General features: G+C 41.7%; 1 protein-coding gene across 4 annotated transcripts; it reads right to left on the bottom strand.

Moving 5' to 3' along the window:
* Positions 1–10,772: 10,772 nt before the first annotated feature.
* DAB1 (DAB adaptor protein 1) lies at positions 10,773–130,920 on the bottom strand (the record flags this gene model as incomplete). 4 transcript variants are annotated; one of them, XM_080623586.1, is made up of 15 exons in its annotated part: positions 10,773–10,817; positions 19,824–19,895; positions 20,754–20,881; positions 21,693–22,241; positions 24,647–24,755; positions 25,899–25,961; positions 28,908–28,964; positions 41,640–41,699; positions 46,387–46,452; positions 47,718–47,756; positions 48,353–48,472; positions 49,157–49,288; positions 71,964–72,062; positions 74,328–74,467; positions 130,854–130,920. In XM_080623586.1, 15 exons carry the CDS (start codon positions 130,918–130,920, stop codon positions 10,773–10,775), a joined length of 1,746 nt encoding a protein of 581 aa, XP_080479712.1. The 4 variants fall into 4 exon arrangements, with proteins under 4 accessions (XP_080479712.1, XP_080479713.1, XP_080479714.1 ...); XM_080623587.1 differs by lacking the exons at positions 10,773–10,817; positions 46,387–46,452; positions 47,718–47,756 and adding an exon at positions 10,957–11,070; XM_080623588.1 differs by lacking the exons at positions 10,773–10,817; positions 28,908–28,964 and having other exon boundaries at positions 19,812–19,895.
* Between the last annotated feature and the right edge of the window lie 109,940 nt (positions 130,921–240,860).

Raw genomic sequence — 240,860 nt, 5'->3', positions numbered from 1 at the left:
CCATGTCCCCACCAACCTAGGGGTTTCTCTCAAGCTGTGCAAGCTGTACCAAGTAACGTGGCCAAGTGGCCAGCAGTAAAATCTGCACCACCAGTTGCTGCTCTCGTGCCATCGCTCCCTGCTGCTTGCTGTATGGGCAGGACTTTGGTACTTTGCTGCTGTACATGATAAACAACTCCAAGGTCAGACATATCCATGACAAACACCAGACCCAATGCTAAGGGCTGGTGTGCATTCAGCACATAACCAGCATAAACACCTCCCTTTGCTGAGCAGCCTATTTTTTCTCTAGCTGGCCAAACCTAGAGTCTTAGACTCTATTCTCAGTTCACAATAATCATTAACTCATTAATCCCATTCATCCCAGTAATGAACCTGAATCCCAGTCCCCTCTCACCCTCTCACATGACAACTGTCTTCTGGGTTTCCACAATGCCACAGCTAAAATGCTGCCTACTCTTTTGACAGATTCAGTATTTCTGATTAAATCCTCATCCCAGACAAATGCTTTCTTGTAGCACCTAACCTAAGTGGGAAGCTTTAGTAAAACCTTAAAAGAAACCTTAGTTTCTTTTCATACCTACTTTGACAAGTAAACTACCACAGTGCTGTTCCCAATTCATCCACCAAGACAAGGAATAGCATCATCTGAAGCTTCAAGTACGATTCAGTGCCTGGCAAGGGGCTCTCCCATTACTGCATATTAAAAATCACATGGAATATAGGAAGTACGAAACCTCATCAGCTCACTGAGGCATGAAACCAGAGCTCAGAGTTCAGAGAACAGTGGAAAAATAGTTAGATTGGAAAGATGACAGTCACTGATCGACCACATTACTCTAGAAGAGCAAAATGTATTAAGCTAGCAGAGAAAGAAACAACTATCAGCCACATTCTTGCCATTTATGTACTCAAAGAAAGCAAAGCCCTGCCTCTCCAGCACACTGGCAGGCAGCTAGCACTGGAAGAGGTTGCATGTTGCAAGCAGAACTCCACATTACAACGGTCATCTCAGGTTTACCAAACAGGATTACTCCTCTAAAGGCAGACACATTACACTACATTACTACTACACAAATCAACATCTTTTGCTGTTCATTAGAAATACAGAAATCGCTCAAGACAGCAATTATGAGCCACACAATGTGAGAGCAGAGTCTGCACTGATTTTCACTCTGTATCATATAACCTCACAGACGTTTCTTCAGGAACATTCACTTACCCAAAGCAACAAACAGTTAGGATGCAGAATATAGTGTAAAGCAGCAACACTGTGATAGGGTATGGAGCAAACGTGGCGCGTGCAGCGCTCATCGCTGCAAGGTACCATCGGCGATTCGGAACCATCACCGTTCCTGTTCTGTCTGCCAAGGGGTGGTTTGAAAACGGTTCCAGTAGAAAAAGGCTGATCACCAGGTTGTTTCTGCACACTGCAAACAGCAGATGACCCACCACCTGGCACATTCACAAGGTAGATGTTGCAACTGTTGGTGCGCAGCTTTCTGCAGGCAAGTGGGAAGGGAGCAAAGATCTGCCTAGAAGCAATTCACGCTTCCATGTGTAACGCTCCTTCCAAGGGATGGGGAAGAATGAATATTTCAACAAATGAAACATACTCGAGTCTTGGCAAGAGGGAAGTGGTAAGTAAACTAAAGGCTTTTTAGGAATGGAGTGCAAAATCATTTATTGCTGCTCTTCATGTCTGTCTTCCAGAGGAAGGCCAGGCATAAGGCATAAGCAGCCATTCTCATGGCTCAGAGAAAGCCTTCATCCCCGAATGGCCTTTGCTGTCCCTCACTCAGGCTACAGCTGCAGGGGAGGACAAGAGCCCCAGCCTTGGCTGGGCCCTTCCATAGAGATTCACCGCTCCATGCACCCGAAATCTTGAAAGCAAGACCTGTCAGGGTATCAAATTAACTGTCTTGGTGTTTTCTAGCTATAATGTTGAGCCATTTGCTCTCGTAAATGGTCCTAACTGGGGCAGAGGACTTACCAAGAGCTGATTCCCATCAGTTCAGTTGGGCTTTCAAAGGAAGCTCAGGGTCTTCAAAGCCTTGCAGGGCTCAGTTCCCTGTTGTGCCTCTTCTCACTTCAGGTACAGCTTCTTTATTCCGGAGACACAACAGTCTTTCCCATCACTTTCCTAATCAGTCTTAACCTACAATGAGCACCTTAGAGGGACAAAAGTTTTCTGAATCTGTGTTTCCCTGAGCAAAATGATGACTATAATTGCATTTTCCTACCCTTCCTCTGCTGGACAAGCAGCTCTTTGCAGAGATACAGTCTCACTCTGTGTGTGCAACTATGGCTTTTAGCAGCACAGTCTCTCACGCTGGAATAAGTCTTTGAGTGCTTTAGTAATACAAAGAATAAATACATTTTAATTTGCTCACTATGCAAATGATGGATGCTATATATAAAATCAACCATATTCACTAATACAAAACAAACCTGACAACCGCAGCATTACTTGGCCAAGTACTGCATTTCTTAATGTGCCATAGTTACCTTACAAATGACATTATTCTGACTGTGGAGCCATATCTCTGCAAAATAAGCAACTGGCTGCTGCATCTTTCTAGTTTGGCAGCTTGATGATAACAATTTAACACAGAGAAGCACGTTAACTGAATCCTTGTAGGAATCTGCTCCCAGTGAAAAGACTGTGTTCCAGGCAGCCAGCTTTTTCACTCAAAGTTACCGAACACACAGCCAGTGAATAATTGCCCTCTAGACATGGAGGACAAACTGTTAGGAAAGATGGCTTAGGCTGTGCAAAGCCTTTTGCTTGCCTTTTTTGCTTTAGTTTTTGTTTCAAATGACTTTGCCCCACACTGAACCCAAGATGCGGTTATGTGATACAGCTTGCTCAACCTTTGACACAATTGATTTTGCTGTTAATCATTTGTCTATGACCAAAACCGAAAAACCACTTACAGAAAAGACCTCTCCATACCCGGGACCTTTGCTGGCTGGGAAACGCAGTCCACATCCAATATTTCAACAGCAGCAAAAGAGAAGCTAAGATTATAAGCACAGAGCACCCTCTAGATTTAACTGCAAACCATGACAGTGATCCCAGTATATGAACATCTCAAGGCAATCTGCTCCTGTTTCGTGCTTGTCTCTGTTTTGTTGCCTCTCACCATGAGCATCTTGGTGATGAACATGCCTGGTTTTGAATTAGCAGAAAGAAATTAGGTTAGAACAGCAGGAGGGACCCAAGAGACAGCATTTCCTACAGGTTAACATAATTTTTAGAGAGACTTGAAAAGCAAAACCAGATTTACTGCGTAATTTATAATCTGGTTTAATTTGAGGTAGGTCTAACACGTAAAACTGACGGCAACAGCCACAGCTCATTTTCTACTTCCTTGCAGTTTGTGGCAGAGTGAGTCCATGGATCAGTGAGAACGTTGCCTTGTAACACCGCCTGTGTCCTCTTTCCCTGGTCCTCTTCCTTCTCCATCGCTGACAGTAATAGTCGTGGTCATCTGCTGAGCTGTTTTTTAAGTCCCAAAGCACTTAGTGCTAACAACACTGTAAGTCACTGGGTGTGGGTTTCATCACAGTTGAAAATGAAGCTCCAGTAGCGTCCACCATGAACACCGAGCTTTCAAGTGTAACACATCCTTTGCAGAGTTCGTAACACCAATACAAGTTTGTGACCCCTTGCTCCCTGTAAATAAAACCTATGCAGTTTCATCAAACATCGTTTTTGTTTTAAATGGTAGTTTCCTGTCCAAAGCAAAACTGTGAAACACATCAGAGATGAAAGGCCCTCCCTGGGAAAGGTTAGATTGAAGCCAGCAAGCACCTATTCATGGTATTGTTAGAGCACTTATCAAAACCAGTTGCTTTTTCTTTATCTTTTCATTCCCTGCTTTATAACTTACAATGCATTTCCTTCCGCAGAAGAACACAGCTGGCTCATTCATAGGTAAGAGGACGTTTGCCCATTGATTTTAATGGTGAAAAACATAACGTGGCAAATACAAAGGAAAATTTACACGTAAAAAACCCTAAAGAATGTTTTCAGATGTTCACTACAACTGACTCTGTTGCATCAACCACTTTTGTTACCAACACAGTCATTTTCTGGTGGCGAAGGCTGGCCTCTCAAAGGCCCTGGACATGAAAAGCTCACCTTGTTGAGCTTAAGACTCCTTTCCTGGCCCTTGATTCACTAAAAATACTGCCTTATAGTGACTCAGTTCTAATTGGGCACAGGTTCACCTACTCTTAAAGCTCTGATTCTAAGGTCCTGTGAAGATGATAAGACAGGGGCTGCAGTAATAAGTAGACAAAGAAAGAAAAACCCACCATGCCCCATCCCTTTTCTCCATTAGACCTCCAGATAACACTGACACATATTATTTTCAAACTAGAAATAGCATTTCTTTTGAAAGAAAAACCAAGACATTTATAATCTCAATGTGTAAATGGTATAAAATCTACAATGCAACATCTTACAGCACTGTAACTTCTGCTTATTTCTAATACAAGTGGCTCCTGACACCGAGAGCTTTTCTTAGACCTCTAATAACTATCTGTTGAAGACGACAAAGATGCCACAAAAGGTCTTCACACAGCCAGTACCTGGCAATAATTCTTCATAATCCTTTATTTTCACAAACGTCTGAGGCTGAATGGACATTGATTTGCTGCCCATTAACCTGGCTTCCTTTTAATCTATTGTGATTTTCTTTCTTTGCCGGTGAACAGTATTTATAGAAGTGGTGCTGTGGGAGCTATGAAATGGGGTTGAAAAGCCAGCAAATAACATCAGATCTTAAAAGACCTTTCCTTAAAAACATACATTCTGTATCTTAAAGCCCTTTGAAAGGGAAGCATCTGAAGCTATTCTCCTCATAGAGATTTTTCAGGTGCAGATAAAACATTTTAGGGGTGATAGATGAGCCACAGGGCAAACACGTCCATTGAGATAAGACCATTTAAAGCTCTAAAAACTAATAGCTGGAGAGTCGTTTCACTAATAGACCTGATATTTCCTGCCTCCAGTAGGATAATTTTAGAAGGAGACAGGCAATGGCACAGGTACTCAGGAAATCATATCAGGATATCTCCCCATATTCCTCACTGTCATCCTGAAATATATAAATCAGCTCCCCACACTTTCAGAAGCAAGTAATGCCAAACAAGTGGTTTAATACACAATTCGGTTAAATACACTTTTTCTTTCCCTGTGCCAGGTCTCGGATTTACCTTAGGAATTCAAGTGAAAAGAGACAAACAAATGAAGGCTTTTAATGGGGTTGATCCTAAAAAGCAAATTGGTATGAGAAAACCAACTTGTGGAAGACCTCATTGCAAGATACCTGGAAGAAACACTCTTACAATTCATGACCTGCAGTAATAATATCACACAACAACCAGGAACAGGGGGTTAGACCCACTGAGTTCACATACAGGAGCTGAACCAGAAGCTGGAATAGTGTATGCAGCAGTAAGGACAGTGATAGCAATAGTATTAGTACAGATGCTTCTGTAGATGATCCAGTCTCACACATTCACCCAAACCCTCTGTTTTCCAGTTGCCACGTGGACTTTCACTTTGTTCGTTCACCACTTTCCATGTTGGCTCAGAGAGACAATTGTAGACTATGGATTCAAACCTCTGTAGAAAACTGCCAACAGATACCTGCTTTCATTTCTTCGAAATGATATTCTTCTGATTGAGAACAGTATTTGGCAGGAAACTAATAAATATGAACCTGACAGGACAAGAGTTCTTTAGAAGGCAAGGTAAGAAAAAAGAGAACGGTGCATGGAAATATATATCACAACCTAGAAAGAGGTTAGCTTATCTGTCGCAGCAACTGTCACTGTGTAGTGATTAAAGCACATAAAACATTGCCTTTAATCCTACATAAGCCAGTTAAAATTGCAAGTTCCCAGTCTATACAATCAATTGCTTTCCCTGGAGTCACTGACATGGAAAAGAGAGATCATCTGAGTCCTCACTTCTGTAGAACCTCAGTTTGCACTTTGATTCTGCAAACTGTTTGCTAAATAAATTCTCATTACTGCAGGAGATCATGGCTTTAATTAGCATTAGTTAAATCAGGACCATTTTTTGAACTAGTCACATTTGAGTTGCATGCTGTCATATACAATCTGGAAACTCCTAGTGCATTTAAATCACAGTAATGTCAATGTAATATAGCACCTTGACAGAATCAGGGCTTTTTTAACCCTTCTGAACAATGCCAGCACACAACCAGGTCCCCTCCCACTCTGATGTTCCTCACCACCACCAGACCAAGTCTCGAACCTATTCATCCTGAAACAGACTCTGCAGAGCAAGTGTGCAACAAGAGCCATTTTTTCTGATTCTTCAACATAAACCAATTTCACTTGGGGGGTACCAGATGAATATCAACACGATCGGATTTGGCCTATGTTATAAAAACACATTTTAGTTTAAAACCATGTCTTATTTCACTTTAAGCTGATGTTTTCCAGCTTGCTGAAAAGCAAAGAGATCTTGTTCCTGCTTCCAAGGACATCTGAATACGGTTAAGCTATGTACAAAGTCAAAATGACATTAACCGTTAGCATGTTTTTCACCACAACAGAATGACCTTAGTTCTTAGATGGGATTCAAGTAGTTCAACGATGTTCACTGACAAAGGCAATGCATGCTTCAGCATGACCTACTGGATGGTGGTGGATGAGAAACGGAGATCAAAAAGAAACACAATAAAACATAGGTGTACACATCCAGCCCTCTATCTTTTGCTGCATATAAACACGCTCTTCTTACCCTTAAACTTCAACATGACCTCTTACATATTTCTATTACACACTTGCCAAAGAATGGTGCTATTCCTTACCTTAAGAGATCTAGTCCTCAGTACCTCTGAATATCAAGCAACATTGTTTTGCAGCAAGTTTCACACCAGCACAACACTTCAGCCTATCCTATGCATTACCCTAACCACTAAAGAGGTTCCACTCAAGTAGATGGTGGTATCATTAAATGTTTTACTGGATCAAGGCTCTGCTCTCAATTCTGTGCATGTTATTGGAAAGTTGTGGGGTTTTTTTACTTCCAAAATTGTCATATTTAAATGCACATTTTTAATTTTATACCTTAATTGAAGAGGAAAATGTGAGCACAACTGATTACAGCTTCTCATGCCACAATGGTACTCCTGCTTTGGTAGCATTGCACAGCGTGGTCTGTCCCAGGAACGTGTGATTTTACAGGAGGCGGCTAAAATATCCGCTGGTTTGGGATGCCTAAAAACACCATAAAAGAGGCTAAAACCAGGGAGGCAGCAATTAAAACCAGCAAGTATCTGCAAGATAAGTGTTTAAGATTAGTTATTCACCAAATTGAGGCACTTTTCTCCTTTCTCAGGTATTTCCACTGTCAAAACAATTGTCCCTGACAGACGCCAACACTGCACTGTAAGAACAGCAGGATTATCACAGAAGAGCAACAGCTACGAAACAGACTTGCTGAAATGACACCTTTTTGAAATGTTTTTATTCATAACAGTATTACATGGTGTGTTACAGAAATTAATGGAAAACTGCTAAAAACTGGTTGGGTTTTGTTGCTGTCGTTGTTGCTGGATGCGTTATACATAAAGTTAAAAAGAACGTGTCCGTCGATGTTAACAACTGGTCGGTATCTGAGGTAAAGTTAAAGTAGGTTTAGAAATGTACTGCAACAGTCGTTTTCTCTTTCTCATCTTTATTAAAAAAATATGTGTCAGAATGCAGAAATAAAAAGGAATGAAAACCACGGAGTAAACATCTTTGCAAAGAAGGTGCCCAGTACGTTATTAGATGAAAGGTTGCATCAGACACTTGGATGACTACGATCTATCAAAATATCTTTTCATGACAGGGAAAGCTCAAGAAGCTACAGGGGGATGATAACAGGATGGCTGGTGGGATTCCCTGGTTTTGAAATTTAAAGTGACGAATTTAGTGCTAGTGAAGGATGAGGGATTAAACAATTGCACAAGCTGGATATTTTAGTTATCTACAACACTGGTACAGTGCAGAGGCTTTCCAGTCCTCTCAACTCAGCATCTTAGCCATGGCAAGGAGGATCTAATTGTACAAGAAGACAATTTTGAATTGGTTTCTATTGATGACCATTTGTAAAGGTAAGACAAAGGTCCACGGTGATGGTCTGGCCGTCTCTTATGAGACACTAAAATCCCAGCCTCATTCCCTCGGCACCTATTCGTGATTTGCGCCCTACAAATATGATGGCAATGGATCCTCTGAGATATAAATCTCTTCTTTTTCTTTCAACGTTTTTCCCCACTACTGCGAATGCACTGATGATACTAAACCCCAACTGTCTATGATGAACTAAACTTGTCTTTGTGGTTCCATATGTCGGACAAAACCCAAAAGAGCCACTGAGGAAGAAAGTAGCACCACTGTGCAAACTAGGAAAACATTCTTAAAGAAATGTCCTTCAGAAATGCTTTTACCTCTGCTTTTAACCCTGAAACACTCAATCCATCAAGGTCTAATTTATCTTCTCTGGTTAGAAAACAGGATCTTTCTTCAGATGGGAAAATAACTGCTGCAAAGCTGTTTGCACATGACTAAGGAATAAGCATCAAATGACTGTGAATGGGGATTAAAAGTTCTCTTCTCTGCAGGTTCGTTAGGTCTAGTCACAGCTAATTTTGCATTCACATCCATTCTGCAACGCACGTTTCTCTAATTTCTCTCATTCAAAATAAAAGACTGGAATCATGTTGGGAGATTTGGTTGTATCGACAATCACCACCCTGGTTATTCTCTCTTCTAAACCATTTTTAGCTTATAACAGAGACGAAAGAAAGTAAAATATTTGTAACTCCAGGCCTATTTTGTTCATGACAAAAATGTAAATCCTAATGCGTCAATTTAAAACCAAAATCTGCACAATAACCCTAAAAACTGATTCATCATTCGATTTCTTTAACTTTTTTCTATTTTTTTCTATTTTTTCCTTTTTTTTTCTTCTTTTTTATTTTTTCCTTTATCTTTTTTTCATTTTAGTGTTAAACCACTAAATTCAATATACTGTAACTGCATAGGAACATCAGGAAAACACATTTGACCTGTATAACAATTCTCTGTAGGGCAAAAATATATAGCTTCTTTATGAAAATCATGTGCTAAACATATGAACCCAAACACTGCACTTTTGCTTCAGAAATGTAAAAAAAGGAACTTTTAAATTCTTTTGCTCTGTGTGTAAACAGTTGGATGACTTCTATGCAGAGGTTCAAAGGAATGTCAACGAAATGTGATTTCTTGTAAGCGGAATATGTCCGTGTGATAACTCTAGACCATAAAATCATGTGTTCCCATTAATTTCACTAGTCGCTGACAAGCTGACTGCTTTTGGCAACTGCACTTGAGCTTCAGCCCATTATTGTAAGCATGTGAAAAAACGTATGTGATGTGAGAACCACAAACTGGGTTTGCCACACCTCCCAAGCACTGCAACTTGCTACCTTCTCTACTGTGTAATGGCATTAGTAAAAGAATTTCCATAACATTTATATTTACAAAAAGACTGGCAATTTTCATTCGAACTCCTTAAAGCCATTTCCCCTTAAACATTTAAAGAGTTTAACAGTAAGGTTTTTCTTTTTTTTTCAAGTTATAAAATAAAAATCCCATTTGATTTTTCTGATGTACAAAAAGTGATAAAGATGAACAATTTGATCACAGAATCAGTCTGTCATTCCAAAATCCATGCCATCCTTGTCCCATTTGTAAAGTCCGCTTCATCCAAATCCCTCTACCAGAATCATACCAGTATTATTTGGCAAATGATTTTTGTTTTTCATCAAAAATGGCACACAGAGAAGAAAACACTTGTCTGCATAGCATTACAGCAGCAAGATACTGAAGAAATAAAAATATTCCTTTTCTGCACTTCGTTTAGAGTTTCCTAGGAAATACTGACTCTTCTGTCTTTCCTCAGTGGGACTCGATGTCCATTCTCTACCCACAACATGAGCGTTCCAACAGAAAGCAGCATTTCGTCCTCATGCTGCACTAGAATAGAACTTCAAGGTCCATTTGGCAACGTTTTCAGTCAGGATGGACGGACGACCCAGTTTGATGCTGTGGTTTCAAGTTAGGAAGCCTTTCCACAGGAGGTGTTTTGCTGTTAGATCTGTCACTCATACAAAACTACACAGTAAGAAAGACAAAGGAAAAAATGACAGTGCCAGTACTGTTGTTGTGGTGGTTTAAATATGCCTACACAGGGGACAAATAAAAAAGCCAAGATCAGCCCGATGTAAAGGATGATGAAAAACATGTCACCGTGACATAAAAAGTGCCAATGTGTGCCCAAAAGGCTGTTGAATGATAATGCCACCGCTACATACAGACTCTGCTTTTTGCTCAAAAGAAAAAGAATGTCTCCCACTTAATAAATCCCAGATGCTCATTATTTATATGTGGCATACAGATGACAACAAATGTTTAAAAGAAGACTGAGGAGTAAGATTTCCTTGTCTGGGTACCCACAACTTGTAGGGACAGGGACTCGTGGTATGAGAAGCAGGGAGAGTTTTACTTTGTGCTGCCATAGGAATCTGCCATTGGTTGCCAAAAAGAACCATCAGGAACACTCGTAGAGCCAGTCCAGGAGGGCAATCATCTCTGCTTGTCAGTCAGAATCAATCAGAAAAAAGCACGAAAGCCAAAGGCCTGCCAGGTTGTTGGGTTTCGTTTGAGTCTTGGAGCACCACAAGCCTGTAACAACGCTATTTCTTAGGTCTGTTAATCTGGGCGTAGAGAGGTTCTGCTTCCTGGGGATAACAAAAATAAAATCAGCAGAGACGTCTCCAGACACGTTTTAGTGCATTTTTAAACATCTGCTTGAGAACAGCGATACCTTATGAGGCAAAACCCAAAGGAAGTGTTTGCTTTCTGTGCTGCCGCGAGTGATCACAGCACCCCGGTTGAGTTGTGGGGAAAATGGGACATTATTGCAGGAAATGAATGCTTACTATCAATTTTCTCTTCCAGTTTTGGCCGTGCACCGATCCTCAGGAGGTATTGCTGGGCACAGACATACGAAGAAATGAAACGGTATTTATACGACCAGATGTTTGGAAGTTTACAGGCCAGAAATGTAGCTGGAGTAAACGCTGTTACTTATACCAGGCTGAGATCCCCCTCCCCAGCAGCACAACAGCAGAACATAGCTATGGGTTTTACACAATTCATGGAGAAAAAGGCTTGCAAACAGAAGCCACCACTGAAAGCTGAGCTAATGAAGCTGCGATGGGATTCAAAATAACAGGATGAGTTGCCTATGAAGAATGAGGAAAGCAAGCTCTGTGCAGTTTGATTAGGAGTCTGCATAACCATTAGTACAATCATTAAAGCTAGGAGGAAAGCATGTCAAATTTGCCAACAGATACTTTCTTGGGAATTTCCTGGATGTGGCGGGGAGAGAGCTGCCATGTTTTTTAGTGTTGCTTCCTAGCTGACAACCTGGGCTTTCTTAATACTATATTCAACTCGGCTGCAGTGGGAAGCAAACCATCCATGGACCCTGGAATCCATTCTACTTTACTTCCAGAAACTAATTTATTAAACTAAGAATGACATCTAAAAAAGGAACAAGACAGGCAGAAAGGCTAATTAATGCCACACTGCATTAATTCTCCACAGCTTGATAAATATTCAAATACCATGCCACAACGTTGAACTTAACCAAGTTAGAATCAACTCATGTTACAGCAGCGTCAGCAGAAGTTGACTTTAAGCAATAAAAAGCCTCCAAAGGCTGGCAAATCACTGGGTGCTCTGGAGCACGGGAAAGTCTGGTAGGCGATAGCACAGGATTTTAACCACTGCTTATGAAAATGATCCTTTTCTTATTAGAGAAAACCAGCCCAAAGGTGGACCTGTAGGGCTATATTTAATCTGTGCCCAGGCTGCCTGGCTAGTGCTTCAGGCTGTGCCCCATCTCACCTCACTGTGCACTCTGGGTTGAATGAGGAGCAACACAACAAAGCCAAACTATGACCTGTTTCCTCCATGCCAAGAGAAGTCTTTTATACCTTGCAATGACTACGTTTGTGGAGCTTGCAGAGGCTCTGCTCCTCCATCTCTGTACATGAAGCCCTGAGTACAGTACGAGCATTATAAGAGGATGAGAGAAATCCTTTGGAATGATTAAATAAAGGCTGCTGAAATCATCCCCAGCAAGAAGCAAATATATTTTGTGACCTTGAAAAACCGAAGGTAATCAGAAGAGATGACTGAGAGTAAATAACTGCATTTCACATACTGTGTGTTAAGTCTACCTATGCCAATTTTCATGTACCGCAGACATGAAGCTGGCAGAATGATCTATCACAGCTAGTTCAGAGAAAATCTGTACTAATTAATGTGGGAACCTGACACACACCAGCCCATTCTTCAGGCATTTGCTGAACCTAAGGTGATTGCGAAGGGAAGCGAAAATGAAGGAGGAGAAGAAAAGGGGAGGGAGAACATCCCTTTGGAACAAAAGATGTCAGTTTTTCAAATGCCTTCAGGGAAAAAGAGCTTTTCAAAATGTCAAGCACGCTTGTTAGAGCTGTCCTCAAATATCTTCAAGATATGCAGATGCCCATAAGTAACAGGTGCCCTACGGTGTCACAGAACTTGACACCCTTGGAAGAGAAAGAGGAGTTCATCATTGGTCATCAGCACTTTCAACATCACACGAGGCAGCCTTTAGAATAAGGAATTTCTTTTATTCATACCCAACACTTATCAAACATATACTTCATGGGGCAAAGGTCTGCATTTCTCACTGATCTGAATCATTTTTCTTCCAGTAGACCAGAACATTCTGAATGAAAAGTGTGCTCTTACAGCTTCCTTTTAGCTGATTTCCTCCTTCGGATGCCTAAACGAGAAATTAATTGCAGTAATTGCGCTCAATCTTCTCAGCCAAAGATTATGTCAATGACTGAGATTTGTTTTCTAATATTATCTTGAGGTAATTCAAGCAGTGCATCTTGCCTGTAGCCCAACACTGCAAATGGTATCTGTAAAGTATTGGTAATGATACTCAAGAGAGCAAGAGAGAGCAGAAAGGGACAGAAGAGAGGAGAAAAAAGCAGAGTGTGTTGACTTCATGCATAGCTTCTCCTACAATGCCAGGCAGGGGGAATTTCACAAGCATTATCTTGGAGGCTCATGGAAGCACAAATAAACCCCCTTTATTTACATACTTCACACAGAAGTCACAGGCCATGTCATAACGGGCAGGCGAGCCCAACTCTTCTCACAGCATTGGAATCATCTCACCTATGTCTTCTGCTTTCTATTTCTATCGCTGTGTTAGGAACACATCCGAAGAGACAGAAATGAAAGAGTGGATCAGAAAGAAAGAGAGGAAGAAATAAAATAGCATACAAAGCTTCCAATTCACATAAACACCTTGAATCTTAAAGTGTTTTCCTTTCTATAGAGTTGGCCTAGAAGCACTTCTGATGTGGTTTCATCAACCCACAGCAAGAAACCAAGGTGGCAACTGACAGCACCTTTTTTTTTGCTGCTAAATCCTACTTGAAGGTTTCTATCAGCTTTGGGGATATGGAGTTTCTGGCAGATGTTTGAGAAGTAAATGTTTCCCTTTATGTTTGGAAGCTGCTATCGAAGTAGTGTGTAGCTATATTCTCACATACTAATGGGGCTTTTTATGTTGAACAGCAGCCTTTAAATAACAATATTTTGCAGGAAGAGGATATGGATCCACAGGTCAGCTATCTGACTGAAGTGACAGACTGCAGTAAGGGACCAGAAATGTCTAAATATACATGCTTTAAGTTAGACTTCTAAATATTCACGAAGCTACGAAGATGTTCTGCAAATGTTGAGTTATGAAGTCTCTCGGAATTCATTGCAAAAATTGCCAAAGAGGAAATTTTCCCTATGTATGCTACATTTACATATTCCAGAAATACTTCATGCCTAAAATCAGTTTATTCTTTCCATTTTAAGGAGCATTTTGCACAATAAACAAGACTGTAGCAAACAGTAAGTATTCCTGGTACAGTACACTACTGCACAAGGTAACAAGGTCGCTAATGGTTTTGAATGCCATCATGTAAATACTTGAAGTAAATTTGCATCCAATTTAAAGACATTAACATCTGCTCCCCAGCAGAACTAATCAGTGGAGAACATCTCCTGAACGATTCAGCATCTACTTGGGCTTGTGTAGGGGAGCTCACTCACAACACATAACACAGGACTTTTCCACTGGCAGTCCTTTCATCATTGTGAGGCACCCTGCTATGTGCAAAGCTTCAGGCAAGACGTACTGAATTGTAGAGGTGAGGCCCGCATAGATTTCTTTGCCCTTTACAATAGATTCTCAGCACCAGTTTTACTCCTGGCTGACTGATCAGAAAGGGCAGGCTCAAATGATAGAGTTTCATGAAATAAGTGTGCTGGAGTGCCAGCCAAAATGAGAATCTTGTGCTGGGGATGCAGGTGAAAGGAGTAGGAGTGCAATGCGTGTTCTCCATTTATTGCATGCTGACTCAGTAATATAGGAGACAGTAAATTTGGCAAGCAGGATTCAAATTAAATAACTTTGGTGATAAGACAGGTAATTCCTGTTGGCCCATTAACAGACAGTGGCTTATCTTTGGTTACTTTTATCACAGTTAGCCTCTATTAGCAGCATAAATACAGCAACCTTCTAGTTCTGGATTATGACTGGACAGTGCCTCTGTTCCTACTATAAACCTACCTAGGAATATTTCCTTGTCTCAGTAGGCAGCTTGATTATAGCATTTTAAAAGTCTCTGTCATTTTAGTATCCAGACAGATGATCTGTATCCATAAGATGATAAAGCAGTGAGAGCTACTCAGAAAGATGAACCTTGCTCCATCTTGGTCCCAGTATAATAAGGAACTGCAGCCACACAATTATACTTTTCGTCTACGTATCTATCAATTCTCCTTCCTAACTTCTAAACCCAGTGGCCAATTTGAAGCAAATTGTTCAGAAGTCTCAAGGATACTAAATTATTGCAGTGCCTTTTTAAATCAATTCTTGTGCAGAAGACAGGGAACTTTTAAATGACCTCGTTACAGGGCAAGGTAGGAAGGCTCATCCTCTGATTGAATTGCTGGATTGCCAATCAGCAAGTACGCGGCTCGAGACAATCTGGACAGTAAGTTCTTTCTTGTTTAGGGGAAGAAGTTGCAGAAACGGCAGGGTACCTGGCTACTTCAGGTGGGCTTGAAGACACTGGAAGAGGTGAGAAACCCTTGTATGAGCTGGTCACATTAAAACTGATAGCTTGAAGGGAATTGTAGCAGTGGAGATGAAGGCAAATCTGTGGGATGCCTTTGTTCATAGAGCAGGCCGACTTTCTCTGACCTTATCCCTTCAGACACCCTGGGAAATACGATGATGAACAAACAAGCAGGAGGCCTGAAATGACAGTTTTAGGATCTCTCTGGAATGCAGCAGTATTTCCCAATCTGTGATCCCTTTCCAAACACACAACACTACTACTTTTCTCTCAGATTCACAGCCCTGTGCGGTACTTTGTCCTTGGTTTGAGAATGACACTCTTGAGAACAGGTCACCTATAGTCATTATGAGTTTCCCTTTGGACTCTTTTCAGTTCCTATTGAGCCAGATGAATGATAGCAACAGATCCTACAAATACAGCCTTTGATATTTTGAGCCTATTCAGAGTCCTAGTGCAATAGAAAAGGTGCTTCTGCACCTCTGGAAGAGGAGGATGCAGAATCAGCTTAATGTGCCCTCCTGAGGCTCACTAAGCTCTCAGATAAAGCCAATGCTTTGTCCATAAGTCGTTATTTCTTTTGCAGCTTTCTAATAACAGTTACAGTCATCCATCCTGGAGCTGACTAAGATTATTAGGAACATTTATCACTAAGAATGGCACTTGCTCAAAGATGGATGATGGCAGCGGGCCACCGACGTACCACCAAAAGCTGATAGACAAATATTCTAATGAACTGTTGCTCTCCTGACAGCGCTGACTGCATCATGAAGGGTGTGACATATTTTGAGGGCTTATAATTGTCTGCACACATTTCACAGAGCAACCAAACAACTTTTTCAGGAAGATATGCTCCAGCCACAAATGTTTTGAAGGCTTCCTGAGAATCTCTCATGAACGACTGCCAGTGCAAGTCCTGAACTGGGCAGCTTATCAATAGAGCTGCATTTGTTCCAGCACTAAAAATGACTTTTATTGCAATAATTGTGGTATCAAATATTCCCTTACTCTCAGAATTTTCACCCTGTAGCTAATTTGCCTTCAAGAACCAGCTTGTGTGGTCCATATGGAGTTAGACCACACTCATGATATCTGATCCCAGCATTCAGGATGAATATATTCTTTCTATAGTCAGAATGTTTGGTTAGGAGATGCTGGCCAATATAACCACAGATAACCAGATGAGCCTGGCATCAGAGAGTCAAAGTTTGCTCCTCATCTTCCTTTTTCTCATTGTGCTTGAAGGCTCCTATTGCCTTTGCTAAGCATTCAACTGTATAGCCTCAAGGCTTCTTAGTGCCACAGTGTGCCAGATCCACTGCTGAGGCTGAAACACCCCCAAGAACAAAAATATCCACACCAGCATGGTCTGCACCTAACACCCTGTAACTCAGGCTGATTGGGTGCACTGATGCAAAGAGGATGAGCAGATTAAATCTCCTCTGTTCAAACTTCTTGCTTTAATCTGAAATGTCAATAATAAGAAACCTTTAACACATTTTGTAGGATCATAGCTAAATACTGTTCTTTCCCTCTCCCTTCTTTCACCATAGTCATCCCACACACAGTCTAAAGACAGCAATAGGGATTAAATGCAAGTCAGCTGAAGATGGCAGTCTTATTATTCAGTGTTCTCTTTGCCTCTTCTGGAAAATCACTATTCATCCTCAACGCCACTCATAAACAAAGGGAAAACAACTGAATACAAATCTTGCTATGAACAGCTCTGCAAAGAGTTGACTTTATTTCACCTGCGAAAGTTTGAACTATATGCTTATCTCCAACCACAAAGGGACAAAGAGTAATGTGTCCATAAAATGTCATATTTACCTACTAAGAACCTATAACTATTGGTAGAAGAGTGACTTATAAGAACAGCTATCGGTAGAATAAGGATTTTGAGACCTTAAGTTGCAAACCACAAAAGGAAGAAAGGAAAAATGGAGAAAGTAACTGAAAGATGCTGAGTTATTTCTAAAGGAAAATGTGTTGCATCAAAAGAAATCATGAAACCTTGAGAGATCAGGGCACAAAATACCAGGAGGGTGAGCATTCTGAATACGTCAAGAGAAGTAAAGACACTGTACGGGTACAGCTGATTTCACAGAGATGCTGGGACCAGATACAGCTGAGATTTCTGAACACAACACTATGTCATGCTCCTGAGAGGTCCATTCATCTGAGTTGTGTACTGTGCTGTTCTTGGTGTGAGGAGCCATGTTCTAAAGAGCAAAGTAATCTCCCATCTACCACACAAAAGTGACTTTCATGAAGACTGTGATTCTTCTGTACTATGTGTTTCTCCCCATTGTTTCCCTCCGAACGTGGAGCTCAATACACAACACAGTAGTAAGTCCTGAATTGATGATTTGCCATGGAGATTAGACTTTCTGTTGCTCTGACGATAGCAGGCTTCAGAATGAGATGGGCTGGCTTTAGCAAGTGGATTTCCTACAGACTGCTGCTGAATGGCACTGCACAGAAGCACAATGACATTAGTGTAACTTCCCTGGATAGAGGCTTTCTTTTTGTTCAGCTTCCTGTCCTGCCCACAGCTTTTTAGGAATTATTATAATACGATAATCAGTAACATTATTTAACATTTCCCAGAATATATTTCTGGGAATTATACATATGCTATGCAAGACTCTATGAGGTTTAACAAAAAATAGAAGAAACATACTTAATCACTAGTAATACTCTGTTCTTGTAGCTCCCAGAGACCCTGAATGTATTCAAAGAATGTATTTTACTAAGCGTCATATAAAAGCAGAACAAAAGGAGTCCCTCACTTGACTGCCTTGCATGGTAAATACGCATTAACAGACTTAAACTACTGTTTCAAGTTACACCCAGAACTCCTGGTAGGTAAATGTGTGTGATGCTAGTTTATAAATGATGCTAACTATCTTAGTGACAGCCAGAAAATTAGAAAGAGATTTTATCATTATTATGCCCAGAATGAATTTCAGAATCATACTGACTATGATAAACCATAATGAACAAAGGTATGCGTGTTTCCAGAGTGTCTGACTCAGTTGAAGGTCAAATCCCCTTTCTTGATTGAGGAAAGAACACTCAAAATGGTCTGAAGTTGGGATAGCTGGCCGAGGTCAGGCAAAGGCAAAGCCAAATTGCTGTGTGGCACCATCCATCTGCAGAAAGAGTTCTTGCTGGAGTACAACAACCAACAGATGCTCTCACTAGAGCGGCTCATCCCAGCTCAACTTTATCCTTACACTATCATTTTTACAGTCAATGAGAGTCTAAAACTCTCTGTGACTCAGTGAGACACAAAGCTTAATGCTACTTCTGCTTCAGCTCCCAAGAGCTAAGCATTACGTTGACGTTACTAAAGAAGAGGGAGATGCCTTCTCACAGCACCACATATTAAAAGATAATCCCATTACTCCCAAGTGGATCAAAGCTAAGCTACTGTAAGATTTCTTTAACCATATTCAATGTACAAAGTAAACTGACTCCTAATAAAACTATTAATTTTGAAGAGAAACCAAATCACTTTGGCTCAGGGTGGATAAATCACCGGTAAACACAGTGCAATTTCTGTACAAAAATCAAAAGGCTTCTACCATTTTTATGGATTTGCTCCAGGAGCTCTCTGCTAAAGCACAGAAGCTGCATCAGATCCCGTACTTGGGTAATACAAAACATGAATGGCAGACACGGAGAAGATAATGAAACATATCCTTCAAACAGTAACACCAGAGAGTGTTTGGATGGAATAACAATGCCCAGCACTCATAAAACTCTGTAGCTTTACTGTCATATATACTGTACTGAACAAATCACAGAACATTCACTGGCAGCCACATTCTCTAATGCGTTCTGTAACACAAAAGATGCAAAGATCATCTTTCCCGTCTGTCTGGATTTAAATGAGTTATATTTGATCAATAGTTTTTAAAACGTCAGGATGCCAATGGTAATATGAATGCTCCTCATTTTCAGATGTTTTAATTTGCAGCTGGAGATAAAAGTACGCACATCCACTTCAATATTTTTACATGCAGATAACAAATGTGCTGCTTCTACGGATTAACACTTTGATTTAGGGTAGAGGTGCTCATGTATCATTACATAAGTTTATTTAATGTTATGTCTATGGGTAAGATGTCTTATTCCATTTAATATGTTACATCTGACTAAAGGCCAGAGTGGATTTGATAAAAAAATGTTCTGCCTAATACACTGTTAGTAATGGCTCAGTTTCCTTATTTCCCCTTAATATTCGAACACAAAGTAAAACAAGTGTACATTCTTTAAAGCATGCAGGCAGCTGAAACACACATATCTGCATAAGCTGCAACACTTAGTGAATGGCAAAAGCCATGCAAACCACCGAGCATGAGGATTACACTGTGGATAATGGAGAGGGGAAACAGAATAAATGGCAAGGAAAAATAAACCATGCACCATGAAAGCAATGGTAGGCACTGGTGGAAGAATAAGTGAGCACCTCATGGTGTAGAGAAAAAAAGGACAGATACCTACCCCAACCTGCGCTATCTAGCTACCGACCTGTGGACTTATAGTATCACCAGTTGGCTCACCAAAGGGATCACTGTTGGATGAGGCCTGAGACCCATCAGGCTAGAATACAAGAACATAACACCTTTTTTTCTCAACAATAGAAAGTGAAAAGTCAACAGGAGGTTATTTTCATGCTGTGGGCATAGCAAGTACATCCTATCTCATGAAAACCAGAAAGTGAGGCCTCGTCGCTGATACATTCTCGAAAGCCATAATGGTTTCCTACAGCTGATGCAGGCAGGATGAATCTCACCAGTACCTGCTGGAGCCCATGCAGGAGCTGCCACAGGCTTCTGAAGGTACAGGATCAGACAAACCAGAACTGCAGAAGGCATGAAAGCCAGTGAAACTATGTGAATCAGAAAGAGCCCAAGCTTGCCTTACTTTGTACTTTAGGGTTCTTTTTTCGTACAGACTCCCTCTTGCCTTTGGCTCACTTGGGCTCTGATCTACTTAAGATACTGTGATTTAAAGTCATGGCTTGGATAACATTTCTTGCTCTGGTCCACTGAGTCTAAGGCAAAGAATTCACATACTGAGGGCCAGAACATTGAGGAATGTAACTAGGCGAGCAACTGAGATGCAAGAACGTGCAAGACAACATCAAACCATCATCTTTTAACAGACAAACTCTTACATCTCTTTCTGCAGCCTCAGCATGTATGTTGTTTTACCTCAGGCTTCCTTATCATCAAGAAGTGAATGCTGGCATGCCAAAAAGGACATTGGATACAACTAAAATATATAAACTTACATGCGAATTCTGAGTTTGGCTCCTTGTATCCTTGTATCCCCTTAATTACCACCCAGCCCTATTAGAGTAGTTATTTCTGACACTACCAAACAACGTTTAAGTAACTTCTGTCTTTCCTAGCTAAAACCAGCTAATCAGGACGTAGGAACCTTGTTGCTACTCACAGCCTCTTGCTCCTCACTTTTGCTTGGGCTTTCAAACCCCTCTTCAAAGAGGTCATCCGCCGCAGGATCACTGGTATGAGATGCTGATGATTTCGATGGAGAACTCTGTCTGGGTGCAGGGGTTGGAGCTAAACCAAAATTAAGGTATAAGAATACACATCTGTTAATTTGTTAAGAAAGACTCAGCAGCACAAAGTTTGCTCATGCTTAAGAGCCCTCAACTTCTATTACCCCAGGAAATTTCTGACAAGGAGCTGTAAGAGGTAAATACGAACCCAGGAATCATTACCAATTCCATAGATTTGATTTCATTCCATTCAGCAGTTTCCAAATTAAGTTTGGCTGCATCTGCATACGTCTGCAGGAACCAGGGAGACGCCACTACATCACATTAATGCCGGAGTCGCCAGCCCTATGGCTGGTAACTGAAGCAGAAGGTCTCTGTCTGGCCCCTGGTAAATCTGTGCTTCATGAATTCCTCTTTTCAGTGATTTGCAAAATCCCCCATCTCCATGCTATGAACATGATAAGCTTATTTTACAGCTCTTCCCCCCATACACAATACATCAAGCTATTAAAATCAATACCCATCCCTTAATTTCTGCTAAGTATGACTTGGATAGGACCTAAGTGAAACCACTGGTCAGATTGAATGCCATGGGTATTTTGCAACGAGCTTGCATGTCCCTAGCACAGAACATGTATTACTGTCTTCTTAGAAATTAAATTTCAGACTGCAGCTATCAGGGCTGTTGGTTTCAATAATCTCTGAAATTCCTCTCTGATACTCTGCTTTATGGCTGAAACACATTTAATAAGCTAGACCATGCATGAAGGTTCTCAGTCTGTATCTGTGTTGCTATTTACTATATAACAAGATAGAAACGCTTTGAGAAGCAGTAGGAGGAGAGGGATGGCTGAAAGGATGTGAATACTCACGTGAATTTGTAGATGGTGTCGTGGAAGTCACAGGAGTCAAATTTAACTGAGAGATGTCAAAGTCATCACAATCATCTGCTTCCTGTGCCATCCCAACTTTGTTAAAGTAACTGGAGAAGGCCTCTGAGGTACAACTGAGGGAAGGCTGATCTGGTTTTCTTGATGGCACTGGTGGAGGCTGAGCCATCTGGAAATCTTTAAACATTTCTTTTCCCATTTTCTGTCTGGGCCTGTCTGTCTGTGGACTCGATCTGTTGGAATCACTTGTGGGTGGAACAGTAGCAATAGGAGCAATGGTACCTTGAAACATGGCTGCTTGTAAAGGCAAAACAGTTTGTGTTGGCATGAAGGCAGTTGGTTGGAACTGACCAGCTACAGATGGCCATGGTTGCTGAGTAGGAGGAAAAATACCGGGTTGGCCCCACGCTATCGGCTGTCCTCCCTGCATCACCTGAGCAACTGGAGGCTGAGCACCCATGGCCAACTGCTGTTGAACAAGTGGTTGCTGCCCCCAGAATGAGGGCAGAACAGCTCCCATGGCAACATAACCTTCAAAGAATAAAGATAGCGGGGGGGGAAAAAGAAAGATGAAATTTTTTAACACTGCTGTCAAGCGGATGCAGAAAAAGCTACATAATAAATCAGAAACATGCAGGCCACATGAGTGATCCCAGTGCTTCAGCACGGTTGAAAACTGAAAGGCATGGTTGAATTCTCATCACGGAACAAATACTTGCATACAGAAACCTGGGCTGGTGGATATTGACAATAATCGTTCCCCTTATCTGAAATGCTCTTTTATTCCTCAGTGGGCACCCCCATGGATCAGTTAAGACCTGTGTGCATGGATCTTGTTGGGACTGAACACGATCATAGACTCCTAGAGTGGTTTGGGTTGGAAGGGACCTTAAAGCCCATCCAGTTCCAACCCCTGCCACGGGCAGGGACCCCTTCCACTAGAGCAGCTTGCTCCAAGCCCCTGTGTCCAACCTCGCCTTGAACACTGCCAGGGATGGGGCAGCCACAGCTTTTCTGGGCACCCTGTGCCAGCGCCTCAGCACCCTCACAGGGAAGAATCTCTTCCTTATATCTGATCTAAATCTCCCCTCTGCACTGGCTCATGCTGGGAAGGATTTCATCTTTTCAGAGGTGCCCATATGCTGCTAAAAAACAGGCAGCCAGAGAAAGTAAGAGGGAAGGATGAAGATGCCCAGGATTCCCTCCTCTCTGGAGCTCTGCCAGTGTTCCTCCTCCTTTTTGCTTTTAATATTCATTGGGGAGAGTGACCCATCAACACCAGCTAGCTCCTGCCAATGGCACAGATACAAAACTGGATCTAAGTTACAGGGAAGAACCTTTAGATATGTTAGATGACAGCTCAAGGGCCCTCTAATGACAGTGTGACTTTCTTGCAAGAGGAAGTCTGCGCCATCTTTTCTGACACAGTTACAGCTCAAACCACTGGGACTCCAAATAGCAAAGAAGTGCCTCAAATTGCACATTAAAAAGTCAGAGCCCAGGTGAATTCAGATTTAAAAAATCATATTTTGCTATTACTTGGTTACTTGAGAGCATGAAAAAGATCTTGAGCTTCTGCTGTACTACATACCTAGTAATAACAAACCGCTTTAGGTATTCTTGTGGCATAAACCCCTTCTATTTTGGGAGGAAATTAAGGATTAAGACTAAAATTATACTGGTTTCCTATCAAACCTGAAGCCTTCTCTTAAGGGTTTGACTCTGTAGGAATCATATGATCAAATGCATTGTTATTTACACTGAAAAAAACCTCCGAACTAAAACTACTGTAAAAATGTTACAATTTAAGCCATGCAATACAATTCTGTTCCACTGATACAAGTATTATGCTTTACAGAGATGCTGTTTCACATTTACATTAATTATTTACTGCTAATACTTTACAATACGCAACCTCTCTTTTACTTGTTTTTAATGGAGTATTTTTCTGAGTCCTCCTCGCTTTATCACTAGGCTGCTTTCTAACGCTAAATGTAAGGGTGGCTGCAAAATCTTAAAGGGAAAAGCTCAAAGTAAAATACAGAAACTGAATTGTTAAAGACTAAGTTAACGATTGATAAAGGCACAGTATACAGATACTGTATACACATCTGCTACATATACATATACAACAGATACATATCTGCTTCAATCTGCTCTGATGGATTCTCCAGGTATCCTTTTACCTTGTCGCTACAGTAACCTCATCCAAGCAGCGAAGGTTTCCATCTGACATTATCCCTAAACACTTCACCATCAGTGTAACCTGTCTGAGATGCAGTGGCTAATCTGATGCTGCAACGCAGCCCATCAGAGGAATTAACCAATTAGGAAGTCACTGTTGAATGATTCAAGGCACTTCCTCCTCCTCCTTTTGCTAAGTGAAGCTGCTCTTGCAGTGCTCCTTGCATCCCAGGGAGAGATCAGCAGTCAAAACCACACGCCTTGTGTGTCTGTGCAGACCGCTACGCAGCTTTTGAATTTGGAGCACTTTGAGGAATATAGAAAAGTCTAAAGGAAATACCAGGATTTGACTAAGTGAAATACCTTCAAATGCAATCCCATTCTCCATGTCTTATTCTCTGTTTAAGGAACACAGCACGGAACGTTCACTGCTACCACAAAAAGAGCAAAGCTAACCTAAATGCTTTGTTCTTTCTTGATACTGCACCTAGAAGGTATGTTACCCAGATGCTGAACTGTGCCTGAACTCCCAGTGACTTTTTTGGCTTTTGCTTTAAAAAATATAGGAATATTCAATATAATAGACTCCCTGCTTGTTAAGGACTTCTTTTGCCTTGCCCTGCAGCACTGTCCTCAAAACCCTTCCCCACTTCCACTGTATTACATTAATGCCCTGAGCACTGAAATGCAAACCAGAGCTGAGAACTGATACCAAATCTGAGTCGAGCCTCTATTTCCAGTAGGTTTCTTACCTGAGGGTACGGCAGCAGTGCTGAAAGGTACAGAACCAAACATGTCTGTACTAGCAGGAAGTGACTGGGATGAAGATGGGATAAAGGCATCACCTGGAGTAGCAGGAGTCTGCAAGAAGACAGGAATAAAAAACAATGATGGCATATCAGCTGCAGCTTCTGCAGCACGACTTTGCTGTTGCATCATCCATCATTCTAAAAACACAGGCTTGGAGGGAAGAAAGGGAAAGAAAACAGAATGGAAAGATGAAGAAGTAGCAAAGCAATAGAAATAAGAGTACTAGAATGTGCTGGAAACAGGAGAAAGAAAGAAAATGAGAGACTGTACCTGAGGAAAACACAAAACTAAAATTTGCCTGGAAAACCTCTCATACAAAATATGGGCAATATTTCTTTCCCCAGAAGATAGAGACTTGTGATTCTAGGTGTTAGGTGACAACCAGCAGAGGCAGTGACCAACACATTAAGGGAAGAAACAGTAAAGGTAAATGAAGTATCTGCAGGGTTGATGGAAATGTGAATAAAAGTTGCTTTCTATTAAACAACAGGACTAAAACTATAGGTCTATATTAAAGGAGAAACCCAACCCAAGCAGGCTAAGGATGAGGAGACAGCACTCTGAACACCTAGTCCTGGACATGCTCCAGAGTACCTTGGATGTCTGAGGCTCCTGACTTCACAGTCACTCAATATATTCAGTTTATCCATACTCCCTTATAGCTTAATGTAAGGTTCAGAAACTCTATAGAAAAATGATTGAGGTTTCATTTTATAATGCAGAAAAGCATGTTGAGAAAATTTCCTCTGCCCTCAAAACACATTCAGCCCTTTCTCTCTTTACTGCTTTATCTTCCTTCCTTTAACAGCAGTTCCGGGATATGTGCTTGGTGGAACCAAAGAGACATGATATATAAGGCTGTAACTGGATCTTCCTGCAGCGCAGTGGCGAGACAGCATGCAGTGAAGCATGTACCCCTGATAAACACCAGGGAAGGAGATGTGCAGCTCAGGTTATATCTTACGTGACACCTAGCCCTATATCAGAAAAATAAAAATTGAAGAGATTTTTTGCACTGACTCCACATTCAATTTCTTCCCCTTTATTTTCTTGCAACATAAAAAGAACTTTGAAATCCTTCCTACTGGAATGGCTGATGACCTGAATTGTAAATGTGCTCCGTAAATGTGCTCCATAAACGTGCTGAAAATAGCGTGTAGAAAACCGCACGGTTCCGTTTCCTTGGCTACTCACTGGGGGAGAGGTTACATCAGGAGGAGTGGACATGTCCCCAAAAAGCTCTAGTTGGGTAACAGCCTGTGAAGAGAGAAAAAAGAGAAACAACCCCTTTATTTTTTGAGGAGAAGCAGCTGCGAGTTAACTACTTACAGTGTGTAAAGTTAACTAGCAATGGCTAGGAAGATAAATCCCCCTAAAGAGAAGTAGGCTTCAAAGGTCAAATCCCATATGGAGAAAGCACATGGGCTCAAGCTGTGGGATTTTGATATTGCTGATGGACCCAAACAGACAGCAGCTGACCCTGTAAAACGATTCTGTAGGGAATTCTCCACCATCAAAAAAATGAATAAAGCATAAAAACCTAACCAGAACGGGACTGGATGCATTACTGCTCTACCCGCATCATCAGAGAGATCCAAGCATGATTTATGGCCAGCTCCTTTCCTATATCCCCATTTCAAAACATGGCAGCAGACTAAGGAAGTGATAGAAGGCTACAGAAGGGAAGGGCTTTTAAAGTGCTGCCTGATTTCCCCTGGCCCATGGGACAGGTTTGACCTGGATAAGTGGATTTCAAGGAGGATGCACAACTGGGTTATTGTGAGTTTGCAGCTCTATATTTAAGTCATGCTAAAATGTTTTCCGAGGGCGTCCTTCAGTTTGATCTCAAAATAGGTCACCCATACAGGTCTCAGTCAACTGGACCAGAAGAGAAAAAGCACTTTCATAATAAGGAGCGCCTTGGGTGGCTGCATAATCAAAGCTCCTTCACATACTCTGAAGCAAAATTACTTTCTTCCACCCATTTACCTCTACCAATCACTTCAGATGAAGGAATGGTAAAGCATGGATCCCTTATAGCTCTGCAGGACACCTAATCCACATCTGCCATCCTTATCAGGGTGGCTCTTCTGGAAAGCTTTGATGGGAACTCAAGAACTACTCTTTCTCCACCACCTTTCTTCTGCTTACGGCCTTTCCTTCTTCCCTGTATCATACTGCATCACATCCATACACCTGAGAAGCCACAACTGTCATTGCGAATGAGATTTAATGCAACTCTTGATTCAGTTGCAACCTATCACATACATTGGTTTGAAATTCAAATTGACTCCTGACTTACAAAGGCAGCCACTTAATGCTATGGACATAGACCATATGGGCTGCTTGTTCTTTACAACCTACCAAACGAACAAGACCATCCAAAGAACTTCTTCCTGCCCTCAACCTTCTATTAGAAATCATCCTTTACGAAATAAGACAATCATTTAAAATATAATAATTGCAAAGATTTATAGGTTTCTGCAATTTCTCTATTCCCATATACAAAAGCAACGCTACAATCATGTAGACCTGTAATTTGTCTAGCAGCTTGGATGATTCCCAGATTTCTATCTAATGATGTACCTAAGGATGAATTATTTCACATTTCCTCACATCATGTCTTGTATTAAATAGATCACATTGCTTTAGTGCTATGGCAATATATTTGCTTCTTATGGGTTTATATATCCCTCTAAGTATCTGCATGGAGATGGAAGAGGGAAGAAAGGAAAACCCAAGTTTTCTTCAGGATACACCAATTATACACCGATTCTAGTATACATTACTAAAATACTGCTAGAAGTAGCTTCAGCAAAAAAAAGCTCAGAAGTCACTTCTGCAGCGTGTGCAAACACACGGGGCAAGCATTGTTCAAATGCTCAGAAAAGTCGGAATGACAACTGCAGCACTTGTTTGGAAATCACTTCAAGCCTCCTGTAGGCACTACTGACTCAAGAGATGCCAGGTGACACCAAAGAAAGAGCAACTTCTCATCTCTCCAAACTGCTTGTTCAGTATCACTTCTAAATCTGCCCTTTTCTTGCATCACTGGTGAGGTTTTCACTGTTTTCTTCTCTCTGGCTTGGTAAGAAATAGCTTGTGTCTTTGGCAGGGGGGTTGGAACTCGATGATCTTAAGGTCCTTTCCAACCCTAACTATTCTATGATTCTATGAACAAAGGTTTCCCTGGGTGAAGAAGCAGGAGAGCAAGCCAGAGGGGATGTGAAAGGGCAGGGGCACACATGGTTATACAGACTAAGAGGAACTGTGTGTAAAGTTATATGTCTGTTGTGGAAAAAATATTAACCATTTCATTTAGAAGGCCAGGCTGAATGGGGCTTTGAGCAACCTGGTCTAGTGGAAGGTGTCCCTGCCTGTGGCAGCATGTTGGAACTGATGACCTTTAAGGTCTCTTCCAATGCCAAACCATGCCGTGATTCTATGATGCTATGATCCTTTGGTACATATTTGAAAGGTGGTAACTCAGATGTCCATGCCTTGATACCCCTGTAAAATGGGAATAATAATACTTTTCAGAGTGTTTCAAGGTGATGGATCTTTGGAAACTCTGCACAGATATAATTCTGTTAAAGTTCTTAAAACAAACTCTATGGATGGATTTCTACACAGGCAGCTGGAGAGTGACAGGAAAGCTGTCTTTGCTGTTTGTTGTAATACACATCATTCACAATATTCCCCAAGAAAAAGGAATATACGCACAGGGGAGTTACTTGTTAACAGAATAGGAACCTTACGTGCAAGAGGAGCTACAGAACTATGTCAGAGAATGCAAACAGAAATCTAGTGGGAACACAGCTTCCTCATTTACTTACTAGAGATAGCTTTAAACAGCAACAGTTGGAGGTGGGATTTTAAAGTCCCAAGTGGGTCAGATCTTGATTCTGGATCTAGGTTTTTCGATACAACCCTATTCTCAGCTGAAGAAATGAATTCATCTTCTCTGACATAGACGTAGTTTTATCCACTTGCAGCACATGAGATTCTGGGTACCGAATAGTTATCTTTTATTTTTGTGATTTCACTGTCTCCACAGAACTGATGTCACCTATTAGGCCTTTCTGAATTATTCACATCCGATATTAGTGAAGTTAATCCCAAACAGAACATTTTCAAATTGCACGTTTCCTATAGCTGATTTAATCTCTATTTCCTTAAAACATTTTAGTGTCACAACCTTACCTGAGTGACTGAAACAAGATTTTCATCAATGTCCAGCAATAAGTTTCCATTCTGCAGCTGTAAAGCATGATTTATGAAATGAAATGAATGATTTATGAAAATGACATGAATTTCTGAGCATGAAAATGATAACCTCCATAATTATTGCCTTCAGTATTGAAATGAAAACCCTTTCCATCTTGCAGCGAGCACAGATATAAAATCACGTAGTAAAAACAGTGAGTTTGCTTCTGGGATGTGGGGCAAACATACATGTTATTTGTGCTAAACCTCATCTTCTGGTGTATAAGGCGATTTTACCACTTGTATCATAACTATTTATTTTCCCAGACATTTATTAATTCAGCAATAAGCATACCCTGTGAGCTCCGATCCTGCTTACATTAGTGGAACTTTTCACTGCCTTGGTGAAAGACTTAACATCAGGACAGGACTTAACATCCCAAGGGGGAAAAAAGCTGTAAAAGCAAGTATGTGCAGAAAACCACAGCTTTCTCTTAACTAAAGAACTATAACATCAACGTAGACCTAGTGAGGGTGAATATTTTCCTTCTATAGTATTTTTTAAGATCACTTACAGAAATCAATCCAATTATATTTAAATACATGGTTTGTGTGTGTGTGTAACTACATGCGGCACTATGCTGCTCACGCATGCATCCATATCTATATCCATCTACATATTTAATACAAATTACCACTTCAATGCCCTCGGAGTGCTAACTATATTCACTGTTGGTGATTTTATTTCTTGAGAAACAAACATAACAGCAAGTTATCGAAAATCAAACCTTAGATGACTGAGAAGCTTCATACAAGCTCCCAGCCAGTAATCCCATCTTAAACCAAAGGCATTTAAAAACCTCAGAAACAGCCTAGAATGCTTTATTTCCCTCCTTCATCTCATCACAGACTGGAAAACAAGAGACTGGCAAAAGGCAAAGCTAAAGGAAGAAAATGCCACCATCCACAGCCAGGGGAGGACTGCGTTCTGGGGGCTGACAGCGTGTCCATCCAGCCCCAGGTAAGGGACGTGTGAACGAAGCTTTGTTCATTTATTCAAAGAACTCCACAAACCTTGAGAATATTCTTAAAATGAACCCAGAAGGGTTTACACCTTCAGGAGGGACTAATTTTGGCTGCTAGTTAATCACTTTTTGTTCTGACAGCCCTCCTGTTTAACCTCCCCATCCTCCAGCACCCAGGGATGCGGCTCGCGTCGCTCTGTAGCTCCAAAGCCCTCAGCCCCACCGATCACTCTGTGAAACCAGCTGAGAAATAACCACGTCTCAGCACAGAGGAAACATGTGCGCAGTGTTCAATGGACCATTAGAAATTCCCACCTGTGCTACAGCGGGACCTTGCAGAAAACATTTGCCCAACATGTCATGGTGCATCCCCAAGTGCCCAATTATCATGCAGCACTTGAGCTGCATCTTTCATTAGCTCGTGTTCTGCATCACACACTGGTGAGGAGACACTTCCTCAGGGTGAAATATCCCTGTCTGTTAAAGCATGGAACCAGCGGCAACGGCGACTGTGCCAAGGCTGCAACACCGTTACAGAGGGCAGAATTTGGCCCTTTGAGCCTTCCTCCAATTTGTGTTCTTGATACTAAGTGCTTAACCTTCACAGTTAAAGTCCTCTCCCTCCTTCCCCAGTGCATGACAGAAAATAACCAGAAGCCTGGAAAGATGCTCCAGTCCTTCATCCTTCTCTAGGATTGCTGTCTGTGGGCTTCTCCACAGGCCAATGTAAAAGCTTGCTTTAAATATTCAAAAATGCATCCCCTTGAATATGAAAACACCTCTACAGCTTAGTCAACCAGGAACACACCAGTTACTTGCAACCCGTCACGCAGACCGAGGCGGAGGGAAGAGTATTAATCCTTGTATCGCCGTGACATTAAACCTATAATGAAGGCTCCATCTTTCTATGAAGGCATGTGAGACATGCTGTAAATCTTCTAAACGTGAAATATGTAAATCTGGCTTCTTAAAGCAGCAGCAAGCTTTTTAAAGCACTCCAGCCAGTAATGGAATTCTTCATGACACTTCTTACTATTCAGTAAAGAAAAACATGCTATGCAAGAGCTGGAGAAAAACCAAGAGTACAGAGATAAGTAAACTGCAGCCTTCATAAAGCTGAACTTAGACCAATTCACCTCCACTACAGTATTCACTCTGATTACCAGGTGTCGCAGAATGGACTCGGAGATCAGTGTGATCAGAAAAAAGCCATCTATTGTAGAAAACTAACTCTTTGTATACTATTGCTTAAAGTTGCTTACAATAACTTGGCCCATTGTGATTGGATACACATCTTTAAGGCCCTTAACAACTAACATATAATTGGTTAAGCACAGGTGTGAGAACCTGACCTTCAAAGCTTGCCCACAGTCCACGATTTAGCAACTCAGTAAATTCCAGCTCTTTCTTATCTTGCTGGGATTGTTACTCCCAGCGCCTCACTCCCGTCCTCCTTCACCTTTAGTTGTCCCTTGGTTCATGTCAAACTCCACATAGGCACTTGCTGATCTGGGTATGTGGCCGTTCTTTGCCAGAAAATCATCCACAACCAGCTACTCTGAAGACCATCTTTTCTAAGCAATGCAAAAGTTCAGCTTTTAAAAGAGAAATCTAAGTTGGGCCTCTTGCACTCATAGGGATGTGAACCACCTTATTTCTTTCACTTCTAAATACATAAACAGCCGGAATAGTCAACTTCTGTTAGTCAATCTTGTTTTACCAATGGCTAGGGATCTACACTGACTTGTAGAATGAGAAAACTTGCTTAATATTGCTCTACTTTTGCAAACAGGATGACAAAAGAGTGTCTAACAGAATGTGGTTCTGAAATGTCAGAGAATGAAGCAAAGATGTTGATTAAAAAGCATGAAAACGTATTCAGTAAATAAATTGTACTCTATTACAGAGCTCTGACAGTAAAAAAGAGTACAAAGGATACTAAATATAGCAAATAACCGCAACTAGTAATTAACCTTTGAGCTGGGTATTAGCTATTCAAATCTATTACACCAGCAGAGGGATTTAAACTTGGTTTCCTGCATTCAGCGTAAGCGGTGCACCAGTTGGCCCAGTAGACAAAAGAGTGATCATCCAACTGTGCTACCGCTCTGCATTTCAAATTCCCTTTTCCCAACGTGTATTTTACACTGGCAGTCTAATGACAAGTCAAATGGTTAGTCAAACTAAACACTTGTGTTCTTATTTCACTTGCAACGATAAATATTTTGGCTATGTCAAGTATATGTTTCTGATGGTTTGAATCATTATTTTGGGTCAGCAAAGCTCCAGTTATTTACACAACCTTATACCACAAGTGTTTATATTACTACGAGCTCCATGAGCTGCAAGCAGCTTGCTAATTAACTACAATTCATTCTAAAAAACAATTAGAACTATAACGAAGGAGCATGTCACAATCCTGACTGAAGTGATCATTAGTCAAACCACGTCTAGTAGGTTGAGACATACTGAAAACAACCAACAAGACATATTGTTTTGCTGTGAAACCACTGTTGGATTAATGAAGTAGCATGATAACTCAACAAAGCACTGCTCAATTGCTTCCTAATTAAAGAGAATACACTGAAGAATATGTGTGTGAAAAGAAATTGTCAATGCCTTTGCAATCTTCAGCTTCCGACAGATCCTAAAGATCCTCAAATGCCATAAACTTTTCCAGTTACAGAGGTAGTGGCAGTGTTACCATCAACCCTGATTTATACAGGTATGGCTGAGCACAACCTTTTAGTTGTAAGGCTGCTGTGAACATTTAGGGTGATTCCCAAATGGTACAGGTCCCATTAACAGCATGGGCTGCCATAAAACTGCACTGACTGATCTTTATCCAAGATACATGCATTTGGGCATCCATTACTTATACAGGGTTGAAATCCAGCGCTCAGAATCCTGTGGGATATAGGAACCCTCCTGTTTAAAGTTTCTCTTACCAGTTTCATAGGTAACTCTTACTTGCCAGAAGCACTCTTGTTCAAGCAATTCCCTGTATTTTTACTGGAAGTGACAAAACCAAGTCCTGACTTTGGTATGATGTACCCAACTCCAGGGTAGCCTCGAGCTTCATCGCATTCACCAACTGGCCAGTTCCCTTTGCCTGTTCACTGGGAAGCACTGTATGTGCTGGTTAAAAATGCTCTTAGACAAGGCTGCACAGCTAAAGAGGTGGGATGGTTAAGGATAATTGACATAATGGAGTATTGAGGAGTGTTCGAGTGAATTGGTTCACTGATGCTCGATAGCTTCCTTTAAATTAAGGCTCTCTTCATACGACAAAACATACATTCACTCATTTGTTTATTTTCTCTTCATTTGAAGGGAATTTAATTCTGAATTCCTTGTGTGCTTTGAGTATTTACTCTTACAGGAAACGGTATTTAAAACGTTTCAATTGGCACTTTTCTCAGACAGCCTCTAATAAATCAAGAGTCCAAAAGAGTAACTCTAGCTTAGAGCCAGACCCATGCTGCTTCCAGGCAACATGACGCTCAAGATAATTAAACTTCTCAGAGCACAGAGGATGCTGGTGCAAAGGTCCCAGCTGAAAGGCCACCTCATCTGTATCTTCTCTGGACCCCATGTGGTGGGTTCAGAGAGCATGGTATACACCATGGTATACACCAGTCACATCACACACATTCAAAAGAAATCAAGTCCAGAAAGATCACTGTTGTTGAACTAAACACTGAGGCTTTCAAATTGTTGACACAAGCTGCAAATGCTGTTGTCATTTACACTTGTGATGTTCTAATAGGCCCTAACATCTGTCTTTCAGACACATAAGCCTGTCTCTAGATTTAGGTACCTTTACAAAAAAAGGTGTCCCTGCCCGTGGCAGGGGGTTGGAACTGGATGAGCTTTAAGGTCCCTTTCAACCCAAACCATTTAATGACTCTATGATTTTAAAACACTTGCAAGCACAGTTATACAGGTCTATCTAATGCCTTTCAAAATGACAGGTGTCTGGAGCTATAACCAAGCTTGAGAAACAAGTTATTTCTACCTTCATTATTGAATGCTGCCTCAACATGCCATCTTCCAAGCCTTGAAATTTCCTGAGTGTCAGCAAGCAAAAATGCCAAGACCTGTGTACTTCTCTACTTAGTAACATAGGATAACACTGAATTAATCAGGAAAAAATCACAGCAGCTTCTCCCCAAACTGATGCAAAATGCATGTAACATTTTCCCCAGAACTGTATTGCCTTTAATTGTGGATTGGAGCACCTCCCGTATGGAGACAGGCTGAGAAAGTTGGGGCTGTTCAGCCTGGAGAAGAGAAGGCTGCGTGGAGACCTCAAAGCAGCCTTCCAGTATCTGAAGGGGGCCTACAAGGATGCTGGGGAGGGACTCTTCATCAGGGGCTGTAGTGACAGGACAAGGGGTAACGGGTTCAAACTGAAACAGGGGAAGTTTAGATTGGATATAAGGAAGAAATTCTTTACTGTGAGGGTGGTGAGGCACTGGAATGGGTTGCCCAGGGAAGCTGTGAATGCTCCATCCTTGGCGGTGTTCAAGGCCAGGTTGGACAGAGCCTTGGGTGACATGGTTTAGCGTGAGGTGTCCCTGCCCATGGCACGGGGGTTGGAACTGGGTGATCTTAAGGTCCTTTCCAACCCTAACTATTCTATGATTCTATAACTGATGCTGTTTAATGCACACTGCAATACAGACTAGCTGAAGCTACAAACTTTGCTACTTAGAAAGCAGATTGTGTGTAAATAAAGGTTTTAGCAAATCAGTATGAGCTGCAGGGCTCTGAGCAAATCAAAATGTAGTGAATCAATACAACGTGCAGCTGGGAACTTAATATATCAGCAACCATCAGATAAAATCTGCATCAGTCATATTGCATAAAGGACAAAAATTCACTGTGTGTACGGGAACTTTACCCCACAATCAATGAACCTGACCCATGGTTCAGCCACACTCTCTTTTCTCCACTTTAGAGAATATCAGAAGGGATAGAATATTACCCCAGAAAATGTATAGGAAACCAGGTAAGGTCAGGAATGCAAATAAACAGGAAGCCATAAGACACGCGACCTAACAGGCTGCATGACTGCGAGGGGCCACTGAAATGTTTATCACTTATTTATATTGCCCATGTTCTGTATTTAAAGTACAAATCTAACACCATACTAACACCCATGTCACCCATATCCAACAAGACAACCCTGTCACAGGGCAAAACCTGCAGCTTGTTTCTTGCTTTTTCTACGGTACAAACAGAGAGAGAATGATGGAAAACTGATCAAGGGCAGTGCTGCTGGATTACAGCCTTCCTCATTATGCGTTTATGGCCCAGAATCCTAAAGGATTGCACTGGGAAGTAAAGTAATTTCAATGCTTTGATAGCATGTGATCATTCTGCTGGTGATGCAGGGTTTAGGATCACATTGGGGGAACAGTATTACAAATACAGGAATTGAAAGCCTGCTAGCAGGAGTAGTCCTATGGGTTAAAAAGAGCTCAGTATGTGGCCCACATATGTGGTACAAATCAATATGACATATAGGAAAAATGAAATCACGACATTTTATTCCCATCTATGAAACAGTATTCCTACACTAGTAAAACACGCTATTTGACACGCTAGATGCAAAATTATGGATGGATTGAAACCAGAAGTATGCAAGTACTTACTTTCAACTTTCAGAAATTGAGATTCAAAGTCTTAAAAAGTCTATACATTAACAATGGATTAATTCTAACATCTAACCCTCCAGACTGTTGGAAATCAGACTCTGAATTCAGGTTAACTGCGCTTTTTGAGTATTCTTGCGTTACGTGGCATTGAAAGAACAACTTTTCAAGTTGAAATATCGTGAACTTTGAGCTAAGGTGCTAAAACCTACATAAGGCATGTATATAAAACACAGGCAGAAACTTCATCACTTTATATTATAGATGTTATAATCTCGGAAGACTGGAAGGAATACCTGGTTTCTGCTTCCTGTGCCATTAAATTTCTTATTAAGATGCAAACCACAAAATATCCCCGGAAAATATAACTTAAAAGGAGAAATAAAAAGGAAAAAATGATACAAAGTCGAACCAAAAAATACAGATTTAGTTATTACAGTACTTGATGAGAGAGCTAACATCGCACTAAGTACAGCAGGCACCAGTTGATGGTGATGGTCTCTGTGAAACATCCCTGACAGTGGCTAGTTCCTCTCCTTGGAACACAGCGGGTTGAGCAAGGTCTCAGACCTCTCATCTCAGCTGATGCTAAACAGAATCTGCTAGTGAAAATTCAGTGTTTTTTGCTGTGGATCCACTCCAAGCTCTCAGCTGCATAGCTGTTTATGCCAGTGCTGAGTGAAGGTAAAAGGGTTTTAATCAGTTTTTACTCGCATTTTGCACACGTGGAAGCAGAAAGTATAAAACAGCAGATGATGGGGCCCATGGGTCTTGCTAAAAGCAAGGAAAAAGCACCTTGACAAATCTCAGCGACCTTCTATAACGTAGAAGTAATTAAATCACAGTTAATGACAGACCTTGACTGGTAACACACATACCTAACGCAAGTCCAAACGAAACAGATATGTCAGCTACCTGCCTAACATACCAAACCTGCTCCATGGCATTAAGGGATCGGCCTCTTCTGCATCAACCTGACTCAACTGAATGCAGGACCCTCCTGCAGTGCCAATAGCTCCTTTCTAACCCCAATAATGGAAAAAACCCCCAAACCCACAAATACAAGTATCTTAAGACATGACAGTGCAATGTGAGCAATATCACTGGATATCACTTAGTAATATCCATGACAACTGCCCAGGCTGATGCAGGTCACAAAGACGACGGTACCCACACAGCAGATGGAAACAAATAGCTGATGTGTGGAGAGGCTGTTATAATAAGGGCCTCCTGCTACAGCACAAGTCTCACTATTGAAGACATGAACATGACAACATCTCACCTTCAGGGCTCAGATGTTACCTTTGGTATGGTGCTAAACGTTCCCATTAGAAGCCAGCAGTGGTATCAGAGTTAATACTGGTATTAAATCAAAAGGCAAGCTGAGAGGAGGGACACATGGAGCAGAGGTGTTTTCAGTGCTGCACAAAATCTCAGAGCACTTAATGCAAGGTCTAGACTGCAGATACCGATATGTATATCCACTTCAGTCCATAGGAATAGCAAAGACCCAGCAAAACACCAAACAAACTCACAACACAAGACATTATCATAACACATATACTTTCAAACTGTGCAACAAGTAGCTGTGCCTGTTAAAAATGCCCATCCCACACCGCAATGTTAAACCTTGTACACAAGGTTTAATTGGGTGTACCCACAGGTAAATACAGCGGACAGCTTTCCCAGCACAGACTGGGTCTGTGCACACTTTCTTCTCACGTTTGAAAATCTGATCTAGAAAGCCTGATTGTGGAGGCTGAAGCCAATGTCACCAGTTTGAAGCTGTTTCTATCAAGCCGTTGATGCAGGGCTGTCCATGCCTTCCAGATAACCACAGGCATGCCTTCTCTGACACGAGACCTGAACAAATCAGACCCGCAAATGACACCATAATCCCAGCCAGAATTAGAACTGAGCTTTCCCAAATGCATCTTCTTAGTTCAGGCAGAAGGATCAGGCAACCCTTATGGCTTCTAGACCCATTAATTCCGAGGTCCAGCCCAGCTTCATCTGCTCCTCCCATGCCTTGCTCTATGGCAGCCAAATTACTCCCCATCCATTCCACCCCAGTTTAATACTTTCCACATAGTTGTAACTAGCCGAATGACTGCCTGCATTGTAAGACATCAGTTATAATGCCTTGAATCTTTATAGCGCAGTAAGATGACTTGTTTGAAAGCCTTCATAAAACTGTAAGCAGATAGTTTAGACATTCTGATGAGAAGAGAAGGTTTTATTATGATGTGACTGACAGTCTGTGTGAAGGGTATTTACAGTCTGACTCTTATTACTAAAAACACCATGACAGGTAGAACTTGATGTGGATGTATAATAGGGAGACGATGGAAAATTATGACAAAAAGAGCTCATTAAACATTTCACCTTTTTATAACAGTTAATTCCACATACAGAACTACAATTTCTCAGTGGAATGTGTACCACTTAACACAAGCCTTTTGGGTGAGCTTGCTTTCTTTGTCTGACTTGATGTCTAGTCTGACTTGAATGGAGAACAGGAGAACTGGTCTAAGGAAGGAGCAGAGAGAAAGTAGGGATGAGTACATGAGAGTGAGTTGATACAGAGGAAGGGAGGAAACAGGATACGACGAACAGTGTGGGTTTGGAGCATGCCCCCCAAAGGAAAACTACAGGAGAGTAGGATTTGCTGAGAAGGGATGCAGCAAAGAGATAGGGAAACACAAGAATCCTAGAAAGCAATCTTTTCATCCCAATGTCAGGGAAGTGACTTGGCAACCAGCCACCACTCCTAATTGAGTTCAGCAGGTACGTGCAAATTCTGAGATCCAAGACTCATTCTTTTCCACCTCATTTGCACCACATTTACATTACTTGACTTCAGAGATCATGAGGAGTCACACTATAAAGTACTTTGGCATCTTCTGACAAATGGCCTCATAGGATGGCACAGTGTTATGCAAGTACATCAGCTATCTCAATGCATCTACAATGTTGAATACTTCTGCCTCACGGCACTACCAGGAAGAAGCTTCACACCTTCAGCCACAATTGGACCTCATAAGCACAGAAGAAATATCTGCCCCAACAGTACTGGTTTCTTAGGATGCTATTAGCTCACTGAAACCCAGTATGAATTAACACTTCCCAGTTTCAAAGCAACCTCTGAAAAAGGGATTCAGGCTTTTAGTTTTTCTGCTGTGGCAGATCTCACCCCACCTAAGCCTAACTGTTTAGTAGTTATCAAACCTGCAAGGCATTTACAGATTCTATGTAGCCATGAAGGAACAATGTCCAGATGTACACTTACAGAGGGACACTTCATGCAGGTAGAAGGAATTTCCCCATGAAGCAGCTATTTCTCTCCATTGGCTACAGAAGTCAAGGGTGGAGGGCACCTAGATAACTACTTTGGCATCCCTCACTTTTATGTGCGAAGACTGGAGATAACTTGACTGGGAACACACCAGAGGAAAACAATCCCAAGATGGAAAACTGATTTCTGTCCAAGGAATGTGGGCAATTCAGTCTGAACTCAAGCAAAACTTGCTGCATTTTTATTAAGTGCTGTATTTATTGTCAGGAGAGAGAATTCATGGTGCCTGAAACCTATTAGGAGCTACAAAAAGTTTCTCACTTTACTCATCCATTATGAAATTACTGAAAGCAAGATCTCCTAATAGAGCAAGTGTCCTTACATGTTGAAACCAGGTAGATGAGCTTGATTATTTGCCCTCAGATTGAATTTTAGAGGTTTATATAATAATGACAGCTATAAATTGGAAAGAAAAAATTATGGCAAGTGTCTCAGTGACAGAGTGTGGAAGGGTGAGCAATAAATCAGATGGGCAGTGGAATATTAAATTGCTAATTTCAAGAGCTATTTCTGCTTTTCCTTTTTTTTTTTTTAATGCATATTAATATAAAAAGGTGAAACAAAATCTCAGCTGCCTACTTCTTCCTCTTCTCTTTGTCTTCATAAATCACAGTAAGTAACTTGTTTGGAGAAAAAGCTCTAATCCTTTTAAATTTAACCATGAAATAGCAAAAAAAACCTTGAATTAAGTCAAGCAACCAACTTCATGCAGATGACAGATGAAATATATTTGATGATTACAGAGTGGGTTCCATATGCTCTATATCTCACAGTCACGCTCTTTACCAGGACAGCCTAATACCAAAGTGTCTGCAGACATGATTGTAAATGTACTCTACATCCAGTCGTACTGCAACGACCTAAATTACAGACTATACCCGGAGTAAATTTGAAACATCCCTGAAGGGATAATAAAAAAGTCACAGGAAACGTAGAGCAGAAGAATTGTAACACTGAACTATGAGAGAAATGAGTCAAAAACCTACAGCTATTCCGTGCCCACAAACACCTTCATTAGATATGCAACATGAGTTATTTTACTAGATTTTCCCAGGCAACACGATGACGCCTCCCTCCTCCTAGTGCCTTATCATGAAATATTTATGGCAAGTTTTGTTTGTGTGTGTAAACCACAGAAGTGTCACAATTCAGGCCCCCAGTCAGCCCCTCCCCATCACTTATCTTTCATAGTCAACATCTCTGTGCTCAGCCCCTGCTGTGCGAGTTACCACATCCTCATGTGAAAGGAGGCTCTTCCTCTCTCTTGAATACACTTTCCCCTTGCTTACGGCAGATTGGAATTCCTGACCTTTTCCTTTGTTTTCCTCCATTCTCACATAAATCCTCAGGAATACTAATTTTCTGTGTAACCAAATGCAATCAAATAATTTCTCGAGGTATTTATAGCACAAATTTGTATTAAACAGTATAATCCACACTTTGCAAATGCATGCCTTGTTGCTAAGGCATCTGCCACTCCACTTCTGCTCTCAACCACTTGCTACCATTCCTTATAGATGGCAACAAATGCTGCCCCTCTTCAAAATGCTAATACACAGAAAAGGAATGGTGCCTTTTGGATGCAACAGCATATTAATCCCATTTTTTAATAGTCTACTGTCCATGTAGGGCACAGGAGAGAAAGAACTGACAGTCTATATTGACCTTTAGTCCCCTGTGTACTTAGAGCACTACAGAAACAATATGTAGCAATACAGGGAGGAAAACTCCTTGTGCTGATTAAAGCCCACAATAACCAGGAAACCATTGCAATACATAGACAAAAAGCTCTGCCACTCAGGAATTTGCTGAATGAGGTCTTTTTGCACTCTTCGTCTCGATGTAGTTCCTTTCAGAGTTTCCCAAAGCTGTCTGCCCATATCTCTGCCCTACAATTGTACGCCTCTTAATAAGCTACCATAGAAGCTGGTTTGATTGGAAAAATAATTGTTTTTCTATGGTGTATGTTAGGTTGGATTTTTGTTTAATGTGTTTGGGGGTTTTTTCCAAATGACATAAAAGTAATTCTAATGCAAATTCCCAGGTTTTGGGTAACATTTGATTCACATCGCCTTATGAAATCTTTACCTATCAACACACTGTATTCACCAGGAAGTCTTTTGAGAGGTATAGACATTTTAGTTGCAGAAAAACACTGTGGAGGTCACAATGTTCTGACATACCTTTTCCTAATGCTACCTCTCTTGAGCTCCACTCTATTCAGACTTTGCCTCCCCTGCTGTCCTACTAACCCAAGCTGAAGGGAGCACAATATATAAAGTACAGCTCTGACAGAGCACACAGGGGAGAAAATGAAGTCCGTGCTTGCTCAGAGTGATAAATCTTATATGGCGCTGGGTAATAGAGGAACCCTCCTAATCCGGCCTCCAACAGTTCATGCACTAATATGCAGAAGGCTTATTGTAGACTCTTAACCACAGATACCACATTTATAAATGGTGACTTCCATAAGAATGAGTTGGAAAAGCCAGAAAGCAGATTTAAGTAATGAATGAGATGGATATAAGTGACATAACAATCCTGATTACTCTGAACCAACCCAATCGACCCATAACACATCACTGATAAAATTCACATCATGAGGAATGTAACATGTTACACACAGTAATGACAGTCACAGAAGCTAAGGAACACACCTTTACTGCATATAAATAGGGAAGATACTTACACTTACAGGTTGACTTTTTGGCACATCATAAACACCTTCCTTCTTTTGGCTGGTAGGAACCTGCAACACAAAATGAAGGTCACTACCAAAGCAGGTTTGATGAAAATTGAAATCAGCAACTGACATATATGTATAGGGTAGCCATTTAATACTAATGAAATCAAGGATGGTTCCCTCTTCATGTAAGCAAGTACCACCACTCGAGAAGATACTAAAGAAATAAAACATCTGTCTGAATTTTAAAATCCTAAAGCCCAGTAGTGTTCAGAAATGAGATTTTCATTCTCAGTTAATTTTGGTTGCATCAAGTCCAGGTGCACTTGGATCTCCTTCCTAATGAAATGGCTTTTATTCATTTTACTTGGGGGTTAGGTGATGTATGATGAAGTCATGATCAGGTCAGTATGTCATCTTCCTCCACGGCATTGATTCACGGTACAGCTACTGAAGTAAGGGAAAGAGATGCTTGGCCTATAGTGTTACATTTTTCCCCTTCCAATTCACTTAATAACCTAAGTCAAATAAAGTCATAACATGTACCCCTGCAGTGCTGGGGCCCTGCAGCTGCTATAAGTGATGTTTGGTTATGATGCTGCAGTTTTACTAAAGAATTACTGGCCTGTAAGAGTCTGACACAGCCAGGGAGCTGAAGTCAACAGCCTCACATGGACAAGGGACAACACGCTTAAAATTGGGGTGAGCCTTTAGTGGAGTCATCATTTACACCTTAGGCATTTATGACCTGCTAATGTAAACTGAGTTGCTTTGTAATACTGGGCTTTGCTTGCCTCAGGACTGCTGGCTTACATACTTATTATTTGTGATTGTACTTCTTTTCCTCCCTAGAAGCACTGAATGTCTATTGTAAATGACACAAGCAAAGAGAACAAGCTCTAAGCTGGTGCAGATGCTGTAAGTAAATCAGTGCCAGTTTTTCACTGAACAAGGGCATTCAGCATAAGCAGGTTACATTTCAGACAGTAATGAAACCTCACAGGTCAATAGGAGAAATAAAACTGCAGATGTTACAAAATGATTACCTTTTTGTTTTCTAAGACAATAACTATCTTAGAGTTGTGATACTAGAGAAGGAAGGGGGAAGATCTAGGGGAAGCTGAAAGAATGTAACTTATTCATTGAGATGCACTATAATTTCTTATTTTGCATACTATATAAAAAGCTCTCTCCACTGTTCAAACATTCTCTTGCCCATCTTTAAACGTTAAAGGGCTCAAGACAAACTACACATTGTTAACTTGGTGCACATTGCAGAAGTCAAAAGCGCAAGCACAGAACCCTCAAGGGAACTGCATGAGCTTTTAAAAGATGTCTTCTATTCCAACCTGGGGAACAGCCTGCTTGACTTGCTTTTCTCAAAGTACTGGTCCTTTCCACTGAAAACATCTATCCCATTAGATATGTGAAACGGGTAACAGTGGAACAGTTCAATGTCATGGAAATAATAGTCTGTAATGAGAGAAAACTTCAAGTGACAGTGTCAGAGCAGAAACCAAGAGCGGTCTGTTTAATAAGTCACTGGAAAACTTAGTCTTCATAAAAGAGGACAAATGTGCTAAGATGAACTGTTTATAAACTACCACCAGTTTCCCTCTTCTAAGTTTTCTCTTCAAGTCATTCTCCCCTTCCTCCTTTCAACTTTTCCATGAAGTCATTCCAATTTGCACACTTCTATCCACAGCTTACTGTGGAAATGAGCATTTCCCTGCACTATCCATCCCCTCTTCTTTACTCCAGCTTATACTTTCACTAGAGAAAAGCTGCTGACTTCTAATATCAAGACAGAGAAAGTTTTCTGACAGACATTTTTCTCTCCCAGCTCGATACCTGTTGTCTTCTTGTTGTCTTTACTGCCACGTAGCATCACGCTTTCTTGCATCGCTACTTACACTGCAAGGGCTTTCTCTTGGTTTTTGTTTTCTTTGATTAGAAATATCAGCAAAGAGGTACGAGCACTGCTGCTGCTGACAGCTGTCTCTGTGACAGGCTGTGAACCACTTTGATGTACTTGCATTTTACCAGCAAAACAAGCACCACAACGCAGAAACCCCCATCTCAGATTGACAACGCCTCATCGAGCTGAACTTGCTTCTCCATAGAGACCAGTGCTGCTACACACACAACAGAAAACCACTCAAAATCTCATCCCCACCTCACTGAAACAACTGGCAGGAAAAGAGATGCTATTAAGAAATCTGACACTAGGTAAGAGGATTGTACATGCTCAGTGATCAAGTCCTTGCCTAACACATATTAGAGTAATTTACATAGACAGACAATATTAAAAGACCAGACAGACACAGATAGTCTTTGGGGTAATGTATCAAAAGAAGGTGACAGACAGAGAATGAATGCTTAAAAAGAAAACTGTGACCTCTGCTATGTTAAAAAGAAATAGAAATTGTCACTTTTGGCACATTATCTTCCACATCCAGGTGGAATATATTTTCTCTCCTGCTGGGTAGGACTCTTTCCCACCAAGGGACAAGTGAATTCTTCACATACCAGCTCTCGGTTGAAAACCCAGAGCAGCACCAGAAGAAAGATTTGAGGAGGCTGAAGTGAGGATGCAGGTGGTTTCTGAGCAGATACATGATTACTACAGTATAGTATGGGGAAGGCTCTGTAGTAAATAATAGAAGCAGGCACCAATTTGCTTCAAACTAAAATAAAGCTACTAAGTAAAAAAAAGAAAACAGGAAAACAGGACCTTTTCTAATTTAATTTTTAATAGTAGCCTGGATGGGTCTGAGATCATCAGGATCTTGTAAGAGAAATGATTTCCTAGTGATCAGAGTGTAAGATCTGCATGGTGGGAACCCAGATTTATAGTAAGCCAAAAGCTCACAAAGTCCATGGGAACTAAGAAGCTTGTGGTCTTGGGCAAGTCTACACCAGTGATACTACAGCATGTCAATGACATAGATAACGGAAGAAGACACCTTGCTCCTTAAACTCAGCATTTGCAGTATTCCAGGTATTGCCTGTAGTAAATTCAGAGGACAATGCTCGACCTGCATATACTGAGAGTGTGGTATATTAATCACAGGAATTATCTGGGAGGAAACACTTCTTCACATCCAGACACTATCAAGTGAAGCCTTGAGCGATTCTGTGGTGGCTTACAGGACAGTAACAGCAGTGTCTTGAGATGAGGTGACAGTGACCCCAGTATCTGCTCATTGTCTTTAATTTCCATTTTAAGGAAAAGAAACTGTCCAGAGGCCTCCTGTTCTTTAGGCCATTCCTCAGGACACAGTCCCGACTTCTTCCCTACCCACCAAAGTTAGATCCAGGATCTCCAAACACCAGGAGCAACAATCCCATTTTGCTTGCTTCCACTGGTACATCTCTAAAACACCACTAAAAGCTCCGCACTTTGATGAACAACAATCAGATTTATTTCACCTGATTGTAGTTGTCATGGGATTTTTGGGTGCCATGGTTTAGTGTGAGGTGTCCCTGCCCATGGCAGGGGGGTTGGAACTGGATGATCTTTGGTCCTTTCCAACCCTAACTATTCTATGGTTCTATGATTCTATGAACTAGATTAGTAATTATTTAATGGATTGCTTCCCTGACAATAGTCACACTTGCAACACTACGTGGTAGTAAAATTTCAACCTTAGACATACTCTCACCTTGAGAGCCTTGTGTGTCTTGGTCTAGAGATGCAGAAAGATGCATATTCTAGTGTGTGCGGCAGGGGTGCCAGGAAATCGACACAGGCAGATTAAATGAATCTCAACTCAATGACCCTGTGATAGGGCTAATAAAATGGTTATTTTCTAATGTTTAGCTTGCATTTCCATTTCCCACTTAGCTTCTTTCTATTTTGGCTTACAGCTACTCTAACTTGTCATTTTTCCCCTGTTATCTTCCTACCTTTTATCATTACTTAAAAAAATACCTTTCCTTTTGTTTTGTTCTATCCTTGCTCCTGCCTACTTTAGAAACGCTCTCCCTATTAGCAGATCAACCTCTAGTACAGCCGGATGAAATGCTTAATCACTGCTTGAACTTCTTCCCCTCCACACTAAATGATGTCCTCAAATCACTATTTTCTTCCAGCACACAGAGATTTCTGTCTATTTTCAGATCTGCCTCTAGTATGTGACACAAAATGAATTACATTATATTTTAATAAACCCTGGACTGATCCCGTGAGGATAAATTGAACGACAAAAGATTATTTTAGATTGCTTTTAATGCAATTTTTGTCAGTGTGAAGAATGGAAGCTTGGGCGCTAACATAACATTTGCACTCGGAAAATATTTTCCCCAGCCTGGGGGGTATCCATTGAGAGCTCTTAGGTTTTGTCAGTGATTTCCTTGGTTAGGCAGAAAGAAGAGCAATCCCATCAAAATGCCTTTCTAAGAATTACTTGGATGAGCAATCCATGAGATTTCAGGATCTGTAAAAGTGTAAAATGTTTCCCAAATTATCAGGAAAAAAAGAGAATCCATTATTTATCACTTAATCTGGTGCGCTCAAAAGTTTTAAGACCTTTTATAAGTGGACAAAACGAATACAATTTGCAGAAGCTGAAATGACAAACAGAAGAATCACACTGAGACTGGGCAGGTTATTCATGTCATGTCACCAGAATGAAATGCCAGACGTTTCTGTGATAGATGAAAACTAATAAAAGTGAACTATATATGAAATGCACTTCACTAAATGCTTGCAATCATTGCAATGAAAACACCAAAGTTAGTAATTTTATACCTGATAAATGTTTTCTTCCGTTTCAGGCTCACGGATTGGCTCGTGTCCAGCCTCAAACACAATGTACTATGACACCAGCCGCCAGAGAGGAAAAGTCAAAGATGAAACAGAAGGGAAAAAGGCGATTTGGAATTCCACGTCAAAACATAGGCAGGCATTAAAGAAACAAGTTCAAAGCACAGGCTGGCAGCAGGACAACCGGTGTGTTGGAAAGCAGAGTAAGGTTGTTTCATCTTTCATAAACCGGCAATAAATAGACCTAAATCTCCCCTAATGATCATTAGAGCAACTTCCTAATTCTTTCTCACCAGGGAGACCGCCTGTGGCCCAATATTCATTCTCCGAAGTCAACATGAGTTTTGCCTCTTTTACATAATGGCAATTATTTCGGCATCTATTTATTATCTATGAACAAAAAAGCTAAATCCAAATTGGGGGAATAGGCTGGTGCTCATATAACAGGCCACATAGCAAAACGCTGTCACAACAATTTTCACTTTCAGGTTCTTGCTTTATTGTGAAGGGCACAAAGTAAAACTCCTGACATTATAAAAGCTGAATAGTAATTTAGGGCATCCTAATCCTTATCATCTCTCTCGCTGCACCTTAGGCGCTCTTCAATATTCACTAATGGCTGGACCCGTTTTTATAGCATGCCTCCCACTGACATACCTAAGTGGAAGAACACAAAACCTCCAGGAAAAAAACCCCGTAAACTATCATCTATTTAGTTTCAGTACAAAAACATGAGAATGAAATTACAGCTTTTTCTCCTTCACACTCAGTAGGGTATTGGACGTGAATATATTGACACATTTCTGATAATCATCTTTGCTCCCAGACATTTTGCTTGGATGAAACAAGGCTTAAATTTGAGCTCTATTATTAAATCATAGCCCAAGCGCCAACAAGGGAGCATGTTATAACAGCAATTCCACTGTTGTTTTTACCCAAATATTCCCCCTCCGAATTAAGTTCTGGCCCCACAGAAGACAAAATGCCAATTTATTACTCTCAGAACAAGATGTCACCTTCCTTATTCTCAAAGTAACTCCCTTTTCAGTTAGGCTTTGTATTCAATAATGATGACAAATCTCATTTGAGAATTTGCAAGCTACATTTTAGGAATATTCTATCCTATACAGATACATTGTGCCACTGCTTACAGCTTATCTCCAAATATGCGACTTTCTGTCAAAATTTCACAAGTTTCTCAGAAGATCTATCTCAGTAAGCTTCAGAACATCTTGTTAAAGGTTTTGGCTGTGTTTGAAGATAACATATATCTAATCATTTCTGAAACTCCAAGGCCGTACAGCTTCAGAAATTACCTGGTATACAGGATCTTCTACATCTTCTTCCAATATTGTCTACAGCAAAGTAAGAGGACAGGCAGTAAAAGCAAAGAACATAAACAACAGAGATAAAAGAACTGTATTCAGAAACTAAAGGACAGCAAAGAAATAAGTAAAATGGGCAGGTAAGTATATAGTTTTCTTTCTCCAGTATACAGATAAAGTCACATTCTTGTACAAAGTAATTTTATTCCAGTTTCATCCAAGTTTAACAATCAGCACCTTATTTGATTTGATTCAAATACACACATTCAGAAGTATATTGAATCTTCCCTAAAGTATTAGACACTGTAAAAACCTGACTTACAACACACTTACTTTCATTATGGTTTTCCTTCTGAATGAGAGGAAACACTACGCAGGAAATGAATAGATCATTTCTAGTTGCTGAACATGTTCATCATACCCAAAGTGTTAGCTTTCAGCACTGTTTAATCCTACTCCTGAGCTCACGATGGCTGTTAGGTTCTTACTTGTCCATTTGAAGCTAACACCATTCAAACCCATTGCTGTTAAGAAATGCTGAGGATGCTCAGTGCCTCCTTGGAGCAACTCTGGGGGGCATTTCACACCATACTTTTCTTGGCAGTAGTCTAAGCTTATGCGTGTACCTGGTATACCGCTTGTTCACACTGTTTGTCCTTTTGTGCCTTTTTTTCCATTTCTTCTCTTTGTTTCAGTTCATAGATGAGCTGAAACAGGTCTCGCAAGTCCAGAATTACAGGTTCAGCCTACGGAAGCAAAAACAGCAAGGAAAGTTTCTATATGGGAAAATACACACTTGTTAACCCACCCTGTTGATAGAGCAGTTACAGCATCTCCACAATCGGAGAGAACTTCATACAGAAGGAATTTCTCCCTTAGCAACCAGGCTCAGGTCAATTTCTATCAAACTAATTATATTTAACAATTAATGATAATATTTCAATATAATCAATATTATTAATATTATTAATGATAATTAATATACTAAATTGATGTATTTATAATTAAATATAAAAAGCATTATGAATACAAAAGGCATATATATGAATATAATGGAGTATTTATTAGTGGTTTCTCATGCAATGGAAAGAAGGTAGACTATATGCAAAGTAGCTCTTTGGAATCTATCACTTTCTGTTTAAATGAGTATAGTAATATAACCAAGCTTAGCTGTACCCAGTCAAGCTTAATTAGAAAGGAAAACAATAACTAACTATAAATAGTACATCATTAAAAATCAGAAACAGAGAAACACATTGCCTTTTCCCCAAGCTGGTTTCTTTAAGTTGGCATTTAACATCTAAGCAGTCACTCGTGATAAGTGTAGCACAATCAGAAACAACCCAAGATTGGCCTCTTGAACACCTTCTTATGAACAGAGCCTTTCTCTTGGGTTACACTCTAGGAAATGACAGTGATTTGATACTTACTGCCTGGGCTGTTTTTATTGCCACAAATCTATGATTTCCCTCCTTTCCACATACATATCCAAACGCTCGATGGTCTGTGATGTCCTTTGCAATGTACGAAATTTCATGAACTGCATGGTGGTGCTGTAGTAGCTATTAAAAAAACACAGTAAGAAACATCCATCAAAATATTCCGTTAAAAAGCAGTATAATTTCTCTTTCATCAGTGCTTCACCCGGATCTCAATACACCTATGGAATTAAAAAAAGCAAACATATCCTGGTATCAAAATCAATTAATACCTGAATTTCTTAAACCTATTAAACCTATTCCTGGGCTGCATCAAGAGGAGCGTGACCAGCAGGTCGAAGGAGGTGATCCTGCCCCTCTACTCTGCTCTCGTGAGACCTCACTTGGAGCATTGTGTGCAGTTCTGGTGTCCTCAACATAAAAAGGACATGGAACTGTTGGAACAAGTCCAGAGGAGGCCACGAGGATGATCAGGGGCTGGAGCACCTCCTGTATGGAGACAGGCTGAGAAAGTTGGGGCTGTTCAGCCTGGAGAAGAGAAGGCTGCGTGGAGACCTCAGAACAGCCTTCCAGTATCTGAAGGGGGCCTATAAGGATGCTGGGGAGGGACTCTTCATCAGGGACTGTAGTGACAGGACAAGGGGTAACGGGTTCAGACTGAAACAGGGGAAGTTTAGATTGGATCTAAGGAAGAAATTCTTTACTGAGAGGGTGGTGAGGCACTGGAATGGGCTGCCAAGGGAGGTTGTGAATGCTCCATCCTTGGTGGTGTTCAAGGCCAGGTTGGATGAGGCCTTGGGTGGCATGGTTTAGTGGGAGGTGTCCCTGCCCATGGCAGGGGGGTTGGAACTGGGTGATCTTAAGGTCCTTTCCAACCCTAACTATTCCATGATTCTCTTTTTAAAATCTAGTCAAACTTGATTTGCTTTAATAATTTGACTAAAGCTTCAACTGAGGATTTTTTTGGTATCTTCTGGTGAGCTATAATTCAATAGAAAGTTTTATGTTACATAGTTGCTACCTACACAGCATCCTAGGTAGAGAATCAGTATCTGTAGGTATATATAAGAAGCAGCAGCAGCTACCTGTAGCTTCATACAGGGTGTCTCAGGACAGGCTGATCTTTAGGGGCTGCAGTGCTAGAGCTATTCAATCTGTCTAAGGGTCAGCACCAGACTTGCTTTATCTCTGTAACCCTCAGCATCAGCCAGGGAGTGATATTTCATTTAAAGCAATAACAGAACTCCAAAGAAGTACTTTTCCCAGAAAATGAGTGGAAATTGATTGAAATCAATGCTGAATGCAAAAGTTCACACTTTATTTAAAAATCCCACTTTGGTTAATTGTCACAATAAAAAGACTCAATTTTGTTTAATATGTATGAGTAAAGCTCTCTCCAGAGCCAGGACATGAATATGAGGCTCCTACAAGCACGCCTTGGAGTGCCAGAATCTTTATCACTTTGGCTTAAACAGTATTTTATTACCAAAGTAATACATAAGTATTCCTACTTAGAATAATGCCCTTGAAAAGTTTATCTAAACCAATCTATTAGCTTCAATTTCTACCTTCTGATACATTGACTTGCTCATATATCATCTAGGGATAATGCTATTTCTGAGAGGAGGCGAAGCCTCACAAAGGATTCTTTTGAGGTCCAGCTTCCTGCTGGGTCTCAGAAAAGCACATTTTGAAAATCAGCATGGTATCGAGGCAATCTCTAAACAACCTGGTATTTTTAGGGCTCAAAAGAAAACATTTTAATATTCAAACCCACAGAGGATGTGTGTGTGTGTAGAAGCAAAAAGGCTGAACGCGTGCAGGGCAAGTGACAAGTGATGAGGCTTCTGTAGAGCATGGACCGAAATCTAACAGGAGAGGCAGCCAGCGAGAGACAAATGACTACGTATAAAACAAAAGACTGGGCATATTTCATTTTCATTTTGCACTAAACGGCTCCTAACGTCCCAAGATCCAGATTGCTTGCTTGAAGGAAAATGGAAGCGTTGCCATAGACTTCAGGCCGAACGTGGCTAAAGCTGAAGGTGCACTTCAGACTCTCCTAACGTGTTAGGCGTTTAAAATTAATGATGGGATCTTACTTAGATAACACAGGGATATTGATTTATTAGGTTTTTCTGAAAACCAAGTTGCATGCTATCTGTTACAATGAAATGAAATGTTCCCATCTCTCTATTCTGCATATGACAAGGAACGTTATCTCTGGCTCCTATTAAATCAAAGTTCTTTGACATTGCTTTATTGATTGCTAGGCAGCGGTTTGAACTGAAATTAAACTGTGATCAGATTCCTTCCTCATGGAATTAGATTTGAAGATCATTCTACCATGGAAAAGTATCACCCGCAATGTGAGACAGCAGATGGAGACACTCTAATTTATTTGGGAGCTCTCATTAACCATTCGAAAATCATTACATTTTTAATGGTTGTGATATTTTACATACTGTATCAATGGAAGTACAAATTAAGTAAAGGTGACTGCAACATTATCCTTTCATATCTTTTACTGTATCGAGTGTTTAGGAAAAGCTTTTCATTTGTTTGAGGGATACTGACTTGGAACATACACATGAAATGCAATGTTGCATACACACATCTCTACTCCAACATAGATATAAATGCTCCTCCAAACCCGTGTTTTCGTAGCCCTCAAGTCATCTAATGTCTGTTTTCTACATATTCCAATATTTATTATTCCACGAGTGCCTAATTCTTTGCAAAGCAGAAATAAGACTCCTGTTGCAGTCAGCAGAGGTTTACCACTGTAAAATGCAAGATCAGAACTGCAGCCTTTCTGTAAATCTTTGTTTTGAGGATGTAACCTGTCCAGTACCCTGCATAGCCTTTCACAGCAGTGAGATGTGCACCAGGGCAGAGGACAGCACAAGGAGAAACACCATGTCACCCAGCCACCCAGCACAGACTTACAACTGAGGCCATCGATAAACACATGCTCTTTGCATGTTTTGATTAGATTTATGGCTGATTACATACATTAATCTGTCCTGTAAAATGAGGCCAACCAACAGAAATGTCATTTTTATCCCTCAGTTTGTAACTGCTCACATGTAGCCACCCCCTTGATACTTGGTATGAGCAGTCCTGAAAGGAGATGAAATAAAAGCCACACAAAATTGCTTACAAGAATGCCGGAGAAGGACTTTTTACAAGGGCCTGTAGGGACAGGACAAGGGGAATGGCTTTAACCTGCCAGAGGGGAGACTGAGATGAGCTCTTAGGCAGAAGCTCTTCCCTGTGAGGGTGCTGAGGCGCTGGCACAGGGTGCCCAGAGAAGCTGTGGCTGCCCCATCCCTGGCAGTGTTCAAGGCCAGGTTGGACACAGGGGCTTGGAGCAAGCTGCTCTAGTGGAAGGTGTCCCTGCCTGTGGCAGGGGTTGGAACTGGATGAGCTTTAAAGTCCCTTCCAACCTAAACCATTTTGGGATTCCATGATATGATTCTATGGGTAGCAGAACTGCTGGAGAGTTACACAGTTACTACTCACAAGCTGACCTGCCTTGCTTTCTCCCCAGCCTCTTTTATTAAGTTATTCTTTCCTTAGTACGTTCAAGGTTTTACCATGACTTATTCCTGTCTCCAGTGAGCCAGAGGCACATAAAGGAATTACTTCAGAACAGGGATGTTTATGACACCCCCATAAGCCCATGTTGATGGATTCCATCACACACTAGTTGATGTTTTTACTGTATCTTTGCTGAGCACTGCTACGAGCCAGTGACCAATTCATAAGTGAGGTATCAAATTATTTTGGAGGGCTGCAGCACAACAGAACAAATCCTAGAGAAGACTCAATTTGTACAATGGTTCAATACAGTCAATTAAGTATTGCACAGATTGGGAAGTAATTTAACATTTAAGCTTCAGTTGTTAAAAAAATACACTGTACACAGCCTCAAAATGATTTTAAGTCTTCTGTGACTTTATTCACTGTTGCTGGCATGGAATCACAGAATCATGGAGTAGTTAGGGTTGGAAAGGACCTTAAGATCACCCAGTTCCAACCCCCCTGCCATGGGCAGGGACACCTCACACTAAACCATGTCACACAAAGCTCTGTCCAACCTGGCCTTGAACACTGCCAGGGATGGAGCATTCACAGCTTCCCTGGGCAACCCATTCCAGTGCCTCACCACCCTCACAGTAAAGAATTTCTTCCTTATATCCGATCTAAACTTCCCCTGTTTAATCCAGGATTTTAGATGAAAGATAAGGTCTCAGAAAAGGGTAACTAAGACCATGTCTTGACGAAAACATGATGTAATTATTCTGTTTTATTCACACACTATAAAGCTTTTTGGTGGTGTTAAAGACGTCCAAAATACCCACCTCCACCAAGAGGTCTTCCCTCTTAGAATCATAGAATAGTTAGGGTTGGAAAGGACCTTAAGATCATCCAGTTCCAACCCCCTGCCATGGGCAGGGACACCCCACACTAAACCATGTCACCCAAGGCCTCATCCAACCTGGCCTTGAACACCACCAAGGATGGAGCATTCACAACCTCCCTCTTCCTCTTAAGTTACTCCAATCTATCCCATTAGCCATTATTTTCTCTCCTTCTCTCCATTCTATCCCCTGCTTCTCCCAGGTCGCTCCCTGTACCTCACACTGAATTGATTTAGCTGACTGAGATCTGTGGCATTTCCAATTTCCCTTGGGCTGTTTGGCACCCATCATAAATTTTTTCACCCCTTATCCTCATCTTTCGCCTTTATTTCCATGGTGTAGCCTCCAGTGCTACCAAATCAATTAAGTCAATCAATAAAGTACTCGGAGGGTCCCGCAACCATTTCACATGGGTGAGTTAGATGGCATGAGAAAGCCACTGCTTTACTATCGCCATTTCCCTTTTAATGAGGTTGTCTATTTAGTGGAGCCTGGGGCACAGTGTTAAGAGCCACAACAAAAAATATCCTGCAAGCTGCAAAGCCTCTTGTAAAAGCTGCCCCACCGAATGCGGGAAGCATGTACCATACAATGTTATATCCATACGGACAAGTTTCACAGGGATTTCAGGTGCACAGCCTTTCACCTCGCATAACTAAACGGTCAGCTTGTTTTCAGATAGGTGGTATCAGCTGACAGCTCTGCTGTTACTATTTCCATGCTATTGATCGTGGGATATGGGAGACATACGTGGTGTCCAAGCATCCTCTGCATTTCTGCTCCTTTCTATTCACTTTTATCACATTTGAATAAGCAATAATACATTTTGTGTGTCATGTAAAGTTCCCCAAACAACAAAGTTACTCGGCAAACTGCAAAATCCTGGCTGGATTCATAATAAAATAACTTTATGGATTATAGTTTCAGTCATGCTGTTCTCTACCTGCAAGTCCAATGCACTCCAACTGATGTTGTGATTGCTCAGCAGCAGGTTAGGAAATCGGGCCCTGTTATGTTTAGGAAGACTACTGAACAAAGCACAGAAACTGAACCCAACGGGGAAAATTACAGCAATGCCTTAAGAACAAGCTTAGCAAGCCAGAAATACACTGAGCATTATTTACTAGGATGCATTAAGTGAAAACAATGGATTGTAAAACACATGAGTGGTTCTGAGATTAATTTGCCTCCTTGCTGCAAGAACTGCCGGAGTGGTGCAGATGTGCAGCCAGCTCCCCTACTACACCTAGAAGGCTGCTGTGTACCTCAATGGTGCTTCAAGGTGCTCATGCTACAGCACTTTGTGAACTGTTCTTTATGGCCATTTCCTTACAATTCCTCTTGGTTTTAGCTGAGATTTGAAGGGATCATGGGGACAACGACTGGTCACAAGCATTTTTCTAATTGCTTATGTTTGTGCTGCAATGCTTCTCCGCTGTTTCACTAAATGCACTTTGTAGAGGTGGTCTGGAGCTGCTCATCTCCATCATAAACCCCAAAATCCAAATAGACACTTGAGGGGCAGATGTGAAACACCTCAACTCTCTACATCTGCAGATTCAAATCCCAGACCTGTCAAGTTTTATACCTTTCAGGCAAGGATAGCGAGCAGTCCCTTGTATGTAGACACTAAAAAACTCCACTCAAAACCCCACAAGACTGGCATGGATTTTTTCCTGGTACCCATTAATGGTGCACGGATACCTGCTTAAAGCAGTTGCGAACCTTTCAACTTCCTTTCCCCCTAGAGACAAGTGTGTTTCAATGAGACTGAGTACAGACAATCTGGGGAAAAACTCAACCATTTCAAATGTTAGTGAAATGGAAAATGAATGAGTAAATTGTATCTGCACCGCAAACATCCCATGTTGTTTTCTAGAACTTAGCATTTGGGTGGCAAGGCATCAGCCTACTGAGATGCATAGGATGAGCAGATGATGGGGGAGAAGCAACAAGCCTTCCCCTACCACTGCAAACATTTCCAGTTTAATGTGAAATAGCAAAGCGGACACAGCTTGGTGCATTTCAGAGCTACAGTTACCAACAAGCTCCAAACTCCCTGCAAATTACTCCCGGTCACAGCACAGAGCAACTGAGAGCAGGGGTGATGACAGAGCTCACCCACCCAAAAAGCCAATTGCTCTGTCAGTGCATTCACCCACAGCCTTTCCCTGCCTCCTGGCTGGCTCCTGAGCACTCGATGCAGTATAAAACCATTTCACTGGTGGTGTGGGTGTTGCTAAAGTGTAAATGAAGAGACAGAAGTTGCAGGTTGCTGTCAGAGGCAGCTAAATCCAACCTGATAAGGCTTGGAAACACACCTAGGGATTTTATCACTGCTGCTGATTTCTCAATTAGTGACAATCCTGGTGTTACTGCTGCAGTCTCCTCTGCTTCCACCCAGCAGATGCTCTTCAGGATCCTTTTTCTTTCCTGTTATTCTGGCCCATTTTCCAAAGATGAATACAGAAATCTGTTGGGATTTTGTTCCAATTGGTTAGAAAGGCAAGAGGGGAATAGTTCACCCAGGCCATAGGATATAAAATGGGACATTTGAGGAACGGAGATAGAATAGCACTCAAGAGAAAGTGTGTTAGAAACTGTATGTCTAAACAAAACGTAAATAGGAAACAACATGTTTCAAATCTGACAGTCCTTTCCTACCATGATGAGTACTCTAGTTGCATGTCTATGAGAAGAGAAGCAGAACAAACAATGTATGACAGATCACAGTAATTTGGCTTAAATGTGGTGGTGGTTGGTGTGGGGAAACACTTGATAGACCATAAAATCCATCATATAAACATTTAGTATAACACATGGAAAACTACGTCTAGTTTGATCTAGAAAAGGAAGGCAGCAGTACAGTTTAAGCTTAGCAAATTATCAAAATACTGAATTCCTACCAGCAAGAAGTCTTGGAACAAAGTGTTACTCTGCTCTCGTGAGACCTCACTTGGAGCACTGTGTGCGGTTCTGGTGTCCTCAACATAAAAAGGACATGGAACTGTTGGAACAAGTCCAGAGGAGGCCACGAGGATGATCAGGGGACTGGAGCACCTCCCATATGAAGCGAGGCTGAGAAAGTTGGGGCTGTTCAGCCTGGAGAAGAGAAGGCTGCGTGGAGACCTCAGAGCAGCCTTCCAGTATCTGAAGGGGGCCTATAAGGATGCTGGGGGGGGACTCTTCATCAGGGACTGTAGTGACAGGACAAGGGGTAACGGGTTCAAACTGAAACAGGGGAAGTTTAGATTGGATATAAGGAGGAAGTTCTTTACTGTGAGGGTGGTGAGGCACTGGAATGGGTTGCCCAGGGAAGCTGTGAATGCTCCATCCTTGGCGGTGTTCAAGGCCAGGTTGGACAGAGCTTGGGTGGCATGGTTTAGTGTGAGGTGTCCCTGCCCATGGCAGGGGGGTTGGAACTGGATGATCTTAAGGTCCTTTCCAACCCTAACTATTCTATGATTCTATAATTATTGGATTTAGCTTTCAAAAACTAATGTCATATATGAATACCTAAAAACCAAAACCCACTAGAAACCTCTTGCTGTTATGAAGATTGCAGTATTTTGAGGCACTTCCAAGAGGCACTGGCCAGTGTTGAAGCACTGGCCAAGATGAGCAGTTTTGATCGTAAAAGAGTAGAAAATAAACACACTACCATGCAGGGAGAAATGAACCCTTCCACTGAAGGAGACTGAAGAGGTGCTACATCCTACACAGCCCAAATGAATGGTCCAGCCCTCAACCCTTTTGACTCAAAGCCACTCATGGAGTTCGGCCTAAGCAGAAGGTTATGGACTTTCCATCTGCAAAAAGCCCCCAAGATTAGGAGCAGAAAAGGAATATGTAACCTCTGGAGTGTCCTCCAAGCCTGAAGGGACTTCTCAGATGGCAGCCTTTAAGCATGTCTTCACAATGAGAAGAAAATAAATCCATCTAATCCCTGTGCTTCCTCCATGCACACTGATTTTGCAAACAATAACCTAAAGAAAGACTTTTCCAAGTGCCAACTTCCAAAAGGCGTTTCAGCGCACAGGCTTTGCAATAAAAACACTTGGCACAAAAAGCACTCTTTCAGATTACGTGCAGATCAAAGCCTGGCCTATGTATCACAAAGGGGCACATAAAATATGGTGCTGATAAAGAAAAGAATCAAAACAGATTTAGCCCCAGTTATCACAGACTCTGTCCCTCCAGGGGGTCAGCAGTCTGGCTGTGACACAGCAAAGCACCCAAAAGATGTGTAAATTTAATTTCCTCTTAAGAACAACACTAATAATACACTCTAAAGTGCCATTCTCTTCCTGCAACCAAGGAGACTGGAGCAAAAACCAGATTATGTGACTTCCCAAGCTTACATGGCAACGGGCAGCTGAGTCAGGAAGGACAAAAGTCAGCGAGCACAATCATATGTGTAAGAATAAGCACATCTTCAAGTGAGCTCGACCAAGCTCAATCTGTACACTCCAATTCATCCTACATCAAGGCAAGCACTCTGCAGAAGTAACCCGGGTAGACACTTGTTTGGTTGGACTCAGGAAGACTTCAGCCTCAGCTAAAATCTGAATTAATCCCTACCATTTCCTTTGCTTGATGAAAAAGTATCCTGCAACTGACTGCTTCTTACCCAGGGAGCAAGAGAAGCAAACTGCTAAGAGAGGAAACATGAGTGTCCTTGTTAGTGCCTCGTGTGATGGGCACGTACAGTGGCGCTCCCAACTGGGCTGGACTTGTCCTCACTCAAGACCTCTGGCATCCACCAGCAGTCAATTAAGGTAGCGGGACTTAACTTTGCCAGCACAGCAGTCTAATTGTGATGAATGGATCTATGATATCAAGCTAGCTGGATGTTCCAAGAACCTAATTTGTGCTACAAGAACACCACTAAGGTAATAAACTTCTGCCTGGCTCTCATAATTTGTAATAATGTCTGACAAAGACCAGATATGAATTTAGTTATTGTTCGTTGTCTTAGGAAGCAAATGCTAAGTTGCTCATGCAGAAGATCCATTTCTTAGATATATGAACTTGGAAAGTGGCAAACCAAAACTGGAACGCAGACATGGTCAATTTTGTCTCTTCACTTCAAAGGCTTTTCGATTTTTTATTGTACCAGGAATGAAAATAGCCAGCTAAATCTAAACCTCTTGTCCAATTACTATTAATCCCAAGTTATATTTTAAACACGCACTTGCAAATATTGTTCCAGGACAAAGAAAATCCTAAAGGGCAAGGAAACATTTTCACAGAGCTTTGGAAAAACAGATGTGCTACACTAAAGCCGTGATGTTGGACCTCCCATGAGTCTTGTACTATTTTCTTATTGTTTCTGCAACAGACACAGTCATTGTTTTATCAGGATGGTTAAAACAAAGAAGGATTTGCACAGCAGTACCAAGAAGCATCCAACCTGAACCTTGATACCAAAGTCAATAGCCCCAGTAGGCCACAATCAGCTCAGTAATTAATGTGGCCCTACAATGTGACTGTATGGGACTACCTGTAGACTACAATACACTGATTTATTATTTACCTGATTATAAATACACTGATTTACCATTTCACTATTTCAACATGGTGCACAAGTAACAATTCTTGCCTATAAGGATATTATTTCATTCTTTGGGATGGCAGCTCCCCAGTGGCCCGTAGAATACACACATCTGCGTGTATTCCCCCTTAGCACCCACCTTATCACCTTCCGCAAAAGGGTCAATAGCCATAAATATGCCAATATTGCCCTCTACTCTCAAGTCAAAGCTTGCATACAGCCTCAGTATTGCACCTCTGACCATGCCTTGTATTTTTTCCTGATATACTCTGAAGATTGCAAGACTCTTATTGATTAAATCCTGAAGTTGAAGGAGCACAACATTCAGTGATGAGACAGTCAATTTTACAGTATCACTGAACCTCTCCATATTTTTATTGCATTCACATATACAGACTGTGAATGCCTTTTGAGAAGCCTTTACTTTCACAAAGTTCTTTTTTCCTTCACACCAATATTATTCACCTCCTGAAATGCTTTTGATTCACGAGAAATACTATCACAAAACTCCTAGGAGCTTTGGGGATAATTTCGGGCTTTAACTATCTCAGATCTTAACTGCTTCAGATGCAGAAAGCATTATGACCCACCTTCCTCTTATAGCCTGTGATCTGAAAAGCTCATCATGAAAACCAGCCTCTGATTCTCCTGATGCAAACCCTATAAAGCAGAGCTTGCAAAGATCACAAAAATCCCAGTCATACCGGCAATACTCAAATTTAAGTTGCCCTGGAAAGTCATCAAACAGCAACTTTCTTCAGCCTTAGATCTGTTTCCATAACATTCCAAACTTCTTTGGAAAAGGGAAAAAAGGACAAGAGGGATTTATTTTATGCTTATCTGTCTCCCTGATTCTCATGCCAATTTTAATAAGACTTTAAAGGGGGCTGAGAGAAAGCGCATGTACAGAGAAGAGTAAGAAAAGGACTCTGAATTCACAAACTGTGTAGAACCAGTATGTCATGTTCACGAGCCAACTGAAAAAGAAAGCAATGAGGTTGAGAAGTTCACATGACACAACGTTTTATATCTTTCAGATACAAAAAGGATTTCACGAGCAGAAAGAAACCAAAGCACACAGGCAAGAAATCCTGTGTTCCACAATGACAGATTGGTTTCAGACGGCACAGTAAAGAATTGGACAAAATTGACTCAGCCCAACTCTTCATGTCTAATGGCTTAATTTCTAGTAGCCAACATAAAAATATAGAGGTCCAGATAAAGGAGACATCCTGAAGTGTTTCCTACCACAGACATCTGTTTGCTTATGAGAAACACTTAGAACAGTATCATTACCTACCTATCCTGGTCATAAAGACCATGCCATTTTATTTCCAGTCTTCCTCCAGAAAAAGATGGGCAACCTTTTCCTTTGAGTTACAGTTGCATGTAAAAATGAACTTCAGATAATCCCATAAATGTGCCATTCCTTCATTTGCTCACGTCCCACAACAGATACTTAACCTAGGATATAATGCAACTATACACTCATCTTAGGTCGGTGTCACACAGGCTCTGCCTTTCAGAAAAGCTGTCAGGCAGTGCTGCCCTCACCTTATACCTAAATGCACAGAGAAGAGCCTTTCCTAGCTCTGATGCATGGATGCTGGCTTGTTTTCTACTACTCATTCCTTTAGCTCGCCCCCACCCTTTGCACCTTTTGTGCACAGCATGTATTCTACTTCTCTTAATCAAAACTGAACTTCCTCATTACTTCACTTTCAGCACTGCTCAGCACTAAGCTTTATGCATGCACAGGTTACACTCTCATGTGCTTTACACTTCACAATACTTCCATATTCCTGTAGCATTTGGCTAATTAAAGATACACCAGAAGGCTATAAAACCGTCAACAAACCAACTCAGCCTTTATAAAAGCAAGGACACTATCAAAAAAATTGGATTCAGATCCGTGTTTTGACTATCAAAAAAGAAGAAGAAAAAGCACACTCAGAGCCATATGCAGTATTTTCAGATACCCAGTTTTCTCATTCACTTTAAATGTCAAGGCACTCAAACTAATTAGTGCTCTGCCTCACCTATTTCACAATGCTCCCTTTAAAGTGTGCAGGAACGTTGCTGCTGCAACGTACAGTGATGCAGAGTTAGGATAGGAACCACAAAGAATTAAGAAGTGTTAACAGCAGAGATAGGTAGAGTCCATTAAATACTGCTTATTTGCTAGACAAGTGCTGTAATTTAGGGACACAGTAGGCACTGCTGTAACTCCACGATTACTACCAGGTGCTGGGTAGCACAACTGGAGGTGCTGTTCCAGCCCTTAGGCCCTGTGACACATGGTTGCCTGCATGCTGAGCATACAGTGCATAAACCAGAAAGGTTACAAATACAATTAACTCATTTAGAAAGACAACTTTGATGCATAGTTATTTATAAATTAAGCAAAGATCTATTGGCATCTGAAATGTATTACTTATTCAACTGAAAACCAGGGATAAAAACAGGGATTTGTGCTTCATAACTGTTGACAAATAAGAGCATCCACTGGCAACCACTGTCTTTCCTCTTCTCCTTCCACAGGGCCACTAACTACATAAACTAAATGGAAGAAAAGGCATTTACTTGTCCCCCCGGACTATCAGATTGAACAAAGATCTTGCCAACTACCCTGTGAACACAAACGCGTTCCTGAGGGCAGCACATCATCCAAACCAAAACTGATTTTACTGCCAAGAGACCTATCACCATCATCCCGCAAACTCCAGGTAACTTTAAAAGTAAACATTCTGTAGTTTCCCTCTCCCATTACACTGACAGTGAAGGTCATCCACCTCCCTTGCATGTAACCCCAGCAACAGAGGAGGTTTAACAGCCTACAAGTTAGCACAGGAATTCAGAAACATCATCGGTAGTATTGCTATTACCAGGGCAAATGGCAAATTGCAGAGCAGCCTACCAGCTAAAATGCACTGGATAAGAAGGAAAATCACCAGCACACCTGGGGCGGAATGCTTCCCAGCCATCTCCAAGAGCAAGGAACAGCACATTTCAAAGGGGGATGTAACCTTCTGTTACAGCACCCGCTGAAGGTCCCCCACCGCTCTCCAGGGAGGTTTCAGCGCATCTCAGCTGCCTGCACTATTATTATGTCAGCATTTTTCTTGCTAAAACCTTTCCCAAGCAGTTTGAAATCCAGCCATTACTATTCTGTGTGTCCTGAAAACAGACCTGAAATTTGCTTCTAGTGTGTAATGCATTAACTTGGCTTAAAAACACCAGTGCTTGCAAGCAACTCCCCCATCCCTAGCAACTCTGTATTTTAGGCTCTCTTATCCAAGACAAAATTGCAGCTGGAGAAAAGGAATATGGCTCCGCTGGAGTCAGCAGGACTACAATGTGGCTTTCATATTCTAATTTATAAATATGAATCACAAAAGGTAGTGATTTTAGGCAAAAAACCCCAATATAACTCTATACTTTGAGTTTTCCACCATGGGACAATAACTCACTGGAGGGATACAGTGCAGCTCTACTACATAACAGGATCCATAACAACAAGTATTTTTATAACCAAAAGCTGACTTTCAACCTTTTAGTACAATTCACCCCAAATTGTGTCTAAGCATACCAAACATTACAAATAGACAAAAATCACATATTCATTTTCACTACAACAGCTCTACAGACACCCACCCCCATATGCAATAGAGGCTAAATGGCAACTAGGAATATGCGCCTAGTGAGATTCCCCATACAATAACACAGAATGCATGCAGCAGTACCTTCCTTTCTTAAATCCATCCTGGTGTGCTTGGATTAAACAACAGGAGGCCACATACAGCCAAATGAGACCATCACTAAAACAATAAAATCTCATTTTCTGCCTCTTTGAAAGCAATCAACTTTTTACCCTTTTCACACTGAAAAATACAACAAATCCTCACAAATAATTCCAGTTTGGATAAAATGTCTGGAATGGCATCATTTTATCTTAGTGTCAGAAATATCACAATACTGACTACAAGAAAGCTGAACACAGCCCTAGATCAGAGCACTTCCAGCTGAGAGGAAGGAGAGAAGTATCAGCCAAGTGTTAGGAGGAAAGACAGAAGGATCAAACCACAGTGCTAGATCTTAAACCCCTCAGACTTCACAACGCGCAAAATCACATCCGAGTTTTGCCTTTTGGGTTCTTTTTCTTTCCACAGTGACAAAAAAACCCTCTACAAAACATTAGGTTTTTACAATCTTCATACAGCAAACTGGACGTCTATAAGATGTATCTCTAGGAGCCTGTGGCTATTAAAAATCCCTGTGGAGCACACTGAACTGTCCAAACTGTCTAGGGCACAGTTTGGAAGGCCAATAAGAAATGAATTACAATAGTCAATAAGGGATGTAATTATAGAAGTAGGTTCTTCTGACATTTACGTTTTGCTAGCTCTCAAATGCTGTTTATAAAATGTTATTGTCTCCCTTTCGAAGTGTCAGACAACTATAAATACCTTGTAAGAGTAATAAGCCGTGTTTTTAAGTCCCCTGCTCTGCTATATTCTAATTAAACATATTTATTGCATATAGAACAGTAAATGCCATGTCTTCCTATTCATATTTACAAATAGAAAAATGGGAGTGTGTCGTGGTTTAAGCCAGTCGGCAAGTCAGCCATGCAGTTTCTACTTCCTCCCTGCCTCCCCCCAGAGGGATGGGGAGGAGAATCGAAAGAATGTGACCCCCATGGGTTGAGATGAAACCAGTCCAGTAACTAAGGTATAACACAAATCACTACTGCTGCCACCAATAATAATAATGATAAGGGAAATAACAAGGGAAGAAAATACGATACCACCCGCTGAAAATGAGCCCGACTGAGCAGAGTGTGCCCTTCCAGGTAACTCCCAGTTACATTCCCGGGCAGGATGTGCTGTGGCATGAAATACCTCTTTGGCTAGTTTGGGTCAGGTGTCCTGTCCCTGCTTCCTCCCCGCTTCCCTCCTCCCTGGCAGAGCATAAGACTCACAAAGTCCTTGGTCAGGGTAAACATTCTGACCAGCAACTGAAAACATCGGCTTTATCAGTACTATCCCCAGGCCGAAAGTCAAAAACGCAGCGCTGCACCAGCTACTAAGAAGGAGAAAAAGTGACTGCTGCTGCTGAACCCAGGACAGAGTGTCAAGCAACAGAGCAAGACGCCCAATTGGCCAGAGGGATCTTTTGCAGGCAGAAGCTGTGGACAATGCAATACAATTCATGTAACACATAAAAATGGCCCCAGACATCACCATTTTCAAAGGAACATGCAAAATTTGACTTTCTCAGTATGTTCTTTATTGTTGTTACTAATATTTCACTAATATTTTCATCACTGCAGTCCTTTGAAGTCCTCAGCATGGTCCAAGACCCAACATTTCTTACAAAAAGTTCCTATAAATATATAATTTTGATGCAAAACCTTAAATTAAAAGGTAATCCCGGAGACTTTATATTTTAATTCCAGTCTTTGAAAGTGAAGGGCCCAATGTCCCTTGGGATATCGCTGAGGTGCATGACTGCAGTAGCTCATCCTCATAAACCCTCAGGCATGGAGAAGTCCTTCACTCACTGCCCTGGTAGATACCCTCCATCATGGAGGGATCGAAGGGATCTGCAAGAAAATGGACAAAGAATTCCTCCAAAGTGTGATGGGCAGGACAGGAAGAGGCTCGGAGTCGTTTGTTTGAAAACTGAGTAAGTGAATGATGAAAGTTGGTACTGTGGAATGACTCCTTATAAGCTGATGAAGAGTAAAGGCAGCCATGAAGAGTCTGGGAAAAACAAAAAGGAGTAAGGCAATAGGCTGATAAAATACAGAAGGCAGATTCAGCATAGGAATGCAAAGGGAAGTGTGACATGATCAAAAGAATAAGCTGAGACAGCAATCTTGGCAGTCACGATGGATTTCAAACTAAAAGATGTATTTGTCAAGGACAAAGGAAAGGATAACGATTGAGACACAAGATGAAGAGAGGCAGGACTGGGTTTTAAACTGTAAGCATGACAATAAATGCTGTATTTCACAGCAGTTAAGAAGAATCTGCAATATCTGGAGTTACCCTGCATGTGACAATTGAAGCCAACATTGAGTCAAAAAGGCTGCTGAATTTACAGGGCTGAATAATGGATGATGCTTGTATTTTCCTCAGTGTTTTGAAAGGAGGTCAGAGAAAGACCTTTGGGAGTCAGGATTAGAAGGCCTGGTTTAGCCACAGTAAGTTTGAACTGCTTGGCTAAATGTGTACGGAGAGGGCTGGAGAGACAGGTCAAGATCTGAACAGAAGATGCCAGGGCTGGCATCATTTGGTTTGACACAATAACCAAATTTAAATGTGCAAATGAAGTAACTCTCATAAAACACATTGCAGGAAGAAAAAGAGATCAAGAACAGTGAGCACCCAGGAAATCCCAGATGGAAACCGTGGGAGCAAGAACGAGAAATTAGATGCAAAGGGGCAAAATCCAGAGACAAGAGCAATGGAGACCAGGGGGAAGGACTTTGTTCAGGTAAGTTAATGATGCTAACAAAGTTCTGTGCCTCAGATCACCCATGGAGAGTCAAGCAGGAATTTTAGGAAGATCAGCTTCAAAGAAATGAAGGGACAAACCCCACCTCTGGGCCTAGGGCTGGAAGGAGCCCCCAGCAGGGACCATTAACAATCTCCTGGCCAATACTATGCTGTGGCAAGCACAGAAACGCAGTGAACTAATCACATCATCTCTCCTGCTCAGTGCAGAGCGAGTAGAGAGTGGATAAAATTAATTCCTTCTTTTATTTCTATTTTTAAATACTCAGAGACGCTCGATGATAGAGACTTGACAGTTTGACATTTCATCTGCTCCAGCACATGTGCTTCAAAGAGTAACTACAGATCCATAATCGTACCTCGATTCCTGGTCAGAGATGCCAGAACCAACAGATTTCCAGTATAGTCAAGGAGTACCTTTGGTACATTTTACATGAGGTATCTTCTGCCAACAGTGAGAATTTTCATCTTGCTAAAACTTCCTTTCAGCCAAGTTTAGCTGGCCTGTTAGCAATCTATCAGCATAATTAACACTATCATTCACATCAAATGGAGAAGAGCAGCAAATCCAGGGGTTATCGGCACAAACCTGATAACGTCTCAGAACAAGCTAGAAAATGCTTTACAGAAGTGTTAGCAACAACTTTAGGAAAAACTGTGCATTATAAGGTCAAGAGAGCTTCAAGGGTCAGGATGATGGGCAGGATGCAGGCATCTAAACCAGTAGTTGGACTACACGAGAGCCATAACTTTATCTCGCTGCAAGAGAATAATCTGAAGCCAGCAGGATTATAACTACCCACTACCTGTTTTACTTATTTGGACACTATTAAAAGATAGAGCAGAAGACCAAACAATAGTTCTGTGGCCAACATGGAAAGGCAAATTAATCTGGTTTTGTACAAAACACTACAGGTAAGGTCTGGTCCCCCTTCCATGGAACAAGGAGCTATTATTCACTGAGTAATACCTTCTTAAGTAGGGAAAGACTGTTCTCCATGAGAGTCACCTAATCTTCCTCAAAGATACTAAAGGTTAGAGTAAGGGATAGATACGAAGAACGAGAATATACAGTCAACATGAAATGTATGTATTTATACATATGTTTTTATCCATGGATTTCATACTGACAGCCTGAAGAAAATGGCTACAGATAAAATTAATAAAACATGAGTAAAACACTGCAACACTTCTGTGTAAGACTGTAACCCACTCAGACACTTACAGTATTCCTAGATACTTCATAATCCCACAGGCTGTGCAAGCCCTGTATTTTGATAAATATATGGGTCAGCATCTCTGAAAAACCAGCCAACCCCTCCGAAGTATATAACAGACAACACAAATGAAACTCAGCTTTAGGGTGTTGCATAGGACAAAATAGGAAAAACAGGGGACATGGCTGTTATCTTCATAAACTGGGTTACAATCTGTCTGTTTAGTGCATTTCTCACAAATAAGATACTGATATAGCTCTACCATGCTTTTTAAGAAACATGGAATATAGATTAATAATTAATAATAATGAATCTCTAACAATAGCTCATAGAAAGCTATATATTGCAGTATATCCCGGCAATTTGCATATCCATGAGCTGATGCAAGATCTTACTTTAACAGAAATGATTCTTTACTCCAAGCCAAATAGTAGTTTTTTGCTTTCATCTTCTTTCTCTTTCATAGTGTCTGCGTTTTCCATTAGTCAACAGGACTTTGCAATTAGAAAGAACACGAGTTTAAAAGTCTACCTTATTATACAAATGTAGAAGAAAATGGGGTTTTTCCAAGCATTTTATAGAATTTAATTGTTACTTTTAAATACATTTTTGGAAAGTAACTTCCAGCAAACGAAGATTTATTGGTACATAAATAAACAATGAGACAATTACAGCCTCTTTGTGGAGACCATATTAGTCACGCATGTCTAATGAAGCATTACTAAGCTATCACAGGGAGATAGCCTGATGTGTGTGATTAACAAAATAATACTCATAAATAGCTAAGAACAATGATGGTCCTTTAAAAATAGTGCACATCCTTTTACATTCAGAGTTATGGGGGGTTTTAATCACTAGGTTCCACCCTGAAAAGGAGACTATTAAATAGAATAATGCAACTATTTGCCTTTTTGCCTTCTACAGACCATGCTTTTGAAAACATCAATGAACACTCATGAAAGTCTACTAACAAAGAATGTACTTCAGCTTGAGATCTAACCAAGGTGAATATGACAGAATAAATAGAGGAAAAGTCTTTTCATATAATATGTGGCCATGACAGCTCTGAAGTGGCCCTGAGTAGAAAAAGTATCAGTTTAGTGATAATGGTAATAGACTTTTTAAGTTAAAAATAATAAAGTTAAAAATAATTCCCTCAGGTGAAACAAACATTTTGGAGAAAGCGAGTGGGATGACTGGCCAACACATGAGAGCAGACAAAAAAGGTACATTTATAAGAAAAAATAGGGTTGAAACCTATGTGCAATGACAATTTTTGACATACAATAGGAAAACATTCTGCTAGTCAAATTAAAGACAATTTTGGACTCGTAACAGCTCAACAACTCTAACTCTCAAGAGGTGATGTTGTCCTGCCTATGCAAGCAGGCTACTGAGTGGGGCTATAGGACAATATACACAACCTACAGACTTGCAAGGTGAATTGTGCCAAGCAGGGCCCTTCCATCCCATTCTAAATACACTGACAAGTGTTTGAAAAGTGGCATGAAGGGATCTGTTTAGATGGATCCATGGCATAGAATGAGGAAATATATGAGAGGAGTTATTATTCCTATTGCAGGGCTACATATGAACTAAATCGCATTGCATCTACAGAGCAAACTCACAGCAAACCCTTCTTGTATTTTTCTTGGTGAGATAAATTCTTCCCAAATGATATTCCACCTTCAATCCAATCTCCTTCATGGACAAATGTACTCAAAGGGCAGAATTCCTGACGGCTGGAATAACAGCATTATTAAAATCAATATTTTTTGATGAATATTAGGTCTGGAGCATATTAAAGGGAGCTATAAAATACCAGGGGAAAACACTTCCTTATCGTTTTCAGTAGTAACCCAACTACAGCCTTTCATCTGCAATGAATTACGGAGCAGTTCCCCTAAATCATCTCTATGAAGTCAGTTATGACACTGCCAGTTCTAAAAAATCTGCTAGTTTCAAGCTACAAATTGAGTTTTTATTGTGATAAACTAAAATCCAACAATAGCCTAAGATACTAAACATACAGAAGCCTACATTTTTACCCTGAGCATTTTTTCTCTGTCACATCAGATTGACATTGTGGCAGACAGGATTGCAATAGCCAGTGATAAAAATTAAGAAAGGACACTCCAGAGAGATAAATAATCTTCCCAAGTAAACAGCAAATGACTGCTCTGGCCTAAAATATCCTTTTGGGAATTCCAAAACCATGGCAACACAACTAAGGGAGAAAGCACTGTGGGGGGCAAGGAGAGCTGTAACAGGAGAAAGCAAATCCAAGATTATCCAGGCCCTAATAGGGGCATATTTTTTTCCCCCTGTTGCATGAACGTGAACATCAGTCTTCAGACTATATAAACACTCAAGTTTAACTCAGATATCAGAAAATCTGTGTGAGCAAAACATAACCTTTTTGCAAGCCCTTTTGCTTCCTTCCCATCCAAAAAGCCAGGCTAAGCAATTGTATATCCCTAGGTTTGCCAACCTGTGGGATTTTCCTTGTTGCTTCTTCAGGATAGGATTATCAGTATCTTACATCACCTAATTACATCATGCTTATTTTGCCTTATAGGAGGATAGGAGGCTCCGCATTATAACAGGATTGCAACTTTCTTTGGAGGTCACTTAACCACATAGACATCAATATGAGACTACACAGGCAGTATCATTTACTGCTACAACAGCTGTCATCTACCAGCTTTACACCAGGATGAGTCAAAGACATATGGCTGCGACACAGTGCATCACCCCTAAACATTTGTCTCTTGTGCTTCGGAAAACACCTTGCCCCAGTAGCGCTCCTGTGGGCTCAGGTTGCCCAGAGACACTGTTGGAGTCTGTCCATGACCTACTGCTGATGTTAACCACTGTATTGCGTATGTTAAGACTGTACATGACTACCATCAAGAACGGGAATGAGATGACAACTGTAGGTTAGCAAAGCAGAGAGAGACTGGATGACAGACTATGAGGAGAATAGGACCAGGATGTGATACTCTGGGACATGGAGAGACCCAAGCTGAGGGAAAAAGCTGAAGGGATGGTGGTTGTGAAGAACCGGCAGAAGAATTCATGCACCCTGCGCTTCAAGACCTTGGCACGGAAAGCACCATTCTCCTGCTTCCAAAACAATGTGTAAAACCTGATGTTGAAAGATCCCCGCATCCCTCTGTCACAGTTCGTTCTCAAGAAGGACAACTCAATATTCCTGTCCATCACTCTGGCAGCTCAGGAGCAGGCATCTGAAAGGTGGATTTAAAGGTTTCAATCTAAGCCTCAGTGAGTGAATGACAGAGCTACTATAAGGATGATATAGTCATGTCAGATTTAGAGTATAAAGTGTCAAAGTTATGAAATGAAAAAGACTTGTTCTCATGTTCTCACCTCACCAGTTGAAGATAGGACTGTGTGCAGGATGCTGCAGGAAAGGCAATTTGGCTAAATTACACTCTTGTTGCTAAAACACATACACTTTTCCCTCTTTATTTCATGGAAAAGACAACTAATGTTTGTGAAACAGTGAGAGACAAGCACAAAAGGGTTAGTTTTTCTTCTTTTTTATTTGTCCAAGAAAAGGCTTTAGTCTTAGGAAAGCAACTGTGGCCTCAGTGCAATCTGACATTTCTGAGCACAGGCTGTAACCTCAGCAATGCTCTCTTAAACACTGCTTTTGCATGAACACTTTACACATGCTGTACACAACACATTCCAAATGAGCTTTTCATTACTAAGTACTCGTATTATGTATCAGTGAGCTCAATGACATTGATTTTCTAATAATATAAATTAACTGGCAAAGATAATTTCATCTACCATCAGTAGGGTCTTATTTCTGACATCATCTTAAACAGTTATTCTTTCAAAAGATTAAATCAAGAGCTTTTTAAAATTCAAGGCAGAGCTTAAACTGCTGTAAAGATCTTCTTAATTAGGATTAAAGCAGTTTGTGTGTTGTTGCTTTAGATCTAAGTAGTATAATATTTTGCTTAGGTTTCTCCTTTCAGAGCAATTTAAAAAAGCAAACATGCTATTGCCGTGGCAAAAGCTGCATAAGGCATAAATGCCTCCTGCAACTTCCTCGACCAGATGCTACTGGATGAGTTGCTGCTTGGCACCCTCAACCAACCACCTCAAACTTTCCACTATTTTTTACCTCCAATTCCATGCAATATATACTTTTTCTACCACTGACAAGACAAAAGCACTGATTCTTATGGTCACCGAGTACCTCCCAGGAGACTGCCGTTGCTGTTCATAAGAGTATATTGCATTATGTTGACTACAACTGCATTCATGCAGAATTACAGACCTGAAATACATGATTCCCCTGGGACATCTTCAGGTCAATCCCAGCTAAACGTGTGCTGCTCCCAGGAGCCCCACAGTTCCCATTGCCCTTCCTTTCTCTCTCTGCCTCAGACATCAGTGGGGAAAACAAGCTTCACTCTCCTGCAGTTGTCTGCAGCTCCCTATTTCAACTTGTTCTCTTGCTCTCACTTCTCATGACACAAGGAGCCCAATCCGAGGCAATTCTAGCCTCTAATCCTAATCTCTTGTCATTAGATTCTCAAAAATCACTTGACCTGTATTACCAAGGAGGTTTAAGCAGCACCCAGAGGATGGGTGCGGTTGGGCCCAGGCTGGGTAAGAAAACCCATACGGGCACTGATGCCAGTCTGTACCATGGACTGCTGAAGTCCCCTACAAACAGTGGGCTGGTATTTCCAAGAAGCAATTATTTATCTGGCAGAAGGAAAATAAACCCCCTCTTGCCACTTTCTGGACTCAGACCTGGGAGTGTTTATGCACCTAAGGAGCATCCTTTGTATACTCAAGTGGTTCTGCAGAAATATCCAGAACAAGGCTTTACAATAAACCGTGCCCCCACGCTACACTTTACACCTCGGCCATCTGAAAGCTCACTGTGATATATGATAACCCTTTATAAAGCTGCTCAGATGCTTCAGGTGTGCTTTACACTGGTGAGATATTACTGCCCAGCAAGGAAATGCTTTCAAAGAAACATCCTGGAAAAGATTCAGTGCTGTTCCATCACCGGGTTCTTGTACTTACCCCTGTCTTCTCATCGAAGATTTTGATTCCCCCAAAGGAGACTGTTAAGAAGATTTTTTGTTTATGTTCTCCTTTCGAGCGAGCCGCAGCAACAATTCCCTATTGAAACAAAGAACAGTTTGGTTGGTTTCATTACTCTTCCCAATGCCACAGCACAGCACAAAGATTTGCTTGTGAATGATTCACCACTTCCCTAGGAAACCTTCAGGGCTTTCCAGGAACAGTTCCCTTCTCTTACTTCTGGCTTACTCTCTTTTTTCAAGGTACCACATCTCCTAATGCTACCCAGCGAGCATTTCATGTGCTCCCGCTTCCAACCCTTGCACTAGCTAACCCTCCATGACATTTGTTTTCATGGAAGGAAGCTGAAGGGCATTTCTAGCACACTCTTCCCAGCTACAAGCTCTTTTGTTTTCTTTCTTCTCTTAAAGAACACAAACCAACAAGCAGTGGAAGTAAAAAATGCCAACAACTTTAGCTTGCTTTCATGGGCACGTTCATCTGGAATAAGCAAATTGAGCTGTTTATAGAAGAAAAATATTATTCCCCAAATCAAACTACATCTCTACTGTAAAAAAACTGGTATTGAGGGTTAGTAGTGTTCATGATCTCAGGCTTTTACTCTGTAAGTTGATATGCTTCTCATGCATTATTCTCCCATATAATAGTAACTTGTTTCCACCTTCTCAAGAGCCTGCCCTGCCCAGTAATACTATCCTAAGATGAAAAGTAATTAATTGCATTAGTAAATAAACGAAGATAATTAGTCTTTATCTGATACTCTGCAATTTCAACATGTCTTTTATGTTGAGTTTACAATTACACAGCCATGAAAATTCCAGAGAAAAAAATTCAGTCACTTATCAAAAGTCACCCCAAAACTTTATGGCTGGCTTAAACCCCTATGTTTCCAGAGCCCATAACTTCACGCTATGCTGCCTTATATACAAACATGAATTCCTAATGCTCCCCTCCCTTAATAGTTTTAGTCATCTCCCAATGCTGGTTAGATCAGTCGTGCTGCTGTGCAGACAGGTATCAGGCAGCTGGGAGATGTGGAAACGGTAATCCCTGGAGGAGAGAGACAAAAAGGCTTGTGCAGAACAGTGACAACCCTCCCAGATTGCTTCTAGGAACTATGAAATGATGAGAAATCGCCAGTATACAATTAACAGATAGGAATATTGTGGCAGATGTGACACACCAACAGTGCACCTTTTAGCATAGATTAGCTCCTGCTTGCCATAAAATGTTTGTAACTGATTTGGAAATTATCCACCAGATCTTGCTTTTAGATTGTTGAACCATAAGATGTATGTCACCCTTTGCTGTTTCTTCATGAATAATTCATTCCTCCCAGTTCCTTGGGACTGGAACCCTGCTGGTTGGGAGTGTAAAAGATATCATTTAGTGATTTCTCCTCCTGAAAAGATCAGCAATGGAAAATCCATCAGCTCTCCTGCCAGAGGGCTGGGGAGAGAACTGGAAGGAAGAAAAAGGCAGAGGGTTTACTCCTAGACCTAGCTTGTAACCCTGCAATGCAGACGGGAAACCAACACTGCACTCAAGGAAAACATAACCTATCCTTCCTTCTCAGTGACCCCAGCTCTTCCACATGTCCCAGAACAATGTAAAGGATGCTTCGTATGGAGAGCTCTTATGTTTTTTGAGGGTTGTAAGAAAAGGCTCAGAGAGAGATGTCTGTCAGGCTCCAGAAAGGCCACCCTCCTACATCACTAGCACTTTCAGGCTCTTGTCTACTCTCCGCGTTCGCAATCTGCTCAAAATCTGCCTTTGTCACTGCTCTGTTTCTTCCCCAGACTCTGGGGACTCCTCTTTATCTTCTCATGCTCCATGCTCTCAGTGCACTGCTCCAGATTTTGTAACCCAACAACCCTGTCATTACAGATGCGAGCCATTCTCCTTTCAGTGAGGACATCAGTTCCCCTCTATACCTGGCTACCTACACCCCATATTCACCCCTTCCTGCCTGTTCCAGCAGGAGATACTGGTCAAAGCAGGGCTGTAGTCGATTAGCACTGTCATATAAAATGTTTTGATACACCATTTTCCTTCATAGTGGTTAACCTCCCCTTCTGCATAATAAAAGTATTCAATTTACAGATGTGTTGTTCATAATTTGTGGACAAATTGCAGTGGTGTCAATTATGAAGAACTACTGAACTCAGAGATAATGTATTAAAATCAAACTGGGATAAGCAACACCAGCCAGGAATGCACGTACAATTGGTTGATTTCAATACATAATTAACCAGAGACCCGGTGTCATGAAAGGAGAATGAGTAAAAGTTCAAGCTGAAACTTGTTCTCCTTAACCCCATAACATTAAATGTTTCACTGCACCTTGAGCTTCATCATGGAGTCTTGGCATAACTTGTCTCCTCGTGCGGCAGAAACCTCATCTATCCCAATCAGTTTTGCTTTGTATCGAACACCGTCACCTTTAAACCTCTTTATTAAAGTGGCTTCGCTGCGATCCTGACCTGAAAAGACATGAGGGAAACAAGGAAATTTACTTGAGTGCAAAGGAAAACAAACGAATAAATACTCACAATTAAGTGGCAAATTAGATTTAGCTCCTACCTCAACACCTAAACATGCAAACATTTCAATGAAATTAGAAGAGAATTAGCTCAATGCAACCCCTTGGCCTTACTACCTCAAATGAATTCACAGTGGAATTGGTGCCATACAAAATCTCCTGCACGAAATTTGCACACAAATTAGGTTTACAGAAAGCAGAGATAAGCCTGAATCAGACCTCATGGATCTGAAAACTTCTGATCTGGGTGGGTTCTTTTAATCCCAATCCACTTGAGGATTCTTCATTTTGCAGACGGGACTAATAGAAACATGCTATTTCTTTGTATACCAACTTATCTAACAGTATCAGCAATATTTACACTATTAATGTTTGAGCGATGGCAAACCAAATGATATTATTTGCCTATAGAATACTGCTGTTCTCAACAGTAATACTGTCTTCTTGTTTTACTCTTTCTGCTTATAGACATACACAGGAACAACATAACTAGCAAAGTCAGCTCGCACAGGCTCACCTCATCATGAGAAGCTTAAAAGAAGGCACAAGATGTTTCTTAATAAATAAGCAATAGGGGGGTAACAGATAGCATTGTAATGATAAGGCCATTTATGCAGATTTTGTCTCGAATAGGGCTAATTTTCTTCATGGTAGCGGGTAAAGGGCTGTATTTTGGATCTGTGCTGGTAATGGCACTGGTAACACATGAATGTTTTAGCTGTTGCTGAGCAGTACTCATACAGAGTCAAGGTCTTTTCTGCTATTCACACCTCCCATTAATGCGTAGGCTGGAGGGGCACAAGAAGCTGGGATGGGACAAAACTGGGACAGCTGTCCCCAACTGGCCCCAGGTATATTCCATTCCATATGATCTCATGCTCAGCATATAAACCACAGGAAAAGTTGGTCAGTGGCCATTGCTTGGGGAGTGCCTGGGCATTAGTTGGTGGTGAGCAGTTGTTCTTCATTTACATCACTCGTTCTTGGTTTTTATTTTTATCTCTTGTTTTGTTGTTATTGTCCTTTTAATTACAATTGTTACATTATTATCATCATCATTATCATGAGTGTGCTGCATTATTACAATAATCAAAAGAAGCTGCATCAGAAGAAATGTGACCAGCAGGTCGAGGGAAGGGATTCTCCTCTCTATTCTGCTCTGGGGAGACTCCCCCTCCGCAGTCCCACATCCAGCTCTGGGGCAACAGCATAAGAGGGATGTGGAGCTGTTGGAGCAAGTCCAGAGGAGGCCATGGAGATGCTGTGAGGGCTGGAGCAGCTCTGCTCTGGAGCCAGGCTGAGAGAGCTGGGCTGGGGCAGCCTGGAGAAGAGAAGGCTCCTGAAGGGGAGACCTTAGAGCAGCTCCAGTGCCTAAAGGGACTACGGAAAAAACCCAGAGAGGGGCTTTGGACAAGGATATTTAGTAGATAGGGCAAAGGGGAATAGTTTTAACCTGAAAGAGGGTAGATTTAGATTAGACATTAGGAAGAAGTTCTTCACTCTGAGGGTGCTGAGGCGCTGGCACAGGGTGCCCAGAGAAGCTGTGGCTGCCCCATCCCTGGCAGTGCTCAAGGCCAGGTTGGGCAGGCCTTGGAGCAAGCTGCTCTAGTGGAAGGTGTCCCTGCCTGTGGCGGGGGCTTGGGACTGGATGAGCTTTAAGGTCCCTTTCAACCCAAACCATTCTATGGTTTTAGGATTGTTATTAACTTATTTCCATTATTAAACTGTTCTTATCTTAACCCACGAGTTTTCTATCCTGCTGGAGGAGGAGAGAGTGAGCAGCTGTGTGGTGCTTAGCTGCTGGCTGGAGTTAAACCATGACACCAATGTAGATAAATTACAACGGTCAGGCTAGCCTGAACCACACAATGATAACACCACAGCAACCCATGAACAGGACATTTTTGCCAGGAAGCCATTTTCCCCCCTGAGTACCTGTTGAAAAGCTCATACTGTGTCTTAGATGGAAGAAATATGTTAGTTAGGGAATCGGTCTTCCTAGAATTGATTAAAGATACATTTTGTGGAATTTCCTGCTAGGACCTCAAAAAAACCCAGCAATGAACCGTACATTATTGCAAGCCAACAAGTAACCAACCAACCAACATCCAAGGCACAAAGAACTAAGGAGCTGGTTTTGCCAAGCAGAAGTACAGAAGCTTTAGGGGGGAAAAAGCCATCCTGGTTTCTATTTCTATTAAAAGCGCCTTTTTCATCACCCAGCACTTGGGTCAACTTTGCTGGTATTACACACACATCAAGCGGATGAATAAACTGGGTTCAAAACTATGGAACTGTGATTTTTAACACTATGGTGAGAAAAACTAGAAGTGTATATGACCAACGAAGAGTACTTCCAAATGAAGATACTCATTTGGTTCTACTTCCCCCCAAGTACAGCATATGCTGTGAACTGATGATGGACTAAGTGCACGCTGAAGAATAGAGCTATTTTAAGCATATTGAGATCTTTGAGTGTGTTTGAGCATACAAGTACTATTTATTTCAATGAAAAATGTCAGCTCAAAGCTATGCTTTAATGCTTCATTTATAGCCCCCTAAAAAGAAGGGAACTGGTAAGTGTTGCTGTGATAGTTCAGCAGCCACCCAACTGTCTCCTTGATTTGTTTTCACTCCTGCTCCCTTAAAATAATGAAACGGGATTGAAACTTTATGCTCTTACACGGTGTTTTATTAAAAACCCCCAAAACCTAATGAGACACAGATGATAAATCAGGAACTTGAAGTAGTGCTAATATCACTTCCCAGGGCAATACCAAGGCAGATGCTGGCACCATCTACTAATCCAATGAAAACCCTATTTCCACTTTCAGCCTTCAGAGTGGGGCAGGAGGAAACATCTGGAGACATAATAAAGTAGAACAATAACAGTGGACTTTTCCATATGTCTTATATGCATGCAAAGATACCCTATTGATTTGTAGTAAATAAAATCCAATTCCAACAGCTTTCTTGACAACAATGTTCAACCTTACGTCTCTGTTACAGCCACAGGCGGCTGTTAGCTAATAGCATAAGCATGTAAGCGTTCAGGAGCGCTTCCTGGGTCCAAGACATGACAGCGACCTTGCATTCATCAGTTACTTGAATATTTATACTTATTCCAACCTCTGATCTATTTTGCTGCACAGTAACTAAATCCCTGACATTAATAGCCCATTCAAACACAACTTATGGCTGTGTTTCCTAACGCACAAGTCCCATGTCAATTATGACCCAGATTAAGTAAGATGAAGTGCTTTTGGGATAGGAAAATCATCAACATGAAAATGATGTAGATATTTTAAACTGCAGTGGAAACTGCACATTATTAGAGACTACAAATTCATCCGTAAAACCCTAAAGCATATGCCCTATGAAAAAGCAGAGGATGCACGCACACACGCTGCCCTATATTATAAATCAGCCACCTGCAAGAGTCACCATTTCTCAGCATGTATCCAGATTCCCCTCTGATCATACCAAATTTTGGTGCTGTATTCAGCACTGATCAACTTTCTACCTGCTTGGAAAAGTACCCAATGACAAACACTGCCACTATGATTGACTTTACAGCACTCTGAGATGGGCGATTTATGCGGGGTGATACTTCATTTGTACACTGGGCACTTCCAAGTCCAGACTCTCATAAACATCTCATCATTGAAACAAGAAAGTTTTAGTTTTAATGGCAGTTCTTGAACAAGGTTCTTTCTGAGTTTGAAACTGCATAAATAAGAGATGTCTGAATTATGAGGCTGTAATTCTTAAGCTTCAGAGGAGGGTGAATGATAACACTAAACCTAAAAGCTGTCCCTGTGCCAGAAACTCAGCCAGGAAAGTTCTGCCTCTTTCCTTCCATATAATAAGAGGAGTCAATCTCTTCTTCTTTGCAGCTCCTGCCTTGTCGGTGGCGACCCAGCTCTCCAGCCACCCCCTGCCACTACACTTGCTCAGTCCCACCCTATGGGAAGGAGGATTATCCTGGACGTGGGGCGGCACTCACTGCCAGAGCTCAGTTTTATTTGAATAAGCCACATCTTGGGGCTTTCGTTCTGAGCTTGCCTTCCTCACACAACAAATAACATCTCAAAGGGAGGAAGGGGGACATTACAAACCAACTAAGACGATTTTATGGAAATGGAAGCTTGAGGTCTCAAATCATTACTAGACCATACTCTACAACAAAATTAGAAGCATGGGTTTAACAACAACCACTTCTTTCCATAACGCTTTCCCTGAGATCTCATTTTAGGCTGTCTTGACTAGAGAACGCCACAGTTGTCAAAGTCACTGCTGGGTGAGCAGCTGATGCCCATCCCAATTGCCCACTATCCCCTGCACAGATAGGGATCTGCCCAGTGTTCTTCTTCAGAGAACCATTCTAAAATGACCCTTAACTCATTTTTTGTGTTTAAACCATTTTTAGCTTCAAGACCAACGGGTCTTCTCTGATGGTTTGCTAAAATGCTTCCAGAAATTGCTTTTCATAAGCAAAGAAATATCCCAAGCACTTGTTCAAAACTCAATGCAGTCCAAAACGGAACAAGATTGTCAACAAAATGAAACCCTGTATGACCCTCATGCCCCAAACTGAGGGAAAAATGGACAAGTTAAAACCCCACGGACAGCATCACACAAATCCAGTTTACAAAGGTGATCACTTTTAATTAGAAGATGTGTTGCTCATGACACAGGCAAAGAAATGTTTTGTTTGCAGCACGTAGATTTATAACCCTCAGAGGCCCTTAAACTATACACGGAAGTGTATTCTGTAGATGTAATTGTTCGCCTTTAAGCCGTATGTGTTCCAGCTGGACCCACTGCTCCTGCATGAGTAGGAAAGCGTGACCTTTGCTGCCAAGTTCTGACACTGCACTTGGACTTCCACAGTCTTTTAAGAGAACAATAAATCCCCAGAGCTGGGTGATGCCATGTGCTTCTGAGCTTGCATCTAAAGCAGACAGACAGGCTTATCGTAATCAGCCTTAAGGTTATCCATCATGCTACAGCTACAGTAGAAGTCATAAACAAGGTTTTTAGCTCAAGTTAATAATCTTTATTTAACACAACATAGCTTACTTTGACAAAGATTCCCTCAAGCAAGCTAGAAACAGACCTGGAAACAAATCCCCAAGTATTCACCCCAAGTATTTCAAGTACTTTCAATCCCAAGATGTGACAAGTAAACAGTCCAAGAGGAACATAACCTACTGTGGAAGATCCAGGCCAGAGCAGCTCCAGTTGCTGCTGGAGGTGGATGCTCCCAGGCCTTACCCAGCAGCAGGAGTCACTGCAGCTGCTTAGGGAGTTGCTCCCAGGGTATCACCATCACAGCAGCACCCTGGCTGCCATTTATCTCTGACATCAAGAGGGAGCACTGTGCTTGCATTAAGTTATCTGGTTCTACACAATGCTCTTAGTTTTGCAGACTGCAGCTCAACACAAGGTTTTCTTCCTAGGCACTGGGTATTTTGGCAAGCATTTCAACAAGACTTATCCTCACTCTTGGTACTAGTCAAGGCTTACACTTGATTTTGGCTTTTAGCCCAAGAGGCCACCAAGCTAATGTTGTATTAACATGACAACATGTAGAGCAAATGCTGTTCCTTCTCCCAGGGGATCTGTTAAGTGAGCGTATTTCATAAATAGGAAAAGAAAACAAACCAAAGCACCACAGCAATAAGCACACTGTTGCTTTTACTGTATGTCCTTATAACACACTAAGCATTCTTCATAGAAGCTAATCTAAACCAGTAGCCCTGGAAATGGCTATATCCTTTATTTAAAAGTGGGAAGCCCTCAGGGCATAATCTGAATTCCTTGATTTTATGACTGTAAAATATATAATGATATTATCACCAAAGTCAATAACATGCTCTGGGCAATCAATTCACTGAAGAACAACACATCACTGTGGGTTTTGTTCCTTTCCTAACTAATAAACTGTCAAAGTTGTATCCATCACACACTCAAATTATAAACCTGAAATAACACCTTCTTCTACCTCACCGGGCTGAAAAACAATCACAAAGGCACTTATAAACAGCCCATGTCTTCATGGGGACAATTAGCATTTTTATAGCACACACATTGCGGTGCACAATGACCTCTAAGATGCTGCACACACTGAAGATTGCTAAATTTATTGCTAAGTGGAAGATATTTCCCATTAGCTGTGCATTTATCCACCCCTATGCCCACAGATACATGCATCCTTAATTTTATGTATTTGCACATATGCGTACACACATGGTGCGCAGCTTCATTTGGTATCAATTATCTGAAGGAAATTCACAGTCATTTTAATCAACTACAGATTTCCTTAAGGAAAAAGAAAAAGTACATAAGCAGGTGTAAAAGAGAAAATATTCACACATAATTGTATGTACCTTTCATACAGCAGCAAGTAAACAGCGATTCGGGAAGGAATCACGAAAAGCTCAAATGGCTTATTCTCCTTGATGGAACGTTTTTCTCAATGGCTCCACAAAACTGCAAGTCCAACACAGAGGGATGGAAAGTATCCATCACACAAAGGGTTGGATCTTGGGTTTGGGTTGGAAAGACCTTAAGTTCATCTGGTTCCAACCCCCATGCCATGGGCAGGGACACCTTCCACTAGAGCAGTTTGCTCAAGGCCCATCCAACCTGGCCTGGCAGTATCTAGCAGTGTATGTGCATGCAGTTTAGTTTCTGGTGTTATTACTAGCATTCTCTTCCTCTAACAATAGTTCTCAAATAAGTTTTTTTGCAATTAGCCATTTTTACCTTTTTTTAACAAGAGAGTTACTTAGAGGTTTAATTTCAGGATCGATAATTCAGCTGAAGTGACCAGAGTACATTCGCAATCACTGCTGTATTTTAAATGAAGATGTACTTTGGATTTCACACTTTACTTGGTTGACAAAGGCTAGTTCCTAGCAACTGAAAGACCTACTGGTGTCGTAAAACGCCATCTGCTTACAGAGGTGGATTACAACCTTAAAAGCATGCTAAAGTTTTACAGGGAATAAGTACCTCTTTCCTATACAGGACCCTATACAAAAACTTGGTCGCAATATATGAGTACAACTAGAATGCAAACTTTTTTCATCAACTGATAGGGAAACTCTTAAAAAGTCTGCAAGACGGTTTGGAATGCTTTTAGCTTACCTAGTACAGATAGCTTGCTGTCAACAAGTGAACCCTATTGGGGTCTAATGTATTGACACAGTGATACTGCCACGGAACAAGTACATAAAACCTCAGTAAACTACCTTTTAAACCTCCTCCTGCCAAGAACCCTATGTCATCCTATGAGCTGCCCTTGCCCAAGAGTGCTGTCAGGCAGCATGCAAGCCTCCTAGCATGAGGAACTAGAGGGAGAACCTCCCTCCTTCCCACTGTTCCTTCAGTCCTCTTGCTCCTTCTGCTGACAAAATGCTCCTTTTGACAGCAACACAAGCATTTTTCTTCAATGTAAAGACCAAGAATATTCCTAAGGAAAACGATAAACCATTTAAAGAGGAGACACAGAAACCACTCCGAAGGCTCAATGAACTTCTATTATGGTTAAATTTAAACACATTACCTACAATTTTAAGCACAGATAAGGGCTCTCCAGGAAAACCCAATCATCATTCAGACTATCATCTCAGCAGTACTTCCAAATTGTTCAGCACTGCTATTCACCGTAACCTCCAACTGAGAGATTTTATAGCTTCTGGCATTATTAGCCTCTGAATTACTGTACTCAAAGACACCTACACATCCCCACTCTTAGAACCGAGTTTCCTATGTAAGTAAATAAGACGCTCCCATATTATTTGCTGCCTTTGATGGGAGCTTGATGAGCAAAGATGTCATTTACAAGGTGACAGCAGTTGCCAAGTTTTTATCTTAACGCTTTGCACTCTACACAAGCTAATACAAAACCAGATGTACGTTTTAGTGTCTCCGAAGCAAACAGTTGCATGGACTGGATGAAATTCTTTCTTTATAACACAAAGAAGTCTGTGTGAGCATGTCAAGAGAAGAATCCGATTATTTACAGAGAAGGCCTCAGTATAAAGTAATGTTTGATTAGAATTTTGGACAAATCTCAGTGATGGAGAGTCCAGAGGAGCACACAGGAGATGGCAGTGATTGAGCACACGCTCCACGGGCAGATGACAAAGTACTCATTTTAGTTTTAGCCAGAAGGCTCACTGATCAATTTTATTTTCTTAGATGGTCTTTGAGATGACAGTACACGGGCACATCCTCAGACACAAAAATGACCAAAAGCTGAATGTAATTAAGCTTCCTTTCAGCCTCTGTACCATACAAGTCTTCATAGATCTTCAAAAGCCATTTTGTAATGTGCCTTTTTTACAAGCTGGATGCAGAAGCGGCTAAAATCCCAAATTCTACACTGATCTGAATTGAAACAAGACACTACAATAAAACTTCGCTTTGGGCCTCGTACAGCGAACCCCAGGGAACAACCAAAAGTGAAACAAGGAAAACCTGGTGGTGCATTTTCTGCTGTTAAAGACTAAAAATGATGTTTTCTGGACAACTAGAGAGGAAGGGAGAGCACAGGCATCTGCGGATTCTACTCTTTAAAAGACAGAAGATAGTTCAGCAAACTCTGTTCACCTCATGTTGGGGTAAATGTTTAAATCAAGCAGACATCAAAATATCAAGTAAATAAAGCCCCTGGGAAAACAGGGTCATCAAAGAGTTCATTCCTTATCCACTTGCCTATATGTGAGTATGAAACTGGTTGCTTCTGAGACAAAATCAAGTAAGAAAAGGCAATTGATTTTACGGTGATCTTTATGTGCACTGCATTTGGATGGAGCATGGTAAAAGCCCAGGCACCTTGAAAACCAAAGGACCTGTTACAGCTGCACTAACATGACCAAGCAAAACAGCCCTAATAGGTTAGCCAGTAGACACCATCCACTGCCAAGCACCTCTATAAACGGCTTCCAAAGCAGCAAGAAGAGGTCAGTTCAAATGGTGCTGCTAAATTAGCCCAGAATATATCATTTCCCAACCAAAACTTGCTGGAGAAGAAGAAAGCAAATCAGAACTGCCTTTCCTTCCAAGCTCCATTACAGCACTGAGAAGCACCATAAAGCAGCTGAAAACTTAGGCAACACTAGGAAAACTGATAATTTAAAGATGAACATCTAAGTAATTATTTCCTATGTGAACACACAACAAGATCTGCAGTTGCTGAATTCCCCTGACTCTCTTTAATCCTACAAGAACTAAAAGTGCTCAGAACTTAGGAAAAGAAATATCAAGCTGCTTTTACGTGTCTACCTGTACCTGGCTTCAAGTATGCAGTTTTCAAGAACAATTTTAGTTAGGCTTCACCTAATCCAGGACACAGACATGCGTGCGCTTACGTGTGGCACCTCAAAGTCATGTTGAGACACACAAATACACCACTTACACTTCAAAGCCTACAAATACATTCTGTTGATGAGTCTGTCAAAGAGTTTAGTTTTCGTTATGCATCAAGAAAGAAAAAGGGTGGAGAATCAGTTCACTTCATACAAACGCCAAATTCTTGAGCTGTCTTAAGAGAAAGGTTAATTCTCCGGGACTATAAAAAGAGCAAGTTAAGAAAAGGTTATGCTCTGCTGATTAACATTCCCAAATTTCTCACATGTTCAAGAACAATCTTTCCATCTAAGACAACTCATGACAGACACTAAAGTCCTCAAAGAAAAGCGCAATAACTCATTACAGCTAAAACAGGACAATGCCACTCATTGATTTATACTTTACCCTCCCTGTCAATACTGTGGTCTCCTGCATCCATGCTGTGAGCATGCAGTGCACCACACTGAATGAAATCACTGCTATGTGCCGGGGCAACCTCTCTCCTCTTTGTCGATGTAGAACTTGATTTTGTTGAAGACTCATGCCAGTACTCATTAGAACAGTTAGAAAATGGTGCAGTAGATCACAAGAGGCTGTAAACATCTGCAGAGTCTGGTGGTTGTGTTTCTGTTCCTTGTATGATTTCGTAGAATCGTAGAAGAGTCAGGGTTGGAAAGGACCTTAAGATCATCCAGTTCCAACCCCCCTGCCATGGGCAGGGACACCCCACACTAAACCATGGCACCCAAGGCCTCATCCAACCTGGCCTTGAACACTGCCAAGGATGGAGCATTCACAACCTCCCTAGGCAACCCATTCCAGTGCCTCACCACCCTCACAGTAAAGAATTTCTTCCTTAGATCCAATCTAAACTTCCCCTGTTTCAGTTTGAACCCGTTACCCCTTGTCCTGTCACTACAGTCCCTGATGAAGAGTCCATCCCCAGCATCCTTGTAGGCCCCCTTCAGATCCTGGAAGGCTGCTATGAGGTCTCCACGCAGCCTTCTCTTCTCCAGGCTGAACAGCCCCAACTTTCTCAGCCTGTCTCCATACGGGAGGTGCTCCAGTCCCCTGATCATCCTCGTGGCCCTCCTCTGGACTTGTTCCAACAGTTCCATGTCCTTTTTATGTTGAGGACACCAGAACTGCACACAATGCTCCAAGTGAGGTCTCATGAGAGCAGAGTAGAGGGGCAGGATCACCTCCTTCGACCTGCTGGTCACCTGCTGATTCACTGCTGCAAATAAAGTCACACCAAACCATGGGGCAGAGAAGGTGAACATCAGTATCAAATGAAGCATAAAAGCTCTCCCACTTGGCCTCCTCTGAAGCTCAACCCCACCTCACCTCCCACTTCACTTAACTCCAATGACATTTAAAGCCCAGTAGCATTCAGCAAAGACTCCAGAAAAGCTGCCTCACGTAATGTGCTGTGACAGCAAGTACATCACCAGTGTGATAGCACAGCTTCAGAACCACCCTGCACCTTCCTTCCTATGGAATTAGTGTCACTGACAATTACATCTGGATTTCTTAGTCATTTTGATGATGCTGGTAAAAAATGCAGTTCTGGAATGTACAGACCCGTAAGTTTCTGGCTTAAAAAAGCTGGCGCCAGGGCCATGACATTAGAGGAAGCATGTAGCCTCAGAAGGGAGTTATGTACCCATCTCATTCTCACATAGGAAGAGGCAAAACCCCCCAAAAGACGTGTTAAAAACGCACAGTAAATAGATTTGGAGAAATTATCCTACAATCACATTAATTCAATCAGAAAAGCAGCTGCTATTTATTTTCCACGGTCAAATGGAAATACCAGTATTCACCACATGGCAGTCGACAAACCCCCCCCCCCCAAACCACTATTTCCCTGCTGAAATCGTTCACATTTTGTTATCCAATGTTTCAGGAAGGAAATTATTTTCATTTTGGCCTCCCACTGCCTCTGCAACATCAGAGAATGTCTCTCTCTGTTGGAGAAACAATAGGAAGCAAAGAGGAAAGCAGCTTTTTTCCTGAGACTTTGGTCTAAAAAACGCCATCAATTTCAAAATTACAACAGTGGCAAAGTGCTTCTTTCAATCTGGTCCTTTCATTTTTGCCTCCTGCTGCCGTTCCTATTGTCAAAGTGGCAGCAGGAGGCAAAACTGAAAAGACTACTGCCAACAATCACCCTTGGGCAAAGCATTAACAAGAAGTGAAACACCCCTGTGCCATAATGAATTCCAGAGGTAAGAAATTGGGGCTTGCACATCCCTTGCACATCAGGGTAACTCTTCTGTTTCTGGAACTACATTGATCAGGCATCAAGGAGTGTTTGGGCTGGTACCCAGGAAACAGAATGAAACAGAGTATTAGTAGAAAAGTAATGAAATACAACATCCCCCTCCAACAAACCCCATCACAGAATCATAGAATCATAGAACAGTTAGGGCTGGAAAGGACCTTAAGTTCATCAGATTACTTCAAGTATGAGGAAAGGAAATTAAGCAACTGGGAAAAGCTGGAGCACTTTTTCAAGACATTGGGTATAAATGGGTTGAGCTGTAAGGGCACAACGACCCAAGTAACCCCGAAGTTAACCTAGAATCATAGAATCACAGAATGGCTTGGGTTGGAAACGACCGTAAGATAATCTAGTTCCAAGCCCCCTGCCGTGGGCAGGGACACCTCACACTAGACCATGTTTTATGTTAGAATGTTTGAATCCAAAGAGCCAGTTGGTATGTGAAACAGGCTGAAAGACCAAAGCAGAGTGCTTTACCTTAGTGCTCCTAAATTTTACAGATTGTAACAAATTTGCCGAGCCATCTGCACACCAGTCCAGTATTTCAGAGCTATTCACCTAAAGAACTGCAGGAAGGTATAGAGCAACCAGAACGAAATCGCTAACAACCCTCCTTCCAAACACTCTGCAAGCCAGAGAGCAGCTCTTGTAAAGGGCGACTATAGCTAATCCAGCCAAATAATCACCAATGCCCTTGCCCTTTGGTGACGATTCCAAAGAACCCAAGTTGCCCAACTGCAAATAAGTGCCCTCTAAACATGACTTACTTAAAAATGATGCCTTCATTACCTGAAATGAGGAGTTCTGCCCCGAAATGTACCTGAAAGTGTCTCTGCTTACAGCCCCCAAGTCTGTGTCTAGTAGTTGAGAGCTGCAAGGATTACTGAATCATATCCTTTCGGGAAGAAATACCAGTGCTAAAATGACGGTTTAACCTAGTTCTAGGAAGTTTTAAGCAGCTGGAGTAAATCAAGATAGAGGGTAGGAGCGGCGCCTCAGTCTGTCCCTGCTAAAGGCTTGAAAAAGAACACATTACTTGCCAAGATTATACATGTCTTGTTACTACCTTCTTGGCAACAAGAGTCCATTATAAGAGAGCAAAATCATATTCCTCTGCAGACCTTGGGTAAAAAAAGTGTGAACAAAGCTGACTTCCTCTACAGAGGTTCTTCAAAACCAGAGAAAACTGGGGAGCGAATAAAGGAGCTAATGAAACTGAATATGATGCTATTTTACATTGTTGGAATTAAATAGAAGAGAGGAGGGTTTTCTTCACTGAAACCTTTCTCATGTTAAAAATAAAAAGCAATGGTGCTTCGTGAATAAAAGCACTGCTATTTCTAGAACCAAACAACAAGAATTTATGAAGCCTGAAAATTATACTCTGTGCAAGGTGCACCTGAACTGTTTCATCACTTGTGTGTCTTAAAATAATAAAGGAAGATGATTTCCAAAGAAAAACCCATATAAACTTAAAAGGAAAAGACTTCTATTCTAAGGGCAGAGTTCTCCATTAACTTTATTTGTCCAAAAATCTTGTCATATTAACTTTAAGGACATGAAGATAAAAACCAGCCTCCTGAAATCAACACAGACATAAAGAACAGCCTCAAGGGAGGAAAATACCGATTCTGTTTATACCATTAAAATATTGCCAGACTTTTAAAACATCATTACTCTCTTCTGAGGAGTGTAAGACCTGTCCACTTGGTGTAATACTCTAGTTATTTAGTTACTGGTACCATCAAGCTTTTCTGGTTATTTCTACCTCTAACAGTATTTCACGAGAGCACGCTGAAAACATCGATCAAGTGATACACAAATCCTTCTGGACTGCACCCCAATGCCTTCTCACTAACTTGCCTATAACTTATTAGTTTACAAACAAAATTAACTGTGTCTAATCTCCATGAAAAAACCCCAACAATCTAATAATTTAATGTCTGGATGCAGCTTAGCGTATTATAAGATAGGGCATTGCTATGTCAGGTTAGTATGCTATTAGCTGGGGGATTCTCAAGCATCTGTCATGCAAAGTAGGTCAATTTCTAGCCATATAATTCTGATTATGTCAAAATATTTATTCATGAGTTTCCTAATTCAACATACTTCAAATAAGTCCTATTTATGTTACAAAAAACACATCTAAATGATGGTTCCTAACAACTGGGTTATCACAGCTTCAAACACCCTGGTAATCCAGATATGTGGATAACGCTTTTCCCTTATAACACACTACCTAGTAACAGAATTGGTTTTATTTCCTATTTGCCATTATTTTTAGTCTGGTTTCCCAAGGGAACGAGAGTAACACTGCCACACACTTCCTGGCTGTATGAGAGAATATGTAAAGCAACAGAAACCCCCATCCTCCCTTCTCATGCTTGTTCTTCCCTGCATAACACTTGAACCATCTGGCCAATTTCAGTCAAGTCTCATCTATATTATGAATTTTTCACTTTACCTGTCAGGGGAAAGCAGGCAGCTGAATAGAGGAGAGAGACCTATTAATGGATATGCTGAGGAAAGGCCGTGCTGTGTGCTTGTCTTTCCTTAGGACTTAGTCCAAAACCAAGACCCAAGAAACAAAGCTTCCCCACTTCTTCAACTCAACAAAGTCTTTCCATCAAATTCAAAGACCAACAACAGGAAAGGGGGTATACAATGACTTACATCATCCACATGCTCAACAAGACCTCACCTCTGAGTTAGGAATGACTCTTAGCTGCAGGTAACACTCATGCAATAACATGAGTTCATTACCCAACCAAGGACATCTATGACCAGAACAAATAGCAACTCTGCAGTTTTCAGTGCTACTGCAGGCAAAGAAAAGGTCTCCAAGACCACAGTTTTCCACTGTACCTTGCTGCAGCATTCAGATTAACCGTGGATCTCTTGCTGCTGTTACCAGTATTTCCTTTTATCAGCACCCACATGACAGATCCCACTTTTTAGCCTTATTAAATACCCTAAAAACTTTAGGCTTGATGAAGTAAAATCTTTCCACTTTCCTCCCCAAGTAAGTGCTGCCTAAAACTACACTTCATCTTCAATATACTACCAGGAAGTGCAATTGAAAGATGTATGGTACTTTCATTCTTAAGGCAAAAAAAGATGAGCCTAATTCTTCAGTTAGAAGATGCCATTCTTCTTTTATGGCATTTTAGCACTGTACTGGCAAGTAAACTGAAGAGATGTTCCTTAAAGCAATGCCACAGCAAGATGCAAAAGATACAAAGGCCATGTACAGGTTCTCCTCCTAGGTCATGTATTAGTGTATACGTGTCTATAACCTACAGGATTCTTTGCTTGCAGAACAGAGGGGAAGGAATGGCTTTACCTTTCATCAGTTAAGATGTTCTACCTGAACATCATCATTAGAGGATGACACTTTAAAGTAATTGACCATGCAGCTACTTCTATAAGCTTTTAAATGCAAATGCATGTGTCTGGCCACCGTTTTAAGAAGGAGTGTACCATCCTTGGCAGTTCAGTCCTCTGACACTTGCAGGAGCCAGACAAAGACACATTACAGCCATTGCTCATGTATTTGCTCCAGGTATCATGTATGCACAGAGCTATGGTCCGCCAACAACCGTTTTAATCAAAGAAAATAAAAAGAGGGCATCAACAACTTTAAATGCTTTTGGTTACCAATGGTCTAATATTAATTTCCTAAATGTTCTTCTACAGAGGTAATTAAACCATGATGTGTGCTCCTTTTGTCTGGCTGCTTCTTATGCTAGGATTTAAATGCTATGTTTTGTTTCATCTGTAATAGTTTCCCCTTAGACCATTCTGGTAGAGTCTGTGGGCATTCAATATAATCTGATTCTTGATTATGCCTGTAGCAGTTATTTAACCACCTATTGGCCCGGTTTGAAAGAATCACAACGGTGGATAATGAGACTAATCTCAGAACAACCATTTAAGAAGAATTCTTGTAAGATTTAAATGCCAATTCTTCTTTCTTCAGCCACCCTCCTATGGGATACTACAAAGATAAAATCCATTTCATATTAAAAACATCCACAGTGAGCCTGAAGCAGCAAATCAAAACATAAATTTAGATGTTGAAAATCTACTGTATAGATTTTTATATTAAAAGACTATAGTCTTTCATATAGCCAACCAGGCCAGGTAGGATGGGGCTTTGCACAACCTGGTCTACTGGAAAGTGTTCCTGTCCATTGCAGGGGGATTGGAACTAGATGATCTTAAGGTCCTTTCTAGGTCAAACCACTCCACAATCCTATGATTCTCTTCATCAGGGACTGTAGTGATAGGACAAGGGGTGATGGGTTTAAAACTAAACACAGGCAGTTCAGGTTAGATATAAGGAAGAAGTTCTTTACTGTGAGGGTGGTGAGGAACTGACACAGGTTGCCCAGAGAAGTGGGAAATGCTCCATCCCTGGCAGTGTTCAAGGCCAGGTTGGACAGAGCTTTGGGCAACATGGTCTAGTGTGAGGTTTCCCTGCCCATGGCAAAGGGGTTGGAAATGGATGATCATAAGGTTCTTTCCAACCCTAACTATTCCATGATTCTATTTATAGTTGGATCAAGCTTTGCCCAGTGGCATTTCCTTTACTCTTCAGGGACTTCTCAACCTCTGTAGCCCTCCTTCCTGGGTGCTGGAGTGCTCTGCCTCATAGGACATCTCTCCTGCAACAGAACAACTCCAACCTCACCTTCAATGGGAATTTTGTTCTCAGCTCAACCAGCCAGGCTCCAAGCATGGATTCATGCACAGCCTTACAGCTGGGGAGCTGGCATTTTGGTTCAAGCCACCATCAAACGTGGCTGTTTACTAATACAACCCAATAAAAATCAAAGTTCTACCTGCACCCTCAACTCTGCCCCTACAAATCAGTGTGTTTCAATTGTAAACACTGTCTGCAGCTTCATTGCTTCCTAGGGGAGATGGTGCACTCATCGATGTGCTTGGCTTTTCAAGCTTGTTGCCTTCTCTGCTCAGCAGGCTGCCCTTTAACATGCTCCATCTGGCAGATGTGATTCTGTGACTACTGTTGTATAAAAACCTCTTTGCTTTTTAGAAGCCCTAACAGTATAAGACAAGGCAAATTTCACATTCTTTGCCTAAAATCTCAATACCTTTCTTTGGAAAATGTGTGGTTTGTCTTTATTTCCAATGATGATTTCACCTTTTCACCATCTCAATATCAAGCATATGTAAAGCCGAGAGTGTAGAGGCACAGTTCAGCTTGACTTTGATTAGAACTGCCTCATCCGCAGCTCTTGCAGGACTGGCCTTGGTCAGGATTGAACTGACATCCATCTGAATGGAAGCTCAGCAAAAGGAGATAATAATAGTAGACAAAACAAGACTCATTTAATCAGCTATGTATTTCTCTGATTACAACAAACAAAGAAACAGGATTGTATGACAATTTTGAGAGCTTGGTAAACTTCAGCAGAGCCTTGCAATGAAGCCTTGGCAAGAAATAAGTGAAATACAAAGATTTTTCATATTGAGGCTGTGTAAACCGTTTCCTCTTTTAGAAATGTATCCTAGCAACTCACAGAAATGGTTTTAAAAGACAGCCGGACAAAACCATAATTTGGAATAAAACCCGATGTAATTGCTAAACCAGTTGGTGGTCCCCAACTGGTCTTGCAGCCACATCTCGACTACAATTCAAGATGTTGAGAACGCAACCACCAGGACAAACAGATGCTTTAAAACTCCCACCTGCAGGAACAACTACAGAAAAGTGCAGAGTTGGTGGAAATGATTCTGAATTTTGTGTTTCTTATTACTGATGTAGAAAATCTCTTTGGCTTCCAGTGGAACGGCCTGCTGGACATACAAGTCATGTTTCGTGTTTGCACGTTGTTAGACAGAGGTACAAGATGCACAATGGAATTTTATTTATCAAGTGTTCACTCAATTCCCTTGCAAATCAAATCTTTCTTATTTCATTCTTTTCAGGAGAAAACGGGAAGAAGTGACTTGTGTAATAATGCACAGACCTTGATGAAATATCTTATCCATAATTCAATAGAGAGATTCTGCTGACACCACCAGCAACGGAAAAGGCTCATAAAAATCTATCAGGAATACAAAAGGAGCCTAAACTATATTTCAGGATTAGTATTCAGACTACAATTGCATAAGCGTTATTGGCAATGGGGATAAACAATGTTTATACATAACAGGTCACCTTATAAAACCTGCCAAGGAGCTGAAACATGACAGAAGAGCATCCTACTCCTGAGACGCAAACAGGGAACACTTCTCGGAACACACTTCAATTCTACCCCGGAGGATTGTTTTCCTTTCCAGTAGCTGTTTACATGTAAACTACAGTCAATGGCAGATAAGGAATAATTAACTATCAGGCTGTAAATTCAGATACCGCCAGGTAATTAGCTCACTCACAAATCTTCTCAACAACACTCAAAAGCAGCTGTAAATGGCAGCAGATCGTGGGCCACAAATTGAGTCCTGGGTTGGTGTGAAAGAACTGAGCAAGGGATTCTTGGGGAAGAAAGAAGAGTTGAGGCTTTTTACGAGCATAAGGCTATATTTTAAGCCAACATCCACCATACATCCCCTAGGTTAGCTTAGCTATCAAGAGGAAAGTATATTATACTGAGTATCTAATGGGTAAGATATATACGACTCCCACAAAATTTACATTTAACAGTTTACCGGAGGATATTTTTCCACAAGAAACATGAGTTAATTTTCAGGCTCACGTCGTATCCTGGATATTCAAAGAGAGGCTCAACTAATTCCTAGAGTTTTCATTTCTCCAAAGGTTGAGCTTTAATAACTCCGTTATGAAGTTTGTCAACAGACATGTTACCAAACTAGACATAACACACTGCAAGAAACTGTGCAAGAGACTGCACATTTGTTTCAGTTGATAAAATACCCATCCTTTACTATACATACAAGGTTACATACAAGGGGCCAAATCCAGAAGTCTATTTTTGGTCCACAGAAAGGAAGTCATGATCTGACAAGCAGCAAGCCCTACCTTCATCACACCCACCCTTCTAGTGATATAAAGTAAATCATTCTGCTGCGAACACATTTCACACCCCTTTGTCAATCATCACAGTCCACTGAAGGACCACACATCCTGGAAATGGCCTTGTCTGCCTCAGAATCTCCATACCACAGCACCCATAGCTAAGTATCAACCACAATATAAATTACCCTCTGGAGATCCATTGACTAAAGATGGATGCTGAGGCAATCAGCATCTTGCGTTGAACAAGCAGGAAAGTTCCTTAAGTTTGGTAGGATGAAAAAGGAGAGAGTGGTACCACCCTGAAATACCCTCCTACCCAGACCCCAATGACTCCTGCACTAGAAGGGACAAGCTTCATCACGTCTTTCAATGCTTCACTGTTAACTTTCATTGCTACTGTTCTGGATAGTATTTTACTGCTAGCAAATGTCCCTGCCTCTCCATCTGCCCCCTTCCTGGCTTATGCTACCAGTTCAGGGTGACTGACACCAGTCTTCTAGCAATATAAATGAAAATCACCATTTTATTACCACTTCCCCTCTTTCTCACTTCATTTATTACTTCTGAACTTTAACACTTCTGGACTCATGACATGTCTCAAGAAAATGGCAAGAAGAAACCCAGATGAAGATTAAACTGGAATTCAAGTGGAGAGCAGTACATATAACACTACATTCGGATTTATTTTGGAAAAACCTTAAGATCTTTTGTTCTAAATAGAGTTACTGACCTAGAAACATATATTCATCTCTGGAAATAAATCAAAATTCCTCCTACATTAATCTAATTGCACCAGTGGAGGCTAAGCAGTCCCTTAAGTAATTTAAGTTTCCTTATTTGAGGGGAGGAAAAAAAAAGATCAGACCTTCACCATCGCTGGGAGTGTGTTTTGTAGATCAAGCCAGCTATGACTAATTTCTCTGTTTGCAGTAGTAAAGGCAGTTTCCCTTAAAAGAGGAATAGGTGTGAGTAGACAGCCTGGGTGTTAGTGCACGTTGTATTAGTAAGTAAATAGAGGACGCCAAAGTACGTAAAATAGTCCAGGTTTGTTTGGCTTGGGTTTTGTTAGTGCACCATGTGTGGGGTACAACTCCCCACACAATTTGCTGATTTCTGACATACAGTAAGCTCAGAAACTAGTGACCCTTTTTTAGAGGTAGCTGTAACAAAAAGAAGTGGAAACTTTAAAGAATTAATGATCCTGCTGGGCTTCTTACCTCCTACTTCTGTAATCGTGAAGCTATTTCATAAAAGGGCAGCAGCACCAATCATCAAAATCACCCCACTTTTCCTGCAGCAACAGTATTTCAAGGAAACAAGGAACCCTTTGATCTACGCCCAATGAAAGGGTGCAAATCTCAGGGGGATTCAAGTCTCTTGTCTCAGAGACAAATGCAGCTGCACAGCCTGGTGCCAGGTACCCAAGAGCAGGGCAGGAAGTCAGACTCCTGTGTTGGTCTATCTACAGGCTCTTGAATCTCAGCCTGAGAGATCTGGCTCTCCCCATGTGATACAGAAGGGGCCCAGAAGCTGGTCTGGACTCCAGTAATACAGTACAGATGTCCAGTCCCTACGTTCACGATATGAGAACTGTTCACACATCTTGTTATATGTAGGATGCATGGATGCTGTGCAGCCACAAGTAGCAGTTTACTTAAGAGTAAATGTAAAGTCTTGCAAGAAGTCTCCACACAAAGTTCTTGGTCCTTTTCAAACACAAGGCTGAAGCACTGAGAGCAAAATTTCAACCCATCCCATCAAGGAGGAGGCATCTCTGTCAACTGAGGTACCGTTCCCCCAGCAGCAGTTCAGCAGCATGACCCAGTTGTGATGTAAGATCAAGGACAACCAGGGAACTTGTGGCACAGAGCACCAGACAATTTATTTGGGCCTGTGATTTCTTGTGAATCCCTTTTCCTTAGACAGGATGTTCTCTACAAATAGCTCTTTGTGTAGAGTAATTATTTGGGGATTAGGAAGAGCTAATAAAACCCTCTCTTGAAAGGCTGGATGAGTTTGAGATGATAACAAGGTTGGGATGTGCCTAAGGGAGCAGGGGCATCTTTCTGATTGTAATCTGATTAACCTTGATTAAAAGAAAGAAATATTTACCTGTACCCTGTTCAATAAATTTTGATAAAAGTCTATATTCCAGCAGGCATATAATCCATTCTACCTAGGAAGCTTATTGCAAACAGACAACTCAGATTTCTTCTGCTCTATCCCAAGAAAACCAAAGGATGATGGGATGGTAAAGTATATAGGCAGAATATAGGCTAAAACCCCTGAGGAATACTCTTAGAAACTAAAATGTAGACATGAGCCGTATTCTTGAGAGACATGGTCCTGATTTCCACTTTTAATATACTCCGAATTCATGTATTAGTATTGGGAACAACTGCTTGCTTAGATTAGGGTTATTCAGCTAGCAGAGTGGTACTGATGCATATCTACTGCATTCAGCTCCAAGCACCACTCCAGTGGTGTGATATTAGACTTGCGACTCAAAGGACTTTCCTCCTCTGACTTTGCAGAGGAAGGACCAACTCAGAACTTCTGGCTTCCTGCTCACCGACAGCCTTAGGATAGAGTCTTCTGCAGCAGTGCAGGCTACTCTTGAAGTGTCCCACAGTATTCATCTCTAAAGGAAGAGTAATTTATATCACAGCTACTTTTTCTTGATACGCTGCAGCTGAGGAGACAACAATAAACAGTAATTATCTGTACTCTTCCCAAAATACCAAGTCTCTCAAATCCCAGTTATTTGTTCTAATATATACCAGAGCTCACCATCAGTGTAAATATTTCTTGCCACCCTTTCTTTCAGTCTCTGAAAGAAAAGCCTATGTAGCAAAAAATCTAAGGATGTAATGGATTGAATATGAATAGCTTCTTACTTCTGCAAAGTATCTTAATTATTGTAGGTCTTACTAACTCAGACAATTACAGCTTGATTAGGCTGAAGTTACTTTTCCTACTTTAGTCATGCAGTTACTTTCATTTACAAGAGCCCTAAGCTGCATATGCTTAAAAATAAACCAAAATTGACAAAGAAATACCTACTTTCCAAGCGAACGAGTAGAGAAATTTAGTAGTCAATGTTGTTTAATCAGAATAAATCCTAGCAATTCACTGAATTCTCCGTATTCTTTCCAGAAGCTGAAACAAGCCAATTCCTGTAAGATTTTAGATCCCGAGTTTAAATAGGTCAAAAAATAAGAGCACTGCAAATTAAATACGCTCTGCACACAATACAAATTAACATATTGCAAAATCACCTTCACTAAATGCAAATGGAAGATGAGATTCTGATACGCTTACTCTGGTATTAATTTGAGTGAGCTGATGAGCTGAGGTGCTAATTAACTTGTAAAGCTATCAGCATTTGGCTTTATCTGATTGGCTCTATTACAGAAATCTTAGGATGCTCAGACGATGTCAAAAAGAAAGGAAGAAAAAACAAAGCTAAAAATACTTCGATTCTCACTGTTTTGAGACACTGGTGGTTTTAAAAGCAACAGAAGGGAAATCCAACAGATCTGAACTGCTTTGCAAAATAATGAAGTGAATTAAATTCAACTATAGCTTGATGAAAATCGGTGAGGAAAACAGCACTAATGATGCTAAGAGTGGAATATAACATCCCTCTGACTACACCACGCATTCAATAAGCACACCGCGCCCATAAAACAATGTAGGGAGTGCAATAAACATAAACCACAGTAAAAAAGGAGAATGCGCGCTTTCTATTAGGCAGTATACAGGAACCCAGGCCAATTATGCACATAAAATATTGGTATACGCTTCCTTTATGCGCAAGGAAAACCAACAATGAGGAAGAAGCAGGGCAGCAGGCGACATTTTCAAGATGAAAAAAGTCCAAACCAGAACAACGGGAGCTAATTAAAGAGCACCTGACATAGCAGGCTCTTCCCTCTCCCTTGTTCCAATACCTCTTTGAAATATATTAAGCAGCATCAAATGAGGCAGGAGATCATACAGTTGTTACTCTCTTCCCTTGCTTATGAATACCAGAGTAAGCTGACTGTCTAGAAGCTTTTGTTTTCAACACTTTCCCCTTCCCAGTTTTGACTCCGCAGCACCAGTTGGATGCAGAAGCCTCCCCAAAGAGGCACTTCCACATCTGGCATGGAATAAAGTTTAACATGTGAAAGGCAGAGGGGCATATTGTCACCTGCTGAAAACTGCGGGATGACGATACCGGGTAGGACTGGCGGCCCTGCAAGCTGGGATCCATATTACAGCTTGATTATTTCACTGAAAAGCCAGCAATCGGCAGTTATAGCATAGCTAGAGGAAGGAACCCACCTGTTACTAGATCATTTATGCACCATTTTGTGTTAATTAAGCATCATCTACAGCAAATTTTAAGCCTGGATGGCACACAGTTAATAGTGAACAGAAGACAGTCACTAGAACAGGAAAGAAATAGAGAGGGAAGCCAATTAGCAGGGGAAAAGAAACCCTTCAGAACTGTTAAATACAGATCCTTAAGTGTCTTATTACATAAATAGTTAATTAAGAATAATTTACAGAAAGCATTATCATTACCACATTAACACTAATTGTTCTACACAGAAAGACAGCATTGTCTAAAGTGAGATTGCCCGCCCATTACTTCAGCATATAAAAATGTCAAGGGACTTTCGTTGGTCTCCTTAATTCCCTTCCAGTCTTTTACCATCTCAAGACAGAACAAATTCATAGAATGGGGTTTAATACATTAAACACAGCACCTGCCTAGTTTTATTGAAATAAGTCAACTTATTCTATTCAAAATATTCCCCCCTTTTTTCCCCTTCCTTCACGAAGATGTATCAGTTACAACTCTGCCCAGGAAAATGTGTCATTACTAATATTGTATGGATAACAAATAAAGTAAATACGAAGAGACATAATTATGTCTACACGTGGTTTAAGTCTTGAGATTTTAAATTCAGTGGAAAAAACCTTCAAAGAGAAAAGAAACAGTGAAAATAAAGAAGAGGACTGTCAAAAATTAAACTCAGGAGGGATGAAAAGGCAGCTTTCTATTCCCATTTCTGATGCCAACATTGTTTTCTCAAACCCTATAGATGGAAACAGAAGTTCAGGGCATGTATCCGAGCACAGAATCCAGCCCTTCAGCTCAGGGCTGCTGTGCCTGATTGAGTTTAATTTAAGCCTTCTTCAAATTGCCTCCCCTGTTGCCTATGTGCTGGCAGCCAGCCACTTTCTCTGCACAGCAGGTCCTGCCTGCGGGCAGGGAAGGAGGAGAGCACCCGCTGCAGCTCACATTAGTGCAGGAGTTTCGGCTGCTGCAAATGGTTGTGGCTTTCCAGGTTCCCACTCCTAAGAACCAGTCACCTTCTCACCCACGAGTACCCAAAAGTTACCCACTTCCACTGCAAATCTGCTTGAATAAATCATCTGTAATGGGAACTTCTTTTCTCAGAGCTCAGATGTGAGTATTTCACATCAGCCTTCCAAAATTTTTATCATAGGACAAACAGGCACTTTGAGATTGGAGCATTTAAGTCACATCAAGTCATATTCAAGCCAGGTTAGACAGGGCTTGGAGTAACCTGGTCTAGTGGAAGGTGTCCCTGCCGATGGCAGGGGGTTGGAATTGGAGGAGCTTTAAGGTCCCTTCCAACACAAACCACTCTATGACTCATTCTGTGATTACATCCCCCACCCTACTAGATTTATAGGGGAAATAAGGGAAAAGAGCTCTGAAAGATTAGATGGTTGATACAAATCTGAGAAACCAGCCATAGGCTGACTACATCTACAGTAGTGACAGACAGTGGGGATAAAGAGAAGCAAAGAAAGAAGCTCAAGAAAAAAAAACCAAACAAAACAGCAACTACATTGCAGCTGGAATGACATCTGCCTGATGTTCAGCCATGCTGGTCGCTCACAGCTTAGGCTAGCATATGCAGAAGGTATCTGGAAACAGCAACATGCCACTGAAGATATAGGCTACATACATTTCACATAATTACCTGTGTGACGGACTGGACTCAAAGTTTCTCCCAATCCACTGATCTCATGACGCAGGAAGTTCTTGATGTAGGAAGACAAATGAGGTTCATTTAGAAAGAGCAGTAGATCCGGATGCCGCCGTACAGTCAAGTGTAAATCACTAAAGCTATGCTTTTCAAGCTTACAGAGGTTTAAGGAGCTATAACAGCCCCCAAACTCAGCACTATGTGTGTTGTTCTAGCTCAGCCTACCAGGCAGCATTAGTCTAGGTTTTTCTAGCTACAGCCCAGAGACAACCTCTCCAGGCTACATAAGAATTACTCAAATGGAAGCTTTTGCTATAATAGCTTGCAGGAATTAAGCTCTTTCACCTTGAAACCAAGTCTGAAGCCACAGCCTAAACCTTTATATAACCTTTTCCTAATCACTGCCTCCTCAGCTTACCTATAATTAAAAGCACAAACACCGGATCTTAAACAACTGCACCACCACAGCAGAAGAACAAAGCAGACTTTAACACTGTGTTAGTGCTGGCATTTCACAATCCCTCAGACTTTAAAGAGCAGTAGAAATATGCACGCATTTAGAGAAGGGCATCTGCTCACAGCAAGGCCAGACATGGCATTTATTATCCTCTACAAGCTCAGCTTTTGAATAATACAGCAAAATTGGAGAAGAAATGCTACAGATGGACAACTGGCTTGTACTATTTCTTACACTGAAATGCTTTCTTGTGCACACTAAGGCATATACTTGTCCAGCAGCATGAGGAAATCTGCACACACAGGCAGCTTAAAGTGCTAGTTTACCTGTTTGGCCCATCTCTGTTGACAAATAGGATTTTCAGGCCAGCTTATTAATAGTGATTTTGTGTGCAGCTATTGAATAATGAGGAGAACTACTGAAAGTCATGAACGTGTCTCTGGTCTTGGTGTTAGACTCCATGAGAATTCTGAGGCTCCTTTGGATGCTCTCCCGCAGCCTCCTGTCATTAGGTGCAAAGTGAGCAGCAGCAGCAGCTCGGTGTGCTGAAATCAGACCTCGGCATTTGAACGCTTCACTCCAACAATGCTGGCTAATGAAAATGATGGTGGAGGAGAAGAGAATGGTAATGAGACAGTTGGGAAATGACACGTGCTATGCCGTAAGGTATACACTTACAGGGTAGTGCTGTAAGCATCACCCTGTTTTTCAAATAGGTGGAAGTCTAATGACTTCTGTACAACTGCAGAAGCTCCTATCCAGGTACCGGCACCTTCTGATTTAAAACAACTGGTAACATGGAAGTAGCACTTGGAAAAACATGAGCTCTGTACTGCTGCTGGCTGCCTCCTACCCTTGCAGAAAGGAGTAGCAAGGAGAAGGACCTACCCACCAGCTGAGCTTCTCACCCATGGCCAAAGGATCCCGCTTAACTACAGGCTGTTCTCACCACTAACTTTTACCCTTTGACCACAATCCCTGCTGCCTGCGCTTATCCCTGTTCCTGCACAGCCTATCCACAACATGAAAAGGCAGAGGTGACCTTTTCCCACACGCCTACTGATTCCAAGAGTAATATTTAACATTTAAATGAGGCACAGTAGGTAAACATTTACAGCTGCCCTATCTCTGACTCTGTGCCTTACTGGCTAACACATAAGTCTTTCGTCTTTCAGTTCAGTCAATAGCTTTGCAAAACCCATTCTCAGGAAGTCTCCTCTGAATGTGACTGGGCAGGATTTTGTTTCGCCCCATGTATAGGGAAGTGCCCTAGAGTAGCTTTCAATAATGTCACTGTGGTTTGTCTTCTAACCTAAGACCTTCATTATGCTCCTGACTTCATATTCACTTTCTTTTCCAAGTACTTCACGTGTATATTTTTACTCATTAATTGCAATCACATTATGAGAAAGTTACAACTCAGCCTTGGTTCCGGGGTGTTGTTAGCATTAATCAAAGCTATTTTAATTCTATTTGCCATTCTATTATATTTCTTCTGACTCTTTTTTAAACTTCCAACATTCCGCTTGCAGAGCAGCACAGATGAGGGATGGCTGACGCTTCCTTCACTCCCCGTATGTCCTAAATGCTGTTGGGGTATCCCTCCATCTCTTCCCATCTGAGCCTTTTCCCTCTACACCAGTACTTGCTGTGCAGTGCCACCACCACCTTTTTCTCAATCAACAAGGATGATGAACAGCCACCCCGGTAGTCAGGCTCAATTTCACTCCACAGCTCAACTAACAGAGAGAGCTGCAGCAGGGTGTAATTTACATTCCCCATCAAAAGTCTGCATGTAGCTGACAGCCAACTTCACTCAGCTTTGTCTGATCTTAATCCATTCCTGCACTTTTGAGTTTCAGCAGCAACCAGCTCGGCCCAACTGAAATGTTTTCATGTCTAATCTACCATATAAATTGCTCACTTGCTACAGAAAAAGCCTATCTTCATTAAAGAAAAAACAAGAGCCAAGGCAAAACATAGTGTGGAGGAACAATTTGAATATACAGATTAAGCATTCAGCTCTTGCCAACAAAACTTATCAGTTTTGAGAAGCAAATGTTTGTCATTTTTAATCAGCTCCAAGTCATTTCAGCTCCAAGTAAAGCGTTCACAACCTTGCAGGTAGCACTGCTCGAACATCACTAACTAGGCGGAGCATTTCCATCATCACCGTGTGATGGTTCACCTAAAAATGGTTTTGCAATCAAATTATACCAATTACAATTAATACAGCGTTGAGAAAGAAGTAGTACTAATGGGACATGGAACTGACACCCCAGTGCGTTTCATTCTGTGCCTGTTCAGTGATAGAACCGACACGGCACCGCTCAGAGCCAGCAGCATTGTTTCAAAACTGTCACCTAAGGGGATCATATCCAGCTTTGAAGTTTTCCCAAAAGCAAAGTGCAGTGACAGTGAGGTAAAATTCAGCTTTTAGCTCATGTTGGAGATGGGAAAGTCAACGAAAACCTTGTTTCTTTTAGATTCATTAGCAGTGAGTCCTTCCACAGACACAACTTTTGTAGTCCCAAAACGCTTCAAGCCAGTAACACACAACCACCTGAAAGTGATGCCTCTGCAGAGGATAAAATGCTTTACAAGCAGGTAATTCTGTTTGTAGTTTTGTTGCTATCATTTAATACAGAAAACCAGCATTCCCTTTGGTAAAATCAATGTAGCGTACCCATCCTCCACTTATATATAGGATAAAACACAGAACTTGGTAACATATCATCAGAGAAACCACCTAAAGACGTTCACATCTGGGAAAACTCAGGTTCAGACAGAAGAATCTTTTTTTCCCCTTTAACTCTGATGTTATTTAGTAGCACAGAAGCACAAAAGCTCAACTCTGAGCACCGAGTGCATAATTTCACATCTCTGGATTCCTAAGATTTACATCTGTCATAAATATCAGAAACATGAATCTTTGAAATCAAATATTAAAATGAAGGATGATACTGTAATGCGCTGAGGCATACGGTAAATTGCTGTCATTCCTTGAGAGGTGGCAGCGTTTCAGTGGTGGCTGATTGCGTTATTATTTGTGCATTCATGCCCATCACTGATGTATGCAGGTTCATTTTCATTTTTAAAAAGGAGCTCTAAAATAAAGCTTAAAAAGCACTGTTCACAATAGGCGGAGTGCACCCGTGGTTTCCAGGCAGTGTTCTGTGCATCTTGTCTTTATTTAGTTCTAAAGTTTGTACAAACTGGGATGTAGGATAAAAAAGAGCTCCATCTCCATAGACAGTATTTCATAGAATCATAGAATCAACTAGGTTAGAGAAGTCCTTCAAGATCATCAAGTCCAACCATTACCCCAAGACTGCCAAGCTGCCCCTATGTGTTCCCATTACTCTAGCCATCCCTATGCTCCTGTCTCCAATTCAATCTTCTCTAAATCTAGTCGAAAACTTAGATAAGGCAAATCATCAGAGTTTGACATTTCCGCCCTTAATCCACAACAGGTCAATGACCAAGTGATTTCCAAAGCAGCTACCAAAGGATTTGCATGTCTACTGAACACAGATGGATAGTTTATATATTTATATATGTGCACAGCATCTCTACTATTTTTGTGTTCAAACATGCCCTAAACGTCTCCAGCAGTGGTAAGCTCAATATGTACATTAGCATTACCAGCTACTTGGACAGTGAGTTCTCAATAATATTGCTTAAATGTATCAGGTTAGACTCAACGTTCAGCAGTTTACTCATCTGGCCTTTCCATTCTACAGAAAGAGAAGGAAAAAAGCAGTATTTTAAGTTTCCAGTAAACTAAATTAATGCAAAACCACTTGCCTATATCCTGTAAGTGAAGTATGCAAGGATGGAAAGCTATTGAAACACCCTTCATTACCATCACCTGGAATGTTCTTGGCTTACCACCACATTATCAGTGTGTTGTTTTTCACAGTGACATCCTGTGTTTCTTTGTGTTAAGTGGTCACGATGTTGTCCTCTTTGTACACTAAAGGTTAGCTTGAAACTTCCTTAACCTCTTTGCTTAGATCAGAGCCTTCTGTAAGAATGTCCCATTTTTGTGCAACTCCCAACACTCTCTACTGCAAGAGTGAGAACTAAACCAGAAAACAACTCTGTAAATACTATCTTACCCACACCAAACGGAAAAACACCAACATCACAACTCATGGATTTTAAATTGTGACTTTAAAAGAGATCAAACTCCTTGGAACTAATTTAAAAAAGGCCAGTGAGAGCCCATGTATGTGCAGTCACCTGGGTTTTAGATACTTGCTATTTGCTCCAAATCTTTATTCTTCTACATTTGTGATCTCATTGCTCTATATTTTGTTTCTCTAACTGCAGAGGGAAGCAAGAAAAGCAGTTGTCTCATTCAGCATCAATACACGCAACGGCATAAGTAATATAGTCACTTGCTGAAAACAGTCTTCAGTCCTAATCAGACCTTTCCAGTTTCTAGTTCTCCTTCCTATATCAAGCCAAACACTGCAATTGTGGATGCACTGGAACTCCATAACCACACAACTACATAACAGCTGACAAAGCAGTTATTATATGCCTCCAAACTCTCCTTTGGTTTCCTAGACAATGTGCAAAGGTAAGGGAAGACTACATAAAGCCACTCTTTAACTTGCTATAAATCACAACCGTTGTTAAGCCATGCCCCAAAATTATCCTCCGTGTGAGTTCCGTAAAAAGAAACCATTGTCAGGATCTTTTTATCAGGTTATTTTCAGTTCCACAGTAGCAAAAGGATGTTTGTTTTAAATAAGAGGTTAATTCTGGAAGCCTTCATGGAAAGCGTATTATGGAAGAATGTGCATAGAGTGACTCTCTTCAAGCAAACCTCAGACTCCTGTTAGCAAGGATGAAAGCATGAGTAGGAACGTGAGGGAGCTCTCGGTGTCAGGATATATGGGTATAATAAAGGAAGAAATAACAGAAGAGATTGAGAGCAAGTCAGGTTTGCAGAAGGCCTCTAGGATGTAGTCAGAGAATCAATCCTCGCACTTGGCTAGCAACGCCTCCCAGGACACTGTTGGAAACCAGTTTGAGTGAGAAAATCCCAGCAATAGAAGGTTTAAAATAAATAAGGACAAGGCAAATCACAATAGATGCTGCAGTTCACTGACACGATTGGTGACTGACCAGTGTTTCAGTTCTGAAGTCAATAACCATATGATGCTTTCTTTCACGATTACAAAATGCTGCTTTTAGTAATTCATAAAAGTTTGGCTTTGGCTCTTTTCCATGAACACTAAGCACTGTCTGTCATCCTTGTGAGACTGTGTATGCATTACTATTTTCTGCTCCGCATCACTGGTACTGCTCTTCACCTGCAACCTCTGGAAAAGCACTGGAGGAACATTATATTTAGAAACGGAAACAAGACTGTAATGATGTGAGAGAGGAGTAATTAAAATGAAACAAATTAAACTGGGAAGACACTGAAAGACAATTGACTTGAAACACTTTAGTGCAGGCTACCTAAGGAAAAAAAAAAGACAAAACAAACCCTAAACAGTTCTCATTTAGAGTTATGGTTAATTAATTACGAAGGCAAACCCATAAAGACTAACACCTGTACTAGAGCAATCTCCTGCCCACCTATTTGTAAATGCTGCAACTCCCACACTCCCAAAGTGCACTGCCAGTTTTGATGGAGAGGAGAAAAAGAAGGGAGCTTTTTCAGGAATATCCCACTACATCAAGCTTGAACAGAAAAAAATTGGATTTAGATTCTGACTAGAAGAGGAGTTCAAGAAAACCAAGGTATTGCAAACACTGAACAGTCAGTCACATGTATTGACTTATTCTTTGGACTTCTAATAAAGATGCTGTCCCACCCAACAAGTAGCCATGATGCAAAGTGGATGTCTTGGCAAAGGTTAAAAGCTTGTATGGCCATTCCTCTTCAACAGGCTTCTCATTCCATCAAGAGTAAATATACAACTAGCCTTACACTCCCCTTTTGTGAACACAAACTCCTGCCTACCAACAGCCAAATTATAAAGCACAACATAACTGTGTGCAAGAGCTTACCAACCATAGAATCCCAGACTGATTTGGGTTGGAAGGGACCTTAAAGCTCATCCAGTTCCAAACCCTATCATGGGCAGGGACACCTTCCACTAGAGCAGCTTGCTCCAAGCCCCTGTGTCCAACCTGGCCTTAAACACTGCCAGGGATGGGGCAGCCACAGCTTCTCTGGGCACCCTGTGCCAGCGCCTCAGCACCCTCACAGGGAAGAGCTTCTGCCTAAGAGCTCATCACAATCTCCCCTCTGGCAGGTTAAAGCCATTCCCCTTAGCCTGTCTCTACAGGCTCTTGTAAAAAGCCCCTCTCCAGATTTGTTTTAAAGGTACTCCAGGTAAACCATCCCAGATTTAAGCCAGGGCTGTGAGGGACACGAGCTGCTTTCCTCCACTGCAGCCCCCAGCTCCTTTGCTCCAGTGGGCTGTAGCACATCTCAGCGCAAGAGTGCAACCCTGCGTTCCTCACTGGGATTGGACCTCCAATGCCACCAAAAAGTGCCTATTTGGGTATATTTGGACTACGACGGTATCTTGGCATACAGGGGATGTTAAGTATAAAGTGGTAAATTTAAGAAGGTGTTTCCAAAGCAATCACTCAGTTGAGGAAAAATGCACTACTACAAGTGCTTGATATGCTCCAATAATATTTGTAACTAGTTTAAGGAAATACCTGAAATTACAGCCCAGCCAGTACGTCTAATTCCAATTCAGCATGACAGCTTTCCTCAAGGGAAGACAAGCCGTAAATACGAAAACTGCCAGAACGTCCTTAAAAGTCAAGCATGAGACAGCCCAAATCTGCCACAGGGCTGAATGAAAGTGGAACTAAAACAAAAAAGGAGGCTGGGAGAGCAAGGCTGGAGTGATTTCTGGGGGCCTTTTGGAAAAAAAGAAGGAGGATTTTCTGCCAAAGTTATTTTTACAGAAGTAGTTCAATCCCAAATTTCCTTTTTATCTGCCTTGGGCTCAATTCTCCATTTCCTACAAGCAAAGCCCAAAGTGTCTTTTAAGGCACACCAACACCTCCGGAGCTGTGCAGCTGCAGCGCCCCTGAAGCTGCCTGTCATTTTGCCTCATGCCATCAATACACTTTTCCTACTTTTCTTTGTTAACTCATAAAGGGAAACTGGGAAGAGATCAGCCTCTGTTGCTGTGCTGCAGACTGGATTCATTAGGATTGCCCTGACAATGTGCTGGCAAATAAAGGGGAAAAAGAAAATGGTTTAGAAATACAGTGAATACTTTTATGTTTTAATTATGTCACACTGCATATTTTACCTGCAGGAGATGAAAATATTTACAGCCTTTTACATGTTTACCATAAGATAAACATCTTTATCAGAGACTGAGGGGGAAAAATGGGTCTAAAAAAGGAGAAATAAAGGTTTCTTTTGGTGAATACGGTCATGTTCCATGCCAGTGAAGAACTCGCACCAACACAGAGCAAGAAGTATTTACGAAGCACGGAATCCAGTAACAATCTGATTCCTGAAGCAGCTTTTCCCGTCTTTTCCCTAGTGATTTCCTTCTATTATTATGAAAATTAAAAATTTAGACATTCCAATTTCATCACATTCCATAACCTCTGCCTCTTTCACTACAAAGAAAAAGTGTCTGCACTGCTCAGTGTTAAATATGCCCCTCCTCCTTTTCCAATGCACTTCCAACGTGGGGTTTGCCACGTCTGCCTTACTGCCAGAAGATTTTTCATAGCATTGAATTGCCACGTACCCAAACCGTATTATACGGAGCTTCTAAAAACTAGACAGAGCTTGCATTGGAAGGTATATTTTTTCCACTAAAATATTAACTAGGAAAATCACAGATATTCATTTCTTTTCCTCCAAGTATTTTGCATGACTCTAAGCAGCAGACCTGGAATCCCATATATTTATTCTTCCAGCTGGGGATCAAAATCCCTTCACAGCAACAAGAGACTTAAAATCTCTCCTTCTTAGAGAACCAGCTTTACTTTAGGTATCTCAGAGAGAAAATCACCTTTCCTTAACACAGCGCTCCATTAACAGCCAGGATGGGGCTGATGCACTGCCCGGCAGGCAGGAGTAAGTGGAATTGAAGGCTTTTAGTCTATCTGAGGCTTTATCTAGACTGAAATATTTTGTGGGTTTGCTGTCTACCTGAGTGGGGGAAAAACCCCACAAAGCCTTCTTCTTGAACATAGAGCCTTTTTGTCAAATTACCTTTTATCTAAATGTTATGCCATGGATGGACACCTGGGCCATTGATTCCCTGAAGCCACTGCCATGTCCTCTGCCTTCAGCATCTACACAAGGCTACTCATGCTAACGAACAGAGCCTGCTCATAACTATGTTTAAGTTAATTCATTCCTGATTGTCATGAAAATTGGTTGCTTCTGAATTTCTTAGTAATGTTTAAGTGCTTTTGAATTGTAAATTTGAATTGTAAATCCCTAAAAGCAGCAACACCAACAAGCACATCTTACCACAGGATCACAGAACGGTTTGGGTTGGAATGGACCTTAAAGCTCATCCAGTTCCAACCTCCCTGCCACGGGCAGGGACACCTTCCACTAGAGCAGCTTGCTCCAAGCCCCTGTGTCCAACCTGGCCTTGAACACTGCCAGGGATGGGGCAGCCACAGCTTCTCTGGGCACCCTCTGCCAGCGCCTCAGCACCCTCGCAGGCAACAGCTTCTTCCTGATGTCTGATCTAAATTTCCCCTCTGCCAAGTTAAAGCCACTCCCGCTTGTCTTATCACTACCTGCCTTTGTATAAAGTCCCTCTCCAGATTTCCTGTCAGCCCCTTTAGGCACTGGAAGCTGCTCTAAGGTCTCCCCTGAACCTTCTCTTTTCCAGGCTGTGTAATAGTTTCGAGAAACATATTTTACTTCCCCAAACACAAAAAGAATGTTTCATGAGGAAACTTATAAACCCTTGGAAATCCCAGTATTTCTTTCTGTGCACAGCCCATTTTATGATGGGCACACCTTAGTTTCCTATGATGTTTATGTTTCAATGAACAGTGAAACCCCAAACATTACTGTTTGTTTCTGTAATTATCCACTTTTCTACTCAAGCAATACTTTATGAATCTCAATTTAGTTGTCACTTACATTTGGAAAGAAAGCTATCATAGATAAAACCAACAATAACAAACCAACCAGGCATATCAGCACTAACATGAAATGGTTCTGACTTCTGGTTTTCCGCAATGCTAACATTCGTATTTCAGTGAGTTCTAATCGGGAAGGAATGGCCAATCTCGAAAAACAAACACCACTTTATCCTAAAAACTTAAAAAATTACAAAATTAAACCAATTGCAAAATGCCCTTTCTAGGAAACACATTTCTGTACTGAAGAAATCTTGTTTCAGCTAAAAGGAGATATAATTTATGGTATTATCTTGGTTTGGTAACTTTGGAGAAAATTGCCTGCACTGATTGCAGCAGATCTATTTTGGAACAACTGATTGCTCAGCCCGCCACGCTCAATGTGCAAAATCTTTAATTCCAGAATCCCCAGAGAATTTGCCTTTTCTCTTATTAGCTTCCCACAAAAGGGTAATCATTTTGTGGTCGTTTTCTTGCTTACATGAAATCTCACTGAAGATGAGTCAGCCTGGAGCTAAATGAACAATACCGCACTTCAGAGAGGATCCAGACAGAGTATGTTTAGTAAACTGTCTTCTGATGAATCCACTACTTCAAAAGTCAATTTAATGCTGTGATTTTATAGCACCATGTTTATTCACCACAGAAAAATCTAACTATCAGCAGAGATCTTCATCTTTCCAGCCCAGACTTATTTGATGGAGGTGAAGATTAAGGATTCCTGCTCTTTTCAGGCAGGCTTTTAGGTATTTAAAATGCATCTCTATCGCACTCAATGTTTCCAGTTTGCAGGTTGGATTTTCCACTTAACTGGAAAAACAAATGGAAGTTGTCAAGAATATTGCCTGAACAATATGTTGGTGTCTCCCTGCCCAAGCTGACTGATGCTGCTGTGTTGATAAGTAACTCTCATTCCCAGAGGAAGCTGCAGGTGTTTTCAGCAAACACATTCAAGCCACTGAGAAGAAAGTTCAACCTACTCTTCTGGTGGCCTTATGACAGTGATCTCCTGGTGATTCAAACTGGGTGCTGCTGCTCACGCAGAAACCTAAGCAAGAAAGATGGGATTTGCTTCTCCTTCCCATGCATCTACAGGCATCACCTATGTGACTTTCAGTAACCGTCTTGGTTACGGATGAATCTCCGTGGCCATGCAGTATTTCCAGCCTAATCACTGAATCAGGACCAGGCACTCTGGAACACAGCTGTGACAAACACAGACCTGCACGTATTAGAGGATAAAGGCTCAAACTTCATTTTTAAGACAAAATAGTAATCTTTTTGCTGGAATTTCAGGAGTTCTTCAACACAAAATCCTTATTCCCAAAGTGATTAAGGTTTGTGTGCCTAATTCCATAAAATCTGTAAGCATGGAGAAGCCGTAAACACAAGGCTGGTATGACAACCCACTGGAGCCATTGGTGACCCTGGCCAGTAAAAGGAGCAATCTGGACAGCAAGAAACCAAGGCACACAGCCAAGATAACTTCAAGTTATTCAATATTGATTCAGTATTAAAATCCGCTTTGTTCTACTAAAGTCAACATGAAATATTTTTATGTATGTTGAGCCTTATTAAAACCTATTATTCCTTTTAAAACAAAACTTAATTGAAACCAGCTAGAAGAAGGAAGTTTCATTTATCACAAAGTGACATTCGGTAATTAAAATACAGTTCAGAACAAAATGTTTAGCTGCAAAGGCATGAATTTTCCCTTCTTCACTGTTGCTGCCAAGTTGCTATTATTATGAGGGGGATTAAAGCTGCAAAACTGGCAGTTGCTTCTTTCCACTGAAAATCAACTGAAAGGAAAACTGAGATCATTCGCCTAGAAATGGCTCCCACCTTCTTCTCTTTTTAAGGAGACAAGGCAGGCCAGAGATGCAGTGCCACAACCATGTACTGAGTTCTGTGGGGCTGGTTCAGGCACGATGGCTAGTGAAAATTAATAAACCAGATTAATAGCAATAGCCAAGAACAGGCTATGCACCTTTTCTGCGTCAACTGCTGAGCCCTGCAGCTGGGCTACAAGTGGGCTATGCCTTCTGCAGGGCTGCTTGCAGCCAAGAGCTTCATCAGGTGAGACAAGTGACTGGTCTGTGTCCCATTCTGCAGCATGAGCCCTAGGAGCTGCCCAACCATAGATAACAGGTCAACCCAGCTAGTAGCACCTACCATATGAAGAGAGAGAGAGCAGGAAAGCAGCTGTAGGCTTGCACTGCAATCGTGCAAGGTCTGAGAGGCAGTATGAGACTGATGTCAGCCACACATTTTATTCCTGACACTTGTGAGGGGCAATGCTGGAGAAAACTCACGGGAGAGCAGAAGTACAGAAGGAATAATGAGATACCTGCAATAAACTGTGACACTGGGTTAATATCAGAAAATGCCTTCATTATGGGGTTTGGATGGCCCTCTAATAGTATCCAATGTCTGCATTTCTTCATTTCCTCAGTATTGACAGTTGTCTACTCTTCCAGACAGTAGCTGATGGCTTTGCTGTCACAAAGTGCTTTCAACCAAGACATTCCCTGTGTTCCAGCCAGTGATGCTCCCCCTGCCCTTTCACAGTTGATCCTTTCCTCACCATATCCTGATTCCTTCGAGTTGCAGTAATCATGTCCGTATGAAACTTCACTAGTTACCTTTGCTAATGTGGAAAATAAAGAGAATACAAAAGTTGATCCTCAAATGTTAAATAAGACATGAAACCATTTCTAGAGGTTACTGCTTTGTTCAATACCTTCTGAAAAAGCTGCATTTCTAAATCATTTCCACTATTTAGAGCAATCCTGTTTCTGTGTTCCTTCCCCCTTAGTATTCTTTCCTTGAAAGCTTCATTTTGGGGTCAACTCAGCCTTTAATGAACCAGTTGCTCCATCTGACTTTCTCTGAACTTACTCACATGTTAACAGGACTCACATACCTACCCAAGTCATGCTAGCAAACCTGGAAAGCTAAACTGCAGTTGCAGCATATGAGAACTGGAAAGAGGCATCGAGTTATGCACAGCTGGCTGCAAACCTGACCATGCTTACGTTTCTGTACATGGGTCTCTAACTAAATACTCAGGGCAGCTTTAAATGGAATCTTTTGGTATTGTAGCCATGAAAACTACATGGTGCACATAAGCACTGCCTTTTACACTGATTTCTTGTGCCTAATGCTGAACTGGCTCTGCTTGTAATAACTATAAGCTGTTGTAAGCTGGAATCCAAAGCTGACGGGCAAATTACTTTGGGATATATCAAGTCATTCATTCCTTTTCCTAAAACAACATTGCTGGTGCTAGGAAAATCTCTGCATCTACACACAGCAGCAACAAATACAAACCTTCTCATGCAGGCATCAAGACAGAAATAAAAGGAACATGATTCGGTTTCCAAATCCATCATCATCATTCAATCCAGTGAACTCAGAGTGATGAAAACATTCTCACTACCCTCACAAAGTCAGCATGCTCCTAAGGCTTTCAAGTAGGTTAATACCACGATTACAGCATTTGCAGAGTTTTGCTATGGCATCCTGCTCCTATCTTCTTTCATACTTAGCAACTAAATGACTAAAAATGCCTGCAGTACAAAGGTGAAGTACATTAAAGAGGAGTCGCATGAAGCTTTAGCCACACCTTCATCTGACATATGAAATAGAAATCTGCAAGATACAATGATACACTTGATATATCATTGTAAATAACTGAATATACTTAATATATGCAGAATTATTCAATGCCTTTGGCATAATCTTGCCACCTTTAACACTGCTTACGTGTTATAAGGTTTTAAAAAAAGGGAGCATAAAGAGCACCTCTGATAATACAGGTAATCTAGTGCTCCAGTTTAACATAATGACTGTTGGGATTCACTGCCAGCCTTCACTCCAGGCTGCGATCTGGTTCCCTTTCTTGTTATGTGAAACATCATCATACCATCACTACCACCGGCGAGAACTGACCCAGTTGTGCTGACACTGGGACAAGGCTGTTCTTAGCTGGACTCCAAACTAATGGCTGAATCATAGAACCATAGAATAGTTAGGGTTGGAAAGGACCTTAAGATCATCCAGTTCCAGTCCCCTGCCATGGGCAGGGACACCTCACATTAAACCATGTCACACAAAGCTCTGTCCAACATGGACTTGAACATCACCAGGGATGGAGCATTCACAACCTCCCTGGGCAACCCATTCCAGTGCCTCACCACCCTCTCAGTAAAGAATTTCTTCCTTAGATCCAATCTAAACTTCCCCTGTTTCAGTTTGAACTCGTTACCCCTTGTCCTGTCACTACAGTCCCTAATGAAGAGTCCATCCCCAGCATCCTTGTAGGCCCCCTTCAGATCCTGGAAGGCTGCTATGAGGTCTCCACGCAGCCTTCTCTTCTCCAGGCTGAACAGGCCCAACTTTCTCAGCCTGTCTCCATACAGGAGCTGCTCCAGTCCCTGATCATCCTCGTGGCCTCCTCTGGACTTGTTCCAACAGTTCCATGTCCTTTCTATGTTGAGGACACCAGAACTGCACACAATGCTCCAAGTGAGGTCTCACGAGAGCAGAGCAGAGGGGCAGGATCACCTCCTTCGACCTGCTGGTCACGCTCCTCTTGATGCAGCCCAGGATACGGTTGCTTTCTGGGCTGCGAGCGCACACTGAAGCCGGCTCATGTTCATTTTCTCATCGACCAACACCTCCAAGTACTTCTCTGCAGGGCTGCTCTGAATCTCTTCTCTGCCCAACCTGTAGCTGTGCCTGGGATTGCTCCGACCCAGGTGTAGGTGTTGAATCCCAGATTCAAAGCTGACATTTTCATGAAACAGAAGTGTTTCCCTCAACAATTGTGGCTTTGAATTAATACTACTATTAGGTTTGAGGTAAGTAAACCAGGAAGTTAACATAAGTTGGTAAATGACATTCTGATGAATAGAAACATATTGACTATGAAATTTCAGATCTCAAAGTCCATAGTACACAACAGATCAAATCGAAGTCCTACTCTAAATGCTGGCAAACTTACTTTGAAAGGTGATGTTCTCTGAACAGTTTGCCTTGGTCAGACCAACATAACCATATTAAGGTCATCTAGACACAAAAGTCTGGCTGCCTGAATATCCACATTACAGGGATATGGGTAGCTTACATAGCAGCACTGGCAACAGGGAATCGGCTGCGTTAAACACCTGCTATTGGCAATTAAAATAATTCGTGTGTAAAAACAGTCAAATTATTTTTTTAGGAGAAAATACCCAGTTCCTTTTTAAAAATCCAGGGCTTTTTCCCCCTTAAAGACCCCCATTTCTAAATCTTTCAGCTTTTCAGTTCTGAATAACTTGGTTAACAAAAACAGTATTTAAAGGGGTTTGAGTTTAATGCAGGCCAATAACCTTGACTATTTTAAAGCAGCAAGAAAGAAGCTTAACCACACATTTCAGCAAGTCTAAAGAGACGTAATTTGAAGGGTCTTTATAACTAGTCCCTCTTTATTTTCACATCTCAGGCTTTTAGAACTTTTGGTCTAAACCTAAAGGGGAAATTTTTCCCTTTGAACTAGGTTACTTCAAATGGGTATTTCATTACTAACCTTAGAGAATTCAGTCTCCTCCAAACATCATCTGCTTTGGAAAAAGAAAATCAACTTGTGTTTGGATATAATTAGTGCAGTAACAGAAATGAGAAAATCTGGCCTGGAGAGGTTATTGGGCATGAACAAAAGATGATGCCGTAATGGTTTAGATTTATCTGCTGGAGATAGGCTGTATAGAATGGAGCATGAAGAAAGGGCAGAATAGGTAATACAGACCTCTCTGAGTCCATCTGATGGTCAGTAAATTCACGTGTTCCAAGTTATATTTCTCAAGATACCTCCACATTTCTGTAAAAGCACACTAAAAGATGTGCCTTTGGGATCCCCCCTCCTCAACCAGCACATTTCTCTGCAATGCAGCAGTGGAAAACAATGTCAAATATGCAGCATACAATCTAATACAACATATTCCATGAATCTATAAAAGTCCTCTTGGATTATTCCACACAAAGCTGCAGCTTTGATTTTCTTGCTTTTCATTGTTTGCCAACAACTCTAAATGAGAGAGTTTCTTGGGAAGAAGAAACCCCACCACACTTGTTTCACGCGTTCTTCCTGCCTTTTGAACTCCAGTCACACAAAAACTCATTCACAAGGCTAGTCCACACTTTGTTAGACCTGAAGTGTTAACTGTGGAAGATCAACCACTACATTCTGCCTTGTGTTACCAACAGGCCCTGCGGTCTCAGGCCCCACAACCTGAAAGAGACTGTGGGTGCCACTGCAGCAGACAAGAAAGGCTGCCACCATTGACTTCAACCGAATACAGACGTGTTGCCAGGAGCCTGATCTTTTGCTGCAGAAGCCAGTTGTGTTTGTTGTTACACAAATGAGCTTTCTCATTATGAAATGCTCAAAAATAGATTAAATGTTAAAGATGACTTTCCCAGAAGCTGAAGTGTGAGTAAAAGGTGACAAACAAGCCCTGCAGCTGCTTTTCAACATTACAAAGCTTCACATTTCCTCAGTCGAGAAAGTTTTACTATAAAATTAGACTCCAGTAACAAGAAGTCTTCAAGTTACACGTTAGCAGTGACATCTTCATATTTGTCTACCTTAACAGACGATCACCAGGCAACAGGAAACATGTTTTCATAGTATGCTTATAAAAGTTCTTATTGCATCTTCAAATTGGCATCAATAGCTTCATTATGAAATGGATCCAAATCTTCTCCCCAAATCCCTTTTTTTAATTACCCTTTAAGAACTGCGGAGTTTAATACAAAGACATGAAATAATTCATATTTCAGGAACTTCACTTACTTAAAACTCCTGTATCCAACTGCTCTATGGACATTTAGTCCCAAATGATTGGTTCCACCTTAAGACTAAAACCAAAATAAAACAAGCCTCTGTGATCTTCATAATCTTTTCAGTATATCGGCAGTTTATGCATTGAATAGAATATGAGGAATTACTGAATTAAGGAATTACTGCAGAGAATTTACTAGGTTTTCCAATGCATGGGATATATTTACTCTAGTTGCTGAAATGACCATGTCCCTGAAAATGGTTATGAGATAACTTAAAATGAATGAGTAATGAGATTAATATTAACATCCTAAATGTTTTTAAACACAAGGAAGGCTCACTGCTTTCACAAGATCCAGCCCCAGGATCCTTATTGCTCTCTTAAATATCTCTACATCATAAAACCCCACCCATGAACCTACAAATTAGCATTAAAGCAGGCTTTCAGGTTGGTAGAACTCCTTTCAAGCTATTTTTGAACACCTAAATTGTGTTTCTTTCATTGAAGTATGTGGTTTAGCAGCTGCTGGTACTGCTTACACTTGCCTTGTAGGGAAGGACTTAGCCTAAAGAGAATCACAGAACCATAGGATAGTTAGGGTTGGAAAGGACCTTAAGATCATCCAGTTCCAACCCCCCTGCCATGGGCAGGGACACCCCACACTAAACCATGCCACCCAAGGCTCTGTCCAACCTGGCCTTGAACACCGCCAGGGATGGAGCATTCACAGCTTCCCTGGGCAACCCATTGCAGTGCCTCACCACCCTCACAGTAAAGAACTTCTTCCTTATATCCAATTTAAAGCTCCCCTGTTTAAGTTTTAACCCATTACCCCTTGTCTTATTGCTACAGTCCCTAGTGAATAGTCCATCCCCAGCATCCTTATAGGCCCCCTTCAGATACTGGAAGGCTGCTATGAGGTCTAAAAGAAGAAAGAAGATAAATGTGTAGTATCCTGGACCTCATTAACACATGCACATACAGATGAGTTGCATAGTATGGGCTTTTCTATCATTTTAAATAGAGTTAGATACTCTCTAACAAACCTATTCTATCACTAAAGACTATTCATTCCTCTTTTTTCTAGCCCTGTGGCCATGTTAAGCATTCTTATCTTAACCAACTTCTCCACAACAGCTGCAATCGCAGTCTCTTCTCACCATTTGTTCCTCTTAGTTCAGAAAGTGCTGCCAAAACAATCTCTCCTGAGTACTGCTCTGCCTGTACCCCTCTGAAACACTGCACTGATTTCCACTCTTTCAGACTATTCATTTTGAACTTACTGTTGCCTTCTTCCAGCTAAAGCTTGCTCAAGAATAGGATCCACATTCAAAATATCCAGATTTTCCCTGTTCTGATATTCTCCAAAAGGAAAAGGGAGCTGCAAAAGCAAACAAAGAAGGGAGAATCACAGAATACCAGGCTGGAGGGGACCTCAAGGATCATCTGATCCAACCTTTCTTGGCAAAAGCACAGTCTAGACAAGATGGCCCAGCTCCCTGTCCAGCCGAATCTTAAGTGTCCAGCACTGGGGAATCCATCACTGCCCTGGGGAGATTATTCCAGTGGATGATTGCTCTCACTGTGAAACATTTTCCTTTGGCAAGGATGAAAAGAATGGTTGAGATGCATATGTATGCCAAAGTGGCCCAGGGTAATCACCAGAGCCATACCCCACCATCAACAAGAGGGTCAAGCTCTGCTCCCGTCCCTGTGAACGGGAGGGTTCCCCAACTCCTCTCGCACAAAGCTTCTCCTCCTGAAACACTATCTTGCATCTGAGGAAGTTTCTTTAATGAATCACAGAACCCCAGACTGGTTTGGGTCGGAAGGGACCTTAAAGCTCATCCAGGTCCAACCCCTGCCACGGGCAGGGATGCCTTCCACTAGACCAGGCTGCTCCAAGCCCCATCCAACCTGGCCTTGAACACTGCCAGGAATGGGCATAAAGCCTTAGTTGAAAACAATATTTCTCTATGAAAAATTTCTTCTGTTAACATACCTGCTCATTTTGCTCAAAAATATCCAGGAGTAATTCCTGAACACCTACAGTTTCTATGCCCTTATTTAATTCCCTGTCTACCATTTTATATCTATATGAGTACTTTACTGAAGCACCATTACCACCTTGGATTTCAGGATTATCTTCTTCTTCCAGTTCCTTGCATATCTCTATGATGTGATCTTTGCAAAAGCTATTTATTAGTCTGCTTTCATTCAAAAAACCCATTCAAATCCTTCCTTAAAACAAAACCACAAGAAAACCAAAAAACTGCTTTTTTGAAAAGTAGTATATATAAAAAGAATTTGTCTAAGATGTAAAGAATTTCTATCTTCTGGTGCTTCCATCAGTATCCACGCATTCAGGTTTGGGTTGGGGTACCATTCAGACAAAGCAGGCAGCTCCTTCTTGACTGTCAAGCATAGAAAGCAGCACCAGACAGAGCACGTTCCCTGACCACTGTCCTTCCATTCACTGAACAGGACAAAGGTCTCGGGGAAATAGCAGCATGAGCTCAGCTCATTAAAAACTGTATGAAAATGTATATCCTGAAGGGATGTTAAATTAGGCTTACAGAGGCAACTTTGAGTCTGTGCTTCCTTAGAATTTTAGTGCTTAACCTTTTAGCCCCAGCATTTCTTTAGTGCAATTAAATATAGAGGTACAGATATAAAATACTGCCTTAGTTACAGTCTAGCAGCAAGAAAGAAAGAAAATAGGCAAGAGAGAGAAAGAATTCTGCAGGTAGCTTTCATTCTGATCTCCAGTGTCTCCCCAGCATTGCCATCTTTTTGACATGGTCACGACAGTAGAGGCTGTGCTTTTCCACAGCCAGTTTTAATCAGAGGGGCTAATAACACCTTATTCTTAAAGAGACACTTCAGAGTCTGTCCATTTTGTTAAAGCCTGCAGCCCATAAACATCCCTACACTAGTATATACAGCAAACACCAGACACATAGGTAACGCTATCAATATTAAACTTAAGCCATTACCAGGTACAGAGCACACCCAATTTCCATGACGCATTTACTTCACTTTATGTGACCTTGTACATCTCAGTTCAATGTATAACTTAGGCAGGCAACACAAGGTATAAAGAAAAATATTAATTTGGTCAACTGTTACTGATGTTTTTGCCTTCCACGCAGTTATCAGCATGCTAATCCACATTACTGTGATGTGCAAATATTACGCTCTTATTACTTTGATGGCAATTGTACATTTAAAAATGAAATTAACGGCTAGCCTCCGAAGACTTACTAGGCTTAATTTCATTTCACTCCCTCAATCATCCTTTTCACTATACAGTTAATCTAAAAGAATCAGAGGTGTAATTATGGATCAAAGATTAGCTGTTCAACATTTGCTAGTAGCTAAAATGGGGCAGATATTAAAAGCAAGTTGACTCCAGAGAAAGCTGCTCCTCCCATCATTTGTAGAAGAGACTGCTGTGAAATGTTAACGTTATGAAGTCAAGGCTGGAGCTTTCTATGCCTCTGGATACCTTTGCAGGGCTCTCCCAAAGCAGGACATGCTACCACCACTGAAACCACTGCCAGGAGGATCTCCCACCTTCCCCAGCTGTGTTCACTGAGGTCGGATAAGGGAGCACATAATGCTGTCCCAGGAATCCCTCACTAGGAATCATCTCCTTCACAGGTAGGACAAAGCAGGGAAGCGCAGAGGCTCACCTATGTTACACAGCCACATAGCAGCCTCCCAAACACTGCCTCACAACCCAGGAGTATGCGGATGACTTGAAGTGTCCTTTCCCCTTGAGCTCACTCTGTGTTCCTAGGTCAGGACTTCACTGTAGGCAAGCTCTCCATTCTGAGCCTGCATAGGAGCACTAGGGAACTTCCAAGTCTGACCGGCTGACACGTTGGAGGAGAGCTCTGAGTGCCAGGCACTGAAGCAACAAGCTGAAACCCTGAAGGGCCATAGGTTCAGGTGCCAAAAACCAGAGGAGAATGATGCTGGAAGGGACACCCAAGGCAAAACTGGATGTCTAACATCACCTATGAATAAAACAGTAGAGTGTGTGTGTGTGTCCACTAGCAAATTCCATACCTGACCAGACAGAGGGGAGGAACAGACTGCTCCATCTCTGTTGTTCATGAATATATAGACACCATTTCTGATTATCTGGGTGCTGGCAAATGCTCTCCTCTGTGTGAGGTGATATGTATGATTGTTTGCACTACACAAACCTATCGGGAATACATGTTCAGCCTTGCTCCTGCCTGGATCTGGATACACCAAACCACAACAGCCTTCTATCCGGCTGGGAGAAAATTAATCCCCTGGGTCTTGTAGCCCACCAGATTCAATTACCTCTAAGGGAAGGTCCTGGAAACATGATCATGTTAACATCTTTGGTTCCACACATGTTGATGGAGCAACAGCTTGGTTTATTCCCTAATGCAAGTATCGGAAAGCAGACACAAAGCCCATAGAGACCATGCATTATTTGCACCTCCACTTCAAACTTGATCTACTTGGAGCAAGGAAGGGTGGTTTCACAGCTTGGCAACCAAATGATAATTTGCCCTGTTTCTCCTGGTTTTATCGCTGTTTTGCAGCAATGAATAATGCTGTCTCCAGGAAATGGAAGTGAAAGCTACTCTGTTCTTGTCAGAATAATAATGGATATTGTGTTGGCAACTGCCCTCCTGTGCTGCACAACGGCATGAATAAAAGGAATTGGGAAAAGCCAATGGTTCTATAGTAAATAAAGTGTGCAAACTCACCTGCTTGCAAATAAGCGATAACCTCTATTGTTTGTTGTTTCAGCAGGGCAACAAGAACCGGGTGAACACAACGCTCTAAATCAGAAGTGTGTCAACTCCACTGATCCTCACCTATGGAGGGAGGTTGTGGGGGAGAGGCACGAGCTGTTAGGGAAGGGCAAAGTAGAAGTGTGTGGCTTGTAAGATGTCAGGAGTGCCTCCATACATGGGTATGCAGACAGCAACAGGCTGAAAGATGGCCTTCTCCAAATCTCAGGTTAGTTCAATGCTGGAATGTTAGCTTTGGCCTCACTATTGGTACTCGTAGAAGGAAAGACAACAATAAGCAGCAGTAAGGTTTTTGTTCCTCACAGCTTGGATTCATGTACAGTTTCTAGTCAGGGAGGCTACACAGGCAGGCTTCCCACAGTTTCACAGGGGCCAGAACCCACTTACAGAAGCCAGTTGGACCCTTGGCAATGTCTCCACATTCAGTACGCAGCTCTGTCAGGCCTTCCTCCACTGTCACCCTCCTGTGATACACAACTTCCTTTGTACCCAAAACCTACTTCAAGCAGGACTCCACACACGTCTTTTGGGGCATATTCATGGGAGAGCAAAGGTACCGAAAGGTCCTCTAATTGCTCCTTCCCTGCAAAACCAAAAGCTGCTCACATTGCAAGGGACCTTGATCCTTTTTCATATTCACTATGCCTGCTCAGAATCCATAGATATACATCAAGATCTGGTCATCTGGTGCTTGCATAAAATACACACTGAAAGAATTGTAAAGATGAAAATGAATCAGTCAAGTGCGTATTACACACCATGATTTCACTATGAATAGCTTGAAAACTTGAAAAAGTTATTTTGCTTTTTATTTAGCCCTTTGTTTTCATACGAAAGGCCCACACAAACACATTCTTCAGTTAAATTAAATACTTTGTCACATCTGCAAAACCAACCAACTGTAAAAGCAGAGAAATGCATTTTTCCTGTCTTTACACCAACAACAGCTATTATATATAACAATGTTTAGTTAAAAATAATACAAATAACATGTAATTATTTCTGAGGACATGTTTATCTCTAAGAGGAATTCATTTTCAAGAGGAATGTTATACTTAAACTGTTGAACACATTCATCCACTGTGCCATCAGACAACCAAAATGCATTACGTACTATATTACCTTTATTCTGGATGGCAAATGATGTCAATATTGATTCTATAACTAAAGCGAATCACCCACAAGCATCAGAGCCACATCTTTTCTTTAGTCCCAAGGAGCACAGTGATTGTCTGGCCTGACATATTTATCTATCAAAGGGAGACTGAGCCTGTTACTTGGCCAAATCCACCCTGCATTCTTTGAGCTCTTAAAGAGAAAGATGCCATGGCATGGGGAAGATGCCATAAGGCATGAAGGGCTTACAAATTCAGCCACAGTATATTCCAAAAGGCTATCAGCTTTGTGAGCAAGTTTTTCTTAATAGTGATCGATGTTCAAAAGGTCAATGACATTAAAGATCAAGGACACAGTTATTTTTCAACTAAAGATTTTATCACTAATTTACAATGGTGTTTAGCTAAACGCTTCTGGGTTTGGCTGCTTATAAACCCAACCAAACCCTGCATGTTAGGGACTGTAGTGACAGGACAAGGGGTAACGGGTTCAAACTGAAACAGGGGAAGTTTAGATTGGATCTAAGGAAGAAATTCTTTCCTGTAAGGATGGTGAGGCACTGGAATGGGTTGCCAAGGGACGTTGTGAATGCTCCATCCCTGGCAGTGTTCAAGGCCATGTTAGATGAGGCCTTGGGTGACATGGTTTAGTGTGAGGTGTCCGTGCCCAAGGCAGGGGGGTTGGAACTGGATGATCTTAAGGTCCTTTCCAACCCTAACTGTTCTATGATTCCATGTTTCCTTTAACGTGTGAAGTAAAAAGTGTGGAGCAACATACAAGCTGACTAATGAAATTACTGTGATATCATTATTGAGAGGGAGAGACATACTGGTTAGAAGACAAAATGAGAGACAGAACCTTCAGATTACTTACCAAGCTCTGCTCTGCTTTGTAGTGTAGTCTCCAAAGGTAATTGAGAGATCAGCACTGGCTTTTGATACAAAGATTTAGCCACCTTTGAAATCAACTTACATTTAGCCCATACGTACACAGGCCATGAAAGCCCACTGCTTTCCATAAATCATGTAAGATTATACAAGTTTTGAGGAATTTTCCCTAGCAATATGAAAAAGTATACGCTGCAACAATGTGGTCATTAATGCTGACTGTTACCTGTTTATTCCAGGGAAAACTGGTGAGCAGTTTAGTGCTTGCAAGATTGCTGGAATCAACCTAATATCCCAGATTGACTTGTCTCTGATTTCTCTTCAGCAAAATGGCGGCATTTATCAATACAGCTGATACCTCTAATGTGTAATTTACAGTAACACTAATGTATTTTATTATTATTCAGAATTTACCATAACCATAGAATAGGAATGTCAATGGAAAAGGCAAAATGTTCCAGAAAAGTATAAATGTTCAAACGCATGTAACGCAATGTACTGGCAGAAATTTCATTCATTGCTATTTTTAGGCAAGCAAATACCTTTGGATGAAGAATGATATAAAAACATTACCATCAACATACTTGTCCCTGTTGAATATTTCTATAGGAGCCACATTAGGAAACTTCTACTAGCCCAAACCTCTAGGAGCATTTTAGCTACTAATCTGGATGAATTGGGTCACTCACTCTTGCTCAGTTACACTCGTTACATGACAGAGTTTTCTTCCCTGAACTCTCTAAACGAACCTTTTCATTCACCAAGGTTCTAATACAAATTTTGCTGCGAGTCTTTCCAATGAGTGCAAGTGGAGACTGAAGTTTCCCTGAAAATTAATCTCTTTGCCTGTTTGGAAGCTTTTCCTCCTTACCAGCACCAGCCCCTCACTTTCTCCACACTTGAATCAGATGCAGTTTAATAGTGTAAGTCGACGAAGGCAGCAAGTGCTGAACAGGATGCATAGGTGATCCTCACCCACCATTAACCAACACATTTCCTAGTGTACAGCCAGCCTTGGAGCACAGGAACACCCACCTGTACTTAATGACTGTTACATGAGTCAAATCCTCTGTGGAACACGCACTGCATTTAGCTCGTAATTACTAGTTTCAACTGAAATGCTTTGACAACTGTTAAAATATTGAGAAAGCATAACATAACAGGAACTCTCAGGACATGTTAGTCTTAACATCCAACAGATTAGCGATTCCTCTACTGAGGAGCAGCAAAGCAACAAGAGCTCCAATCCTAACTTAGGCAGGCCCCTCAATTAAAAACAACAGGAAATGTTTTAACTGCAACAAGAGACAAAATCCATCACCCCCAAAGAATCCTTCAATTCACACAACCATGCCCCCCCTCCCCTTGGTTGAATGTGGTAAAGTAGAATTCATGAGCTCTCTAATTTATGATAGGTAATTGGATAACTCTTGTTAATTATAGCCATACAACATCAAAATTAATGATTTTCCCACCCTCTTTCAACTTGTGAATGAATTCATAACTTACATCAGGACTCAAAAGATGTGCAATTAATATTGTCAGCAACCACTTCACAAAAGAGATTTGTTAAAGGCAGGCGTGTGGACACAATTAGTGTATCAATTAATGTTGCTGTTCCCTGATCTATAAATTATTGAAAAGCTCATAACCACTACAAGGAAACAAAGCAAATCCACTCCCCATCAATGAAATAAGCTCCTGACTGTGTCCCTCATTCATTACTCTTTAGATCATATTTGAATTTTGCTGGATGCCATGAGTCTGAGCTATGTAATCACGAAAATAAATGAACCTCTACCAACCTGAGAACTTGAAATGTTTTATTACAGTGCTGATGCTTTCAGTGTTGTTAGCTGATCATAATGTTAAAGAAGGTAAATAATGATAATAATAATGAACAAAATCTACTGCCATTGTTCATAGCACTTACTAATTCCAGCTGAAATTCCAATCTGGAAATGAACCTGCAAAAACTGCATCAACATTTCTATGTATCAGCAGAATTGTAACTTTCACATCAAGCAGAAACCTCTGTGCCACTCTCAAATTTAGCAATGATTAGCCCAAGGATCAGATTCAAATGAGGTCTAAGAAACCCAAACCAAGACTCGGGTAGCATTAGGCACCTATGATGAAAACTGAAAATGACACAAAAGAACCTTGTTTAAAGGCTACTTATCCCCAAAGGCTTTTAAACTAACTAGGTACCTCCTGTCTGATCTTAGTATGACTAGAGTTTTGCTTCTGGGGACACAAAGGTTTTTCTTTAGATAGTTAGACAGACTCCAGTCTCTCATTAGAGTTTAAAAGACCCAGGAAATAGATGTGACTCTGCCAGAGGCCTGATCTATGTGAACAGTCCCTGAAGCCACTGCACTCCTTTTAATTAGTAGTCAAGACAGTTAAAATGGGACACTTAAGCTTTTGGCCATTCTTATCCCGAGAGGATCAAACTTAAACTTTTACCACCAAGAAAGCATTACCATGCTCTGCTGGTGCAAGCAGTACAATTCCTCACCTGGCATTAAACAGCCCCCTGAGCAGAGTCCGCTCTCACTTTCCTCCTCAAGCACAGCTTCAGAACTTGTATGTTCAGTCGGTCAAAACGAAGTGCCCAACTCATGGCTATGAGAAGACAACAGCTCAGGGAGCGACACAGCACATCAAACCCTCTCTAGATTTCACACTCCTACCAGCTAGTTACAGCAATCCTGGGCTTGGCGGCCTGCCTACTGTGATATCGGTTTTCAGGCATTGCAGTGGAAAACTATCAAGTTAGGGAATTTCACCCCTGGGGATCCTTAGCATCAAAGACTGTTTATGCTGATTGTCAACATGTCTGAGCTCCTCTTTGTATCTCAGTTCCATTTGTAAAAGTCCCTGTCATTTGGAAAATTGACTCAAAAGTCTGACTACAGGGGGTATAATGAGAGATGATGTAGCAAAACCATGGAAAGCTTCAAATAGAATAATCACAGAACTTAAGTGCAACAGGAAGAAACGAAATCCCTAGCAAAGTCTCCTGGCTGCCCCCAAGAAGGTGCAGATCTGCATTCAAGTTTGGTACCTGGCCCTCTTCTCTACTGACCTCCCGTTTCAGGTTACTTGGTTAAGCTAATTTTGCAAGAAGGGATTTTCCAAGGCAGTTACGGGTGTGGATCCAACACCAATGCAACGCATTTACCCCTAAAGAGGTTTCTAAATCAATTTTAATTCCAACGGGCTCAAATAAATGTTTTCAATTTGATTCAATAATCCATACAGACCTATAAAAGTGGCTTTTCTCCCCATGTACTACAAGGCAAACATGGGTTACGCTTCTAACAACTGTGGCTAATAAAAACCTCTCATTTCCCATCCTGAATGGTACAAACACATAATTTTCATTCACCACTCGATGAACCAGCTGACATAAACAAATGAAATAAAATCAGCCTTTAAGAGCATTATTTGAATCATTAATTCTCTACATGCTTCTTAAAGAACACATGATTTTTGGCAAACTCACAAAAAAAAAATGACCTAAAAATGTGCTAGAATAGAGCTTTCTGAATCTCCTGAGATTTAAGCATCATTTCCTTTTAGACAGCAACGTGAAACCTCTTCAGGATGTCTTTTAAAGTTTCAGCAAGTTTTCGAATAAGGTAATTATAAGACTGTTACTTGCAGGTATCAGCCAAGAGTGGCATGACGATTAGGGCTGGAGCTGGGTGGTAGAAACATAATCTCCTCTAATAGCATCTAGTGCACTGTAAGCTCATAAAATAGAATAAATTGCAGAAAAGGGCTGTGGTGGTCAGGGTGAAACATGGGTCCTCAGTTGGTATCTTCATAGCACATGGAGCAAAAAGTGACAATGTGGAGAGGAAGTGAGGGTCTCATCTTTGTTTTCAACTTGTACCCTCTCCTGGGAGTATGACCAAGTAATACTTCTAGAGCCCATCAAATCCTGGATCCATCAAATCAATCCTAACTGAATAAAAGGCAAAATTAGTACTTAATTTTTTTAATAGCCTATGTTTAAGATTATCCAGGGTGATACTGTTAACATACAAAGTTGTAATTTGATATTATTTGATATTACAGGGACTGTAGTGACAGGACAAGGGGTAACGGGTTCAAACTTAAACAGGGGAAGTTTAGATTGGATCTAAGGAAGAAATTCTTTACTGTGAGGGAGGTGAGGCACTGGAATGGGTTGCCCAGGGAGGTTGTGAATGCTCCATCCCTGGCAGTGTTCAAGGCCAGGTTGGACAGAGCCTTGGGTGCCATGGTTTAGTGTGAGGTGTCCGTGCCCATGGCAGGGGGGTTGGAACTGGATGATCTTAAGGTCCTTTCCGACCCTAACTATTCTATGATTACCATATTTATATTGAACTTACCCATAGTACATCAGAGATTTGCAGCTGCGATTCTACTTAAATTGCAGATTCTAAGAGGATTTTGTAAGTTCTTGTCCTAACCAGAGTAATAATCGACTAGTGTTGGAACAGAATACTGTCTTACAAACCAACTGGTATGGCAATGACAGAGACTGAAGAGTTCATGATAAGTAGAAAGCTTATGGATATAAAAACACCCTAATGAGAAATGCTTTAATAGTCTCCTGTAAGAGAATTGCTTTGCATATGACTACAGAAAGAGGTTAAGTTTCCCAAACACATAAAAGAAATATGCACTAAAAGCTGTAACTTTGTAGGAGCATTAATGCTATTTGTGACCCCTGCAGCAGATACCAAACTATTGCCCTGTCACCCTAAAATCCATAATCTATACAACAGAGCCTAAAAGTAGCTATAAGAAACTGTAAAAGAACTTTAAACACATATCCTAACCTTAGGAATTGAGCTTTGTATTATTTCAACACAGCAAATAAAACCCACTACCTTACTATATCCTTGTACAGAAAGAGAGTGCGCTTAAAAGTCAGCTGCCACTATACAGAAGGCTTAGGCTGAGACCATGAGAGGACGCTTTCCTCCATGCTCTAACTCCACAATAATCCTTGACCCCTTTCAACCACCCCAGATCTTCAGCACAGGATACATCTGTGAGACAAACATTCCAGTAAGAATTTATTCTCAAACTTAATGCTCTTTCTCAGCACAGTGCTGTGAACTGCAGATGGCAGGAGAATCATAGAATCACAGGACAGTTTGTGTTGGAAGGGACCTTAAAGCTCATCCAGCTCCAACCCCTGCCACGGGCAGGGACACCTTCCACTAGAGCAGCTTGCTCCAAGCCCCTGTGTCCAACCTGGCCTTGAACACTGCCAGGGATGGGGCAGCCACAGCTTCTCTGGGCACCCTGGGCCAGCGCCTCAGCACCCTCACAGGGAACAGCTTCTGCCTAAGAGCTCATCTCAGTCTCCCCTCTGGCAGGTTAAAGCCATTCCCCTTGGCCTGTCCCTACAGGCCCTTGTCCCAAGCCCCTCTCCAGGTTTCCTGCAGCCCCTTTAGGCACTGGAGCTGCTCTAAGGTCTCCCCTTCAGGAGCCTTCTCTTCTCCAGGCTGCCCCAGCCCAGCTCTCTCAGCCTGGCTCCAGAGCAGAGCTGCTCCAGCCCTCGCAGCATCTTCGTGGCCTCCTCTGGACTCGCTCCAACAGCTCTATGCCCCTCTTGCGTTGCTGCCCTAGAACTACCAGGGTGGTAGATAATACAGCAGAAAAGGCCCCTCTCTGCTCTGGATAGAAATGGCTGCATGGCACTGCCTGGCTTTTGCAGAAGGACAGCAAAACCTGATTCAGTGGAAATACACTGGAGCCGAACTTTCTGTTTATAAAGCAAAGACTAATTTCTTGGGAATACTCAGATCCATTGCATAATCAAACTCATTGATTAATAACATTAGAAACCTCATGGTAGTGCCTGTTTCCCATCACTGCTCGCAGTTAATGAACTTGGGCAAAAAAGGAAGAGAGAATTCCCTGTTTTTCACATGTCCATCACTCACACTACACAGAGGAGGGCTCATTTGTGGAAATACAGGCAAATACATACAATCAATGACAAGCAAATGAGAACACCAAGTTCCTTTTGACTTCCATTATGTGGGATTTGAATAGCAAACACTGTCTGAATTGTATACCTTGTCTGTATAAAGCATTCACAGTACCCCAAGGCCCTCAGACGGCAATAAGATGCACGCAGAATTGCACATACAGTACAGACCAAGATTAATCCTGGAGATGTGCTACTGCTGTAGACTGTCCCTTCCAGTTCTTCAGATACTTGTACATGCTGCAGGGAGCAATGATTACTGCCATAGACCATATTTTATACTTCTGCTCAGCAGTAAAGGTAATTCTCAGAATTTCCATTTGGGGGATAGAATCAGATTTTGTGCAGAGAAGCATTCAGTTCTTATGATTGATGAAAATGCTTTTACAAGTTGGATGCTGAATATTTTATTAACATAAACACCGAGTTCCTAAAACAGTTGTTTGCTGTTCTCAAAAGTTTCACCCTCCAGCAGAACAAATAACATCGGAGACACACATCAAAAAGATGTTATCTGTATAGCAAAGAACTGGCATTTTCCAATTTCCTGCCTGCCCCTAAATACTGAATGATCATACAACTAAACCATCTCCACCTTCCTTATTTGCCTTGAACATCTCAGATCACATTCTCATTTACTTCAAAGCGCCCCTAATTGTGCCCTTACAAACTACAGCTTTTTTATCTTAAATGAACCATTTAACATAGTCTAGGCCTAGAGCAGGCATGATTCTAAACCATCTTCCCCAACAAACACTTAACTTTCTTTAATTGCTGTGTATCTCTTTAAAAACTCAAATATATGTATTTCTGATAGAGAAGCTATAGCCAACAAAAGGCCCTTCATTACTGTTTGGTTGGATCGCTGCAGTAAAAGGTATAGCTGCCCAGAAGTGGAACAAGTTATCTAAGATGAGTAAAATTTGTAACACACACATAGAACCATAGAATCATAGAATAGTTAGGGTTGGAAAGGACCTTAAGATCATCCAGTTCCAACCCCCCTCCCATGGGCAGGGACACCTCACACTAAACCATGGCACCCAAGGCCTCATCTAACCTGGCCTTGAACACCACCAAGGATGGAGCATTCACAACCTCCCTGGGCAACCCATTCCAGTGCCTCACCACCCTCACAGTAAAGAATTTCTTCCTTAGATCCAATCTAAACTTCCCCTGTTTCAGTTTGAACCTGTTACCCCTTGTCCTGTCACTACAGTCCCTGATGAAGAGTCCATCCCCAGCATCCTTGTAGGCCCCCTTCAGATACTGGAAGGCTGCTCTGAGGTCTCCACGCAGCCTTCTCTTCTCCAGGCTGAACAGCCCCAACTTTCTCAGCCTGTCTCCATACAGGAGGTGCTCCAGTCCCCTGATCATCCTCGTGGCCTCCTCTGGACTTGTTCCAACAGTTCCATAACATATATTAGCAAAGATGAGTTGGGGTTCTTTTTGGTCTTAAAAAAGCATAACAAATCCTCAGAAGTACTTGGCTAAATTATATCCCCATAAAAAGAAACAGGATGACAAACTGAAAAGGTGAAACATGGAAGTTCAGATGTTGACACCTCATGTATTAAAGCTATTAAGTATGACTTTCTCTTTTTGGTTTACTTCTTTATTTTGAGCAATTCATATTAAAGGTGTTTTCAACCTCAATTTCATTATCTTTATAGGTTTAAAAATAAAAATCAAAGAGGGCTACACAGAATAACATGAATTACCACTGGAAGTCAAGGACTTTGCCCCCAGGTTTGTCAGTAATTAAAACGATGAGCAACAAAGAGATGAATAAAAATCTCAGCACAAAATTCCCTACTAAAATCTCTCAGTACTCCTATTCATAAGCGCCAAATTCATAACACCTCATTTCTCATGCTGATCAGTCCAAAGAATTGCCCTACTATCCAACATAAAACTGTAAACAGAAATATGAATGTATCCAACCATACATTTATTCACAGCTTCTCCTTTAGTTTTCTCCCCATTTATATTTCCTTTACCAGATTACAATTAATCTCTCTATAGATTGCCACTAGTTCTCTGTAACTTCACAAAGGGTCAGTAAATTCAACCTCCAGTAACACAAAGTGCATTTAAGCTCCGGTTAGCTCGAAACAAGGTAGAAACAAACCAATAGAGAAAAAAAATGTTTTCTTCTGGCAAAAGTAGTTTTTAAAATCGTATTTTCCAGTTGTGAAAGAATTATACATAAAAAGTAAAAAAATAATGAATTATAACAAGGTTTTTCTTACATTTTAAATGTATTTCAATACGATGTCAAAGAATCAAATCCCATGTTCCCATACCAGACCTCTACTGGGCTTAACAAAGTTTGCTTTCCCTGAGCACTCAGATAACACAAGAATCACAGATGCATAAAAGGTGGCTGATACAGGAGCTCAAATAAAGTACAAAACAAATACCAATAAAGAGAAATGAGTCACTACCTTTCTTTTTGGAGTCTTTCTTTGTGCTGGTTTTAACAGCCACTTGAAGTTCTGTCTCAGTTGACATCCTATATCCTTAGTCCTCTTCACACAGATCCAGGATCTCGGTCAGGCTCATTTAGAATGTCTCTCCAAGAGAATAATTTAGCCTTTCAGATACTCTAACCCAAACAGTTCATCTCATTCACTCCTTTCAAGTGCTGTTAAAGAAGGAAACAAAAAGTAACAATCATTTTCTGAGATTAAAACATAACAAAACCCAAAGCAAACCATTGCAAGCTTACTGAGGAAGAAACCTACGAAGTCTTCTGACTACAGAGTCAACAGCCAACCATTTTAGATGCTTAAACACAGTCATCTAGTCCTGTTTGAGATGTTTTCACAGGCTACAGACACAACAAGGCATACAGGAGACCTGGTTTTCTGGACCGGCAGCTGGAGGACAAAGACTACAATCCAGGAAGTAGCTGGAAATGTCACCAAAAGCAAACAACTCTGCAAAGACTCAATTCTTAGATGCAACAATTTCAAGGAAAAAACATATTGCCTGATGATAAGTTCAGATTTTTACTCCTTAAAAGCTCTTTTAATGCTTTCAGTGTCCTACTTGAACAAAGACGAGTAAAAATATTCATTACTCATACTGAGAACATCACACTTTGCCACTCCTCTTGCTTATGATAATGATTTTAGTATAAAGAAATCTGCCTCCATATAAACAAAGCTGTAATTCTTAACACTCATCTAGTAATTTTTCTTGCAAAGGACTCTGAAATTACAGTTAATTAAGCCTACAAAATACAAATAGGATAGGGGGCAAAAAGGTAACATTTAAGGAGCAAACTACAGCTTTATATAAGGTGTATTTGTTAGGAGATAGATAAGGTACTGGCTGTGAACCCGCAACAGTCACTGTAGAAATGTGCTGGAGCAGTGTGAGGGAAGCAGGCTGTAAGGCTGCAAGTAGGACTGGGGACACATGGGCTGTAGAGGCAAAGAATACATAAAGAACAACCAACCAAATAAAGAATAAACCATGACTCCCATTCTTACTGCAGGTCCTTCCTGCTTTGAAGGATGAGCCACCTACTTCAGCCAGTCTGTTGAGGGCAGAGGACCACACTGTCCCAAAGCCATTTGTCACGATGCTCCCTCACTAAATGCATCTTCTTATTGTCCTTTCGCTTTGCGAAAAAGTTCTCATTATTAGCACAGTCCATCTGGCCTGTCTGAACAGCTGCCCAGTTATTAAATAACTACTTGATACAGATATTAACCCAGCATATCAGCTGGTTAGCTGGCAGAGATTAACTACAGTTATAGTTATTTACTAATGTCCCTTCTTTGTCATTTAAGAAAGTAATAAACTGCAAACACTGCAATAATTCTGACAGTTTAAATCACTTCTCACAGCAAGGGCTGTGAAGCCACTACTACTTTTCCAATCCAGGCTCTTTTAACACTTTAAATGCTTCAGTAACATTACACTGCCACGCACCGTCGGAAGTGATTTCATATTGCTGAAGTGTGTCAGGGGCTTTCTTTAATAAGCTTTTCCAATTTGTATGTGTATTATAGGATATTCAAAGATAGCTTTTCAAACTCTGCTGAACTGGATTTGAAATACAGAATTCCCTGTTCCTCCTATATGGTATCTGAAAAAGTGCCTGATGGAAAAAAAGCGGGGAAAATAAGGCAACTTACAAACTGATGTTGCAGTGCTTTCTAAATACACGTTTTTGGAACACATGAACGAGCTCAAAGCATTTTCATTATCATTATTAGTCAAGAAAACAGTAGAAAAGGAGAAAGCAAATGAAGGTTGATCAAAGAGATAAAAAAATAAGGTAACAGCCCCAAGACAAGCTTTCAGGATCTGAAGCACTCTTAGGGCAGGTCCACAGACAGAGAGATGTCTCTCCCTCAAGCATGGTCAGGGTGGAACATGATACGCAGTGACCACCAGGCCTAGGCAAGCACCCACACACTCACTGCGCTGTGAGGGAACCACCTCACCCCACTATTGATGAAGCTGCTCTTTGCTTACGCTTGAAATCCCCCCAGCAAGCGGGAGGAAAGCGCTGCAGAGAACAGATGTCCTTGCAACCCCCATTCCCTTACCCTCCCCCTGCACACAACCCAGTTTAATAATACTTAGTTTCACAGCACAGTAGGGATGCATTGGTCTTTACCGCTCGGTGGCACTTACTTAAAGCATCTCTCGAGTCACAGCTGGATTGACAGTGTATTCTTCTAGAATTTGGACTTATATTAACCTAAAGCTTAACTGCAGAACCTTACAAGAAGCACTAACATGAACCACCTAACAAAAGGCATACATTTATATGATAGGTCCATTTTTAAAACCAAAACAAAGAAAAAAATTAACACCAAATACCCCCAGGGTCAAGAGTTAAGCAAGTTTTTTATGTCTTAGAATTGTACGTACAAAGCATCAAGAATGTAATCCCCTATTGACAGCTACTTTCAACAGGGTAGCTGAAACAGTAGCATCTGAATGGCGCTGAGCATTTTAAACAACAACATATGACCACTACCTCACTTGAACCTCTCCAGAAAAGCTGTATCCCTTGAGGCTATCCCACTGAGTGATATTTATCAACGAAATGCATGTCTGGTTTCGGACAGGTTCACATATTGATTTACTTTAAAACTTAATCAGGTCATACTTCCGAAGGCTCACAGATCCTTGAATAAAGTAATAGGTATCTTTGTAAAGGAGCACATAAACATCTGTCAGGCGCAAGCTACAGTTCAAACTGAATCTGCTACAGAGACAATTCCTCCAAAAGCACAGGTCTTTCTGCAAGCTACATTAGTAAACTTTCCTATGCCGTCCATATTTCAGCCGTTTATTACCCAGATGAGGATGGCAGTCAATCTGCTCATCACCGCAACAGCTTTTATTGTCTCCTCCAATCTAGGTCACCGTTGTTAACTACTATCGTCTTCCAACTGCGGGAAGTACTGCAGCATGTGTTTTATCAATGAGATGCTATTTTCTTTGATCAGCTCTGCCACGTTTCTCTCCCAGCTCTAAAGGCAGAATTTTGCTAGCTGCATTTAAAAAAGAATCCATCATCTTACACATATCCTTTTGAAAGATCTTCTGGTGTGCCTTATTACTGTTCCAGCCACAATGTTATGTGCATGCCTCAGCTTTTCCTAAAGAGGATTCAGAGCTCTTCATTTTAACAAAATACTGACATTTTCTGCCCCCTTATTAAGTGACTACAGCAGGAACACACAATCAGCGCATTTGGGAATTAACCAGCTTTTAATTCCAAGAGAAGCCTTAAGCCTGCATTCTGCATTACTCCTACACTGCCAGAAAACCTAAAGCCTTAGTGAAGAAGCATTTCTGTAAATTCACTTTACAGCTGGGATTAACATAGGCTGGACCTTTTACGTGCAGGGAAATTACTCGCGTGCTCCATCCGCCTCCCCCCCTGCATCTGTAAACCAGCAACTTCTGTCAAATCGTTCGTCTTTTCAAGCACGCTTGAGCAAGCTCATGAAGGGGTTGTTAGGCGACTTCCCCTGGCCCGAGTTAGGAAGGAGATCAGACCCGACTGTAATACTTCCCCTCGGGGTTTAAAATACATGAATTTATTAATTTTCATCAGGGCTTCAAAACTTAAGAAGTCCCCTCCCCGAAACCAATTTCCATCTGCTTATGTAAAGGAAAAGCAGCCTTAGAAAGGATTCGTAACTAAGCCCTGGCATTCCCTAGGAATTGAAGTTCTCCACAGTCCCAAAGTGGGATTTGACAAGAGGACGGTTCCTTCCAGATGCTGGCTTGACAAAACAAAACCTATGCTGCCACCCTTAGCTCTTGCTTTTATACCTCTGATGTCTTGCAATTCATTTCCTTTCCTCCAAAGCACCCAGTATAAGCATCTGTAAGGGAACATCGATGCCTATGATTTTGCAAGTGTTAAAACCCAAACATATTAAAAGGGCAAAATGTGACAAAACTATCTTAAAAGGGCTGTGATCCTGAAGAATGGAAAACAGTTGAAGCATGAAGGACTTCTAGCCAGGGTGAAAAATGTTACCCATCAACTTCTCATCTAACCCAGAGAACTTTGATGGGACCGCACAAAAGACAGACGGTGGAAAAACCCTTCTTTGCCACCAGTGCCCTTACACCCTTCAGAGAGAGGAGGCCATGAAACCCTCTGGAACTGTGCACTCTGTTTTCTACTCATCGGCTCATTTCCCTAATGGTCAGGTCTTGTGCACATCCTACTTGGCATCAGAGTATTCATCTTTTACACAAGGAACTACACTAATTCCAGACGGAAACCCAAGGGACTGCTCCAAAAGCCACTTATATATTTCAGTTAATAAAGCCTGTAAGTAAGAACCAGAAAACAAGGAAAATGAGGTAAAAAAGAGCACTTAAGATATTGACACAGAAGAGAAAACAAGGAGGAAAAGAAAAGCAAACAGGGGAAGCTGTCTCTGTATATACTTCATTAAAGCAAATTCTGTAACAATGTGGTTAGCAGCAAAATCTAAGCCAACTCATGCATTAAAACTCTGTCTGGCCTGCAAAAGAAAACAACCTCTGTTAAGCCTTCTGCATGTGCGCAGCCCCTCTTCTCTAGTTTTGTCATTTGCCCACAGAACAGCATAATATACTGCTTCTAGTGACAAAGTCAAGAGAATCGCTCTTAGAGCATCACATCTCAATCAGTGCTTTTTCCTACAATTTCTTTACTGGTATCTCTGTAGCCTGTAATGGTGACAGGAAGCTTACTGTTCATGTGCACAAACTGAGATCCCACACAACAATTCATTCCCTCAGCAGCCAAGTGGCCTGTAAAACTCCTGGAATTCCCCTTTGCAAACAACAAACACCCCTCTGAGACCCAACGCCCTACTTCTGCCCCCTCCCTAAGCTACACGGCTTACAAAGGCTTGCAACTGCCTCCATATTCCATACTCAGTTTTGTTGGCGCTAAAATGAACAAGTACTCCCTTCCACCTCTGATTTTCTATATATTAAGGGAGGAGATTTGTGTGCTTTATTATGCTGTTTGTACCATGTCTGTAATGAGACAGCAGAATGATACTTCCCAATTAAACCTCTTTAATTCTTCCGATACCAGAAAACTACTTTGCACTTACCCTGTAACATTAGGTTACTTTTTGTGTATAGTATTTATAAAATACTTCCAATATCTCTTGAAAACAGGAAGCTCTTTAAGAAAAACCCTACATGTAACTAAGGCAAACAACATGTTTTATTAGATTTATTGTGGTTTACAATATGCTTCATTATTCCATCTCTAGGGCACGTTTCAAGCATTCTACCCAGTTCCTCACACGGTGTAAATAGCATCATTGAACCTGATTTACCACTACAAGAGCATCTTGGCAAAAAACTGACCCATAAAATATTTCCAAAGTAAGATGTTTATTAGAATTACAATGACAGGAGGAATAATTACTACAATTCCTCCTGGACATCTCTCCCTACAGTTGTGAATACTACACTCCACCTCACCAATTATTCACCAAAAGTGCTTTGAATTTCCTACTCATAGAAAATGCTGACTGCATTAAAAAGGTGCTTTTCACAGGAATTAATTGATTTCATCAATATTTTTAATGGGGAATTGCTAACATTTCGTATTAATGTTACGGTTTCTATTTTACGTTCTAGAGGACAGAACTCTGGGAACAAAGGTAAAACACAAGACATTGACCTTGCTTTAACAGAACTTCTGAAATATTCAGATGTATGGCATTTTGCATTCAAGAAAAACTAGATGATCATAGAATCACAGGATAGGTTGGGTTGGAAGGGACCTTAAAGCTCATCCAGCTCCAACCCCTGCCACGGGCAGGGACACCTTCCACTAGAGCAGCTTGCTCCAAGCCCCTGTGTCCAACCTGGCCTTGAACACTGCCAGGGATGGGGCAGCCACAGCTTCTCTGAGCACCCTGTGCCAGCGCCTCAGCACCCTCACAGGGAAGAACTTCCTAGTATCTAATCTAAATCTCTCCCCTTTTGTTTTAAAGCCATTCCCCCTTGTGCTATCACTACATGCCCTTGTAAGAAGAAAGGTAAAAAAAATCATGTCAGTTCATGAGGAAGGGTATTCAAAAGCCTTTAAGAACTGCTAGATTAGAGTCACTAAAGACCAATGGCTTTCCTTCAATGCTTTTAGCTTGAAATTCATCTCCTCAAAAAACTTCATATTATCGCAGCATAGAAAAATAAAGTAAAAATAAATAATTAAAAAAAAACCCCAAAACCCCCCAAAAAACCACACCAGCACTGAGAACCCAGAACGTGCTGCTCTCCCTGCTCCACTCCATTCCTGACTAGAGTTAGTGCTGCGAAATTCCAGTGCTGCTGTTGTCCCTCCAGTTAGTCTAAGTCTGATTTCCTACTGGACCATCTCCTACTTCAACTCAATGAAATAACATTTAATATCCCTTCCACTGGTTTTGTCAACACCTACCTCTTCTTTCAGCCAGGTATATATGTTGGAGCATCACCATGCAACATCCCTGTGTAGCAAGGAATGCAACTCCAGCCCAAGGAGCTGAAAACGAGTAACAAACCCCCTGTGTGCTGGGGGAATAAATACAACACACATTGTTCCTTTAGGCCTATTTGTCTGCTCCAAGATGCAAAACTCAACTGAAAGTGATATTTGTAAGCTTCTGCAGGGCACTGTATTAAAAAAAGGCACTGCCACTGAATGGAACTTCACATCATTCCTCCAATACTGAGAGGCTGCTATGTTACCAGATAACATAGCGAGTTGTTCAGATTGGACTAGAAATTCCCAGTGCTCACAGTGAAACTGAATTACCTAAATGCTTTTCCTGTATGAATTGCGTTACACCAAGACTCTACTACACCCAGATTACTACATTGCCAACCCTGAAGCAGAAAAGGAATTTCTGATAATGCTTTGCAAGAACAAACAAGCAACAAAACTCTCAACTGCTACAAATACTGCCCAGGCACCGCCTGCCTGTGATCTAAGCGCCACGGGTAGAAAACTGCCTTACCTCCATTAAAGTCAATAAAGCCACACCAGCACAAAATCAATAGCGTTACATTTGACTTATATTGGCGTAACTCCATTGATTTTAATGGAGTTGGTGTTACACCAATTTTATGCTGGTGTATCTGCATTAGTGTCAGTGAAGTTATGCCGGCGTGACTGATGTAAACAACACCAGACCGACCAACCCCTATAACGTCTGAAATTCAATGTCATTAACTGTAAAGCAACAAGAAAATGCAAATCTGTACGTTACCAAAGCAGGGTCTTTGGAATTTATATTTGCAAAGCAGAAGAGCTCTTTTGCGATCCTCTCGCCACCAAAGAAACAGAGTGAAGACTAAGAAAGGAAAAAGGACAAAGTACACAGTTGGGATCACGGTATTCTGTAATTAGAGCTGTTAAATGATTACTAAAGCGCAGCGGTGCAATCATCACACTGAAGGAAAGGGAGAAGTATGCAGTCAGGAGCATCACCAGGGAGAAGGTAAAAGCAATGTCAGGGACACCACGTTTTATATCTAAATGCAAATTCCTCACAATCAGGATTTGTGCCTTCTAATTGGAAGAAAAGGTTACGGAAATATATATCTCGCATCCCGGACAGCTCAGCATGTTTTTAAGTGGCACATAAGTTGAAGGCAACTGACTCATCTCCTGTCCTCTATGGAAATATCTCAATTCAGCTCTTTTCTCCTTTTAATTCAAGATGACTTCCTTAATATTGCAAGTGAGACTGAACTGGGACTTATCCTGTCATTCAATTTAAATACAATACAGCACAAAATCTACACAAGATCCAACTTCAGCTGTACTTCCTAATCTGAAGTCGAGCTTTACACTGGTCTTCTTAATGGATGTGAATTTTGCACCAACTCTTCCAGGTCTCTTTGAGACTTGCTCAGTCACAGGAGTTCACCTGCACATCCTGCCCTTCCATTTTCCCAATGCTTCCTGACATTCTGGCAAAGCAAAGCAAACTTCCCTAACGTCAACAACAACAACAACAACAACCCCCTCTGCCAGGATCTTTATTCACTGCTATTTTTCAACACTCAGCCCATGTGCCTTGACAGTTATGCATTAGGAAAACCAATCAGAGGACTTCACCTCGCTGTAAACGGACTTCTGATTTATTACCTCGAACCCAGCCACCAGACTTCTACCGAAGTTCATTGTCTAGCAGAGCAAAGGGGAAAAAGCAAGAAGCTTTCTGGGACTGTAAGTGTGGCTTTACACACTCAATGATTTTTACGCTGTTGTTCCACAGCTGACAAATATCACTATTTTAACCTAATAGATGACTTTTAGCTACAGAAATACTTTTGACGATTCCATTTTAACGCTCCAGTCTTCAGACCAGCAATGCCGGTCATGAAGGTAATTCCACATGACTGCAAAGAGGAACAGCAGGCAGACTTCTGACCAATACCAAACACAAGTATTTGGGAACGGCTGCTAGATTTTACTGGAGAGATTTCAAACCATACATAATTCTCTTGAATTCACTTATCTGTTCTCATCTCATTTGTGAATGCAGTGCCTTGTATCTGATTATGTTACAGACTGCCTCTGCTTTGTATCAGTAAGAATGTTAACCACTTTTTAAGGGAAGAAGCACCTCCCATAAGCAGTCAGGCTTCGCGCAGTGTTAAGATTTAGCAGTGTTTCTAAATAATAAAAGATGGCACTTTTCCCACAGCTGGAAAATGTACAGAAGGAGGAAAATCCAACCCTTGAAACTATGTGGGCCAGGTGTTATTTTCTGTATAGGGGTGACCTTATTAGTGTATATAAATATATAAAGGGGGAGTGTCACGAGGATGGAGCCAGGCTCTTCTCAGTGGCAAACAATGATAGGACAAGGGGTAATGGGTATAAACTGGAACACAAGAGGTTCCACTTAAACTGGAGAAGAAACTTCTTCTCAGTGAGGGTGACAGAACACTGGAACAGGCTGCCCAGGGAGGTTGTGGAGTCTCCTTCTCTGGAGACATTCAAAACCCGCCTGGACACATTCCTGTGTAACCTTATCTAGGTGTTCCTGCTCCGGCAGGGGGATTGGACTAGATGATCTTTTGAGGTCCCTTCCAATCTCTAACATACTGTGATACTGTGATAATTCCACACAGAGAAACACCCATCCAGGGAAATACACTGGTCTCCACTCTGCTATAATCATGCAACTGGAGACATCTATATGACCATATCACACACGCACAAAATCAAAGTTTCAGTGAACAGGTTAGGGACCCTGTAAAAGGAATTACTTAAGCAAAAATCAGGGCTGAAATGTCAGGAAAAATGCCTAAAGATGCTATGAGCATTCAGATAGAGAGCTCTGAAGTAGTTACACAAGCATACAGACCTGCATGAGTGGTAATGCATCCCAAACCCATGCGTATTCTCTAAACATTTTTTAAAAACACCCAAGCAGCATGCAGTGAGGAACCATTCACCTTCCACTGTCACACCACGGTTTATTCTCTCTTGGAAGCAATTACAGGACAAATGCCAAGCTACAGAAGGTATTTTTCCAGCAGCAGCATCTGGCTTCTTGGCAGACTCCTCAGGCAATTTTATTGGAAGCTTTAGAGATGCTACTGGGTCAGTCCTAGTTATATTGCTCATGAGCTGTCTGGCGGTTTCTTCTTCCTAGATGTCATAATCCTTCTGATTTACCTTGAAGGAATGAGCACACTTTTATCCATTTCAAAACCAGCTGACCTGCAAGGCATTTAGGGGCTATCTGCAGAGACAGACTAAAAGTCACTGGTCTAAATCTGTATACCTTTGAGCCAGCAGCATTTCGGCATTCATTACTTAATGCATCATCAAGGAAACAAGTATGCCACGCAAAAAACTGTGTGTCTTACTGGTAAATAGAATGCATTCCTTATGATTAAAGGAAAAAGCATAAGATGCATGGCAAAATAATTAGTGGGGCAAAAAAAACGTCATCTGGGTCGGCAGCAAATCTGTGCCTTTATTTAAGATGAACTGCTCTCACATAGTGAAGATGATGTTGTGCTGTATCCTATCAGAAGAGACAGTGCACATGGAGTCAAGGAATGCTTCTGGCACACAGCAGGCATAAACTGAAATACAAGGGGGTCTGCTAAGTCAGTGGAAGGAAAACAATCTCCGAGAGTCTGCTTCTTGCAACTCCTCTGTTAAACGTGGTGCCTCCGAGGGTAAAGACAGCCCATGTCCTTCCCTCTCCCGACACCCTGGCCCTTCCCCCTCTTCAAGCCCAGCAGCAAAGATCTGCATTATTCTGCAGCTGTGATCATGATTAATCCTCATCCAGAAGGATGAAAGACAGGATGCTGCTTTAACCCTCCCTCTTTGCGTACCAACAAAATCAAGTCCACAACGAAAAGGTTTACGTCAGTTTAGAGCAGTCCTTTACAATCAGCACAGAGAAAGGGGAGAGAATGTTATAGAAAGTGCATTTGTAGCCCATAACACAGGTGAAATCCTGCTTTTTTAAGACTTCTGTGTAATTACTTACAAGAAGTATACTCCTTATTTAAATAACTGATAAAGCAGATGTGTTTTAGATTACTACTTTTCTTTCTTTTTCAAGACTTTCCCACAAAGATGTCATCGTGTGTCCCCCCCCCTTTCTTATTTCAAGAGCTTTCAGAGATGTTAGAGTAAGAAACTCCAACAAAATCCTGTATCAAGTCATTTTTGAGGGAAAAAGACCTAATGCCCAAAGGTAAATATTACAGGTACAAGAAATGTACACTATAATTTAATAAAGGGCTACAGATCTTGGATTTTCAGTAACAGGAGTACACTGAGCAACATAAGGGAAGATTGACAGCACTAAGAAAGATGCACATATCCAGGTCAAACAAAAAGCCAAACGGAGCTGTCATCAGCCCAGTGCAACTAAATCCAACCAGACACAGAATTCAGACTTGGCTAATGCGAATTGACTAATATAATTCCATTTTATGCAGGGCAAAACATATTCTGATTATAGGCCAGTGATGCTTGCAAGTTCTAAATTTAGGTGCCATTAGAGCCAGGTGAACCGTTAAGTGAGCTAATCTGAATTTTACCCATAGCACAGATTTGTGCTGTCCAAAAATGAACTTCTAAGATTTAAACCATGTACTCACTCTCGTTACTTCATATGGCTTTTGGATAACCCCATTCATCAATTAAAATGTCTCCAGAATCCCAGAACTCACTGACAATGAAGCCTGGGTTTTAAAACGCCGTGCAACACCACACGCTGAAAAATCAATTATTTAGGCTCCAGTACCAAAACAGAAGTTACTGGCACACTAGAAACAGAGCCATATTTCAGAAGGGATGTAGCACAGATTCCCTTGTTTACAAGCTTGTTTTTGCAAACTACAAAGCAATCTCAATGATCAGGTGAACATTTGAATGCATGGTGAAGACTAAACTTCAGTGATGCCCTAGATTTCACTGACTACACAAATGAGATTAAAGCTGCACACACAAGCAGACAGAAGGCTTCCTGGATGCAGAGAAGATCTAAAACCTTTTTATAAGCTCTCTTTGATTAGAAGGTAGATTTGGATGAGATATTAGGAAAAATTCTTCCCTGTGAAGGTGCTGAGGCGCTGGCACAGGGTGCCCAGAGAAGCTGTGGCTGCCCCATCCCTGGCAGTGTTCAAGGCCAGGTTGGATGGGGCTTGGAGCAACCTGCTATAGTGGGAGGTGTCCCTGCCCATGAATGGGATGAGCTTCAAGGTCCCTTCCAACCTAAACCATTCTATGATTCTACAGTCTTAACAAGGCCTGTAAGTTCAAGGCCTGAAGAGAAGGCTGCATGGAGACCTCATAGCAGCCTTCCAGTATCTGAAGGGGGCCTATAAGGATGCTGGGGAGGGACTCTTCATTAGGGACTGTAGTGACAGGACAAGGGGTAACGGGTTCAAACTGAAACAGGGGAAGTTTAGATTGGATATAAGGAGGAAGTTCTTTACTATAAGGGTGGTGAGGCACTGGAATGGGTTGCCCAGGGAAGTTGTGAATGCTCCATCCCTGGCGGTGTTCAAGGCCAGGTTGGACAGAGCCTTGGGTGGCATGGTTTAGTGTGAGGTGTCCCTGCCCATGGCAGGGGGGTTGGAACTGAACAATCTTAAGGTCCTTTCCAACCCTAACTATTCTATGATTCTGTGATTTTATAACCATCAAATAAGTGTACTTCAGTACAGCAAAGAAAATCAATTAAAAATACAAGGAAAATGTTGATCTACTTTGTACACTCCTGAAACACCCAGTACACTTAAAACAATGTACATTATAATCAGGGATAACATAACCTAATCTGAAATAAAGACTCTGCTATCAATTAAAGTAGTTGTTCAGCCAGCCGAGTTTAAAGCCAAAAGGTGAAGAATTCCTAATCCAATTAAAGCAAGGGGGAATTCAGGAATGCAGAACTTAATTACTCTACTTGGAAGGTAGCCAGGACCCTTGGGTTAAGCACCCTTGTGAAAGTGCCATAGGAACTCCAAGGACTGCAAGTGGTCAGACCCTTGGCTTTGCTTCTCCTTTGAGCAGGGCACCCTTGGCAGCCACACGCCCTGTAGCTAAGCCCCAGGGAAGACACCAGCTCCTGAATTACAGCATTTCCAGCAGCTCCTTATAAGCTTCCTCTCAATGCTCAGCATTAGGCAGGGTTTGGCCCTGCCCAGCTTGTAAAACCATATAGGCTCTCAGTACAATATGGTGAGACAGTAGACGATGCCCAATTAAAGCCATTTGGATAAATATGTGTTCAGTGATGTTATTGCCTATGTGTCACTTGAACATTCTGGATTGTTTTGGGGTTTTTTCAGTTCCACAGACTAAATAGCAAGCAGCAATAATATTAGTTGCTGAGCAAGTGTGATGTTTGTGTTACCCACTCCAGTTAATTAATGAAAATAATGACAGAGTTACAAATACCAGAGATTATTAAGAACTTGAAGACCACCCTACCCATTTCTCTGCCAAGGAGGATTTGTTCTTAACAGCACATTCTTCTGTTCTTCATCAAGCCTTTTTAAACCACGCCAGCAGTAAGAGTCACATCTGCTTCCTTCAGAGGTGTTCATACATTCACACTGATTTGGAGGCAGAAGTAAAACCCAAGAATTGCCATTCTGCCAACTTCGTATCATTATTCTGAGTTAACTGCAAGGAGATTATCTTGAGCAATTACTCTCGTCCCTCACTGCACATACATTCCAAATACCTGTAATCCTCACATAGCTCAACTCTATCAGTGTTAAACCAATCTATCCCCTTCAGGTAAGATCTAATGCTAAAATCACATACCACTGGGTTTATAACCCAGGCTATTACAGTCTCCATTATTAAATATTGCTTATAATTTTGTACTTACAAAGTCAGGGAGATGTGATTTTATTGCTTGCAAATCATTCTTACATTAGTCTTACGCTGTTATAACTTCACTCTGCTTTTCCAGATAAGCTTTTCGCTTTCTGCATATTTAAATAGTAACTCTAATTATCCCTACTTGATTGCCCTTCTCTTGCAAAGCCTTTCCACAGCATCATCTGCAGTGAATTGTTCATCCTACTTAGATTTTTAAACAGCCCAATATACATCATATCTTTAATTTTAATAAGAGCAGAGAGGTGGTGGTGGGGGGGTGTTTGAAAAACATGGATATTGGGTTCCATCTTTAGATGCATTTCTTTTTGCAAACACACAGCAAGAAGGGCAGATTCCCGATTATTCCATCAATAATAATCACAGAACAGGGCCTAGCAGTAAAGTCAATTAAAAATAAAAAGGCAAAAAGCCCCATAAGACTATTGACATGATATCAGATCAGTGAAGAAAAGTTTGCTTCGTTGTCTAACACTTGAAAGTGTTTTCTGGATCTACTTCCAACCATAGTTGCAGACAACACTTTATAGTTCCAGTTCATAAGTCCACAGGAGCTACATGTGGCTAGATGGTAGCTGCAAGTAATGCTATTTAATGCATTAACTCAGGTAATCCATTCAAAGAAATGCATATTTTACAGTAGCCCAAAACATGACAATAAAGTTTGAGTAAAAATGAATAATTTTTTTAGTCTTTTAGGTCATTTTTGTAGAGATTTTGCTATTTTGGATACTCACAACATATTTTGGCTTAATTAGAATGACATTTGGCAATATGATGCATTGTTAGAGTTGCCCGATATTTTCCAGTATGAATTCTCTTTTTAGCTCCTTATAACTTCACCAAAGCAACGTGTGTCTACTGGAGGTGACATCTTGCATGTCACGTAGCAAAAGCAATGATACATACAGTCCAATCTCCAAGACTTAGTCCGGCTGCCCTGAGGCATGCGATTGCCCCTTCCTCCTCCTTCTTTGCTCACTAAGCAGCAAAGTTTCCTACAGACACTGCCTTCACGCAATCCTGATTTTGATCCTCCGGCACAGATCCATTCTTTTGTACTAAGACTTTATGTGGACAGGAAAGCGTGACCGCATCCACAACTCTGCATTCAGTTCTCTTCCATCTGTAGGATGTTAAATTTAGCATTTTTTACTGATGTGCTTGGCTCTGTAACAGTAATTTACATTTTTATGCACGTGTGTAATAACATCCAGGAAAAAGAGGCAACACAGGTGTACCACAACCATATTGCGGTGCCTTCTTGAATTCAGCTTGCAAGGTGCACTCTTTCAGCACCTACTCTGGCAAAAGTTACTTTAGCAATACGTGACGAGAGTCTGGCAGAAGGGACTATCTTTCAAACAAGATTCCAGCACAGCAGGATAGGAAGGCAAAACAGGAGGTCCAGTTGTGATTTTCACGTCTTTTTGTGTCAAAGCAGTATGCAGAAGAGCTTGGAAAGACAAATCACAGTCTTGAGACCCTGAAGCTCACAAAAGGCTTCTATTATTATAAGCAATGCACTGCTTTATTAAATAAACCAAGCCAACCAATCACACAGAGTAGCCCCTCTTTGAGCCAAAGACTTTCCTTAGAAAACGTGACATCAGCCAAGAAAAGGCTTCTCTCCCATCTTCTCAGTTTCTCTCCACAAATTAGACATCGCTGAAGGCTGATGGTACTTTACCTACCACCACCTCAAAAGCACAACAAAGCACCACGGTTACTCCTGAACCAGATGGTTTCGTGCACAGCACAGACGAGAAAGCAGGACAGCAGGGTATTGCTTCTACAAGCTCTGGAAAGTCAATCAATAGGGCTGACCTGACCAAACCCATCAAGTGGGAATAAAGTTCTACTGCTGTGCACATTCAACACCAGGATCTATTGAGAAACAGCCCTGTTGAAGAAGGCATGACTGTTTGTCAGCTTAGTTCCCCACAAGGATGTTAGTCAAAGTCTTGTAACTGCCCAAGATGATGATAGAGTGGTCATGAGGGTAAGTTCAGAATGCCTGCAATCCAGCCTATGGTTCAAAAAGACAAGGATATGTGTCTATGTTCTGGATCAGGTTTTGTTTTGTCCAGAATGATGAATTCAAAAGGAACACATGAGACTCACAGTATGGATGTCCCGTTGTGATTTATGCTTTACTATAATGCTATAGCTCTGGTAAGAGCAGAAGCAGTTGTATCAATTCTGCTGGCTGGGTCCACCTGCAGGGACTGCACTGGAGTCCACACCACAAGGCCAGAAACAGCTCCTCATCAGAGCTGAACAGATTGGAACATCACAAGGAGAATAACTGAAACAGATCCACAGCAACCTTCACAAATACAGTCTCCAAGTTGGCTACAATTGAATTTATATTGGTCACAAACATATTAACACGTTGAAAACCTTCTCAAAGCAAACACTTCATATTCAGAAAAGCCTTTAGTTTTCAGCAAGACTTAGTATTCTTATCAGGACTGAAATGTAACTGAAGAACAAATGATGTCACTAGACTACAAGCAAACACAGGGGAGAATGCTTAGCCTTTTAGCTGCAAAGTAACCCTCTGTCACTCTATTTAAGACCTAAACATGAGAATGTTCAGAACATTATTGAGTCATTCTGCTTGAAACGCAGTAAATAATGCCCTGGGGGTTTTTTATGTGAAGTAATTCGATTCTATTTTTATCCATTAAAGAACACTTGGATTAACAGATCGAGAAAGTTCATTCACGGCTTCAGATCTACGATATTTAAGGTCCCTTCCAAACCAAACCATTCTATGATTCTATGATCTCTGACCATTACAAACCCTCCTCCCTGCTGCCCACATAACCAACCAAATCATGGCAGAAAATACATTTACATAGGCTTGAAAACGTTTAAAAATCATCAGTAACATGTCTGATTCCATCTTCTTTTACTTAAGAATCCAAAGTTGTATCCTGAACTCTATTTCCATAGCAATTGAGTACCAAATATTACCAAGGTCCAATTTTACTGTCTATCCTGGCAGCATTCAGGCAAATTACATTTAAAATTAAACTGAAAGCAAAGCCTTTGAACACTACCGTAATGTTTCAGGCAACAATTTCCGGAAAGGAAAGGCAGAAAACAGACTGTGCATAAACTATAGTTCAAAATAGATCCCTCATGTCAAATGGCATAATTTTTCCTTTTTCTTTTCCCCATTAAAGAGTTATTTTAAGTCTTCTGCTGAATATATTTACATGCATAATGAAACTTCTTCAGAGGTTCTTTCTGTATTACTATATATGCTTTAACACTGCATACGCTAATAGTGTACACATATATACAAATCCACACACAAATGGATGCACTCATGCACACAGTATTCATGCAAAAAGAATTAATTCATGCAAAAAGTTTTGACTGGATGCTACCCCCAGTAAATATGTTAAATGTGAATAGTGCTTATGGCTGGGTTCATTAACTGAAAACACTGTTGTCTGCACGATTTGTGTTGTTCACATAAGACTGGATGACATGTAAAATGCTAATTTACAGATTCCCTTCTGTTTAATTTACCATCAGGGTATTTCTCTGCTAGGAAAATCAGTGGTTGCTTACTACAGTCCTCCTTGAGCTGAGACCTCACTCAGCACCTGAAGATAAAACTCTTCTCCAAAAAGGGATGTCCTGGGTTCAGCAGCAGCAGTCAGTTTTTCTCCTTCTTAGTAGCTGGTGCAGCGCTGTGGTTTTGACTTTCGCTCTGGGAATAATACTGATAAAGCCGATGTTTTCAGTTGCTGGTCAGAATGTTTACCCTGACCAAGGACTTTGTGAGCCTCATGCTCTGCCAGGGAGGAGGAGAAGCCGGGAGGAAGCAGGGACAGGACACCTGATCCAAACTAGCCAAAGAGGTATTCCATACCACAGCACATCATGCCCAGGATGTAGAATTGACAGTGCCCGGAAGGGCTGGATCACTGCAGGGTGGGGGTGAGGTACCGGTCGCTGAGCGGTTGTATTCTCTTCCCTTGTTATTTCCTTTATCATTATTATTGGTGGTAGCAGTAGTGATTTGTGTTATACCTTAGTTACTGGACTGGTTTCATCTCAACCCATGGGGGTCACATTCTTTCGATTCTCCTCCCCGTCCCTCCAGGAGCGGAGGGAAGAAAGGTGAAGGGGGAAGTAGACTGCGTGGTTCTGATTTACGGCCTGGGCTTAAACCACGACAAGGGAGAGTAAGGGGGGGGAAGAAGGGAAGGTTTTGGATGAGCTCCAAACACATCTGATATGTTGTCATAGAAAAATGCTACCCCAGAAGCCACTGCCTCCTGCCATTAACAAACATCCCATCTTCAAAGAGAAGCAGTATTACGCTTAAAGAGTCGCAGCTTATGTCACTGCAGATAACTCTTCTCACAACTTCAGCTGCTCATCATCTTCTGCTTCTTCAGTCATCTTCATAAAATCCCTAGCTCTAGAGCATCTGCAGCCTGACAGATCTGCTCACATCCAGTCTGAGAGCTCCTCTGAACTCTCACACCAAGCATGGAATTTCACTTTATCAATGAAGTTTGGACCTCATGTCCCCATTGTATGTTGATGCAACACCTGATAAACAGATACAATTGACAGATTAAGTTCAAAACCACATTATATCTCCAAATTAAAACACTAGCACTAGTTCAGCCGTCATTCCCTGACGCATTCCAGGACTTCACTCTTCCACAGCCGTACCAGCTGCCTCTTCTGTAAGTACCTATGACACCCAAGTGCTTCAGAAACCACAAATAGTAATTTATTGCTATTACAATGTATTATACTTACAAATACTTTGATTATAGCTATGTCTTCAACATTTATGAGCAGGTTCAGCAGTTGTTTCTTCCCTTTTCCCAGCTGCAGCACTGTGCTCTATCTAACCACCTCCCGGTCACTGAAGCTCCTCACCCTTAGGTGTACAAGCTATTTCAGTTTCAAAGATCTATTCTATACAGGGTAAGGTTTTAGTAGCACCTTAATGCCTTTAAATTCTTTTCTGCAACCTCTGTGTTAGTTTATCAGAGCAGTCATTAAGACTGGGCACTTTGAGGCTGATGGGTGCATCTAAGCTACCCCACTTTGAGCTAATTGTGTTCAATTTAACATTCTCCAAGCACTGGCAGTCCTCATTCAAGCCAAGTGTGAAAGTTTTTAAATTAGCTTTCACACTTTGATTCACAGATAACAAATGCAAAATGGCACAGGATTAATTTTTTTCTCCAACACCACGGTGCAACAAAATAGCCCAAAGGCTATTTCAGTTCATTTGCTTTAACTATTAGGGAAGATTCACAGCACAGACAATGCTCCAACAGAGACAAAAGCTCCAGAGGACTTTCAAAGCTTAATATTGCCCCCATTAATTAAAGTACCATACGTTTGTACAGCCTTTTCACTTTGTCACTAGATGTTAAAATGGAAGCCTAGACCATTTAAGACAAGCCACACTGGTTATTGCTTAAAAGATTAACGTATCAATATATTTTTCTCTTATTACGGATCACATTTTTAATATTTAATGAAGGCTGGTGTTGGACTGTACCATGGGCTATACAGAAACCCGTATTTTCCTTGGGGAAGCACAAATCTTGACTTCACATGTAATCTAACAATATCTCTTTTGACTGATCTGCTTTCATTGCCAAGATACAAGTTGAAAAGGAAGCTAAAATATTGAATTACCTATTGCAAAACTGATTCAGTAACCCCTACCAAACAAGGCAGAGCAGGATGGAAATTCAGCTTTCCTGGTGCTTTTCACTTTGCCAGCAATTACCACTAGGCACAAACACTGAATTCAATGTGCTCAACTGCCTGAACATCTCAGTCTCTTCAATAAACCTTTGAAGTACACACATTTCCCTCTGAGCAAATACAAAGAGTGTGCATGAGCTGCTCCACTGACAAATAGCAGAGTTCAATACATACAAAACCTCATGAAACACTCCACACTCAGTCGTCAGTAGAAAAATATTTCACCAATTTAAGAGGGAAACTGAAGTCTCCACTAAGAATTTAGCTCATCCTGTCAAAGGGCATATCAGAATACTAGACAAATCCCTATTCTTACAATGTGGTTCATGCATACCAGATTGCATAACTGCAGCCTTAAGTATCAGAAGAAACAACATGCAGTGAGATTGAAGTCAACTAACTTCAATGGGAGTCCTTCCATCATCTTTAGAAGTTGGTCATAAGGCTCAAAACTCACAACCATTATAATTCAAATTATTTCTTATACTCTAATAACTCTAATTATATACTCTAATAACTAATTTAATAATGTAATAACTGTATTGTAACAGTAGTTACGATAGTAACTACGGATAGTTACAGGAGTATGGTAGTGGTAACTCACATTACAGATGGGAACTGTCTTAATGTATAAAAATTATCTATAGTGAAGTCTAAAAAAATAACTCTGCATGCACAGATAGATTCCAGCTTTAGAGTTCATATTTGATTTGACACAGCCTGATACACACAGGTCACATTTGACAAACTATAAAGTCAAAGGCCTATCTTCAAATGTCATAGTGTTAGTCACTGAGGTGGATATAATTTAGGCGCTTCTTGATAGGATTCAGAATATCAATCTCAAACATCAACCTAGCTTTACAAGTATTTTCTGGTTTGTGTTAAGAAGTTACATACTTACGCAACAGTGATCTTAAATATCACCTTATTTTGTAAATAAGAAGCCTTTTTCACAGTAGATTTGCAAGCAAAGGACATCACGAAATCTGTATTTGTTAACATTTTAAAACAGAATCCACGCTATTTAGTAAAACATATTTATGAGATATTTTAAGGAATTCTTGCAACTCTTTCTTCAAGCCAATTCCAGTATTATGCGAAACTCCAGATAAGTCCATGAGATCCAACACAAATGCATCTCTGCCTGTCAGCGGGCAGTCGGAGGCAAGAGGATAACCTTCACACACAGGATCACTACAAGACCACACGCAAGATCTATGAACTAGTGATATTAAAATTTGATGAGCTTGTTAGTGCCGCTAGACCATTAGATCTTGTATGCAACTACAAACAACTCAAATCCTTAAGACAAACAATCATGACGCTTTACACCGTTAAACATAATCCAGCTCACAACGCGTGAAACTTCTCCTTCGGTGGTAAGTACAACTCAGACGTTCCCTGGATTAACTTCCAAAACTGATAAAGCTTTATCAGCTCAGATGGTAAACAACTGCAGGTTATTTGAGACTAAACTTGTCAGAAACCGCAAAAGAGATACAATCCAATTGTTACTGCAAGTAAAGAATACACTTTTCTGGTCACTTCCTGTCAGGCGCTAACAGACATCAGAATCGCTAAACAACACATTCACATGAGACATCAGATGTTTGTGAATATTTATGCTGCAGAAACTTTGCATTCTATCCAAACGTAAATGCCACAGTGTAAGCGATCAGTCTTCCAGAGTACTCTCATTTCTAAAACAAACTAAGATGGTGAAAAATTCATGTTACGGTGAATGTGAATCGTCAATGGACTGCTGGCACGAACAAAGCATTCACTGGGAATGGAAAACAGTCTCAGTACCGACCAGCCCACACAGGATGACTGTATAACACTTTACAAATAGTAAGCAGTAAAGGTATAGGCTGATATCCAGTTGTTACGTGCTGCACAGAACATAATCTGACACGTTTTAGATATCAGGATTCTCACATTCAAAGTATATAAATGACAGAAACAGCATGGTTAAATTTCTTGTGGCCATTTGAAAGCCTCACCTAGTGTATTTCAACTTTTAGAAATCCAGATGTACTTCAATTCTGAGAAACTAATTAATGCTGAACTCTACTGAACACATGAAAATATCTCCGTGCTGATCAAAGATACTCCCTCTAAAACTATTGATTCCATCTGAAGTGACATGCAGTCTAGACAAGCACAAACCACATGCGTTTCCCTTCTACGGTTAATGACAGAACACAGAGCTGCAAACATCTGCAAAGAACAGGTTTTCTTTCTTCCTCCATCACAGATAGTGGCATTAGTTGGGGGTGAAGAAAAAACCAATCCCTGATATTAAGGACCAAGGATCAAAGCAACCTGCTTGCATCTGAAAGCCATTCTGAAGTGCACTAAAGGCAGCAAGCACAATGTGCTGTATACTTGCACTCTGGTTTGGTATTTTCTTCTTTTCACCTGCTTATGATACTACTTTTATATTTGCTTATAATGCTTATATAAGCTCTTCAGAGGGGCCTTGGCTTTTTCTTCTGTCTGTACACAGTAAGACAGGGACCTTGTTGGTAACGTGTATCTCTGCAGAGATATCCAATACATACAATATAATGGATAGACAGTATACAATATAATGGACAAACTCATTCAGAACTATCTTCAGACAGTAACCCAGCTCAAAATTATTTATAGCCAAAATGGCTTCTGGAATTTTTCTTTTCTACTACCTGCCAAGTGGATTTACAGTCTACAGATGAAGACTGTCTTCGAGCTACACACCTGCCAACCCAAGGGTGCCAAGGAAAATTCTAGGACCGCCACATGTCTTTCTTTAACAGAGAAGCAGCAGCACTGCTGAAGATGAGGAAGGTAAGATACGAGATGCTGTACACCCTCAGAGTGCCTCAAATTAACAGCTGGCAAACAGCTACTGGGGTCTCCCACATAACTTCTTAGCAACATAAAACGTTCCCATGTAAAAGCCTATAGTGCTAACGAAAACCGTAACGTCTCCTTTTAAATGCATTCTGGCTGTTTCAGAACAACATTACATTGATGCTTCTGATTTCTTTTTTTCCTGTTCAATTCCTGTTCTGAAAAAAGTGCAGTCCATACCCTTTCTGAAACTCTTTTTTTTCCCTTCATCTCCAACATGAAAGCTCACTTTCGGCCTCACTGAGACAAAGCTGGGGCTCTGTCCAAACACACTGCAAAGGCTTATTCCTTTCTTTGTCACGCTTCTGCCACAACGCACCCCATTTCCTTCCTAACATCCCCTTTCCAAAAGGGATTTCTCATACCTTTGAACAGAAATGTCTTCTCAGCTGTTAAACAAGAGAGACCCAACAAGCAACAGTGTGACATGTGCAGGAGATGAGTAAGCCTTGCCCATTGAACAGCATTGAGCTGCTCATGGAACGCAGCCTCAGCTGTTAAAAAGATACCCAACATAAAGAGACTGAGCATAATCAGGTCCTACCACAGCTTGAACCACCAGTAGCAGTTGCATTTAATTAGATGCATAAATATATATCTAAGAGCCTAGTTTTAAAATGAACATCCGAATCAATATCAATTCAGCGCATATAGATCCAGGGAAGAAAAGCGCAGACAAACTGACATGAACAAAAGTTACACCAGCTTTCACCACAACACAACACAGTTCCTTGAAATAAAGGAAAAGTAAGGATAACTGCTAGGGAAAGAGATTATTTTACCTTTTTGCATTTGGCAGGAATTGATACTACAAGAGAGACATAAGATACAGCACAGAGGCCTCGCGGGGGGGAAAGCCACTAAACACATGCTTAAATAACAAGCAAAATAATGTCGCTGCTTCAATATGTTACTTTATATATAGACTAGATGGTCTGTATGTGTATATATAAAAGCCTGTATATAATTAAGACAATCTTAAAGTCAAAAAGCAAGTATTGGTTAAGCTAAATGCTACTAAAGAGCTACGATGTAAGTCATCACTCAGTTTAATGTAGTTTCTTATATGTAACCACATGGAACAAACAACTTCAAAACAGCTATCCTAGGGCAGCGGAGTTGTACCGATTTACACTGGATCCAGGATCTGTCCCAGTGTATAGTTCCTTCATTCCCTTTATTAAATCATGTTTGCCAGCAACTACAAAGTACTAATGGGTGCAAAAAAAGCTATTCTGCACCTGTTGATTGCCAAGGCAGCTGTGCAACCACAATGAAATGGGAAGAAGTGAAGCAAGGAACCCTACCATTAGAAATAAACCTGAATCAATACAAAGAAGACTTAAGCACTTGCCACGTATGGCTGAATTCTTACAAAGTATAAATGGTATCAAAGCATGCTTTTAGCCCAATACTACCTAGCAATGCTTAAGTAAATCAGTTTCTATCTTACCAAACTGTATTCTTTGCATTTATCACAGAATCATAGAATAGTTAGGGTTGGAAAGGACCTTAAGACCATCCAGTTCCAACCCCCCTCCCATGGGCAGGGACACCTCACACTAAACCATGTCACCCAAGGCCTCATCCAACCTGGCCTTGAACACCGCCAAGGATGGAGCATTGACAGCTTCCCTGGGCAACCCATTCCAGTGCCTCACCACCCTCTCAGTAAAGAATTCCTTCCTTAGATCCAATCTAAACTGCCCCTGTTTCAGTTTGAACCCGTTACCCCTTGTCCTGTCACTACAGTCCCTGATGAAGAGTCCATCCCCAGCATCCTTATAGGCCCCCTTCAGATACTGGAAGGCTGCTATGAGGTCTCCACGCAGCCTTCTCTTCTCCAGGCTGAACAGCCCCAACTTTCTCAGCCTATCAGCCTAATTAGAGCCTATTTAATTGCTCTAATGCAGAAGAAAGTCAACCTTGAAGACGCACACGCTGAAGATGAGTGAACAGACTGAGTTTCAAAAAAAGGTTTTAGATTTTCTCTCAAGGAACTACAGAGCTATTTCTGTCTTCTCACTAGGTTCAGTGCTGGTTTATTTTGATGGCTCAGACAGAATCACCAGGCCTGGTAGCAAATATTCAGCACTTCTTTGTGTTGCTCCTATTTCTGAGACAACCTGTACAAAGCAACAGTACAACTCCAAGAAGTGGAATTTCCCCAAGATGTTACACTTGCATGAGTAGCTATTATTGCCAGGTGCAGCAGCCAGAATATCAATTTACTCACTGCACAAACTTTAGCGTGATATAAAAGCGAAGGCAGCCTTATCATTACCTGCTTTGTTTTCATTTCACAAAGCTGCTTCCCCTCACCTCCTTTAAGCATCTACTAACCCCTTTTTTTATTGCAGTTTATCTTGAAAATTAATCATCATAAATTTAAAAACATTTTCTTGCAAATCTGTCAGCTCTGTAGTGCTGTTTCATTTATTACAAGGCCGCATGACGCATCGGAGCTCTGTATTTGAACATGACATATTTTCACTTTGTTTTGATACCACATTCGAAAATTGCTCCTATCAATCTTTCACTGGAGCCAAAACTTAACTGCCTTGTTCACTGAAACATTAAATGCCAAGTCACACAGATGAATAAAAGCATTTGCAAGATGCAAGCATTTGCAAAAGTTTCCTGTTGAAAGGGTCTATAGGAGGCAATCCACAGTCAGCGCCAAACCCAATTACTCCTAATCGTTTTGGTCACCGGATCACACTGAGAGTTAAAAGATTTCATAAACAGGCTGGTCTTTCAGTAGGATTTTGTAAGTGCCTGCAGTTCTGATTTCCAAAAACTACTGCAACCCAGACTCAGCTTATGTATTATTTAAGACCCAGGATTTTCTGCATCATTCGCTCACAAGGAGTGAAAACCTCAAACAAACAGACCATATACTTACATTCCCCATAATGCATCATTTTCTCTCTAAACAGCGGCAGCAAACAGGCACATCCAATACTGTATTACTTTCTTCTCTCGTTCATGACGATGTCACACACAAGTTCTTTGATTCTGAAAAAGAAGCATTTCCCAGGTTCTAAGGATAGAGGTACCCCAACCAATCCATCATGCTTTGTGTGCTAATGATAGACTCATGCATAAGAGGCACCAGAAGCAGTCAGAGGCAGCAGGCATGAAAAGGAGTGAATCAACTGTCAAGGGTTGTGATCTGAAGGACTGCAAGGCTGTGATTAGAATTTTCAATCAGGACTTCCACAATTCATCACACTACAAGGGAAGGGGGGAACATATTTCTTCATCAGCCCTTTCGCTATTGGCATAGCAAGTTCTAGGGCATTAAAAAGGAAATCTTACACTTACAAGCAGGTGCTCTTCAGAGAGTGGAGAGTAAAAGATTTTCTGGCACTGCATGGCTACTACTTTGCCTGCATATTCAAAGCTGAAGCAAGATTATTTGCAGCACAGCCTTTCTTTCTGAGAAAGAAAACACTGCTCCTCCTCTCCCTCCTCTTGCAGGTATACTTATATACCTATAAAGTATGTAAGTATACTTATATACTTGCAGGTATACTTAGATATACTATATAGACACCTGAGCAAGTAACCTGGAAACCTTCGACTGTTGTCTTTAGGGATACGAAAAGGAACAAAACCCACCAGGAATCCTTCATCAGAATGTGATAACACACTCTGACACTTCAGGAAATAAAAAGGCAGAGCTCTTCACAAGGGAAGTATTCTCCTAACCCTTATGAAATCACCTGCAGCACTTGACAGGCTGCATAGAGTCATGTTTTCAAAACGTAAAAGGGACCAGCAAGATGACTGAGTGCATAAGCTCAGAGTAATCAAACACACAGTCTAACTTGGTTTTCCTTACACTACTTGTTTGCCTTGCTACTACCTCTACTGACTCGCCAAAGAAAAAGTCAATCCCACAACTCAGCAGCCTCAAACAGGCCTTGGGGCTGGGCTGGTTCCATAGCTCTGCTATAGCTTCCCTTTGAAACCACGAGAAAGCCACAAAAGCTCTTCAAACATTTTGCTGCTTCTTTCCTCCCTTTCCTCACCACCTGTGAAATATACCAACCCTACCTCTCTGAACACTGATTTCACAAGAACTCACGCACAAAGAAATGCTGCCTCAGAAAGCAATCCTTCCAAAAAATACCTGCCCAGCATCAGGAACTGGGTATGGAGACCTGAACCAAGGGCCACAAGGGAGCAAGGGGTTTGTGCGTGTCAATGTCACTGCAAAGTCTTTGTCTCAAAACCTAGATTCAAGTGACGGCCCAGGCAGATTAGACATTTATTGAAATATATGAATGAAGCATTATTTCAAAAGGCAATTTTCATGTTAAACGATGAATAATGAACAGTAAAGACAGTTCGTATTTGCATAATTAATGTTTCAGTTATTGATATTCCTGCAGAGGGTCACTAGCGTTTTTTCTCCGAGTTAATTAATTAATAAAGCAACTCCTTTTATGTAAGCAATTGAAATCACTTTTAATGCTCAAAGGTATGTAAAATATCTGTCACTTCTATTTTCATGTTGCAATCCTAATGACACAATGATCGTTTGCATAAATAGAAACACTGAATGGGTCCATTTAACTCCTGACTAGAAAGAAATCCTTTGAAATTAAGAGGATAGAAATACATAAATCATGGCCAAAGGTGGCAATATGAGCAAGAACACCTTTGGGTTTCCATCACAACAATCATATTTTCCTTATCACAAATCACAGCTTTGAGACAATATACCGCTAATGATGCAAATCTGTCCTCTCATTAGCTGAAGACTGCTCTGAGGAGACAGAATAGTTTGGGGAAGAATAAATGTTTATGAGGAAACAAATACAAACTAGCAAACTGTTAGCAAACAAAAAGCCTTCAACACTCAACACTTTACAGGTAATACAGAACTTGTTCTTTTTCCATTGAGAAAAACACAAATAAAGCCCTGATCCTATAAAAACCTGCCACAGAAAGACTTAGGGCCTGTGGCAAGTCTTACTCAAGTCAGGTGGGATGGTTACTTTGCTCATCAGCCAGAGCTTACACGCAGCAGATCAGACATTATGCAAAATTCAACCTGGCAAAGTCTCCCGTATGTGGTGCTTGAAGCAGGTAGGAAAGCTAAGAGGTTATAGCAGTTGTGAAAACTGCCCCCCCTTTCCTCCCTTTAAAGATAGTACCAAGTGACCAGGTTCAGAACAATATTATGAACATCTTGTTCCACAAGCTAGGTTAAAAGCTGCGCAGCCTGCTTGTGAGTTACTGTCTCACAAGTCAATCACTGCAGATTCTTGTCTGCAAATCTCAGTTTTGCTGCATTCATATTCTACCCAAAATGTCACTGCAAAAACCATTTTAGTGACCTCTTTCATCATGTCTCGCCTTGATGTGGGAGAATGAATACCAGGATTACCATTTTTATCACATGTAATATTTTTAAACCACTAATAACTTGTACTTATCCCATTTCTGACCCTCTCTATCTACATCACCACACTTTCCTGCCCAACAAGCATCTTCATGGGGGGTGGTTCCAGGCTGCCCTCCTAAAGCAGTGCCACACAGTGCTCCAAAGCCAATTCTTTGTTGTTAAAACATCACCTTGAATACATCTTTTTATGGTGTGATTTTTATGGTGTGATTTAAGGAAAGAGAAAGGAAGGGATAAAGATGTCGATATCAAAGTACTGACACTACCGACAAGTTGATAAACACAGACCCATCATTCTGGTAGTCCAGAAAATAGCTACTGTCTCTACTATCAAGCATTGCAAAATGTAATTTGGGGTTTTTTTCTGTTTTATACAGTGCCTAATACCATTGGGGAAAACCGAAGGGAAGGAGGGCCCCAATGCACCTTCACAGCTCTGAGGAACTGGATGGCAATATAGATAATAAATGCTATTATTTGTGTTATGCACTCATCTACACTATACCAGCTGCTAAAACCTTGCAAATATTCCAGACATCATCAAGCATCATTTCAACCTGTTTTCAGACTGTAAATCTCAAATCTGACCTCCATCCAAGAGATTATAACAAAATGTGAAGTAACCTAAGTATTGCAAGTCATTTCACAGACAATGGAAATAGATACTGTAGGAAAAACACATTCCAGACTTGATTATTCACTCTTTCATGTAATCCTTATCCATATCCTTCCAGAGGCCTATTTGGTCTCTCTCTCAGCAAGCAGACCTCACAGTATTTGTAACCACTGCAGATCTTTTTAGCCAGTTGTGTATTTAACTGGCAATTCTAGCAAATGGTATTCAAAACATACAGGATTAAGAATTGCAGCCACTAAGGAGTTAGGAATAGAACACTCAGGTATTCTTTTCTGTATTTCTCAGTAATTACTTACAGCCAAGGAGCATAATAGACATCTGCTTCTTCACTGTCTCACTTCTAAAGGATCAATGTGGTGCAAATAGAAGCACTACAGGACTTAATAGCAAGTTTTAACTGATTCTTATAAAACAAGTCTCCTCAACAGCTTTCTCTCAGGCATTGAGGAGCTAGCTAAATAGATGCTATTAGTGTATATTTGTGTCTTTTTGTCAAAACCATACTTACTAAACACAAAGAACCTACAATAGACAGATACAAGAGAAGATACAAATGAAATTCTAGATTAACAAAGCCCTGTTAAATCAACTTCGCCATTTTATCTCCAGGGGTAACAATCTGGCTTGCAGTAGTGGACTAAATAATGCAGTCCAACACATTAAGAAAAGATCTGTATTCAGATGGAATGGACTGTTAGCTCAGAAAAGAGGCAGGAGGGAAAAGAAATGCTGAGGTAGCTGTTTCCTGCCCACAGCACACTTTCTCCATCTTCCAAAACTACCATGATCATCCATCTACCACCATATCTTGCACATTCCCTACGAAAGAGACAAAATAGCTCTCAAAATCTGTGTCTTATGGGTGTCATCAAAAGAAAATACCAATTCATCTGGATGTAGCACACGCATAAAGGAGAAATCAGTGTCATTAAAAAGTGGGGCTTCTCCTTTGCCATCCAGCCGCTGCAATAGTAAGGGCTGGTTTCATCATTTCATACCATGGATACCTTCACTTCCCCAGAGTGCCTTTAGCAGCAAGCCTGAAATTTCTCCTGTGACCAAGAGACAAGTCATATTTTCTACCTCTGTAGCTGCACCTTCAGCCATGCAGTTTTCCATGAGACAGCAAAGCCCTTTCTCTGTTGTCAGCACTGAAAGCTTCTCTTCAAGTAGTTCTGTTTCTTTATACAGAGCCACACTTTCATCAAATTTCAGTGCATACGTTTTAGGAAACCGCTTGAAAACCTCGGGATTTAGGTCAGAAACAGAACGTGAAATGTAGGGTAGGTTATAGTGGGCTTTCTAGGGAATACTCCATTAAAGCAATTTCCTGATAGGTAAGGTATCTTTCTCGCAGTAAAAGCAATGATAGTTGAGCACGGATTTTCAGTGGGCTCTGGAGGTTTAAAGTCTTAAAAGACGTAATTTCATTCAAAATTATCTGCTTGCCTCCTCTGGATTTCGTATCTGTACGAGTTCAGATGGAAGACAGAATTGGGCAAAAGAAGTGATGATAAAACATTAGCAAAAGAACTTTGGTTGCATTTTCTACATCTTACAAACGCCTTTTCTGTATCTTATAAATGCTGTCATATCTTCTATAGAATATTTATTGTTTGGGCAACCTAAAAAGGATTTTTTTCTTTTTATTTTTTAGATTATAAAACAGCACTTCATGAAAAAATATTACTGAATGGACAAAGCTCAGCTTCAGGGGGAAGAAACGTAAAATTACATGATTTTTACTGCATCAAATTGGGCAATGAAAACTTCAATGTGTCTGTTGACACATTCTGATGGAACACCCTATCCTTGATGCCATCTTAAGGTATGTCAAGGATAAGAGGGTTATGAGGGGCAGTCAACATGGCTTTACCAAGGGGAAGTCATGCTTGACCAACCTCATAGCCTTTTATGAGGAAATAACACGGTGGATGGATGATGGCAGAGCGGTGGATGTGGTCTACCTTGACTTCAGCAAAGCATTTGACACAGTCTCCCACAGCATCCTCATAGCTAAACTGAGGAAGTGTGGCCTGGATGATCAGGTAGTGAGGTGGACTGCGAACTGGCTGAAGGACAGAAGCCAGAGAGTTGTAGTCTATGGGGCGGAGTCCAGTTGGAGGCCTGTATCTAGTGGAGTGCCTCAAGGGTCAGTACTGGGACCAGTATTATTTGATATATTCATCAATGATTTAGATGAGGGAATTGAGTGTACTGTCAGCAAGTTTGCTGATGACACTAAGCTGGGAGGAGTGGCTGACACGCCAGAAGGCTGTGCTGCCATCCAGCGAGACCTGGACAGGCTGGAGAGTTGGGCAGGGAGTAACTTGATGAAATATAACAAGGGAAAGTGTAGAGTCCTGCATCTGGGCAGGAACAACCCCAGGTTCCAGTATAGGTTGGGGAACGACCTGTTAGAGAGTAGTGTAGGGGAGAGGGACCTGGGGGTCCTAGTGGACGGCAGGATAACCATGAGCCAACACTGTGCCCTTGTGGCCAAGAAGGCCAATGGCATCCTGGGGTGTATTAGAAGGGGAGTGGTCAGTAGGTCGAGAGAGGTCCTCCTTCCCCTCTACTCTGCCCTGGTGAGACTGCATCTGGAATATTGTGTCCAGTTCTGGGCCCCTCAGTTCAAGAAGGACAGGGAACTGCTGGAGAGAGTCCAGCGCAGGGCAACTAAGATGATGAAGGGAATGGAGCATCTCCCTTATGAGGAAAGGCTGAGGGAGCTGGGTCTCTATAGTTTGGAGAAGAGGAGACTGAGGGGTGACCTTATTAGTGTATATAAATATATAAAGGGGGAGTGTCACGAGGATGGAGCCAGGCTCTTCTCAGTGGCAAACAATGATAGGACAAGGGGTAATGGGTATAAACTGGAACACAAGAGGTTCCACTTAAACTTGAGAAGAAACTTCTTCTCAGTGAAGGTGACAGAACACTGGAACAGGCTGCCCAGGGGGGTTGTGGAGTCTCCTTCTCTGGAGACATTCAAAACCCACCTGGACACATTCCTGTGTAACCTTATCTAGGTGTTCCTGCTCTGGCAGGGGGATTGGACTAGATGATCTTTTGAGGTCCCTTCCAATCTCTAACATACTGTGATACTGTGATACTGTGTTCCAATCTCAGGTATAGCTATGAACACTTTTAAAGCAGAGATACAATATTCCACCAATGTTTTTACTCCTATTTTTTTTCTAGTCAAGTTATAATTTGTACTCCAAAAAGGATCCATTTTCATAGATACTCATATCACCTGCACTGTTCCAATTGATTTGTTAGCTGACTGGTATTCCAGTTTAAGCAATCTGCAATATCAACATCCTGAATACAGTTAAAAACTTCACAGTTATATATAACTAACTAGACAGACAACAAAGAATTTCTAACACCCAGCACTGCAATTCTTCATCTGGCTTCTTTTGTAATGAAAACCCTGCAAGCGAAAGGATTTCAGACTCATCCCTCGTGCTACCTTTTCAGGACATGCTGAACATCCCAAGCTTCACAAAGTCACTGAGCAGCGTGATGACAAGACAGAGTCTAGTGGGTTTTTCTTCCTTCCTCAAGATTTCAACTCATATGTATGACCTCCACAGTTTAACTGATGACTATTCAGTGCATCAGTTACGAAAAACAGCCATTCTCATTTCCTTTACACTCCTCCTCAAAGAAATAAATCAGTATCTTGACTGATTGAAACACTTAAATGCCAGTCATTCTGCTTTGTCCCTGCGCTGCCTCACACCAGCCTGCATGAGCTCAAGAGATGCAGAGCAGCGATTAAGTTGTAACACGGACCACTGAGAGCAATAACTAAGTGAGCAGTTATAAACAAATAACACAGTTCTTCATAATCCAGTGAAACACATTATTTGATTCTGTGTGTCTTTTGGAAAGCCAGTCAAAGTAGCACTGCTTTTACACTAATGCAATAACATTACTGTTTAATGGTGGAAACACAGGAGAGCAATATATGGCCTACGAATAAGAGTAAAATGTGCAAGCTTAACAATACAAGTTATCTTCCTTATAAGTTACCTAGGCAGTGCTTTTATTATGAGAGATCCATTGTTTCCTGATCTGCAAATTACTTCCTGACTCTATTAACTATAATGGAAGAAATGCATTTTTCAGTCTTACTCTCTGAAAGAAACCAACACCACAATAAATCAGCCTAAGCAGGTGAGTCTAAAGGAAACAAGGCGAAGGTATTTCAAGTATGCAATCACTGGCTCCCAATAACTCTAAAGGATTTTTTTGAAGGTGGGAGCAAACAGATGAAATGATTTAAGTGTGAATTATACAATAATAGGACAATTCTGGAGTATTACCATGCATGTGAGGGATTATTAAAGATCGGGTAGGATTTTTCTAGCCTTGCTTCAGCACCTCCAGGGAAAAAAATTCTGCAATCCTCTGTAGGAGATAAAGAACAACCTGAGATATTAAAAGACGTGGATATAATTCCATGAACTACAAGCTTTCTTTGTAACTCAGATACCTGAAAGTGAACACCACTTCTATCACAGCCCTTGCATTTCATATGTTTTTGAAGGATGACATTTCCACTTATTGGCTTAGCATTTGCGTATCTTCAATTCTTTTGGATAATATTACTCCTTTCCAAGAGGAGTATATCTTATTCATATATCTTTCCTATCCCTAAATTCCAACACCCCATCCTAAACTCATTTACCGAAGCAAAATGCTTCACAAATGTATAGCCATTATGATTTCCCTGAATATAAAAGAGCGAGTTGAAGATACTTTTATATGCTCCTGAAAACTGAAGTCAAAAGCCAATACTGGTATTACGTGGCAGAAGATACATCTGCCATATTCTTGCTAATGACATAGCAACTGCTGTGAAATAAGTCACAGCTGAATCATCACAAGGTAGTTTGGTAGCATTACAACTGTGAAACAAATAAAAAAAGCAAGGCATCTGAATCTGCTCCAGTGCTGTGACTGCGTGTACTGCATTCCTTCTCCTGCAGAAGCTCTCAATCACTTCCCAAGTGTAAGAGTTCATCAAGCTGGTTTCAATTTCTCACACTTCAAATCTTCTTCTCACCAAGGCCCAAACACCAACGCAGTTTAAGTTCTGTTCTCTGCAGTCAACAGGAGTCAATAGGACTCTTGGTATCGAGGACCTCTGCACTCTGCCTCACAGCAGTCACCAGCTGTAACGCTTGCTCTCAAAGTATTCAGTGTCACATGTGCTGAGAGAAGGCAGGAGGTTTCCCCATGGTTGTTTCAGCCAGATGATCAGACACAGAGTATACACAATACACCCCTCCAATGGCCTCTTAAACCTTTGATCTCCAGGTCACATGTTTCACTGAAAAGGATGAACAATTTATTTATGATGCTGCTATGAACAGTAACTTTGCTAAATAATCCCTTAGAATAAGTTACCTATTTAAGGTTTCTCTACTCCGAGCTCAAGCAGGAACCTATGAGTAAGGTTGCCTGGCACTTCCCGCTGTAAGAGTCTCAACTGCTTGCAACTCTGCCAGATTTTTATCTCTTCAGGCTACAATTTTACACTTCTATGCCTGCTTCAGGGTGATTTTCAGGACACAAGAGAAGAGGAAGGAATTGAATCCCATCCAGGATTTAGACTGTAGGAAAGCCTTGTGTTTTGACCATGTTAAATAATTATTACGAACTTACATTTGAAAAGCCTTCTGAGTTTTAAACCTGGGAGTAAGATTCGGTCTTCGCATTATTGACCTGTTTCTCTTGCTAATCCTAAAAGAAACCCCCGAAACCCCAATTGAACCAACAAAACCCCCCAAAACAAATAAACTGAACTAATACAAAATCAGAACCCCCAAAGCCAAAAGCAAAATTACCTAAAATAGAAACCATCAGATTTTACACTTCTCCGGGGATGACTCCTTTATATGAAAGGATTATACTTTCCTGCATGCTATCACACCTCCTGCAGCCTCTGGAAGGAACTAAAATGTGCATGCACATTCCGATAAACATCCCTGGAAAATGGGCTTCTCCCTATAGTTACTGCTCTGAACTGAAATTACACAAAACAGAGGAACTGACAGCAGGAGGTTTCTCTTTCCACTACAGCACCCAGCAAGCTGTGGAATTTGATTGCAGAAGGTACAAATATCAGACCAGAGAACAGAGGAATGGATTTTGATGTGAAGTCTTATATCACCAGAACCACAAAAGAAGAATTTGTAATTGCTGTTTAATAATGGAGGACTTGGGATTTTAGTCTGGGAGTCAAGAGGTAAACTCGGCTTCAGTGAGTAGGAAGACTAGAGTGGATGGAGGTCTGTAAGAGAGGTGCTGCATTCAGACAAGGAACAAGGATGAAAGGAGAGTTAGCTCCAGGAAACAAGGATTAAGAACTAACATGAAGAAAATGCATCTCATTTGCCTCTATTTAGGGTCACAAAAATCATAGCAGAAGCTGCTGCCACGGCTGGTCCATTAAACCCAGCGGTGTAACCCTGTCCATAGGCAGGACAAAAAACTCTGATCTTGATGATGCCCATGGATCTCAACACAGTGTGATTCTATTTTCCCCCAAATCGAAACAGGAGTTGTATTTTACTCACTGTGTTAAAAGCAGGGTCACGCAACCATTACTGATGTGCTTCCTGTTGAATATCCCAAGCTGAATTATTTCAAATACTTAATTTCATTAGACAAATTTTCTAAGATGACATAAATTAGGGCATATGGTTCATAATATTTTCATTTCCTTTCCCTGTAACCCATTTCACTAGTTTTACACTTCATCAATTTAAGCGTTATCGCTAATATGTAACATTTGAACTCTGCCACAAGAGAAAAAAAGATCTAAATGTCTATTAGAGAGCCATGATGGCCATTTCAGAAAGTAGTGTTACATTTTCTACCTACATTCAAGACACATGAAAGCACTGAAGTCAGAAGGAAATGCAGAGCTTACAGGCCTACAGTTTTCTGTGCAGAGTAAAAGCGTCCTCACTACTCATTTGGGTACAAGGAAAAACTGAATCCCTGTCTGTAAGATTTACAGCTATGCAACAACAGCACGAAACTAGAGCACGAGAATGACCATTTTACTATTGCATAAAACCAAAGGCAAGTGACATTTTTTATGTTAACCATAACACATTCCTATACACAACTGAATTAACAATAATATATGAAGATTACCTACTGGCAGGAAGAGCATCTCTGATCAACATCAGAAAAGTCAACTGCTGACATTAGTTAATGCCTGAGAAGCTGTTTCCTACCCAAATCTTTGTATGGAAATGTGACAAATCTTTCAAACATCAACAGGTGCCAGAAAATCACGCAAGAACAAAAAAAAAAGAAGAAACACATGGAAAAGCTTTCACAAATATGAAAGAGGCTGAAGTCTCCATTACAATGCATATGGTTATTAATGCATATTACAATGTCATATGCCTGACCTGCAATCACTGCAAAGGTTTACAGGGGACTATTTTACAAATCTCTGTGAGCATGTGAAATCCACTTCTTCAAAATAAACAAGATACAACCTGTAGAAGAATTCTTAACACACGACAGCAGCGTATTAGTGTCTTAAAAGCTTCGGTGAGCAATCAAAATCAGCACACGAGGGGATTCATGCTTATGTCAGGTATTTGAATGCTAGAAATATATAAGCCTACAAACTACAAAAACACTGGGCTCTTCAGCAAAAGAATACATAACATACTCATCTACACATACACATGCTCCTGAAGAATTGGGCCAGCAAATAAAACCTTTGAAAATACCAAAACTAAAAGGTATCCCACTACAGCTTATTAACAGACCATTACACTGTTTCACAACTGTGCAGTTAAGGATACAATTATTCAGCGACTAGAAAGGAAGGCCCTAGGTAATAACACATACCTACAGCAGCAACTGTTTCTTTGCTGTAAAGTGACTCCTTCCTAGGCTGTTTTTTTACATTGCATTTGGTACACTGTAACACAGCTTCTAAGGCTATAACAGCCAAATGTAACAGGTTGCTTTAAGTTTAAAATGGTAACCTTTGACATGCGAGATTGGAGGTGGAAGGGTCAATAAGACTGATTTCTGGGTGCCACAAGTCAAGTGTTTCTCTTCGTAAGCATGGTACATTGTTATGAAACCGTAAAACATATTCTGTTAGTGATTCCTACTTTAATAGAAAAGCTTTTATGTATAGCATATATTACATATGTAATATACATTAAGATCACTTTCTGAAGCTTTAAAATAGTCTTTCAAGTAGAGGAGAGCACAAACATCCTTGACTCATCCAGGCAAAACCAGGCTCCTATGCTTACAAGCACTCAGCTCTCTTGTGCTTAATTCAATGCTCCACAGGTAAGTTAGACCCTCTCCCTGCTGAAGTAGTGATTTACACAGTATTTGCTCCTCAGAATGAGTGACCATAACTCCTTTAGCTCCAAGCTCTTTCCACAGTACTGCTGACATACTGAGATGCTGCACCATGATTTATCAGTTTCCTTCTCATATCACTGCACAGAGATGCATTAAGAATCATTACAAGTTATTACAAGCATCTCATCAAAATGTTACACTAGAATTTTTAATCTAAAGGAAATTTGTTTGTTTAAAAAAACACTTTGTGAATGCTACTACAAGTGGCAAGGTATTTCAGTCTCCCATGTCTAGTTCTCAAGCTTCTATTACAACAATAAAGAATAGATGCAACAGATTAATACTTAGAAGAACTTTATTCTTCTACTTGCATCATCCTTATAAATTGGTCTCCTATTAATTAGCTATTTGATCTCAATATACTGGAAACAGCACAAAAAATACATTGTTCTCCATACTGCTCTGTAACCTATCTGCTTGTCTTCTGCTAAAAGCTTCTCTTGAAAGTGCTATTATTAATTGTCAAGCATTGGAGCTGTTCCTCCAGACATCATCCCCTATACAGGCAGACAAGATTTTCTCCACTTCCTGCAAGGACAAGCTAAAGTACATCTGAATACACAATTCATTCTATTTAGCACTGCGCTCTCCCTAATGCATCCAATGTAGCCAACTTCTTACAGGAAGCAATTGCTGCAACAATTAGGACTCCCATAAGGACTTAACAATATTAATATACACTATATCATCACATCTGCATCTTATCTCATGCAGTAATAGTACAAGGTTAAGGATGCAGTCCAACAGAAGCACATCAGCAATGACCAAAACCTCTGTTAACACTCTTCTGTAACTCTAGGCTGAACTTCCTTCTCATTTTATTAATGTGAAAACTTGAGAACTATTACAAACTACTTCTTGATGATTATAACTTTAAGCTGCACTTTTTACCTTATACTTGCAATATTCATATCTGAAATGGGAAGGAATCCTCAGAAATCCTGATTCCAGTTTGTCTGCATACAGAACAGTAACCTTACACTGATCTCCAAACTGATTTTTGGAGAAGTAACCATACATACCCCAATTGCTTAGAAATCAGCACAATTCCTGGGGGTTTCTTGACACCCCTTTCTCCTAACAAATCAAGCCCTAGACAGTCTTGGAAAAATTCAGAGTTAGTCTCTCTCATGAAAATACATGTCCACATACGAAAATGAAGTACAGCCACTATTATTCAACATGAGCACTCCTCTTTAATAAACAAGTGAATTTAAAAATCACTGTGAAGCAGCCAAAGATAATACAACATAGTCTATCACAATGAGAAAAACAAAACAAAACTCAGAGTTAGTCCATTACAGACACTCAAATTGATACTTGTCATGGTTTAACCCCAGCCAGCAACTAAGTACCACACAATCACGCACTCACTCCTCTTCCTGCCTCCCCATCAATAACAATAATAACAAGGAAAGAGAGAGAGAGGAATAAAACACAAGACAAACAAGTGATGTCCAGTGTTCACCACACACAAACCAATGCCCAGCCCATCCCCAAGCAGTGATCTGCTGCTCCCAGCCAGCTTCCCCCAGTTTATATACTGGGCATGATGTTCTATGGGATGGAATATCCCTTTGGCTAGTTGGGGCCATGTGTCCTGTTTCTGCTCCTGTGTCCCTCCTCACCAGCAGAGCACGACACACTGAAAAACCCCTGACTTAGGGTAAGCATTACTGAGCAACAACAGAAACACTGGTGTGTTATCAGCGTTGTTCTCCTACTAAACCCAAACCACAGCACAGCACCAGCTACTAGAAAGAAGTTAACTCTATCCAGCCAAAATCGGGACAATATTATAGCTTCTTTATTTATTGTCTATGTGCAAATCATGTACACGCTTCCAGACACAAAGAAGGAAATCAATACCATGTTCATCAAGATGATTTATTCTTGTGTTACTGGATCCACAAAACAACCTGTACTATTTTCCTTCTCTGCACTGTACAGTTCTTCCCATCTCCACCAAAAAGTTCCATCTAAAAATACTGATGAGCAGAATCAGCCATCCACAATGTTTCTGGGTCATTTGCAATCTGTTCTTTGAACTAAAGATGCTCTTTGCAGTAAGGAAGAGTTTGTTCCCTACACAGGCTTGAGCAGTATTTTGACATTTGATACACATGATCCATTCCCCTGGATTTCTGCTGTCTGGAAAAAGCAAGGCAACTAGAGTTCAGTGACTGAGAATAGGATTCTTCCCACCTAAATTTCAGCTGTCAGCACTGGGCATCTTGTAGAAGTTAATGAACTAGGCTTCTTCTACAAAGAACAGTGAGTGACAGAACCATCCCATAGAGAGTCCTCTCTCTGCCATCTCTTCACCTTATCCAAGAGCCCAACCGGATAAATTATGCAAGAAGGAAACATGAGAAAGGCTACATTCAAAAGGGATAAGCACATGTGAGTAACCTGTTGGATCAACAGTCCTGCCACAAAAACTGAAGCTGCAAACAGAGCTCTGTTATGAAAACCACTTGCTCTTCTTCATCAAGCCCAAAAGTGGGAGTGCTGAAGTCTCAGACCTGTTTTGCAGCTGTGGCAGAGTTATTTTTCCAGTGTTGTTTCACAGCATAAAGAGGATTTCATGTCCTCTCCAGGATCATCCTGCACTGAAATCCAGAAACCAAAGCTTGGCACAGTGGGATTCACTCGATAACAATTCTCACTTTTCTCTGAGGGTCTGTATGCACCAAAATCAATTAGCATTTCCTACAAATGTAACATAGCAACGGCGGACAAGCCCTCATTTGATGTAAATCAGTGTAGTTCTTCCCATTTGAAAGAACTTTACCAAATTTCATCAGCTGTAACTCTCACACAGTGCGCTTTTGAATAGTTCGCCCCAGCACTAGGGAGCTAAGGATCATAAAATCTGAGTGCCAGGAACAGTAAGTGGTCAATTCAATTTGTTATCCTCTTTAGGACTTCTCAAAGATTTTATTTCTCTTGTTTACAGAAGGAAGAAAAATGGGTCTGAATATACGAAAACCATCACATGGGGATGGTGGGTGGAAAACTGTCCTGAAGCCATAACGTGAGATTTCATTACTTCAGAACAAAAGAAACCCACCATAAAATAATCGTTATTAAACTCACTGAGGTTTTTTTACTGTTTTTAAACTTGAGCAAACTGCCAACATGCTGTGTGAAGCAGCACTTCCTGTTGATTTGTTTTGTATTAATTATAGTGTAATTAAGAAGGGGGGGGGGGTGTCTTTGTCATGATCAACTACCAGGTGTACTAAAACAATGACCGGGGCATTAACATTTTCAGATGATGTTACTGTGGTACATTGGCCAAATTTAAAAATGCATGCACATTTAGGGAAGAAAATCCTTTGTTAGGTTAAAAAATGAGGGGAAAAAATATCTATCTACTGAGAAGGCCCTTGATATTAGTGGTAGAGCTGCTACAGTTAAGACATGAACACCTAACAGGTCATCTAATCTTGCCGTTAAAAGGTTTGAATTTGCTAATATGCCTCAGAGCTTGAAGACGACTGACATAAAAGGCAGTAACAATAAAACTAACTGGGTACTTGGCTACATAAAGGAATGAAGAGGAAAATTGGAAGATTAATAAACTATTCACCACACTGACTGTTGATGAACTGAATAGCAGTGCAATTTCCTGATTATCAGCTGGACTGCATTAAAGTTTAAAAGTATTTTGCTTTTTACCTAATTACCTTTATGCTTGGTTTAATCATGTAGGTAGCTGGAAGTTCCAGCCTCGAATTCTCTGTTGTAGCAATATGCTGAAGTCCAAGTTATTAGTGCACTAGCAGCCCAGTACCATTAACTTAAAGAGCTAGCAAAGATCAAGGAAGCAGAATCTCCTACATCACCACAGCCACAAGCAGAATATATGTTAAAAATTATTTGATTGGTAAAGGTTATACAAGGAAATCAAAAAGAGGGTAAAACTGAAATTCTTCATAGATATGCCCACCATCCTAAACACAGAGAAAGTTTCTCTTTCCTCCCATCAATCCTGACAGATTACTGTGAGAGAGAATCAAAGGAAAGGTATGAACCTGATAAGGACACAATTCAAGTGCCCTACTACATGTTAATACGGCAAAAAACACATGCCAACTGAACTGTTATGGCCAGGCAGAGACTGACAGGTACTGGAAATGCTGTCAGATTCCTAACACAATGTCTGCTTCTTGGATCTCTTCATTCAGCCTGGAGAAGAGAAGGCTGCGTGGAGACCTCAGAGCAGCCTTCCAGTATCTGAAGGGGGTCTCTGTAAGGATGCTGGAGAGGGACGATTGATTAGGAACCATAGTGAGAGGACAAGGGGTAACGGGTTCAAACTTAAACAGGGGAAGTTTAGATTGGATCTAAGGAGGAAGTTCTTTACCATGAGGGTGGTGAGGCACTGGAATGGGTCATCCAAGGAAGTTGTGAATGCTCCATCCCTGGCGGTGTTCAAGGCCAGGTTGGACAGAGCCTTGGGTGCCATGGTTTAGTGTGAGGTGTCCCTGCCCATGGCAGGGGGGTTGGAACTGGATAATCTAAGGTCCTTTCCAACCCTAACTACTCTATGTTTCTATGATTCTGGCTTGGTCTCAGGAACTATTTGAGACACCTGAATAAATCAAATAAGTTTAAGTGCTCTCTTTCTTTGCCGTTTTAACACAGTCTATTAAAAGCTGCATCTCAAGTAAGTAGAACAGAAATGTAACTTTTTTCTATGACGTACAGAGGTCACCCACATTTTCCCCCTCTATTACTTCAAGCATTAAAAAGAAGTGCATAATCCTTAAGGGTGAGAAACAACCAATCTGACGCCTACTATTCTTTAAGTAACCAAGCTGTCAGTAGGTTAGAAAAGAGTTACGTAAAAGAAAAAATAAGAAGTGTGTATGGCATTAATTGGATTACCAAGTAATTAAAGTTCTTCATTTTCAAATGGGCGTACTTAAAGCCTGTGCATTTCCAAATTCTAAATGTGAAGCTACAAATGTCAATAATCTCATTTAAATATTTCAATCGATCGATGAAATTATTTTTGGTACGTACAACTAAGGCAGCCATATGTTTGAGAAGCTACTTTATGCCATGCATTAGTGAGTCAACTTTTAACCAACAGCAGTTACATCAACCTATATTCTTAATACACATTATTGTTCGGTATGCATGGTTTTTCCACTTATTAAAAAATTGTTTTCACTTTTTCATAATTGATTATCATGGGCGGGGAGAAACTTGCTGAAATTCAACAAGGGCAAGTGTAGAGTCTTGCATCTGGGGAGGAACAACCCCATGTACCAGTACAGGTTGGGGGTTGACCTGCTGGAAAGTAGTGAAGGGGAAAGGGACCTGGGGGTCCTGGTGGATGGGAGGATGACCATGAGCCAGCAATGTGTCCTTGTGGCCAAGAAGGCCAATGGGATCCTAGGGTGCATTAGAAAGGCTGTGGTTAGTAGGTCAAGAGAGGTTCTCCTCCCTCTCTACCCTGCCTTGGTGAGGCCGCATCTGGAATATTGTGTCCAGTTCTGGGCCCCTCAGTTCAAGAAGGGCAGGGAATTGCTTCAAAGAGTCCAGCGCAGAGCCACAAAGATGATGAAGGGAGCGGAGCATCTCCCTTATGAGGAGAGGCTGAGGGAGCTGGGTCTCTTTAGCTTGGAGAAGAGGAGACTGAGGGGTGACCTCATCAATGTTTACAAATATGTAAAGGGGGAGTGTCGGGATGATGGAGCTAGGCTTTTCTCAGTGATGTCCAGTGATAGGACAAGGGGCAATGAGTGTAAACTGGAGCATAGGAGGTTCCATGTGAACATCAGGAAAAACTTCTTTACTGTGAGAGTGAAAGAGCACTGGAACAGGTTGCCCAGGGGGTTGTAGAGTCTCCTACGTTGGAGATGTTCGAGGCCCGGCTGGACAAGTTCCTGTGTGATGTACTCTAGGTTACCCTGCTCTTGCAGGGGGGTTGGACTAGATGAGCTTTTGAGGTGCCTTCCAACCCTCGGGATTCTGTGATTCTGTGATCATCAGGTTGTGGATTTTCATCCCAGTTAAGTAGGATGTCAATCTTAAAGACAGCCAGAAGAAAAAAACTGTATCAATGTGACACTGTGGGAATTAGGAAAGTATCCATCAAAGAACTTCTTTTGGTTTCGGGTATCATTTACATGGGCTAAGAAGACTATAAAGTGCATTATTCTGTTCCATCTCTCGTGCTGGCCACACGCAGCCCAAGGAAAGCGTAACCTCATATAATTTGTTCCACAGCTGGAAAAGAAGTAAAACCTTTCTTATTTGCACAGACCTAAAACAAGAAGAGTCACCTGGTACCCAGTGACTGTCAAACCTATTAACTCGCTGATCACTCACCAGGTCTAAAGAGGCGTTTATGCTCAGCTCTCCTAAAATGAAAGTGGAAGGGAAAACAATCTGTAACTGGCAAGCCAAAAGGTTTTAAACACTGCATTTTAAAAAAGACACACTTTAAAGCAAAAAAGCAAGTCTTGTCAAAAGAGATTAAGCAAAACCTCCCTGACGCTGAGTAAGTGTAAGAGTCCTGCAGCTAGGGTACCTATTCACTCTGAAAGCAAAGAACTATTTTCAGGTTGCAATTGCCATGATCTTCAGTTTCTGCAGCCCCACAACTGTCCTAAGCTTTCCAAGAATAAAACTGCAGGTTTAAAAAGTTCTTTTCCGAAACATGAACCAACTGATAAGCTTCAGAGTGTATCCTGAGAACTAACATCGATAGACTGAAGAGTCCTGATACGTAGAGAATAGCACCAAAAAAGGGGATTTGCACACCACGAATTGCTTTAAGAGGCCTCAATAATAATAATCAACTCCCAATTAGCTTCAAAGCATGCTGGCCCCAACAAATACATTCAGTACCACTTATCATCAGCAACCCTGTGAAGATGAAATGCAGCAACCATCCATAGCAAGGCACACCTACCAATATCCCTATCACGCTGCTGATGAAGGTATTTATACTGCTTTTTGCTACCAAAAAAAAAACGTTTTGGAGAGACTCCAGCTCCATCTTTAGTAATAATGGCATGACTTTGTGATAGAGGACTCTTGATTACCCTCAGTACCAAACAATGATACACTCACATTCAGGTATGAATAATTCTATCAGCCTTAGTATTGTGTCTTGATTGGCTGCCTTTTCACAAATGTCCTCTAAATGTAATTTTCCAGTAATGACTCACTGAGGAAAAGCACCTCCTAAAACCACAGGGACATCGAAATCCCAAGTTTTTGCAAGACAGCAATATGCCTGCTAAAAGGAAACAAAATGGCAAGCACACATGCATGATAGGATTATTTGATTCAATACAATATAAATTAGGTCAGACTCCTCTTCGGAGAATTCTGTGTCAAGAACTAGGTGGTCCACTAAATTTCTATTCATTTGCCTTCAGGCTTGGGGAATTGCAAAGACTCTCAAGAAACTGATGTTCTTTTACCCACAAGAGTAATCACTATTTGGGAGTGGGGGGGAATCTCTCAGTGTAACTGCTTCACTATATCTGTAGACCTGAGAAATCTTTATGATAAGAGCAGCAGCTAATAAAGCTTTGCATATATATAACATATACACAGAGATACAGAAAATTCAGTACAGAAAACAGTGTTTTGTGTACTTAGATATTAAACTGCCCTTTTTTTTCTTTTTTACATTGTCTGTATCTTTAAGAAAAATAACAATTTGTTCATTCTCATTAAACCAACAGTAATGGAATGACAGGAGAAGCACTATCCATAGAGAGTGCAAAGGATTACAGGCTAGAAACTGACCTGAGCCTGCTCCCTGGCAGGCCTCTCCTGCTCAGGAACACTGTATTTTTAAAAGCTTACACACAGTTATCATCTGTTGTGATTCTATAAGCAGCTAAAGTAAAGCATCACACCTCCAAGGGCTGTAAGACCATGTCAACTACTTCATGTCTCTTAAGAGGAGGACTGAGTCAGAGCAAGACGTGACAAGTTAGCCCTTCAGCAGTCCTGTTGCTCGACTGTGGATGGATTTGTAGGACACACAGCTGAGGTCTTGGATAGATGCTTCCCCCACATCTGGGTACATGACAGCCTACAGCTGTCCACAGGTGGACGACTGGCCATTCCAGGGTATGAGCTTCACTCTAACTCCTCAAGAAGCAATATACTGATTAAGAAACAACAGCTGACAGGTCTCTCTGATCTTATTCTGCAAAGTGGCACACATCTTGAAAAAGATCCACCACTGAAAACAGGTTGTGCAGACCCCACCGTAACCAGCAAGGCTCATGCTGGCAGGTTCCGACAGAGGACTTGTGTGTGTGACTTAAACACTGAAAATAAAGACAGGGTGAAGGGCTTGTCACTACAACCTTTTACACACAAGTTCTTATAGTGTTTGAAAGGAGCTTTCAATTGTTTTAGCAACAAAAAGAAGAAAGGAAAGATCCACGTTGCACAGTTAAAGCCAGTGAACGCTGCTCATCACTGTAACACCTGAACATGTGTTAAAGGAATGTGTAAGATTAGATACCCGGATGAAGCTGCACACAGGAACATGGCAGCCTTCCTGTAACTCGCAGTGTTGGGTTGGCTCACTTCTATGTTGTGACAATTCTGCTGCCTTTAAACAGCAATGGAAGATTGATTCATGGACTAAATTCACAACCATGAAATGCAATTTTACTGTAGCTAGACTGGGCAAAAACCAGTGTTAAGGGCAAAATACAGTTGCAGGCTCCCTATGTGACATGTCAAAGCATGAAAATTAAAATGGTTAAATCTGATTAATTACTTGGTTGAGAATATATGCTTTCCATTCTACTGTATAAAAATACTCCTAATACAACAGTGCAGCAGATAAAGTCAAGCACCCCCTTACAAAGGCTGGCAAATTTGCAGAACAGCACTTGAGGTTCAGATTAGTAAAATGCTAATGAATATCTACTCTAATACCCATGTAATGCCAAGGAATGCATTTGCAAGTGGTACAATTATAATTAAAAAGAAAAAAAGAAAGTAAGAAAAAAAACCACTGGCACAATTGAAGTCCAGACTCTGATTTTAGCATCTAAGAGACTCAAGTGACAACCTGGAAGAATGAAGACCCTGGTTCAACCCCAAGAAAGGAAGACTTGCAATAAAGATTTCCAACTCTTTCCCAGATGCTTCAATCTTGCACTCTAAGTACCAGTATCAAAATACTCAATCACTTTTTGCCCCAGACACCAAAACTGTTTTCATATTTTATCTAATGATTGCTTTATCAGAAGTACCCTTCTCTTCCTGCACACTGTAGGAGGAGCTGGGTGCCCAGTACATACCCCTCAAATACTTCCTGGGGACTACATACATAAACACTGCTGCTGCACTACACGTTGCAAGGTTTTACACTTCCTTTTGGAAGCCAGCACCTGATATCTTTGTACCTCACCTTCCTATCCATAAGAAGAGGATGGCACTTATTTTGACTTATTTGATCTCACAAATCCACCACGCAGATAAATACTTTAAAGATAAGACTGTAAGGATGAAGTCAAAGTAGGGCTGAAGGCAAGCGCTGCTGAAATAATACCAAACAGTACTGGACATATGAGAGACCAAGTAATAAGGTACTTTTATTCTTAAGTAATTGGCTGAGTAAACATATTGTGATTCAGCAACTCTGATGAATTTTGCAAGAATGCTTAGGTAGTGTTTATAAAACCCAAGTCATTACCTTGACTAAACATTGACTTGGACAGTTAACTTTCACCATCGAGACATTGACTAAATATTGACTGGGAAAGTTAATTTGAACTATAAAGTCTAGAAAATCTTGGTCCTCTTTACTAGTATTTGCTATCAATTTTAAATGTAAACACAACTGCAAAAATAGAGGTTGTCCCATCTAGCCAGTGTTTAACTGGGCAGCTGGAGCTGTTTATATATCGCAGGGGTCTTCCAGAGTGTATTTAACAAACTGTGCCTTGTCCAAAGAACCAGGCAGGCTGACCACTAGGACAACATGTTTGTCCTGGTACCTCTACTTTTGAAGTCTTAGTAGCACCTACTTCCAAGTCTACATCCTCCACTATTGGTGTCACTTCATCATGTGAGGCCACAGGTCAAAGGACATACACAGGGTCTTCCACCAGCTGAGCTAAAAAAAACCCAACCAACCCAAGAAAAAAGAAAATCAATTTCAATCCTGCTAAGATGAAACCACTGATGTGTGCAGTCACTAAAGTCCCAAAGGTAATACTACAAGAAAACATGATGGTGTCCTCCATCACTGTGCTGAGACACTGTTAAAAGGACAGCAAAGCATCTATGAAGTACAGTCCAAGATCAGCATCTGTATCAAAACACACCAAACACTAAACCCCAACTTTCAGACAAATGTGAATAGTGTGTTTTAAATGTGCTATGAAACAAAGTGGTAATAACAAAGGAACAGGAATTCTATGTTTCAGGAAGGTGTTACGTATGTGGCTACAGAAATAAACAATGGCCATGAATCACTAATTCCACCTACAGTTTCATGTCAAGAGTTTGAAAAGTGCCTTTTAGCTCTGTGCCTTAATTCCTTCTGTAATATATCAGCTGCCTTCAGCATACTCAATGAAAAACAGCTTAAGAGCAAATATAAAAGATATAAATCTCAGATACGAGTGGAAATATCAAACTAACCGGTGAAAACTTGCTCTTCCATTATTTCTGAGTACAGTATTAAGGAACAGATTGATTCTGGCGTTATGGGGGGGGTGAGGGTGGAGAATGAAAGAACAATAAACAATACAGTCATCAGTAGCTTAACACAGCCTGTGTCTTGCAACGGTAAACATACTGTGAAACAGCTTGTGAGATAAGCTTCATCAACGATAAGTAATTTTTATTCCGTTTGAGTGGTTGAAAACAATAAACACGATTAAACGCTTCAGACATGCATTCAGAATTTAGACAAATGGCAACGAGGTCCAAGGAGTTTGCTTTTAAAAGTACTTTGGGGAAAGACCTAAAAATCAACTTAACCGGTTTGAAATGTACAATAAAACAGAAGTCCATAGGGAAATTAAAAAGTTTCCATTCATCTGCAATCTCCACGACTGTCCAAACCAGAAACAAGCTTTGTTATTTACTGTTCGGATGAACAGCAGACCAAGTTCCCACCTCACTACTTTACCATTCATAGAGGCATTTCAAACGTGTCGGTCAGGAATATGAGCTGCCACGGTGTGAAACACCCTGCAAAACCCAAAAGGCAGAGGTGGCCTTGGCTCCTGGAGAGCTTCCACCCCGGTGGAATCTGTCAGGCTGCCCTATTCCAGGCTGGCAGCGGTCCCGTGCGCATCTTCCCACGGACGGCAGCCGAGGAGCGATGCATTTTCAACTTTAACTAATGCAAGGGTGTCTGTTCAGCTGTCCCTAGTGACGCGGTGGCCGTGCACAAACACAAAAAGCACCCAAACCATTCAGCTCAACATCGGGTTTTGTTTGTTTGTGGGGCTTTTTTCCGAAGTAAAGGCAACTATACGAACGCTCAGCACCCCGTAACACAACTCTCCGCTTTACACCCAGTCCCTTCAACGCACACTGCTGCGAAGGAAAAGCCCTGGGGGCTCCCGCGGAGGGGCTGGCGCCGAGCACCGAGAGGCTCCCGGCTCCGGAGGGCAGGCTCGGCCCCCAGACCTCCCCCTTCGCCCCGCGGCCCCTCCGCTCCAGGCGCCATTTCCCCGCCGCTCCTCTGCGCGGCGTCTCCCGCCCCTGCTGCACCTTTCCGGGGAAGGCAGCGACGGCGCAGCCGAGCAGCCGGCGGGCCCCCTCCCTGCCCCGGGGGCCGGGCTGCCTCCCTGCACGGCGGCGGGGCCGCCTCCCCTCGCACCGCGCTGCGGGAAGCGGCCGCAGCCGAAGGTGCAACCGGCGCTTGGGCAGCGGCTGGAACCTCTGAACGCGGAGCGGCTGCTCGCCCAGCCCGCGGAGCAGCCCCGGACCCCCGGCACTGCTCGGCTCTCACAGCCGAGGGGTCCCGGCGGTGGGAATCCCGCGGCCCATCGCGGCTGTGAGTCCCTCTCTGATCTTTTGACTCCAGGGGATGGAGCGCCCGGGCTGAGAGGGGCTGCGAGAAGCCGCCTGTGCCCCGCGGGAAGCCGCGCACCCCGCTCCTCTCCACACCGGCAAGTTCCCGCGACTCGCTGAATTCAGCCAGTTCTCCCCCTCCGGGTGACGGGAGAGAACCGGAGGTAGGGGGGAGGACGGGCAACCCAAAACTTCCTCCGGAGAGCAGATACCTTCCCATGCCTGCTGCGGGCTCCCCCTCGCTGGAGGGAGCACCCCGGGGCGCAGCCGCCCGCCCCGCAACACCCCCCCAGACCCCAGCCGCCGAAGGGAGAAGGGAGCCGGCGCCCTCACCTGCCCCAGCGAGCCCTCTCCTCCTCGCATTCCTCTGCTCCCCATCGTGGGCGCAGCAGCTGCTGTTATTCCTTAGGATACACATGGCTCGTCCATGCTGGGAGAGCCGCCTTCCCGCGTCGCCTGCCCTCTCCGGCCCCCGCCAGTGCGGCGCTGAGGCCAGAGGGAGGGGAGAAAGGGAGGTGTGTGGCGGAGGAAAGCTGCTGATGAGGGGTCGGTCTCCTCCTCCTTCCTCCTCCTCCTTCTCCTCTCCCAGGGCTGGGGGTCTCGGCGCCGTTGGTGCGGGTGGGCAGGGAGAAGGGGATGAGGAAGGGGGGCTGGCTGGGCTCTCCCCGCTCCGGGCGGGGCGGAGGGGGACACACGTCGCGCCCGCTCGCCTCCGGCCTGTCACCCGCCTCCGGGGTAACCCCGGTGTGAAGGAGCGGGCCCCGAGGCAGCGGCAGTGTGGCCGTGCCGGTGGAAGGGGCTTCCCTGCGGCGAGGGGGCGAAGGACGAGCGGTCAGTCAGTGAGGGAGGGCGGCCGCCGGCCCCTGCCCACCCGTGAAACCCGGCCATGGTGCCGCCAACGCGGGCCTACCCTCACCCCTGCCCGGCCCTTCCCCACACGGCCCCGGTTCGAGGCCTCCCGCCGTCACACCGCTACCGGCGCGGTGTTTTCTTATGGCTTCTCTCAGTCACCCATGAAAATTTAATGAGGCATTTAGGGCTGTTACCTCCAGAGTCAATGGAGGAAGCGTATTTAGCCTAATGCACTTGCTGCCGAGCCAATAGGTCTACTGCAAGCAGATCAGAAGTCATGGAGAGACTCTCCTTTCAACACAAAATTCACGACCCATTAAACTTATTCTGTGATAACAGCTTCTTTACAAACGGAGACCCACAGAAAACAGAGGCTGTCATGCACTTCCTGAAAGGATTTACATACAGAAGAGAAGTACACTGGCGAGGTTATTGCTATTTCACTATATTATCTCCAACCAAGGCATAAAAGCAGCTCTGCTCTGGCCAACTGAGGTAAATGACTAAAGAAAAGCTTTTTACAGCTTCCAGACAGATCTGATTCTCCTCCTGGGTCTGAGTGGCAGCATCTCCTTCAGCTGACAGGGAAAAGGGCTCAGACCAGTGCCGAGTATCCGACCTGATCATAAATGATGAGTGAGATGTTATGTTGGGCATACAAATATCTAACTGCTGATGTGCCCCCTTCGGGATGACAGACAAGGAGTGATCACCAAGATGTTCACAAGGTAGAAAGACAGGTTATTTTACCTCCAACTGACAGGCAGGTGATCTGAACCAAAGTGGCAACACGCTTAACAGGGCAGGGAGCGTCCATCCATGAGCAGAGGGAAAGGCTGAGCAAACAGATTGATTGGAAGTATGTGCAGAGATCCGATAACATTCTCAAGTATTTTCAGTTTCATCGTCCTCAATTATTCTTTCCATAGCACATTATGTGTTAAGCATAAAAGATAAAGTCATCTAATAACCTTTATGATGTAACAAAAGTGCACTCCGAAAATCATACTGAATTTATAGAAGTAGTTGCTGGAATGGAAACTTTTACTATAGACCTGTTTTCTTCAGTCCCATTATTAGAGAAACGAAAGGGAGGATTATCAATTGAACCCACTTATTCTAATGTAGGTGAAAAATTAAGTTCTAGTAATAAATTTAATCGCTATTGGTGAAAATTCCACTATCTCAGGAAGACAAAGAACTCGAGGAAAAATTAAAGTAGCAGAAGTCACCTTTCTATTAGGAAATAACACACAGCATCCTCTAGATGACATGTGGCTATGCTTGTCTAGAAATATTACGTCCAGTAAGAAGTTGGTGATCCTCAGTTCCCAACAGGCATATGTTTTGCTGGCGAAACAGTAAGTGAACCGCTCTACTCCCTTGCTGATTACACTTGAAAATGAAGTTGCATTTGCCATGATGGTGGCCACACTGATATCCTGCAGTTTACGGGAAGGGTGCTAGTGCTGACTAAGAGAAAAGGAACTTTAAGTGTAAACTCCATTCCATTTCCAAAATTTACTGATGCAAGTCACACTTACTTGCTAACAATATTTCTTAAATATAAAAGACTGTTCTAGCACACAGCTTGTAATATGAATGCAAATGAACTTGTAGTTATACTATGCAATTTTCTACTTTTTTAAACAAAACTATGAAAATAGAACAGACCTGAAGAGAAATATGAACTGCAGTTCTTCATTGTGTTCCTTCATTATGCAGGAGTTGCCATAAGCAATCTGCTCTGGTTTAATGTAATCTTTTTTTAGGTCATAAATGCAACACAAATTCTCACATGAGAACATATACATGGTCACAGTTCATCCTCTCTAGTGAAAAACGTGACCAAGAAGGAAAGGAGCAAGATATTTGGTTGGATGATTGTCATAGACTTCTTTTGTCTTTATCTGTAAAGCTTACTTAAATTCATGATTGCTATATTCTCCTCTCTGATGGTACTACAGCATTACAGATTAAATGATAAACCTTAACAGTTATACATTAAGAACTGTAGGCCAAAGATATCATTTCCACTAACACTGGCCAGCTGAAGGAGCAGAGGATAGGAACCCCAAACAGTAGTTCTCTCAACTGTTTTACCAATGTGTTGAACAGTCACCTCTGAAAACAACTGAAAGGGAAGTAGCATCATCTTCTTAGTTCTTGTTTAGATTTGAGCCAATACAACAAAGATCATCAACTATTTAAGTGTTCCAGTACACATTAGAATCACAGAATCATAGAACAGTTAGGGTTGGAAAGGACCTTAAGATCATCCAGTTCCAACCCCCCTGCCATGGGCAGGGACACCTCACACTAAACCATGTCACCCAAGGCTCTGTCCAACCTGGCCTTGAACACTGCCAGGGATGGAGCATTCACAACCTCTCTGGGCAACCCATTCCAGTGCCTCACCACTCTTACAGGAAAGAACTTCTTCCTTATATCCAATCTAAATTTCCCCTGTTTAAGTTTGAACCCATTGCCCCTTGTCTTATCACTACAGTCCCTAGTGAAAGGTCCCTCTCCAGCATTCTTGTAGGCCCCCTTCGTTGAGATAGGGGTGAATTCAATGTTACAACCAAAAGTGCTGCATAAATTGTTTAAAGAAATGCCTCAAAATAGCATTAAATTATCCACTACTAATACCTGCACACACGGATGTTAAGTAATTGGTTATACTACCCGATTTACAATGAGAACTGCAGTGGGTAATAAACCACTGTAATAAGTATCCCACGGAGCAAAAATGTTTATCTGGAAATAGATAATTTGCAGGCTAATTATTGACAGTGAATTCACTGATAATTCACAGTCAAGTTTTCTGGCTCCCTAGGAAAAGGGTACTCAAAAAACTGCCCAGTTAATCAGCATCAGCTAACCCCAGTTAGGCATACAACCTAAGAATGGAGCTCATTTCCTTTCAGAGCAGACCCAAATGAGGACCATTTGCTGAAAGGTGGATCTCCAGAGCTTCTCTTCCTAAAATCTGCTCTGGTGATGCAAAACTTCAGTGTTCTATTGTGCCAGGAGAAGAAAGTTTTCTTTTATTTAATCCCCTTGTTTTTTCCAGCTGCAAGCCCATGTGTTTCTCACGTGAAATGCTAAGACAGCATGCATGCTGCAGAGCTGGTATCACTCTGTGTCAGTGGTAAATCACTAGGCCATAAACCCTGTAAGGTTATTGTCAGTGCACGCGTGTAACATCCATTAGTATTAATGAGAACAGGATGTTCTCTGGGATGGAAAACAGGTCTTATTTTCATTAAACTAATTCATGTATCACGAGCTGTGCTGATTATACAGAGCTACCAAACAATATTACAGAGAAGCTTTGAAAGATGTTTGAGAAGGAGCTTTAGGTGGTGTTTCCAAAGAATCTAGAAGTGAAAGATGTTTGTTACACTTTACTTGATTCAAGTGTGATCAAGAGCATTCAAATATTTGAAAAGAGAATCAGCCGTTATTTCTGCTTTTAACAGCTTACTAAAATACAGAACAATGTGCAGACCCATCCCTTGCCAAGAGAGCTCTGAAAATGACAGCTTCCTCCCAAAACCACTCTTCACATTTACTGATCTATATTGTAGCCCACAGCAGGATCATCTTGATCACTCTGGAGATACTCTACGGGAATAGCTCCTCACACAATAGTGATTTCAGTTTAATAAGTTCCTCTAAGGCAATTAGGCACTGACTGAAAATAATACCTGCTGCATTATCAGTAGCTATGGTAGCCCCTCTCTTACCACTGTAGCCACACCGTTAGCTCCCTGGCCATTCAGCAGAAGAATTAATCATGATTTAGTATTCATCCTCTGTTTTCTCACATGGAAAGTTAGCTCTCTCATTCCACTAAAGATATTAGGGATATTTTCTTAAAGATACCTACTCAGCTAATAGGTGACTGGACAAACCATGTTGCTGAACACTACTTTTAACTGTCAGAAAGGTCTGTGTAGAAAACTTGTGGTGATCTTTCATGGCAAATGAGAGGCCACTCTATCTGCTGCCAGTGACACGGCAGGAAGAGGTAATGATGATTCTTGACCACACAGTGCAATCTGGTGAATGTATTACCCTGCAAAGTCACTGATGTCTATTAAAAGCCAACACATGGAAATACTAAAAATGAAATTAAGTCTTAGAAAGTTCCAGAGACTCATCACTGCTTTCTAAATATGGAGCTTCTACTGTATTATGGCTTGGTTGCCAAAGGAACTCTTCCTTTCACGCATCTCAACAAAGACTGCATGATTACACATGCACAAAGGATTCAGGAGCTTGGTTCAAATCCATCACTGACTAGTTGTGTGACCCTGGATAAGTCAATCTGTATTTTTTAATGTCCATATTTACCACACCTATTTCATGGGCCTACTATGAGGCTTTCTCCACTAATATTTGGAAAGACCACAGACACAAGCAAGGACGTACGTAAACACTAACCACTGTTATACATGTGACCATTCATTCCATTCTATATTGAGTTCCAGGAGGAAAAACAGAAACAGGATCTTATTGCGATATCTGCTAGCTCCTGTAATTCTCCATCACATATTCAAAACATTACTGAACTAACCCTAATGCAAACCCTTTCCTCAACTGCAAATGAACAGCTCCAACATACACTCTAAGACTATTCCTCTAAAACCAATCTCCTCAAGTAGATGGCAGCAAGTAGGTGCCCGTCTTAGAATCATAGAATCATAGAATAGTTAGGGTTGGAAAAATAATCTAGCCTTGCCAAATAATGGAATTTGCCAAAGCACTTGAGATTATGAACCACATTATTTCCCATGAAAGAGCCCGTGATTCTTCAAGTGCAGCAACCAACTTCCTCACAAATCCCAACTTCATATTTCAAATCCTTTTTGGCAAGGTGCATTTCCCTTCACAGCCAATTAACTGCAAACTAATTTAGAGTGGGTTTGCTTTGGCAAACATAAGCGTCAGGTTCCAACAGAGAACTGTTGCTAAAAGCATGATATATATATATATATATATATGCACACATTCCAAGTTCTGTTGTTCTCTCACAGCCTCCCAGACATCACTGATGATCCACACAGCCACCTATGAACTGAATATGCTGCTTTCCAGGAAAAGTTCATGGATGAAGAAAATTTTCAGTGTGCCTTATATACTGAAAGCCCTCATGTTCTGTATTACCTTGGAAAGCTTAAACACACGTAAACTGACAGCAAAGGCTATCTGCTATGGAAAATGTGTATCTGCTATGGAAAATACAGAAGATCTGCTTTATAGATAATGCTGAAATTTGGCTTTATTCTGAGTCAGAGAGTAAAAGGGGGTTAGAAAATTTTAACCTCTTTACTTCTCCAAGAAGAAAGCCTATTGCAGCTTGTTCTTAAGATGCAGTCTGCTTTAACAAGCAGTCAACACTGACCTGGACAATACTGCAACTTCTTTTTTCTAAATATATATTTATCATCGTTATTTCTTCGTTTTCAGATGTTACCTTTACAATCCAGACCTTCATACTCAGGGGTTCCTAAAGACCTTGCCTGTTGTCGTATTCTGCAATTCTGACAGCAAAAGATCCACTTGCCATTGTAAAAGTCATTTTTGATAAAAAGAGGCAGACAAACATGATATTTAGGCCTGCATTCCCCTCAATTTCTGCCCAAATAACAGCTATTCAGAAGACAGCAATTGTGTGGATTGAACATCCTCAACAAGTAAGGTTGTTTTTCATTTCCTCTTATGTCACATTACATTTTCCTCTTTATATTTTCCTTTAAATATTTAGACAGACCAGAGAGTTTTAAACGTGTCATTGACAGAAATAAATCTTTAAGCAGTCAGTCTACCTTGGGTTCAGCTCTTGTCAGATCTGATAAGTCAGATATCAGTGGATCTGGTCAGTAATTGGATGGAAGGCCTCTGAGGAAAACTCAAGTGCTGAAGCAAGTGGCACTAGTTACTCAGTAGGTGTTTTTCTTAACCTCAGACTCATCCTGAAAAATGCCCTCAGCATGGTATTATGAGCACTAGCTGAACAAGGCATTTTCAAGTAACATATAATGTGTTATTTCTGTTAGGCACTAGGAAAGATTCTGAACACTTTCCTCTGAAACTCGCTTAGCCCACTTTCAAGTTAGTTGAGCCCACTGCTACCTAAAACTATCTTTTATAGCATGAAATCAATTTTTAATCATTTTTCCTTTTAATAATGATACATTTTTAAAAGCCAGTGTTTAAATAGTAACTCGTACATGTCTTTGCCTTCACTGCCTACATTCCTGACCTTTCCGTTCATCTTCTCGCTATGTTTCTGAGTGGTCAGCCTCTCAGTCTAGCTCAGGTGTACCAAAGCATAGATGTTTCCTTCTGCCATTTCAGAACCCACATCAGCATTTCCAAACCTAGATATAATCCAGCTTCAAAAGCTGCTGATTACTGACTGTTTTACCACTGCTTCTTCACAATGGAAGTGGAACTGACAATGACGGGACCACCCCTAAGCTCATCCACCCTTCAGGCTGTGGAGTACACTGTGTCTAAGGACTGAGGAATTATGTAAGGCTGCTTCACATGCTTATGAACTCAAGGCCTCATGTATGTGACTCAACACTAAAAAACTGCCAGGACAAATGCTTGCAGTTCACATCCAAGATCTCTGTAGTTCTGGGACCTCTTCAAAACACCATGAAGTTAATATACAGGTAAGACCAGCTCTTGGGGTATCAGTTTTCTCTTTGTTCAGCAAGAAGCCGGGACCCTGAGGCTCCCAATCCCCACACACTGCACAGTGAAGGTTTAGACACACAAGCCTAGAAACCTCAGCTCTAGGCAGCACACCAGAGTTCATCCAAACATATCTGCCTAAGCTGGTATTTCTGTAGTACCTTTCAAAACATGACAAATCATTACTTTATGACGTTTGGTATTCATATTTTTTTTCTTTTTAAGCTTTCCAGGCAGAAATGTAAATTGCAAGTGCCACCATAGCAACTCAATGCAACAATATAAATCTTCAAATTACAATTTCAATGAAGGATGTTTGAAGTATTCTTATTTTGAAATAAATTTATAGATGTCAGCTAGATCAGGGCTTCATTTCTAAAGGGGTTTTGCTGATTATCTAAAAAGACAATCCTTCAATTGGAAGAGATTACATTAGCCTGAGACAAAACACAGAGATTTAACAAAACATCTCAAACACATACTATTCATTTATATTAGAAAACTACTCAATGCTACAGTTTAGGTTCCTAAATGTCTATGTCATTTTTTATTCCTGGCTTTCTTATTCACATCTCATAACAAATTATGACAGAGTCAAGACAAACAGAACCGGGTTTGGGATCCTCATCCACTGCCTCAAATAATTTCAAAGCTTGTTAACAAAAGGGATATTTGAAAGACTGAAGGTTGGCATATGCTTAAGGCTCAGTTTGAGACTCTGCAGCATACATGTAGAAGAGATGACAGGTTTTCAGATATGTGGATCCTCCGGCTAAGGTGGTATTTCTCCAAATCAAGATAACACTCAACAAAGCAAAGAATACAATGGCACCCCTTCAGTCCAATATGAGGACCAAGTTCCAGTTCTGTATGCTAAGCATGCACTATTGCAATTTTTGGAAGGCTTACTTTCACATATATTGTGCATTGAAGACTGAACTTGTATGCAAACCTCTAGCAAACCTGACAAACCCAGAAGCATCAGTATCCAGAGAGGAAGTTAGATGGAATCAAGGTTAAATAGAGAACAAAAAGAAATCCAAGTGATTGATAAGCTGAATAACCCATTCCTTTCTGATTCCTTCATTTCTCATCAACATCTGCATAAGTGTATCTCCATTTACAATGAAGTTTGTTTTCTCAACATAAATATAACAAGAACAAGAACACCAAGATGTCTGTCAGCTTTCAGAGTAGGGAAAAATCCATGTTGTTTAAATAAACAGGGCTTTTGAACATGAAAGCATGCTCGCTCTGGATTTCAAATACATCACAGCCATGGTGTTAAGCAAGGAACAAAATCCAAATTTGATTAAATAGATAATGGTTTACAGAACATCTATAGCTAAATAGTTACCTTCTGTTGAAATGTAAATTGGGGCTGACAAATGTTAACAAATGATATAGCTCAGGAGTGGGTGATAAGCAAGACTAGATCCATCTGGCCTGTTGAAGAAGAAAGAGCGCTGTAAAAGTCACAGCTATAAGAGTATGACCAGGAACACGCAAGGACTCAGGCTGGATGAGAAAATGGAAAAATGCAACTTCCTCAGCCTCATGCCCTTATGTTAACTTCAGATCTCTATTAATGAATGCTCCAGTCCTATGTATCACTGTCATATTTGTGCTTGGTACCTAATCTGTGAAGACATTGAGCATGACTTGGATTAGAGAAAGCAGAGTTCGCGGCAAAATCTACTGAAATTAAACAGTACCAGTAAATGAAACTAGAAGTTGCTAACATTTGTATCCAGGTAGCCATAAATCCACCTTCCCACTTTTTCTATGCTATTAACATCTTCTTTTTCAAACCCATGGGGGTTTTCAGCGTCTGACACACCTACTCTCTGTTTTGCCTCTAACACAGCCTGGAAACTGAATCCCTTTCTCTATAGAACACTAATTTGCTACACCTTCAGAAGATGATTTTCTATTGAGCTCAGGAAGCATGGATTTTGTATGCATTTTGATGAGCCATCAACTATTTTAGATACTATTCAAGCTCACCAACAGATTTCAAAATAAAACAAAATCTACCTTTCATCACATGCACAACAGGATATAACAGATGTCACAAAGAAACCAAGTAATAGCAGTTTTCATGGTTGAATTCAACAATTACCTCTGTGCTCCACTCTGTGGACTGCCATAAAGCCCAATAAGCATGAAAGAGACACCTACCCCAGGAGTCCAGTGTAAACTTCTATAAACAAAATCTAGCAAGGCACAAATCAGAAAAACATCCAAATACACATCTTTTACACTAAAACCCACCCAAGAGTTAGCTTATATCTAATCTTGAATACACTATCTCTTGGAGCAAAGAAGGATGTACACTCTTGGAGAAAGAACAAAACTGATGTCTCTTCTGGGATGAACAAAGAATATTGTGCCCATCTTTACAGCATAATTTCACTCTCATTGGCATTATTTGCTGGCAGGAAAGGTATCCTGTTGGTAATTCCATCACTGACCACTTGCAGCCAGTATGAACACGCTGCAACCCCCCTCCTACTAAACAGCAGCATTTGGCATCTCCTTCCAAAACCCTCTCTAGATGAAAAGCCCAATGAAGATCCTTTTCTTCGGCTCATTGCACAGGAGTTGTACATGGGTTTTCTGTCCCTGTGTAATTTTCCCCTGCAATGTGTACTCAAGGTTAAAATGCTGTCCTTTCTCCTTGGTGGTATCTGTCACTGAACTACCAAAGTATACACATTAGAGAGCTTGCCAAGTGGATAGCCGAGTGATGCAAAGATAGGCTTTTGATGCACATTGTGACCTTAGTGTATTCCCTTTAAACATCTAAAAAATGGAAAGGAAAAGAGCCTCTTCTCTTTTCCATTTTAGGGGAGGAGGGCATTAAGTGTCTCTTTGGGTACAATAGCCTTCACATTTATTGTAATTATTATTGCAATTATCATAGCCCCTAGAGGCTTCAGCTGAGACCAGAATCCCTTTATGATGAACAGTGTAAGACCTAAAGCAAGAGAAAAGCCTTACCTCAAAAATGCATATACTAAAACACAGCTAAAAGGCTAGGAAGAAAACATCCTCATCCCGTTTCCATAATAAGGAAAGGAGGCATAGGGCATAAGTGAGCTTTTCTCCAAATTCCCAGTGAAATCCATGGCAAAGCCAGGAGGGAGGACCCCAACTGCTAGTCTGACACCTTCACTTCAGAACAACGCATCTATGACACAGACCTCATCTTCCAGGGACTGCAGCTCTTCCACATCATGCATGGCCTTTGAAGAGACCTTGCAGACTGGTAAACCAACATTTACAAAGCCCCCTGTGTACACAGGCCTGTCTGGGATAACGGCAGTGTGTTAGTTTCTCTGGATTTGCCACAAAACAAGCAAAGAGAAGAAAAACACAAGCTTTGGACACTATAAATACAAGCTGTAGGATATGTTCAGCCCATACATCTGGCATGACCTCTAACTCCTCTATTGTGTCTGGTCCGCATATCCAGCTGAGAGTGTCCATTTTACTATCTATTTACCTGGCCTAGTGTTTGAATGCTCATTGTGATTTAACCATGGCCATACAAAAGAGCATTAAAGCTCAAACATGACTTTGAGCATGGCTTAACTACAATCATGTGGGAAATATCTCATTTTAGTTAAAAAGGAGTAGGATTAAATGCAATTAAAAGCTCCCAATGATGTAATAAAGACAACTAAAAAAAACTCAAGGGAAGTGGGCAAGAAGCAATTGCCTTTCTGTCTAGAAACAGTAAAATAATGACAGTCTGATTGTTCTTAGGGTCACCAAGGCCAAAATGTGCAGAATGACCTTCATTAAGTCATACTTTGTACTTTTGCTAGGGGATTGTTGCATCTGCTCCTTTCAATTTGGCTTGTTTGAGTAACAAAGCTCCCAGCGATCATCTAAACCTCATTTGAAGCACCTGTGAACAATTCATTATATTAATATAACAGCAGGGGAGGAGTACAGATACTAATAAATAGGTTGTTGAGCAGCTTCTGCTGCCAAGGCTGCTTTACCCAGCACGGAAATGTCCCCTCCACCCAAAAGCTGAGGCCCTGCGCTGAGACACTGGGATTTGTTGTACCACAACCTGTCAGAACACACATCTGGCAGTAAAGAAGCATGTAAACTGATTTTTTTTCCCTTTCAAAACAGTTGATAAACTTGTGTCTAATACTTCTGAGAGACTCCAGTGCGATTTGAAACAGTTTGTTCTCCGTTACCATAGAACAAATGTTCTCCAGCTAAAGGTGGCTATGAAAGGCATTTGGTAACGATTTGCACCAGCTGGGCTCCTCATTACTTCGAATAGATTTGTGTACATCAGCACATAAAAATAAACAAGTGGTCAATGCCTTTCATTGCAGTTGGACGTGGTGTAGTAGTAGAAAATACCTGAACTTCTGTATTTCTCTCACATTCTGCAGTTTCAGAAAATAGATCTATTTTTTAATAGAAGCAAAAAAGGGTTTTGCTGTTAACATCTATTTAGTCTGGTTTCATTTAGTCACATTTTGCAAATGTCATTGAAAAGCAAAGGTCAGCTGGAAAAAAACCCAGTATGCTATGGATCAGTACAATTACACAATGCAGAGTAGCATGGGGTTATAGAATAAGCTTAGGAGGAAAGCATATCTGCAGTATTGGGTATACATGTGGTAAATTCCTGCTCATGGACCAGCATATCAATTACCTTAAAAACAGTCGAAGATACTGTTTATGATACCATACTATACTATATTTTTCCAGAGGAACAGAGGAGAATATCATGTTTTCAGTTCATTGACTCTTATATATATATATATATATTTGGGTATTTTTCAAGCAGCCTTGGTTTTGAAAACCAGCTTGCAGGCCAAAGCATCCTAGTTGTTCTCTTGCTGCAGTAATTTCTTCTTCCATTGCACAAACGGACCATAGGAAATTATAACCAAAGTCCCTATAGGAGACGTAGGCTGTATTCCTCACTCTACAAAGGATGGGAAAATACTGTAAAGCCTAACTTTAAGAAGTGTTTAATGTATCAGTATGCATTAAGTATCTAAAAATCCTTATAGGTCTCTCTTGTACTGTCTTCTGTCTCTTATCATTCTGCTGTGAATTGCAGCATTTCCAGTCTATACTATACACACTATAAGCTTTGATGAGTTAGTGCTGGTAAAGCACACTGAGAAACTTGAAAGGACCATGCAGCTAATAATTATAACGTATCTTGCCCTTCCAGATTTGGTTGACAGGTTTAAACAATTATTATTCTGGAAGGCATGCAAAATCCATACAGAAGTGTCTCAAGACAGTTGAACTGGAATAGACATTGCCCCATTTTCATCCCTTTATATCAAGAATAAAAAATTAGAAAAGGAAGGATATTACATATATCAACAGCCAGGAGGGAGACCATTTTAAACAGAGAAGTGAATATGATCAATATCATTTTCTATCAGTATAACAGAGTAAACACCATGATTCTCATTAACATTACAACCTCCCACCTTCTACGTCACTGTAGACATGGGTAAAAGATGATTTCTTTCAGCCAATTTTCTCTTTTTATTCTGTAAATAGATTTGTTGGTTTCTCAACATCCAATTAAATATGTATGGAAAAGTCATAAGGGTTTCCCCTTTGTATTTTTGACTTTTGATGAGTTCTTTTCAACTTAGAAGCCATAAAGTAACCACAATCTACTGTTACCTCTATGCTGGAATTGATTTAGCAAAAATTGGTAATTGACTCACTGCTTCTGGGGTATCAAATACAAGCATTTACACACCCACTGTGAAATCCTCTCCAGCAACATGAAATTGAATAATAGAAAAACCTGCTTTTATTTAAAAAAAGATCATTTTTATCATTTTTGTAGAAGAAGCGATCATTTAAAACCTTTCTTTGAGCCAAAAAGAATCACATGACAGTAGCAGGTTGAGGGATTTTCAGTAATTGTATCTTTCACATCTATCTTCTGCATAGATAGCTATGAAATAAATACTGAGTGTGAGCAAGTATAAAAACATACTTGAGGTACTTCTGTTAGATAGAATCTCATCCCCTTGAAATTGCCTTTCACATGAAAGATGCCCAACGACAACCAGCAGTTTAACTAGCTAGGAATATATACAGTCAGCTACCACTCAGCCTTAAACTGTTATCTGATTTGTCCCATAAAGCAGAATATATGAGGTACATGATAGAGCATGGGGATAATGTACAATAAACATAACTTACACTGCAGGAAAATGAGTTCCCATTGGATCACCTGACAACAAAATCGACTGTGTAAGAATTTGCCCAATCTGATCAAACTGTTTTCTTGTTCATATTCCTTTATCCCAGCAACATAATTAAAACCAGACTTCTTAGAAAGATACTTCTGTGCTAGCTTTTAATTTCCTTATTCTAGCAAAGCCTGCCAAACTTTTTTGTCCTGTTTAGAAAATACAATGTGCGTTACTTGCTGCAGTGGCAAGGAAGTACAATCACACCATTCTTTGCTCAGCCTTTCCCTCCGAATCTTCACAGAGCATGCGATCACCACCATTGTCTTTTAAGGTTTCTTCTCAGGACAAGAGAAGCTATGGTTCATAAAGAATGGAATGCATTTAAAAGACTTCCAAAAATGTTAAGATCTATCAAGATTTCTGAATAACAGCTCACTAAATACGTTTACATTTTAACTGGGATTACTAACTTATGTCTCCGTTAAAAGATCGAGGGAAAAAGGATTTCTTTATAGGACATTTACAATCGTTATTTACTTTCTTTTAACGAATGCAGACTCTATGTCAAACCTGATCTATAGTGCTGGAGTTAAGTAATTTTGTACATATTAATCATCATTATTAATCATCATTTTAGATGTCCTGTATCCCTTTAAAGGCATAAATATTTAGAAAGGAAGTCTTCACATAGCTTGCATCATCAAAAATGGCTATAAAATCCAAGGCAGAGCTTGTGGGGTAACTTTCTTCACCTCAGCATGCACTTTCTAAATGCTTGCATTCAGGATTCCTGAACATATAAACCACATGCTATGAAAAAGTACAGAGATTGTGGCTTCAAGAGCTAAAGGCCTGCTATGAGTTTGTCCTACTAAATATTGAATAAAAACAGGTCAGGAGGACCTAACCTACCTAAAGTACCAGTACCTAAAGGGGCCTGCAAGAAAGCCAGAGAGGAGCTTTTGACAAGGACAGGTAGTGACAGGACAAGGGGGAATGGCTTTAACCTGACAGAGGGGAGATTTACATTAGGTATGGGGAAGAAGTTCTTCCCTGTGAGGGTGCTGAGGCGCTGGCCCAGGGTGCCCAGAGAAGCTGTGGCTGCCCCATCCCTGGCAGTGTTCAAGGCCAGGTTGGACACAGGGGCTTGGAGCAAGCTGCTCTAGTGGAAGGTGTCCCTGCCCGTGGCAGGGGTTGGAACTGGATGAGCTTTAAAGTCTCTTCCAACACAAACCAGTCTGGGGTTCTGTGACCTGTGCCCTGAGGAGCCTATTCTCTAAATAGCTAATAGAGTCTTTGGCTGGAAGGGAGCCCAAAATGCTTATTTGGATAGCAACAAGTTTATTATTCTAATTCGTGATTTCTGAATGAAGAAGAGTGTTATTAGGTAACCTAATGAGATGAGAACAAAAGGAGATGGGGTATGGAAGTCTGGCAGAGAAAAGCATGATGAGGAGGGCACATATGTGTGAAAGCTGAAATGGGGATACAGTGCCGAATGGACAGATGGAGTCAAGCAAGGCTGCAACATAGGTCCTTCCACAGCTTGAAAGGGGGCAAACAACACAAACTCTTCTAACCACAGCTCCTGCACAGGCAGGTTTGTGCACAGCAAATTTATCACTGTTTTCAAAACCAAGCACACTAAAACCAGCTTCTGATTCATTCTGGCCACGTTCTTGATTTACACCGTTAACGGGCTTCTAAGTTGTGTGGGGTTTTCTTTAGATTCACACAGACTTCATTATGAAATGCGCAAAAAAAATCCCAAACAAACAAAATTACCATAGCAAGTTGGAACAAATATGGCCATAAGTGGGTCTGTAGGAAAGGGTAATCCCCCTGAGGTTTCCCAAACTTCCCCTTACTCTCACAAGTTCCCTACAAACACAGTCTGAAAGTAAAACAAATAAAGGTAGCTCCTGGTAACGGTAGGTTGTAAATGGATATTAACTCAATGTTTTAATTCCAAACTGAATGCAAACTTCAATGAATCTTTCAACAGAGACAGGAACTTGTTATTTACCCCAGTGCTTGTCTAAAAAGTTGTCTAAAAAGCCTGTCTAAACTTCAAATTGGTTACTGACTTTGGAACAAGCCCTTGTGTATTCCAGACCTGTCCTTGATGGAGGAACATCATCAAGACAGTTTTATCATTTCCCAGGCAGTGTTCTTGCTACAAGCTTACATAGGGTCTTGAAAGCTATTAGAAATAATATTATACCTTCCTGATGTACCATTGTCACTACTGTCTGGGAGCCTACTTCAAGGTGTTGACAAACATATCTCTCGATTTCCTTGATTTAGTTAAAAAGCTTGTTCTAACCAGAGCTCTAGGGTGACCAGGTTTTGCAAATAATCCCATCTCATTCTACAGCACTTGCCAGCTTGGTCCAGAAACCAGTGGAGTACGGAAGGAGCAACAGAATCATAGAATAGTTAGGGTTGGAAAGGACCTTAAGATCATCCAGTTCCAACCCCCCTGCCATGGGCAGGGACACCCCACACTAAACCATGCCACCCAAGGCCTCATCCAACCTGGCCTTGAACACCACCAAGGATGGAGCATTCACAGCCTCCCTGGGCAACCCATTCCAGTGCCTCACCACCCTCTCAGTAAAGAATTTCTTCCTTAGATCCAATCTAAACTTCCCCTGTTTCAGTTTGAACCCGTTACCCCTTGTCCTGTCACTACAGTCCCTGATGAAGAGTCCCTCCCCAGCATCCTTGTAGGCCCCCTTCAGACACTGGAAGCTGCTCTGAGGTCTCCATGCAGCCTTCTCTTCTCCAGGCTGAACAGCCCCAACTTTCTCAGCCTGTCTCCATACAGGAGGTGCTCCAGTGCCCTGATCATCCTTCGTGGCCTCCTCTGGACTTGTTCCAACAGTTCCATGTCCTTTTTATGTTGAGGACACCAGAACTGCACACAATGCTCCAAGTGAGGTCTCACGAGAGCAGAGTAGAGGGGCACACAAAATACCTGCAAACAAAGCCGTATCAATTTAACCAGTGACTCCTCAGGTCCCCAGGGAGGATGACTGAGGAGGTTTCCCTGATCTCCATGGGAATCTGTACTTCCCAGACCTGGGAAAGGGCCATCAGTGCCAATTGCTCATTAACCTTCTCCACTGCTGGAAATCCTCTGGTGTGCTTGGCTATTGAAACATCTTTGCGAGAGCAGAGCCAGGGAAACAGAGGTGCAGGGTGTGGTGGGAAGGGTCACACATCTTCATCAGCCAGCAACTAAAGGAAATGGAAGGAGTGGTGGCATTGCAGGATTTCAGCTTCCATTAGCATTACAAAAATAAACTATTCAGCATAAAAATAACGTATTTTCCACAGGACCTATTTAACTCCGAGACCAGAGTCTCTTCCTCCTCACAGTTAAGTGATGGAGAAATATCTCCCAGGATTTAGCTTTGATTTTCACAGGGGCAAGTAGGGACAGGACAAGGGGGAATGGCTTTAACCTGCCAGAGGGGAGATTGAGATGAGACATAGGGAAGAAAATTCTTCCCTGTGAGGGTGCTGAGGCACAAAGTGCCCAGAGAAGCTGTGGCTGCCCCATCCCTGGCAGTGTTCAAGGCCAGGTTGGATGCGGCTTGGAGCAACCTGCTCTAGTGGAAGGTGTCCATTGCAGAGGGTTGAGCTTTTAATATCTCTCCCAGCCCAAACCCATCCTATGGTTCTATGGTTTTATGGTTTAAGTTGTCTGCTGTTTAGAACACCTCTGAACAATTTTAGCCTGAACAGGTTTGCTGTGACATCTGATACTTGGTATCAGCTCTGTGGGGAGAACACAGAAGCAACCGCTTATTCTCAGAGGTTTTCTGTGTCTTGTGTCCTTTAAAATAACATCAACTGTAGAGCTTATATCAGCACTGTCGGGGGCATCTGGTGCTCCTCCTAACACAGCAGCCCAAGGCTGCCAGCGGAATTACCACTGCTCTATTGAAGCTTGCTGTGAGGTGGAAATACTACCCTGGAGTTCATGACTTTGTAGCTATAAAAAAAGATATAACTATCAGATCTTATTATACCACCTTACGCACAACGCGGTAGAAAGGGAGAATACAACACGGGGCTCTGGGGATCATGAAATCCATGTAGGAGGAAAAAACCCCTCCTAAATGCAAAGCCCAAACAGGCAGAAGGATCAGGTTTAACTTTCCAGCTGCACAGTACAGACACCCCCATGGAAAACTGAGGAGTTTTAAGTCCTTATGATCTTCGTGTGACTGACACACAAAGGAGCAAACTTCCCTTAGGCCTGCTCTCCCCACTAGTTTTTAACTGTGCACCAGCACAACCACGTGCATTAAAAACACATGGGAGGCTATGGAGAAATCAGTTTGCCTGAAACATTTCCTGCAAGGATTTCATAGATCCAGGATGAATTTTCTGATCAAAAATACATGAAAGAGACAGAAAAGAAACCCAGGTTTAAGTTCATGCCCTCTCTAATTCAAGTCCAAGTATTCAGCCTCTCATCCCCCTCCCCTTTGGCGTAATGAATATTTACTCCTACAAAGTGGAAGGGCTTTAAACAGAAGAGATCAAAAGCATCAGAACAAACCCCATGGCCGCGTCCCCCTTCAGATGGACTATAGGAGGACAGGTTAAAACCCCTGCTCCCAGTTCCGTGCCCATCCAGCTCCTACCAGGATGCTTCCAAAATTTTATGGCCCTTCGGAGGGATCCAGATGGAAAAGAGCTTCTGATTTTGGGTCATTCCACATGCTATTAATCTGTTCTTGTGTTATGATTAATAAACATTCCCATTTTTAGAGCTGTACGCCTGCACTTGATGCTTACCTCCCTACCAGCCTTTGTAGGAATGGTTCAAGTATTTGCTGCCCTTCCTCTTAATCACAGAATCATAGAATGGTTAGGCTTGGAAAGGACCTTAAGATCATCTAGTTAATGATGGCTCGTTGAAGGAAAACACCATTAATGTTTCAGTGGTGCTCACTGTACTCAGGACAGCACCGCAAATATAATCTCAGGTTACTCTTTCTGTTAGCTGTGCTCTCTGAGTAGCAGTGTTGCCAGCAAAGCAATCAGGCAAGATTCCACACGTATTTACAGCCTGAGAATGAAGCTTGAGGACTTGCAGAAAATATCAGGAGATTGATTTGCTACTGAAGAAATAAGGCCTGATTCTAACAACCATTAGAAATGAAGATAAGCATGCACTTTCTGGGACACGTTTGTTTTCATTTTAACACAAACCTATGAGTGATACCTATAAATGTCGCATTCGCTAAAATATCAATACAAATATCTATGCGCAAGGAAGAAATAATTGGGTGGTGGCTTTAACTTCTGACAGAGGAAAAAGCCAATTTAAAGAACTATATTACTTACTTCCCTTCGACAGGCCTTGTAGGTTAGCTACAAGTAACTCGTAGGTCACATAAAAGTGCAATGATAAAAAATGCAGGTGCTGTGAAACATTTATAAGGTGAAAGTACGAGGGAACATGTAGTTTAGAATCGGAAATGACATTTTGGCATGGAACAGACCTCCCACGGGGCAGTTCTGAAACTTCCAGAAATTCTTAAAATGACATCTTTCAAAAGGAACAAACATCAAAAGTGCTGAAGTCGTTACCTCAAAGTGCTTCACTGACAAGACAGGCTGGGGATATGCTAAAAATAAGTTGCCCTGGTTTAAAGCTTGCAGGACTGACCTGGCCTGCACATCATGCCAGGAGCTGTGGCCCATGTGAGTGATGCCCACACCATCCACCGTTACACTCGGTATTAACTCAGGTTTATTTTGGCAGCCCAATGGGGAAACACATCCATAAGGCACGTCTATACCACGAAGAGGGACACCATGGCTGGACGCCCGGGCAAGCACTGACACAATCCAGCATAAGCTATCCAGAGGTGAGGTCTGACCAAAATGGCCCAAAGCGGATGAGAATACCCAGCGGCATCTCTGCTCTGTGACTGCTGGGACAACATACCCTTGTTTTATGCCGTTACTGGCACAAAGAGCACTCTCAAAATGCTGAGCTTATATTATTGAGCCCGTTTAGTTCAGAAGGGAAACGAGAGGGCAGGAAATGAATGGCACAATGTAGGCATAGAGCCATTTCTTTAATAAATTCTATGGAATTCAGGAAAAGGGAAAAAAAAACTGTTAAAGGGAAATCCCTTTTTTTGTGCAATGCATAATTAACCCATGGACCCCTTTTGCCCAGCCCTTGCTAAACACTAAAGCATAGTAGGATAATACGGGTTTGCTACTGTTTTTAGGTTTGCTATGGTTCTTTTCTTTCTTAAAACCTGAGGTGTTAAAGACAAGCTGACAGGAGGCTGGTACTTCCAGGTATAGTATTTCACAGTAAGGTTTTTCTATCTGTATTAGGGTTACTAGCCATTGACAAAAAATAGAATAAAAGAACACGTGTTCCATTGCTTTCACCCACCACTGCTCTTGTTTAAGTGCAAGGACACTTGCATTCATTTCCTTAACTACTACAGATACAAGCCAAAGTCTGCCTTCTGCCCCCAGATGAAAAGTTTATTGAAACTAAGACCTCTCAATGCAGAATGGAGTAATGCTATGCACAGAATCTACTATTATAAACTTTAGAAACACTTATGTCGCCTCTGCTTTAACTATGCAATTCTGGGAGAAGCTGAGATATGCTGCTGCACCGATGTCAATCTCTTCCCCATCATCGGAGGTGATATCAGTGATGATCCGCTGGCATATAGTCATTTAATTTTTTGATCATTTAATTCTTCCATTTGGTTCTATTACAGGCATCTGGGCTAATTTAAACATATGTAAGTAGTAGAGTTTTTTCCCTCCAATGTGCATTTCCATACAGCCAGGTTAGCAAACAACACTGCATGCATTCCCTTGCTCTTTGGTCTTCCATACACTAACTAAGAAAACTCACACAAAGACATAAACCAGCATCTTGACCAGAGAGAAACCAGAAGACAGAAGGAAATACAGGTTCAGGCCAGACTCAGAGCTGCAGCTCTCACTCTGCATTAGAACTGAGACCTTGGGGAATGTCTCTCCCACACAATTCCAATTCAGCCCTGTTCTATCCCGCTGCTTCATTCAGGTTTTCATTTCTCAGTTGCAGGCTGGTTATACATGGGAGGCTATGAGGGCTTTTCATGCAGCAAGCAGCTATATAAGAGTACTTCATCTGCCTGGCCACTCTAATCCCACCCTGTATTTACTATACGCCATTCAAGACTGTCTCTGAAGAGCGAGATTGCTCATTTCTCTGTAGACTGTTCCAGGCACTCAGCATTATGAAATACAAGCTTTCTACAAGTGTTTATTATCCGCCATAGAAGAGAATGTGTTATCCTGTTTTGCAGACCACAAGCTAGTAAAAAGGTTGATTTAGGCATTCAAAATCAGCGACTAGCTCTTCAGTGCATAGTCCGAAGCACAAAGGGTTAGAATGGACAAAGAAAAGGTCACAAATATTTTTCTTCACATTATTTACTTCACAAAGAAGGAACTTCTTACTACAAAAACAAACAAATATTTTCTTCCCCTTCAACCATTTTCAGCCGAAAGACAGGATATATGAAGTTCTTGCTTTCAATTGCTTGTATCATAGGAGCTATAGATGAAAAATCCACTTCATGAACTGCATCATGGCAGGAGGAGTGCACACACTGCCCCAGGGAGTGAATGTTTTCTCTGCAAATAGATAATCCAGCTTTTTAAGTAGGGAAACAATAGAAAGAAGGAGAATTGGTGCCATAGAATAAATTCATTCAGAGGGACAAAACTGAGCAACCAGAGCAGATGATGACTTTCTTAGGTGCTACCCCAGATATCTGTGTGCCTTTAGAACACCCCCATGTGTAATTGGTCAGCTGGTGAAATAGTGGCATAGCTTCACAGGAGTCAGTGAAGCTCTAAGAGTCCAGCTGAGGATGGTGTACAAAGCTGTATACATTATTTCCCCTTCCTTTCATTCTGGCATTAATTCTGGTTCCAGGACTTCCAATCTTAAAGAGGAACTGCAAAAAAACAGCAACACAAGCTGCCCCTTTCTGTATTTCAACCTATCCCTGTTCTAATTGCATGGTTTTGCCTTGAGCAAATAGTAAAAATGAGACTTTGTTCATTTTCTCTGTGTTCTTAACTACAGAAGGAAAATACCTCTAAAACCCTGCGTATGACAAATTAGCTCCCAGTCCATTTTGGATCCCCACTGGATTTACTGTGGTACAAGACTAAGCAGAAGCTGCCCGACCACTGTCACAACTGAAATCCTGCTGGCTCAGTAACACAACAAAATGCAGATGAAAGGCTTTGAGCTATTGAAGCTTAGTGCAGTTCTACACACAAATCACACATAACTAGGTTGACTTAACTCCGCTCTAAAATTCAATGAGAGTAATGAATTTTTACATCTTCTCTGCTATTAGTGACTTGCATGTGATAATCCCAATAATATTATCTCAAATTCCTATGATACTACAATATTAATGGAAATGTAAAACTAAACTGCTGAAACTTAAACCCGATTAATAAAATATCCCGTCAAACAGATTCATTTCACTTCCTAAAGCAAAGAACTTCACTTCATCTCAGAGCATTAGCTATCTGAAATGCTAAAACATTTTTCTTTCAGTTGTAAAAGATTTTTCCACAGGCAAGAGCTTGTTTGTCGCTATTCACACGGCAGCCTTTCCACAAAAACCAAGAATCCTGCTCTGTATCCTTGTGGTTAGGCACTGGAGCGTCTAACAAGAGTAGGTAGAAATTATTCCAGTGAGTTAACTGGCTCTTGGAAATGGTTTGGAAAGAGACACTCCCTCAGATTTTCTTCTCTGTTTGAGGAAATATGAGTTGCCAGTCAAAATGAGGATCTCTGTTAGGAAGGGCAACATGAGCAGACCTTTACTCCCATCTGCTTAGGTAGCCTGGAGATGAGACTAAGAAAGCCAAATTGAGAAGAATTCCAGCGAAGCCCCAAATGGGAAATTTCTCGGGATTCGAATGTCTGAGCTCAGTCTGAATTTGTGCTGACCTTATTGCAGGTGACTTGCCATGGAGACCCATATCTGAGTTTAGCAGAAAAGCCAATGTGAAGCAGTAAAGAGACCCAACACATCTACTCTGCCCTGGTGAGACCGCATCTGGAATATTGTGTCCAGTTCTGGGCCCCTCAGTTCAAGAAGGACAGGGACCTGCTGGAGAGAGTCCAGCGCAGGGCAACTAAGATGATGAAGGGAGTGGAGCATCTCTCTTATGAGGAAAGGCTGAGGGAGCTGGGTCTCTATAGTTTGGAGAAGAGGAGACTGCGGGGGGACCTTATTAGTGTATATAAATATATAAAGGGGGAGTGTCACGAGGATGGAGCCAGGCTCTTCTCAGTGGCAAACAATGATAGGACAAGGGGTAATGGGTACAAACTGGAACACAAGAGGTTCCACTTACACTTGAGAAGAAACTTCTTCTCAGTGAGGGTGACGGAACACTGGAACAGGCTGCCCAGGGGGGTTGTGGAGTCTCCTTCTCTGGAGACATTCAAAACCCGCCTGGACACATTCCTGTGTAACCTTATCTAGGTGTTCCTGCTCCGGCAGGGGGATTGGACTAGATGATCTTTTGAGGTCCCTTCCAATCTCTAACATACTGTGATACTGTGATCCTCATGACTGCCAGACAAATGCAAACATATTTCTCCTGCTTCTTCTCTGGTTTCAACCAAGTCGAGCACTCGGTACCCTCCCTGGGGACATTAACATGGAGACAATTCCCAAAACACAGGGAAGTGTGATCCTGACCCAGGCATGCTCATGCTGGAGGCCTGTTGGGACCAGCACACCCCTCTCCTAGCCATCTGGCTGTGTTGCAAACAGCAGAGGAGCATGCAGAGCAGTGCAAATGAGCATGGCAGTGACAGACATCTCATCTTTCATTCAGGAGAAGTGCGAGTCTCAAATGAGAGAGCAGAAGAGAGAGCTTGGGGCATAGATGCTGTGAATGCACCCCACTGAACTTCACTTGTTCCAGTAATACCACTGCAATCACAGCTCGGCACATATGTAAATACTTGCAAAATAGCAATCCTTGCTTGTGCAAGTGGAGCACATTAACACAGCTTACAACATCAAGCCAGCACTGCCACCCATGGAACAGATGGGTCCTTACATGAGATGCATTCAGGCTACCCAGGCTCAAACAAGCCCCTGGACCAGAAGTCTCCAGCTCTCACACCTCAGAACAACGAGCAGAGGCGAACTCTGTCCCCAGTCATCTGCCATCATGCAAATCTAGGTGAGCAAGTTGGACTTTCTTAAGGTCACTTCATGCTCACAGCACCACTGTCAGGACCTACGTGGCTGGTTTTTGGCCAGTGAGGTGCATTTGGGTCTCCTGGGCTTTAAAACAAGTAAGAGAAAGAACTGCTTTCACCTCCACAGGGCACATTTAAAGACCTTGAACATAAAACTGCTCACAGGAGCTGCTTTGATTTCACCAGAAGCTTCTGTGTTTTATAAGCCCCATTATTACTAAAAGGGTTAACGATTTAAACAGCACTCTTGATTTAAGAGATGCTTTCACTCCTCACCAAATATCACACCTATAGGGGACTAACACAAACACGAGGAATCCTCTCTGGAATCTTCTAAGGCTGATAGCACTCAATTCAGTAGTTTTATTTTAGCCACAAATTCCTCTGGAAATATTCAAGACTTTCATAATATTAAAAGAATAACCCAATTCCAAAGTTCTAAACGATATTATTTTAGCTAAAGGCAGTATTTGAAAAACCTTGCTTCTCTAAGCCTATTAACTTCTAATACTACCAAGTTCAGCTACAGCAGTAGAAAAAAAGCCTCCTCTCGCCGCTTATTGACACTGGATGTCATCTAAATGGCTAAAATGCAACACTGCTCCTAGGATTATTACTGCATGAGAGAAAGGTATTTAAGAAGGGGCTTGTAGAAGAAGCCACACTCACAGAGCTAAGCCGTATGGGCAAACCCCTCTTCTAATTTCATTGTATTTATAGGTCAGCTAGTTTTATTTTGAAGCACTAGGGATTTCCCAGGAAAATTCATTACTGCCACTTGCTCTGATTTTCCTTCTCAATACAATTAAGCTTTGCTAATTGTCTATCATGATTAAAATCATGCCAATAATGACCTTGTTTCCCCATCTGGCTGTGCTCCAGACTCGAGAACTCATGTTTAAGGGCAGTTCTTCCTGTAGCAGTTGTGAAAGGTCTTTTACCAGACACACCAGGTGAACTGTTGGCCTGTTTGCCAATAAATTAAGAGAAGTCAGGATTCTACCACTGGATTTTCCAAGGGAAAGAAGATGGTCAAAAAGCAAAAACATTGCCAACAACTGTATTTTAAGTAAAAAAAGAGTGAGATTCATTGAAGACTGAGAATTCATTCTTGCAGGTCAGAAAAATGACCTCAAACTACAGACAAAGATATGGAGGTGTTGAAATGAATGATTACTTGAGGGCTGTATTATCCTCCCAGCAATACAAAGGCAATGTAAGGCATGGAAATTCAGGCAGAACATAGAAAAGGGAGAAAAGGGGAGAGAAAAGAAGTGGGGGCGGGGAGGAGGGAGAGAAAAGAAAGGATCAGCTCCGTTGTTTGAGCACAAACCGCTATTTCTCAGCTTTATGCCCTCAGTGGAAGGCAAACCAGGGGCGCAGAGGGGAGGACGAGGAGATGAAGACAGCTCTGCTTTGCATTGGGGCCCACTACAGGACACGAGGACACCCAGAGAACCCCTAGCAGGGGGAGCAGGACACAGCTGGGAGGCCAAAGCCATCCTTGGCTTCTTCCTACCTTCACCTCACTTCCTTCCCCCCCTTAGGAACTTCCCTGGATGAACAGAGACAGAGCTTGGCTTTGAGCAGTGCTCATCAGCAGATTTCTGACAAAACAGATTTTCAGGGCAGAATATTGATTTATTGACACTAAGATGTTTTAACCTTCAATGCTCTTGTTTCCCAACAGCTCATTTGCTGGTTTCCTCAGGAACCAGCACTCCTTGGGCAGCCCTACCTGGCACCAGGGACAGTGCTATAGGGGTACTCCCAACCAAGGTTCTAGGGCTCTGCTATTCCTAGTAAGGGAGACAGACAGAGAAGAACACTGCAAGTCCCACAGTCCGCTTTAACGCTTTTAATGCCTCCACATAAAACTCAAGCAAGCTTCAAATGAGTGCTTATACCTGCACATCACTTGAGTGCCCCAGAGGCCCAGTTCCAGAGTAAAATAACCAGCTCACCATGTGCCTCACCTTTTGGCATCATAATATGTGTATGTGGTCTTTTCTAGCTCATTCACAGTCAACTGTACGCACTTCTGCTATGTAACACATTCTGTGCCTCATTTCCCCTTAGGAAAAGTAAAAAAAGCCACTGCCTTTCTCTCCACTTCTGTCTAATTTACACTGTAACCTCTTTGGGCCAGGACCTATTTCTTGTTACGTGTTCATACAGTGCCTAACACAAGGACAACCTAATCTGAGACCCCTTTTTAATGCAAATGTAATTGAGAGCCAGGCTGTTTGAACAGAAAGGGTAATTTTGGTTCCCTCTCGGTAATGGAGTTTTTCTCTGGGAACAGATAATTGGGCTGTTTTGTCATTACTCGTTTTAAGTGAGGTTAAGGTGCTATTGGTGGGAAAGTGAAATATGTATTGTGGGCTAATCAGCAGTCAATATCAAAATGTGCTGTGGCAGAGCTCTCCTTGCAGTTACTGCACTCAGTAGATGGGTTGTACTAACACAATTAAGGGAAGCATTTGGCTATATACACATGTTGATCGTTATACTCACACATCTTCTTTTACTGTACATCATGCACAGAAGGGTTTGAAGACTACAGTCATGTCCACAACAATTATGGGTCTAGACAGAGAACTGCCTGAAGGCAGGAGCTACAGTGAGAGCAGTTTAAGTTACTGCCTCCTCCAGAGGAAGCAGTCAGAGGCAGTGGTACCCTGCTCCTCGTCTACCACAACATGCAGTAAAACAGACTTCGGTCCAGTGGCGGGTTAAGTTGGGCGGTTTCATTTGCCTTTGCAGAGGACTAGGGGGACACACACAATCAGTCAATGCATCTCAGCTGAAGGCAGGAGATTTTAAAGCAGTGGAAGTGAACTGCTGGCAGCTGGTTATATTTTCTTGCTCTAGAGTCAATAGGGTCAGTGAAGATGCGACCTGGTAAATCCAGTCCAAAGAACAGCAGATTTGATCCTTCGTTCCTACATGCTACTAGTTACCAAAAAGCTTTTTCTCCTCTCACAGGAAAGCATGTTTTCCATGGTGCCCGGGCACAGAACTAAAAACATCCTTCATCAACTCTGTTGTCAAATACATTTCAAATGCAGCAACCTCCATCTTGGTGCTATTTGTTTCAGTCCGAGAGAAAGCAAAGGGCTGCCAATCTTCCACCACTTCCTAGCATGAAGGACAGCTTATCAGAAAATAGCATCAGTGGCAGACATTTAAAATACATTTATTCCAAGGTGTCTCCCACTCTTTCCCATGGATGCTAGATTCAAAACTGCTACTAGGCAGCCTAGCTTTTCCAAACCCATAATGGGCTATTCTGGTTAGTCTGTTAATACAGTGAATCCGATTTGCTTCTGAGTGCAAGCCATACTGCTGATATGAATCACAAAGCAATATATAAAATATACCTTGGATCTATTAGAAACTTTCTTCCCCTGCAACAGTCACATGCCCAAGATTTAAATCAAAGAAGTCCTCTCCATTAACATGCAGAAAGGAAAATCCTTGGCTCCAGGATTTACACCTTGCTTTAGTAAGATGGATCCTAATTCTGACAACCTCCTATGGACACTGCAAAGAAAACCTGCTCATTCCAGCTGTTACCCGAGTCTCCAAATTCCTTTAACACTTAGATTTTAATCCTCTAATTACATGACTTGTAAGCTACTGGATTCTCTGTTCATGAGAATTTGTCCAGGATATCCTGCAGAAAGACAAAAGTGGCTTGTTTCTGCAATGCTTAATTCTCCCACAATGAAGTCCTACTGGACCAAACCTACAAAAGCCAATTTGAGTAAGAAAATAATTAGCATGCACTCATTCCTTTAAATGCCAGGGAAAAAACTGTCCAATGTACCTGAAATTTCAATGCCTTTTTTCCCCAACGCCTTAGGCATTAATGGCTTTTTATGAGGACACAATATGTCATTTTCTTCAGGCAATTTTCCATGGTTTTCACCTTCAGAAAGAATGCATTGGGTTAATCTTTCCCTGCTGACATCATAAGGATGATTTCTCCAGTTGAAAAGGTCTTCAAAACAAAAGGGATTAAAAAGAAGAGTTCATTTACAGTTTCTTTGCTGAGCAGACAAACTGTACTTCAGGACCGTTCAATGACAGCCTGCGGGACAATTGTCCATTCAAATGATTGTCATATTGCAATATGTGTCCCAGCAGACCCCGAATAAATTCCTACATTATAGTCCAGGCTCTGCTGCATAAAGAATTCAACCATCTCTCATTTGTGACTCAGGAGACCTGGGTTATGCCCCTGGATTTGCCACTGCCCTCTGGTATGTTGCCCTGCAAAAATCTCTGCCTGTCTCTCTGTTTCTCCACCTCTAAGATGAGGATCAGGATCTCTTTATAAAACACTCTCCTGCAGAGGGTTCAATGTATAATTGTTAAGTTTCAGCCTTTCAAAATGGCTCTTCTGGAAAGCAAAGAATTTCAGTCTTCATTTAAAGTACAAACCCGGTGTGTCTACAGCATTTTTAAAGGCACTTCCTTTCTCACAAGCTCTGCAATGTGTAAATGAAAATACCTCTGAAACAAATTCTGTTTGTTTTCCATCCATTGTCTGTATACACTGACATGCAGTTCATCTTCTTTTCAGGGGGCTGGGGAAAAGTTAGCACTTAAGCACTTATTTCTGCTGAAAAACCATCCATATAAATAAAAGGGAGACAGAGAGAGACGAAGTGCTCTGTATGGACACTTTAAGCTGACAGAGAAAATGCTCGCACCGCAACAAACTGGAGCACACTCTGGGAGGACAGCACTATTCTTGATTTCATCTTTTAAAGAAAATGAAGAAGAATGAATAGCTATGCCTCACTTACTCTTGAAGCAAATCAAAATGAATATGCTGGTAGCTATTTTTTATCTTCCAGGTCTTGCTAATGAAAACAAAAGACCTAAATCTTTGATTACTTCCCCTCTGTGTCAAAAGTAATAGTTCATGTCTCTTCTAGTTCGATAGAAAGGAGACTTCTTAGATCTAAGTCCTTTCATGTAAAACACTATCACACAGGTTTGCACCAGTCTAACCCACTAAAATGAAGTTGAAAAAAGCTGCTTTTTTTTTTCTCCCCCCTTTTGGAACTGCACTGCAAGCAATGATTAGATTGCATTTGCCAATAAATCTATAGGGATAAATGAACCAAAATAGCTACTCCCTCTCCAACCTATCACTTAACAGGCTTCCTTTGTTAATGATGTTATCATTTCATGATTTGCCTTAAACCTTCAGAACCAGTAAGTCCCATCCTAAAGGCTGTGCAAAATGCATTTAGGACATCCACGCTTGTGTATTTTAGCAATTTCAGCAGCACTCACCATTCTAATTAGGTGGAATCTCAGACAGGCAGATCTTTCAAGAACCCATGGCTCAGGTGAAACTACGTCTCCGCAAGAAAACACTACGCCAGTCCAGAACAAAATTAAAGTGACAGCAATTGATTTGAACTAATGAAGACATAAAATGGTAAGGGAGGATGTTTTAAGAATGTAGGGATAAGGAATGATAATTCAGAAAATCAAATGTAACACACAATTACAAAGAATCAAGTGTCAAGGGAAGAGTGACCTTATTCCACCGAGGTCATTCAAATTATTCTAATAGCAGCTTCCTGCTTGTCAGCATTAACCATAAATATGGGTGGTTTGACTTGTTCGTGGTATGGTTTTTTCCTGATATACTGAATAGTACAGTTTATTCCAACACAGATTCCATTTCATTGCCACAATTTGCCCTCCAAATGCATTTCCAGCTCAGCTGCTGACCCGGAGAAGCCAGTCTTTGCACCCAGCTGTCCCCCAGCTTCTGCCACTGTCTCTCTTTGCCCCCTCATTTTCCCACCTACAATGGCTTTGTTTTACACAGGCCTTGAAAATCAATGCTTAGTATGATGCATATAATTATTCAAATAGAACTTTCATTTCCAGTAATTACTGGTGCAGCACTATTTTTCTTGCTGATGTTTTAAGTAACCTGAAGAGAAAAAGGGAGACAGAGAGAAGACACAGATAAAAAAGCAGTTTAAATGACTCCAACCTTTTAGCAGAGTTGTGCCAGTCTGAAGCTGAATACATCATTCGGAGTGTTCTTTCCAAATGGTTGTGTGACCAAAAAAAGGGGGAAGTAAATCAGGGCGTGATTAGTCTCTGTAGCAAGAACCAGGTAAGAGAACAAATCAAATCTAACACTAGGAAAGCAATAATGGAAAATGCCTGTCTCACTGACAATTCCCTTGAGATAAACAATCTAACAGCACTGAGCTCGTCGGTACTGCAAAAGCCACTCGTCCACGCTGGGACCTTTGTGGAAAGAGAATACCAGCCGTAGTCTATCCCTTGTTAGCATTATGGATCTCTGCGTTTAGCAAGGATAAGCAATTTATAGTCCAAAAGATAAGCAATTTAACATGTTATAGTCCAGAAACTTATCAATCACCCTTTGACATACTCAATTAACATTTTCACAACTCCAGGAAGTGAAGAGGAGCCCAAAACTCTCGAGGGTCTTTGAAATAGGTAACACTAAATAAAGACCACAATATTTTTTCTTACTGTTTTCCCTTCCCAGCCTCACCAGTTAATATCAGTAATATCTCCAGGCTCAGCCTCTGCTCATCCCTGTGTTAAGCATTTCCTACCACACACGGCCTCCTCATGAGCAAAAAGGTAGTCCCAGGGCCTGCAGAGCACTGAATGCAGATCGACTGGTGTATGAAAACAAATACGAAAACTCTAAAAGCTTTTGATCCGTGTGATGAAAGCCAACATCGATATGGATTACACCACTCAAGGAGAAGTCAGCTAATAGAGCACTCACAAATCTTAATTCATCCATTTTGCTCTCAGAATTCATTTCATACTCATTTTAGAAGACTAACATGGCCCTGGCCTAAGGCACTACAACGCGCTCAAGATAACCCAAACAGACACTGTATCATTCAACACATCAACTGCCTATGTGAAATCAGAATTAACGATGGAACAAAGTGACCAAAGAGCCTCGTCCTACATGTAGCAAACCAAATTCACTTGAATGACTTTTACGTGAGCTCTTAATTTCCCACTTCTGTGGCAGCAGCAAGCGCCAGTCTCTCTGGCTCCGGCCCATGAGCCAGGCTCACTGTTTTGAGGCACATACTCATGGTTCTGAGCTCCTAAACTGGTAGGAAGCTGTGGAACAGATACTCCCTCTACCACATTAGCTGACACAAGTGACATATCCCCAACACAGAGATTAAGGGCGAGATGCAGCCCCATGCAGCCTTGCACCTCACCTTACCACCCACCAGGACTGCATTTTAATCCCTGACTTCTACCAGCCACAAAAAATGAGGCGGTGAGGAATGTATTAACCTTTATAGACATGCATAACAATCTGCTGTACATCATGACTTAAACTGGAAAATATGCCTGACAGTAGAATTTCACCCTCGTTAGATAAAATGAGGAAAGGTGACTGTGTGTGATCCTTGCCCCCTGCTTCCATTGTGAAAGGAGACAATTGGCAACAGCATTTCTTATTAATTACATGTTATCTCTTTGAATAGACAGGAAAGATGTGCTTTCGCCTCGCTCCTTCTGCCGGTGCAGTGTAAAGAGACACTTCTATTAATTGGACAACACATTGGGCTTTAAGGTACTTAAACTCCTAAACCCTACAGATGAATCCAGAGCTAAGAATGAAGTATGTCACTTTCCAATACAGATCAAGGGGAACTAACGGTGAATGTTAACATAACTGAAATCACTAGGGCAAAAAGCCACTCACCACAACCAGCAGAGAAGCGTCTGCCTTGTGTTCAAGCTCTCTCCTGCACAAGAGGCTGTGCCTGTTCAATGTGCCCTGCGTCCACTGCCCAGGCCATTTCTATTTAAAACGGATAAGCAAGGAGAGGTGACCGTACTGGTTCAAAACCACCTAAAGAAAGTGTCCCTTGCTCCCCTGTGTCCCTTGGTGGCTGAAGCACTCAGGGTATCAAAACTCCAGATTCTGCCTAGAGGATCTTCTCCATCTGGTGCAAGAGATCCTGCCTACCACAGCCTACCCTCAAGCAAAATCCAGATAAACTACACGCCAACATCTTCTGCTCCATTTCCACAGCCTCACAAATTTATAGTTACTCCTGGAAGCATGCACCAGTTGCAGAAAGAGCCCATGAGAAGCCTCCTCTCCTGCTCACAGTCCAGCTCAAAAGCCAAGTCTCCTCACGAGTGAGCCTCGTAAGCCTGCGAGTGGGCATCTTGCTCACCTCCCACCTGGTTGGCTCCCTCCAACCTTCTCTTAGAGTGACCTAAGATCATGGAATTAAAACTCAGTGCACTGAAGTGGTTACACTTGTACTTATCTCCTGGTTTGCAGAGGGGTTTTTCAGTATTTCAAGTTCCCATTTTGAAAGTTTTGCTCTATGAACTACAAGCGCTAGAAACTTGAAAGCAGAGCAAGGTGAGAGATCGGGACCTGGTGCCCTGAGAAAGAGACAAGACACCTGAGAGCTGACAAAACTCATTTAAACATTGACATGCTACAGCGAACGTGTCCAAAAGTGACTGGGTTTTCTAAGTACTTACACTGCGCTATCACAGGATTTCAGAAACCTAAAGCACTAGTGTCGTGGTTTAAGATTAGTGCTTTAAAACCTAACCTGACCTAAAGCAAAAGGGTCGGGTTCCAAGGAAGAGCTGCTCATTGCTCGTCAGTGATCTTACATGCCTTACTCTTGCAGTACTCTGATTTTCCTTGCTGGGTAATGCCAGAGCACAGACCGTCCCTTCAGACTGACAGTACAGGTCAGTCATGGTACTGTGCATATGAATTGGCCGCACTCATATGTAATGTTTTCTTTCCTCTGTCGCACTGCTGTTCGATTGATTAGTGCCATTAAAGCACCTACACAGAGTACACATGAGAACTTGCCTTGCTAACAGTGGGAAGAAAGAGCAGGTCCTTCTGAATTCAGGGAAAAGTCTCTGACGTGGAAATAGATAAAGATAATCAAATTCAGATGAGATTAAAATGAACAGACTATCAACCAAATGACACTATTCATAAATGTCCACAACAAGTAGGGACAGAAAGGACTCTGAAAAGACCGAATGTAATTTAATTAAACAAATGAGAACATACAAAAGAAACCATAGCAGACAACCACATGAAAAGACAAGTAAAGATTTCAGCAAGAATTGATGCTATATTATTCACTGTATAGAATGAACTGTATCAATGTTCCTCTCCATTTGCATAGCAAGATGCAGGTGGAAAACCTTGGGATTTTAAGTGTAACCTTGTAACACTATAGATACTTGTCCTCTGCGTTAATAAATGAAGTTTTGTTCTCTGTGTAGCACTCAACAGCAGGCCGTGAGTGCAGAATATACATATGTACTCACAGCAGTCTTGTGATGCTAGGGAATACCATTATTCTGATTTTATGGATAGAGTTTTACAACCTCATTAGTCTTGAGGCAACAAAGCTTTCTTCGTAGGGTTTGGCTTGATATTACAGAGCGTGAAAAATCACATCCCATCATCTACATGACTAAAATAGGCAACGTTTCTGATGCAAATGCAATGAGGTTGACAAGACCCTGCCCGTCAGCTGTGCTGGCTGCTGAACAAGGAGGGGAGCATAGACAGGCTGTGGAAGAAGGAATGTGGTGGCATTGGCTGGGGATGCACGGATGAAGGAAGGAAGACTCTCAGCCTTAAACCTGTTTCTTCAGTTCCTCAAAAGATAAAAAGGAAGTCTCTTGTTTCTACATTAACGCTTGAAGACAGAGTACCTTAATGTTACCCTAAATGTCATCTCAAACTCAATAACCATCCAACAGCATGTGCTGAACTTTCCCTGCAATGCCTGTCCTGCTGCTGTTCAAAGTAACACTCATAAACCTCACTTTCTAGCAAGGCAACTCACTGTCCTTGCCCACTACGCTTAAATAACAATGCAAACTACTACAGAAAAAGAGGGTGCATCAGAATGCACTGGCTATTTATGCAACCCTGCTATTGCTGGTATGGCTCTGTTTATGTTGGCTCCTCAAGCTAAAAAACAAGGCTAAACCAAAAAGAAACCGAAAAGAACCACAACCTTTTAAATACCACAGCCATGTTGATACAGAAGCTTCTTCCAATATGAAATTCACTTGAAAAGTCCCACTCCAGAACAACTGTATAACAACAAAATATTTACACTATTGAGATAGTGAAAACTCTTTGAAATGATGCCACCAAATGGTTTATCATTGAATTCTACCACCACAGCACTTTCTATTGTAGCAGTTTCCTAATTGTTACTGTTTCCTGCATTACTTCACTAATCAATTCGCTTGATTTCCCTGTGTTTCAGTCACTCCACACAGGAATCACAGAGTGGTGGGTGTTTCTAATGAGATCCTGCGAGGACCTGTAATTGACCCTCAGCTATACAACGCTTTTATCAACAAGCTGGAAGAAAATACGAAAGGGTGATTTGATAAAAACATCAAACGACTGACAAAGATTAGGAGAATAGTAAATAATGAAGTGCAGAAGGTATTGATTCAAAGCAACCTGATAAGATCAACACAAGCAAACATTATGTGCTCCGCAGTACAGCTACTGAATGACTCCTAAATCCCAATTAGGAATTAGGATAAACTCAATCCTAGGAACAAAGAACATAGAGCACTTTTATAGGCTGGAGAAGTCTATTTTGGGAAGCCAGGGGCTAAAAAGCAGAAAAAACTTGGAAATCATGACCAGGCATTGCTATTGTAACAAAGAGCTAATGCATTCTGTGACCGTGTTAGCAGAATAAAGCCACACAGGAATAGAAAGATTATATCACACTGTTAATGTCAATTGGTACAACCACAACAGTAATGTAGCAGTGCTGTCCCCATGATGGGTCTTGCATGAAACAGCCACAAGAATGATTAAAGGAACAGTAAATAAGAGCAAAAAGCAACTTGATCTATTTAGTTTATCAGAAGACGAGAGAGGGCACAAGTTGATCACAGCTTATTAATACCTACACGGGACACTGAAGTTCAGTAATTGAAGCCTCTATGAAACAAACAGAGCTATAATACAATCCAGTGGTTAAGCTAGGCAAGTTATGACTTGAAATGAGATGCTGGCTTTTAATAGTGAAATAAATATCAACTGGAAATGACTTATTGAGAGTTAAGCTGCATTCGTCAACATTGTAAACCTGTATTTCACAAGTAGATGTTTTCTGACAGATACACCCCAGCTCTGCTGGATTAATTCAGAGTAGCCTTCAGGAGGTCAGGAGAGACCATTACACTGGTCCTTTCTGGCTTTATGAACCACACATCTCTAGATAAGTCCCTGTCCTATACCTCAGGCCTTAAGTGTTTCCTTCAGGTCATTAAGTTTAACATCCACTCTCCTTTCCTTTAGAATATGCAATTAAAGCTACAACTGCTGCCTTAATTTAATGGTAATTAAACCTAAGCTGGCCCCAGTGTTTTCTGTAACCAACTCACTATTGCAAAGGAAAAGTTGGACACTGTCTTCTGGAGCCACCATCTGACCAGGCTGCCACAAGGGGACAGGGACAACAGCACAACTGACTCTCCCCCGGAGGACAGTCACAGCAAGGAATCTAATTAAAGGGCTGTGTCATTAGAAACCACTTTTGGAATACAGGACCTCAAAGAAGCAAAGCTACAAGGAGCCAGCACAAAGGGTTCATTGAGTCCTGACATCAAAAGACAATTCTGTTGTTGAGATAAGCTTCTCTCAGTCCCCATGCCATGGTAATGCAGGACTTCCCCTTGTCTACATCCATTTTTCCTCATCAGCGATGTGATATGAACAACATTCCTTTTCCTGGAAAAGTTTTTCCTGGCCCTCCTGTCCCTTGGCCCCAAGTCTGAGCCTATTCAAGCCTGATGCAGGCTCAGTTAAGCACCATTGTGCTGTGGCAAAATAAGCCAGCTCCAACATTCAGCCCACAGTTTCCAAAAGCAGCTCTCATTGGTACTGTGTGGAAGACAGATTCTCATGTAAAATAAGGATGATTTTTAAACGTTTTCACTGGAAGCTCGGGAGTGCAGGATGCGATATATCCTAGCTGAATAATGCAGTCTAAGCAAGTACCCATTACTGATGATGATTATGCACCAGAGCACCTCATTAAGCCTTTGACTCTCTGGTATCCATCTAATCAAGACAATTGCACATCATTGTCATGTTTCTCAACTCTGACATGACCCACCAGGCTTGAAAAGGGGCAATTTCTGAAACCAAAGGCACTGCTGCCAACAGCGAAGTGAAACATAGGAAAGGCTCCATATGCTTAAACAGCTTGAAGATGGAATGTTTGAAACCAGACTCCAGTTACTCCAGTCATAAAAGACTGATGTGTCCTCTGAAGGAGATGCATGCACACGAAGTTCCATCAGGAGTACTAAAACATAAGCAAAGGCTATTTGTTCTTCTTTGCATACACACATGCTTCTCACTATGTATCATGAGTTACATGCCTGTACTCAGATCTCAAGAGTACTAGAAAGAGAACCGGAATGGGTTGCCCAGGGAAGTTGCGAACGCTCCATCCCTTGTGGTGTTCAAGGCCAGGTTGGACAGAGCCTTGGGTGGCATGGTTTAGTGTGAGATGTCCCTGCCCATGGCAGGGGGGTTGGAACTGGATGATCTTAAGGTCCTTTCCAACTCTAACTATTCTATGATCCTATGCGTTGTAGAGTTAGCTTTTAAAGTGTTAATCATGTTGTGACCACCAACGAGGTATTTTGTACTTTTTCCTTTGCAAAGCACTTTCCAATCATTAGTTAGTTATTTAACAATGACTTAACAAAAAACTCCCCCAAAAGACAGACAACAAGAAATAGTAGGCACATGGTGATCTGGGAAATCAAATCTAATAGCTGTGCTCTAAAATCCCTTCAGTTAATGCAGAAGACAGAAAGGAATTTGCTCCTAACGTATCATCATGCACATAACTAATAAGAGACTCCATAAATTGCCAGTTTATAGAGAACAGGATATGGGAATTATTTAACTACATTTGTTTAGCACAGATGACACAATCCATAACCTCATCACTGAAATAACTAAGAGAGCCTCAAAGCAACGTACAGACTGCTGCCATCACCACCACCACACGCCACTTAAGGTGACTATATACATAAGCAAAATATGATAAGATAGATAACCTGAGATGAAAAACATTACATTGCTGTCTTTGGATTTTGGTCTAGTCTTAAAATATATGAATGTAACTATGTAAAAATAAATACTAACTCTTGTGTACCAATCTATTTGCAGCGCTACAGATCTACCAACTGAAGGCATAAGGAAGAATGAGCCCCAAACACACCAAGATTTGATTACATTCTTGTTGTTAGTAGAGGTAATTTATTTGATGTTGTAAGCACACAGCCCTTGGAAACCATCTGAGATGGAGAGGACTTTGCTGAGTCACTTTGGTGAGAGCGGCCTTCCTTTCACTGAGCCATCAGCAGGGAGGTCAGCAATAAAACTCTTAATGTCTTATTTCAAGTGGAGAACGTGAGTGTCACATTTATTCCTCAAACACCTGATCATACAGAACGCACAAGCCTTTATGCTGAACAGGTTTTAGCTACAGAAGTGAGAACCTCTTTTGGGGAAGCCTGTGTGGCTTCTCCAAGTCAGCATCTCTCTTGCTGATCCACAAAAGAGACGTGGGGACCATGAAGATTTCTCCCTTGAGATGATGCTGATGGCACAGCAGGACTATCTCAGAGGTCTCAGTAACATAATAAAAGTCTCGGTGCTCTGAAATAACATTAGGAGACTAATGTGACTCTGGGTTTCTCAACAGACTGGAGCCTTGTTGGTTTATTGCACGCAATTTAGTGATAGTCATACCTTTCATGGGGTGCAAAAGTGCTTTTTTTTTCCTTTTTAATAACAGCTACAGAAAATCAATAGATTTCATGAGTTCAATTAATCCCCACAGCTGCTGTGCCAGAGTCAGGAGGAAACAAAGCAATTCTCCACTTCTAAGCTTTGGGACTAAGCTTCCCCACTGTTGTCTGTAGAGAAGGATGGCCCTTGAGTACCTTAGACTGTGGTTTCCATTAAAGCATGTTTTCCTGCAATTTGTGATGTTTATTGGAAACCTTAGTAATTTATAAGGTAAGCTAGTGCTAGACTATGTTCTGAACTAACAGAGTCATGCAGTCATTTATATTTAAATGTATTGGACAGCCCTTAAATATAAAGCCACTAGGATTTAGGTTTGGATAATGGATCGAGGTCCTTGGGGCAGCCCCCTCTCAGCATTGCTGAGTTACAGGGAGGTTCATTACTGGTACTTATTCTTAAGTAATTAGAGAAACACTGACTACTTGAAAATCCATTTCTAGATCTTTGTCAACAGTGGATACTCAGCAGGAGGTTGGAGAACCCTTGCAGGCAACTTTCCAAGTCCAAGATTCAAAAGCCGCTAAGCATTCATGCCCTGGGTATCGTCAGAGCACATCAGACTTCATGACGGCTGCAGGGACAAGCTATGTGGGTTGCTTGATTCCGGTTTAACCCCTTTCCTCCGTATGACAGAAACCTGCAAAACACCTCGTATTTATATTTCCTCATCCAAACTCTGACTCAGTTTTGAGAACCAACTGCTTGACAGGGCCTGGGCACCCGCGATGCTGACCTGTGCTCACAGGGGACCCTACTGAAGTGTGTGCCACGCAGCATACATCTTCTCCAGGAAAAAGGTTAATGCTTTATTTCTCCTTCTAAATAGCCAGTCTGGGTCCTGTAAAGGGCCTATAAAACTGGTCTTGACTAATTACTTTGTGGTAAAAGCAGTGACCTCGAGTAGATCATTGTCCTTTATTGCTGCCAGATTTCATACCAGGACAGTTATCCTGGTGTATAAAGACTCCTTTTCACATCACACAGTGAAAGCCTTTGCGCTTCCAACTCTCACGTGCAATTTTTTGCCAGTGGCAAAGCTGAGCTACATTTGAAATGTTTGAGTGATTCGCCTTTTGCACAGCCCAGAACAGCTGCCTTGTGACAATGTCACTTCCCAAAAAAGCTATTTCTACACAAGCACACAGCACGTGGTGACAATGTAGAGAATGCACCAAGGAGCTGCAATAGCCAAAAGGACAGTGAAGAGCACCATTCAGTGCTATGGTCCTGAATGGGTGGGTTACATCCCTCAGGACAGAGGGATATAACCCACATCATCCTTTTGTCAGACTCAGGTATCGGGGGTTTGCGGCAATAACAGATCATTTCTCTCTACTCCATCTAGCAAAAAGGCCAATACTGGGATCTCTGAACTTCTGGTACATGACAAGCTGGTTTTACATCCGATATGATCAGTGGCCACATACCACAGTATCGCAGGCACGCACTGAAAGAGGACCCGGAGCGTTCTCTCCTGTTGGAGTGTGGATCAGTTTGTATTTCTCAACATGACGATGGTGGCTGCCAAACCCGATAATGAAAAATTGAAAGTCAAATAACCCCTATTAGTCTGTCAAAGGTTGATGGAGCTGGCATTGTATTTTCCCATTGTGAATGACTACCATTGTTAAGAGCTGACAGGCAAATCTCTGCAGAAATATGGACTCTTTGTGAGAGCTATTTATAGTAATGTATGACAATGCAGTGCTATAATATGCATACTAAAGCACTGCCCGGGATATGTAAGAGCCCCTTGGTACAGTTTCTGAATTGTAAGGCAAAATTCCATTAAGATAAGAACATTTGAGAGGCCTAAACAAATGAGATATGGAGAAATGGGGAGGAATGATTTGGGTTTTGTTATGGCACAGCACCAACAGCATCAGTATGTACAACAGCCTTTTAGGGATGAGTAGAGAGCACATTTATCAATAGCACAGGAGCAAAAAAAAAAGTCAGGTTTGTGTTTATTTTGCTCTGCTTTTCTTTCTTGGTGTTTTTGTTGGGGTTGGTTTGTTGGTTTCATTTTGTGATCAGTCTGTGCCTAGATCCCACAAGAACAAGGAAGTGCTGTTCATGATGATCAATAGCAAACAACAGCAGGATGGATGGCTGCAGGAAAGATTCAGAGGCACTCTCTCAAATACTGAATATTAACTGGGACTGGTACCTAGCATGCTCAATGTATGCAGAAGCAGGTCCAGGCTTTGCAGTAGTGTTAGCAAAGTCAGTACAAAGCCCAAAGATGACGACCAAATGAATGATTTCAGCAATTCCTGAAGGACTGGATGACACAGAACAGAGTGCAACGGCAAGATAAAACAGCCAACACGGCTGAGCATACACTAGTATGATTAAGCCTCCTGCAGATGGCCTTCCCCTCCTCCTTGCATGCCAAAACTCATGTTGACAAGGCAGAGTGGAGTTCTCGGTGCCACCCGCTCCCCTCCACAGCACACCTTTTCCTGCAGGTAGCCAGTCCTCTCTAAGCCCAAAGAGCAGCTGGTGCTGCTTTTACCAGACGTTTTCTGATGCACATGGCTTTGAAAAGAGAAGGAAAGGAAGGGGAAAGTGCAAAAGGGAAATAAGAGGAAAAGAGAAAAGGGGAAGGAAGAAGTGGGAAAATCATAGAATCATAGAATGGTTTGGGTTGGAAAGGACCTTAAGATCATCCAGTTCCAACCCCCATCCCATGGCCAGGGACACCTCACACTAAACCATGGCACCCAAGGCCTCATCCAACCTGGCCTTGAACACCGCCAGGGATGGAGCATTCACAACCTCCCTGGGCAACCCATTCCAGTGCCTCACCACCCTCACAGTAAAGAACTTCCTCCTCATATCCAATCTAAACTTCCCCTGTTTCAGTTTGAACCCGTTACCCCTTGTCCTGTCACTACAGTCCCTGATGAAGAGTCCCTCCCCAGCATCCTTGTAGGCCCCCTTCAGATACTGGAAGGCTGCTCTGAGGTCTCCACGCAGCCTTCTCTTCTCCAGGCTGAACAGCCCCAACTTTCTCAGCCTGTCTTCATATGGCTTTCTTCATACGGGAAAGGGAAAGTGGTACCAGGACAATGCTTTTTGTGCCAGCGCTTGCTACATGCAGTACTGATATCATCTGCTATGCCATGCCTGCGCTAACCCGCAGCCTAAAAAGGCAAAGCAAGTCAGCACTTCTCCTGACGCTTAGGAAACCAGATTTCTGAAGTTTTACTTTCATTTCCCATTTTGAACTCTGAAACACTGCTTTGTCCTGTCGGGAGCTGGGAAACGGAAGCGTCCTGATTTGATGGCAGAAGGTATCAATGGAACACTGCATGCTTTGCTAGGATTGTATGCTCTGCGCATCAGGGTTCACTGCCACTGTGGGGGCTCTGGGGGATTTTGACCACTGTCTTGGGTGCTCCGTCGCCTAACGCACGCATCAATTCTGCAAAGCTTCTGCTGTTTGCATTCACTTACCTGATAGAAAACTCCTGAGCATACAGATAACACCCTTATAGGCACCCAACAGTTATCTACCCTGCTAGATATCATTATTATACGGAGATAAGATACGAACGTACACACATATAAAGGAAAGAAGCTAAGACTGATAAAACTCCGGGAGCACAGAGAGCAGCTTAAGACTTACCAACCTTTTTGGCTTTCGTTACCAGCTCTTTCAACTAAAAACCCCCACAAAATTCAAAGGAGGCCTTTTAAATCTTTGAACAGTTACAGCAAGGTCACCAAATTCCACCCAAGCCATCAGTGCCTCACACACTTCTTGCAGTCCTACACACAAGCTGATTTTGCTCCCATCTCACCAGTTCTATTTTCTTCCCTTTCCTGCCTTATTTGTCAGTTATCAAAAGAAAACACAGGAAGCAATCAGCATCACGTTTACATTAATGGTGTTTGGTTCCTCACATCGAACTCACACACTTTGTCAAGAGAACGGAAGGTAAATATTACTGCCTCTTAAACTACATACAAGGGTTAATAAAGCTCCTTTTGAGATGCAGAAAGAAAACCATGCATCTAAGTGATGATTATGAATTATATTGGCTCTGAAAAACACCTTGTCTCTTCTAACAAGCATTTCTGGGCTTAAAATGGGGCCTTTAGGCTTTGTTGTCACTGTTGTAGGGTAGAGGAAACCTCTACACTGTAAAACCTTCTTTCCCACCCGTAATTCCCCATAAATGAACCTTCTTTATGTTAACTTTCTGCATCATCTTGCTTCCCCATTAGCAGTTGCTTTTTGACCCTCCCTCTGGGCGACCAAGCTAGTTATAGGTTCAGGAATTACCTAATATCTATATTTTTGTATCAGACCTGCACTGCCCACCCATATTTGACAATGAAATGGCTCCAACACTTAAAGAAAACAACTCATATATGATTTAAAACAATTCAGATCTTAAATAGTATGATTTCAGGGGCAGAGCTAGCCTTATAGCAAGGATTTCCATTCTAGTCCTAGCTGATTCAGACTTGCATTTATGGGGACAATAGTGTTCCAGTAGGCGCTGAAATAATGACAAGTGAATTAAAGAACCAGCACTATGGATGTGATGAAATGACAGCTGATGTCTGTGTTGTCATGTAAAGGGTGGGTTTGCTATTATTTGGGCCCCTGGAACCCTTTATGAAGGCTTTACATTGCTGACTGCTTCAGGAGATGGAATTATATTTGATTATGGGTACTCAAAATATTTTGTTCGCTTGTGCAGTGCATTTCTCTGAAGACAGGAAAGAAAGGCAGGGAAGGCAGGATGGGAGATGTCATTCCCCAAAGCTATGGCAAAAGCAAATGATTAAAGAAAAGGCAAACTAATAACAATTCCCTATCAGACAGTAATGGCTTACTGCATGCAGCCTCCCTACCCTGTAACATGTCAGCCAATGTGGGGCACAGCATCCCTGGGGCCATGGGAAAGATCTCCTTCTCCTTAAGGAATCCTGCCATCACAAGCCTGGTGTCCTCCTGGCCATCCCAAGTGGTGTGCCCTCATTGTGCTCTGCAGAGCGGCCTCAAGGCTGCTCCCCTTAAGCATGGGAAAGCCCTTCAGACCCATAAGCTCTCTGGGAAGTGCAGCTGCAACGTACAGATACTGGATATTGCTCCGAAGGAAAAGATGTCAACACTTGGCTCTAAAACTGTTTCTCAATGTCTTACGTAAGTAAGAGTAAGGTATAATTTGTGTTGATTGAGGTGCTAACCTGCCAAACTTGAAAGCCATAAGGAGGAGCGCACACTTACAAGTCTCTGCGTGGAATCAGAATTACTGATTTAGTTCCTTAAGTCCATTAAATAAGAAACTTTTGTCTCTAGATCGATAGAAAGGCTCAGAAAGTTAACTACAGAACACACTGGATTATGCAGAAAATGATCCTTGACAATTCTTGTACTTCTGCAATACTGGAAGATTTTCTCCTCTCCAAGACTAGAGCTCTTCTTAAAGGTCAATGTTTTGGTCTATTACTCCACTTTGTATTTTGGTACTCAGCCCATAACTTTGACTGCGTGGATGTGAACAGCTGCGCTTCGGAGTTAGCAATAAGAACCATACAGCAGGGCACTGGGTCTTCAGTAAGGAGCAAAGCTGTTGTTCTATACACAAATCTCAGGAGATGAAGCAGTGGAAAAGCGCGTCAGACAGCAGGATCTCAGTGTCCAGAAATTCCAAAACAAGATAAAACTCCAAAATCGAATTACCACTCCTGCCAATAGGCTATTACTGTGCAGTTATTAAGTACACACAGACATTCCCATGACCACGTTGCACTGTAAATCACACTTGCAGACAGTTCATTTAATGAACAGTTTTTGAGTAGACAATCTGGTTTGGATTCTAGTAAATACGTAACTCCACTTGCTCCAAAAGGCATTCATAGAATCATAGTTAACTTTGCTGCAATCCATGCTTAAAAATAAAGGGGGGGGGGGGGGGGGGGGGAGGAGATTAAATCACTGCCAAGTGGCAAGTTTCAGTTTCAGAAAGCAGCAAGGGGGAAGCAAAGCTTAATTTCATTTAATAATTTACCTTTAAAGAATATATGCTGTAAAGCTGGATGATAGCCCGGAAGAAAATACGTAGGATTTCGCCTGAAGTTTTTAGTAATTAAAACATTACGCCATTGATTTAATTTACTTGCGTTACAGTAAATGTTTCTGCCTTGAAAGGCACTTTGAGGCTGCAAGCATTACATTGAACCTCCTTCTAGATGCTCCGATGGTACAGCAGTTCCCAGTACCCTGCAGTCAGCACTCAGCTGGGTCCCACCTTCAATCCTGAGCATCCCTCTGGCCCTACACACAGTATCAGCATGTTCTTGGGATGTGTTTTGCTCCCTTCTTTGCAGTCCAAAGCACTGGGACTGCATCTCACTGTGTGCTCAGCAGCAATTGCCAACAATGCCTCACCCAGATATGCTGCAATCCCAATTCCCTGCTTTACAGGGAGCTCAGCCAGCTTTTCCCAGGGGTACCCTGTAGCTGTGCCCAGCCTTCCATGGATGCAGATTGGCACAATGGGACAAGAACACAGAAAGTGACTTACCCAGGAACTGAACTGAGCCACGCTTTATCTGCAGTGGAGGTGATACCTGATGGAAAGGGGGATAACGGGCCTACCGGAGCTGTGATGTGTATTTTATAAATAGAGGAGATTTAAAGGGGATATGCAATTTCATGCCGCATGGGTTTAGCCAGACTCCATTAGGATTTAGGTGCAGATTCCGCTGAGGAAAAGACGGTGTCTTATCAGGGATCTGCTGCCTGGGGGCTTTCTTGCCTTTTCCTTGGAAGCATCTGGTGGCCCCTCAGCCCTCATCTGCAATGGCAGCTTTTAAATCCCACCATTACACTGCAGCCTCCCGCTAATGTGCAATAAGCCTGTCCTGATTGCGAAGTGCGATGGCATGGGCCCTGTTCCTGCTAGGAGCTGAAGGTCAGGAGCCCCTGCGACTACAAAGCAGATGCATGGACAGTCCCCATCCAGTCCCAGAGCTATCAAGGACACGGCTTCTGGGCCTGCTAAATCAAGTTAAAGAGCACCTCAGAATGCTCAGCGAGATGGATCACTTGAATGGCTAAACACTCTAATACATCTTTTTGAGAAAAGATATTGGCTTGTGCAATGAAACAGATAATTGACTATTCCATGGAAACTGTTAGGGCTTTACCTCTGGGATCAGCAGGAACCCATCTCTCTTACTACAGAGGTAAGCCTGCAAGTCTTTGGGTTTGCCTGCATTCTCCCTTCCTTCCAGGAGGAAGATTTGGAACAGAAACCAAGCCCAGGCTGGTCTTTTCACATCAATCCACCCGCGCCGATGTACTGCGATAATCTGCAATTGAGCGCGAGTGCAGCAGCCTCATAAATCAATGCAAATAGCATAAGCTTCCACAACAGCCATGGATACAGGATAACCTGCCCTTAGCCCAGGTGAAAGCAGCTCTTCCAACCCCCACCATCAATCGCAGTAAACCCTCCCTTGCCCCACTGATAACATGAACTCAGTGTTCACTCTGATCTGCTGTTACACCGATGGACACGGTGATACCAAGGAAATAACAGGGATTCTTTTCCCTGGATTGTGGTAGAAGTGGATGAGAGGAGAGGATGCCACCTCCACCCTTCTCTGGCTGTTCCCTCTTCCAAACACATCAGCTCCTTAACATATGAAATTGTGGATTTCTCTTTAATTATGAAAAATGAATGAAAACCAGGTTATAGAGCTGTAATTCCAGGGCAAAACCCCACCAAACACACAGGCCTCTCAGTGCTTTATTTCTGGGGTTTCTCAGGACACAGAGCTCCTTGATGGAATTACAGCGCTGCCGTTCAAGTTGCTTGTTATTTGTTCTGTATGTAAATAAAGGGAACGCATTTAAAGGACTTCACTAATGTATTCAAATATTTGTAGATAATCCAATGTAAATCTCAAGACTGGAGGATTTTGCATAAATGCTTGAATCTGTAACAGCTAGGAGGGAATTCCAACTCCCTGACCAAGTAAATTACACAGAACATAGCAGGATGATTAGACCAAGCACATTAATATTCGCAATAAGGTTTGTGTGTCAGCACATAGACTGAGTTCAAGGATTGCATCCTTCTTAGTATCTGTATGGCAGGAAGAGAAGCAGTTGCAATCAGGGTATAATTATCACAGCAACGCACATCATTTCATTCTTGTACACCATTCCAAAACATATGGGATTGGGCTGATTATTGTATTTACTTAGAGTTTTCACACAAGTTTTGAATGACACTTGATCAGCTGAGAGTTTTTACTCCCCAACTCTTCCTGCTCTCTGTAGTTTGGTAAGTTAAAGAGGATCTGACAGCTTCGAGTCCTTTGGATCTTCCACAAATTGCTTGTACATTTGTCTAACAGGAAGAGAAGCATCTTCATCAGTAAAGGTGTTAATAATATATACACATATTATTAACTGAACTTGTTTTCATTTCTTGCCCTCGAGTCATCATTAGTGACGATTAAACATGCATAAATCAGTCTCCCTTAAATTAGAGAACGTCATCAAATGTCACCTTGCTGAAACTAAACCCTATTTATCTCTAGTTATTTATTTATTTTAAAGAACTGGATGGTGTCGAAAGACAGACACAATTGTTCCACCATCCACACTTTAATTCCCAGGCCACTGGACTACATCCCGAGACCGGTCCCATAAATCTCCCATTATCTTTAAACCAAGAGAAATCAAGGTCAGGTCTGGAATTACTGACTTTTGCCCATGTTTTATACACCTTAATTTTGCTTAAAATCATGGGTGGTTTGTAAATCTTCCATGGGGAGGACCAAATGATGTCTTCAGCTACATATATATACTCTGCTATGCCAATCACTGGAAGTCGCACATGTATAACAGAGGGAGGAGATTAGCTGTCAATATTGCAAATAAAAACTAATGAAGGACGAATGGCTTAATGCTAGAGGATCATATTTCAACATTGCCAGTTCTTGCTCTTTTACCATGACTCTTGTGGAGTGTATTTAAAAGTCTTGCTCCTGAAATAAGGTGATTACATGAAAACCGCACTGTCATTAACCAGGAGTAATTTCCCAGCCTTTCAGTTGTAAAGAACAGCTTAAAGATGTTCAACCAAAGCGCACCTTCAAGGCTCGCAAGTGAAAACATTCCACATTTATTAATATCAATAACTTTTGAGGGCCTGCTCACATTAGTAAATGTTTGGGGTTGGCTACACTGAGAGAACAAATGTGACAGAGACATCCCCAATGCCAGGAGGCTCTGCGTGCTTTCATGGAGGGAATGCTGATGCTGTTTATTCATAGCTGCTAAGTTTAGCACAGCTCCAGGCATGGAGTACTAAAAACGTACTTATGTTGATTTGCATTTCTGCTTATTATTTGCACAGAGCTGTCATCTCCGACACTGGCAGAAAGAATTTGCTTCCCTCAACGGCACCGGGCAGGCAGGCATGGTGGGGTCAGATCTGAGCCAACACAGAATAATGACGGTTGGAAAGGACCTTAAGATCATCCTGTTCCAGCTCCCTGCCATGGGCAGGGACACCTCACACTAAACCATGTCACGCAAGGCCTCATCCAACCTGGCCTTGAACACTGCCAGGGATGGAGCTGTCACCACTTCTCTGGGCAATCTGTTCCAGTGCCTCACCACCCTTACAGTAAAGAACTTGTTCCTTATATCTAACCTGAACTTCCCCTGCCTAAGTTTAAACCCATTCCCCCTTGTGCTATTGCTACAGTCCCTAATGAGGAATCCCTCCCCAGCATCCTTCTAGGCCCCCTTCAGATACTGGAAGGCTGCTCTGAGGTCTCCATGCAGCTTCTCTTCTCCAGGCTGAACAGCCCCAACTTTCTCAGCCTCTCTTCATACGGGAGGTGCAAACAAAATTGTTCCATGCACCTCATCTTGGGAAAATAAAAATGGGAATTCAAAGTTATTCCAGGCTGCAGTTGCCTAAATGAGTGCACATATCCATTCTCTATACTGCATCTGCAGCATCTTGTGTCATCTTTCCTACATTTTCCTGCTGATCCAACTTTGTTCTACAGTTAATTCACTGGCGTTAGGGTTTGAAAGCTCTTTAGTTGCCTGACAGCTCAGACTTCAGTGCACCGTAGGCACACAAATGTTTCTGCAAAGTCCATGTTTAAGGGAACAGGGAAGACAATTCTGCAGTCACTTGGGGACCCTCAAACTCCCACTTTTCTCCACTAAAGTCCTATGGCCATATCAGCACCCTTCCACTAGCAGCCACCCAAACCTTTGGGTCTTGCCAGTCTTGGCTGGTCTCTTCATGGGAGCTGCCTGGACCCACAGGAAGAATTGGTGGCTCCAAAACAGTTGCCCTGCTCTCTACCAGCAGTGAGACGGTGGCAGAGCAAGTGCTGGAAGCTCTAGAGTGGTTTTGGCTAAGGTGGCCCTGGTTCAACAAGAACCTGATCCTGGGCTTGCGGTTACCTCAGCACTGTGATTTGTCCATGTAATGGAGACATGCTTTAAAATCACCAAGTTCCTTCCCTTTACAATGATGATAAAATTCAGCATGTTAAGAGCCGTGCTGACACAGGGCATTAATCTTTACATCCTCACATGCTTCGTAGGTGTTGATGCTGAAAGACAGAAACCTTGCAAAAACCAACAATAATCAAAATATTATCTTCAAGAGAATGCTTTAAAAGGTAATTCGAGGTATTTCTCTTAAGTTTGAATCACCCCAAAATTAGCACTAAGTGGGGTTTGGTTTTGATCACATTCATTTTCTTCCTCAATGAGCATTGCTAAACACATTTGCTGTTGACTTAGGAAATACTGTTCCCATTAACAGCTTGACAGCGTACTGTGAACTTGTACACCCAGGCAGATCTTTGTGTGTACTACTGCCCTTGAACATCAGTTCAGAGAGCATGCCCACATACCAAGACTTGGATAAATAAACACAGGGGGATAATACAGAATGTAAATGATAGAAGCTTAGTTCATGTTGTTCCCCGTTCCATATTGGGATCTAAGGGCTGTGGTAAGGCAGCTTTCTCTTAGTCTCACCTACCACAGCTCTTCAATCCATAGAAATGATTAAAAATTAACTAGGCAAGGAAGACAGATTGACTTTATCGGGTACTGCTGAGATGAGATTAGCACTGCACCGGCACATGGGAGCTCGAAGTTCAGGTTTCTGCATTACTGAAAGTTTAATTTTTAATCTGTCTTTAATAGTAAAGGTCTAGAAGGGCACCACAGACAGGTCCTGCCCTGACATGAAGGAACCGTAGACCATAAACTTCAAAAGCATTGATTATGGAAAAATCACTGAGGATGGAAAAAATTCTTCCCTGTGAGGGTGCTGAGGCGCTGGCCCAGGGTGCCCAGAGAAGCTGTGGCTGCCCCATCCCTGGCAGTGTTCAAGGCCAGGTTGGACACAGGGGCTTGGAGCAAGCTGCTCTAGTGGAAGGTGTCCCTGCCCGTGGCAGGGGTTGGAACTGGATGAGCTTTAAGGTCCCTTCCAACACAAACCATGCTGGGATTATATCAGCCTCCAACATTTGCTTCTCCAAAAGAAGCAAGGTCTCTTGCCTGCTGAACCAGATACACTTCTAGATTTAATCATAGAATCATAGAATAGTTAGGGTTGGAAAGGACCTTGAGATCATCCAGTTCCAACCCCCCTGCCATGGGCAGGGACACCTCACACTAAACCATGCCACCCAAGGCCTCATCCAACCTGGCCTTGAACACCACCAAGGATGGAGCATTCACAACCTCCCTGGGCAACCCATTCCAGTGCCTCAGCACCCTCACAGTAAAGAATTTCTTCCTTAGATCCAATCTAAACTTCCCCTGTTTCAGTTTGAACCCGTTACCCCTTGTCCTGTCACTGCAGTCCCTGATGAAGAGTCCATCCCCAGCATCCTTGTAGGCCCCCTTCAGATACTGGAAGGCTGCTCTGAGGTCTCCACGCAGCCTTCTCTTCTCCAGGCTGAACAGCCCCAACTGTCTCAGCCTGTCTCCATACGGGAGGTGCTCCAATCCCTTGATCATCCTCGTGGCCTCCTCTGGACTTGTTCCAACAGTTCCATGTCCTTTCTATGTTGAGGACACCAGAACTGCACACAATGCTCCAAGTGAGGTCTCACTAGAGCAGAGTAGAGGGGCAGGATCACCTCCTTCGACCTGCTGGTCATATGGGGTGATATAACCCGAATTTTGACCAAAACATATCACCCTGCTCCAAAGGATAAGTGCAATGGTGAGAGAAAAGGAGGGAGGCCTCAAGCAGGCTGCTGCAGCTCTCCCGTTCCTACCTGATGGCTAAATCCACCTCCAAGGACTAGCTCATGAAGCATCTGTGCCTTACCCCAGCTCCAGGTTTTAGTGCGTCGATGGACATGAAGTCAGCAAGTATTAGTGACCTACACATGCTTTTACCAACACTGCTCTGTCCCAACCCTCACTTCAGAAAGATCATCCAGCCATCAGAAGAGAAGCACTCCTAAAAACATGGGATGTTCCCACTTCTACCACTGCTTTAGTGTCCACCTTTACCATACTTATTACAGCTGCTTGCAGAATTACTTAGCCTGACATCAGTAAATACTTAACAACAAATTTTTTACACATGACAAATCCTTTGCCGCCGGCTTGCTCAGATGTTCACATTTTATCTCATGCAACAGAGCTTTGGTCAGACTCCCACAACACCTCCTGCAAAGGCTACAGAAGAAATGAGAGACTGTCTCCCGCTCATCCTTACCATCCTTTCCAACCCAAACTGATTGCTCTTGGATGTAAATGGAGGACGTTCAGTGCCTTCACATATGGACAGCATACTCTCTATGTGGAACATGCCTGTGAGGTAATATATCAGCTCAATCCATTGTCTGTCACATCTGGTATTTTGAATAATCAGTTAAGTGAGCCATAAATCGAATTAAACCGAGCCAGTGTCATAAACCTAAAGTGCATTTCCAAAGGTTCTCCCCTATGACAAGGGAGTTGGCTGAGAAGGCTTTAACATCCTGACTCGGAGCTCCTTAATTGCAAATAAATCCACAGCGTTTGTGGTTGTACCCATGGAATAGCCCCCTAGAGTGGATTAAAGATAAATACCTGTGAGAAAAGAAAGCGACAACCCAGATGGATTTTCCTCCATAGAAACCTGCCACAACCAAAGGGCTTGTGACGATGACAACAGAGCTAAGAGACTAAACTGCAAGTATCTGGGGAGACAAGGAGGGAAGTGCTTCCCTTGCCTGCCCTGGGTCTCACAGGTTGGCTCTGCAAGAGCAGGAGACCCTGGCTACCCACACTGGCCCTGCCAGCAGCCCTCTGGAGCTGTGGTGGCAAAGGAGCTGTAGGACAGATGAGGCAGGTTTATCTGCCTGACACAGGGATGAGTGTCTGGTGTCCTAAGCAGCTGCTATCCAGAGGGCTCTGGATGTACCCCAACATCTTCTTCCACCTCCTGAAGCTATTGGCTCAATCACACCAGTATCAACCGAAAGAATGATCTCATGGTCAAGTAACATAAAGCAGCAGCTTGTTTGTAAGCTTGTCCTTGGGAATGCTCTACACAGCCTTGTAAAAGCAATGATTGCACCCATTTTAGCCAAAGGATTGTCTGGTTTTGTATACCTCTAACATCACCATGCTTTACCAATAGAGGGCTAATGAACCAAAACAGTTGTTCATATGTTTCCTTACTCCTTTTCCAAACTGCCACCATAAATCTATATTGCTGGGTACCAGCAAGCAGATGGATATCGTAGCTTGTAATTTGGCATAGGGATCCTCAATCAAGTCAAAGATTAATTCTCCCCAATGATAACCAGCTTTTTCATTTGTTAGAAGCCCATTATAATTTTCTAAAAGGTTTTCCTAAGGACAAGGGTAAAACTGTCTCTCTTTATCCTATTGCTTTATCCATTATGGAGAGATGGATTTCTGGACACAAAGCAGAGTTAACCACAGAAAATGGCATCTCCATAGAAGCATTTAAATAATAGCAAATATTTCCTAGAAACCTTTTGATGGAGTACATGGCTTCATGGCATCCATCTCCTGTTGCTTTGGCAGCAGCCTGGGCAATGCTTCTTGCCACCTTTGTTCGTATGACTATTTCCTCAATGAGACCAGAAAATAAAGATCAAAACCAAAGAGGCCCATTCCTAAGACACAGTCCCTTACAACAGCAAAAGGAATGAATTCTTTCTTCTACAACCATCAAATTAAACACTGTAGCAAAACAATACAGACTTTATCAGCTGGACAAAATAAAACATGAATACAATCCATTGCTAATGACATGGAAAGGCCTAAACTTTGGAAGTGAATGCAAGCCCTGGCACATAGGGTGACCTTCAGACCTGACTTCCAGATCCTGCCTTGTCCCAGTCCTGCAGGAGGTTTGTAGCATCTCTGGGAAGGAAATTTACATTTCTTCACTCTTCTTCCTCTGATTTTTGGATTTCATTAAATACTCCTAAAAATATCCCCTTCAGGTGTTTGTTACCCTTGCCTTCTGTTTGCTAATGAGCTCCTAATTGTGCATAGCAAGTTCATCAACCACTGTACTTCTATTAAACAAAGAGGTACTGCAGTTAATTATTTGTTAAACTCATTATCAGAGCTCTGCTACTGTAAGAGCTTACAGCTATTGAGTTTTCCAGCTGGCATCCTGCTGCAGGACACTTGGTAGGGACCTCTAGCCCTAGTCTTCTGCCAGACCTCACTGGGGCAGTTGCAGATGTTGAAGGTGGGTACATCCTAACGTGTCACAATGAACTGCAAGACGCACGGAAACGTGGATGCTTCCTCCTTTTTCCTCCTGCTATGGGAATGATAATCACTGGCAGAGGAAGAATGTACTTTGCTGGTCTCAACAAACTTACTATACACATCAAAGAATCATAGAATAGTTGGGGTTGGAAAGGACCTTAAGATGATCATACCCCAATTTAAAGCATTTTAGTGACATGGTTATTTCCTTCCCTAGTTGAAAAGGTAGCTTTGAATTAAATTCACCAATAAATACCTTTTGAGGAAAACAAAGTCAGAAGAGACCTTCAAGAAAGCTGAAGACTTAAGCCAGGCCTGGCAATATTAACTGGGGTTAGGGTTGTTTCTAAAATCACAGTGACATGAAGGGCTTTAATGTTCCTGCTTACCTTGCAACCTTTAGCACCTCCAAAGAGGCATCGCAGGGAATCCCTAGAAACTCACTGAAATCCAAGAAAATCCCTCCACTGACCCTCATGGGCACTGGGCAGGATCAGTAGAGGTAATCGACAAGTTTTCACTCTCTGCACACTAAAGAGCAATGTATTAGTAGGAAATTAATAGCTCCGCTAGGTAGTGATTAACAGAAATGCGACAGTGCTCTCACGATTTCAAACTGTTCCTGATCAATGGAAGAAGCAATGAAATTTGAACAACGATCTCATTGTGCTGGAAGCATCACCAACAGAGCACAGGCAGGACAGCAGAGCAGGGAGGTACCATTGGCCGCAGTGCATCTTGCCCTGGAAACATGGATTAGCCAAGCCTGGCTAAACAGGGAACCTGAACTGGAAAGTACGGTTCTGTATTAATCCTGGGGTTAAGACACTTTAGGATTCTGCCCCAACAGGTAATAGCATTTCTTGAACCTGCTGGGAAATATTTCATTCCCTTTTCTGCCTCACTGTTAGTAGAGGAGCTCAAGTTCATGGTGTGAGCCTCCCTAACTGGTAAAGCTCACCATCTTCAAAACCATCATTACACTGTTGTGGATAATAGCCGCTACCAGCCATTCCTACCTTTCCTTTCTATTCCCTGCTCTAATGTATTGAGATTAAAGAGCAATGAATAAACAATAAGCCCATGTCTCCACTAGAGAAATGCCATACTCCAGCCTGAACACATGAGAGCAGAAAATGATTTAAATACAGTTTTGTGCCATCCACTCCAGCTTTGTGAATCTCAGCTGTGACTCAACCATCTTCTAAATCACTGCAATTGCAATGCCTCCTGATAACAAGCGCTGCAACTCTTCTCACAGCCCCTAAGAACACAGCCTTCTGGGAAGAGTCAGCCAGCCAGCCCTGAAGTGGCACAAACAAAACTCCGGAAACCACTCAAGCGCTTGCCTGGCAATGGTATCCCTTAAAATAGCGCAGATTGAATCAGTGAGTCCCTTCCTGCCAGAACAGATAAACCACTAAAAATACCTATGTGGAAAACAGGAGAATTAGGTTTCATAGAACCTCAGAATCCCAGACTGGTTTGGGTTGGAAGGGACCTTAAAGCTCATCCAGTTCCAAACCCCCTGCCATGGGCAGGGACACCTCACACTAAACCATGCCACTCAAGGCTCTGTCCAACCTGGCCTTGAACACCGCCAAGGATGGAGCATTCACAGCCTCCCTGGGCAACCCATTCCAGTGCCTCACCACCCTCTCAGTAAAGAATTTCTTCCTTAGATCCAATCTAAACTTCCCCTGTTTCAGTTTGAACCCGTTACCCCTTGTCCTGTCACTACAGTCCCTGATGAAGAGTCCCTCCCCAGCATCCTTATAGGCCCCCTTCAGATACTGGAAGCTGCTATGAGGTCTCCACGCAGCCTTCTCTTCTCCAGGCTGAACAGCCCCAACTTTCTCAGCCTGTCTTCATACATGCAACACAACTTGGCCATACAGTGAAGCAGAGATTGAAAAAATAAGTGGGAATCTCCAAGGCAAGATTATATTACAAGATCACATTGCTATGCAATACTCATTCTTCTGACTATTTAGTCTGAATGAATTTAGGCAGCCTACTATAATCTTGTATTACAAAGAAAACACCAGTAAAAACCAAGAAAGACACACCAACCTCTACTACAGATATAATCAAAACAGGTTTATTCACTTGAAGGCAGCACTTTGCATGTGTATCAAAAACAGCTATGCATTTACACTTAGAAAAATAACAGCCCTGCACTATTTGATGGTTGGTGATACTGAATTAATGATTTTAGTAAATCGGAAGGAAGTTAATGTAATCCTCAATTTGCTTTGCATCTTCAAAGTCACCTGCGGCATTTTACAAGGCAGGTAATATTATCACAGCTGGACACCAAGGTAATCTTTTGAGCTCTTTCTCCCTTTCAGAATCAATCTTACAGATTTAGCATGATACTGCTAAAATAGCTGTTAATTTTCTTGGGAAGATGAAAGAAGCCAGGTGAATTAACAGAGCCTTGAACTCCATCAGACTGAACAGAAATGCCAGCAGGGCATGAGACAAATGAGAGATCCAAGGCTGCAGATGGAGCAGCAGCAAGAACCTCCTGCCCCACATCCCCCTTTCATGGGAGGTTTGGACTCAAACCTCCTCCATCCTGCCTTTTTGTTTGCCCTTTCATCCAAAGCTGTGTGATTTGCAGAAGATGGCAGATGCTCCACAAGAGCAAACTTGCTGTTTGAAAACATCAGGTTGGCTCTTTGAGGCCGAAACTGAAGAGAGAGCTAACAAGGACCTCAACACTGAACGCCTCTTTTTAGTCTGGTGTTCCCATTCTAGAAACCACTCAAAAAGCTTAATGGGCTCAAAAGACAGTGACTAGGAAAGATCCAACTTTAATTAGCATCCAGTTCAAACCAGCCATTTTAACCCATCTTCTTTGTGGCACAATTCCTGTTGAGTTTAACAGAACCCCACCTCCTGGAGAAACCTGTGCCTATACATTAAGTTGAGTTTAAAAGCTCAAGGGAGATGGAGCAGCCGCACAGGAAAATGCTGCCAGCTCTCTCTGTGCCTAAGGATCCAAATGCTTGATTCAAACACCAGTGAGCACAAACGATTCGCCTTTTCTGCAGAGAAGTTTGATTTGTCATGAGCTGAGCTTGCTCCTACTGAGAAATCCTGCAAACACAAAGTGCCTGAGCAGCACCCACCATGGAACTGCTCCTAGCCCAAGGTGCTGCAGTGGGACCACACACAGGTGAGTCCCACCACCTGCATCATCTCAAGCTCCCCATAGCCCCAGTGTTTCTTTCTTATGGGCACCAGACACAAAATTACTACTATGCTCCACAGAAAAAAAAACTACTAAAATAAATCTCAAGGGAAGTGGTGATCTGATTTATCCCTTGGTTGCCTTCCAGCATCATTCAGGACATCTCAAAGACAGCAGGCACAAAACCTGCTGTACAGAGACATAGAATCATAGAATAGTTAGGGTTGGAAAGGACCTTAAGATAATCCAGTTCCAACCCCCCTGCCATGGCCAGGGACACCTCACACTAAACCATGCCACCCAAGGCCTCATCCAACCTGGCCTTGAACACTGCCAGGGATGGAGCATTCACAGCCTCCCTGGGCAACCCATTCCAGTGCCTCACCACCCTCACAGTAAAGAATTTCTTCCTTAGATCCAATCTAAACTTCCCCTGTTTCAGTTTTAACCCGTTACCCCTTGTCCTGTCACTACAGTCCTCAATGAAGAGTCCCTCCCCAGCATCCTTGTAGGCCCCCTTCAGATACTGGAAGGCTGCTATGAGGTCTCCACGCAGCCTTCTCTTCTCCAGGCTGAACAGCCCCAACTTTCTCAGCCTGTCTTCATACGGGAGGTGCTCCAGTCCCTGATCATCCTCGTGGCCTCCTCTGGACTTGTTCCAACAGTTCCATGTCCTTTTTATGTTGAGGACACCAGAACTGCACACAATGCTCCAAGTGAGGTCTCACAAGAGCAGAGTAGAGGGGCAGGATCACCTCCTTCGACCTGCTGGTCACGCTCCTTTTAATGCAGCCCAGGATACGGTTGCTTTCTGGGCTGCGAGCGCACACTGCAGCCGGCTCATGTTCATTTTCTCATCGACCAACACCCCCAAGTCCTTCTCCTCAACACTTGTCATCAATGGTGCAAGGAGGAAGCCCAAACACTGCTGTGTGAAGACCTGGTATAAGAAATCACTTATGAGTTTATGGTGGTAAGTCCAATGTTACTGATTTTTTTACTGGACAACCATTCCACTTTGTGTCAGACCATGGTTCCAGTGTAACCTTTAGCAATTATGAAATGTTATAGCCAAGGTGCACTGACTGTGTAAGAGCCCAGTAACCACTTAGTGAATACCAAAGAGTCTCTCCACTGATTTTCTGCATAGAGTAGACAGTGTTTACTCATAGAGTTCCTTTAAATACACATTACTCCCACAAACATTCATCCCAGGCTCTTCCTTTAAAGTGTAATTGCTATGGGATACTATTGCCTGCTTTTTAAATAGAACTTTAAAACCATAATAATACACTTCATTTACAAACATTTACATATCAGAAAAGCCTAATCAAACCCTCCCTGATTTCCATGTCAGCTGTCAGAGATGTTTTAGCAATCAGCAAGGTTATATGAAAAAAAATCAAAACATATTTGTCTTCTTACATAAACTATTACAGCAATAGAATGGAAAAAGTTAGAGGTCTAAATGACACTTGAATAGAAGGAGCTGTAAAAAACTGGTATGATTGATTTCATAATGCTTCCAGGCATTATAAATAACTTTTGAATGTCTCTTCTGCTTTGATCTGCATAAGCGATTGACAGTTCATTAGATATGGAGAGGGGGGAAAAAAGCCAAGACAAAATCAAGGCCCAGGCAATACTGAGGACATTGGTCCAAACAAGGACCTGGGGGAGGGACTGTGATTTTCTATTAGAGACAGGTCAGTGTACAGAGTCTTCCTACAGAGCTCATCATCAGGAGGGGGTCAGGCAGCGCTGCTCCCATCTCAGCTCACCAAAACATCTCCTGCAGAACATACTGCGTTTGCATGGCAAGGTTTTGGTACCTGGGGGGGAGGTACAGCAGTGGCCTCTGTGAGAAGCTGCTAGAAGCTTCCCCTGCATCCGATAGAGCCAATGTCAGGAGCTGGTTTGTTGGCATTAGCTGCAACCCCATGGGGAACCCAGGCTGAAGCATCCTGTTCCTGAAGGCTGCACACCATGGAATGAAACCACGCTGGAGCAGTTCATGAAGAACAGCAGCCTGTGGGAAGGGCTCATGCTGGAGCAGGGAAGAGGGTAAGGAGTCCTCCTTTGAGGAGCAAGGAGCAGCAGAGACAACGTGGGATGAACTGACTGCAACCCCCATTTCCCTATCCCTTGTGCTGCTGAGGGGAAGGAGGTAGAGAAGTTGGGAGTAAAGTTAAGCCTGAGAAGAAGGAAGGGGTGAAGAGAAGGGGGTTTTAAGATTTGGGTTTGTTTCTCATTATCTTACTCTGATTTTATTAGTAATAAATTAAACTAATTCCCCCAAGTTGAATCAGTTGTGCCCAGAGTGATGTCCCTGTCCTTATCTTGACCTATGAGCCTTTCATTGTATTTTCTCTCCCCTGTCCAGCTGCCAATGGCAGTGTCAGAGCAGCTTTGATGGGCACTTCGTGGCCAGCCAGGGTTAACCCACCATGCAAATTCACCAGGCTTAGCACAGGGGTCACACCACACTCTGGGAAAACTCATATAAACCATGCTGGAAGCTTTGACAGAGTGGGACCTGCACAGGAAATGCATAGGAACTTCACAGAACCTCCACAGGAAATCCTTCAGACCTTCACAGGACGTTCACAAGACTTTCACAGGAAATTCCCCCTACATCCAAAGCATTTCCTACTGCTACCAAGAGCTGGTAGTGAGCACCGACACAGCCTGCAAACACATACCCAACTTTGAGACATTTCCTACCCATGTAAGAAATGAAAAGCTTTTGTTCATGGGCAGACAGATGCATCTGCTCTGAGCCGCAGCCCAAGGTAACAGTTACAGGGCATGAAAAGGGAGGATGGGAGAGCAGGGGAAGGAATGAAGACAAGGGAAGATAATTGAAAGTACCAGTGCATTAGTTATGTTGCATATATCTAACGTAATTAGTATTAATAAGCTGTCAGTCAGGAGATGTAGCTGTTAAAAGGCAGTTCCAGTAGGGGAAAATGATAATTGAACTCCTCCATGTATTTGCCTGTACTTATTTATCCTGCTGGGTTTATTCAGTTCATTGCCACAGATGCAGGTTTAGCAAAAGCGAAATGGAAGAAGTAAACTGAGGGGGTTTATTAACTAGAATAAAAATTATACTGCATTGCTCTGAGTAGTGCCAACCATAGCAGGAACGCTCAGGGAGGTCAACGGCAAAGTTCTACATTTGCTTCTCACTCAAACCACAATGTTTTCAAGCTATAACTTGAAATGAATTCTGTTTTGCTATATATATGTACTCATCCCTGTGGTATCTGGCACAGTACGGCTGCTCCTTTATTCTCTACTAGTGGGTAAAGCCACTCCAGATGCTCTGCAGGGTCCTGTCGTGTGGTTTAACACCGCGGTTCCTAAAGCGGGTCAAATCATGCGCAGTGAATAATACATTCAATAATTCCCCTTCTTGCTTTTTAATTTCTCAATTGTCTGCAAGCAGCTTAGAGCGTTCCCCAAAGCATCTGTAACGTGATATTAGTCACTAAATATTTTATACAAATAGTTATTAGTCTGCTGCTTGATCACAAGCAGTTTGCTGTGGATTCAAGTGGGATGGGAGGAATTGGATTGGGTTTGTACGCTGTAAATTGGCCACAGCTAGGTCGTGGAGACAGCTTGCTTTCTCTGCTTCTCTAAGCAGCCTCAGGACAATGGTGGAGGTATTTCAGCATTCAGATGGCCAAGCTTGAAGTTACGTCAGCCATCGTTGTCCCAAATATCCTCAGTAAATCATCTATATCGTGAGTATCTCCTCAGTTGGCGAGTTTTATATAAACATCCCGCTTTCAAAGCAAGGGGAGCAAAAGCAGAATCAAACATGATTTTGGCTGTATGGAGGGGATTTTGACCCACAGAGATATCCTGACTTTTATACCCAATACTGAGAAACCTTTCCTCTTCACCTTGACAGAAGAGCCTAGCTCATGTCACAGGAGGGCCATGGAGATGGTCCAAGGGCTGGAGCAGCTCTGCTCTGGAGCCAGGCTGAGAGAGCTGGGCTGGGTCAGCCTGGAGAAGAGAAGGCTCCTGAAGGGGAGACCTTAGAGCAGCTCCAGTGCCTAAAGGGGCTGACAATAAATCTTTTTACAAAGGCGTGTAGTGATAGAACAAGGGGGAATGGCTTTAAACTTGAAGAGGGTAGATTCAGATTAGACATTAGGAAGAAGTTCTTCCCTGTGAGGGTGCTGAGGCGCTGGCACAGGGTGCTCAGAGAAGCTGTGGCTGCCCCATCCCTGGCAGTGTTCAAGGCCAGGTTGGACACAGGGGCTTGGAGCAAGCTGCTCTAGTGGAAGGGGTCCCTGCGTGTGGCAGGGGATTGGAACTGGATGAGCTTTAGGGTCCCTTCCAACCCAAACCAGTCTGGGATCCTATGATGTGCCAAACTATGCATCACCCACTGCATGGTCCCTCAGGCGCCCCTTCAGTACATTCCTCTTCCTCCCAACACTCCTCGCATCCAAATAGAGCCCCGGGAGTTAATATTAACACCCGGAATTTCCCTTCTCTCTTCATATAGGTAAGAAATGCTGCATTTTTGGTCATTTAAATCACCTGCTAAATTTAAGGAGTCTGTAAGTCATGAACCCATGTCTGGCTTTCCACAAAAGATGGAAAATGCCCCTCTGCAGCCAATACCGCAACCACTTTTTAAACTCAGGGTTCACGAAATCCAGGATGAAGTAACTGCAGGTCACGTCAGGCTGTAACAGCTCCCGTCAGCTCCTGTTACCTAAATGAAACATTTCTGAACCAGTCCCATTTCAGGCAAGGGGATACATGACATTTCCTGACTCAGGCTACTGAAGGACAAAATAGACCTTAGAGGTGATTAGGAAGAAAAATGTGACACTACCTGAGCCCCTGCTCCTGTGTGCAACACCCTGCATAGCATGGGGGTCACAGGGAAGCCAAGCTGGGGCTGCAGAGATGCCAGACCTCCGGCCTGGCTGTATCAGGGCTCTCTAATGGCTTGACGTGGCTAATGTGGATTGTTATGGCTGGAGCTTTGTTTGGAAAACGCTGATTGTTTCCTAAGTGTAATTAATTGTCATCATTTGTTGCAGTCATTTAGAACAAGATCCCACGTAGGGCTCGGCAGAACGTGATGGTGCAGAGAAGTTCCCAGTCTATCAGTGCTGTCTTAGACTCCATCAGGCAGAAACTCACACGGTGGAAATGGGCTCCTGGGACCGTGCTTTGGTGTTTCCTTCCTTTCCTTCTCCTCCTCCTGCCAAGCTCCAAAGAAAAACACTAGAATCATGTATTTTTAAAGGAAGATTGAAAGAGGAAGAGATGTACTTTCAAGGCCTTTAGCCTTTTCAGAATGACACGTCTGCAAGGAGCTATGGACAGGGGAG

This window comes from Psittacula echo, assembly GCF_963264785.1.
Source record: "Psittacula echo genome assembly, chromosome: 7".
Classification (NCBI taxonomy): Eukaryota; Metazoa; Chordata; class Aves; order Psittaciformes; family Psittacidae; genus Psittacula; species Psittacula echo.
Note: the sequence above shows the minus strand (reverse complement) of the source record. Positions and strands in the feature narration are given on the sequence as shown.